This window comes from Erythrolamprus reginae, chromosome 12 (assembly GCF_031021105.1).
Source record: "Erythrolamprus reginae isolate rEryReg1 chromosome 12, rEryReg1.hap1, whole genome shotgun sequence".
NCBI classification, from domain to species: domain Eukaryota; kingdom Metazoa; phylum Chordata; class Lepidosauria; order Squamata; family Dipsadidae; genus Erythrolamprus; species Erythrolamprus reginae.
In genome coordinates this window covers 5,390,181-5,678,538 of record NC_091961.1, presented here as the reverse complement: position 1 = coordinate 5,678,538, position 288,358 = coordinate 5,390,181, and the positions used below count along the sequence as shown (strand labels likewise).

The following is a 288,358-nucleotide window of genomic DNA, read 5'->3' as shown; positions in this document are numbered from 1 at the left end:
TTGTTGTGGTTGAAGCTGAAGTAGTTATTGACAGGACGGAGGTTGTAGTAGATGATTTTATGGGCTATGCTTAGGTCGTGTTTAAGGTGACATAGCTCTAAGCTTTCTAAACCTTGGATTGTAAGTCTAGTTGCATAGGGTATACATAGAAACATAGAAGACTGACGGCAGAAAAAGACCTCATGGTCCATCTAGCCTGCCCTTATACTATTTCCTGTATTTTATCTTACAATGGATATATGTTTATCCCAGTCATGGATTAAATTCAGTTACTGTGGATTTACCAACCACGTCTGCTGGAAGTTTGTTCCAAGGATCTACTCCTCTTTCAGTCAAATCATATTTTCTCATGTTGCCTTTGATCTTTCCCCCAACTAACTTCAAATTGTGTCCCCTTGTTCTTATGTTCACTTTCCTATTAAAAACACTTCCCTCCTGAACCTTATTTAACCCTTTAACATATTTAAATGTTTCGATCATGTCCCTCCTTTTCCTTCTGTCCTCCAGACTATACAGATTGAGTTCATTAAGTCTTTCCTGATACGTTTTATGCTTAAGACCTTCCACCATTCTTGTAGCCCATCTTTGGACCCGTTCAATTTTGTCAATATCTTTTTGTAGGTGAGGTCTCCAGAACTGGACACAGTATTCCAAATGGGGTCTCACCAGCGCTCTATATAAGGGGATCACAATCTCCCTCTTCCTGCTTGTTATACCTGTAGCTATACTGTACTGTTGTTTTTTGTATTTTCCAAGCTTATTTCTGTTGAAAACAGTTCCATTCCCTCCAGTTTTTCTCCTTTTGCTCCATGTAGAGGTGAAATGTTGATTTATGTGAAACTCTTCTCATGTTTTTGGTTCTTCTGCGAAAGCATCAGTTCCTTGTCCCAGGCCTCATGTGACTTGAGAGGTGATGAGTTATTTAGCTCAGGAAGACAATTCACCACCAAATATCCATTCGGTGAAAAGCTAGAATATTAAAGCCAAACATCCTGACTTTTAATTACAAGATAAGGTGTTTTCTTTTCAAGAAAAGCAGGATCTCTTTATTTCTGAATATTTGGCACCGATGCTTATCTGCCGGAACATAGATTGCGTTATTTGGCAAAACCTGTCCCACTTTTGGTCATTATTAAGTTAGAAGAACAGGGAGCCACGAGGAATATTAACAATTACGAGAGATGGGAAATTGATGACTTTGGAGTTTTATTTCAATTAAACGTTTTATCTCATTCAGTTTAATAGCAATATTAAAATTTAATAAAAACAGAAACAGGTTATTCTCTGGATTCTAAATGTTCCTTTTGTTTCTTTGAATTGCTTACGCAATACAAACTATCTTGAAGATTGTGAAGTGGCTGTTTATGTCAAGGATATTTGATTTGTCGACTAAACAATGTCGTTTGGCGGGACCCAGGGGAAGAGCCTTCTCGGTGGCGGCCCCGACCCTTTGGAACCAACTCCCCCCAGATATCAGAGTTGCCCCCAATCTCCTTGCCTTTCGTAAGCTCCTTAAAACCCACCTCTGTCATCACGCATGGGGGAACTGAGATTTTCCTTTCCCCCAGGCTTATAAAATGTATGCATGGTATGTCTGTATGTATGATTGGTTTCTTAAATTAGGGTTTTGAAATTAACTTAAATATTAGATTTGTTATATGTTGTTTTATTATTGTTGTTAGCCGCCCCGAGTCTACGGAGAGGGGCAGCATACAAATCTGATAAAAAATAAATAAAAAAAAATTCTATGTATAAAAACCACATTTTTATGATATAAAGTGGTCAACTTTACTTAATGTCTTCTGATGCTGGTATTCAATTATTTCGAGATGTTGGTATTTGTTTTGGAAAGAGAACAAAGAAAACATGTCAATTTTGATGAAGCTGAGAGCATACCTCGAAGCCAAGAGCTTAGTACTGTAATGTTGAGGAATTCAAAATATTTGTGACCCCTAAATATTAAAACATTTTAAAAGAAGTATCTGACAGTCTCAAAATGGGTGAGCAGTGTGGTCGGGCAGTAGGAAAAGCAAGTAGGATGCTTGGCTGCATAGCTAGAGGTATAACATGCAGGAAGAGGGAGATTGTGATCCCCTTATATAGAGCGCTGGTGAGACCATATTTGGAATACTGTGTTCAGTTCTGGAGACCTCACCTACAAAAAGATATTGACAAGATTGAACGGGTCCAAAGACGGGCTACAAGAATGGTGGAAGGTCTTAAGCACAAAACGTATCAGGAAAGACTTCATGAACTCCATCTGTATAGTCTGGAGGACAGAAGGAAAAGGGGGGACATGATCGAGACATTTATTTTTATTTATTTTATTTATTTATTTATTACTTAGATTTGTATGCCGCCCCTCTCCGAAGACTCGGGGCGGCTCACAACATGTAAAAAACAAATCATAAGCAATCAGACAAATTTAAAATATTTAAATATTTAAAAAACCCCATATGCTAACAGTCACACACACAGACATACCATGCATAAATTAAACGTGCCCGGGGGAGATGTTTCAGTTCCCCCATGCCTGCCGACAGAGGTGGGTTTTAAGGAGTTTACGGAAGGCAGGAAGGGTAGGGGCAGTTCTAATCTCCGGGGGGAGTTGGTTCCAGAGGGCCGGGGCCGCCACAGAGAAGGCTCTTCCCCTGGGGCCCGCCAACCGACATTGTTTAGTTGACGGGACCCGGAGAAGGCCCACTCTGTGGGACCTAATCGGTCGCTGGGATTCGTGCGGCAGGAGGCGGTCTCGGAGATATTCTGGTCCGATGCCATGAAGGGCTTTAAAGGTCATAACCAACACTTTGAATTGTGACCGGAAATTGATCGGCAACCAATGCAGACTGCGGAGTGATGGTGAAACATGGGCATACCTAGGTAGGCCCATGACTGCTCTCGCAGCTGCATTTTGCACGATCTGAAGTTTCCGAACACTTTTCAAAGGTAGCCCCATGTAGAGAGCATTACAGTAGTCGAATCTCGAGGTGATGAGGGCATGAGTGACTGTGAGCAATGAGTCCCGGTCCAGATAGGGCCGCAACTGGTGCACCAGGCGAACCTGGGCAAACGCCCCCCTCGCCACAGCTGAAAGATGTTGTTCTAATGTGAGCTGTGGATCGAGGAGGACGCCCAAGTTGCGGACCCTCTCTGAGGGGGTCAATAATTCCCCCCCCAGGGTGATGGACGGACAGATGGGATTGTCCTTGGGAGGCAGAACCCACAGCCACTCCGTCTTATCCGGGTTGAGCTTGAGTCTGTTGACACCCATCCAGGCCCCAACAGCCTCCAGGCACCGGCACATCACTTCCACCGCTTCGTTGACTGGGCATGGGGTGGAGATGTAAAGCTGGGTATCATCCGCATATTGATGATACCTCACCCCATGTCCTTGGATGATCTCGCCCAGCGGTTTCATGTAGATGTTGAATAGCAGGGGGGAGAGGACCGACCCCTGAGGCACCCCACAAGGGAGAAACCTAGGAGTCGACCTCTGGCCCCCCACTAACACCGACTGCGACATTTAAATATGTTAAAGGGTTAAATAAGGTCCAGGAGGGAAGTGTTTTTCATAGGAAAGTGAACACAAGAACAAGGGGACACAATCTGAAGTTAGCTGGGGGAAAGATCAAAAGCTACGCGAGAAAACATTATTTCACTGAAAGAGTAGTAGATGCTTGGAACAAACTTCCAGCAGACGTGGTTGGTAAAGCCACAGGAACTGAATTTAAACATGCCTGGGATAAACATATATCCATCCTAAGATAAAATACAGGAAATAGTATAAGGGCAGACTAGATGGACCATGCGGTCTTTTTCTGCCGTCAGTCTTCTATGTTTCTATGTTTCTATCTTCTCCAAAGAGTGCAGCTTTGAAGAATGCTAAAACTATTTTCTCCCTTCAGAAATGGGAGAATGTTTATATATTTTGTTTTAAGCTATCTAATGTCACATCAAAGTGAAACGGGTAGCTGTGCAAATCAAATCAAATCAATATTGGAGTTTCAATTTTAGCAGATTCTGTACTCTGAGGAATGTCATCAACAAAACCTTGTGCCTAATCTATGCTTCTCTTGTCTTCTTTTTTTGTCTTTTGTTTAGAAAACCTTTGCCCCTAACATCATTAGCAGGAAAATCAAAGAAGAGTAAGTTCCCTTTCAATGCTGCTTTCATGGGATTTATTAATATAAAGGAACTGCTTAATAATCAATAAGGCACTTGAAAGATCGGTCTTAATGTGTAGTTTCAGCCAGCGTGGATTTTATTTAAATCAAGTCGATTTAAATCAAGTCGATTTAAATCAAGTCGATTTAAATCATGATTTAAATCAGTGTTTCCCAACCTTGGCAACTTGAAGATATTTGGACTTCAACTCCCAGAATTCCCCAGCCAGTGAATGCTGGCTGGGGAATTCTGGGAGTTGAAGTCCAGATATCTTCAAGTTGCCAAGGTTGGGAAACACTGATTTAAATCACTAGTAGAAAGGTTTGATTTAAAGCAACTCAATTTAAATTGTTTAAAGAGCAATTACTGTCATCTCTTTCTCCAAGGCCGAAAATCAGCTGGCTAGTGGGCAATGGAGCTGCCATAGGGCAGTGTCTCATGTGCCTTCCGATAGGGCTCCACGTGCTACAGGTTCGGCATCACGGCTCTAGAGTCAGCATAGGACTCCCAGACAACCCAGGCCCCATCTCTGCCTCGGACACCGAGTCTCCTCCAGACTCCAGGCTTGGCCGTGTTCCTCCCCAGCCTCCTTGCTGCCCAACTCTGCTCGCCAGCTCCCCAGGCCGCTGGTGGATCACAATAGTACAGTGGTACCTCTACCTACAAATGCCTCTACTTATGAACTTTTCTAGATAAGAACCGGGTGTTCAAGATTTTTTTGGTCTCTTCTCAAGAACCATTTTCCACTTACAAATCCGAGGCTCCGAAACTGTAACCGGAAAAGGCAGGGAGAAGCCTCCGTGGGGCCTCTCGAGGAATCTCCTGGGAGGAAACAGGGCCGGAGAAGGCAGGGAGAAGCCTATGCGGGGCCTCTCTAGGAATCTGGGAAGAAACAGGGCTGGAAAAGACGGGGAGAAGCCTCCGTGGGGCCTCTCTAGGTATCTCCTGGGAGGAAACAGCCGGCACCCTCCCTGTGGTTTCCCCAATCGCACACATTATTTGCTTTTACATTGATTCCTATGGGAAAAATTGCTTCTACTTAAGAACTTTTCTACTTAGGAACCTGGTCACGGAACGAATTAAGTTCCTAAGTAGAGGTACCACTGTAGTTCTCCCTGAGCAATTGAATACATTCGTTCTGGGTTTCTCTCTCTCTCTCTCTCGTTAGGCCCAAGGAGGACCTCTCGGCCACGAAAGAGAAGAAGGACCGCGATCGAGATCGGCAGAGGGAAAGCCATGGACGGGGCCGAGGGAGGCCGGAAGTCATTCAGTCGCACTCCATCTTTGAGCAAGGCCCGGCGGAAATGATGAGGAAGAAAGGTGGGGGAAAGATTTAAGTCAGAGCAGTCCGAGGGTGACCGTTTGGGCTTTTGAATTTTCACTCCCCAAGCTTTCCTTGAGACCCTTAACCCATTGAGTCCCAACCAGAGGTGGGTTCCTGCCGGTTTTGGTTGTCTAGAACCAGAAATTTTCCTCCTCCGCTCACCGAACTGGCCATGATGGCTGGCTGGACACGGCCCCGAACCTGTTTTCCGGCTTGAAATCCATCCACTGGAGACAAATATATTTATTTATTTGGTTGGGTTACTATGCCACCCTTCTCCGCAGACTCAGTCTCTGTACTTGCGGAAAGCCTCCTATGCATACAAATCTAATAAATCAATCAGTACGTAAACTAGTAACCCAGGGGCACACAAGCATATGTGCACAAAACATGTGCCTCCTGAGCAATCCCGAACCGATAGCGAAGATCAGTAGAATCCATCCGATCCCACCCTACCAGCTTCAGCCATTACAGTATTCAATGTGGATCCCAGTAGGTTTAGGTTTAGGTTTAGGTTTATTGGATTTATATGCCGCCCCTCTCCGCAAACTCGGGGCGGCTCACAACAATAATAAAAAACAGTACAGTACACAATACCAAATCCAATGCCCACCCATCCAGTTCCAATTGAAATTAATAATATCATAAAAAACAGTATATATAAAAAACAGGCACACAGTCAATTAATCAACAAAACAACATGGGCAAGGGGGAGGTGTTTTAGTTCCCCCATGCCTGACGGCAAAGGTGGGTCTTAAGGAGTTTACGAAAGGCAGGGAGGGTGGGGGCAATCCTAATCTCAGGGGGGAGCTGGTTCCAGAGGGTCGGGGCCGCCACAGAGAAGGCTCTTCCCCTGGGGCCCGCCAAATGACATTGTTTAGTCGACGGGACCCGGAGAAGGCCAACTCTGTGGGACCTAACCGGTCGCTGGGATTCGTGCGGCAGGAGGCAGTCCCGAAGATATTCTGGTCCGGTGCCATGAAGGGCTTTATAGGTCATAACCAACACTTTGAATTGTGACCGGAAACTGATCGGCAGCCAATGCAGACTGCGGAGTGTTGGAGTGATATGGGCATACTTGGAGAAGCCCATAATTGCTCTCGCAGCTGCATTCTGCACGATCTGAAGTTTCCGAACACTTTTCAAAGGTAGCCCCATGTAGAGAGCGTTACAGTAGTCGAGCCTCGAGGTGATGAGGGCATGAGTGACTGTGAGCAATGACTCCCGGTCCAAATAGGGCCGCAACTGGCGCACCAGGCGAACCTGGGCAAACGCCCCCCTCGCCACAGCTGAAAGGTGTTTTTCTAATGTGAGCTGTGGATCGAGGAGGACGCCCAAGTTGCGGACCCTCTCTGAGGGGGTCAATAATTCCCCCCCCAGGGTAATGGACGGACAGATAGAATTGTCCTTGGGAGGCAAAACCCACAGCCACTCCGTCTTGTCTGGGTTGAGTTTGAGTTTGTTGACACCCATCCAGGCCCCAACAGCCTCCAGGCACCGGCACATCACTTCCACTGCTTCGTTGACTGGACATGGGGTGGAGATGTACAACTGGGTATCATCGGCATATTGATGATACCTCACCCCATGCCCTTGGATGATCTCACCAGTAGACCTGTGAAATAGAATAATCATAGCTTTTGGATGCTTCCTGGTGTTTTTTATTTATTTATTTATTTATTTATCTATCTATCTATTTATTTATCTATTTATTTATTTATCTATCTATTTATTTATTTATTTAATTTGTATGCCGCCCCTCTCCGCAGACTCAGGGCGGCTCACAGCAGTGATAGAAACAATGTACAATACAAATGTAATAATACGAAGTTAAAACCCCATAATTTAAAAAACATGCACACAATACACCATACATAAATTATATAGGCCTGGGGAAGATATTTCAATTCCCCCATGCCTGATGGCAGAGGTGGGGTTTGAGAAGTTTATGAAAGGCAAGGATAGTGGGGGCAATTCTGATCTCCGGAGGGAGTTGGTTCCAGAGGGCCGGGGCCGCCACAGAGAAGGCTCTTCCCCTGGGTCCTGCCAAATGACATTGTTTAGTTGACGGGACCCGGAGAAGGCCCACTCTGTGGGATCTAACCGGTCGCTGGGATTCGTGCGGCAGAAGGCGGTCCCGGAGGTATTCTGGTCTGATGCCATGAAGGGCTTTATAGGTCATAACCAACACTTTGAATTGTGCCCGGAAATTGATTGGCAACCAATGCAGACTGCGGAGTGTTGGTGTAATATCTTGGAAAGCCCATGATTGCTCTCTCAGCTGCATTTTGCACGATCTGAAGTTTCCGAACACTTTTTACGTTTTACAGCCCTCTCTAAGTGGTTTACAGAATCAGCATATTGCCCCCAACAATCTGGGTCCTCATTTGACCCACCTCGGAAGGACGGAAGGATGGAATGTGGAGCCCAGTAGACCTGTGAAATAGAATAATCATAGCTTGCTTATTTATTTGTTTGTTTGTTTGTTTGTTTATTTATTTAATTGTTTATTTAATTGTTTATTTAATTGTTTATTTAATTGTTTATTTAATTGTTTAATTGAGCCGCTGGTGAGATTTAAACTGCCAAACTGCTGGCAGCCGGTGATCAGTGGAAATAGGTTGCAGAATAGAACAGAACAGAATTCTTTATTGGCCAAGTGTGATTGGACACACAAATTTGTCTTGGTGCATATGCTCTCTGTGTACATAAAAGAAAATATAGATTTGTCAAGAAACATGTGGTACAACACTTAACAGTACTGCACTCTAACCACTGTGCCACCGAGGATGGGATAAATGAGTAAAATTGGAACATGTTGTATCTGATAAGCTGTGATAAAGTACATAGTGCATCTTGGGGGGGGTCAGCTGATAAATCCTCAGCATCAGAGCTGTTTGGGCAAGTCCATCAGAGATGGCCGTATCCGGTGGGGGGATATTTGGGATGGACAAGATTCTCTGGGCCAGGGGGTAGGCAAAGTTGGCTTTTCTATGACATGTGGACTTCAACTCCCAGAATTCCTCAGCTAGCATAATTGGCTCAGTTAGCATGATTGGCTCAGGAATTCTGGGAGTTGTAGTCCACATGACATAGAAGATTAGATTAGATTAGATTTATTGGATTTATATGCCGCCCCTCTCCGCAGACTCGGGGCGGCTCACAACAATAGTAAAAACAGTACATAGTGACACATCCAATACCCACCAATCCAATTACAATTTTAAGTTAAGAAATTCATAAAACAACCCCAATATATATTAAAAACAAGCACACAATCAATCAAACACCAAAACAACATGGGCAAGGGGGAGATGTTTCAGTTCCCCCATGCCTGACGACAGAGGTGGGTTTTAAGGAGTTTACGAAAGGCAAGGAGGGTGGGGGCAATCCTAATCTCAGGGGGGAGCCACCACGGAGAAGGCTCTTCCCCTGGGTCCCGCCAGACGACATTATTTAGTTGATGGGACCCGAAGAAGGCCGACTCTGAGGGACCTAACTGGTCGCTGGGATTCGTGCGGCAGAAGGCGGTGCCGAAGATATTCTGGTCCGGTGCCATGAAGGGCTTTATAGGTCATAACCAACATTTTGAATTGTGACCGGAAACTGGCCGGAAAAGGCGGGGAGCCAACATTGCCTACCCCTGATCTGGGCCATCAATTCTGACACTTACAAATTGGATTCCTATTTTTCTGCTTGATAAATATAACTGGATTAAATTTGGTACCTCATTCGTCCTTCGGTGAATGAATGATGCTCCCTTACCCAAAAACTCTTGGTCAAACTAGATACCTTGGGAAAACAGTTAATCCGTCTCCAGCGTGTGACATGAACAGAGCTCTTCGATTGATCATAAATTAACCACAGTGTTCTCCAGAACCCTCTTTGTCCTTATTACTTCTCCTTGACTTTTCTTCTCTTTTCTTGTATGTATAAACACAGATGTATGGCGCGGGTGACTTGGCCAATGCAGGGTCTTCTCAGCTGGGCGCCATAAAGTTGCACTAATGCGTTGTCCCACTTGCGGTGATGCTGTTCTTGCTTTCTGTGTAGGTACCTGGGATAAGTCTGTGGATATGTCTGACTTTGGCCCATCCCACATCATCAACATAAAGAAAGAGAAGAGGGAGACGGATGAAGAGACTAAGAAGATCTTGCGCATGTTGGAGAAAGACGATGTGAGTTTGAGGATGGCCACGCTAGGAAGAACCATCATAACACCAACATTCCATTCTATTCTCTTTTCTATTCTATTTCATATTCTATTCCATTTTACTCTATTCTATTTTCTTTTCTATTCTGTTCTATTCTCTATTCTATTCTATTTCATATTCCATTCCATTTTACTCTATTCTATTTTCTATTCTGTTCTATTCTATTTCTATTCTATTCTATTTCATATTCCATTCCATTTTACTCTATTCTATTTTCTTTTCTATTCTGTTCTATTCTATTCTCTTTCTATTCTATTTTCAGTTCAATTCTATGCTATTCTATTTTCTTTCTATTTTATTCTATGTCACATATTATATTCTATGTTCTATTTTTTCATATTCAGTTCAATTCTATGCTATTCTATTTTCTTTCTATTTTATTCTAATATTATATTATATTATATATTCTATTCTATTTTCTTTCATATTCTATTATATTCTATTTCTATTCTATTTTCTATTCTATTCTCTGTATTCTATTCTATATTCTATTTTTCTTTCTATTCTATTTTCTATTCTATTCAATTCCACTATTCTATTCCATTCCATTTTATTCTATTCTATATTCTATTCTATTCCTCGACCTCTAGGGCATTGGTGGCCACTGTTACTAGCAAGGGTTTAGGGCGTTTACGTTAAAATTATATTCCTTAAAATGGGAATGTTTCAGTTCAATTTTGATAAGATTTTAACACAGGATGACATTTTTCTGTTAATTTCTTTCCCCACACCTATAGTTGTTAGGGAAACAACTATGATCTCAGCTGTAAGAATGAAGGGCAGGTTTAGGAGGTGTGTACCTACGGAAACATTTCTCCACACATTGATACATTGCCAGTCGTTGGTGAAATAATAGGTTAAACTCTGCATACAAGATAACCATATGCACTTCCTTTGTTTACAAAACATGATATTCCCCCCAAGAAATGAACTGTTGGGGCTTGAAATAGAAAGGTGCAAATTGTTTAGTCTCAAAACAGTTTGAGCACAACATTTCATGAACTATTTGTATTTGTATTTATTGGATTTGTATGCCACCCCTCTCCGTAGACCCAGGGCGGCTAACAACAGTGATAAAAAACAGCATATAACAATCCAATACTAAAACAACTAAAAAACCCTTATTATAAAACCAAACATACATACAAACATACCACGCATAAATTGTAAAGGCCTAGGGGGAAAGAATATCTCAGTTCCCCCATGCCTGAGGGCAAAGGTGGGTTTTAAGAAGCTTACGAAAGGCGAGGAGGATGGGGGCAATTCTAATCTCTGGGGGGAGTTGGTTCCAGAGGGCCGGGGCGGCCACAGAGAAGGCTCCTCCCCTGGGTCCCACGGGACCCAGAGAAGACCCACTCTGTGGGACCTAACTAGTCGCTGGGATTCGTGCAGCAGAAGTGTTTCATTCTTCATTGTAAAATAAACTGGCTTGAACTTTTGGGGGAAACGTTTGAAACAAATCTGCCCTGAGCTCAGAATATTGTTTTGAATTTACCCATGGGAGGTTTTGCAAAGATTATGTGCTGGGGACAGCATACATATCTGGAAGTAAGGAATCTATTCCCTCGACAAAGTAAGAATGCATTCTCACCTGACGTTGGATCACAAACTATTTCAACACTTTTTAAATTGTTTGATAGGCTTGTTCATTCAATTCAGAGGCTGAGAGATCCCAGACAACTGGCCAGCTTACATTTAAGTCGGCCTTCTCTGGGTCCCGTCGACTAAACAATGTCATCTGGCGGGACCCAGAGGAAGAGCCTTCTCTGTGGTGGCCCCAGCCCTCTGGAATCAACTCCCCCCCCCGGAGATTAGAACCGCCCCCACCCTCCTTGCCTTTCGTAAGCTACTCAAAACCCACCTATGTCGCCAGGCGTGGGGTAACTGAGTTACCCCTAGGCTACGGTAGATTTATGTATGGTATGACTGAGTTCCATGGTTTTAATAATGTTTTTTTATGTGTTTTTAATATAGTGGATTTGTGACATTGTATTTTGTTGTGAGCCTCTCCGAGTCAGCATACAAATCTAATAAATTATTATTATTTAAAAAGAGGAACAATTTTTTAAAAAACCATATCATCATTGTCCGGAAAAGAAATTCATGGGATAGCACGTTAAATAATAATAATAATAATAATAATAATAATAATAATAATAATAATAATAATAATAATAATTATTATTATTATTATTATTATTAATAATAATAATAATTAGATTTGTATGCCACCCCTCTCCGAAGACTCGGGGCGGCTCACAACAATAATAAAAACAATATTATAGTAGAACAAATCTAATATTAAAAAACATATAAAACCCTATCAGTCTTCAGGAAGGGTTCTCTTTTTCTAATATGTTGTAAGCCGCCCTGAGTCCTTGGAGAAAGGCAGCATAAGTCCAATAAATCATAAATAATAATAATAACCTGCCGTTTTCTCTCTCGTTCTTTGGCCCCAGTTCCTGGATGACCCAGGCTTGAAAAACGACATCCGAAACAAGCCAGTTCAGTTGCCGCTGGCACATTCTGGTTGGCTTTTCAAGGAAGAAGGAGATGATCAGGAAGAGAGTAAGCTGTTGAACGCCAGCCATAAAGACGAGGAGATGGATACAGGTGTATCTTCAGTGAAAGGTAGGTGGCTCAGGTTGACCTGGAACAGATTCAATTCAATTCAATTTATTAGATTTGTATGCCGCCACTCTCCGAAGACTCGGGGTGGCTCACAACAATAATAAAAACAATATTCCAGCGAAAACAAATCTAATATTAAAAAGCACATAAAACCCTATCATATTTTTAAAAACCAAACAACACATTCATACCAAACATAAAACAAAATATAAAAGAGCCTGGGGGAAAGGTGTCTCAACTCCCCCATGCCTGGCGGTATAAGTGAGTCTTGAGTAGTTTACGAAAGACAGGGAGGGTGGGGGCAATTCTAATCTCCAGGGGGAGTTGATTCCAGAGGGCCCAGGCCGCCACAGAGAAGGCTCTTCCCCTAGGGCCCGCCAAACGACATTGTTTAGTCGATGGGACCCGGAGAAGGCCAACTCTGTGGGACCTTATCGGTCGCTGGGATTCGTGCGGTAGCAGGCGGTTCTGGAGGTACTCTGGTCCAATGCCATGTAGGGCTTTAAAGGTCATAACCAACACTTTGAATTGCGATCGGAAACTGATCGGCAGCCAATGTGAGCCACGGAGTGTTGTAGAAACGTGGGCGAATCTTGGAAGCCCCACGATGGCTCTCGCGGCCGCGTTCTGCACGATCTGAAGTTTCCGAACACTTTTCAAAGGTTTACCTCCGCACCTCATCCCCACTCACCCTCTCTCTCTCCTTCTCTCTTTCTCCCAGTAAAAGAAGAACCCCACGACCAAGAGGAGACACCGTGTGCCCAGGCTACGGCACCCACCAAAACCCCTCCTCCCTATCCTCACGACGTCTCCCTTGCCGACCTCCTGCCAAGGTTGAGCCTCTCCAAGGAGGAAGAGTTACTCTTCCTGCAGCTGCCCGACACCCTCCCCGGTCAGCCGCCCACCCAGGACACGAAGCCGCTGAAAACGGAAGTGCAGAATGAGGATGGGCAGGTGATGGTGATAAAACAGGAGAAGGCGCAGGTACGATGCCCTGCTGAGCAGTGGGAATCTACAGCTGTTACCGCAGTGGGTTTGGCGTTTGTAGCTGCTAAAAGAGACCTGGAAGTCTGACGCATGGAAGCCAGGATGTTTGTTTACTTTACTTTATTTTATTTTATTTTATCTTATTTTATTTATTCATAGAAACAGAAGATTGAACTGATTTAACTGTTGTTCATAAAATCATACATCATAATGTACTCCCTGTCAGTGACTACTTCACCTTTAACAACAACAACAACACAAGAGCACGTAATATATACAAACTGAATGTAAATCGCTCCAAACTTGACTGCAGAAAATGCGATTTCAGCCATAGAGTGGTCACCGCCTGGAACTCATTACCTGACTCTGTTGTTGCTTCTCCCAACCCCAAAATCTTCAACCTTACATTATCTACAATTGACCTCTCCCCTTTTCTAAGAGGTCTGTAAGGGGCGTGCATAAGTGCACTTATGTGCCTAATGTCCCTGTCCTACTGTCTTATTATCCTTTCTATTACTATGTTCTACTTATGTTATGTTATGTTAATATGCACTATAATACTATACTTGTTTGGGAAAAATAATAATAATAAATAAATAATTATCTACCACCCGTCTTTGCAAAATCTCCATTCCCTCACCACTCCAAGGGAAGGAGACTGCAAAATTATTATTATTATTATTATTATTATTATTATTATTATTATTATTATTAATTAGATTTGTATGCCGCCCCTCTCCGAAGACTCGGGGCAGCTCACAACAATAATAAAACAATATTACAATGAAACAAATCTAATATTAAAAACATATAAAACCCCATCATTCTGGAGACCTCACCTACAAAAAGATATTGACAAAATTGGACGGGTCCAAAGACGGGCTACAAGAATGGTGGAAGGTCTTAAGCATCAAACTTACCAGGAAAGACTTAACGAACTCAATCTGTATAGTCTGGAGGACAGAAGGAAAAGGGGGGACATGATCAAAACATTTAAATATGTTAAAGGGTTAAATAAGGTCCAGGAGGGAAGTGTTTTTTAATAGGAAAGTGAACACAAGAACAAGGGGACACAATCTGAAGTTAGTTGGGGGAAAGATCAAAAGCAACGTGAGAAAATATTATTTTACTGAAAGGGTAGTAGATCCTTGGAACAAACTTCCAGCAGACGTAGTTGATAAATCCACAGTAACTGAATGTAAACATGCCTGGGATAAACATATATCCATCCTAAGATAAAATACAGAAAATAGTATAAGGGCAGACAAGATGGACCATGAGGTCTTTTTCTGCCGTCAGACTTCTATGTTTCTATCATTTAAAACCATGCAGAAAAAAGACCTCATGGTCCATCTAGTCTGCCCTTATACTATTTCCTCTATTTTATCTTAGGATGGATATATGTTTATCCCAGGCATGTTTAAATTCAGTTACTGTGGATTTATCAACCACGTCTGCTGGAAGTTTGTTCCAAGGATCTACTACTCTTTCAGTAAAATAATCTTTTCTCATGTTGCTTCTGATCTTTCCACCAACTAACTGCAGATTGTGGCCCCTTGTTCTTGTGTTCTATTAGATTTGTATGCCGCCCCTCTCCGTAGACTCGGGGCGGCTCACAACAGCAATAGAACAATTCATAACAAATCTAATAATTTAAAAACATTTTTAAAAAACCCATTATTAATCAGACATACTTACAAACATACCATACATAAATTGTATAGACCCCGGGGGAGATGTCTCAATTCCCCATGCCTGGCGGCAAAGGTGGGTTTTAAGGAGTTTACGGAAGGCAAGGAGGGTGGGGGCAGTTCTAATCTCCAGGGGGAGCTGGTTCCAGAGAGTCGGGGCCGCCACAGAGAAGGCTCTTCCCCTGGGACCCGGAGAAGGCCAACTCAACTTCTTCTTTTTTCCAGGAGACCAAAGAAGCGGAGAACACCTGCACTCTGGGGGACCTCTCGGAAGGTCAGGTGGGGAAGCTGCTGATCCGCAAATCGGGGAAAGTGCAACTCGTTCTTGGCCAGGTGACTCTTGATGTAACCACGGGAACCCCCTGCTCCTTTCTGCAGGTATGCCTTGCTCTTGTGGGACGGGGCCTCTCCTCAAAAGGCCATGTCAAACACGAAGCGTTCAGAGCTGTGTGTCTGGGAATAGTAATGGCAGGAGACGGGTGGGTAGAAAAGGGCTGGGGCGACCCCCTCCTCCCAAATGCTGCCGTCAAACTGTTGTCTTAATCTATGTATAGATTAAGATATATACCGTGTTTCCCCGAAAGTAAGACAGTGTCTTACTTTCTTTTTATCCCCAAAAGCCCCACTATGTCTTACTTTCGGGGTATGTCTTATATTGGAAAAAAATTGTCACACTTTTTGTTTTAACCATAAAATTAACATTTATTAACAACCTGAACAGTATTGTATTCACCACAAAACAGCAGATGATACCCCAGTATGCCAGTGTGTATGTTTTACTGATGTATGATTAATACTGTGTGCATTACTGTATTTTAAGCAGGAGGCGGCAGTGACAAGTGCAGGGGACGGCGCGGTGACGTATGGAGAGGGGGGCGGCGTGGAAGTGGGCAGGAGGCGGCGCTCATTAAGATCAGAGGGAGGTGGCAGACGTGGCGACGTATGGAGAGGGGGACGGGGCGGACGTGGGCAGGAGGCGGCGCGCAGCTAGATGAGAGGGAGGCGGCAATACCCCCATGTTTCCCCGAAAGTAAGACATATGTCTTACTTTCGGGGTATGGCTTATATTAGCCGACCCCCCTGAAACCCCTGATACGTCTTACAATCGGGGGTGTCTTACTATCGGGGAAACAGGGTATATGTATAGATTAAGATATGATATCAATAGTGTTTTTCCTTTTCTTATTCTTTTCCACTCTTCTTTTTTCTTTCCTTTTCTCTTTTATTCTTTCTTTATTTTTTTCCCCCTTTCCTTCCTGGGCTCTTAAAGAGACGTACATTTGGATATTATTTGGATATTATGATAAAATGAGGGTTTGGTGGTTTTTTTAAATGAAAGTAGGAATGTGTTTTCTAAGAATGCTAGAAAGGGACTGAAGAATGATGGCATAGTTAGGAAAAACAGCAAATAGCCAAGAGAAATTTAGATAGCTATAGCAGTGTTTCCCAACCTTGGCAACTTGAAGATACTTGGACTTCAACTCCCAGAATTCCCCGGTTTTTCCCGCCCGATGACGTCATACGCCATCGCCAAACTAATAATTTTTGCAAATAAATAACAAAAAATAATTATTATTGTTAATAAATAATTATGTTTATAAATATCAGGAACACTAAGTGTATTATTCAATGGTGAGTACCAGTAATAATGGTGAGTAAATGGTTGCTAAGGGAATGGGAAATGGCAATTTAGGGGTTTAAAGTGTTAAGGGATGGCTTGTGATACTGTCCATAGCCAAAAATGGTGTATTTACTTCCGCATCTCTACTTCGCGGAAATTTGACTTTCGCGGGCGGTCTCGGAACGCATCCCCCGCGGAAATCGAGGAAACACTGTACTGTATATTTAAATAGATTAGATTAGATTTATTGGATTTATATGCCGCCCCTCTCCGCAGATTGGGGATAGTGGACAGCCCTGCTTAGTTCTATTTTGGATTTTAACCTTCTCTTTTCTATTTTCATTTACCCTAATATAAGCCGTATTATCCTTATAAATTGCTCTTATAATTTGACAAAAATTGTCTCCCATATTTAAGTCCTTACACAACTGAAACAAATAATTATGGTTAACTTTATCAAAAGCTTTATACACATCTAACTTTAAAATACTTATTTTTAGAAAAAGCATGGTATAGGCTATTTGCGAAGTTCGAACCCGTGAAAATCGAGGGGACACTGTATATACTTTGGAGTAATGGCTCTTTTCTCTTGGTCTCGCCAAGGAGCTGGTATCGGTCAGCATCGGGGACAATCGGAGCGGCGAGATGATTGTCTTGGGCCACGTGAAGCACAAGCTGGTTTGCGCTCCAGATTTCGAATCCTTGCTGGCGTACAAGCATCGATAGGACTTCTGCAAAACTCTTGCCTAAAACAGTGATGATTTGGGCTCTCTGAAAGTGCCTAAGTTGAGGAAGAGAGAAGCGTTTCCGGAAAGACTCGGCTAGAAGACATTTGGCAACATTCATGGCGGCGAGACTGTCCCGCATCTTGATGTCGGAGAGGATCTGGAGCGCTAGAATATTATCTGGAGGGAGGGGGGAGACTTGCTGAGTCCTTCCTCCCAGTTCTATACAGCTGTGTTTCCCAACCTTGGCAACTGGAAGATATTTGGACTTCAACTCCCAGAATTCCCCAGCCAGCGGATGCTGGCTGGGGAATTCTGGGAGTTGAAGTCCAGATATCTTCCAGTTGCCAAGGTTGGGAAACGCTGCCATACAGGATGTCACTTGCACCCTTGTCGTGACTTTTAATAACTTAATTACACGCACTACTGGGTTGATTATTATTATCCCAAAGGGAGGTTGGAAAGGTGTGAACCTTGGAGCCAAGATTGTCTGTTTCACAGCCGTTTCCTGCAGAAGATGTCACCATTCCAAGCATCGGTAGATGATGGTACAGTGACGCCTTGTTTCTTTCGCCTCCTGGATCTTAACTAACACACAATTCAGTAGGAGAAAAAGACACAGTGGGGAAGATTTCGGAAGGCACATGAGTCTCTTTGTCTTCTGCAGGGACATAACCTGCACCTGTCTTGTTGTCCAGACCAGCTCACCTGGTTTCTCTTAAGGCTACTTTTGCCTTTTCTCTAAACAAGCCAGATTGGGGGGAAATTATCTAGTTGACAAGCTCTGTCATTTCTCGTGTTTGTAACGCTGTGTGTGTGACCAAAGCAGCGAGAGGCTCTTCCAACACTTCCCTCTGTTTGGTCATTGTCTCTCTCTCTGTCTCTCGCTCTCTGTCTCTCACTCTCTCTCATTCTCTCTTTTTTCGTTCTCTCTGTCTCTCATCTCGTTCTCTGTTTATCTCTGTCTCTTGTTCTTTGTCTCTCTCTCTCACTCTTTGTCTTTCTCATTTTGTTTCATTCTCTCTTGTTCTTTTCCTCTGCCTGCCTCTCGTTCTCTGTCTCAATCTCATTCTCTCATTCTCTTTCTGTCTCGTTCTCTGTCTCACTCTCCTTCTCTGCCTCTCACATTCTCTCGTTCTGTCTCTCTGTCTGTCGTTCTCTCTTTCTGTCTCTCAGTTTGTCTCATTCTGTCTCATTCTCTCTTTTTTTTGTCTGTCTCTTGTTCTCTGTCTCACTCTCCTCTGCTTCTCACATTCTCTCGTTCTGTCTCTCTGTCTCTCATTCTGTCTCATTCTCTCGTTCTTTTTCTCTGTCTCTATCTCTTGTTATCTGTCTCACTCTCTCTCATCCCATGCCTCTCACATTCTCTCATTCTCTTTCTGCTTCTGTCTCTCGTTCTCTGTTTCTCTCTATCTCGTTCTCTCTCTCTTTTTGTCTTTCTCGCGCACACACACGCCCACAAACCTATTGAGGAATTCAGGGTTCTGGTTTAACATGATTCTCCTTTCACACACTGCTTTGGACTGCAGATGTGATGTCAGGGAAGTTGTCATCGGCTTTACCTTTGTCATCTATCATGCTTTGCTGAAGAGGACAACGAAGTGTTCAAAGGTTTTTAGAGAGCAGCAGCTAAAGTATTTATGCCACTTGGGTTTTTGTTCTTCACAGCAGTTGAGAAATCATAAATCGGAGAAAGCAGATAGTAGCATTAACTACGAAGATTGCTTACCCGTTAAGACATTTTTATTTGATCATTTTGGTTAGCCAAATTGGAGAGAGCCACAACGTTGTGGTCAAGTTGTTGGCATTTATTTATCATCTGTATATCTGTAAATAAAAGCGGACTAGAATTATTATTATTATTATTTCAATACAACAGAGCAAACGAGATCACTGTGCTGGATTTCGTATTTCATCACCTAGGACTGTGATATAGCGGCGAATTATGTTTGCCGATCCCAGTAAAGCAGCCTTTTGCAATTGACAGATGGAGATTTTGTCAATTCCGATGGTTTTCAAATGTCCGTTGAGATCCTTTGGCACTGTGCCCAGCGTGCCAAGTACCACTGGGACCACGTTCACTGGCTTATGCCAGAGTCGTTGCAGCTCGATTTTCAGATCTTCTCTAGCTGCTTCTCTTCAATTCTGATTATTATTATTATTATTATTAATTAGATTTGTATGCCGCCCCTCTCCGAAGACTCGCAACGACTCACAACAATGATTGTGAATGATTGGGTGCGTGCAGTCACATGAATTTGAATAGATTTACACTTTGAAGCTACGAGGCAAGGAAACAAGAAAGACGTTTTCAATTTATCTGTTAGCGGATGCCCAGGCAGGACAGTAAAATTTGATACACAGTGGTACCTCTACTTAAGAACTTAATTCATTCTGTGACCAGGTTCTTAAATAGAAATGTTTGCAAGTGGAAGCAATTTTTCCCATAGGAATCAATGTTAAAGCAAATAATGCGTGCAAACCCATTAGGAAAGAAATAAAAGCTCGGAATTGGGTGGGAGGGGGAGGAGGAAGGAGAGAAGGACAGTCGCTGCCGAAGGAAGAAGGGGAGGGGAGGGGAATTTTAAAAAATCCAAAACTTTAAGGCTTAAAAAAAAAAAGAGGGACTCTGAGGCGGTGGGGAAGAGCACATGCCTCCCATACACTGCACCAGAGAGAGAAACTCAGGGGGAATTGCCGCTCTCAAATTTCCTGGGAAATATTTCCGGGCTCGGGTTCTTAAGTAGAAAATGGTTCTTAAGAAGAGACAAAAAAATCTTGAACACCCGGTTCTTATCTAGCAAAGTTCTTAAGTAGAGGCGTCCTTAGGTAGAGGCGCCACTGTATTTTATTTTAGGATGGATCTATGTTTATCCCAGGCATGTTTAAATTCAGTTCCTGTGGATTTACCAACCACGTCTGCTGGAAGTTTGCTCCAAGCATCTACTACTATTTTCTCACATTCTTCTGATCTTCTGAAATGGTTCTTAAGAAGAGGCAAAAAAAATCTTGAACACCCGGTTCTTATCTAGAAAAGTTCTTAAGTAGAGGCGTTCTTAGGGAGAGGTACCACTGTAAGTGCCTCGGAAATCAGGATATACAAGCAGTTCTGTTTCCCAACTTCTGCTGGGCCCAGTAGGCTTGTGTTTTGCCCTCCCCAGGGTCCAAAGGCTTCCCTGGAGCCGAGAGAGGGTAAAAACGCCCCCCCCCCGAGGCTCTCTGGAAGCCAAAAATGCCCTCCCAGAGCCTCCGTGCAAACCAAAAATCAGCTGACCAGCACACATATGCATATTGGAGCTGAGCTAGGGGAAACAGTTCGCATGGCAACATAGAAACATAGAAACATAGAAGTCTGACTGCAGAAAAAGACCTCCTGGTCCATCTAGTCTGCCCTTATACTATTTTCTGTATTTTATCTTAGGATGGATATATGTTTATCCCAGGCATGTTTAAATTCAGTTACTGTGGATTTATCTACCACGTCTGCTGGAAGTTTGTTCCAAGGATCTACTACTCTTTCAGTAAAATAATATTTTCTCATGTTGCTTTTGATCTTTCCCCCAACTAACTTCAGATTGTGTCCCCTTGTTCTTGTGTTCACTTTCCTATTAAAAACACTTCCCTCCTGGACCTTATTTAACCCTTTAAGATATTTAAATGTTTCGATCATGTCCCCCCTTTTCCTTCTGTCCTCCAGACTATACAGATTGAGTTCATTAAGTCTTTCCTGATACGTTTTATGCTTAAGACCTTCCACCATTCTTGTAGCCCGCATGTGGCACCCATGCCATAGGTTCGCCATCACTGCCTTAGTGGATTATCCAGAGTAGAAGTAAACATTTAAATATGTGAAAGGGTTAAATAAGGTTCAGGAGAGAAGTGTTTTTAATAGAGAAGTGAACACAAGAACGAAGGGGGCCCAATTTGAGGTTAATTGGGGTTAAGATTAGAAGTAACGTGAGAAAATACTGTTTTACTGAAAGAGTAGTAGATGCTTGGAACAAACTTCCAACAGACGTGGTAGATAAATCCACAGTAACTGAATTTAAACATGCCTGGGATAAACATAGATCCATCCTAAGATAAAATACAGGAAATAGTATAAGGGCAGACGAGATGGACCAGGAGGTCTTTTTCTGCCGTCAGTCTTCTATGTTTCTATGAACACTTGAAGAACATGTCTAGGATTGCCAATTTGCGTAGGATGGATGTAACTATGGATCCCATTGTTTTTCACTCCTTATGCAAAGGCTACTTTGATGTTGGGACAAAGGCACAAGGCTAAAAAATCTGGAGAACAGGGGTTCTCCATGAAGCAAACAGGATGAATCGGAGCCAGTGTTTCATTAGGAAGGGAAAAAAACAAAGAAGTAAACAAATTGCAAAGCGAGATGATAGCCTGCAAAACAACTGTATTTTGGGGAAATCTCTATATAAATGTTTTCAGAAAACCTACTAATCCAACAGCTGGCAGCATCAGAAATAGAAATAGAAGCAGTCGGGAATGGACTTGAAAAGTCTTAGTATACTGTATGTGTGGAGGACTAAAATATCTGTTGAGTAAATCCAGGATGGCGTCTAAGAACACGGGATTCCGAGGATGACAGGTGAGCCTATTCAGAATATTCTTGGAAAAACTCAAATGTGAACCTGTCATTAGTAGGACCTTCCAGAGAGCTGCTACTACCCCCTCCAGGAGCTGTAGGTGGAATTTTATCCCGGAGTGCTCATTCAAAGATGAAGTTTTAAAGTCATCAGATCTGAAACGTCAGTCACTTTCTTAGACTTCCTTAGGCGTTACCAGGATCCACCTCTCTTGCACGCTCTTCAACAGAATGGAAAGGAAGACGTCGCCCTTTGAAAGCTGGACTGGTAAAAGGAGCCCTTTGAAAGCTGGACTGGTAAAAGGAGCCCTTTGAAAGCTGGACTGGTAAAAGGAGCCCTTTGAAAGCTGGACTGGTAAAAGGAGCCCGTTTGCTGGTGTGATATTAGAAGCATATTTTATTGGCGTAAATGCTCTTCGATGTGCTTTGCTGTCTGCAAGGCTTTCAGATTCAGCGTCCCTCCGTGAATCCCCAGCATCCCGATGAGGATTAGGCAAACGGGGTTAACCAGGACCACCGCGATGGCATGGGTGCAGCTGTCCTTCCTCCCCTCATGGTAGACTTTCGTCCGCAGGTCCATGGTATGCTGTTGGGCATCGGTGTACAGGTTGTCTCGGATGACCAGGCATTTGCGGCCACCCAGGGTCAAACCCTGAGTGAGGAGCGCGTTTCTGTTCCTCCCAAGGAGAGCTTGGATTTCAGGTTTGGTTATCCGGGCCAGGATTCCACCTTGGTGGGCGCGTAAAACCTGCTGTTGGGTGACAGAGACGACGGCAGCATCGTAGCACAACCCGTCTCTCATGAAATTGTTGACGCACTCTTGCCAAGAAGTCGTTTGGTGGTTCGGGGAGTGTTGCATTTTAAAGGCACCTTGTAGCTAACCCAGTTCTTTTCAAACTAGGCCAGTTTAGCTCTTCTGAAACCTGAAGGTTGGTTGGTTGGTTGGTTGGTTGGTTGGTTGGTTGGTTGGTTGGTTGGTTGGTTGGTTGGTTGGTTGGATGAAAATCTTCTCTTTGAGGCTAAAACGAGACAATGGCTGTTTACTGAGTCTACTTCCATGCACTGTTGATGGACATATCTCAAAAATAGCTGGGAGTCAAGTTTCAGGACACAAACCCTTGAGCAGTTACTTGATCTTTCCCAATGTTGTCTTGGATACAGCTCTTCTGTGTTCTTTCACAGGCTCCAAGCTGCTCATTCTAGAATCCTGACAGCGCTATCATAATGCATCTTTTTCCTGGAGGAAAGAAAACAGCTCAATTCGTTTTGTGTGGATGGGTGTATATCCCGTCATGTTTTTAACTAACAATCGTAGTCTTTGTATCTGCAACTGATAGAATGGAATGGAATGGAATATAATAATATAATATAATATAATATAATATAATATAATATAATATAATATAATATAATATAATAAATATAATGGAATGGAATATAATAATATAATATAATATAATATAATAAATATAATGGAATGGAATGGAATATAATATAATATAATATAATTAATATAATGGAATGGAATGGAATATAATATAATAAAATGTTGGCCAAGTGTGACTGGACACACAAGGATTTTGTCTTTGGTGCATATACTCTCAGTGTACATAAAAGAAAATATATATTTGTCACGAATCATGAGGTGCAACACTTAATGATTGTCATGGGGGTCAAATAAACAATGAAGAAACAATATTAATAAAAATCTTAAGGAGACAAGCAACAAGTTACAGTCATACAGTCATAAGTGGGTGATTTGAATGATGAGAAAAAACAGTAGTAATAGTAGCACAGACTTAGTAAATAGTTTGACAGTGTTGAGGGAATTATTTGTTTAGCAGAGTGATGGCATTTGCGGGGAAAACTGTTCCTCTGTCTAGTTGTCTTGGTGTGCAGTGCTCTGTAGCCATGTTTTGAGGGTAGGAGTTGAAACACTTTATGTCCAGGATGTGAGGGGTCAGTAAATATTTTCACCGCCCTCGTTTTGACTCGTGCAGTATACAGGTCCTCAATGGAAGGCAGGTTGGCAGCAATTGTTTTTTCCGCAGTTCTGATTCTCCTCTGAAGTCTGTGTCGGTCTTGTTGGGTTGCAGAACCAAACCAGACAGTAATAGAGGTGCTGATCACAGACTCAAGTAAACAAAATTCTCCTTTTGAATCAAAAAGGATCAAGACTGAGTCTTGGGCTTTTGAGTGCCTGGCAATAAGTCCAAGCGCTTATTTCATGGTTCAAAAAATATAAGACAGGGTCTTATTTTCAGGGAAACGCTGTAATAGCTTACTATTTAATTTGATGCATATATGTCATATGTGTACATATATATTACACACAGGCACACAAAAATATACATTACTATATGAACTGTATGTGTATGTACGCATGCATAGCTCTTCGAAAATTATACACATTCAACATTATTTACTGTGATAGAAAAAACATACCCAGAGTCCAGAAGGGAAAAAAAGAAAAAAAATTCAAAATTTTTCTACCAGTACTTTATACTTGACCAAAGTTTTTCTACTGGTTCTGTGTATCTGACCGTACTGGTAGGAGCCCATAACTGGACAAAACTCCAAGCTTTCTAAGCCTAGGATTTCAAGTCTGGTTGTGAGTAGCAGAGTGGAAAACTCAATCTTCTGATCTTGAAGCCATAAAGTGAGAGTTGCAAGCACATTGGCACACTATATTCTGCAGAAACGTGGTATTTGGCAGACTGAATATCAGGCAACTGGTAACTCAGGAATTCTGGGAGTTGAAGTCCACAAGTCATGGAAGAGTCAACTTTGCCTACCCCTACTTTAAGGAATTCTTTCCCCAAATCCTGGGCCTAGAAAGATTAGAACTACGATGCCTAAAACACAATCTAAGTATTGCCCACAAGATCATACGTTGCAACGTCCTGCCTGTCAATGACTACTTCAGCTTCAACCACAACAACACGAGCACGCAACAGATTCAAACTTAATATTAACCGCTCCAAACTTGACTGTAAAAAATATGACTTTAGCAATCGAGTTGTCGAAGCGTGGAACTCATTACCGGACTCAGTAGTGTCAACCCCTAACCCCCAACATTTCTCCCTTAGACTATCCATGATTGACCTCTCCAGGTTCCTAAGAGGTCAGTAAGGGGCGTACATAAGTGCACTGGTGTGCCTTTCGTGCCCTGTCCAATTGTCTCTCCTTTATCTCATATATCTTTTCTTCCTTTCATATATCTTCTCCTCTATTTTTATATGTTTTCCTCTATCCTTTTCTTTATATATAAATAAATAAAAATAAAATAAAATAAATGTTCAGGCCCTACTCCACTTAAAACTTCAGAAGTTGCCTGACCAAGGGATGGCAGCAAACAGCCACCAATGAAGCTGAAACCCAGGAACAGAATTAAAAAGGCTTATGAGAAAAGTCGAGTATCATTATCCTTGTATCCACTACTTCTCATTTTTTCCTACTTGAGAACAAGTACACCTTCACTTAAACCTCTTTTCTGGGCTCTCCCCAGCCATCTCTGACCGCTCTTGAAGAAAATGTTTCATATGGTTTCTTGCCTTTTGAAGTGGAAAATCTACAAATACTGTATTGTAAGATGTACTCTTCAAATTTTAAAAAAACAAAACACTGACTTTGGCTGCATTAAATTCTAGTTGAAAAAAAAACCCAGAAAGAGTGATTGGAACATTTAACAGAGGCTTAGCAGACTCTCCAAAACTTAAGGGGAATTCTATAAGAAATGAAAACTAAGTAATTTAAATTATTAACTTTGTACACATACAGAAGAGCATGCAAAGTCACAGGACGAATGAAACTTTTAATAAGTAATCATTTTAAGATGAAACCTTCTAATTATTTTGATGTGAATTGTAGCAGTCCGTTTCAATGTTACACCCAACTACAGATTAACTTAAAAAAATATGTAATATTTCTATCCTAAATTGTATTTAACATTGAGAGAATATATTTTTCTTTCTCTTTTTTTGCCCTCAATATTCCAATCTATTTAATAGACATAATAATTTTACACCTGTTATACAAACATCAATGTATGGAACCAATACAATGTGCTAAGATTTATACCAGCATAAAAGAAGACAAAGAATTATGAATTTTCTGAGTGCTTATATATGAAGAATGCTATATTTATCTGCCCTGATGTTTCTATTATATCTTAGTCTGTCAGTGTCGCTGTTTGCTAGTCCATTACCCAGTTAATTCAGGGTCACCTTGTAGGGGCGGATTTTATAGCAATTTAACAAATAAAATGAAGATAAGTATTGATTGGCTAAATATTCGATGGGCTGAAGCATATTTATTTATTTCTGAAGAGCAACTTCAGGACAGATAGAACTGAATATATAGAAGCTGCCAAATAAAATTAAGTAAAAATAAGTAGTATGTTATTACTCATCACTAATTGGTTCTGGAAGCCATGCTGACTATTAAAAATGATGAATATCAAACAAACTTTTCCCTATAATAATAATACAGTGAATCACAAGGCAGCCGACACCAATACGTTCCAGCTTGTGCGTCTAGTACCAAAGCTGGCTGGAGAATTCTGGGAGTTGAAGTCCACAAGTCTTAAAGTTGCCAAGTTTGGGGGGCCCTGCTTTAGATGGTGAAAATCCATCCTGCATGTCCCAAGGACAATTCCATCTGTCCGTCCATTACCTTGTGGGGGAATTATTGCCCCCCTCGGAGAGGGTCCGCAACTTGGGCGTCCTCCTAGATCCACAGCTAACATTAGAGGAACATCTTTCAGCTGTGGCGAGGGGGGCGTTTGCCCAGGTTCGCCTGGTGCACCAGTTGCGGCCCTATCTGGACAGGGAGTCACTGCTCAGTCGCTCATACCCTCATCATCTCAAGATTCGACTACTGCAACGGTCTCTACATGGGGTTATCTCTGAAAAGTGATTGGAAACTTCAGATCGTTCAAAATGCGACCGCGAGAGCTATCGTCTCGGCAACACTCCGCAGCCTGCACTGGTTGCCTATCAGTTTCCGGTCACAAATCAAAGTGTTGGCAATGACCTATAAAGCCCTACATGCTGAATTGGGCCAAAGCCCATTGAGTCCAGCATTCTGTGTCCAATAGTGGCCCACCAATTGTCCATGGGGATCTTGAGCAGAAAGAGAAGGCAAAAAAACCCCTTTCCCTTGACCCACAACAAAGGACCCCCCAAGGGAAGCCTGTCTGCCTCAACCAACATAGAGGCGGCACTTGGACATCCGTTTCAATAACCTCTCTCTCTCTCTATCATCTATCTATCATCTATCTCCATCTGTCCATCCATAAGAACATAAGAAGAGCCCTGCGGAATTGGGCCAAAGCCCAAGCAGTCCAGCATTCTGTGTCCCACAGTGGCCCACCAATTGTCCATGGGGATCTTGAGCAGAAAGAGAAGGCAAAACCCTCCTTTTTCCTTGACCCCCAACAATGGTACCCAAGGGAACCCTGCCTGCCTCAACCAACATAGAGGCAGCACATGGAAATCCGTTTCAATAACCACCGATACACTCGGCATCCATGAATCTGTCTAATCCTGCCTTGAAGCTATCAAGGGTGACAGCTGTCACGACCTCTTCTGGAAGGGAATTCCATCAACCAAGGACCCTCTGGGTGAAGAAATATTTCCCTTCATTCATCCTCACTTACTTACCTGTGAGCTTTAGGGAGTGCCCCCTCGTCCTAGTATTGTGCGATAGAGAAAATAGTCTCTAGCCAATTCATGGGTCCCTCAGACTGTTGAGGGGGAGACACGGACATGCTGGGGGGGCACGACTAGGTGGTCATATGACCGGGTGGGTGTGACTTAAGTGGGCGTGTGATTGGGTGGGCGTGGCTAATTTAGCAGTCCATTAAACAATACACACAAATTAAACGTTGATTTGTTAGTCTCCTGGGGGTGGAAATCAGGTTAGTGAAGGGATGTGGCTGCCATTTGTTTGTATCTGTCTGTCTGTCTCTCTCTTTCTGTCTCTCTGTCTTGCTCTAGTCTTTTGGCTGGGGAGACCCATTTTCGGCCTCCTGGGGCATCTGCGTGTTCCATTTTTGGCCTTCTTGGCCTCCGGAAGGCAGGTGGAGGACAGTGGATAGGTTGGGGGATGTGGGCGGGGCAGCCTTGTGGTCCTACGTGGGCTGGATTAACGGCTTCGGTGGGCCCTATCCAGCCTGCGGGCCATATCTTGAGGACCCCTGCTTTAATGTTACGGTAGAACAGGGTCTCCAACCTTGGCAACTCTAAGGCCTGTAGACTTGAACTCCCAGGATTCTCCAGCCAACCATGTTCTGCCCACAGTTCTTAAAAATTGCTGGCTGGGGAATTCTGGGAGTTGAAGTCCTCAAGTCGCCAAAATTGGAACCCTTCCTGCAGTTGAGCCATTGCAATGAGGTTCATCTTTGTTCTCCAGGTGAGGCATCCCCTCCACTCAGTCCAAAGCTGGCTCCGTTAGCTTTGCTGATGTGGCTCCTCTGGACTCCTTCATCTTTTCCAGGGCGAGCAGCAGGTCCAGCTGAGTAAGTGGCCTCAAAGGATTTTCTTCTGAGTCCCTGGGCATGAAGAAATGGAAGGAAGGAAGGAGGGAGGGAGGGAGGGAAGGAGAGAAGGAAGGAAGGAAGGAGAGAGAAAAGAAGAGAAAGGAAGGAAGGAAAGAAAGAAAGAAGGGAAGGAAGGAAGGGAGAAAGAGAAAGGAAGGAAGGAAGGGAAAGAAAGAAAGAAAGAAAGAAAGAAAGAAAGAAAGAAAGAAAGAAAGAAAGAAAAAAAGAATTAATTTTTTGGTTAATTCTTCTCCACTAGAACTCCTTGCTCTTTGTTTCCATTGCAACTCCTGAACTTTAAACTCATAACTGTTGAAATGTTCTTATTCCTTACCACGTTTGTTCTGAGCTGGGATGATTAAAAACCCCAGGCAGTTGCCTGAAATTGTTTATTTATTCTTCCCCCAAGAACAACGAGAGTAAGCTGTTAGGTCAAGGGTTGGCAACCTTAAATACTCGGAGACCCATTTGGAACTGTTTCCCACAGAAAAGAAAACACCAGGAGCCACAAAGCCCTTCTGGTGGCTGACTGTTTCCTGAGCGGCCACAAAACTACATATAGAATTGAATTAAAGATTCTTGTTTTCTCCTGAAACTTTTATTTTCTTGGATTTATCCATAGTTGGCCTACCGTGGGTCAAAAAATAAATTATGTGCAGGCAAATGTGGCACATTGCCAGTTGCGACACATATTTTGAACGGCAGGGAGCCACAGCAGAGGGATGAAAGAGCCACATGCAGCTCCAGAGCCATGGGTTGTTGACCCCTGTGTTAGGTAGATAGATGCAAAGATCTCCACCATCCAGCAATACCATCCCAGTCACCCAATAACATTAGCACTAGCACTTAAGACTTCTATATTGCTTCAAAGTGTTTAGAGCCCTCTAAGTGGTTTCTAGTGTCAGCCTCTTGCCCTCAACAATCTGATTCCTCATTTTACCAACCTCGGAAGGATGGAAGGCTGAGTCAACCTTGAGCTGGTAAAGATCGAACCCCTGACTGTGGGCAGAGTTACCCTGCAATGCTGCATTCTGAGCAAATCTGGCTGGGGAATTCTGGGAGTTGAAGTGCGCCAGGCTTAAAGTTGCAAAGGTTGGAGATCCCTCTTGTATAACATGTTCTAATGTTGCTGGAACACAGCTTCTTCCGGCAACCGAACATAGAAACATAGAAGACTGACGGCAGAAAAAGACCTCATGGTCCATCTAGTCTGCCCTTATACTATTTTCTGTATTTTATCTTAGGATGCATCTATGTTTATCCCAGGCATGTTTAAATTCAGTTCCTGTGGATTTACCAACCACATCTGCTGGAAGTTTGTTCCAAGGATCTACTACTCTTTCAGTAAAATAATATTTTCTCACGTTGCCTTTGATCTTTCCCCCAACTAACTTCAGATTGTGTCCCCTTGTTCTTGTGTTCACTTTCCTATTAAAAACACTTCCCTCTTGGACCCTATTTAACCCTTTAACATATTTAAATGTTTCGATCATGTCCCCCCTTTTCCTTCCTGTCCTCCAGACTATACAGATGGAGTTCATTAAGTCTTTCCTGATACGTTTTATGCTTAAGACCTTCCACCATTCTTGTAGCCCGTTTTTGGACCCGTTCAATTTTGTCAATATCTTTTTGTAGGTGAGGTCTCCAGAACTGAACACAGTATTCCAAATGGGGTCTCACCAGCGCCCTATACAGCGCAATCACAATCTCCCTCTTCCTGCTTGTTATACCTCTAGCTATGCAGCCAAGCATCCTACTTGCTTTCCCTACCACTGACTGCACTGTTCACCCATTTTGAGACTGTCAGAAATCACGACCCCTAAATCCTTCTCTTCTGAAGTTTTTGTTAACACAGAACTGCCAATACAATACTCAGATTGAGGATTCCTTTTCCCCCTTTTCCCCCGGAAGAGTCGGGGGCGAAGGAGGCAGACATGAGAGATGACTTACGTCTCCTCCACACTCCCTCTGCGGTGCAGCAGGTGGGCGATTTGCCTCATTTGTTGTTTCCGGACATAATCACGGACACGATACGTGGCTGCGTCCCGGCACAATTCCCACAGGTCGCTGCCTGAGTAACTGCGTGTTTTCTCTGCCAGTTCCTTCAGGTTCACGGCATTGCTCATCTGTGAAAAATCCCGAGTTGAGTGAGTTCGATCCTAGGTAGAGGCAGATATTTCTCTGGGCACACTGAGAATATTTCTGCTGAATATACGACGGTCACCCAGAAAGCAATGTACCATATTTATTATTATTATTATTATTATTATTATTATTATTATTATTATTATTATTATTATTATTATTATGTCAGTACAACACAGCAAACAAGATCACTATGCTGGATTTCGTATTTCATCACCAGTCGGGCGCTTCCCAAGCACCTAGGACTGCGTGATGTAGCGGCGAATTATGTTTGCCGATCCCAGTAAAGCGGCCTTTTGCAATTGACAGATGGAGATGTTGTCAATTCCGATGGTTTTCAAATGTCCGCTGAGATCCTTTGGCACTGTGCCCAGCGTGCCAAGTACCACTGGGACCACTTTCACGGGCTTATAGCAGAGTCATTGCAGCTCGATTTTTAGATCTTCGCATTTCACTAATTTCTCTAGCTGCTTCTCCTCAATTCTGCTGTCTCCTGGGATTGTGATATCCATGATCCATCCTTTCTTTTTCTCCACAATCACAATGTCTGGTGTGTTATGCTTCAGAATTCGGTCAGTCGGAAGTTGGAAGTCCCACAGTAGTTTTGCTTGCTCATTTTCGACCACTTTTTCGGGCTTATGATCCCACCAGTTCTTTGCCACTGATAAAGATTAGAATTGCCCCCACCCTCCTTGCCTTTCGTAAGCTGCTTAAAACCCACCTCTGCCGTCAGGCATGGGGGAATTGAGACCCTCTTCCCACTAGGCCTTTACAATTCTATGCATGGTATGTATGTATGTATGTTTGGTTTTTTATATTAATGGGTTTTTAATTGTTTCTAACATCAGACTACTATTGTACACTGCTTTATTGTTGCTGTTAGCCGCCCCGAGTCTCCGGAGAGGGGCGGCATACAAATCCAATAAATAAATAAATGAATGAATGAATGAATGAATGAATGAATGGTAGTTCCGGCACATGTTCCAGTGGATCATCTCTGCCATTATTATTATTAGTAGTAGTAGTAGTAGTATTAGTAGTAGTATTAGTAGTAGTATTAGTAGTATTACTATTATTAATTAGATTTATATGCCACCCTTCTCCCAAGACTCGGAGCGGCATCCATTGTGTTTCAAATATTTGGGTTTTACATTGCCGAAAAAGGATTGTATGAATAAACTTTTAACTTGCTGCTCTACATTGAAACCGATCACTGACTACAAAGGCTTGTTAACATTCCAGGAGTTTTTCCACAGCTCTTTCTTTTAATAAGATATAATTTGAAAAGATGGAAAGAAAGCAGGCCACTTACATTTTCTCCAGCAAGAATCAGCTTCAGGATATCTCGTCTTTGCCTTTGGGTCTGCCGGAGCAAAGAGCAAAGAAAACATGAGAGAGAAACAGAGGAAGGGAAGGAGAGAGAGAGAGAGAGAGAGAGAGAGATTCGGTGCCTTTGAATCAGTCTTGACTTTTGGTAACTGCCTGGATAGATACTTGCACTTTTGTTAGCAATATTTCAGTGGTTTGCCATTGCCTTCTTCTTAGGGCTGTGATGGACTGCCTGGCCTTGTGCCTAGCTACCACTGCACTAACCTGGCTACCTCCCTCTTTTTTCTATCTCCGTAATCGGTGTTGGAGGCTTTTAAATATGAAATATGTTGCTTTCTGCGTTTCTGCAATTATTTTTGAGGCCAACAAACTTTTTTTATTTCATTCTCCCCTAGATATTGAGATATTCTTTTTTTAAAAAAATATTTTTTTATTAAAAACTTTCTAAAAAAGATTTTTTTTACAATCTACTTTTTGACAATTTTCTCATATCGTTCTACGTCCCTTATACATCCATTTGTCCCTCTTTTTCCATTTACAATTAACTATACAGCGCTCCCTCAATTTTCGCGGGTTCAAACTTCGCGGAAAGTCTATACCACGGTTTTTCAAAAATATTAATTCAAAAAATACTTTGCGGGTTTTTTCCCTATACGTACCACGGTTTTTCCCATCCGATGATGTCATATGCCATCGCCAAACTTTAGTCTGCCTTTAATAAATATTTTTTTTAATAAACTTTAATAAATAAACATGGTGAGTAATAATCTGAATGGTTGCTAAGGGAATGGGAAATTGCAATTTAGGGGTTTAAAGTGCTAAAGGAAGGCTTGTGATACTGTTCATAGCCAAAAATAATGTATTTACTTCCGCATCTCTACTTCGCGGAAATTCAACTTTCGCGGGCAGTCTCGGAACGCATCCCCCGTGGAAAGCGAGGGAACACTGTACATGTAAATTCATCTGTATATATATTTCTATTTATATTACACAACAGTACTTTCATTTCTTATATGTCGGTTTCATTTCTACAACTTCTTAGCACCTTTCTTACTTCCATGCCTTCTTTGGAATTAATCTTTCATATTGTGGTCTAGCCATTTATATCAATCATCCCGTAACTTATAGTATTCTCATTCTTCTTTATCGTTCATTTCTTTTCTAAGCCTGTCCATCTCTGCACACACTAAAAAAAAAATTAATCACACAATCCTCCTCTTAGCATTCTTCCAATTTTATGCAAATGCTATTCTTGCTGCTGTGATGATGTGCAAAATTAAATATTGCATCTTTTTATCCTGATTCCCTGTAAGTATTCCTAATAAGAATAGTTTTATTTATTTATTTATTGTATTTATATGCCACTCATTCCAAAGTGGCTTCAGTTCTGGTTTCACTGCTATTTGTTGGTTTGTTATTTCTTCAATCCATTCCCTTATCCTTTGCCAATATTGCCTTGCGTTTTGACATGGCCACCTGGATAAAGAGTCCATATTGGATCATGTGAGGTCTTACTATCCAGCAGCGTGGATGGATGGGTTAGAGGGTTTGTAGGAAGAGAAGTCATGTCTACCGGTCAATGACTACTTCAGCTTCAACCGCAACAACACAAGAGCACGCAACAGATTCAAACTCAATACGAACCGCTCCAAACTTGACTGTAAAAAATATGATTTCAACAATCGAGTGATCGAAGCGTGGAACTCATTGCTGGACTCAATTGTGTCAACCCCTAACCCCCAACATTTCTCCCTTAGACTCTCCACGATTGACCTCTCCAGGTTCCTAAGAGGCCAGTAAGGGGCGTAAATAAGTGCACTGGTGTGCCTTTCGTCCCCTGTCCAATTGTCTTTCCTTTCTTCCAACTATCATATATACTGTATTCTCTTTCTTTCATATATCCTCTCCTCTAAGTTCACTTTACCCTTATATAATATGTATTACTACATATCTATTTTTCTTCCTATGTATTTGTGCATACATGTGTATAAAAATAAAAATAAATAAAAATACTCACAGGTAGTGCAATATGAAAAGTGGTTGGCATTCTCCGCAGAATGGCTGGGTCCACATCTTGAGGTCTGTTGGTGGCTCCCAGCACCATTACCTGAAATAGGTAGATTAAGACATTAAGAGTTGGATGGGACCAATCTCTCCTTGTTCAGTTTCCATCCATTATTTCTTCTCTGGCCTTCAGGTGCCTTGGAAAATAGCTTGACCTCCTCCTCTCTGGATAGTCCTTCAAATATTGGAAGACTGCTATCCTATCTACCCAGTCCTTCTCTTCACTAGACTAGTCATGCCCAGTTCCTGCAACCGTTCTTCATATGTTCCAGTCCCCTAATCATCTTTGTCGCTCTTCTCTGCCCTCTTTCTAGAGTCTCAACATCTTTTTTTATAGTGTGTGTTGTGGTTAGCTCTGGCCCAAGGACTCCTGCCCCAAGGACTGTGGATGTGGGGGAGACATCCACATGCTGCAGGCCTGTTTTGCCTCCGGTGGAATCTGCTGATGAAGACTCCTCTGACCAAGAAGACATGAGTGACAGGGAGGAGGAGAGTCTGGCAGGCAGCTCAGAAGGAGATCAATTATCTAGCTCCTCCTTGGATTCAGAACAAGAGTTAATGATACAGCCACACATGCGGAGAGCGATGCATAGGCAACAACAACTGAGGCCACCTGTGGTTGGGTGGGGCTGTGGTCATTAGTGAGGCTGCTATAAATAGCAGCCTGTGGGTTTGGCCATTGTGGAGGATTATCTGATTGTTGTGTTTCGTGACTGCTTTACTGACTTTGACCTTTTGTGTGCTGATTGTTCCCCGCTTGGAAACTAAACCAGAGCAAAGTGGGTTTCACTTTGTGAAAGAAGAAGGACTGTGAATTGCCTCACAGCTGCAAGCTAAGTATCACAGAACTGATAAGGGACTTGTACCAATTACCAGTTTGGTTGGAGACGAGTGCTCTTTGCTATACCAAAAGAGGGCTTGGTTTCAGTGAATTTTCATTATAAAGAACATTGTTTTGAATTTTCAAACGTGTGTGTGTCTGAAATTTGTACCTGTGAATTTTTGGGAGGATTCTACCAGAGAGCCCGACAGAACAGGTAGATTAAGACATTAAGAGTTGGAAGGGACCAATCTCTCCTTGTTCTGTTTCCATCCATTATTTCTTCTCTGGCCTTCAGGTGCCTTGGAAAATAGCTTGACCTCCTCCTCTCTGGATAGTCCTTCAAATATTGGAAGACTGCTATCCTATCTACCCAGTCCTTCTCTTCACTAGGCTAGTCATGTCCAGTTCCTGCAACCGTTCTTCATATGTTCCAGTCCCCTAATCATCTTTGTCGCTCTTCTCTGCCCTCTTTCTAGAGTCTCAACATCTTTTTTTATAGTGTGGCAACCAAAACTAGTCACCACATCAGCATGTGTTTACCTTCAAGTGACCATGTCGTTTTACTTTATCTGTGACTATTAACGTTTTCTTTTCTGCAGTATGTTGGTTGAGCATAATGGGCAAACCAGGGAAATGCACAGAACTATGGCTCTGGTGGAATAACGCATGCTCCATATTTTTAATGCTGGCTTGGACTCGATATGCATTAATGGATCCAAGTGCCGAGCCTCACCTGGCAATCAGACACTGTCTGCAGCCCATCCCATAGACTCATGAATTCGGCTTTCATCATGGCTGTGGCTTCGTGGTCAGTTCTGGAGCGATTCCTCAGGAACGCATCTGCCAGGAATGGATAGAACATTAAAATAATAGTTCGGCACAGTTGAATTACTGCTTTTCTGCAGATATTGACCTGTTCCATTCAGCAGCATACTTTCTTTTTTGCAGCTTGCGGAGTAGTGTTGGAGTTATATGGGTGTATATAGGTACAGCCTATATACACCCATATATATAGCTGAAGGGATTGGATACTGTAGCCTAGAGGATAATTCTCTGCCTTACAAGGCAAAGGTTGCAGGTTCAAGTCCCAGTGGGTATGGCAAGCTGATGAGACCAAAATAAGCCCGAAATAGATCTATCCTAGTCTCCCTTAATTTTCAAATTCAGCAAAAAAACATGTGACATATATATATACATACATATATATATATATATATATATATATATATATATATATATGTAGATTGTTCTGAGTTCGGGTTTTGCCCTGTGTAATGTTTTGCATGTCTATGCGACGTTTCGGTGAAATCACATTCACCATCTTCAGGCTGGAGTTCCAAAGATTGGAACTCCAGCCTGAAGATGGTGAATGTGATTTCACCGAAACGTCGCATAGACATGCAAAACATTACACAGGGCAAAACCCGAACTCAGAACAATCTACATACATATACCCGTGAAAATTTACGAAAACAAATATATATATATATATATATATATATATATATATATATATATATATATATATGTTTTCGTCGATTTTCACGGGTACAGGTATGACGGTCTTGGTATATTCGGGTTTCTTCCCGTGTAGGATTTGGAAATTTCTGGTGACGTTTCGATGAGGTCCCACTCATCATCTTCAGGCTGGTGTTTCTGTCCTTGTTCTAAAGCGAACACTGCGAGACCTAAGCTGCCTTCCTTCTATAAATACTGGTGGCTGGGTGTGGTTTGATGGCTCATCAATTGCCTGCTGTGTAGAAGCTTCCTGGTGAGTCAGTGGGGTAACATCTGGGGTCGTTGATGTAGCTGAAGTATGCTGATTAGTTAATGGTTGTTGATTAGGCGTGATATCCTGGGTAGTTGGAGCTTGCAGGCTACTTGATTGTTTTGCAATATGTGTTCTGAGTCTAGTTTCTGTTTTTATGGCTGGGTTACGTTTGAGGGCTGGTTTCCAGACGTCTCGTAGGCGGGAGGTATCATCCCGCTTGTTCATATTTTGGGGATGTTTGGGGATGCCATCGAGATAGAAAAACATCCCCAAAATATGAACAAGCGGGATGATCACGCCTAATCTACAACCATTAACTAATCAGCATACCTCAGCTACATCAACGACCCCAGATGTTACCCCACTGACTCACCAGGAAGTTTCTACACAGCAGGCAATTGCTGAGCCATCAAACCACAGATAGCCACCAGTATTTATAGAAGGAAGGCAGCTCAGGTCTCGCAGTGTTCGCCTTAGGACAAGGACAGAAACACCAGCCTGAAGATGACGAGTGAGACCTCGTCGAAACGTCGCCAGAAATTTCCAAATCCTACACAGGAAGAAACCCGAATATACCAAGACCGTCATATATATATATATATATATATATATATATGTGTTTTTTATGTCGGATCACCCTGGTATATTGAAGGAACGTCACAGTTCCTTTTTGCCTCTAGGCCCAACCCAGGGCCATTTCAAGGCAGTTAATTTATTTATAGCCGACAACGATATTCTGTATGTGTCAAATGTTTTTTTAGCTGGAATTTTAAAATTAAGGGAGATGGGACCATCGTAGTCTCCCTTAATTTTAAAATTCCAGCTAAAAAAACATTTGACACACACACACATATATAAAAACAAAAAAAACAAAAAACATTTCACACACACACACACACACACACATGTATGTGTATATATTCCATATTTACAGCAACACAAAGCTTAAAACTTCAGCCTGATGATGGTGAATGTGATTCGGAGAGGGGCAGCATACAAATCTAATATATTATTATTATTATTATTATTATTATTATTATTATTATTATTATTATTATTACAGCCATGACAGCTCACGTGGCTGCATGATGGACTAACTAAAGTCTCCGAACATCCTTTAAGGGTAGCCCATTATAGAGAGCATTGCAGTAATCGAGGCGCAAGGTGATGAGGGCATGAGTGACTGTGAGAAGAGACCCCCTATCCAAATAGGGCAGTAACGTGTTCTGTTCTAACAAAATCCTGCTTAATAGAAAGACCTAAGCAGAAAAACTCTTGACTCAATGCAGTACATCTTTAAAATCAAAGCCGATCTTGAAGAGAGAACATTAAGTTGCAGTATGCAATCCATAAGAACCACAGCCTGGGAACTTACCTATTTCATCAATGAAAATTATACAGGGTTGGATTTTGATTGCCAGAGAAAAAACGGCAGCGGTGAGCTTCTGTGACTCCCCGTACCATTTGTCCATCAAGGTGGGTGCTTGAAGGTTGATGAACCTGCAGTTGGATGCCTGGGCCATTGCTTTGGCCAGAAGGGTCTTGCCACATCCTGGAGGTCCATACAGTAAGACCCCTAAATAGAAGGGAAAGTCATAAGCCCACATTTGGGTGGTTTTGCTACCACCCACCTCCTAATGACCAATCCTTGAATGCAGCTCATCTGTCTGGAACCTGCATCACATTTCGGACATAAACACTCTAGAAAATGTCCAGAGATATTTTTCTAGAAGAGCCCTCCGCTCCTCCACTCGCAACAGAATACCCTACGCTACTAGACTTACAATCCTAGGTTTAGAAAGCTTAGAACTACGTCGCCTTAAACATGACCTAAGCTTATTTCCTTTTACTGTGCAAGTCCTCTTGATTTCTCAGAAATCTTCTATATCTAGCACCTAATAAGGGATTGTCTACTTTAATGTCTTCCTCATCTTCTGACTAGGACCACTCTTCCATTGTCACATCAGCCCCCTCTGGTGGTTCCTTGGGTTAATTCAAGTCACTTTCCTCCCCATTCTCACTCTCTATCAGCTGGCAACCCCACTTGTCCAGGGTATCCAGAGGGGCCTGGCTCATCCTCCTCCGAATCTGACATGACCAGAGGTGGACAAGGAACACTCACAATAATCTCTAGCTCCCTCTTATGGCGATCTGCAACACAATCAACCCATCAGAAATAGCATACAGTTAAAGCTATATATATTAACCCAGTTAAACCTTCAGGAATACATTGTTGATTTATATATTTATGTTTAATGTATATATTTATTTATGAGCCAGAGTGGCACAGCAGGTAGAATGCTGTACTGCAGGCCACTGAAGCTGACTATAGATCTGTAGGTCAGCGGTTCAACTCTCATCACCGGCTCAAGGTTGACTCATCCTTCCATCCTTCCGAGGTGGGTCAAATGAGGACCCGGATTGTGGGGGCAATAATGCTGGCTCTGTTAAAAAGTGCTACTGCTAACATGTTGTAAGCCGCCCTGAGTCTAGGAGAAGGGCAGCATTAAAAAATTGAATAAATAAATAAATATTGCCAACTCAACTGTTTGGGCATAGAGTGGTACCTCTACTTATTAACTTAATTCATTTCGTGACCAGGTTCTTAAGTAGAAAAGTTTGTAAGAAGAAGCAAATAATGTGTGTGATTGGGGAAACCACAGGGAGGGTGGAGGCCCTGTTTCCTAAAGAGGCCTCACACAAGCTTCTCCCTGCCTTTTCCGGCCCTGTTTCCTCCCAGGAGATTCCTAGAGAGGCCTCACAGAGACTTCCTCCCACTTTTTCCAGCCCTGTTTCCTCCCAGGAGATTCCTAGAGAGGCCTCACAGAGACTTCCTCCCACTTTTTCCAGCCCTGTTTCCTCCCAGGAGATTCCTAGAGAGGCCTCACAGAGACTTCCTCCCACTTTTTCCAGCCCTGTTTCCTCCCAGGAGATTCCTAGAGAGGCTCCACAAAGGCTTCTCCCTGCCTTTTCCAGTTACATTTTTGGAGGCTCGGGTTTGTAAGTGGAAAATGGTTCTTGGGAAGAGGCAAAAAAATCTTGAACACCCGGTTCTTATCTAGAAAAGTTCATAAGTAGAGGCATTCTTAGGTAGAGGTACCACTGTAGTCCTAACAGCCTTCCTAAAATTTGTCTGTTGACATCAGTAGACAACAAAATAAAAATTACATTGACATGGGATCAACTGAGACAGAAGCTGGAAGACGGGGCCCAAAAGGACTCATTTGTCTCTGGATCCTTCCGGGCTCTACAATGAAGACATCCTAAAGATACCTTTTGGTGGCTGGCAGAGCTTGGAGTGCTCAAACAAGCGTGTCTTTTGTAAAGGTAAGATTACGGCGTCTCGAAGTTCACTGACCAGCTCGTCTAAGCCAGCAACATCATTCCAAGTGACCTGAAAATGGGACACATTTGTGGACAAGGGTTTTTTTAAATAGTTTATTAAGTTTCACATAAAAAAGAAGAGAAAGGGGAAAGGGGTGGGGGGTCAAAAGAAATAAAAGTGGTAAACAAGTGGTTACATCATTATGGAAGTAATTCTGAAATACAGTATATAGAAAATTATCAATGGTATAAGTAATTGTCTTGTAAGAAGAATTACATTTCATAATCAAAAGATATAAAGTGTATTTACAACAGCTATAAGGATATGCATATGATATATAGTAACTAGTAAGTAAAACACCATTATAATAGACCCCGAGAAAAGGGAAGAAATGAAGGAATCAACAAAGAAATATAGAAATGAAAAGGATAAGTGTAGAAAAAACAGGAGTAAAGGGAGTAAAGAGAATTTGCATAATCGCAGACATTTGTAGGATATGCGACATAATAGTGCCTTGGAGTAGTAGGTGTAGATGGTAAAGAAAAAGTAAAAAGTTAACATGAAATTAAGGTTAAATTAGAAGTAGTTAGAAAAAGAGAAAATTATATTACAAATATTTTATCTTTAAGGTTGAGTTGGTTATTGTCAGTGTTTGCATTTCTTATAATAGTATCTAATATTTTCGTTTAGAACGGTCAAAGATGAAGTACGTTAACTAATCTTAACTGGTAAAGGATTGGTATTTTTTTGCTGCAATCTATATTGATCGGACTCTGACACTGTTCATCCTTCTCAGAATCTGTCAGTAACTGACCCGGTTGTGGACCACTCAGAACACTGGGGTCATCTCATTTGTCAGATTTCTGACAAGCCAAGTCAGTTCGGAAGTCAGAATCGTGTGTTTCTAACTGACTAACTGCAGCGATTCACTCACCAGCTGTGGCAAGAAAGGTTGTAAACTAATTTAGCCACAGGAATTTGAGGCTCAATTGTGATTATAACTCGAGGGCTACCTGTACCATACATCCCAGACACCTCTGGACCACGACAAAAGGGCTTAAATCTGGACAAAACAGAGGTTGCCTGAGGCTTCCAGTGGACAGTTGCTGATTCCCTGTTCCAATGACATATTCCTCAAGCTTATTTATTCTTTTACTCCAGTATGTAAACATGGAGTAGTTGCTCGGAAGTCTCAAGTGCCTTGCAAAGGCCACTGATCATTTTCTAACAACGACAGTCAGAGGTTAATAAAAGGGAGGCTTTTCTGCTTAGATTGTCCCATATTTTATAAAGGTCAGATTCTTTTTTGTCTTGAATTTCCATGGTAACTTTGGTCATCTCGGCACATTCCATAATTTTAGTAATGACTGTTAGAGTCAAGGGGATTATTCCCTGCTTCCAGGTTTGAGCATATGTGATTCTGGCTGCTCCTAGAATCTGTAACATAAGATATTTTTCTTGAGGTGTGACAAGTTTAAATCTGAGTTGAAAGCAACCTCAATGGAAAAATCTGGTTTGGAGGTAGTATTTTTTTTAAAGTTTTTAAAAATTTATTTACAATTTTTTAAAAATCATACACAGAAACACAAAACAAAGATCTTAAAACAGGGATGGCGAACGTATGGCACAGGTGCCACAGGTGGCACATGGAGTCATATCTGCTGGCACGCGAGTTGTTGCCCTAACTCAGCTCCAATGTGCATGTGTGTGTCGGCCAGCTGATTTTTGGCTTGCACAGAGGCTCCGGGAGGGCGTTTTTGGCTTCCAGAGAGCTTCCAGTCCTCAAGCCAAACTTAACGTGAATTAGTCCAAGAGTCCTGGTAAAATCCTGAAACAGTTCAAAGAATCCTGGTAAAATCCTGATGTAAAACACAGTTCTCTCTCTCTCCAAACAGATAATCTCCCATGCCAAGAGGCAACAACGCTGGCAATTTATCAGCAGCCCCATTAGCCTAATTGCCCCAGCCACAGGTGTTCTCCCTTAGTTCCTATAATACTTGCGCAGTTGTTCCTTCCTTGACATCAACCTGTGTCTACGAACATCTATGAATGCCTCCTCTAAGGATGATAATGATGATGATTCACTAATGGGGTAATTAGCTAATGGGCTGCCTGCAATTATCTCCTCCATGGATCCTACTTCACTTCCAGAATCTTCCCCTGACACAGACACTTCACTGTCGGAAGCTGTTGGCAGTAAAACCGGCCTCTGATAATTATTATTATTTATTAGATTTGTATGCCGCCCCTCTCCGCAGACTCGGGGCGGCTCACAACAATAATAGAAACAATATATTACAAATCTAACAATTAAAAATCATTTTAAAACCCCTTATTAAAAAACAAAACATACACACAAACATACCATGCATAACTTGTATGGTATGTGAGGATTCTTCCACATCAACCCCCACAGTGCTTGGAGCAGGAGCTGGCCCAGAGCCAACCACAACACATCGCTTGTGAGTTTGCTCTGCTGCCAGTCAAGGGCCCAATTGCTCTTTCCAGTTGTGCAGCTACCTGCAGATAGAATCGCAAGTCTCGCTAAAAGAAAATAAAATTAAGCTGTTCTATAGATGGCACCTCCCACCAAATAGGATAGCGAAAATGTTCCCTAAGACCTCCCCATTATGTTGGAAATGTAAGAAAAAAATAGGGTCCTATTATCATCAATGGTGGACGTGTAGTAAAGTTAAGCTTTATTGGAAAATGGTAGAAAGAATAATAAAAGAAATAGCAAAACAGGAGATAGAAATAACACTGGAATTTTATTTACTGGGCATAACTAATGTTGTGATTCCGTCTGAGGCCCCTCAGGGAACGGCTGATCCTCTGCCGGCTTCCTGCTCAGAGGGGGAGGATGAGGAACAGGAGATTCAGGCAGACGGGGAGGAGGAATCTCAGGCTGAGGGAGAGGGAGGACAGCCAGAGTCCCCCGAGGGGGAGCTCTCCCCAGCAAGCAGCCTGGATTCCTTAGATGAAAATGCACAAGCAATTATCGATCTCCGGCAGAGAAGAGCAACACAACGAAGGGGACAATTAGCCAGGTACTTTCAGCACTAAAGAGGCAACAGCTGGGTTTGGGTGTGGTGCTCTCCGGAAAGGCTGAAAAGGCAGACCCACCCTTCCTGGCTTGTGGAGTATTATCTTTGGGAGTCCTGGGACCTGGCTGTGATCTTTGGCGTCTTGGAATTCTGGTTTGTGACTTTGAATACTGAAACCTTGGGGGGGAAAGGTGTGGGTCTTATTCTCTACAGTGGTGGGTGTGCCAGCAAGAAGTCTGCTGTATTGTCTGGCCGTCAGGACTCTGCTGTGAAGTCTCATAGCCTGCCTGTTGGGAAGAACAGGTTTTTCTCTGTGTTTATTTTTCAAACTATAAAGTGCCTTTGTTTTTACCAGACAGAACAACTAATCAGAAATATAAGAAAGAAATTTTACATCTAGTTATTCATATTTTGACCGCGGCCAGGATAGTGTACGCGCAAAATTGGAAAGGGGAAAACATTCCCAAAGAAGAGGAAGTTATTAAGAAAATACTAGACTGCGCTGAAATGGATATGATGACAAGATGGTTAAAAGATCAAGAGGAAACAGAATTTTACGAGATATGGAACAAAGTGTATATATATATGGATAAATAAGAAGAAATACTAAAAGTAAAAAAAAAAGAGAATTGTATTAGTAGGGACATGATTTAAGAGTTACGTTAGAATTAGTTTATGTATGAAGATTTACTATATAAGGTAAAACAGATTTTCTTTTTTCATTTAAAGTAATAAGTTGATTTTAAGTATTTTTTTGAATGTATTCTTTTTTCTGTATTGAGATTTTACTTCTAGAATAAGCAGGGAAGATACAACCCCATCTTTATGTTAAATGTATGTCTGCCAGTCTTGTCTATTTTAAGAAAATTAATACAATATATTTAAAAAGAAAAAAAGAATCGCAAGTCACAGGAGATGCTGGGACAAGGGAATCAGCAGCTGTCCTCCTTACCTTGATGTCCCTGGGAACCACCAAATGAGCAACAATGGTCATCTCGTGCTCCGACAACTTCAGCTTCTCTATTCCAATCTGCTTCATCAAATCTTCAGCCTGTCGGAGGAGATGAAAAAGGGAGACTTAAATTCAGGTGTAACTTCAAAGTTGAAACCTACTGTTTAGCTTGACAGGGCACTTTCCTTTTAATGAGTTACAGTTGCTGACTGGTACTTAAACTATATTCTGCACAGGAGCCAGTACAGGTTCAGAAAATGATTGCAGGGCTCCGTAATAATGAGCACAAAAAGAGATGTAATTAAAACCAGTCTAGTCAATTCTACGTGGTCACTGAGAAGCAAGCATCAAACAGGCAATGAGAACCGAGCACAATTATTTTGGGGGAATTATCCCACTTGTAATACTTATAACCGCTGCTAAAATGATGCTAAAAGCCTCTTTATAATTTTTCTTTTCTTCTTTTTTCTTATCTGTTCCCCTGTTACAGAATTTGGGATTTAAACTGATGTGTCTTCAAATTTATGAGTATGTTGTCCAATCACACTTGGCCAATAAAGAATTCTATCCTATCTTATCCTATCCCATCCCATCCTCCCGTATGCTACCCTATCCTACCCTACTCTCTGTTCTGTTCTGTTCTACTCTATTTATTTTTGTTATAAACTCTTGAATTGCTTCTTGATATTGTACTTTCCACTTTCAGTCACTTTGTGGTGTTTCATAAACTTTGACCTGATTTTATTATAAGCTGGCAATCATAAGAGCCGAGGTGACTGCTAGATCTGTAGGTCAGCGGTTCAAATCTCGTCACCGGCTCAAGGTTGACTCAGCCTTCCATCCTTCTAAGGTAGGTAAAATGAGGACCTGGATTGTGGGGGCAATAGGCTGGCTCTGTTAAAAAGGGCTATTGGTAACATGTTGTAAGCCGGCCTGAGTGTAGGACGAAGGGCGGAATGGAAAGATCAGATAGATAGATAGATAGATAGATAGATAGATAGATAGATAGATAGATAGATAGATAAGATAGATAGATTAGATAGATAGATAGATTATAGATAGATAGATAGATAGATAGATAGATAGATAGATAGATAGATTATAGATAGATAGATAGATAGATAGATTAGATAGATTATAGATAGACAGACAGACAGACAGACAGACAGACAGACAGACAGACAGACAGATAGATGATAGATAGATAGATAGATTAGATAGATAGATAGATTAGATAGATAGATAGATAGATAGATTATAGATAGATAGATAGATAGATAGATAGATAGATAGATTAGATAGATTAGATAGATAGATAGATAGATAGATAGATTAGATAGATAGATAGATAGATGATAGATAGATAGATAGATAGATTAGATAGATAGATAGATAGATAGATGATAGATAGATAGATAGATAGATAGATAGATAGATAGATAGATAGATAGATAGGCAGGCTTTGTCATCACAGTTCTAGCCTGTTTGTGCAAGAAGGGTTGAAACAAACATTATCTCTTAGCAGGCTATCCATTAATTTCTTAACCTGATTCTTTTGCTAGATCTTGGAATTGTTGGTAATTCCCTTCACAGTTTTGTTGTGCAATATCTCACAGCATCTCTATGGTTCTGCCTCGGACAAAGCTAAATGTGCCCCACCCTTCTCTTTTCCCATACATACCAAGCTCCCAACTTTTCAATTGAGCTCCATCTCAACTATCACTACCTATGCCTCAAGGTAGACCATAATTGAAGTTGGTTCAATTCACTAGTCTTCAGTAGCAATAGCTATATCACTTAGATTTATATACCACTTTGCACTGCTTTTACAGCCCTCTCTAAGCAGTTTACAGAGTCAGCATTTGCCCCCAATTTGGGTCCTCATTTTACCCACCTCGAAAGGAAGGGAGGCTGAGTCAACCTGAGTGAACTGTCGAACTGCAGGCAGCTGGCAGAAGTAGCCTGCAAGTACTGCACTCTAACCATCATGGCTCATAGGTAGATTGCTTTATCCTTCTAGTACCCATCACAATGTTTTTGCTTCTGCTTTAATAAAAATATTAGAAAGGCAACTAAGGACACAGCAAATGAAAAAGAGCTTAAGAAGGACCAGCGATTCTGTTAGAACTTGTCAAAAATATTAGACAAATCCACATTAAATAGTGGCTTTCATTTAACCATACTTGTAGTCAGTGAAGGGCTACCAAAATTTTTACTACTTCATTGTAGGCATGGCTTATGCAGGACGCCCAGCATTTTCTTTCAAGATCTTTCAGTGCAAATTGGTTGCTCTAGGGCAGTGTTTTTCAACCAGTGTGCCGTGGCACACTAGTGTGCCGCGAGACATGGTCAGGTGTGCCGTGAAGCTCAGAAAACAAGAGAGAGAGAAAGAAAGAGAGAGAAAGAGAAAGCAAGCAAGAGAGAAAGAGAACAAGAGAGAAAGCAAGCAAGAGAGAGAAAGAAAGAGAGAAAGAGAGCGAGAAAGAGAACAAGAGAGAAAGAAAGCAAGAGAGAGAAAGAAAGAAAGCAAGAGAGAGAGAGAAAGACAGGGAGGTAGGGAGGGAGAGAGAAAGAGAGCAAAAAAGAGGAAAGGAGGAAGAGAGAAAGAAAGATGGATGGAGAGAGAGAAAAAAGAGGAAGGGATAGAAAGAGGGAGAGAGAAATAGAGCGAAAGGGAGGAAGAGAGAGAATTTTTTTGTCCAATATTTTTTTAGCCGCCCCCCCCCCAATGTGCCCCATGGTTTTGTAAATGTAAAAAATGTGCCGCGGCTCAAAAAAGGTTGAAAATCACTGCTCTAGGGCAATGTTTCCCAACCTTGGCCACTTGAAGATATTTGGTCTTCAACTCCCAGAATTCCCCAGCCAGCATTTGCTGGCTGGGGAATTCTGGGAGTTGAAGTCCAAATATCTTCAAGTGGCCAAGGTTGGGAAATACTGCTCTAGGGTAGAGCTCCATTTTCACTACCCCACTGCATTACCCCCGTCTAGGCAGTAGCCCACCCTTGCTTGTAGTACATACTCTTTTCTTCAGCTGGAGTCTTTGCTTCTGGGCTGGGTCTAGGGCATCAGAGACCCACTTTATACTGAAGTAGGTAGTTGCTCCAAAGACAGCCACACGGAGAAGAACAAGGCAGGCTTCATTCCGTGTTAGGGGGCGAGTCAAGACATCCTTGGACAGTTCCCCCAGCAGCATCTCCAAAGTGTTTCTGGCTCCCAAGCTGGAACCTAAATTAAAATTTCAAAATGGTACGGAGATAGGAGAGGTTAGAATATAAACTCCTGGAGCCATTCGCCAGCATTTATTACTGCTGTTAAACTATTAAATTGCATAAGAAAAATCTGCCAACTATCAAATGAGTGCAGGTCTCTCTCTAGAGCAGGGGGGTCAAACTTGCATCATCACGGCAGCACCACGTGATGTATTGGGACTTTCCCCCCTCCGCTAATCCGGGCATGGGCATGGCCAGCGTGTAATATATCCGGCCTGGGGAGTGTGAGTTTGACAGTCCTGATCTAGAGGACTTTGGATCATAGTTCCCTCTAAGCTGAGCAGTGAGCCATGGCTCACTTAAAAATCATCATCAACTCAGAGTTTTCCAAACCTGCCCAAAAGCCAAGAGGGAAAGAGTGAGAGAGAAGGAGAGAGAGAGGAAGAGAGGAAGAGAGAGAAACAGATAGAAAAAAGAGAGGAAGGAAAAGAGAAAGAAAAAGAATGGGAGTAAGGAAGAGAGAAAGAAAATCAAAATCTAGTTTGAAACTAGCTCAACTATTTAAGTGGCATTTTGATATTGATAGAGTTGCCCTATTATGAGCTCATTGTTATAGACACACAGTACAGTATTTTATTTTGAAATTCTCTGAGGCAAAACAGGGTGGGTTTTTTATTTGTTTGTTTGTTTATTTATTATTTTTGTGCCGCCCAGTCCCGAAGGGATTGCCTGCCGCTCAGACACTATACTTTTCCGCCCACCCCCCAAAAAAATTAGAGGGAACACTGCTTTGGATCATGCAAAATAAATTCTTCAGTTATATCTTTGCTAGTAATTCACTTAGTCCCAGGCTATAACATCAGGGAAATGAATAATTGCTCTCCGGTAGAGTGTGTGTGTTATCTGGGGAAAATCCCAGATAACACCACTTAGAGCTTCCAGATAAGATTTGGATTCCCCATCTAAAAGCTTTCAGGGTGATAGTCACTAAAATTGAGCTAGATATAATTTAAGGCAATCCCAACTGCTTGGGTTTTCACAATACTCCAAGGTAACCAGGTTGGTTGCTTGCTTGCTTGGCTTATCTATCATCCATCCATCTATCTATCTATCTATCTATCTATCTATCTATCTATCTATCTATCTATCTCTATCTATCTCTATCTATCTATCTCTATCTATCTATCTATCATCTATCTCTATCCATCCATCCCTCCCTCTCTCTCTCTCTCTATTTATCTATCTATCTATCTATCTATCTCTATCTATCTATCTCTATCTATCTATCTATCCATCCCTCCCTCCCTCCCTCTCTCTCTCTATTTATCTATCTATCTCTATCTCTATCTATCCATCCATCCATCCATATCTCTCTCTCTCTCTCTCTCTCTCTCTCTCTCTATCTCTCTATCTATCTATCTCTCTCTCTGTCTGTCTCTCTATCTCTCTATCTATCTATCTATCTATCTATCTCTCTCTCTCTCTCTCTATCTCTCTCTCTATCCCTCTATCTATCTATCTATCTATCTCTATCTATCTATCTCTATCTATCTATCTATCTATCTATCTATCTCTATCCATCCATCCCTCCCTCCCTCCCTCCCTCTCTCTCTCTCTCTATTTATCTATCTATCTATCTCTATCTATCTATCTATCTATCTATCTATCTCTATCTATCTCTATCTATCTATCTCTATCCATCCCTCCCTCCCTCCCTCCCTCTCTCTCTCTATTTATCTATCTATCTATCTCTATCTCTATCTATCTATCCACCCATCCTTCCATCTCTCTCTATCTCTATCTCTCTATCTCTCTATCTCTCTATCTATCTATCTATCTATCTATCTATTTCTCTATCTATCTATCTCTCTCTCTATCTCTCTATCTCTCTATCTATCTATCTATCTCTATCTATCTCTATCTATCTCTATCTATCTATCTATCTCTATCCATCCATCCCTCCCTCCCTCTCTCTCTCTCTCTCTCTATTTATCTATCTATCTATCTATCTCTATCTATCTATCTATCTATCTATCTATCTATCTCTATCTATCTATCTCTATCTATCTATCTATCTCTATCCATCCATCCCTCCCTCCCTCCCTCTATTTATCTATCTATCTCTATCTCTATCTATCTATCCATCCATCCATCCATCTCTCTCTCTCTCTCTCTCTCTCTCTCTCTCTATCTCTCTATCTATCTATCTATCTATCTCTCTATATCTCTCTCTCTCTCTCTCTCTCTCTCTCTCTCTCTCTCTCTCTCTCTCTCTATCTATCTATCTATCTATCTATCTAATTTAAATGCTGCCCAACTCATCAAGGACTCTGGGCAGCTTAGAACAAATAAAAATGTGATATTGTGATACGAAATCCAGACATCATCATCGTCGTGTTAAAAACACCCAGTGTCTTAGCAGAGTCGCACGTGAGCAGTATTGCCGGATGCTTCCCCACGTGACCTCCAAACAGGGACATCCTCGGAGGGAGGGAGGGAGGGGAGGATTCGAAGCCGGGGCGCCCTGTTTTCATTGAGATCTCGGGGGGTCTGTGCGTGTGAGCGTCCCCGCGTGTGCGTGGGTGTGTGTGCAATCTTGGGGCGAATCGGGAGGAAGAGCTTTAAGGCCAATAATAAAACACCAGGGTCCAGGACCTGATGTTTTGATCCCTAGGATTCTTGGCCTCCATCCTTACAACCCGGTTCGCAGCAAGACCAATACAGTACAAGCCGTTGCCGGTCGGGCTTCTGTTGCTGTCCAGGGTGCTGAAAAACGCCTGGATGAGGCCGCGGCGCGCAGGAACGAGACTCACCCATCCGTCGCTCTCTCCGCCTCTCCGCCTCGGCGAAGCTCCCGCGAGAAAACAAGAGCCGGTGGGTGGGTGGGTGGGTGGGTGGGTGAGGGATCCTTCCCACTTCGCTGCTCCGGGGGCTTGAAATCAACAGAATGGGGCTTGAAATCAACAGAATGGCTGCCTATGAATGCAACAACCTAGGTAAGGCTAGAGCTGAGGTTTTGGCTTTGGGGTTTCCACAAGGAAGTCCAAGGGAGGGGGAACATGATAGCAGCCTGCAAATACTTGAGAGGCTGCCACAGGTGGGAGGAGGTCACATTATTTTCCAAAGCGCTAGATAGCCAGACAAGGAGCAACGGTTGGAAGCTGTCCAAGGAGAGATTCAACCTGGAAATAAGGAGGAACTTTCTGTCGGTGAGAGCGGTCAACTAGGGCAGTGTTTCCCAACCTTGGCAACTTGAAGTTATTTGGACTTCAACTCCCAGAATTCCCCAGCTGACTGGGGAATTCTGGGAGTTGAAGTCCAGATATCTTCAAGTTGCCAAGGTTGGGAAACAATGAACTAGGGGAACAGCTTGTCTACAGAGGTAGTGAATGCTCCAACACTAGAGACTTTCAAGAAAAGGCTGGGCTGCTATTGGACTAATGCAGTGCTTCTCAATTATTTTCTCTTATGCCCACCCCTCTCTAGGAAGAAGTAAACATTTCATGCCCCCTGCCACTCTTCAATCTGGGCCCCAGTGGAATTTTAGTGTTAATATTTATAAGCTGCAAGCAAAGTATTGGCTGGGGAAGGCTGCTCTACCCACTTACCTGGGAATAAGTCCCACAGAACTCCGTGGAGCTTGTTTTCGGTTAGCAGAATCAATTGGGAGGGATCAAACATATTCCCTGGGGTCACACACCCCCCGGCATTGGTCCATGCCCCCCCAGGGCCCCCCCCCCACACACTATTTGAGAAACACTGGACTTGTGTGATGTAGGGTCTCCTGCATCAGCAGGGGGTTGGACTCGATGACCTGCAAGGTCCCTTCCAACTCTAATAAGAAAGAAAGAAAGAAAGAAATAAAGAAAGAAAGAAAGAAAGAAAGAAAGAAAGAAAGAAAGAAAGAAAGAGCAAGCAAGCAAGCAAAGTTTTAAGAAACAAAAATGTCATTTATTCAAAATCGAAATTCAGCCCAGAACATTTAAATCTGCCTCTCTGGATTGCTTTATCTGACTCCTCTTGTGTAGAAAAGCCATCTGTTGATTTGTATGTAGGGTGTATGGGAAGTCCCTAACAAGGCACGTCTATTTGTAACATATTTCACAACTGTTTTATTGTATTTATTATTCCTACTTACTTTATATAGTTTGTATTTATTGTCATTATTTTTAAGCAGCCCAGAATCCAACTGGAGTTGGACAGCAGATAAATCCCATAAATATTTTTTTTTAAAAAAATATGTTAATTCAGAAGCAAGAACAGAATTCAGTAGGGTTTACTTCCAAGAGAGGAACATTTCAAAGCCTGAAGTAACGATAAAGTTCACTGGGACTTGATACAGCTAAGCTGTGAAGGTTGAAATCTTATTTACCTGAGAATATGTGCCGCTGAACTGAATAGAATTTAAAGTGGACACATTATTTCAGTTGACAATATCTTGCAGATTGATTTGAATTTTAAAAAAAATGAAATGGTAGATGTGAGGAAAGATAATAAATAATTGACAAACATTAGGTGTGACACCCATTTGTAGGTATGTGAAATGAAATTGAAGCACTGTCCCTTTAAATATACACAAGAAAGATTTTAAAAAGGAAAACTGGCGCATGCTCAAAACAGACCACGAAAAGTTTTAAAAATCGCATGTTTGGAACAAACGGCCCCACTCCCCGGGCACGCTTCTGCGCTTTCCTTCCTCTCATCCATGGACCGTACCATTAAAAGAGAGGTTCGGGTGAAGACAGACTAATGGGGTTAGGATTCGTCCAGCAGCCTTACTAAAATAAATCCACGGAAATTACGAAAAAAAATTAGATCTTTCTACCACGGGAGGCCGTCGAGTAATGCTTCGAGTGAGATTGGCGCCCTCCACGCTGTGATCGGACTTGGACGGGTCCGATCACAGCGGACGGCGAACGCGACAGCTCCGCCAATAGGAGGGCAAGGACAGTGGAGTGGCGGGAGCCGCGCCGAATGAGCGGCCGGAGGTGAGGCGTGAAGGTGCGGCTCGTGCTCGAGGCCAGGCCGTGTGGCGTGAGGGGGCTGAGGCGCGCGCGTATGTGTGTGGTGGGATTGAGTCCCGAGCCAGGCCTCAGCGGCGTTCCCTGAGAGCTCCAGGCAGGGGAGGCAGTGAGGAGGTTGGTTTCATCTGAGGGAAAGTTACGCGGCGCTACTCGGAAGGAAGCCCCGCTGAAGGAGGTAAGTGGGGGGCGCCTGGCTTCGGGGACCCGCTTCGGGGTCTCCAAACATTCAGTCACAGTTTTCTTCCATGTGGCATCAACCTTGTCAACTCTCGAGTTTCCTCTTTCCTCTTAAGTTATTCAAAATGGACAGGCATTGACTGATTGATTTTGTGTGGATATGTATAGGTGTGGATATGTATGTGTATGTATGTACAGGGGTGGCCAAAAAAATGGAAACACTTGACTTTGCCTTCATAATGTTTGGACATGTTCAAATCAATCAAAACTTGACATATTTTAATGTTTTTTTTTAAATTCTGTTATTTAAAATACCTTTTTTTTTTTACAGAAATTTAAGGAAATTGGTTATAACCTTCTAGAAATGGCAGGCCTCTCAGACTTCCAAAGAGGCCCAATTGTTGGTGCTCAAATGGCAGGCGCTAGTGTAACAGAAAGCGCCCGAATGTTTTTGCATGTGTGTGTGTACATATATAGTATATGTATGTTTGTGTATATATGTGTGTGAATATGTGTATATATATATATATATATGTAGATTGTTGTGAGTTCGGGTTTTTCCCAGGAATACAGAGGAATCATGGAGTCTGTCATCTGCACCTCTATAACTGTCTGGTTTGGTTCTGCCTGTATGTAATATATATGTACATGTAGGACATATATACATAAGCAATTACAGTGTTTCCCTGAAAATAAGACCCTGTCTTATATTTTTTTGAACCATGAAATAAGCGCTTGGCTTTATTGCCAGGCACTCAAAAGCCCAAGACTCAGTCTTGACCCTTTCTGATTCAAAAGGATAATTTTGTTAACTTGAGTCTGTCATCTGCACCTCTATTACTGTCTGGTTTGGTTCTGCAACCCAATAAGACCGACGCAGACTTCAGAGGAGAATCAGAACTGCAGAAAAAACAATTGCTGCAAACCTGCCTTCCATTGAGGACCTGTATACTGCACGAGCGGTGAAAATATTTACTGACCCCTCACATTCTGGACATAAACTGTTTCAACTCCTACCCTCAAAACGTCCCTACAGAGCACTGCACACCAAGACAACTAGACACAAGAACATTTCCCCCCCCCCAAATGCCATCATCTACTAAACAAATAATTCCCTCAACACTCTCAACTTTTTACTAAGTCTGCACTTCTGTTTCTACTAGTTTTTTCCTCATCATTCCTATCATCCTTTTCTTCCCACTTACGACTATGTGACTGTAACTGGTTGCTTGTATCCTAAGATTTTTATTAATACAGTATTGATTGTTTCTTCATTGCTTATTTGACCCCTATGACAATCATTAAGTGTTGTACCACATGATTCTTGACAAATGTATCTTTTTCTTTTATGTACGCTGAGAGCAGATTTACCAAGACAAATTCCTTATGTGTCCAATCACATTTGGCCAATAAAGAATTCTATTCTATTCTATTCTATTCTTTCTATTCTATTCTATTCTATGCCAAACTTGCCTGTTAATTCTGGTTACCTTCCTACTTTAGCATTCCAATCCGCCATGATGATAAAGACATTGTTTTTTGGTGTTAATTCTATAAAGGTGCTGTAGTGCTTCATGGAACTGGTCAATTTCATCCACTTCAGTACCAGTGGTTGGGACAAAAACTTGGATTACTGTGATTTTGAAAGATTTGCCTTTAATTCAAACTGACATCATTCCGTCTGCAGGTCAGCGGTTCAAATCTCATCACCGGTTAAAAGTTGACTCGGCCTTCCATCCTTCCAAGGTAGGTAAAATGAGGACCTGGATTGTGCTGGCTCTGTTAAAAAGTGCTATTGCTAACATGTTGTAACCCACCCTGACTCTAAGGAAAAGGGTGGCATAAAAAAATAGAATAAAATAAATAAATAAATTTTGGGGATTGTATCCTAGTATTGCTTTTCCTACTCTTTTATTGACCATGAAGGCTACTCCATTCCTTCTGACAGATTCTGGCCCACAGTAGTATACCTGATGGTCATCTGAATTAAATTCACCCATTCCAGTCTATTTTGGTTGACTGATTCCTAAGATGTCAATGTTCAGACTTGTCATCTCTTGTTTGACCACATCCAGGTTGCCTTGATTCATGGATCTTACATTCCAGGTTTCCATGGAAAATAGATATTTACAGCATCAGACTTTCAGCACCAGATACGTCCACAGCTGAGTGTCCTTTCGACTTTGGCCCAGTTGCTTCATTCTTCCTGGTGCTACTAGTATTAGCCCTCTTCCCCAATAGTCTACGGAGAGGGGCGGTGTACAAATTTAATAAATAAATACAAATTTAATAAATATTGGACACCTTCTGACCTGAGGGGCTCATCTTCCACCGTCATATCTTTTCGCCTTTTGGTATTGTCTGTGGGGTTTTCGTGGCAAGGATACTGGAGTGGGTTGCCTTTTCCTTCCCCAGTGGATCATGTTTTGTCAGTATATGCATATGTGTGTACGTGTGTGTGTATATGCCCATGTTACACCAACACTCCGCAGTCTGCATTGGTTGCCGTTCGGTTTCCGGTCACAATTCAAAGTGTTGGTTATGACCTATAAAGCCCTTCATGGCTGCGAGACCGCCTTCTGCCGCACGAATCCCAGTGGCCGGTTGGGTCCCACAGAGTTTGCCTTCTCTGCGTCCCGTCGACTAAACAGTGTTGGCTGGCGGGACGGGAAGAGCCTTCTCTGTGGCGGCCCCAACCCTCTGGAACCAGCTCCCCCCAAAGATTAAAATTGCCCCCACCCTCCTTGCCTTTCGTAAACTCCTTAAAACCCACCTCTGCCATCAGGCATGGGGAACTGAGACATCTCCCCTTGGCTATGTAGTTTTATGTATGGTATGTTTGTGTGTATGATTTTTAAATAATGGGGCTTTTAGACTTTAATGTTAGATTTGTTATTTTATACTTTAATATTAGATTTGTCACTGTATATTGTTTTATCATTGTGAGCCGCCCCGAGTCTGCGGAGAGGGGTGGCATACAAATCTAATAAATAAATAAACAAATATTACTAAAAATGCGAGTTCCACGTATAGTTATAGATAAAGAAGTGATAGACATCATGATCACCAGAACGTTTAAAAAAATTATTTAAAACTATTAAAAAGTTTTCATCAGCCCCTGCTGACTTCATCACAGTGTAAAATCCCCATTGAAGAGATGCTTGCTTTTATGTAAGGCTGCTCAATTTACCTATTGCACAAGTCATAGGTTCACATCCTTTCTTCCCTCCTGTAATTATCTTTGTTGTTTCTGCCTTAATCTTGCTGACATTTCTGTTGCCTCTTTCCCTCCTGTGCCTCTTTCTCTCCCTGGGAGGTAAAACAGGGCTCTCCGGCATTGCTTTGAAGGTACTTCTCCCTGCTCCCTCCCCCTCATTGTTATTCCTCTCCCTTATAGGCCTCTTCTAACATCTGTTTGGCCATGATCTTGTGATAGGTCTGCGATGTTCTTCTCCCTCCACCCCCGTCTCTCATTCTACTGTTCTTGTAGCGTGCTCTCTTGCACTCGGTTAGGGTTTATCACACCTTCATTGGGCCAATCTCTATGCCTAAGGGGGGGGGGGATTTGCCCTTGATCTCCATTCAACCATTGATCTGTCCCTCTTAAGTCCTTCCTAGTGTCTTAATGCCTGATATTCTGGCTGTATATCAATATGTCTATTGAGAGAGTTGTTAGAGAACCAGGCTTCTTTCAAGAGGCGGCCTCCTTTTGTTTCATCGTAAGCAATGACTTTGGTCTCCTGGAAGTTGAACTCGTGACCATGCTCCTCCATAGGCATCTAAATCTGGGAGCAAAGACATTTTGCAATGACTAAGCAACGTTACATAAAAGCAAGCATCTCTTCAATGGGGGTTTTACGCTGACAAAAGCTTAGTCGTTTTTAAGTAGTTCTTTAGTAGTTTTAAATAACTATTTTAAACATTCCGGAGATCGTGATGTCTATCACTTCTTTGTCTGTCTGTCTATGCGTATAGCATGTGTATACATATGTTTGGATAGATGTACACTTTCTCTTGAGAACAGGCAACAAAACTTTATTTTTAATGTCAGCCAGTGAGCTCTCAGTAAAAGAAAATGACAAAAGTTAAAAGTTTTTACAGCCATTTAACCGGAATGCTATAGGGCAAGTGTGTCCAACCTTGGCAATTTTTAACACTTGTGGACTTTAACTTCTTGGCTGGGGAATTCTGGGAGTTGAAGTCCACATTTGTTAAAAATTCCCAAGGTTGTATACCCCTGGCATAAGGTTGAGCAGGGGGTTGGACTAGATGACCTTCAAGATCCCTCCCAATCTTATTAGTCTAGTTTACGCCTGGTTTAGGGAAGGAGGGAAAAGTTGTGATGCATCACCCCAGGTCTAATTGTATTGAAAACAAATCAAAGAGAGAACCAACTTGGAATTAAGGAGAAATTTCCTGACAGTTAGAACAATTAATCAGTGGACCAGCTTGCCTCCAGAAGTTGTGAATGCTCCAACACTGGAAGTTTTTAAAGATGCCTGAGCAGAAGGTTAGACTAGAGGACCTCGAAGGCCCCTTGCAACTCTAAATTTTTGTGTTCTAGATTGGCTGGACAAGATAGTGCTGGCTTGGAGAGATTTCCTATAGGATGCTCCTAGGCGGCCTTGTTGCAACTTATTTGTTCTGGTTTGCTACATGTGGCTTTTGCTTCTGCAAATGCTTGTACTTTATATCTTCCTGAAATGCATGTTTCCTTCCAAGCAGGACCATGTACCCCACAAGGCCAGTGTTTCGGGGTGGAGCCATGTTTCAGATGACTGGGCAAAAGCCAGAATCTCAGCCACAGACAGCTGAGATTAGAGAGCCTGCAGAATTGTGGGCCAATACCTTTCCTTCAACAGTCAAGGCAGAAAGAGGACACCCATCGCCAAGGGGTGCCCCAAAGGTAAATAGATGGTTTTTACAGTAGAAATTGATACAACATAAATTTCTGCTTGAAAGGAATTAGATTGAGCCTGTCTGCTGCCTGCAATATTGGCAGTTCAAATCTCATCAGGCTAAAGGTTGACTCAGCATTTTATCTGTCCAAGGTCAGTAAAATGAGGACCCAGATTGTTGGGGGAAATATGCTGACTCTGTAAACTGCTTAGAGAGAGCTGTAAAAGCACTGTGAAGTGGTATATAAGTCTAAGTTCTATTGCTGTCTTGCACTTCATTCAATGATCCGTACACAATCATTTCTAAGGGGATTTCACCCTATAATATTTCTCAGAATAGCAGTATGCGGCCTCTACTAAATTCTGTGGGCAGAGTGAAGATTACAAGAGAAAATCGCATAAACTCCAATTATCACAACATCAGTCAGTAACTACCTACCTGTACAGCAGAATGCTCGACCACTACCAGGGTCAGTTCCAGATAAGCACGGGAGGTACAAGGCCCTTGATCTAATTAAAGGAGAAGATACAGGCATCAGCTGACCCCATGGAAGATGAAGAAGGCCTAGCTCAGTCGTTTAGTATCTCGCCCATAGAAGCCCAACAAACAATCATTTGAAAACTTGATATGGTTAAATCTGTCTTTTGTAGCCGATTCTCTCAACGCTTTGCTACCCTACAGGTGTCTTCCAGTTGACCAATTTATTATCCGAGTGTCTAAAACATGGGCATCAAACTCCCATCTCTGATGGCGAACCTTTTTTCCCCTCGGGTGCCAAAAATGTGTGCGCACACACTATTGCGCCTGTGCGAGTGCCTACACCCATAATGCAATGCCTGGGGAGGGTGGAAATTGCCTCCCCTGCCCCTCTAGAGGCCAGAAACAGCCCAGATACCAACTTCTGGTAGGCCCAGTAAGCCTGTTTTTCACCCTCCCCAGGCTCTAGAGGCTTCTCTGAAGCCTGGGGAGGGCAAAAACGCCCTCCTCCATCCTCCCCCAGAGGCCCCCTGGAAGCCGAAAATGCCCTCCCAGAGCCTCCGTGTGAGCCAGTGCGCACGTGCATGCTGGAGCTGAGCCAAGGCAACCGCTCGTGTGCCAACAGATATGGCTCCAGGTGCTTCCTGTGGCAACAATGCCATAGGTTTGCCACCACTGCTCTAGTATATACATATATACTCTCTCTCTCTCTCCCCCTGTGTGTGTGTGTGTTCAGTATTTTGTTCAGCTGGGGAATTCTGGGAGTTGAAGTCTGCCAGGTGTAAAGTGGCCAAGGTTGGACACCCCTGCTTTAGAGAGCAGGGGACCTTTCCCTGCCATGTTTTGTTTCTCTTAATTTTCAAGTTTAACGAGCGCGTGTAGTGAAAGTCTGTATGCTCTCTTCTAATTCAGGAGCCTTGTTTGACTGGTCCAGCTTTGTCGTCCATGGTTCAGGGCCTTACTCTTCACCCTGCCCCTAGGCCTCCTTTGGGTAAGCTCTCCCGCTATTTTGGCTCTTTGTCTTATACCTAAATGATTCTCTTTGGAAGTGTAAGAAGAACTTGTGTTCCATCTCGACTTTGGTTTTTCAAGCAGTCTATTCAGGCCGAGGCATTGCAGGGAGAGGAGTGTGTGACACGGGCATGAAGCCCAACGTAGATATTCTGGGACAGCAGACGTTTGCAGGGTTGAGAGCAGGACCAGCTGGGGACAACAAGGTGGAACAGGTGCCTCCTGGCCGTGGCAGGTGAGTAAAGCCATCTTGGGTCAAGGAGGTTGGTAAAAATAGCAAGTTGTGTGAAATATCCTGTAATCCAGGTATTTTGGTTGGTATAATTTTTGGACAACTAAGCAGGAAGTCAGCTTAGTTTTCTGTTTATCGGGGGGTGTTATTTTTGTTTGTTTTAAGTTTCAGTGATAAAAATGGCTGCCTTTATTTTAAGCAAAAACATGCCGGGACATAGATAATTGTATGCTTAGATAATTACACTTAGAACATCCAGTCCCGTGAAAGCTAATTTTTACATTTTGTGCCTTACTGCGTACCTTCAACAAAACAACAAAGTTTTGTCTATTTTCTGAGGTTTTTTTAAAAAAAAAGTTGTGAAGATGTACGTCTTTAGTAAACCTTATGAAGAAATATTAGTGAGATTTAGCTCACTATCTGCAATTTTTGTAATATTTATATGTAATCCTACCTAAAATACTTGTCTCTTCTAGGCTAAGAAAGGAAATGGGATAAATCAATTCCTTTTGAACTGACTTCTGCTCGCACCTTGGCAGTTTCTCCTCTCTTGTGTCTGCCCCCCAGATCGGCCTTGGGTGGTTTCTTCCTCCCTTAAGAGAGAGGGCTAAGTGTTTAAGGAATTGGAGTGGAAACTGGAAGTCCTCACTTAGACATAGCCAGGGTGTCCAGCAAACCCGGAAATCAGGGAATTATCAGGGAATTCGTGAAAAAAAAGGAATAAATCAGGGGGGGAAACAAACTATATTAAAATGTTTAAAAGTCAGTGAAAAAAAACCAGATTGCGCTGCCTGGCAGAGTCAAGCAAAAATGAGCATAACTGTGGCAACAACTTGGTTCCTCAGCTACCAATATTTCTCCACGGCTTAGCCGTTTGGTATGACGTCATCTACAACCAGGCCTTAACTAGATCACAAGTTACAGTGAAATGTCAGGGAAATATCAGGGAATTTCAAAATGCTTTCTCCCTGGACACCCTGATTATGCATGCCACCTTGAAATGTATAAATAGAACTGGGACACAAATCAAAATGTTGCTTTAAATCTGGCTTAGGAATTCTGGCAGTTGAAGGCAACAAGTCATAAAAGGGCCTTCTCCCTCCACCTCTGCTTTAAAAGCATAAAAATGAGGGAAATTTTTTTTTGCTTTGTGGGTCTTTAGACATTTTTTGTTCCCCTTTTAAAGATTCTCCAGGTATCTGGAAAGTGAAAAGCCATTTTCGGGGCCTGAGAAAACAAGCGTGTTGGGGCGTGGCCGAGCCTACCCGGGCTCCTTCACTTCGGCTGTGGAAGGTGGTCTTCCAGCACCATCAATCAAGCCCACTCCTCCTGTAACTTCTGATGAGCCTGTGGAGAAAAAGTAAGTGAGGAATGATATGAAGAAGGCAACAAGCTCCTGCAACTAGTAAAAGCAGGATACTCCAGTGCTGAGATCAACAAATGACCAAATATGATTGGAATTTGTTTCCCGTGCATAATCTCTTGTTTGTTTCTACAAACAAAGTATCTCCTCGAGGAATCTTCCAGTGAAAAAAACAGTTCATTTTCCAAATGCCTAAAACAGTGATGGCGAACCTTTTTTTCCTCGGGTACCGACAAAACGTGGGCATGTGCTTTTGCCTGGGGAGGGCAAAAACAGCTTCCCACCTTCTGAAGGCCAGAAATGGACTGTTTCACAACTTCTGGTGGGCCCAGTAGGCTCGTGCTTCACCCTCTCCAGGCTCCAAATGCTTCCCTGGAACTGAGAGAGGGTAAAAACACCCTCCCCCATACCCTCAGAGGCTCTCTGGAAGCCAAAAATACCCTCCCAAGCGTCTGTGTAAGCCGGCAGTAATGGGCAAAAGGGGTGAGTTTTGGGCTTGCACGCTGACAGCCCAGGACGAAAGCACTCCCAACGAAGGGACTGCAGGAGAGGCGGGGCGGGCGTTCCGGAAGCGCTCGGAGAAAGGGCTCCCAGCGAAGCGGCTGTGAGAGCGCTTTCTCTGAGCGCTTTGGGAACACCTGCCCCGCCTCTCCTGCAGCCCCTTCACTGACAGCCCTGGACGAAAGCGCTCCCAGTGAAGGGGCTGCGAGAGGGGCGGGGCGGGTGTTCTCGAAGCGCTTGGAGAAAGCGCTCCCATCGAAGCGGCTGCGAGAGCGCTTTCTCCGAGTGTGGAATCCCGGCGGGGGCTGTAATCAAATGGGAAATCCCGACGGTGACGGTCACAAGGCAGGGAAATCCCGGCAGCAGTCAGAGAGCACACGCGCAGTAAGAGAGCCCACGCTCCCGGGCTCGGGTTCATAAAACGAAAATGGTTCTTAAGACAAGGCAAACAAATCGCAAACCCCGGGTTCGTATCATGAAAAGTTCGTATGAAGGGGTGTTCGTAAGATGAGGTATCACTGAACTGCTTTAAGTTATTTTGCTGCATCAATTACAAGTATCTCAGATAGCCATAATCCAAAAGCTTTTGGCTATACATGTGCTCGGTTTGGAGTAGATACAAACACAAAATCAATAACTTAAGCCAGGGGTAGGCAAAGTTGGCTCTTGTATGACTTGTGGACTTCAATTCCCAGAATTTCTGAGTTAGCACGATTGGCTCAGGAATTCTGGGAGTTGAATTCCACAAGTCATAGAAGAGCCACCTTTGCCTACCCCTGGCTTAAGCAAAGGAATTTTTTTTTCCTTTGACTTTTCCGATTGTAGCCACCTCTGATGAACTTAATTGTGCAGGTCTTTAGAGAAGATAAGCTGTGATTTTTTTTCCAGCTTGCTTAGAAGAAAAGTAAGAAATTGGGCTTGGAGTAGCACTGTGGGGTAAAAATATGTTCAAGGAGCCAAGCATATACAAATTGCTTCTAGAAATGTACTTCTGTTTTGGACAAAAGGATGGAGGTGTCAAAATATACCTAAAAATAAATGTTCTTGACAGATACATCATTTTTATTGTATATACTGAATTGTATTTATGTAAAGATATAAATTGCTAATACCAAATTTTAGCACACCTTTCATCCAAAAATGGTTATTCCCAGTTATTGCTATTCTAATTCTTTGGACATTGGAAAGTATGCACTATTGAACCAAATATAGTATTTATGAGGTTTAACTTCCTTACTGTCTTTCTCTTAAATGAAGCAGAGAAATTATTATAAGTACTCTTTCATCCTTACAGAGAACCGCTTAAGAAGCAAGGGTCAAAAGGAGTAGCGATCCCTTTGGCACTAAATCTGATTAAAATACATTGTAAAAATGAAGCTGTGTATCAGTACCACGTGACATTCAGGTAATCCTTCATAAATCTCAACTCTTTTCCCCAAGGCAATTGCTTTGAGGTCTATCATACCTTCAGTAACTGAATGCAGGCAGAAGTTCCAACATCTTTTATTCAAATTGTTCTCTAAGTTGCAGTCCAATTGATGCTTCTTCCCACATTTTATATGCTAAAATTTAAAGGAATGTAAATCGTGTTTTGTAGCCCTTAAAGCTAGGTGGGAAATCTTTCATAATTTCTAAAACCCAAGGCTGTCTTGATAAGATGTTTTCGAAAGTACCAGTTGCCGGCTTTATGAGCTAAAAAGTCTCAACCCAAATATTTCTTGCATCCAAGGGCAACAGTTTTAGCTAACTAGTTTGTCCATTGATATATGTCACTTGATAATGTAAAGCTGTAGGGAATCTGAACATTTTCTTGTACAAATGCAGCCTAAAGGCCTTGCATTTTCTTTGAAGCCAAGATGAAAAAGAAAATAGCTAAAGCTCTTCCTTGATGCTGTCTTTAAGTGAAATAGCATGGCCAACCAGCATATAGAAATTGCCTTTCTAATGTTAAGTAATGAATTATGACAGTTCTCCTGTGGGTATTTCTGTCCCTCTTGAGCAAAATGAATAGAAATGCACATTCTCTCCCCCTCCCCCCAATAAAAATGTACCACCTGTTTTTTCCTCTTTCTTTTTTTTCCAGCCCAAACCTGGAATGTAAAGGCATGCGTCTTAGGATGCTGAAGGAACATCAGGCTGTGATAGGAGACATTTCCGCATTCGATGGCTTTCTTCTCTATTTGCCCATCAACTTGTCTCAAGTAAGATTGAGGAAAGAAACGGAAGTTTGCAGCAATAATTTTATCTGACACGGGCATTTAATTCCAAATCCTTATTTTATTAGTTGACCAACCCCTGGTCTATTTGGATGAAGCACCACCTGAAATTTTTCTGCCTTGTAGGAATAACCAAGCTTATACTGAGCTTGAAATATTTTTCAGTTTCACATTGATAAATATTTTTTTTAAAATATCAATTGGAACAGTGATTGTCTAATGGCCTAATGTTTTCCTGGTCTTCTGTGAGTTTGGAATTGAATTGTGCCCTCATGATTGGTCATGAGATTTTCTGACTACAGTGATCATAGATTTGAAGTCAATTGCAGAAATCAGGTTGCCACGTCTGTTAACAGACAAAGCAAAAGCCAAGATGTAAACAACGTACATGGTCAAAATGCATCAAATTTTGAATGACAACTATTGTGAAAACAAATGTTTTTTTTTTTAAAAAAACCAAGTCACTTAGAAAGCTAAACGATATTTGATTTTAAGGCTCTGCTTGATGGATGGAAGACAAAAAGGAGAACATGCCCTTCTTTTGGCAGACTTCTGGTAACATTAGGCTGGCTTTTGGCAATGTTTAATTGATGAGCCAATGTCTCTATTACCAAGATAAAATACAGAAAATAGTATAAGGGCAGACTAGATGGACCATGAGGTCTTTTTCTGCCGTCAGACTTCTATGTTTCTGTTTCTAACAGATCCTAGAGGACCTTTGAGTTAGATAGCTTTTATATTGCGATCAAAAGGCATATGGATAACATGGGTGCTGTATGAAGGCCCTCGCCCAGGTTTTAAAAACCCTCAATTCAAATAACTGAGGGGCCCCTTCCGAGGCAGCGAGATAGGCAGAGAGTCAGAAGAAAAAGGTAGAGGCAGCGAGACTCCATTTTGAATTAAATCTAACCTATATTCGCTCTGGACTTACCCACACCGAGACCTTTCTAATGGATAAGGGGCGTGCATAAGTGCACCAGTGTGCCTTCCGTCCCCTGTCCAATTGTCTCTCCTTATCTCATTTATCTTTTCTTCCTTTCAAATATGTTCACCTATACTTTTATATCTTTTCTTCTATTCTTTTCTTTACTTATATTATTACATATCTTTCTCTTCAATGTGTATTATGTATTGGACAAAATAAATAAATAAATAAACATAGAAACATAGAAGTCTGACGGCAGAAAAAGACCTCATGGTCTATCTAGTCTGCCCTTATACTATTTTCTGTATTTTATCTTAGGATGGATCTACAGTATGTTTATCCCAGGCATGTTTAAATTCAGTTACTGTGGATTTATCTACCACGTCTGCTGGAAGTTTGTTCCAAGGATCTACTACTCTTTCAGTAAAATAATATTTTCTCATGTTGCTTTTGATCTTTCCCCCAACTAACTTCAGATTGTGACCCCTTGTTCTTGTGTTCACTTTCCTATTAAAAACACTTCCCTCCTGGACCTTATTTAACCCTTTAATATATTTAAATGTTTCGATCATGTCCCCCCTTTTCCTTCTGTCCTCCAGACTATACAGATTGAGTTCATGAAGCCTTTCCTGATACGTTTTATGCTTAAGACCTTCCACCATTCTTGTAGCCCGTCTTTGGACCCGCTCAATTTTGTCAATATCTTTTTGTAGGTGAGGTCTCCAGAACTGAACACAGTATTCCAAATGTGGTCTCACCAGAATTCTATATAGCGGGATCATAATCTCCCTCTTCCTGCTTGTTATACCTCTAGCTATGCAGCCAAGCATCCTACTTGCTTTCCCTACCGCCTGACTGCACTGTTCACCCATTTTGAGACTGTCAGAAATCATTACCCCTAAATCCTTTTCTTTTGAAGTATTTGCTAACACAGAACTGCCAATACATATAAAAATAAATAAACTTACTCTTCTGAATTGTACTGCGACTGAAATGTACCTGCTGCTAATATTGAAATGCTTCTTGTGAAATGAGCCCAAAGGAGTCAGGTCCCTTCTTCCTTTTCCAGATGTTTTTGTGATTTTTCCAATAGCAATAGATTATAGTATATCTGAATTCTTCCAAGGACTTCACTCTAAGGTTTAGCTGTGACTATGGCCTTTGTATTAGTGTAGAATTTTGTGCTCCTGATATTTGTTGATACAATTATGATTTACCTGTCCTACGATGCCTCAGTGATGTCCCTTCCTATACCATCCTTCACCAATTATCCTCTGACATAGTCTATTGAGATTCTCACTCATCCAGGTCATGGTTGTCCCAAAGGTCCTTTTTCAAGAGGCAATTGGACTTTTCTCGTGTTTCTGGTGTTTCTTTGAAGACATTTCTTCAGCTCAAAGCTGAATGGATGAGAATCGAAGAAAAAACCCCAGAAAAGTCCATGAGATAGGTTGAGCAGAGAGGCACTAGCTCAAAGTCATCCAGTTTTCTGTATTTTAAACAGGACTTGAACAATGTTACAGTGCTCCCAGCTTAATCTTTCACCAATGTAATCTTGAAAATACAAAAGAATTGAACTAATGATTTTGTGACTTATTTTGCAAATAAAATTATTTTGGAGTTCTTAGGCTAATCTTATTGACATATACTTGAGTTCTGAATATATTTCTTCTACTTTAGAATATTAACCTGAAGTGCATAAGAAATACAGATGGAATGGAAGTCAATTTAAAGATTCAGTTGACCAAAGTTCTGGAACCGAGTTCAGAGTTGTGTATCCCGTTTTACAACATTATTTTCAGAAAGTGCGTAATTTCTGCTGTCTCACATCTGAGCTTGAAGCATCCCATAAGTACAGCCATTCTTAAAATAAATGAATGTTATACAAAATGTCAATGTTAAAATGCTTGGACCTGTTTTCTTTAATTGAATTGATCAACAATGACTGAATGTTGGCCACTCTGGATAACACTTCTAATCTGTGCGGTTGAATGAGTGAGAACATTTTTATTTGATACGCCGGAAAAAAAACTCAATAGACTTGCTGTAATTTTCAGATATCAGATGCACTCCCCGCCCCCAAAAAGAGGCCGATACTCCAAATGTAGGTTTTTCCAAGCTTTTCCCCCCAGCCCTAACAAGGTGCTAATGATCTTCCTGGCTTGCAGGGTTTTTTCATCCCTACTCCCTCTTTCCAGTTTTTTTCCAGCCCTAATTCTTTGCAGGCTTGTTTTCATTGCTACTCCCTCTGAAAAAGGGTTTTTTCAGCCTTAACCAGGGGATAAAATAATGTGCTGAAACTGACCAGACCAAGGATGCTAGCCAGATGAATACCTGGTAGGTAGATTCCCCCCCTCCCCATTTTCCTTCTCCAAAACTAAAGTGCATTTTATATTCCTGTGCATCTTATACTCTGAAAAATACGGTAACTTAGAAAGGCTTTGTACAATTAATAGTTCAAATATAGTATTATTGTTTTAAAGCCAAATCACTTTAATATATAGCATTACAACTTTAAGCCATCAATTTGTATCTGTCTACTCAGAAGGAAGTGTGCACCTTATGTAATGAATGGGGGCCAACTGTTCAATTGAAGGTAGAGGGCAAATTTTACAACGAGTTTTATACGAATAGTCATACTGTGCAGAAAAAAGGGTGGGTGTTTTTACATTGGGCTTAACAAGTACATGATTATTACATGAAATATAAATGGTTGCAAAGCTCTGTATTTTTATTTTTAAATAGATATATGTTGTAGTGACCAATTGGCCTGCCTATCATTTCAGTACAGATAAAAGAAGTGATTATAAATTATTTTGATTTGGTTCTTTTCCTTGGTGCTTGAAATTGCCTTAATCTCAATTAATCTACATACTTCATTCATGAAAGAGAGCATACCACTGTTCTCTATCAGCCAATACATATAGTCCTCAATTTACAACCACAATTGAGCCCAGATTTCATGTTGCTAAGTGAGACATTTGTTAAGTGATTTTTACGCCATTTTACAACCTTTCTTGCCACGGTTGTTAAGTGAACCACTACAGTTGTTAAGTTACTGACCCGGTTGTTAAATGAATCAGGCTTCCCTATTCCCACAACTCCGGGTAACCGGCGAGTGGGTGGGTACGTCCCGGTGAGATTTTGCTTCTGCGCATGCACGGGAAGTAAAATCTCGTGAGAGGACATGCACGTACGATTTCAGCGATTTTTTCGCTTCCACGCATGCACAGAAGCAAAAAAATAGCCCAAATCTCTCATGCGCAGAAGCAAAATCTCATGGGACGCACCCACCCGCCTGTCACCCAGAGTTGCGCATGAATTGCACCAGTAGTGGCAGTAAGTAGGAACCCCCGCCTGTTTAGAATAACATCTCTGGCCACATAGAAAGTACAGGTAGAATTATATATAGTACAGAGAAAAAAAATGCAACCTTCGTCCTTTGGATCAATCCCGAATTTTTAACCAAAGGGCCCGGGATAGGGAACACTTTTGATTCTTGACTCTTGTTCATCAGGCTAGAGGGGGGGAAATGGGAGTCGCTATTATTTAAAACAAACAGCAGGAAGTCCATCATTGTTTAAGAATTGGAGAAAGAGATGTAAGTCTTCACTAGATCTGATCTGAAGATGACTGAAACCTTGTGGGAGCTGGTCTAGGTTCTTTTGCCCTCCTTTGGTAATGCGACTAGCAAAATAATAGGGATTTTTTTGTGCCCTGAGTTCATGCTTTAAACAGCAATCTCATTTCCTAGTGTCATATTTATCTTGTTTTTTTTAATGTCGTTCTAGAGTGATGAAGATTTTAGATTTGAAACTTGTTGGGAGAAATTTCTACGATCCTACTAATGCTACTGTACTTCAGCAGTACAGGTATGTTGCTTTGTAGGCTACAGTGTTTTAGTAGTTGACTATTTGAAATATAGAGTGTTCCCTTGACTTTCGCAGGGGATAGGTTCCAAGACCGCCCGCGAAAGTCCAATTTCCGCGAAGTGGAGACGCTCTCTTCCTTCCTTCCTCCCCCTCCCTCCTCCATTCCTGGTTTTACTTACCCCCCAGAACCCGCAGGGGCAACGGGGCGGCAAGCTGGGGGCTTTGCTGTGCTCGCTGCCGGCGTCTCCCATGGCGGCGAAAGTCGGACCCGCAAAAGTCAAGGGACCACTTTATACTGTGCAGTAAAAGCAGTAGTCTTTTAAAATATATATTTATGCTGATATATTTTTGCACATTCAGTAGCAAAAATTCACTAGGTGCAAATTGAATGACCGCAGCTAATTAATAATAATAATAATAATAATAATAATAATAATAATAATAATAATAATTTATTAGATTTTTATTTATTTATTTATTTATTTATTGGATTTGTATGCCGCCCCTCTCCGAAGACTCAAGTATAATTACAATATATACCAAAATTAGCTGCCTTATGTCTCTGGAAAGACTTTTAAAAATACAGTGATATTTTTTTGATTGAGTATTTTATTTATTTGTGCCTAAATTGTAGTGAGGTCTGGGTGATTTAGAGATATTAATAATGCTAATTAATATATAGCAATAAATTTGACTGCAATTTCATCACATAATAAATTTTATTATCAGAGTGTTTGTTCTACGACAGTATATTTTAAGATTCAATCAATTGCATATGATAACTTGTGGGAATTATAAACAGTGAAAACAGACGGCAGCAATTATTAACTGTGAAATCTATTTGACTGTATCTTTCAATTAAGCAGTTTCCCTTTCATACTAAAAATTACCCTCTTTGTGTATTTTTGTGAAAGTTTACAAATATGGCCTGGTTATGCAACTAGTATCCGAAAGACAGATGGCGGGTTGTTTTTGTTGGTTGATGCTGTTCATAAGATTATTCGGAATGATTCAGTCCTGAGTTTGATGTGAGTAAAAATGCTGATATCTTACCTACTTACAGAAAACATTGCAAAGACCATTAAGAATATTGTGTCCCTTATTTTGTTGTGATGCAACAAAACCAGTGCCTAACCAAGATTGCTCCTGAAGTTTACTTTGGGTGTGAGTCTCAGAGTTTGGTTAGGAATTGGTTTTAGAAATAATGTAAAACAGCTTTTAGAAAGAAGATAATTTCTCTGGAAATTCATTAGAATGGAACTAATAGCAAGATTATTAGCAATTATTTCTTTGTCTCTTTTATGACCTTTAATTTGTTATTTATAACTGCATATCTCTAGTCAGAGGAATTTTTTCTCTCTGTTGTGTTAGATTTGTTTTGCCAACAAAGAAATAAGGAGAGAATAGTATAGATCTATTCCAAGCTATTTAGCACATTTTTTCCTATTATAATGTATTTTAATGATGCTTTAACATTTAGTGTCCATCTGATTCTAAATAATCTGGGTAGTTTACAGTTTTAAAAGGTAAAAAAAATGTATATATCTAGGAGCACACACACACACACACACACCAAATTGATGAGATCTGAACATCCATTTTATCCCAAGACTGAAGAAAAAGTTGGGCTTGGGAGACTTTGAAACTTCACAGTGATGGTGTTCCAGAGAGTGCCATGACAGAATCATGACGATGTTAAACCTGTGTGCTGTAGAAAGCAGAATTCTCAGAATAAGTTTATATTGAACTATTAAATATGCCAAGTTTCTCTCCTGCAGTCATTATTTGGCTGTATAAAACCATTCAACATCATTCAAAATAAAATAAAACAAAAGAAAAGGAAACAAAAATTCCTTCCAGCAACCAATATTCAGATAAGTGAGGATCAGCACTAGATAATCAGACAGAAAAGAATATTCTACTCAAGGAACCACCAAGTAGGAATGTACATTTCCACCAAAACTGACAGGGATAGCTCCTGAATACAAACAGGCAGCAAACCCTGCCCTCACTTGCACTGGAGTTGTTACCTAGTTGGCCAATGAAACACCTGTAAGCAAATAACCAAGGTCAGATAGTACCGAGAACTCCAAAACATTGCAAGCTAGGGTAAGATGAGTGTACAGTGATACCTCGTCTTACAAACGCCTCGTCAAACAAACATTTCGAGATACAAACCCGGGGTTTAAGATTTTTTTGCCTCTTCTTACAAACTATTTTCACCTTACAAACCCACCTCCGCCGCTGGGATGCCCCACCTCTGGACTTCCGTTGGCAGCGAAGCACCTGTTTTTGTGCTGCTGGGATGCCCCTGAAGCTCCCCTCCATGGGAAACCCCACCTCTTGACTTCCGTGTTTTTGTGATGCTGCAGGGGAATCCCAGCAGCACAAAAACGGGTGCTTCGCTTGCAACAGAAGTCCGGAGGTGGGGTTTCCCAGTGAGGGGAGCCTCAGTGAAATCGCAGCATCGCAAAAACACAGAGGTCCAGAGGTGGGGTTTCGAGGACTTTGGTGTTTTTGTGATGCTGCGATTTCACTGATGCTCCCCTCGCTGGGAAACCCTGCCTCCAGACTTCTGTTGCCAGCGAAGCACTTGTATTTGCGATGCTGGGATTCCCCTGCTGGGATTCCCCTTGCAGCATCACAAAAACACAGAAGTCCAGAGGTAGGGTTTCCTATGGAAGGGAACGTCAGGGGAATCCATTCCCAGCAGTGCAAAAACGGGCGCTTCGGCTGGCAAAAGGGCTTGCACGCATTAATCACTTTTCCACTGATTCCTATGGGAAACATTGTTTCGTCTTACAAACTTTTCACCTTAAGAACCTCGTCCCGGAACCAATTAAGTTTGTAAGACAAGGTATCACTGTATTTGGTAGATGGAATGCTGCCCGTGGGATAAACAGACTTCTTAAAGTCAGCTGATAAAACTCAAGGTGAGACTAAAATTTCTGCCTTCCTGGTTTTTAACTCAAAGCATTTCTGTTTTCATAAAGGCATAGAATTTATCAACACAATCGGGAAAATTTCCAAGACGAATGTACAAAGCAGCTTATCGGCAGCATTATAATTACCCGCTACAACAATAAAAATTACCGAATTGATGACATCGATTGGAACAAGACCCCACAGAACAGTTTCACCATGTCGGATGGGAAGGAAATCACTTTTCTAGACTATTACAGGTAAATGATTCAGTGTTTCTAGGATGTCAAAGATAAGATAGGGAAAAATAAAATAACTGCAGTAAGACAGCCAGTATCTTGCTTAGGTTTTGTTAAAAGTGTCAGCCATTATCCAAGTCGTTAAGTACTTGGGCTTCACTGGATTTGTTTTTCTTCACCTTTTAGCTGTTGAGATTTTAAAATTATCAAGTGAGTTTTGTTTTCTTCCTAGAATTCATATAACATTCTCTTTCCAGTAAAAATTACGGCATTACCATTAGAGAACTTGACCAGCCATTGTTGATTTTCAGAGTTGAAAAAAGAAAAAATCCTCCAGAAAAGGTGAGAATTTGAGCCGTTGCGTACATAAGCGCACTAGAGTGCCTTCCGTCCCCTGTCCTATAGTCTCTCCTATATCTCGTATTTCTTCTCTACTATATCATAGAAACATAGAAGACTGACGGCAGAAAAAGACCTCATGGTCCATCTGGTCTGTCCTTATACTATTTCCGGTGTTTTATCTTAGGATGGATATATGTTTATCCCAGGCATGTTTAAATTCAGTTACTGTGGATTTACCAACCACGTCTGCTGGAAGTTTGTTCCAAGGATCTACTACTCTTTCAGTGAAATAATATTTTCTCACATTGCTTTTGATCTTTCCCCCAACTAACTTCAGATTGTGTCCTCTTGTTCTTGTGTTCATTTTCCTATTAAAAACACTTCCCTCCTGGACCTTATTTAACCCTTTAACATATTTAAATGTTTCGATCGTGTCCCCCCTTTTCATTCTGTCCTCCAGACTATACAGATGGAGTTCATGAAGTCTTTCCTGATATGTTTTATGCTTAAGACCTTCCCCCCTTCTTGCAGCCCGTCTTTGGACCCATTCAATTTTGTCAATATCTTTTTGTAGGTGAGGTCTCCAGAACTGAACACAGTATTCCAAATGTGGTCTCACCAGCGCTCTATATAAGGGGATCACAATCTCCCTCTCCCTGCTTGTTATACCTCTATATCCTCTATAATCTTCATTGTGTATTATTGTGTATTGGACAAAATAAATGAATTAAAAAAAATAGAAGCAACCAATTCCTGGCATTTGTAATGCAGGCCTCACTAGAATTTCTAGCTTTATGTGACTTGTCTTGGCTGAGGTTCCTGGGTTTGAGTTGTGATTGTGGGAATTGCTATGGGACAGATGTCATGGTGGGCGTGGTTTTGATTTCTCCCACCATCAGCCCCACCTCCTCAGATATTCCCCACTATTAAGTTTTGAGGTTTTGTTTTTGTTTGTACAAATAGACTATTTAGAGCAGGGATCCCAAACTCAATTTACCCCGGGGCCCGCTGGAGGTAGAGGCTGGGTGAGGCTGGGCCACATCAGGTTTTCCACATTTTTTCATCTTATTTTGTGTTTAAAAATAAAAATAAATTAACAAATTCATAAGAATAAATAAATAAATCAGTAATAAATAAATATCTCTTCTCTCTCTCTCTCTCTCTCTCTCTCTCTCTCTCTCTCTCTCTCTCTCTCTCTGTGCCTCTTTCTTTCTCTCTTTTCCTTCCTCTCTCTTTAAGACTTTAAGACTTGTGGACTTCAACTCCCAGAATTTCTCAGCCAGCATAGTTGAGGAATAGCCATAGCATAGCTGACTGGAGAATTCTGGGAGTTGAAGTCCATAAGTCTTAAAGCAGCCAAAATTGAGAGACACCCCACCCTCCCCAATCTAAACACCCCGCCTTTTCGTTCACTGGTTGGACCCACCACCTTTGCCCGGAAAAGCGGGCGGAGGGGCACGAGGAGGAGATCCCGAGCAGGCCTCTCCTGCTGGAGTAGCGCTGGCCACAATGAGGCACGTCGGTGCGCCTGCAGTGGCAGCAACCTGTAGGGGGAAAAGAGCATCTGATCTGTATACGGCGTACATCAACCCAGATCATTTTATTAATGATTTTTTTTCTGTACGTAATCTGTGCTAATAGATTGTGTCTTTGATTTTCCCGCAGCTTCAGGAAGGTGAAATCCTGCTGGTGCCAGAGCTTTCCTTCTTGACGGGCATTCCTGAGAAGATGAGAAAAGATTTTAGAATGATGAAGGTGCTCGACTATGTATTTTATACGGAATTGGAATTTGTTTATAAAATTCTCAACCTCTCGCTACATCAAATATTTGGCCTCTCACTAACTTTGAAGTCAGAGGCCTGATTTTGTTGGTTCAGTGGCTCATGAAGCTTTCTTCTCGCGCTCGGCTTGAAGGAGGATTCCCTCGGCCACCCAGAGGTTTCACGTGGTTACACGATGGCGTAATGGTGGCTGACATTTTAAGCTTGTTTAAGCAGCCAAAAGCTGTAATCAAAAACCACTAATGATTTACTCCTCCTACTGAGATCATAAGAGAGTATTTTTCTTATAAGGACCATTCTATATACTTAAGAGAGACCTTTGTTGGCTGAAGTGGCTTCTGCTTGGATGGCAGGGGATGTGCACAAAACGAAACATGGTTTCCCTTCCCAACTCAGAAATCAGAAATATTTCAGCCTTAGAATTGTGAATGAATTGTGATTTTACTATAAAAGTAACGTATGACCGTTTTCCACACTTGCAACCGTTGCAGCATGTTGGGGGAGAGTTTTGTGCCACAGTTCACCACTATACCTAATTGAAGTCGTCAATGCAGCAGGCTTTCTTGTAAAAATATTTTTTTTCTTCTTAGCAAAAGGTTTCTCTAAATAAACTATCACAATACTGTCATACACTACTATTACATCCACCACTGTTACCACACACAAACCACTAAGCATTAAACCACCGACTCACAAACTGTAACAAACCACCCAGCAACCACACCCATGCAAGGGTGTTACTCCTTATATTTATTTGTTTGTTTGTTTGTTTATTTGTTTATTATTTGATTGTTTGTTTGATTTTTATGCCGCCTTTCTCCTTAGACTCAGGGGGGTTTACAACATGTTAGCAATAGCACTTTTTAGCAGAGCCAGCCTATTGCCCCCCACAATCCGGGTCCTCCTTTGACCCACCTCGGAAGGATGGAAGGCTGAGTCAACCTTGAGCCGGTGATGAGATTTGAACCACTGACCTACAGATCTACAGTCAGCTTCAGTGGCCTGCATATATAGGTTACAGCCAATCAGGTTTCAGCACATTTAGCAAAGCCATGATTACATACTGATTATGGCTTACATCACCCCTTCTTACGGTTACAAACCATTTTCTTGCATTGTAATATTGCCTCAAGAAATAAACTTTATTTCTGACACAGCATTCCCATGACCACGTGATCAAAAAATCAGGCGTTTGGCTGCTGGCTTACATTTATGACAGTCACAATATCCCAGAGTCACGTGTGGCCGAGCCAAACAGGGATGCCAGATTCACTTAAGAACTGTGTTACTAACTTCATAGCTGCCCTGATTCACTTAACAAATGTGGCGAGAAAGGTTGTAAAAGGGGATAAAACCAATTTAACAACTGTCTCCTTCGCCAGCAAAATGTTGGACTCAATTGTTGGTTGTAAGTCAAGGATTCTGTTCAGAGGTATCTTCAGGATAGGATTTTTAAATTTTTTTAAGATGGTGACCAATAATAGTGTAAAAAACATCCCGCCCCCCAAATCTGTTTTTTAAATGTGCGATTACACACACACACAATTTCTGTTCCTTGTGAATTTTAAAAGCAAGTAACTCTGGAGAAGCTCCTATCAACTGCTGCTTTGCTGGCCATGAGTTATATACGCTTCCTTTTTTGAATACAAGCTGATGTGCCTTCTTTCTCCCCCTCCCCCCCCCCTTCAAAAATCTGTCCACTCTGCTCAGGACCTTACGCAGAAAGTCAACATGAGTCCCGAACAGCATCACACTGCTGTGCTTCAACTCCTGAGCAGAATCGAGAAGAATGACAATGCCCATAAGGAATTGTCCCAGTGGGGTCTTTTCTTGGATGGAGATGTCCATAAGGTAAGGAAATTTTGTGCTAGCTTTGCCAGATGAGATCCTGCCTATTTTATGAACAATGATAGAAACATAGAAGATGGGCGGCAGAAAAAGACCTCGTGGTCCATCTAGTCTAGTCTGCCCTTTTACCATTTCCTGTATTTTATCTTAGGGTGGATCTATGTTTATCCCAGGCATGTTTGAATTCAGTCACTGTGGATTTACCAACCACGTCTGCTGGAAGTTTGTTCCAAGCATCTGTTACTCTTTCAGTCAAAAAATATTCTCTCACATTGCTTCCGATCTTCCCCCAATTAACCTCAGATTGTGTCCCCTTCAGGGTAAGAGCTGGGAAGATCGTTGGCACCTAGTTAGGGCTGGAGGGGGGGGGGAGAGAGAAGGGAGTTATATTCAGAGTATAAGACGCACCCAAATTATTAGCCTCTTTTAGGGAGAAAAAAGGTGTGTCTTATACTCCGAATAAATATGGTGAGTAGATTTAACCGCTGGTGGAGAGCATGTGTGCCTGATGCTTGCACAAATGGAGCTGTGCACGGACCTCCTATGCGCGCACACACACATATACCTGTACCAGCTGCCAAGCTAGAAAAGTTGGTGACGGCTGCTTTAAAGCATATTTGGTGCTAAGCTCTAGAATTAAAATGGACCAAGGGCTGTCTTAGCCTTGTAAGCAACTTTTTATTTATTTTTTATTTATTTATTTATTTTGTCCAATACACAATGAGGGTTTTAGTGGGTATATGTCTATATACACATAGTAAAATACATGATGAATGTTATAGAGGAGATACTCATAGTAAAATATATCTAAGAAATAATAGAAACTATTTGAACTTATTATTTTGAAATTTTATAAGATAGATTGAAACAGTTTAAAAATAACATAAACATAGAATTTTTGTACTTTTTTTTCTTCTTGCTCATAGTATGATAAAGTTAGATGTGTTATTTACTATATTCTATTTTTGAATAAATATTTTATAGATAAATTTAATTAACATAAGAATATTGAGTTAAATTTAACAAGTATGTAATATATATGTGTGATATCTCTGTATTGATCTGACTACAGTTAGGTTTTTGTTTTTTGTATTAGTTAGACTTCTATGACAAGCGGAGCAATGGTAGTTCCTTAAGTGTTTAATGTTGTATATTTTTCTCTTTTAAAAAAAACAATAAAAATATATTTTTTTAAAAAAGAAAGAATAGAAAAGAAGGTATAGTAATAGAACATATCAATGAAAGAATAGAAGAAGAGATATAGGAATAGAAGAAAGGTATAGGAGATATAGGAGAGCAATAGGACAGGGGACGGAAGGCACTCGAGTGCACTTGTACTCGCCCCTTGATTCTCGTCTTTTTGTTGGCTTGTTTCAGACCACCGGGCGTGTCCTTCCCATAGAAAGAATAAATTTGAAGAAATCCTCCTTCAATACCTCGGAAGACCTAAACTGGAGTAAACAAGTCAGCAGAGAATCCTGCATTTCTGCAGTAAGTTTAATTTTGGGTGTGGGGCCCTCTTCTAAAGGGTGCAACAGTTGACTCAGCATTCTCTTCAAGGTAGCCCTTGACCCACAACGGTTCATTTAGTGACTATTCAAAGTTATAACTGCCCTGGAAAAATGTGACTTGTGACTCCTTTTCAGGCTTAAACCATGGTTGGGGCATCCCCATGGTCACATGATCCAAATTCAGATGCTTGGCAATGGACAGTTGCAGCATCCTTGGATGATACGATTCACCTTTTGCGACCTCCTGACAAGCCAAATCAATGGGGAAGCCAGTTTCACTTAAGAAACATGTTTGCTAACTTAACTACAGTGATTTGGTTAACAACAGGGGCAAGAAAGGCCTTTACATGGGGCAGAATTCACGTAACAAAATAATAATAATTATTATATTTATTTATTTACTTATTTACTTATTTATTTATTAGATTTGTATGCTGCCCGTCTCCGTAGACTGGGGCGGCTCACAGCAATAATAAAAACAATGTACAACAAATCTAATATTTAAAAATATATAAAAAGCCTTTATTTAAAAGGCAAGACATACACACAAGCATACCATGCATAAACTATATAGGCCTGGGGGAGAAGTCTCAATTCCCCCATGCCTGAGGGCAGAGGTGGGTTTTAAGGAGTTTACGAAAGGCAAGGAGGGTAGGAGCAATCCTAATCTCCGGGGAGAGCTGGTTCCAGAGGGTCGGGGCCACCACAGAGAAGGCTCTTCCCCTGGGTCCTGCCAGACGACATTGTTTAGTTGACAGGACCCGGAGAAGGCCAACTCTGTGGGACCTAACTGGGATTCGTGCCAGTTATGTCTCACTTAGCAGCGGAAATTTGGGACTCAATTGTAGTCATAAGTCACCTGTAGTTGGGAAGATATATGAACAGTTTAGGCTGGGGTTCGTTCTTCTCTTCACTTCTTTTGCTTTAGCATTTAGACTTATATACTTTGTATTCCACTGATATAAAAGAGAAGGAAGTTGGCCGGTCTTGGGTCAAATTTAATCTGAAATTGACCCATTGTGAAATCAAGGTATGCTGCTTGTGGTAGGAAACTGGAATGCCAAAGTGGTTTTAAGAAGGACAAATAATTACCCAATTTTTGGGGAGTATAGGACACACTTTATTCCCCCACAAAAGAGTTTGAAAATGTGGGTGTGTCTTATAGTCTGAATGTAGTTTTTTCGAAGCTTTTTATCCCAGCCCTAATGAGACGCTAGCAATCTTCCCAGCTTGCAGGCTTTTTTCATTGCTACTCTCTCCAAATAAGGTTTTCCAAAGCCCTAACCAGAGGATAAAATAATGTGCTGAAGCTGACCAGACTAGGGATGCTAGCCAGATGAATACCCCCACCCCTATCTTCCTCCCCAAAAACTAAGGTGCGTCTGATACTTCGAAAAATACAGTAGACTTAACGATCTAGCAAACTAGAATGAAACAGGAGAATTATTTTTTGCCAATCTAATCATTTTTTTAAATTGTTAAGACCTCCCAGAGTTGTATACATAGAGATCACCATATGGAACACACAGAAATAGAATAGACTACATTATTGGTATAAGGAAATAGAAGCATTCAATAATTGGAGTGTTAGAAGTATCAGGGCCTAATTCTGGAACAAATAGTAAACTGCTCCTATGTGAGTTCCTCATCAAGCTAATGTCAGGGTTCCAAGTAACACCCCCAACGAAAGAAGACTCCGAGGCAAGCAGTGATCAAAATTGAGATGTTTGGCAACTGCCTCATATTTATGACGATTGCATGGTCCTGAGGTCATGTGATCACTTTTTGTGAATATCTGACAAAGCCATTACACCGAGGGGAGCTGAATTGGAAGAAGAGGAGAATGGTTTGAAAGATCAGAGGAAGAAATATTAATAACTTATTATTATTTATTATTATTATTATTTATTGGATTTGTATGCCGCCCCTCTTGTATTATGTTGACAGCTATTAGTCTGTTAACTGAAAATGCAAATAGCTTTCAAGCTCTGGTGATGAAAGTCAAAGGGCATAGTGAAAACAATACAACTAAAACATGAAAAAGATTAATGACAACGGATATAATAGCTAGCTATAATATTGATTGTGAAGAAATTGAAATTTATTTGTTTGTTTGTTTGTTTGTTTGTTTGTTTATTCATTCATTCATTCAATTTTTATGCCGCCCTTCTCCTTAGACTCAGGGCAGCTTACAACATGTTAGCAATAGCACTTTTTAACAGAGCCAGCCTATTGCCCCCACAATCCGGGTCCTCATTTTACCCACCTTGGAAGGATGGAAGGCTGAGTCAACCTTGAGCAGGTGATGCGATTTGAACTGCTGACCTTCAGATCTACAGTCAGCTTTAGTGGTCTGCAGTACAGCACTCTACCTGCTGCGCCACCCCGGCTCTTGTTTGGTGGATAGCATTTGCCTTTTAGGATCATAAAGCAGCGGTTACGGTTTTATAGCTTTTAATGCTGTAAGGCACCTGGAGTCTCCCCAAGGCGAGATAGCAATAGCACATAGACTGATATAATGCTCCACAGTGCTTTAGAGCCTTCTCCAAGGAGAGTCAGCATTTTGCACCCAACAATCTGGGTCCTCATTTTACCCACCTCGGAAGGATTGGAAGGCTGAATCAACCTTGAGCCGGTCAGGATCAAACACTTGGAGTGAGCAGTGAATTAACCTGCTACACTACATTGTAACCACTGCACAACCATGGTAGATGGGCAGCTAACAAATTTACTGCCCCCCACGAGATGAGCAGTAATGAATGAGTCATTGCAGTTACAATCCAGCTTCACCGATTGTCTTTGCTTGTGAGACGTTGCCTGCGAAGGTCACAAATGGTGATCATGTGACCCTGGAACACTACAAGCCCCACGTATGCATGACAGTTGCTAAGACTGTGAATTTGCTCACGTGGCCATGGGATAGCTGGGACAGCCATTAGAGTAACAATATGTCATTTTTTTCAGTGCGATTGCAACTTTGGTCACTGAAGAAACGGTTGCAAGACAAGGGCTCTGTAATAAAAAAATATTTATTATTATAATTATTATTATTATTTATTACATTTGTATGCCACCACTCTCCGCAGACTCGGGGCGGCTCACAGCAACAATAGAAAACAATATACAATACAAATCTAATATTACAAAGTTAAAAACCCATAATTTAAAAAACATGCACACAACATACCATACATAAAACTACATAGGCCTGGGGAAGATGCCTCAGTGGGTTTTAAGAAGTTTATGAAAGGCAAGGAGGATGGGGGGAGCTGGTTCCAGAGTGTCGGGGCCTCCACAGAGAAGGCTCTTCCCCTGGGTCCCGCCAGATGATGATGATGATGATGATGATGATTATTATTATTATTATTATTGTTGTTATCTTCAAATCCCTGAGGAGCCATAAATTTTAGCAGGTGTATATTTCAAGTGTCAAAAGTATATTGACTTTTCTTCTATTTCTTAGGTTCCAATTCATTTCTGGGCCCTTTTTTACCCAAAATGGACGATGGAGCAGGCACATGAACTAGTCAGCATGCTGCAAAAAATCTCAGGAGCACTTGAAATTCCATTAGCGGCACCTATTTGGAAAGAATTGAAAGATGACCGAATAGAGACCTATGCCAGGGCTATGAAATCATTGCTAAGTAGTGAGGTGTGAGTTTATGGGTTTGTGATTTTATGACAGTGGTTTCCTGTTTGATCCCCCCCCACCTCCTGCAGCTTTTATTGATCTTGCTTTCAAATAAGGTATACTGAGATAAAGAATATTAAGACAGAAAGGGAAAAGGAATGGATAGTTGCGATGGATAGAGCAAACGTCTGGAATCTGGTCTTAGTAAAACTTTCTTAGGAAGAAGCTACAGAGCCTCAATAGTTTTCCTTCTAATGGAATCATATTTTATTGAAGTATGAACATGTACAGTGGTACCATAGTACTCTTTTTTTTTCCATTTCATTTATTTTATTGGATTTGTGGTATCCTGCGCCGGCTGGAGGGGTTGGGAGTGGGAGGCACTGTTCTCCAGTGGTTCTCCTCCTACCTCTCTGGCCGGTCGCAGTCGGTGTTAGTGGGGGGGTCAGAGGTCGGCTCCGAGGTCTCTCCCTTGTGGGATGCCTCAGGGGTCGGTCCTCTCCCCCCTGCTATTTAACATCTACATGAAACCGCTGGGTGAGATCATCCAAGGACATGGGGTGAGGTATCATCAATATGCTGATGATACCCAGCTTTACATCTCCACCCCATGTCCAGTCAACGAAGCGGTGGAAGTGATGTGCCGGTGCCTGGAGGCTGTTGGGGCCTGGATGGGTGTCAACAGACTCAAACTCAACCCGGATAAGACGGAGTGGCTGTCATAGTTCCCTCTAAGCTGAGCAGTGAGCAATCGCTCACTTAAAAATCATCATCAACTCAGAGTTTTCCAAACCTGCCCAGAAGCCGAGAGGGAAGGAGAGAGAGAGGAAGAGAGAGAAACAGATAGAAAAAAGAAAGGAAGGAAAAGAGAAAGAAAAAGAATGGGAGTAAGGAAGAGAGAAAGAAAATCAAAATCTAGTTTGAAACTAGCTCAACTATTTAAGTGGCATTTTGATATTGATAGAGTTGCCCTATTATGAGCTCACTGTTATAGACACACAGTACAGTATTTTATTTTGAAATTCTCTGAGGCAAAACAGGGTGGGTTTTTTGTTTGTTTGTTTGTTTATTTATTTGTTTATTTATTTGTTTGTTTGTTTGTTTATTTATTATTTCTGTGCCGCCCAGTCCCGAAGGGACTGCCACTCAGACACTATACTTTTCCACCCACCCCAAAAAAAATTAGAGGGAACACTGGTGGCTGTGGGTTTTGTCTCCCAAGGACAATCCCATCTGTCCATCCATTACCCTGGGGGGGGAATCATTGACCCCCTCAGAGAGGGTTCGCAACTTGGGCGTCCTTCTCGATCCACAGCTCACATTAGAAAACCATCTCTCAGCTGTGGCGAGGGGGGCGTTTGCCCAGGTTCGCCTGGTGCACCAGTTGCGGCCCTATCTGGACCGGGACTCATTGCTCACAGTCACTCATGCCCCCATCACCTCGACGTTCGACTACTGTAATGCTCTCTACTTGGGGCTACCTTTGAAAAGTGTTCGGAAACTTCAGATCGTGAAGAATGCAGCTGCGAGAGCAGTCATGGGCTTACCTAGGTATGCCCATGTTTCACCATCACTCCGCAGTCTGCATTGGCTGCCGATCAGTTTCCGGTCACAATTCAAAGTGTTGGTTATGACCTTTAAAGCCCTTCATGGCATTGGACCAGAATATCTCCGAGACCGCCTCCTGCCGCACGAATCCCAGCGACCGATTAGGTCCCACAGAGTGGGCCTTCTCAACTAAACAATGTCAACTAAACAATGTCGGTTGGCGGGCCCCAGGGGAAGAGCCTTCTCTGTGGCGGCACCGATTCTCTGGAACCAACTCCCCCCAGAGATTAGAACTGCCCCTACTCTTCCTGCCTTCCGTAAACTCCTTAAAACCCACCTTTGCCGTCAGGCATGGGGGAATTGAAACATCTCCCCCTGGGCATGTTTAATTTATACATGGTATGCTTGTGTGTGTGTGTCTGTTAGTATATGGGGTTTTTTAAATCTTTAAATATTTTAAACTTATTCGGATTACATTTATGATTTGTTTTACTCTGTTGTGAGCCGCCCCGAGTCTTCGGAGAGGGACAGCATACAAATCTAAATAATAAATAAATAAATAAATAAATAAATTTGTATGCCGCCCCTCTCCGTAGACTCGGGGCGGCTAACAACAGTGGTAAAAACAACATGCGACAATCCAATACTAAAGCAGCTAAAAACCCTTATTTTAAAACCAATCATACATACAAACGTACCATACATAAATTGTAGAAGCCTAGGGAGAAAGAATATCTCAGTTCCCCCATGCCTGACGACAGAGGTGGGTTTTAAGAAGCTTACGAAAGTCAAGAAGGGTGGGGGCTATTCTAATCTCTGGGGGGAGTTGTTTCCAGAGAGCCGGGGCCGCCATAGAGAAGGCTCTTCCCCTGGGCCCCGCCAAACGACATTGTTTAGTTGACGGGACCCGGAGAAGGCCCACTCTGTGGGACCTAATTGGTCGCTGGGATTCGTGCGGCAGAAGGCGGTCCCGGAGATAACCTGGCCCCTAATTGATTCCAAGAGGCATGATGAATAAGAAAAACAGCAAGTACAAAACAGATTTTCCCCTGAAGAAATAATGTAGCTTGTCACAAGGCAGCCAACACTGACAAGTTCTAGCTTGTGTGTTGAGTATTAAACAAACGATGGGTGCAGGGACGAAATTCTTACGTCAAAATGTGTTGAGTATCAAATCTGATGAGTTTCAAAGCTGTCGAGTACCAGGGTACCACTTTTGTTTGGCATCCAGGTTTGAAATAATATTGTGATCATAAAGTAATGGCAGAGAGGAAATTTGGTCTGGTGGTTAAGGTGCTAGTCTAGAAATCAGGAGACTGAGAGACTGTGGGTTGGGAGACTTTGGACTCTTAACCCAACCCACTTATTTGAGTTCCTAGATGTGGGAAAATTACAAAAAGGAAGCATTCGTTACGCTGCCTTGAGTTTCATGAAATAAAACCAGGATGTAAATCAATACATGACATTAGTTCCACCACCCAATGTGCCTAACTCATAGTGGTATACATAGAAACATAGAAGATTGACGGCAGAAAAAGACCTCATGGTCCATCTACTCTGCCCTTATACTATTTCCTGTATTTTATCTTAGGATGGATATATGTTTATCCCAGGCATGTTTCAATTCAGTTACTGTGGATTTACCAACCACATCTGCTGGAAGTTTGTTCCAAGCATCTACTACTCTTTCAGTCAAATCATATCTTCACACATTGCTTCTGATCTTTCCCCCAACTAACCTTAGATTGTGCCCCCTTGTTCTTATGTTCACTTTCCTGTTAAAAACACTGAAACTTATTTAACCCTTTAACATTTAAATGTTTCGATCATGTCACCCGTTTCCCTTCTGTCCTCCAGACTATACAGATTGAGTTCATTAAGTCTTTCTTGATAAGTCTTATGCTTAAGACCTTCCACCATTTTTGTAGCCTGTCTTTGGACCCGTTCAATTTTATCCATATCTTTTTGTAGGTGAGATCTCCAGAACTGAACACAGTATTCCAAATGTGGTCTCACCAGCGCTCTATACAGCGGGATCACAATCTCCTTCTTCCTGCTTGTTATACCTCTAGCTATGCAGCCAAGCATTCTACTTGCTTTCCCTACTGCCCGACCACACTGCTCACCCATTTTGAGACTGTCAGAAATCACAACCCCTAAATCCTTCTCTTCTGAAGTTTTTGCTAGCATAGAACTGCCAATACAATACTCTATACTGGTATTTAATGGACTTACTGCAGGTTTATTACTTACTGTCCTTTCTCTTTATTAAGGGATCAATACAGTTAGTCGTTTGTATTATCACAGGAAGTAAAGATGATTTGTACAGGGCCATTAAAAGGCTGTGCAATGTACAGAACCCGGTTCCTTCCCAGGTATGCCAAATAATTGTTTCTTCCTTGAGACTGTAAAAATGCTTGAATGGATGTTGTTGATGGTGATATTACTTGTTTGATCATCTGCGTTTTTATGAAGAGCTTCTGATGTGTTCTGAAGGCCCAACATTAGGTGTAACAGGAAACAGTTTATACTGTTTATATATACATAATTCGTATATGAGCTTTGAACAGTTTTGTGTTCTAGTGATTTAGAGTTTCAGCTATTAGTCAGTGTTTAGTAACAAATGTCCACAATGTTTATCTTTTAATTGCAAATTTAATAGTTTAATAAATGACTCTTTAAAATCAGATTTTTTTAGAATGTAAAAATATGGAGGAAACTTGATCAAACGCTATATTTTTAATAACTTAAGGGTGTTACTTTGGGAAATATGTCAAATATTTTTTGTTGAATGGGGGCTTATTTTTTGTGTGAGTGGGAAACAAAACAGTGTTTTAAGCAATAATGATCTCATATTAAAACTCACAGCTTAGAATTAGGGAAAATATGGAATTTCAACCATTTTGACTTTTGAAAGGGCTACTTCTAACTTCATAAGAAATATTTCATTGTCCTTCTGATTTTTAGTGGAAGGATTTCAAGTTCAAAAGGGGGCTATTTTGAAGTTAGAATACTTCTGATGAAGTCAGGAAAGTGTTAGGGTACTCCTGAAGAAATTAAGCTCCAAGTACAATGGTTTAAATATATATTTTATACAATAAATCAACTGTGAAATGTTGAAAGAGAAACATTTGTTTCTTGCCTGGGCTTTTACTAATTCTAATCATTAATTGCTACAGGTTATTAATGTTCGAACCATTTCAACACACTATGCTAAACTTAGAAGTATAGCACAGAAGATCCTGTTGCAAATTAATTGCAAGTTAGGTGGAGAACTATGGGGTGTGGACATTCCATTGGTAAGTAATACTCACATTATTTCTCTTCAGTGAAGCTTAACTCAGTAAGAAGAATAGTTCTCTAAAATAATGTTGCATATTTTATGTATGAATACTTGTGTTCTTTAAGTCATAAGAACATAAGAAGAGCCATGCTGAATCAGGCCACAGCCCATCGAGTCCAGCATTCTGTTTCACACAGTGACCCCCCCCCTTTCCCTCGACCCCCAACAAATGGTACTCAAGGGAATTGGCCTCTAACCTTGGAAACTTTAAGACCTGTGGACGTCAACTCCCAGAATCTTAAATAAGATGAAAAGAATTAAAAGATCAGGATTTAGACTTAGATTGGTGGACATATATGCAGATTCAGACCAAGTAGAATAGAATAGAATAGAATTTTTATTGGCCAAGTGTGATTGGACACACAAGGAATTTGTCTTGGTGCATATGCTCTCAACGTACATAAAATAAAATATACATTTGTCAAGAATCATTTGATACAACACTTAAAATGATTGTCATAGGGGTCAAATAAGCAATGAAGAAGCAATATTAATAAAAATCTTAGGATATAAGCAACGTTACAGCCATACAGTCAACATGGGAGGAAATGGGTGATAGGAATAATGAGAAAAACTAGTAGAATAGAAGTGCAGATTTAGTAGAAAGTCTGACAGTTTTGAGGAAATTATTTGTTTAGTAGAGTGATGGCGTTCGGGAAAAAACTGTTCTTGTGTCTAGTTGTCTTGGTGTGCAGTACTCTGTAGCAACGTTTTGAGGGTAGGAGTTGAAACAATTTGTGTCCAGGATGCGAGGGGTCAGTAAATATTAATATTATATTATTATATTAATATTAATATTAAGTATAAAAGAATCATAACATTTTACAACTTCCAAAAAGAACAGCAGGAATTTACAAGCTGCTGAAGAAAAGTTGATTAGGAAAAGATACAAAACGGAAGAGGAGTTGGTTAAAGAAACAGTGATGAGGTGGGATACAGCATAGATTTGGAGAAATGGGAAAAACTTTGGGAAATAAATTTGAAATTGACTATGTCAGTGGCGTATAAGGAAAATCAGTACAAGATGTTTTATAGATAGCACCTTCCGCCAACAAGTAATATAGCTATACTGTATAGTAAAATATAATATGTAAGGAGTAGTATGTATAATATGTAAAGAATAAGGGAACCACAAATATAAGTATGTGACTGAAGGCGGGGAGAATATAAATTGTGGATACACACTGATAGGGAACTGTTGAAAAATGGAAACTTTTTTCATTGTGTTTTGGTTTTGCTTTATAATTTTATAATAATAATAATAATAATTATTATTTTTTTTTTTTAAGGTTAGAAATGACATGCCAGCTTGTCCTGTTTTCTCAAGTGGGATGTACACAAGGAAGCTATCATCCAAGTCATTGTTGTCCCAAAAATGCTTTTTCAAGAGGCAGTTGGACTTTCCCCCCACCCCCACCCCTGGAAACTTTCAACTTGGCATCCAAGAACTGAAGAATCTGCTTGGATGAGAAGTGAAATGTTTCAAAAAGGGGCAGGGGGCCTCAAATAAATTCCATTTGCCTTTTCAGAAAGCACCCTTACGTTTAATGGCTAAAACACCACTTAGAGACCAGGAGACTCTGAGTTCTAGTCCTGCCTTAGACACCAAAGGCAGCTGGGTGACTTTGGACAAGTCCCTCATTCTCAGCCCAACCTACCTCACAGGGTTGTTGTGGGGAAAGTAGAAAGAAGGAGAGTGAGTTATGTCCATTGCCTTGCTTATAAAAATAAATACCAACTCCCCCCAGAGATCCACCCCGCCCCCACCCACCCTCCTCATTTTTGCATCAATTAGGAGATGCATTAAAAACACATCTTTTAATATATGCATTAAAAACCCATCTATGTCGGCAGGCCTGGGGATCATGAGTGAAAGCTTCGCTCCGGCCACTTGTACGAAAGAGGAATAATTGTCTGTTTTTATTGTGGGTTTTTAGTATTTTTAATGTTTTAATAGTACTTATTATAGAAACATAGAAGACTGACGGCAGAAAAAGACCTCATGGTCCATCTAGTCTGCCCTTATACTTATACTATTTCCTGTGTTTTATCTTAGGATGGATATGTTTATTATTAGGATGGATATATGTTTATCATTGTATCTATTTTTTATTCTTGTGAGCCACCCTCATGAGAAGGATGGCCTATAAATTAAATTTGAATGAATGAATGAATGAATGAATGAATGAATGAATGAATGAATGAATACAGGTATAAATAAAACCAATGGGCAGGAAATCTTTAAGCACATCTGTTTGCCTGCCTTCCTAGCTGGATATTATTCGCATGTGGCGAATAATACCTTGTTCTTCCTTCCAGAAACAGCTGATGGTGATTGGCATAGACGTCTATCATGATCCCAGCAGGGGGAAGCGCTCGGTGGTGGGCTTTGTGGCAAGTATCAATTCGTAAGTGTCCTCTTTTTAAAAAAACAACAACAACATTTTTGGCATTCAGATCTATGGGCCTGCTCTAGGACTGGGGCCCTTGCTTAAGTTCACATAGACTGGCTGAATGGTTGTGGAGATTCTCAGTCGTCCAAGTATTGGTTGTCCCAAAGATGTTTTTTTCAAGATGTAACTAGACTTTATGGGTTTGGGGGGGTTATTTGGAAAATGTTTTGCTTCTCATCCAAGAAGCTTCTTCAGCTGTGAAGGCTGGTTTCCAAGTATTTTATATTTCTTTCTGGTCTTGAGGAAAAAATATGATGATTTATGTATTCAGGTTTTTTTTAAAAAAAAAATTAATTTGGAAACCATCTCCTTCCTGTCAAAAGTTAAGCAGCCTGGCTTATTTCTGAGCTAAGCTTAATTCACAGATTCACCTGCTCAGCCGCCTTTTCCACCCTTCTCCTTCATGTTGTTCCACCATATGCTCATCAGCTGACTTCAGAAAGAATGGAATGGAATAGAACAGAATTTTAAAAATAGAATAGAATTTTAGAATAGAATCGAATGAAAAGAATAATATAATATTTTATTGGCCAAGTGTGATTGGACACACAAATTTGTTTTTGATGCATAAGTTATTAGTATATTCATCAAGAATCATAAGGTACAACACTTAGTGATAGTCATAGGATACTAAATAAGCAATCAAATCATATTTGAGTCCTCGGAGAAGGGCGGCATATAAATCAATATTGGGAAACTAAATAAAACAATATAAATCGTAAAGATACAAGCAACAAAGTTATAGTCATAAGTAGAGAAGGAGATAGTTAATAGGAAAGATGAGAAAGATAATAGTAATACTGTACAGCCATACTAAATACTTCGACAGTGTAGGAATTAGTTGTTTAGCAGAGGGATGGCGTGCGGCATGGGTAAACTATCTTTGTGTCTAATTGTTCTAGTGTTCAATACTTGTCATTTTGAGGGTTGAAGTTAAAACAATTTATGTCCAGGATGTGAGGGATCTGTAGATATTTTTCACAGCCCTCTTTTTTGACTCGTGCAGTATGCATGCCCTCAATGAAAGGCAGGTATATATGGATTGAGGATCATATTGGATGAACGGAAACTTCCCTAATTTTAAAATGAGCGGCACAAATATTCAAGCTTTTTTTCTTGATTTTCCGTTGTTTTCATTGGGTTTACATCCAAATAGAATTTTTTAAACTCCTGTACCCCTACAGATTGAAGCAAATTATTATTTAAGTGTTATGGTGTTCAAATTAACAGTTTTCAAAAATAAAAATTTGACCTAAATTATGAGGCTTTATGCTTTGACTTAAACATGATTAATATCATATCCTTCTCTGTCATCAGAATTGTGACCCGATGGTATTCCAGGGTTGTATTCCAGACGCCTCATCAAGAAATAATAGACAACCTAAAAGTCTGTCTAGTAGCTGCTTTGCAGAAATTCTACGAGGTGAGAAATGAACAATTATTTCCCAGTTCTCTGGAATTTATAGAGAAGCATGTCCAGATTAACCATTTTGCATATTTTTTTTGAGAAGGTAGGTTTTTTTCATTGTGTTTTCTTTACAAGTAGTCCTCAACTTAAGATCACAATTGAGCCCAGCATTTCTATTAAGTGAGACATTTGTCATTATTATTATTATTATTATTATTACTATTATTACTATTATTATTATTTATTAGATTTGTATGCTGCCCCTCTCTGAAGACTCATGCGAGTTTTGCCCCTATTTTATGACTTTTTAAAGTATTCATCACCATTATTTTTTAGTTGTTGGTATATACTTTGACAATAATATCATCCTTCTCTTACATTCTAATGTTGTCATCTGGGTTATAACATTTCTTTATTACTCCTAATTTTTTAGTTTGTGCTTATTTAATTACAGTTTCTAATTATAATTGTAATCATTTTCTATCCAATTATATTTCATCCAAACATAATATTCACATTCTTCTCTGTCTGTTTATTTAATTATTTATTGGATTTGTATGCCGCCCCTCTCCGAAGACTCGGGGCGGCTAACAGCAATAATAAGACAGCTTATTATTGTTTCATTGTTATTCTATGTGGCTGTAAGTTGAACACTCCCCCTTGCTTAGATTTTCCCCCCCTTTTGCTACAGATCAGGCAGAAGAAGAAAAGGGAACCAGTTTATTTATTTATTTATTTATTACTTAGATTTGTATGCCGCCCCTCTCCGAAGACTCGGGGCGGCTCACAACATGTAGAAACAAATCATAAGCAATCAGACAAATTTAAAATATTTAAATATTTAAAAAAACCCATATGCTAACAGACACACACACAGACATACCATGCATAAATTAAACGTGCCCAGGGGGGAGATGTTTCAGTTCCCCCATGCCTGACGGCAAAGATAGGTTTTAAGGAGTTTACGGAAGGCAGGAAGAGTAGGGGCAGTTCTAATCTCCGGGGGGAGTTGGTTCCAGAGGGCTGGTGCCGCCACAGAGAAGGCTCTTCCCCTGGGGCCCGCCAACCGACATTGTTTAGTTGACGGGACCCGGAGAAGGCCACCTCTGTGGGACCTAATCGGTCGCTGGGATTCGTGCGGCAGAAGGCGGTCCAGGAGATATTCTGGTCCGATGCCATGAAGGGCTTTAAAGGTCATAACCAACACTTTGAATTGTGACCGGAAATTGATCGGCAGCCAATGCAGTTCCTCTTTGAACAAGAAATCATTGTAATTTCCTGGATCAAATCCAGGCACGAGCTGTTAGCTCTTTCTGATTGTTGGATGTTTCTTCTCTCGAAGGTCAACCATCATCTCCCAGAGAAGATAGTGATTTATAGAGACGGCGTTTCAGACGGTCAGCTGAAAATAGTAGAGAGCTATGAAATCCCACAGCTGGAGAAATGCTTTGAAGCTTTTAATAATTACAACCCCAAAATGGTGGTGTTTGTGGTTCAGAAACAAATCAGCACCAACATCTATTCAGCAGTTGGTCAGCACCTTTCATCGCCTCCTCCAGGGACGGTGTTAGACCATACGGCCACCTCTCGAGACTGGTGAGTGAAAAAGCTTTTACCTAGCACTTCCCTCCCCCTTCTGAGATCTCCCGGTGCCTTTGGGAAACCGCTGCTGGGAAGTGGGGCTTTTAAACCCAAAGGTGCCTTTGAGCAGAAGAAGTTTTTCCTGGACGAGAGGCAAATGTCAGGTTAGCTTCGCTCAGAATTTAGGAAAAGTAAAACTCAGTCCATTTTGAACTTCAAAGGTCATCTTTACTAAATCAGAAGTGAATGCATGGAAAGAAAAGCAGAGTCTAAGGAAAAAGGCCCAATAGTTGCCTATTACAAAGTAACCCCAAATGCCCCCCATTGGCAATCCCCATTGTCCATCTTCGTCAGGTGGACGTATCTTCACCGGCACATCATACTTTTGGAATGCCGAGTCTTTAGAGAGGAGCGGCATACAAATCTAATAAATTATTATTATTAATTAATTATTAAAAAGTGTTATTTCTAACATGTTGTAAGCCGCCCTGAGTCTAAGGAGAAGGGCGGCATTTAAAAATCAAATAAATAAATAAATGCACGTTTTTTTTTTTTACTCCATGGTCTCCATTTGCTATGTAGCTGCTCCTTGATTTCTGGTCTCTCCTCTCTCTCCCCCCCCCCCCCCCCCAAAAATTTGTAATTGTTAAAATACTTTTCTAATGTTTTCTTTCGGCAAAATCTCTCACCAGCTTCTGTTTTCTTCACACCCTCCAGCACTTAGCTTTAGAATCCTCTTCCCAGTTGACCCCAATCTTTCTAATTTGATCTTGTTGTTTGCGGCCACTGCAACTAGAACGACACTTAATGTTGTCTTCTGTTTGCTGCAGGCCAAGAGCACAAAGCTGAGTCCCTGGAGAGTTGCCCCCCCCCCCCAGCTTACCAGCAGGTGCCTCTCTTTTCCCCCATCTCTACAGGGTGGTTCTGGCCCAGTTCTGCCCGAACAGGGTCTCCTGGCAGCGCAGATATCAGGGTTCCCCAGTGGAGTGCGGGGAACTCCCTAGCACTGCGGCATTGGCCACGCGCCTTCTCCCAAGATCCCTGGTGTTGTGAGTTCTCCTTGTCCATCTCAACTCATGTCTGATTCTGAAAGAGGATGAGACAGATCCCTCTTGGTCCCCTGGGCCCGGGGGGCTGCCAGGGGAAGCTGAGAGTGAGAGCGAGGCAGAGACTGGGGAGAGCCAGAGGGGGTTGATGTGACATTGGGAAATTGGTCTCAGTCAGCCAGTGGGGAAGACATGTTAGTGGAAAACAATTGGATAAAGTCTCGCTATAGAAGAATGGCCAGGAGACAGGAGGAGATCCAGAGTAAAAGGTATTAATGCACAGCATTAGCTCTTTGAGGTGTGATGTCACTTCCAGGCAATATAAAGGAATGGAGTTGTGGGAAATGGGGCATGGAACCTCAACGTTCATTCTATGGAAGAGATGAGAAACTGGGGTGACCTCGGGCCAAAAGCAAGATGCATGGAGACCAAAAATGGCATGTGGGCAGGCCAAATACCTGGATCTTCTCCGGGTCCCGTCAACTAAACAATGTCGTTTGGCGGGACCCAGGGGAAGAGCCTTCTCTGTGGCGGCCCCAGCCCTCTGGAACCAACTCCCCCCAAAGATTAGAATTGCCCCCACCCTCCTTGCCTTTCATAAGCTACTTAAAACCCACCTCTGCCGTCAGGCATGGGGGAATTGAGATCCTCTTTCCCCCTAGGCCTTTACAATTCTATGCATGGTATGTCTGTATGTATGTTTGGTTTCTATATTAATGAGCTTTTAATCGTTTAGTATTGAATTACTATTGTACACTGTTTTATTGTTGCTGTTAGCCGCCCCGGGTCTCCAGGGAGGGGCGGCATACAAATCCAATAAATAAATAAATAAAAACAGGATGCGCAGATGTTGAAAATGTGGTGTGTGGAGGCGGCAATAGCCGGTGCCGATGGGTGGCAGCTATCCCTGCAGCCTGGAACAGCTGATTGGCAGTATTCCGGGAGGCCCATCCCACCGCCAATCAGCTGCATGTGCTAAATCAGGCTGTGCTGAAGCTGACCAGGCTGTTTGCTGCAAAGAGGCAAATTGCTGGGGGGGAGAGACCTGAAGAGTGGGGGCGAGCAGGTGGGCGGGGCTTTGGCAACATTCACTCTATAACACAGAGACATTTCCACCTGCTTGTGGGGGGCGGAAGTGCACGCTAATTCTTTCCCTGCTGACCATGAAGTTGATAGAGTTTCAATGCTTCCCTTTTTTCCCTTTGGTTCTTTCTTGTTAGGGTGGATTTTTACTTGATAGCCCACTTCGCGCCACAAGGTTGCGGCATCCCTACTCGCTACGTCTGTGTAAGGAATACAGCCAATCTCACTCCTGATCACATGCAGAGGTGAGTGTGATTTGAAATTTCGCTTTCCCATTGCACAGGCGTCAGACTAGGAATCTAATGAACGCCTTAGCAAAACAGGAAGTACCGAATACAGCAAAAAGATGTTGGAATTGTAGTTATGAAAGTTAGGATTTTGTTTCACGGGTTTTTTATATTTTCTTAGAAACCACTGTGTGTACAACTTTGCTTCATATTCAGTACAGCAACCTGAATGAAAAGAGAAAGAAGTTAGGATTTTCTTACTTCTTGGTTTAAAAAGCAATTGCCTGGGAGGAAGGGAGCCTCCAGCTTTATTACACTTTTCTTTGCAAGACTGTCAGCTAGTTGCCTAATTTCCCAGGGCTTCCATGCAGCCCTTTGGCCAATATTTTTATTCTCAAGCTTGAAGCCAGACCAAGGTATGCTTATGTATATCCTTTTCTTTCTGGATGGAGTAAGAAAAGGGGTAAAATAAATCCACGAAATGAAGAGAGAATCAACCCATTTTTCCCTTGCGGCATTTAAGAACGGATACCGATAGGAATATTTTGGAGTTTAGGGATTTTCAAAATGGGTGAGCAGTGTGGTCAGGCAGTAGGAAAAGCAAGTAGGATGCTTGGCTGCATAGCTAGAGGTATAACAAGCAGGAAGAGGGAGATTGTGATCCCCTTATATAGAGCGCTGGTGAGACCACATTTGGAATACTGTGTCCAGTTCTGGAGACCTCACCTACAAAAAGATATTGACAAAATTGAACGGGTCCAAAGACGGGCTGCAAGAATGGTGGAAGGTCTTAAGCATAAAACGTATCAGGAAAGACTGAATGAACTCCATCTGTATAGTCTGGAGGACAGAAGGAAAAGGGGGGACATGATCGAAACATTTAAATATGTCAAAGGGTTAAATAAGGTTCAGGAGGGAAGTGTTTTTAATAGGAAAGTGAACACAAGAACAAGGGGACACAATCTGAAGTTAGTTGGGGGAAAGATCAAAAGCAACGTGAGAAAATATTATTTTACCAAAAGAGTAGTAGATCCTTGGAACAAACGTCCAGCAGACGTGGTTGGTAAATCCACAGTAACTGAATTGAAACATGCCTGGGATAAACATATATCCATTGTAAGATAAAATACAGGAAATAGTATAAGGGCAGACAAGATGGACCATGAGGTCTTTTTCTGCCGTCAGTCTTCTATGTTTCTATGTTTCTGTTTCTATTTAGTCAGAGTGGCTGTTTTTTTATAGCTATGTAGTTAGGAAATAAATCTTGTCTAAGTTAAGCAGGAAAAAGAATGTGAGGAATGCGGCTAGAAGAGAGATAACGGACCAAAGGTACAAGAGAGCAGAGAAATACATGGAATGGCTTTATTCATGAAATGATGCATTTAATGAGAGTTATTTGTAATTACTAAACTTCTACCAGAAACCAGAACAGATCCAGAGGCCAAAAGTTAATTGAAAGTAAGTCACAGATTTATGGATCCAGGTTATAGAAGCCAACGTTCTAATCTAGAATTTCCTTCTCGCATTCCTTTTTTTCTTTTAAATAGGCTGACTTTCAAACTTTGCCACCTCTACTGGAATTGGCCAGGAACTATCCGTGTGCCTGCGCCGTGCAAATACGCGCATAAGCTGGCTTTTCTCTCGGGGCACGTTCTCCACCATGAACCATCCATTGAGCTGTGTGAGAAACTCTTCTTCCTGTAGCTTCTGCAAGGGGCGGCCTTCAAACAGAGGACGAGAATTGAGACGGAATTGCCCTGTTCCAGCCCTTCCCAGTTTCAGACCACTCTCCCCTGTCCCCCTCTTCAACAAGAGACTCTGTTTTATAATAATGTTTATTTGGTCAACGACCAGAAAGATAAGTTTTTTTTAAAAACAATTACAACACCGTAGTAAAATAGAAGAGGTGAAGCAAACACAGATAAAAATGTGGCTGCTCTAACAGTACATAAATACTTGTACAAATGTACCGCTACCGTAGGGCACGCTAGATGGTAAAATTAATATAATTTTATAAACAAGATAAGCTAGTATGTGTTTGGTAAATAAAACAAAAAATATTTCCATAACCAGTTATGCCTTATTTTCATTGCAGCAACACAGAATTTGGTTATTGCATGGGGCGGTGTGTGTGTGTGTTAGGCATTGCCAGCTCAATGTCACTTGGTGGTCAAGTGTTAAGGCAGGACTTCCCTCAGACCCTCTCTCACTCTCATTATAACCTTTTTCCTTCCTTCCCGCCCTCCCTCCCTCTTCTTTCTCCTTTCTTCTTCTTTCCCTCTTTCCTTATTTTTATTTCCTTGCTCTCTTCCCATCATTCCTTCCTTTTCTTTGTTTTTCCCTTTCTCCTTTTCTATGACAAGTGGACTTCAGCTCCCAGAATTCCTGAGCTAGCATGATTGGCTCAGGAATTCTGGGAGTTGTAGTCCACAAGTCATAGAAGAGCCAACTTTGCCTAGCCCTGGTTCAGCCTGAATTTTTTTTTTTAATGCTGCCAGGATTCATTGTGGCAGAATTCTGGGTGTTGAAATCCACAAGCCATAAAAGGGCCCCACCTCTGACCTAGGAGCTAGCTGCACTATGTGATTCTGATGCCCTTCCCAAGTGCGTTCAGGGCCCAAGGCATTCAAATACAAGTAACCTGTTCTAACTTGTGTTCCCCTTATTCTCCAGAATTGTTGGATGACTCTCTTAGCGGGGATCAGTATTTTAGATCTATCCGAATTAAGAGCCAGGGGATTTTGTCTGCAGCCCCAAAATATTGCTGCTACTGCTTCTTTTTCCACCCTCTAAAGCAGTGGTTCTCAACCTGGAGGTCGGGACCCCTTTGGGGGTTGACCGACCGTTTCACAGGAGTTGCCCAAGGCCCCAGGGAAATAAATTCATGGTGTTAGGAAATAAAGCTTCTATTCTGGCGCATTGGAACATATTTTTACAATCCGACCAATCAGGTGTTTTACAGTGGGGGTGTCCCTCTGACCTTCCAGCCAATCCGTTTAAAGCTCAGTTGGGAGAATTGGTGCTAGACTTATGGTTGGGGGTCACCACAACATAGAAATAGAATTCTTTATTGGCCAAGTGTGATTGGACACACAGGAATTTGTCTTGGTGCATATGCTCTCAGTGTAAATATAGGTTTGTCAAGAATGAGGAACTGTGTTAAGGGATCACGGCATTAGAAAGGTTGAGACCTACTGCTCTTAAGGGTTTGTGAGATTATGACAGCAGCGTAGCAGAATAGAGAAACAGAGGGATTTTGCACCCTGCATGGAAGTCTAGGTTATGAAGGTCCACCACTGAACTGAAATATGAGTTGGAAAAAGAGGAGACAAGAATACACCACTGTCTCATTCCTTTCTGAACATTTATAATGCCAGAGACGTTTACTGTATGATTCTTAAAGTGGTATTAGGGTATAATTTCTTTGTCAGAAAGTAGAGGTACCAGTCATCATCATCATCATCATTATTATTATTATTATTATTATTATTATTATTATTACATTCCTGGAAATTGGGTCAAAGCTATGTTTAAAATCTACAAAGGACACGAAGGGGGGGGGATTTCTTTTTATGGAGTGTATATTTTTGTAGAAAATGTTGGAGCACCAAATTCTGGCTTTTTGTTGACCTCCCTGCTCTAAATCCAAATCTAAACCAATAACCTTGCCTTCCTCATCTCGTATTTTGCACTTTTTGTCTTTATCTAGTCTTGGAGCTTGAAATTTAGCACGCGTAGCCATTTCCTAATAACACTCAAAAAAGACTGGTGATTGTTCTTGCTGACTTTTTAATAAATTGGGATTATTATTTCCAGCTCCCAATCTTTTGGGACATGACCAGTCTGGTCTATGACTGTCCATAAGGGTGCTAGCAGTGGCCACCTGCCAGATCATCCCAACATTTTTGGAATATCTAAGCTAATAGAAATTGCACATTAGTAATGCCTGGTTATTTTGCTTTTCATCATTAACTACTATGTAAAAATGTACAGTTATGCTAACTAAATCAAAGGTGAGTGCTTATAAATACTTCAGGCTGCCACATAGTTAAACTGATGTACAGATCTCTTTACCTATGCAATTTAAAATAATTACATCCTCCTCAGATAGATATATCTCTTGCAATATGATACACAGGATAAGAAATATCCATTGTTCAATTTCTTGAATTTACAACTTCGTTGAATAAAAAAACATTATTTAATTCTATAATTTTGCAAGCTGTGCAGTGCTTTGAAATTGGTTTAGGAAAAATATTTGGCTGCCAAACAAGTCTTCAGCTTGTGTTCCAAAGCACTTCTAAACTAAATCCAAAGAAACCCTTAGCTGTACTGTACTAATTTGCAGGTATAGGCAGTATGATAGGTGTGTCAAATATAACAGAAAGACCTCTTTCAAAATCTTTTATAATTAATAAAAAGAGCTAGGTCTTCTGTAAATCGTCAAAAGTATTGAAATATTCTTGTAGAATTGGGATGTAGATCAAAATTTGTTCTTTAGTGACATGCATTTGTTTATTTATTCATTTCTCCAATAAAATACATAGGAAGAAAAATAGACGTAGTAATATATATAAGGGTAAAGTGAACTTAGAGGAGAAGATATATGAAAGAAAGAAAATATATATGATAAGTGAGAGAAAGGAAAGACAATTGGACAGGGGACGAAAGGCACACTAGTGCACTTACCGTATGTACGCCCATTACTGGCCTCTTAGGAACCTGGAGAGGTCAATCGTGGAGAGTCTAAGGGAAAAATGTTGGGGGTTAGGGGTTGACACAATTGAGTCCAGCAATGAGTTCCATGCTTCGATAACTCGATTGTTGAAATCATATTTTTTACAGTCAAGTTTGGAGTGGTTCATATTAAGTTTGAATCTGTTGCGTGCTCTTGTGTTGTTGCGGTTGAAGATGAAGTAGTCATTGACCAGTAGGACGTTGCAGCATATGATCTTGTGGGCAATACTCAAATCGTGTTTTAGGCGCCGTAGTTCTAGGCTTTCTAGGCCCAGGATTGTTAGTCTATTTTCGTAGGATATTCTGTTTCGAGTGGAGGAGTGAAGGGCTCTTCTGGTGAAATATCTTTGGACATTTTCAAGGGTGTTGATGTCTGAGATGTGGTATGGGTTCCAGACAGATGAGCAGTAGTCTAGGATGGGTCTGGCAAAAGTTTTGTAGGCTCTTGTGAGTAGTGTGAGATTGCCTGAGCAGAAGCTGCGTAGGATCAGGTTAACAACTCTAGAAGCTTTTTTGGCCATATTATTGCAGTGGGCTTTAGCACTTAGGATTTCTCAGAAGAATGGAAATAGAATTGGATCTTCATGTACAAAAGTTTGTTATAGAGAACAAGTAGTTGGAACATATCTTATAAGCAGTGTAAGAGGTAACAAGATGGGATTCTTTCAAAATTATTTTAGGCAAAAATTTAGAGACAGACAGTACCATGACCTGTTGAAATATTACTTTAAGGGATGCAATCAGTCGGATTACCTCTCACACCAAATAAGCACAGGTAGCCCTTGGTCAATAGTCTCAGGCTTTCCTACAATCTCATTTGGTATTGGGTCAAAAGATGACTTAAAAATCAACAAGGGTTGCAAAAAGAGAACAATAATGAGGCACGGAATATTTTTCTACCAAGTGGCGGAGAAACGATTGTTGATTGATTGATTGATTGATTGGATTTATATCATACTGCCCCTCTCCCAGGACTCCAATATTGATGGTTCCTTTCTAAACTCTGCCTATTCTTCAACAATGATATCTTGGCGCCCAACCCACTAATTTTAGGTATAAAATTTATTTATTGTGTTAGATAAAGTTAACAGGCTTATAATTTGCAGAGTCAAATCTGGTTGTCTATCGTGGTTCTGCTATGGCATAAAATTATTTTCTTGCCAAAAAAAAAATGCTATGTAGATGGAGACCATCAATTACAGTCAATTCAACTGCTGTTCCTGGGCCAGTCACTTAAGATTTTATTCTTAATGTGATGACCTTTTGCACTGAACACACAAATACGGTCAAGGCAGAAAATCAACCCTGAATATGTAACCTTTTCTGGATTAGAACATACATATCTAGTTTCCCTGATATTGCTATCTAGAACTGTAGTTCTTTGTGCTGTTAATAATTTACCCTTCTCTGCTAGCATTGAAATCTCCTGATAGGCTCATTCGGCTTTATTACCCAATTCTGCCTTGATCTGTCTGTACTTTGGCCAAGTCTACCGAAGGAAGTGTTCGATTATGTAACTGGACACAGGAAAGGAAAACAGCTGCTTCTTTCTCTTTTTGGAAGAAAAAAAGATCAGCTGCATGTTTGAATTATAGTTCTGGCCTCTTTGTTTCCTCCGATACTGGACTTGTATCTTTCTAAATAAAGTAGATATTTAAAAGCAGAAGTCGGGGTTCTTTCGTGTTTGTATACTACCAATACGTACTTGACAAAAATAAAATAAAATATTAACTTCTGATTCTTCTTTTCAGAAGCGCCCTTCCGTGTTTTCAGCGTTAAAATGTTTTGTGCCATTTTTACATGTCCAAGTTCAGTAGCTGTAAATCAGGCTTGTAAGCAGTGATGGGCTCCTACAGGTATGGTCAGGTATGCAGAACCAGTAGAAAATTTTTAATTTTTTTCCTTTTTCCCCCCCTTCTGGGCTCTGGGTATATTTTTCCTATCCAAGTAAATGTGGTTGAATGTGTATAATTTTAGAAGAGCTGTGCATGTTTGTGTTCATCCACCTACAGTATGGATGGTAGATAATGTATATTTTTGTGTGCCTGTGTGTAATATGTATGTACAGGGGGTGGACAGAAAAATGGAAATACTTGACTTTCTGACATCATAATGTTTGAACATGTTCAAGTCAATCAAAACTTGACATATTTTAATGGTTTTTTTATTCTGTTATTTGATATGTTTTTTTTAAACTACCTTTCCCCCCCAGAAATTTAAGGAAATTGGTTATAACTTTCTAGAAATGGCAGACCTCTCAGACTTTCAAAGAGGCCAAATTGTTGGTGCTCGAATGTCAGGCGCTAGCTTAACAGAAAGTCCCCGAATGTTTGGCGTTTCAAGAGGTCAGGTCTCAAAAGTAGCTCTAAAGCGAATTGTTAGAGCGGATCGCAAGACCACAGCTCCTAAAATCACTGCAGAGCTCAATAGACATATACAGAACCCAGTTTCCACAAAAACTGTTTGAAGGGAGCTTCACAAATCTGGATTCCATGGAAGAGCTGCAAGGTGTTTCCAGTTTTTTGTCCACCCCTGTACACATATGGCATATAGACATAGAATTAAATAGTACTGTATATTTTGGATGTTCATTAATAGTAAGTAGATAGGGAAATTGTACCTCTTTGAGGCAAGGAGAGGTCAGGCACCCTAACCCAAACCCTTGATGTGAGTGACATCAAGTTGGCCAACTTTAAGCCAGTCACATGACCTTTAAGCACCCCACGGTCGCATGACCGTCAAGCCACTCCCACTTGGTCACATGGTCGGCAAGCCACACCCATAAAATAAGCCGTGCCCACTGGTAGTACATTTTTTGCAGCCCTACACTGCTTGTATACACTATTTTTTCCCATTAACTACAATCTTGAGTTTCCTGTAGTATTTCATTTTCAAATTCTCCGTTTTTGTCCTTATTCAAATAAATTTAGGATTGGGGGTTGTTGGGAGTACTCCCCACACACACACCTTTTGGTGAAAGGGTTGCAACTAAGTCAGTCACTCTAAATCAGAGGTCTTCAAATCTGGCAACTTTTACGACTTGTGGACTTCAACTCCCAGAATTCTCCAGCCAGCAAAGCCAAATTGCCACGTTTGAAGACCCCTGCTCTAAATCTTTAACTTCTCTAGCATCTTATTTATTTTATTTATTTATTTATTCATTTGTCCAATACATAAATACATAGGAAGAAAATAGACATGTGATAATATAAAAGAGGGTGAAGGTGAACTTAGAGGAGAGGATATATGAAAGGAAGAGAATATATAAGATAGGTGAAAGGAAGTAAAGACAATTGGACAGGGGACGAAAGGCACACCAATGCACTTATGTACTTCCAAATGGACAAATTGTGCTTCCACAGCTGGTGATAAGGCATGGAAACTCATGATTTATTTGGGAAGGTGAAGAAAGGACTTTGTAAAGTACACTTTCCCAGCCCAAAGCTTGATTAATTATCAAATGCATGTTAACCAACCTAATTTCCATTCCGCAGTCACTTCTAGATTGCGAACTTACAGTAAGTACAGATTGTGCTGTAGGTAAGGTTGCACCTGATGGCAAGTGATTCATTTTTATTTGGTCAGTCATCAGTACAAAGCAAATTAAAAAAGTACAATGCAACAGCCTTGACTCGGAAACAGAGAGGAAGTGAGCAAAAATAACAGATTGTGGCAGTAAAAGTTGCCTTAATTACAATTATCTGAAAAGTAGAAAAATAAAAGTCTTCAGGTCATTCTTTAGAGCAGGGTTTCCCAACCTTGGCAACTTGAAGATACTTGGACTTCAACTCCCAGAATTCCCCAGCCAGCGAATGCTGGCTGGGGAATTCTGGGAGTTGAAGTCCAGATATCTTCAAGTTGCCAAGGTTGGGAAACACTGCTTTAGAGCATAATATTTTAAACATAGAAATATAGAAGATTGACGGCAGAAAAAGACCTCATGGTCCATCTAGTCTGCCCTTATACTATTTCCTGTATTTTATCTTAGGATGGATATATTTTTATCCCAGGCTTGTTTAAATTCAGTCACTGTGGATTTACCAACCACGTCTGCTGGAAGTTTCTTCCAAGCATCTACTCTTTCAGTAAAATAATATTTTCTCACCTTCTGATCTTTCCCCCAACTAACCTCAGATTGTGCCCCCTTGTCTTTGTGTTCAGTTTCCTATTAAAAACACTTCCCTCCTGAACCTTATTTAACCCTTTAACATATTTAAATGTTTCAATCATGTCCCCCCTTTTCCTTCTGTCCTCCCGATTATACAGATTGAGTTCATGAAGTCTTTCCTGATAAGTTTTATGCTTAAGACCTAGATACTGTAGATCTATCTATCTACCTACCTACCTATTTATCTATCTATCTAGGATTGAATACATGAACAGTGTGGCACCTCGGTATCCTTAATTTTGATACCAAATAGTAATAATATTGACCATTATAATGATCTCTTCATTACATCAATCATACATCATTATAATAACATTGTACATAATAAAATCACCTTTCAACTTCTAATCCTTTCATCTACGTACTGATTTTAAAATATAATATATAGGAGTATGTGTAGTAATATTTCCCCACTTTCTAATTTTTACCTCTGTTCTAAATCTCAATAACCCAAATCTTATATTTATAGGCATTCTGTTTTTATCCAGAAGTGGTCAGAAGTGTGAAAACTGGTCATGAGTCCCTTTGTTTAGCGCTGTTTATTTATTTTTATTTTATTTATTCATTTGTCCAATACACAATACATATGGAAGAGAATAGACATGAAGTAATATATATAAAGATAATATGTAAAAATAGAGGAGAAGATATATGAAAGGAAGAAAATATATATGATATATGAGATAAAGGAAAGACAATTGGACAGGGGACGAAAGGCACACCAGTGCACCTATGTACGCCCCTTACTGACCTCTTAGGAACCTGGAGAGGTCAATCGTGGATTAGGGAGAAATGTTGGGGGTTAGGGGTTGACACTATTGAGTCCGGTAATGAGTTCCACGCTTCGATAACTCGATTGTTAAAGTCATATTTTTTTACAGTCAAGTTTGGAGCAGTTAATATTAAGTTTGAATCTGTTGCGTGCTCTTGTGTTGTTGCGGTTGAAGCTGAAGTAGTCATTGAGCGGTAGGACGTTGCAGCATATGATCTTGTGGGCAATACTTAAATCGTGTTGTAACTTTGAACAGTCATTTAATGGACTGCTGTGAGTTGAGGACTAGCTGTAATAGGAGATGGTGAGAAGGGGGCATCTGCTCCAAGCATTCTTTTCCCAAAACTATTTTCTTATCGTTTTTATACCGAAGGCCAAAATTAATAGGAAAGAATAGCAGCTGAAGGTCTCACTCTTGCTCTAGTTTTCTCTAAACCAAACAAACTTTTATTTTCCTACCTCACCCTGGCCCTTTAAAAAGGGAAGAGATTTTATAAAAATCATGTAGGGGTAAAAATTTCAACCTTCAATGTTGCATACTTGAATCGTGTATCAAAAAATAATTTCAATGATAAAATCCCATTAAACGCAAAGCCAATATCAAAACCACCAAAAAAGAGGTCAGGTTTTCCTTGGTATGGGATTGCTTAAAATCAGGATTTCCAATAAGTAGATACAGAGAGCTTAAATTTAAATGGTGCTTGGGTCCTTTGAAACATAGAAGTCTGACGGCAGAAAAAGACCTCATGGTCCATCTAGTCTGCCCTTATATTATTTTCTGTATTTTATCTTAGGATGGATATATGTTTATCCCAGGCATGTTTAAATTCAGTTACTGTGGATTTACCAACCACGTCTGCTGGAAGTTTGTTCCAAGGATCTACTACTCTTTCAGTAAAGTAATATTTTCTCATGTGGCTTTCGATCTTTCCCCCAACTAACTTCAGATTGTGTCCCCTTGTTCTTGTGTTCACTTTCCTATTAAAAACACTTCCCTCCTGAACCTTATTTAACCCTTAAACATATTTAAATGTTTCGATCATGTCCCCCCTTTTCCTTCTGTCCTCCAGACTATACAGATTGAGTTCATGAAGTCTTTCGTTAAGACCTTCCACCATTCTTGTAGCCTGTCTTTGGACCTGTTCAATTTTGCCAATATCTTTTGAACTCACTTTATATGCACTAAAAAAAGGTTATTTCTCCTGCTGCATAGAAGAAAGCATTCTTTTGATCTTCCAGATGTCCAATGGAAGGAAACAAAGTTAACTAGGAAATAAAAATCCCCCAATCAAAATCTTGTATCTTGTCCAAATGGTTTTTTTTTAAATAATGTTTTTATTTTATTTATTTGTTTGTTTTGTCCAATACACAATAATACACAATAAGGGTTATAGAGGATATAATCAGGTAGAATGTATTAAAGGGAGAATAGAGGAGAAAATAACTATGAGAGAATAGCAGAAAAAGATATAGGTATAGAAGAGAAGATATAGGAGATATAGGAGAGACAATAGGACAGGGGACGGTAGGCACTCTGGTGCACTTATGTACGCCCCTTACTGACCTCTTAGGAACCTGGTGAGGTCAACTGTGGATAGTCTAAGGGTAAAGTGTTGGGGGTTAGGGGATGATATTACAGAGTCTGGTAGTGAATTCTGCGCTTCGACAACTCGATTACTAAAGTCGTATTTTTTACAGTCAAGTTTGGAGTGGTTAATATTAAGCTTGTATCTGCTATGGGCTCTTGTGTTGCTGTGGTTGAAGCTGAAGTAGTCTTTGACAGGCAGGACGTTGCAGCATGTGATCTTGTGGGCAATACTTAGATCATGTTTGAGGCGTCTTAGTTCTAAGCTTTCTAGATCCAGGATTGAAAGTCTAGTTTCGTAGGGTATTCTGTTTCGAGTGGAGGAGTGAAGGGCTCTTCTGGTGACGTATCTCTGGACATTTTCGAGGGTGTTAATGTCTGAGATGCGGTATGGGTTCCAAACAGATGAGCTATATTCGAGGATGTGTTTACTCTTCTTTACTTTATTTCCCTATTCTTTCTATTTTGCCGTTGGGATAAGGTTATAGCCTTAACCTCATCAATCTGATCAAAGAGTCCTCCGAAAGCAGCTACCTAGCAAAACCCATCATCTTTTCAGCTCCACTGCAATTTCCATAATTGCCACCCCTTTGCCGGCGATGAAAATTACAGCCACCGAGACAACAGGATGGCCTGTCATCTTGGGTTTGAAGACAAATGGCGTCTACGGCCCCTTTCATGGGGCGGTGCCCTACGAAGCCTCTGGGAAACGGCTTGGTTCTCAAGGGAGTTGATGTCAATGCTAAGCTATTTACGGGTGGGTGGGCAGGTGGTCAAGTATTAGCTTGCAGAAGTTTTATATATTCCATAAGAAGAATCTGTGTCACCTTGCAGGAAATAGAATAATAGACTTGGAAGAGACCTTGGATATCATTTAGTCCTGTGATGGCGAACCTATAGCATTTGTGCCAGAGGTGGTACACAGAGCCACCAGAGGTGGTACACGTGAGACTTTTCCATGTTTTTGCTGATTTTCAACGTTTCGTCCTCCAGACACTACCCTGAAGCCCCGGAGGCAAAAAAATTCCCCGACGGACAAACCGGAAGTTCAGAAAAACGCACCTCCGCTTTACCATTGTGCTGTTTTTTTGCACTCCTCCATGCGGTGCAGGATTGGCATCTTAAAGTCCAGCCTCAACAGGAAATGATCTGACCATGACAAGAGAAAAATGTCTACACTCCTTAATGTCTGATTGTGGTTCCACTGGCCCGAGAGAAACACTAAGGCGAGTGGGTGTCTCCCCCTCGTGAGTCGGACCCTGAATTACTTGGGTCAGGTCCAGAGCTGCTGATCAGTTCCCGATCACAATTCAAAGTGTTGGTTCTGACCTATAAAGCCCTACGTGACATCGGACCAGAATACCTCCGTGACTGCCTTCTGCCGCACGAATCCCAGCGACCGATTAGGTCCCACAGAGTCGGCCTTCTTCAGGTCCCGTCGACAAAACAATGTCGTCTGGCAGGACCCAGGGGAAGAGCTTAACCATATCTAAATGTCGTCTGGTGGGACCCAGGGGAAGAGTTTACCACCTCAAGTAGCATAGGCAGGGCTGTTGCAACATAGGTATGTTAGAAGCAAGTCCACCTGAACCCCTAAGTCCAACCTCAAGATGAGAGACTCACACCCGGCAATCTCAGGAGCAGGGACCCTGCGAGGGCTTAGAGTCTCCCGGACAATGACGGCCAATCCCCCCACCCCTACCCTGGTGTCGCGGCTGATGCAAGACCAGAAACCCGTCTGGGCACATTTCCGAGAGAGGAACACCCCTCTCGTCGCCCAGCCAGGTCTCAGTTATGCCCGCCAGGTTCTGCACATGTCCACCACATTTGGTGAAAAGTTCCTGGTATTTGTTGACCTTTCCAACATTTCATAGTCTTGTCCTTAAACATTTTAACAATTCTTTCTGGTGACATGTACCATCTATAAAACATTTTATACGTAACTTTTCTTTATAGGCTGTTGCCATACTCAGTTTATATTTTCTTTCCCAGAGTTGTTTCCATTTATCCGATTTGTGTACCCAAAGGTTTGTGCCCATTTAACCGTAGTATCTTTTACTTGTTCAAATTCTAACTCGGCACGTAACAAGTAATTATATCTTGATCAAATTTTCATCTACACCTAGCAGTGTTCCCTCTAATTTTTTTGGGAGGTGGGTGGAAAAGTATAGTGTCTGAGCGGCAGTCCCTTTGGGACTGGGCGGCACAGAAATAATAAACAAACAAACAAACAAACAAATAAAAAACCCACCCTGTTTTGCCTCAGAGAATTTCAAAATAAAATCCTGTACTGTGTGTCTATAACAGTGAGCTCATAATAGGGCAACTCTATCAATATCAAAATGCCACTTAAATAGTTGAGCTAGTTTCAAACTAGATTTTGATTTTCTTTCTCTCTTCCTTACTCCCATTCTTTTTCTTTCTCTTTTCCTTCCTCTCTTTTTTCTATCTGTTTCTCTCTCTTCCTCTCTCTCTCCTTCCCTCTCACTCTTTCCCTCTCGGCTTCTGGGCAGGTTTGGAAAACTCTGAGTTGATGATGATTTTTAAGTGAGCGATTGCTCACTGCTCAGCTTAGAGGGAACTATGACACCTAGCCTCCATGAGTGGGCGGCATACAAATATAAATAAATATATGTCACATGTTTTTGCTGAATTTGGAAATTAAGGGAGACTAGGATAGATCTATTTCGGCCTTGTTCTGGCCTCCTCAGCTAGCCACACCCTCACTGGGACTTGAACTTGCAGCCTTTGCCTTGTAAGACTGAGAATTAACCTCTAGGCTATAGTATCCAATCCCTTCAGCTCTGTACCAGAGAAGGGTTATATGTTTTTTGTGTCGAATCACCCTGGTATATTGAAGGAGCATCACAGCTTCCTTTTGAAATTATATTTCAAATTATGTTTCATTTAATTCAATTTTTTTCAACATAATATTCTCTGCCTTACTATCTTGAAGCGGAAATCTTCCCTTTGCCTGCTTTTCTCATTGTTTCTCTCTCGGAAGAGAATTGTCTTTATGCATTGTTTTTATTGACTGTTTTATTGGGATTTTAATTGTTGAATACTTTTTTTTATTATTGTACACCGCCCAGAGTCCGTCGGGAATTGGGTGGCCTATAAATCCAATAAAACTTAAACTGAAGAGAGAGAGAGGTCAAGTGTTTTAGAAAACTGTTTTTTATCCACAACCAGAGGATAATGCAGCTGCGAGAGCAATCATGGGCTTTCCCAAATATGCCCATGTTAAACCAACACTCCGCAGTCTGCATTGGTTGCCGATCAAGTTTCTGGTCACAAGTCAAAGTGTTGGTTATGACCTATAAAGACCTTCATCGCACCGGACCAGATTATCTCAGGGACCGCCTTCTGCCGCACGAATCCCAGCGACCAGTTCTTCTCCGGGTCCCGTCAACTAAACAATGCCGCTTGGCGGGACCCAGGGGAAGAGCCTTCTCTGTGGCGGCCCCGGCCCTCTGGAACCAACTCCCCCCCAGAAATTAGAATTGCCCCCACCCTCGTTGCCTTTCGTAAGCTACTTAAAACCCACCTCTGGGGTGGGGGAATTGAGATACTCTTTCCCCCTAGGCCTTTACAATTTTATGCATGGTATGTCTGTATGTATTTTTGGTTTTTATATTAATGGGTTTTTAATCGTTTTTAGTATTGGATTATTATTGTACGCTGTCTTATTATTGCTGTTAGCCGCCCCGAGTCTCTGGAGAGGGGCGGCATACAAATCCAATTAATAATAATAATAATAATAATAATAATAATAATAATAAAGCTGAAGCTGACCAGACTAAGTACTAGCCAGATGAATACCTGGTATGCAGGTAGGCAGAAATCTGGCTGGGGAATTCTGGGAGTTGAAGTCCACTAATATTAAAGTTGTAAAGGTTCAGAAACATTTCTCTAAGTCCGTGATGATGAACCTGTGGCCTGTTTTGGAGGGCAGGGGAGGCTGTTTTTGCCCTCCCCAGGCTCCAATAAAGCCTCTGGAGCCTGGGGAGGGTGAACAATGGGCCTAGCAGCCCCACCAGAAGTCTGAAAACAGGCTTCAGGGAGGCCTGCTAGGCCCAAAACGGGGCATGGGGAAGTGGGGAGGCGGTTGTGCGCACATGTGTGGGTGTGTGGCAGGGGGGACCATTGGCAACTTTAAGACTTCTGCGCATGCGCAGGGCATGGGGGACATTCGACCAGACAATATTGGTTGGCAGGACCGTGTGGGAGGGTCTTTTCTGTAGTGGTTCCGGCTCTATGGAATCAACTCCCCCCTGAGATTTGCACAATCCCCACCCGCCTGGACTACCGTAAACTTTGCCAGCAGGCGTGGAGTCGGTAAATGATCCAATCTTATCCGAGCTGAATGGATATGAATATTTTAATATTAAAGGTTTTAGCATTTTTTTTACTTTGTTGTGTTGTTTGCTGCCTCAAGTCCATAAGGAGTTGGGCAGCCTATAAATCTCATAGATAGATAGATAGATAGATAGATAGATAGATAGATAGATAGATAGATAGATAGATAGATAGATAGATTAGATAGATGATAGATAGATAGATAGATAGATAGATAGATAGATTAGATAGATGATAGATAGATAGATAGATAGATAGATAGATAGAGATAGATAATAGATAGATAGATAATAGATAGATAGATAGAGATAGATAATAGATAGATAGATAGATGATAGATAGAGATAGATAGATAATAGATAGATAGATAGATAGATAGATAGATAGATAGATAGATAATGGATAGATAGACATAGATAATAGATAGATAGATGATAGATAGATAGAGATAGATAGATGATAGATAGATAGATAGATAGATAGATAGATGATAGATAGAGATAGATAGATAGATAGATAGATAATAGATAGATAGATAGAGATAGATAATAGATAGATAGATAGATAGATGATAGATAGATAGAGATAGATAGATAATAGATAGATAGATAGATAGATAGATAGATAGATAGATAGATAGATAGATAGATAGATAGATAGATAGATAATGGATAGATAGACATAGATAGATAATAGATAGATAGATGATAGATAGATAGAGATAGATAGATGATAGATAGATAGATAGATAGACAGACAGAGAGAGATAGATAGATAGATAGATAGATAGATAGATAGATAGATAATGGATAGATAGATAGATAGACATAGATAGATAATAGATAGATAGATAGAGATAATAGATAGATAATACATAGATAGATAATACATAGATAGATAGATAGATAATGGATAGATAGATAGACATAGATAGATAATATATAGATAGATAGATAGATAGATAGATAGATAGATAGACAGACAGACAGACAGAGATAGATAGATAGATAGATAGATAGATAGATAGATAATGGATAGATAGATAGACATAGATAGATAATAGATAGATAGATAGATAGATAGATAGATAGATAGACAGACAGACAGACAGACAGATAGAGATAGATAGACAAACAAACAAATAAAACTGGAAATAAATTTTCCAACAGTGAGGCCGATCAACCGATGGAACAAAAGTTGCTTTCAGAAGTTGTGGGAGCATCAACACTGGAAGCTTTCAAGAAGAGATAGACTGCCATTTGCTAGAAAAGGTGTGGGGTCTCTTTGAGCAGGGAGTTAGACTAGATGACTTACAAGGTCCCTTCCATGCTTATTCTGTTAAGCATCCTTAGCACTAGGAAGTCAGCTTAGCCCACAGCAGACAAATTATCCTCCTGTGCTTGGATCCATAAACCACTGTCTCTGGCCAACCTCAGCATAACGGACATCTGCCTTGGCTTGCAATGGAAAGAAGGGAGGGAGGGAGGGAGGAAAGAAGAAAGAAGGGAGGAAAGAAGGAAGGAAGGCTTGCAATGGAAAGAAGGAAAGAAGAAAGAAAAAAGGAAGGAAGGAAAGAAGGAAAAAAGGAAAGAAGGAAAAAAGGAAAGAAGGAAGGCTTGCAATGGAAAGAAGGAAGGAAGGAAAGAAAGAAAAAAGGAAGGAAGGAAAGAAGGAAAAAGGAAAGAAGGAAGGCTTGCAATGGAAAGAAAGAAGGAGGGAAGGAAGAAAAGAAAGAAGGAAAGAAAGAAAGAAAGAAAGAAAGGGGCACACGCTTTCAGAGCCCGAGGAAAAAATGCTTCACCAACATTGCCCTAAGTCAACCCTGACTTCTGCTTGCCAAGGTATTTTTTTTGGCAGAATCACCAAAGCAATATAGCATTACCATCATCCAATTCCTCTTTTCCTCTTCCTCTGCTTTGCAATGATGAATTTATGGTGGTTTTCCATCCAAATTCTACTCCTGCTCACCTTTTAGCCAAAATAGATTGCCATCCATCCATCCATTAGCCAAGAATGACTTATTCATCAATTTAAAATAATAATAATTAATTGCAGCTTCCTTGTGTGTCCAATCACACTTGGTCAATAAAAATTCCATTCTATATTCTATTCTATATCATTCTATATTCTATTCTAATTCTATTGTATTCTATTCTAGATTCTGTTCTATATATTCTATGTTCTATTCTCTATATATTCTATTCTAATTCTACTCTCTATATATTCCATTCTATTCTACATATTCTATATTTGATTCTATATTCTATTCTATTCTATTCTATAGTCTATTCTATATATTCTATGTTCTATTCTATTCCATATTCTTTCATATTTTATAAAATATGGAATATATAAAATATTCCATATTTTATTCTATATTCTATTCTATATTCTATACTATTCTATTCCCCAGCCACAATGCGGGCTGAGGAATTCTAAGAGGACCCGCTCCCACTTATTTTTAAAGTGGTGGGGGACTGACTTGGTAGTACAGTAGTTAGGTGCAACTGGTGGATTCACACATATCCGTATCAGAAATTTCCAACTTGGTAACTTTTTTTCAAGTTACCAAGTTGGAAATTTCCAACATTGCCATGTGAGAAAAAAAGGAGGAAGGAAGGAAAGAAGGAAAGAAGAAGGAAGGAAAGAAGAAAGAGAGAGAAAGAAAGAAAGAAGCAGGGAAGCAAAATAAGTTCCCATTATTTTCAATTTCAGGTCTTAAATCCAAAATGAATATGGATGCTGTTAGAAAAGTCAAGAGGGGCAGGACAGGACGACTGCCTAGAAGTGGAGCTCTTGCCTCCAAAATCAGGAGGTCGTGGGTTCGATCCTAGGTAGAGGCAGATAGCGGGGCTCCTGCTTAGGTAGGGGGATTGGACTAGATGACCTTGCAAGGTCCCTTCCGACTCTGTTAATCCGTCAAAAAGCCGACGGGATGGGTCTCCACAAAGAGGCTGCAATCCTCAAGGCCATCGGCAGAGGGCAGCAAATCCCCCACGCCACACTCCCTTATTTTTCCTCATTCTAGGAGCGGAGGGGAGAAGCCCCCTCCCCCAAGCCCCCCCCCCCCCCCGTCCTCCGCGTAAGCGACCTCAGTCGTCGCCCTCTCGACGCGCCACGCGGACCGGCTCCTCCGAAGGGGGCGGGGCTACGCTAATTCCCAGCCAATCCTCCGCGCCAGAGGCGGGGCGACGTCGCCGGGCCGGCAAATGGGAATGCGGGGGAGACGAGACCGATAACGGCGCGGAGGCGGGGCGGCCACATCTCTTTGATAATGAGCATGCGCGGTGGCGGCCGCCCTGTCAGTCCCTCAGCTCGAGTGGCGGGCCTGGAGGAGCCGCGGGGACGGAGCGTGCGGCGCGCCTGGCCAGGTGAGGCGGCTGGGAGCACCGAGGGGGAGGCTGGGACGGCGAGCGGGGCGGCTGGAGGAGTTGGGGCCCTCCCGGCGGGAGGAAGGCGGGGAAGGGAGGAGGAGGGAGAAGGAAAGAAGGGTGAAGAGAAAAAGAAAAGGAAGGAAGGAGAAGAAGGGAAGGAAGGAGAAAAGAAGAAGAGGGATGAGGGGGGAAAGGGAGAAGAAGAAGGGAGAGGGAGGAAGGAAATGGAAGGAGAAGAAGAGGGAGGGAAGGAAAGAAGGGAGAAGAGAAAAAGAAAAGGAAGGAAGGAGATGGAGGGAAGGAAGGAGAGAAGAAGGAAGGAGGGAAAAGGAAAGAAGGAAGCGAGTAGACAAAAGGAAAAGGAAGGAAGGAGATGGAATGAAGGGGAAGAAGAAAGGGAGAGAAGGGAGGGAGAAGGAAAGAAGGGAGAAGAGAAAAAGAAAAGGAAGGAAGGAGAAAAGAAGAAGAGGGATGAGGGGGGAAAGGGAGAAGAAGGAAGGGAGAGGGAGGAAGGAAATGGAAGGAGAAGAAGAGGGAGGGAGGAAAGGGAGGGAGAAGGAAAGAAGGGAGAAGAGAAGGAAAAGGGAGGAAGGGGATGAAGGGAAAGAAAGAAGGAGAAGAAGGGGAGAAAGGAAGGAAAGGGAGAAGGGGGAGGAGAAAAAGAGAGAAGGAAGGAGAGAAGAAGAAGAGGAAAAGAAAAGGAAGGAAGGAAGGAGGGAAGAAGAAGAGAGAGAGAGGAAAGGGAGGAAGAAGGAAAGAAGGGAGGAAGGGAGAAGACAAGGAAAGGGACAGAAGGTGAGAAACGGAAGGAAGGAGATGGAACGAAGGAAGAAGAAGGGAAGAAAAGAAGAAAGGAAAGGAAGAAGAAAGGGGAGGAAAGAAGGAAAGAAGACAAAAGGAGAAGGAAGGAAGGTGAGAAAAGCAAGGAAGGAGATGGAGGGAAGGAAGGATGGGAATTAAGGAAGGAAGGAAAAGAGGGGGAAAACGGGCTGCTCCCGCTACCTGTCTCTCCCCCACTGCCCTCCAGAGCAGTTGGATTACAACTCCCATCATTCCCTGGCAGCTTCCTTTTCGTGGCATCAACAGTATTGATAGGAGTTGAAGTCCAATTCTGGGAGGAAGTGTGGGAAATTGGCACATACCCCTTTATGGTGTATGTCTTCATCTCTCCCCATTCAGATTCTTGCTTCCTGCACCTGGAGGAGTTTCCCCCCCTGTCAAAGAAGCCCCTGTAGGGCAGGTTTCCTCAACCTTAGCACTTTAGGAGGTCTGGACTTCAATTCCCAGTCTTTCCCAGGAAGCTCTGGCTGGGGAATTCTGGGAGTTGCAGTCCAGACTTCCTAAAGGTGCTTAGGTTAAGACACACTGAATAAGTGGTGACTCTTTCCTTCCTTCCTTCCTTCCTTCCTTCCTTCCTTCCTTCCTTCCTTCCTTCCTTCCTTCCTTCCTTCCTTCCTTTCTTTCCTTATTTGCAAGCCAAGGGGGATGTCCGTTATGTTGAGGTTGGCCAGGGTTATGGATCCAAGCAATTTGTCTGCTATGGGCTGGGTTGGCTTCCTAGCGCTAAAGATGCTTAACCCAATAAGGATGGAAGGGGTAGGTCATCTAGTCCACTCCACCCAAGCAGGAGACCTTACACCAGGGATGACGAACCAATGGCACGGATGCCACAGGTGGCATGCGGAGCCATATCTGCTGGCACACGAGCTGTTGCCCTAGCTCAGTTCCAATGTTCATGTGTGGGCTGGCTAGCTGATTTGCACAGAGGCTCTGGGAGGGCATTTTTGGCTTCCAGAGAACCTCCAGGGTGGTTGAGGGAGAGCGTTTTTACCCTCCCCTGGCTCCAGGGAAGCCTTTGGAGCCTGGAGAGGGTGAAACATGAGCCTACTGGGCCCACCAGAAGTTGGGAAACAGGCCATTTCTGGCCTCCGGGGGGATGGAGGAAGCTGTTTTCGTCCTCCCCAGGCATTGAATTATGGGTGTGCATATGCGTTTGCCTGCACGCATGTTCTTTCGGCACCTAAGGGGAAAACAGGTTCGCCATCACTGCCCTACACCATTCCTGACAGATGTCCGTCCAGTCTCTTTTTGAAAACTTCTAGTGATGAAGCTCCCACAACTTCCAAAAGCAACTTTTGTTCCATCAGTTGATCGTTCTCACTGTCGGAAAATGTCTCCTTATTTCCAGGTTGAATCTCCCCTTGATCAGTTTCCATCCATTATTCCCTGTCTGGCCTTTGGGTGCCTTGGAAAGTAGCTTGACCCTCATCCTCTTTGTGGCAGCCCCTCAAATATTTATTTATTTATTTATTTAGTCCAATACACAAGGAGGGTTTTAGTGGGCATATATCTATATACACATAGTAAAATACATGATGAAGGTTATAGAGGAGATACTCATAGTAAAATATATCTAAGAAAGAATAGAAAAGAAGATAAAGTCATAGAACATATCAATGAAAGAAGAAGAGATATAGGAATAGAAGAAAGGTATAGGAGATATAGGAGAGCAATAGGACAGGGGACGGAAGGCACTCGAGTGCACTTGTACTCGCCCCTTACTGACCTCTTAGGAATCTGGAGAGGTCAACCGTAGATAATTTAAGGGTAAAGTGTTGGGGGTTTGGGGATGACACTATAGAGTCCGGTAATGAGTTCCACGCTGCGACAACTCGGTTACTGAAGTCATATTTTTTACAGTCAAGTTTGGAGCAGTTAATATTAAGTTTGAATCTGTTGTGTGCTCTTGTGTTGTTGTGGTTGAAGCTGAAGTAGTCACCGACAGGCAGGACGTTGCCTCATATGATCTTGTGGCCAATACTTAGATCTTGTTTAAGGCGTCTTAGTTCTAAACTTTCTAGGCCCAGGATTGAAAGTCTAGTCTCGTAGGGCATTCTGTTTCGAGTGGAGGACTATTTCGAGTGAAGGACTTCCAATCGAGTGGATTGGAAGACTGCTGTCACAGCTTCATGCTGTCCATCTTACATTCTATGCACCGTCTGATATTGGCTGGGTTTTCTGGTCCTTTCTTTTTTACTCCGAATCACTCTTAGTTTCTGTTTACTTTCCTTCTTCCAGGTCGATCCAGTTCCTCCTTCTCAAAAGCCTGAGGTTGAAACCAGTCCACCTGCTGTTCTGTAAATTCCCCAATATAATTTTACGATATAAACGTTCTTCCCTTCGATCGTGACGGGGTCCATGTGTCGCATTGTGCAGGGTGTTTCTCACGCTATCTAGCTAGGCAGATGCGTGCGCATCAATTTCCGGCATTCTTGGGCGTGGCTGAGCTTGCTTTGAATTTAGGGCATTGACATTCATAGGTTGAGGTCCAGGATGGGTTACACTGATTTTCACCGCTCATAAATCACTTCAGAAGTTCCCACCATGGTTTATTGAACAGCCTGTTGCCTTTTACTAAAAGCAATTAATCCATCACACACACTAGAATATGTGTAGCCCAGGGTTGGACTCCAGAGACAACCAAGGTCAGAGACCATATAACACAATGTCTTATCTACCATATTTTGGAGTATAAGATGCGCCTTTCCCTCCCTAAAAGAGGCTGAAGCTTTTTTCAAAGGTTTTTTTTCCAGCCCTATCTAGGTTTTTTAAAATAATTTTGAAAATTAATTTTTATAATAATAGTAACATTCGCACAACATCGTAACATTCTGCTCAGTGCCCACCACCAAACAGCGTTCATACCCCTCCACCAAAATGGAGGCATATTTTCCATATACCATGTTAACTTGAGAGCAATACAGAGTTCCCTCGATTTTCACGGGTTCGAACTTCGCAAAAAGTCTATACCACGGTTTTTCAAAAATATTAATTAAAAAATACTTTGCGGGTTTTTTCCTATACCACGGTTTTTCCCGCCCGATGACGTCATATGTCATCGCCAAACTTTCATCTGCCTTTAATAAATATTTTTTTAAGAAACTTTAATAAATAAACATGGTGAGTAATAATCTAAAATTTAGATTATTACTATTGTTGCTAAGGGAATGGGAAATTGTAATTTAGGGGTTTAAAGTGTTACGGAAAGGCTTGAGATACTGTTCATAGCCAAAAATAGTGTATTTACTTCCGCATCTCTACTTCGCGGAAATTCGACTTTTGCGGGAGATCTCGGAACACATCCCCTGTAAAAGTCGAGGGAACACTGTATATCTATTTACATATTATAAAGCAATTCTGATTTATTCTTTATAGCTTGGTCTCGAATTCTACTGACCACATGTCCTCTTACCTTGTCCCATCGTCTCATCAGTTCCCGCACATCAGTTTTGTTACCCGAATTCATCCTCTTATCCATCATCTCAAACTGTATATGATCCACCACGTAACGATACCAATTTTGTATTGTCCATTTTGTCGCATCCTTCCAGCCTAGGACTATTACCCCACTAACTAGATGCTAACAATGTTCCCAGCTCTTACCACCTTGCAGGCTCTTTCATTGTTACTCTCTCTGAATAAGGTTTTTTTTTTTTAAAGTCCTAACCAGGGGATAAAATAATGTGCTGAAGCTGACCAGGCTAAGGACGCTAGCCAGATAAATACCTGGTAGGCAGATTTTTGCCCCCTCTTTTCCTTCCCAAAAACTAAGGTTTGTCTTATACAGTGTTCCCTCAATTTTTGCGGGTCCGAACTTCGCGAATAGCCTATACCACGGTTTTTCAAAAAATATTAATTAAAAAATACTTTGCGGTTTTTTTTCTATACCACGGTTTTTCCCGCCCGATGATGTCAGACGTCATCGCCAAACTAATAGTTTTTGCAAATAAATAAGAAAAAAAAATTATTGTTAATAAATAATTCTGTTTATAAATATCAGGATCATTAAGTGTCTTATTCAATTATGAGTACCAGTAATAATGGAGAGTAAATGGTTGTTAAGGGAATGGGAAATGGTAATTTAGGGGTTTGAAGTGTTAAGGGGAGGCTTGTGATACTCTTCATAGCCAAAAAGGGTGTATTTACTTCCGCATCTCTACTTCGCGGAAATTCGACTTTCGCGGGCGGCCTCGGAACGCATCCCCCGTGAAAATCGAAGGAACACTCTACTCCAAAAAATATGGTACTTCTCCCTTGCATTCTTTCCAAATGGACTTGATGCCAGAATATACTATATTTCCAATTCCGCCTTCATAGAAACATAGAAGTCTGACGGCAGAAAAAGACCTCATGGTCCATCTTGTCTGCCCTTATACTATTTTCTGTATTTTATCTTAGGATGGATATATGTTTATCCCAGGCATGTTTAAATTCAGTTGTACTGTGGATTTATCTACCACGTCTGCTGGAATTTTGTTCCAAGGATCTACTACTCTTTCAGTAGAATAATATTTTCTCATGTTGCTTTTGATCTTTCCCCCAACTAACTTCAGATTGTGTCCCCTTGTTCTTGTGTTCACTTTCCTATTAAAAACACTTCCCTCCTGAACCCTATTTAACCCTTTAATATATTTAAATGTTTCGATCATGTCCCCCCTTTTCCTTCTGTCCTCCAGACTATACAGATTGAGTTCATGAAGTCTTTCCTGATACGTTTTATGCTTAAGACCTTCCACCATTCTTGCAGCCCGTCTTTGGACCCGTTCAATTTTGTCAATATCTTTTTGTAGGTGAGGTCTCCAGAACTGAACACAGTATTCCAAATATGGTCTCACCAGCGCTCTATATAAGGGGATCACAATCTCCCTCTTCCTGCTTGTTATACCTCTAGCTATGCAGCCAAGAATCCTACTTGCTTTCCCTACTGCCTGACTGCACTGTTCACCCATTTTGAGACTTGTCAGAAATCACTACCCCTAAATCAGTTTCCTTCTGGGAATTGTCATCCCTCCTCCCCACCCCCGTCCAACAGCATTCCATGAATTTGGGAATTATGGTTTTCTATCCAAGTAGCAATCTTCTTCTTCCATTTCTTTTTTTAGAAAAACGTTATTAATTTTCAGAATTTTTTTTAAAAAACAATAACATAAATATACTTTCAGCAATTCTCCATTGTTACATAAAAGCATTCCATATCCACATATCATCCCCCTTATTTAAATTTTATCACTTTAACACAGTTATTCATTTTTTTAAAATGTACATATAATTATACCTTTTTAAAAAAATTACATATTTGCATCTTATATTTTTACTAATTTTGTGAGTCGCTCGTGATCTTCTTATTTCCTTTCCTTAGTTCAGTCCATTTGTGCCACTGTTCCCACGTCTTATAATATTCAGAATCCTTGTGGCCCCTTAGTTCCACTGTAAATTTATCTATTTCAGAACAATTATAAATTTTGTTTATTATTACTTTTTCTGGGGGAGTCCCTGCATTTTTCCAAAATTGAGCAAAAATAATCCTAGCTGCAGTTGTAATAGGCAGCATTAGATTTCTGTTTGTTTTACTGTACTATTTTAAAAATATTCTTCTCCTTCCATTTATGTGCCCTCCACGCCTAATCGCTAAAGCTGACTGAGCCCTACCAGCGACGTTTCGGTGAAATCACATTCACCATCATCAGGCTGAAGTTTCAAGCTTTGTGCTGTTGTAAATATGGAAACGTTGCATAGACACTCAAAATATTACACGGGGCAAAACCCAAACTCAGAACAATCTACATACATATACCTGTGAAAATGTACGAAAACAAATATATATATATATATATATATATATATATATATATATATATATATATATATATATATATGCCCATGGTACTCCAACACTCCGCAGTCTGCATTGGTTGCCGATCGGTTTCCGGTCACAATTCAAAGTGTTGGTTATGACCTATAAAGCCCTTCATGGCATCGGACCAGAATATCTCAGGGACCGCCTTCTGCCGCACGAATCCCAGCGACCAGTTAGGTCCCACAGAGTTGGCCTTCTCCGGGTCCCGTCGACTAAACAATGTCGTCTGGCAGGACCCAGGGGAAGAGCCTTCTCTGTGGCGGCCCCGACTCTCTGGAACCAACTCCCCCCAGATATCAGAGTTGCCCCCACCCTCCTTGCCTTTTGCAAGCTCCTTAAAACCCACCTCTGTCGTCAGGCATGGGGGAATTGAAATTTCCCTTCCCCCCTAGGCTTATAGAATTTATACATGGTATGTTTGTATGTATGATTGGTTCTTTAAATTGGGTTTTTTTAGGTTATTTTTAATATTAGATTTGTTGACATTGTCTTTTTTATTGTTGTTAGCCGCCCCGAGTCTTCGGAGAGGGGCGGCATACAAATCTAATAAATAAATAAATATACACACGCATATATATTTATACATACTTCTATGTTTCTATGAATGCTGCCAGCAACATGTTTTATAAAACAAACACCTCCTTGGCTTGAATGTGCGTAGTGCTTAAACTCTCAGTCCATCCTGGTAAATATCTCTCTGACATTCCATGCTGGAAGGAATGTCCCGAAAGTTATTGGGTGAGATGGGATCCAGAATGAAGAGCTTGTGACTTGCTGTCGGCCGGCGTTGATCTAGTGATGGCAGCTTCTTGGCAGAGCAGGAGGTACGAGGAAGCGTTTCTCATTAAGAGGCCTCGCTCTTAATGTTTTGGGAGCAGATTGGGCAGTTGAAGTCCAGATATCTTCAAGTTGCCAAGGTTGGGAAACACTGGTGTGAACTGAGCATCCACAGGTGGCTTTTTGTCATATCTGGGCTTGCCCAACCATATGACCTTTGACCTACACAAGGAATACAGTGTTCCCTCGCTTTTCGCGGGGGATGCGTTCCGAGACCACCCGCGAAAGTCGAATTTCCGCGAAGTAGAGATGCGGAAGTAAATACGCTATTTTTGGCTATGAACAGTATTAAAAAGCCTTCCCTTAACACTTTAAAATCCTAAATTGCAATTTTCCATTCCCTTAGCAACCATTCAGATTATTACTCACCTTGTTTATTTATTAAAATTTATTTTAATTTTTTTTTTATTAAAGGCAGACAAAAGTTTGGCGATGACATATGACGTCATCGGGTGGGAAAAACCGTGGTATAGGGAAAAAAACCCGCAAAGTATTTTTTTAATTAATATTTTTGAAAACCCGTGCTATAGACTTTTCGCGAAGTTCGAACCCGCGAAAATCGAGGGAACACTGTACTACAAATTTATTTGATTCTTTTTAAAATTAATTTTATGGTTTTAAATGAGGTTTTATATTCTGTAAGCTGCCTTGAGTTGCCATGTGCAAATAGTGGCAATATTCCGAGGTTGGTAAAATGAGGACCCGGATTGTGGGGGCAATAGGCTGGCTCTGTTATAAAGTGCTATTACTCACATGTTGTAAGCCGCCCGAGTCTAAGGAAACATAGAAACATAGAAGACTGACGGCAGAAAAAGACCTCCTGGTCCATCTAGTCTGCCCTTATACTATTTTCTGTATTTTATCTTACAATGGATCTATGTTTATCCCAGGCATGTTTAAATTCAGTTACTGTGGATTTACCAACCACGTCTGCTGGAAGTTTGTTCCAAGGATCTACTACTCTTTCAGTAAAATAATATTTTCTCATGTTGCTTTTGATCTTTCCCCCAACTAGGAAAAGGAGAAGGGCGGCATAAAAAAAATCGAATAAATAAATATAAATTGATAAACAAATAAAAAAATAAATATGCAGGCTGTTCACAGTAGAGTTTCTGGTCTGGAGTGTTTTCAATCTACCCACCCAATCAATCGATCCTGATGTGCTGTTAGTAAACATAGAAACATAGAATGGAAACATAGAAACATAGAAGACTGAGGGCAGAAAAAGACCTCATGGTCCACCTAGTCTGCCCTTATACTATTTCCTGTATTTTATCTTACAATGGATATATGTTTATCCCAGGCATGTTTAAATTCAGTTACTGTGGATTTACCAACCACGTCTGCTGGAAGTTTGTTCCAAGGATCTATTACTCTTTCAGTCAAATAATATTTTCTCATGTTGCTCTTGATCTTTCCCCCAACTAACTTCAGATTGTGTCCCCTTGTTCTTATGTTCACTTTCCTATTAAAAACACTTCCCTCCTGGACCTTATTTAACCCTTTAACATATTTAAATAGTAGCAATAAAATGTTCCTTTCCACCTTTTTCTTAGTTGACCTCATAAACAAATTTGAGTTCTTAATTAAGGCTGATACAAAGCACGAGACACTACTTATCTTACTACTTGTCTTAAAGCAAAAAACCAGCCGATGCAAATTACGAGCCAAACAGGAGTTGGGCTCCATTAAACATCTTGGCTTCATCTATCACAATTCAAGTTTCTTTGCAGTATTTCTTCTGAGCTAATAAGTATCCTAATAATATAATCCCTTAAGAGGAGCAGGTTTGAAAAATCATTTAATTTAGCTGGATTTCTCTGGAGCCAAGAGCTGCAAGGCTGATTTTTCTAGTGGTGGACTGATTGTCTAAAGTTAAACCACAGAAATATTTCTTTCAAAAGCAGTGAACCGAAGGGGTCCTCCAGGGTGAATACCAGAATTGTTCCCATGTTTTTATATTTCCAGAGGACTTGAATATACTGTGCACAAGCAAAACCAGACACTGCCGTCTATTGAAACACTGCTCAAAAAAATAAAAGGAAAGTAAATCAAACTTTTGTGAAATCAAACTCATCCACTTAGGAAGCAACACTGATTGACAGTCAATTTCATATGTTGTCAGCACATTCAACTTTGTACGGAACAAAGTATTCCATGAGAATATTTCATTCATTCAGATCTAGGATGTGTTCTTCGAGTCGTTCCCCTTATTTTTTTGAGCAGTATAGTTGAAATATGTGGGAGTTAGCTTTTCCGGCCCTGTTCCCTCCCAGGAGACTCCTAGAGAGGTCCCACGGAGGCTTCTCCCCACCTTTTCCGGCCCTGTTCCCTCCCAGGAGATTCCTAGAGAGGCCCCACGGAGGCTTCTCCCCACCTTTTCCGGCCCTGTTTCCTCCCAGAAGATTCCTAGAGAGGCCCCACGGAGGCTTCTCCCCACCTTTTCCGGCCCTGTTTCCTCCCAGAAGATTCCTAGAGAGGCCCCAGGAAGGCTTCTCCCCGCCTTTTCTGGCCCTGTTTCCATCCAGGAGATTCCTAGAGAGGCCCCACGGAGGCTTCTCCCCACCTTTTCCGGCCCTGTTTCCTCCCAGGAGATTCCTAGAGAGGCCCCACGGAGGCTTCTCCTCACCTTTTCCGGCCCTGTTTCCTCCCAGGAGATTCCTAGAGAGGTCCCACGGAGACTTCTCCCCACCTTTTCCGGCCCTGTTTCCTCACAGGAGATTCCAAGAGAGGCCCCACGGAGGCTTCTCCCTGCCTTTTCCGGTTACATTTTCAGAGGCTCGGGTTTGTAAGTGGAAAATGGTTCTTGAGAAGAGGCAAAAAAAATCTTGAACACCCGGTTCTGATCTAGAAAAGTTCGTAAGTAGAGGCGTTTGTAGGTAGAGGTACCACTGTACCTCTCTCATAAGATGCTGAATAACGTTTAAAGCATCGCTGCTCTTTGTCCCTCGCGCCTGTGCATCCCTCGGAGGTGTGTGCTCCTGTGCCACGTAGCGCCTAAGAGTTGGAATTGGCCTAGAAATGAAACGCTGGCAAGGCTCCAGGCTCTTTTTATAGCTTGCCCTTGGTTTCCTCCTGCCTTTCTCCTCTGGCGCAAATATTTCCACAGGCCCCTTCCTTCTCCTGCCGTCCGAATCGCCACCTGAAATATGCAGGCTCAGTCCTCGACTTAAGAACAGTTCATTCCGCAGGCGGTAGGAAAAGCAAGTAGGATGCTTGGCTGCATAGCTAGAGATATAACAAGCAGGAAGAGGGAAATTGTGATCCCCTTATATAGAGCGCTGGTGAGACCCCATTTGGAATACTGTGTTCAGTTCTGGAGACCTCACCTACAAAAAGATATTGACAAAATTGAACGGGCTACAAGAATGGTGGAAGGTCTTAAGTATAAAACGTATCAGGAAAGACTTAATGAACTCAATCTGTAGAGTCTGGACTGGAGGACAGAAGGAAAAGGGGGGACATGATCGAAACATTTAAATATGTTAAAGGGTTAAATAAGGTTCAGGAGGGAAGTGTTTTTAATAGGAAAGTGAACACAAGAACAAGGGGACACAATCTGAAGTTAGTTGGGGGAAAGATCAGAAGCAACGTGAGAAAATATTATTTTACTGAAAGAGTAGTAGATCCTTGGAACAAACTTCCAGCAGACGTGATTGGTAAATCCACAGTAACTGGGATAAACATATATCCATTGTAAGATAAAATACAGGAAATAGTATAAGGGCAGACTAGATGGACCATGAGGTCTTTTTCTGCCGTCAATCTTCTATGTTTCTGTGTTTCTATTCGAAGTTACAACCACATCGAAACAAAAGTGATTTCGATCCGTCTCTGGAGATTCTCCTTTTTCGTGGCTGTCACATAAATCCTTTTTTTTCCCCCAAGAGGCAACTGGATTTGCTGTGTTTTTCTTTGGAGACGTTTCGCTTCTCATTCCAAGCAGCTTCTTCAGCTCTGAGATTTATATTAAGCTTAATTATGCTTATTAATGTCCCGTTTTATGCATGGTTTGTTGAGTTGTGTGATGGTTTTTAATAAGGGTTTCTTAATATGTTTTGTTTTAATATTGGATTTGTAGACTGTATTGTTTGTTGGGAGCCGCTCCGAGTCCTCGGAGAGGGGCAGCACACAAATCTAATAAATAATTGTAATAACAATAACAATAACAATAACAATAATAATAATAATATATTGCAGAATGCAAATGACCAGCTGTCTGCAAGTAGTATCAATCCTTCCATCTGGTCAGAGCTGAAGAAGCATCTTGGATGAGAAGTGAAACGTCTTCAAAGAAAACCCAAAAAGTCCAGTTGTCTCTTGAAGAAAAAAAAACGCCTTAGGTACAGTTTCTCTTACCTTCTCGTGCCGGTTCGGGAATGGGCGTGCTTTGCGCGCACGCAATGTTTCTGCACATGTGCAGAGTGTTTTTTATGACATGCAGACTGTGGGCGGAGCCTCCCGCTGCCATTTCACTTGAACCGGTGCGAACTGGTAGCAACCCACCACTGGTTTGGGATGAATGAAGTCTGTTATTCATACTTTTTTTCTTTCTCTCTCTCTTGCTTTCTCTCTCTCTTTCTTTCTTTCTCTCTCTCTTTCTTTCTCTCTTGTTTTCTTTTTCTCTCTCTCTCTTTCTTTCTCTCTCTCTCTCTTTCTCTCTTGTTTTCTTTTTCTCTCTCTTGCTTTCTTTCTCTCTCTCTTTCTTTCTCTCTCACTTTCTCTCTCTTTCTCTTTCTCTCTTTCTCTCTCTTGCTTTCTTTCTCTCTCTCTTGCTTTCTCTCTCTTTCTCTCTTTCTTTCTTTCTCTTTCTTTCTTTCTCTTTCTCTCTCTTGCTTTCTTCTCTCTCTCTCTTTCTTTCTCTCTCTCTTGCTTTCTCTCTCTTGTTTTCTTTCTCTTGTTCTCTTTCTTGCTTTCTTTCTTTCTCTCTCTTTCTCTCTTTATGTCTCTCTCTCTGTTTCTTTATTTTTCTCTCTCTCTCTTGTTTTCTTTCTCTCTCTGAGCTTCGCGGCACACCTGACCATGTCTCATGGCACACTGGTTGAAAAACACTGCCCTACGGGTACGGTCAGGTACGCAGAACTGGTAGAAAATTTTTGATATATTTTTTTCTTTTTTCCCCCTTCTGGGCTCTGGATATGTTTTTCCTATCGCAGTAAATGAGGTTGAATGTGTATAATTTTAGAAGAGCTGTGCGTGCGTGTTAAAGGGTTAAATAAGGGTCAGGAGAGAAGTGCTTTTAATAGGAAAGTGAACACATGAACAAGGGGGCACAATCTGAGGTCAGTTGGGGAAAGATCAGAAGCAACATGAGAAAATATTTGACTGAAAGAGTAGTAAATGCTTGGAACAAACCTCTAGCAGACGTGGGATAAACATATATCCATCCTAAGATAAAATACAGGAAATACTTTAAGGGCAGACTAGATGGACCATGGGGTCTTTTTCTGCCGTCAATTTTCTATGTTTCTATATAGTAGATAATGTATATTTTTGTGTGCCTGTGTGTAATATGTATGTACACATATGGCCTATATACATAGAATTAAAGAGTATATTTTAGATGTTCAGTAATAGTAAATAGATAGGAAAATTGTATCTCTTTGAGGCAAGGAGAGGCCAGGCACCCTAACCCTAACCTAAGTATTCTTTTGGGCTGCTATTATCCCTGAACTTCCCCTTGAAATACAGTGGTCCCTCGATTTTCGCGGGTTCGAATTTCGCGAAACAGCTATACCATAGTTTTTCAAAAATATTAATTAAAAATACTTTGCTGTTTTTTCCCCTATACCCCAGTTTTTCCTGCCTGATGACGTCATACGTCATCGCCAAACTTTTGTCCGCCTTTGATAAAAAATTTTTAAAATAAACTTTAATAAATAAACACGGTGAGTAATAATCTAAATGGTTGCTAAGGGAATGGGAAATGGTAATTTAGGGGTTTAAAGTGTTAAGGGAAGGCTTGTGATACTGTTCATAGCCAAAAATAGTGTATTTACTTCCGCATCTCTACTTCGCGGAAATTCGACTTTCGCGGGTGGTCTCGGAACGCATCCCCCGCGAAAATCGAGGGAACACTGTAATAAAAAGTTGCCATGCAATATTATATGTATTATTTTGCATTGCTATGCAACCATTTGGGGAGGGGGCAGGAATTATACTTTGCTGTTGAACGAGGTGATAATCCTCCCCTTCAACGTGCTACAATCCCGAAACTAAGTTTGATTCAGTTTAATATAAATTAAATTACAATTAAGCCTATTCAGTCACTCAGCAACTCTGGTCCTGAGGCTCCTATTTTACACAAAGGTCTTGGTTCCTTTTTAAAGGGGTCACTAACAATTGCAGCCATTATGTCCTAGTCTTCTTTTTTTTTAACAAATTTGTCTGGGCTAAGCTTAAGAAAACAGTCATTTAAATTCATCGGCCATTCTGCCCAGGGCTGTGTTTGTGCAAACGCTTGTGTTAACTTCTCTCCACCCTGTAAAACAACAGCTGCAGTTTTCAAGAATTCCTGATAGTTTCCGAAAGGCCAAAAAAGGCCTAAGCTCTTAAGAGGACGGGAATGCGGGATCCCTCTTTAATAAGATTACCGCAATGCGCTCTACATGAGGCTGCTCCTGAAGAGCATTTGGAAGATTCAACGGGTGCAGAAAGAACACAGAAAGTCATAAATGGTACCGGATATTATTATTATTTATTGGATTTGTATGCCGCCCCTCTCCGCAGACTCGGGGCGGCTAACAACAGTAATAAAAACAGCATATAATAATCCAATATTAAAACAGTTAAAAACCCTATTATAAAACCAGACATACATACAGACGTACCATGCATAAAATTGTAAAGGCTTAGGGGGAAAGAGTATCTCAATTCCCCCATGCCTGGTGGCAGAGGTGGGTTTTAAGAAGCTTACGAAAGGCAAGGAGGATGGGGGCAATTCTAATCTCTGGGGGGAGTTGGTTCCAGAGGGTCGGGGCCGCCACAGAGAAGGCTCTTCCCCTGCGGCCCGCCAAATGACATTGTAGTATTGCAGGCTACTTCTGCTGACTACCAGCTGCCTGCAGTTTGGCAGATTGAATCTCACCAGGCTCAAGGTTGACTCAGCCTTCCATCGTTCCGAGGTGGGTAAAATGAGGACCCAGATTTTTGGGGGCAAGAGGCTGACTCTCTGTAAACCGCTTAGAGAGGCCTGTCAAAGCACTATGAAGCGGTATATAAGTCTAAATGCTAAATGGAATGAATGAATGAATGAATGAATGGAGTGAATGAATGGGGTGAATGAATGGAGTGAATGAGCGAGCAGCAAATGTCATACAAACATGGGAGCAGCTAGTTTAATTTGTTTGGAATTGGTTTCTTTTTATTAGACAGGTATATTAGGTCTGGCAATTGCAAATTCCAGGTAAATTAATAATAATAATAATAATAATAATAATAATAATAATAATAATAATAATAATAATACTTTATTGGACTTGTATGCCGCCCCTCTCCGAAGAATAATAAAACAATATAGCAGTAAAACAAATCCAATATTAAAAAACATATATAAAACTCCAGTAATTAAAAGCATACAGCACATACATACCAAACATAAAATATAAAAGCCTGGGGGAGGATGTCTCAGTTCCCCCATGCCTGGCGATATAGGTGGGTCTTAAGTAATTTGTGAAAGACAAGGAGGGTGGGGGCCGTTCTAATCTCTGGGGGGGAGTTGATTCCAGAGGGCCAGGGCTGCCATAGAGAAGGCTCTTCCCCTGGGGCCCGCCAAATGACATTGTTTAGTTGACGGGACCTGGAGAAGGCCAACTCTGTGGGACCTTATCGGCCGCTGGGATTCGTGCGTTAGAAAGCGGTTCTAAATTGCAATTTATTCCATCTCAAATGCAAACTCAATTGCTGGGAATTTCTGTGGGGATTGCAACTAATTTATTTATTTATTTTTAGTTTCCAGCCTTTCCGCATTAATTGCTTCCTTCTTGGGCTGCGATCCAGACCTGCTCTGGGTCCTACCCAAGAAATGATTGAAGTTTGCAACCTGTCAGCAGAAAATCTCTATTGCTTCTGGCTGTCCTGCCAAGTGGGGGTCTAGAAAATGCAGAACTTTTGTAGGTCACAGCAGTGGGATTGGCAAAGAGAACACGTTCGTCAATAGAGGTGTGAGTTTCCTATTTACTTAAGAGCAAAACCCGGTTTTAAACACAATCCGTCTGACTTTCTGTTCGCATGAGTTGATCCGGCGCTTAGGACAGGCTTCATTAGCCAAGCAGCTCTTTTCAACTGTGGCACCGACAAGATGTGTCGACTTCAACTCCCAGAATTCCTAGTGCCAGCTGGGGAATTCTGGAAGTTGAAGTCCACAAACCCTGCGGTTTCTAAGGCTGAGAGACTCTGGGTTGAAGCCTATTTTGAAAAATGAAGCAGTCTTGGGCCTTTTTAATACTTGGATTGAAAACGATTTTAAAATCAATGCTGTTTAGATGAGAGTATTATTATATATATATATAATCTACGAAAACATATATATATATATATATATATATATATATATATATATATATATATATATGTCACATGTTTAAGCTGAATTTGAAAATTAAGGGAGACTAGGATAGATCTATTTCGGCCTTATTTTGGCCTCATCAGCTAGCCATACCCACTGGGACTTGAACCTGCAACCTTTGCCTTGTAAGGCAGAGAATTATCCTCTAGGCTACAGTATCCAATCCCTTCAGCTCTGTACCAGGGAAGGGTTACATTTTGTGTCGAATCACCCTGGTATATTGAAGGAACATCACAGCTCCTTTTATAAATATATAAATATATATATTTATTTTAATATAAATATATATTTGTTTTCGTATATATATATGTAGATTGTTCTGAGTTCGGGTTTTGCCCCATGTAATATTTTGAGTGTCTATGCGACGTTTCGGTGAAATCACATTCACCATCATCAGGCTGAAGTTGTAAGCTTCGTGCTGCTGTAGATATAGTTATGGTCTTGGTATATTCGGTACTGTATATATATATATCTACAGCAGCATGAAGCTTACAACTTCAGCCTGATGATGGTGAATGTGATTTCACCGAAACGTCACATAGACACTCAAAATATTATGGAATCTATAGGTAAGTCTAGCTGATTCCCAAGGGACAGCATAAATGATTATACAGTATATATCTGTATATCTATTCTCTCTCTCTCTCTCCAGAAAAAAGCATGTGTGTGTGTGTGTATGTGTGTTACATATTTTTGCTGATAATGGAAAGGATAGATCTGTCTGTCTGTCTGTCTGTCTGTCTGTCTGTCTGTCTATCTATCTATCTATATCTTGTCTGTCTGTCTGTCTGTCTATCTCATCCATCTATCTATCTATCTATCCATCTACCTACCTACCTACCTACCTATATACATACACACATACTTAGTTATCTACCTACCTAACCACCCACCCACCCACCTAGCTACCTACCTACCTATCTATACATACAGTCTATCTGTCTGTCTGTCTATCTCATCTATCTATCTACCTACCTACCTACCTACCTACCTACCTACCTACCTACCTACCTACCTACCTACCTACCTACCTACCTATCTATCTATCTATCTATCTATCTATCTATCTATCTATCTACACATACAGTACATATGTTGCATAGAGTGCCCTGTTTTCAGCCTGAACAGTCTCCTGCAGTAGTTTGCCGGCTAAAACCTGGCCATTTTGGCTGGCAAAAGCACTATGGACCGGTCCTTTGTTTTTCTGTAACAATGGAAATGCTGGGCTCAATTGTAGTAGTAAGCTGAGAACTACCTTATATGTGCTTCAGCCGTCTGTAGCTTTGGAAGCTGCCTGTAAGAATGCCAAGGTACCAACCCAGTTGGCCAATGCATCTCAAAACTGTTGGCTTAGTTTGGAGGTTGGTTATCTTTAAGGTTAAAGCCCGTGTTGATTTAAGGAGTTGGCCTCATGGCGGTCAACATGGATTGCTTAATCAATGGAGGGCAAAGACTGCTTACCCTAGGGGGGAAAAACTACCAAGAGAGGTCAACATGCCCTGTGTGCTCGGAATATTACCTTGGAAAATTGAGAAACACAAATCCAGACTCAACGTTTGTAGACACAGGTTCTTCTTTTAACTTCCATGTCCTTCATGACACCAGGAGATCCCCTTTCTGATGAGTAAATCTTCTTTAAGGTACTTTTTTCAAGCGACATCTTATTTTCAGTTCCTGCCATCAAGTTTCTTTGTTCGTGGTCTGGGTATGTTCTTTTTTTAAATGTCTGCATTATGAATTGTAAGCGGTCAGTGGTTAGACTTCAAGTTTACGAAATTTAAAATGTAAATTCAATGTTGGGGCAGTTCAGTTGAATAGGAAAAAAAAACCCTCATTGCCCCTGGCAAGTCTGTGATTGATGGCACTTTGATTTTTTTCAGGGTAGAATTGCTGCTGTAGATTTGTGTCTTAGCTGCTTAGCAGAATTTGGAGAAATTCCCAATTCCCCGTAACTTTTTGTGTTTTGAAAGGCTTTCTGGAATTTTTACTGAGCTGGGTACGTCATTTCAATGCTGTCTGGATATTTATTGGTTTTGAAAGCAAATTGACCTGTATCCCAGCGGCCGGTTAGGTCCCACAGAGTCGGCCTTCTCCAGATCCCATCGGTCAGACAATGTCATCTGACGGGGCCTAGGGGAAGAGCCTTCGCTATTTTTCAACCCGGAAGTCAAAATACCATCTACGCATGCGTGCCCGTGGGCACGCATGCGTAGATGGCAACCGGGAGATCAGCTGCTGGGCGGCTTCCCTGAGTCTTCCCCCTCTTGCTGGCGTCAGCGAGGAGTTTCCCCACCGCCCACGCAAACTCCTCGCTGCCGCCCGCCCTTCGCCCGCCCACGCCGTTCATTCTCGGTGCTTTCGAGCTGAGTCCGGGAGCGAAGTCGCTCCCGGACTCAGCTCGAAAGCGGCGAGAATGAACGGCGTGGACAGGCCGTTCCTTGCCGTTCGTTCTCGGCGCTTTCGAGCTGAGTCCGGGAGCGAATTTGCTCCCGGATTCAGCTCGAAAGCGGCGAGAATGAACGGCGTGGACAGGCCGTTCCTTGCCGTTCGTTCTCGGCGCTTTCGAGCTGAGTCCGGGAGCGAATTTGCTCCCGGACTCAGCTCGAAAGCGGCGAGAATGAACGGCGTGGACAGGCCGTTCCTTGCCGTTCGTTCTCGGCGCTTTCGAGCTGAGTCCGGGAGCGAATTTGCTCCCGGATTCAGCTCGAAAGCGGCGAGAATGAACGGCGTGGACAGGCCGTTCCTTGCCGTTCGTTCTCGGCGCTTTCGAGCTGAGTCCGGGAGCGAATTTGCTCCCGGATTCAGCTCGAAAGCGGCGAGAATGAACGGCGTGGACAGGCCGTTCCTTGCCGTTCGTTCTCGGCGCTTTCGAGCTGAGTCCGGGAGCGAATTTGCTCCCGGATTCAGCTCGAAAGCGGCGAGAATGAACGGCGTGGACAGGCTGTTCCTTGCCGTTCGTTCTCGGCGCTTTCGAGCTGAGTCCGGGAGCGAATTTGCTCCCGGATTCAGCTCGAAAGCGGCGAGAATGAACGGCGTGGACAGGCCGTTCCTTGCCGTTCGTTCTCGGCGCTTTTGAGCTGAGTCCGGGAGCGAATTTGCTCCCGGATTCAGCTCGAAAGCGGCGAGAATGAACGGCGTGGACAGGCCGTTCCTTGCCGTTCGTTCTCGGCGCTTTCGAGCTGAGTCCGGGAGCGAATTTGCTCCCGGATTCAGCTCGAAAGCGGCGAGAATGAACGGCGTGGACAGGCCGTTCCTTGCCGTTCGTTCTCGGCGCTTTCGAGCTGAGTCCGGGAGCGAATTTGCTCCCGGATTCAGCTCGAAAGCGGCGAGAATGAACGGCGTGGACAGGCCGTTCCTTGCCGTTCGTTCTCGGCGCTTTCGAGCTGAGTCCGGGAGCGAATTTGCTCCCGGACTCAGCTCGAAAGCGGCGAGAATGAACGGCGTGGACAAGCCGTTCCTTGCCGCTTGCTATCGGCGCTTTTGAGCTGAGTCCGGGAGCGAATTCGCTCCCGGACTCAGCTCGAAAGCGCCGAGAGCCAGCGCCCCCCGGACCCCCAACCCGGGTTTGGGGGGCTGCTAGGAAGCCCTCCATGCCGGCGGCAAACAGCCGCGCCGCCCCCAATCTTCGGCTCCTCGCTAGCGCTGTGGGAGTAAAAACACCATCTGCACATGCGCAGATGGTGTTTTTACTTCCGCAGCGCTACTTCGCGAAAACCCGCTCGTTGCGGGGGGTCCTGGAACGGAACCCTCGCAACGAGCGGGGGATCACTGTACAGTGGTACCTCGTCTTACAAATCCCTCATCATACAAACTTTTCAAGATACAAACCCGGGGTTTAAGATTTTTTTGCCTCTTCTTCCAAACTATTTTCACCTTACAAACCCAAGCCGCCGCCACTGGGATGCCCCGCCTCCGGACTTCTGTTGCCAGCGAAGCACCTTTTTTTGCGCTGCTGGGATTCCCCTGAGGCTCCCCTCCATGGGAAACACCACCTCCGGACTTCCGTGTTTTTACGTTGCTGCAGGGCAATCCCAGCAGCGCAAAAACAGGCCCTTCGCTGGCAACGGGTAGCCTCAGCGAAATCACAGCATCACCAAAACCCGGAAGTCCGGAGGTGGGGTTTCAAGGACTTCCGCGTTTTTGTGATGCTGCAATTTTGCTGAGACTCCCCTCGCTGGGAAACCCCACCTCCGGACTTCCGTTGTCAACGGAGTGCCCGTTTTTGCGATCCTGGGATTCTCCTCTTGGGATTTCCCCTGCAGCATCGCAAAAACACGGAAGTCCGGAGGTGGGGTTTCCCATGGAGGGGAGCCTCAGGGGAATCCCAGCAGTGCAAAAATGGGCACTTTGGCTGGCAAAAGGGGTGAGTTTGGGGCTTGCACGCATTAATCGCTTTTCCATAGTTTCCTATGGGAAACATTGTTTCGTCTTACAAACTTTTCACCTTACGAACCTCGTCCCGGAACCAATTAAGTTCGTAGGACGAGGTATCACTGTACTATGTTGTACACTGCTCTGAGTTGCTTTGAGAAGGGTCGCATAGAAGTCTAATTAATAAATGAAATAAATAAGTAAATGGTGGAACTTGTGTCCCCCTCTTGCAATTTCACTTATCTTTTTTAGTGCTTCTTTGCACGCCCTTGTAGACAGAAGCAAAGTTTCTGTTTGAACAATGGTTTCCGGAGCAGAGGATTCAGTTTTTGCTCCATGTTGCTTATTGTCGTTCCAAATTTCAGGTTGCGTGCTACTTTTCCTTCCGCATTTTGCTTTCTGGAGTGTCCAAGGTAGTTGAATGGCCTTGGAGGACGTTCTTCAGGGGGTTTTGCTTCTCTTTGTTTTTTCCCCTCTTCTTTGTAAAAAAAAAAACCCTCAGCTTTATTTCAGAGAAAGATAGAATGCCAAATATAAAAATATCAATACGAAATCTAAGAAAAAGAGAGAGAAAATTGAAAAAGGAAAGAGGAATCAAATTTAGAAAGTGGCAAAAAGAAAACACAGGGATAACTGACTTCTGACTTTCTTCAGTATGCATATATAGAATAGAATAGAATAGAATAGAATAGAATTTTTATTGGCCAAGTGTGATTGGACACACAAGGAATTTGTCTTGGTGCAGATGCTCTCAGCGTCCATAAAATAAAATATACATTTGTCAAGAATCATGTGGTACGACACTTAATGATTGTCATAGGGGTCAAATAAGCAATGAAGAAGCAATATTAATAAAAATCTTAGGATATAAGCAACAAGTTACAGTCATACAGTCAACAAGGGAGGAAATGGGTGATAGGAATGATGAGAAAAACTAGTAGAATAGAAGTGCAGATTTAGTAGAAAGTCTGACAGTGTTGAGGGAATTATTTGTTTAGCAGAGTGATGGCGTTCGGGGAAAAACTGTTCTTGTGTCTAGTTGTCTTGGTGTGCAGGGCTCTGTAGCGACGTTTTGAAGGTAGGAGTTGAAACAGTTTATGTCCAGGATGTGAGGGGTCAGTAAATATTTTCCCCGCCCTCTTTTTGACTCGTGCAGTATACAGGTCCTGTATATGTTGCTTGTATATGTTGCTTATATCCTAAATTTTTATTAATATTGTTTCTTCATTGCTTATTTGACCCCTATAGCAATTGTTAAATGTTGTACCACATGATTCTTGACAAATGTATATTTTCTTTTATGTACGCTGAGAGCATATGCACCAAGACAAATTCCTTGTGTGTCCAAGCACACTTGGCCAATAAAGAATTCTATTCTATTCTATTCTATTCTATTCTATTCTATTCTATATCGGGGTCCCCAAACATGGCAACGTTAAGACTTATGGACTTCAACTCCCACAATTCTCCAGCCAGCTTTTCACAATCCCCAGGCATTGAATTATGAGTGTGCACATTCACGCATGCACAATAACACATGCACATGCGCTTTTGGCACCTAAGGAAAAAAAGGTTCGCCATCACTGGTTGAGGTTATTTGCTGAACAACCACCACTGCCACTCTGTTTCTAAGTTTAGGGTTCTAACACTGGTTATAAGCCCGATGTGGAATGCTAACAACTATCTCTTGTCTTATTTTGAATGTAGCAAGAGCTATTGACTACTGCAATGCGCTCTGCATGGGGCTACCCTTGAAGAGCGTTCAGAGACTTCAGCTGGTGCAAAATTTATTTTATTTATTTATTTATTTATTTATTCGACTTTTATGCCACCCTTAGAAACATAGAAACATAGAAGTCTGACGGCAGAAAAAGACCTCATGGTCCATCTAGTCTGCCCTCATGGTCCATCTAGTCTGCCCTTCTCCTTAGACTCAGGGCGGCTTACAACATGTTAGCAATAGCACTTTTTAACAGAGACACCAAATTGGCCCCACAATCCAGGTCTTCATTTTACCTACCTTGGAAGGATGGAAGGCTGAATACAGCAATGCGTGCAATAACGGGTGTACCAGGGTATGGCTGTATTACTCCATCTCTATGCGAGCTGCATTGGCTGCCAGTTGGTCTCCAAGCACAATTCAAGGTGTTGGTTATCACCTTTAAAGCCCTAAATGGCTCAGGGCCAGACTATTTACGGGGCGGCCTCCTCCCTCCTCCCTCATTGCGACCAGTAAGGGCCCACAGAGTTGGCCTTTTCCAGGTCCCGTCCGCCAAACAATATTGGTTTGCAGGACCTTGGGGAAGAGCCTTCTCTGTGGTGGCTCTGACCCTATGGAATCAATTGACCCCAAAGATTCACATTATCTCCTCCCTACCGGTTTTAAGGAAAGCTGTTAAGACCTGGCTTTTCCAGCAGGCCTGGAATTAAGACTGATTGTTGCAAGTAATGGTTTTATAATACATGTGATTTTAGTGATGTTTTTTAGTGGGTTTTTTACTTATATTGTATTTATATCTGTTGTAAGCCACTCAGAGTCCATTTGGAGTGAGCGGCATATAAATGCAATCAATCAGTCAATCAATAAATGCAATAAATACATAAACAAACAAACAAACAAATAAATAGTAAGTACGGCAATCAATCAATAAATAAATAAATAAATATTGAGTAAGTATGGCCAGGAAATGCAATCAATCAATCAATCAATCAATAAATAAATAAATAATTAAATATTCAGTAAGCACGGCTAGGAAATGCAATAAATAAGCAAGTAAGTAAATAAGTAAATAAATAAATATTCAGTAAGTATGGGCATTAGCAGAGTAAGAGTTTTTTCAAGGACTGGTGCTAATCCCAGGGCCTGGCTCTGTCTTTTCAGCTTTGAAGCCATGTTTTGGAATGGAGGGTTTTGGAGATGGGCCTTGGTGCTGCAACTGTACCTCCTACTTCCGACGTCACGGACACGGGCTGACACGGAAGCCTTGGCTCCCCCTCCCATCACAGCAGCCTCCTTTCTGCAGGACCTTTTCCTCCGTTATGGTGACGAGGACAGGCTCAGCCTCCAGCAGCTGAAATCTATGTTGAGACACCTGCACGTGGGCGTCGAACGGCAAAATGTCAGCCACGCACGGCGGTGGCAACCGCAGCACCGGAACATCTCCTGGGTAATCACTTCTGCTTTCCTATTATGACTCTGTCCTCCTTTTTTATTTCAGACAGGTCTACGAAGAAGCTTCTTCACCACCCCACCCCAACTGTTACATTTTAAGTAGGGTTGATATTCCTGGAGGCGTCTGTAATATGGCAAATGATTTAGCTTTACTAGATAAGTGGTCAAAGCAATGGAAACTACAGTTTAATGTTTCCAAATGTAAAATAATGCACTTGGGGAAAAGGAATCCTCAATCTGAGTATTGTATTGGCAGTTCTGTGTTAGCAAAAACTTCAAAAGAGAAGGATTTAGGGGTAGTGATTTCTGACAGTCTCAAAATGGGTGAACAGTGCGGTCAGGCGGTAGGGAAAGCGAGTTGAATGCTTGGCTGCATAGCTAGAGGTATAACAAGCAGGAAGAGGGAGATTGTGATCCTGCTGTATAAAGCATTGGCGAGACCAAATTTGGAATACAATCTTCTATGTTTCTATGTTTTTAATATATTTTTCGCAGTATAAGACACACCGGAGTATAAGACACGCCTTAGTTTTTGGGAAGGAAAATGGGGGGAAATGATCTGTCTACCAGGTACTCAACTTGGCTAACGCCCTTAGTTTGATCAGTTTCAGCACATTATTCTATCCCCTGGTTAGGGCTGAAAAAACCTTTTTCGGATGAAATAGCAATGAAAAAAATCCTGCAAACAGGGAAGATTGTTAGCGCCTCGTTAGGGCCAGTAAGTGAAATCTCCGCCTGTGCTTTGCACACACTTCCGAACCGGTAGGGAAGGTACCGTATTTTTTGGAGTATAAGATGCACCTTTTTCTTCCTTAAAAGGGGCTGATAATTTGGGCGCGTCTTATACTCTGAATCTAGCTCCCCACCCCCAGCCCTAAGTAGCTGCTAATGATCCTCTCAGCTCTTACTGGCTTGCAAGCTCTTTCATTGTTACTCTCTGCAAAGAATGTTTTCCAAGCCTTAAGTCTTTGCAGGCTTTTTCTCATTGCTCTACTTGCTCTGAATATGTTTCTTTCCAGCCCTAACCAGGTGCTAACGATGTTCCCAGCTCTTACCAGCTTGCAAGCTCTTTCATTGTTACTCTCGGCAAAGAATGTTTTTCAAGCCTTATGTCTTTGCAGGCTTTTTTTTCATTGCTCTACTTGCTCCCAATATGTTTCTTTCCAGCCCTAACCAGGTGCTAACGATGTTCCCAGCTTGCAAGCTCTTTCATTGTTACTCTCTCCAAATAAAGTTTTTTTAAATCCCTAACCAGGGGATAAAATAATGTACTGACCAGACTAAGGACGCTAGCCAGATGAATACCTGGTAAGCAGATTCGTTTTCCCATTTTCCTCCCCAAAAACTAAGGTGCGTCTTATACTCCGGTGTTTCTTACCGTGCTGAAAAATACGATAAATAGATTTCACCGCTGCTGCTGACCTAGACACAAATCTTTGGAAAGAGGAGGGAGCGTGGGGTGAAAGTGTACACGAGCTCGTAGAATATGAAAAACGTGAGGTTGGAGTTGCTTCTGAATTGCCTGAGAAGAAGGGAGAAGATGCCGTAGCTGAGAAGTTGAGGAATAGGAGGTGAGAGGCAGCACTTGGGTGTCGGAAGAAACACGCGACCCACTGTGAAAATCTCACCCTTTTTTTGCCTTTTAGTGCTTCAGTTCTTCAGAGCTCTTCGCCACCCACAATCTGAGTGATTCGTCCCATCTCGGGCAGAGCGAATTCAAAGAATTCTGTCCGGCTATCTTGCAGCAGCTGGAGTCCAGGGCCTGCTTGCCCGAGAACCTGGAGAAGGAAGAAGAGGAATGGACGAAGGAAGGGAAACCCAGCTCTACGGAAGGTGCGTGCATCCAACCCGTTTTAACCTTGCTCCTTCGTGGCACTTCAGCCTTCATCTTCCTAAATGACCCTCTCAAGGTGTTGTTGAGTGAAGAACAGGGGTCCTCCTAATCTGTTTTCCCTTTCCAGAGGACTCTGGGCGAAAAGGGTTAGTCTTGTAGGACAGAAGCTGCAAGAAATAGAGGATTAAAAGTGGCCCTACAAAGGTTTATTCTCTTTTAATGGGTATGTTGCTTTCCAAAACTGGTTTTCAGGACGCTTCTGAGCCGGCTGCAAAAATGGCTTTGCAACCGCTTAATTTCAAGTAAGTATCTACTTTGGAGAGTCAGTTTGGTGTAGGCTTGTAGGGGTTACGATGTTGGGCTAGAAACCAGGAGATGATGAGCTCTAGTCCCGCCTTAGGTGTGAAAACTAGCTGGGTAATTTTGGACCAGTCACCAGGAGACTGAGTTCTAGAATTAGAAATTCTAGTTCCTCCTTAGAAGTTCTTAGAAGTTCTAGTTCCTTCTAAAACTAACAGTTCAAGTTCCTCTTAAGACAAGAAAGCTAGCTGGGTTACTCCAGCCCCCTCACAAGGAGATTATGAGTTGTAGTTTCACTTTGGGCATAAAAATTGGTTGGGAGACTTTGGGCCAGTCACCAGGAGACTAAGTTCTAGTTCCTCCTTAGACAAGAAAGGTAGTTGCGTTACTTCAGCCCAATCACAAGGAGATTATGAGTTGTAGGTGTGAAAATTGGCTGCGTGACTTTGGGCCAGTCTCCAGGAGATGGTGAGTTCATGCAAAAACCATGGTGCCTCTTTGGGTCATTTAAATTCCAATTTTTTCTAATTTAGGGGTTTTAATTTTATTTTTGTAATCTAGGGGGTTTTAACGGGTATTGTAGGTTTCTTGCAGCCTTAAGCCACCCATTTAATTCCTTCAATCCCCCAAAATAAATAGCAATAGCATTTAGCAATAGCATTTAGACTTATATACCACTTCTTAGTGCTTTTACAGCTCTCAGCAATCTGGGTCCTCATTTGACCTGGAAGGATGAGCCAACCTTGAGCCGGTGGTGAGATTTGAACTGCTGAACTATATGAACTGGGGACACAATCTGAAGTTAGTTGGGGGAAAGATCAAAAGCAAAATGTTCGGAAACTTCAGATCGTGCAGAATGCAGTTGCGAGAGCAATCATGGGCTTTCCCAAATATGCCCATGTTACACCAACACTCCGCAATCTGCATTGGTTGCTGATCAGTTTCCGGTCACAATTCAAAGTGTTGGTTATGACCTATAAAGCCCTTCATGGCACCGGACCAGATTATCTCAGGGACTGCCTTCTGCCGCACAAATCCCAGCGACCAGTTAGGTCCCACAGAGTGGATCTTCTCCGGGTCCCGTCAACTAAACAATGTCGCTTGGCGGGACCCAGGGGAAGAGCCTTCTCTGTGGCGGCCCCGGCCCTCTGGAACCAGCTGCCCCCAGGGATCAGGACTGCCCCCACCCTCCTTGCCTTTCGTAAACTTCTTAAAACCCACCTCTGCCGTCAGGCATGGGGGAGTTGAGATCCTCTTTCCCCCTAGGCCTTTACAATTCTATGCATGGTATGTATGTATGTATGTATGTATGTATGTTTGGTTTCTATATTAATGGGTTTTTTAATCGTTTTTTAGTATTACATTACACTGTTTTATTGTTGCTGTTAGCCGCCCCGAGTCTCCGGAGAGGGGCGGCATACAAATCCAATAAATAAATAAATAAATAACATGATAAAATATTATTTTACTGAAAGAGTAGTAGATCCTTGGAACAAACTTCCAGCAGACGTGGTTGATAAATCCACAGTAACTGAATTTAAACATGCCTGGGATAAACATATATCCATTCTAAGATAAAATACAGGAAATAGTATAAGGGCAGACTAGATGGACCATGAGGTCTTTTTCTGCCGTCAGTCTTCTATGTTTCTATATGTTTCTATGTTTCTATACCTAGCAGTTAGCTGAAGTAGCTTGTAGTACTGCACTCTAACCACTCTGCCATCCCCTCTTAAATTAAAATTTTAAATTTAATTCAATTTTTTTAAAAAAAAAACAAAGGGATGCACAAAAGTGTTGACTCCCTTCGGTGAATTTGGGGAGGGGGTGGTGATCTGTAAATCGTATCCCAAAGAAGATCTGAAATGATCTGAAAATGATTCCTATCTTTCAGAGACGTCTGTCAATCAGGATAGTTAGGCCCCTAGTTAACAAACACACTTTTGACGTGTTTTATCCAAGTTTCTCTTTGAAAAATCATTAACCCATATTGCTTTTTTTTTTTTTTGGCTGGTCACGGTACCACGTTGGGTTTGCTTTGGCTATAAGCCAAGCAATCCAAGCCAAACTTTTACTGATTGACTTAACTCGAATGACATTGTGGTGAAGCCCTTTCAGCCTCTCCAAATACACACTCAACTTTTCCATTAGAACTTTGTTTTTCAACGTCAAGCTGTAGCTTCGCCAAGTTACGTGTCAGCTCCCCTGCCTGTGTCTGATCTTTTGACACCGAGGGTCGCCCAGAAAGTAATGCACCACTTTTTTTTTCTCAGCCTCCAGTAATGGTACGAGTGCGAAACTTTAGATATACATTGTTTGAATTGTCAGGAGTGCGTGTGTAAATATTGTGTTTCTTCAGACAGAGGGTGTAGCTGCAGCAGTGTTTCCAAATGGCGTCTGTAAGTGATGTACATTACGAGACTCGCCCAGAAAGTAATGCACCACATTTTTTTTCTTCAACAATTATTTATTGAACTCAATGAAAGTTACACAGAAGAAAGAATGATGTTTCTTCTACACTCCCTATTTTTCCTTGTAATCTCCCTCCTGTTCTATGACCTTCCTCCAGCGAGACATAAGGGCATGTTTTCCCTGTCGTTACCACTCCTTGGTCTGGTCACGAAGCCATTTCTGCACTGTGCGAATCACCTCTTCCACACTTCTTTTGCTGATTGACAGCTTCAGTGCCAACTGCCGAGTCGTTATGTGTCGGTCCTCACAAATGAGTACATTAGCAAGCTGCGTCTTGTCAGGTGTGACAATCATGGCTGGCCATCCCGAACGCTGCAAATCTTGGAGCTCTGCCGAACCGTCTTCTAATGGCCTTGCTCTCTGTGCCCAGCGACTAACCGTATTTCTGTCGATTGCAGATTCTCCATAAACTGTACACAAACGTTTGTGAATGTTCCCAACAGTTTCTTTCTCCACACTGAGAAATTCAATGATGACAAGCTGCTTGTAACGTACATCACTTACAGACGCCATTTCAAAACACTACTGCAGCTACGTTATCTGTCTGAATAAATACAAAATTTACACACACACTCCTGACAATTCAGATAATGTGTATCTAAAGTTTGTACTCGTACCATTACTGTAGGCTGAGGAAAAAAAATGTGGTGCATTGCTTTTTGGGTGACCCTCGTAGGTTTGAGTAGAAGATGGAATAGCTTCCTCCACTTGATCCACAGCTCACATTAGAGAAACATCTTTCAGCTGTGGCGAGGGGGGCGTTTGCCCAGGTTCGCCTGGTGTACCAGTTGCGGCCCTATTTGGACCGGGACTCACTGCTCACAGTCACTCATGCCCTCATCACCTCGAGGCTCGACTACTGTAACGCTCTCTACATGGGGCTATCTTCGAAAAGTGTTCGTAAACTTCAGATTGTGCAGAATGCAGCTGCGAGAGCGGTCATGGGCTTTCCCAAATATGCCCATGTTTCACCAACACTCCGCAGTCTGCATTGGTTGCCGATCAGTTTCCGGTCACAATTCAAAGTGTTGGTTATGACCTATAAAGCCCTTCATGGCATCGGAACAGAATATCTCCGGGACCGCCTTCTGCCGCATGAATCCCAGCGACCAATTAGGTCCCACAGAGTTGGCCTTCTCCAGGTCCCGTTGACCAAACAATGTCGGTTGGCAGGACCCAGGGGAAGAGCCTTCTCTTGTGGCGGCCCCGACCTTCTGGAACCAGTTCCCCCCAGAGATTAGAATTGCCCCCACCCTCCTTGCCTTTCGTAAACTCCTTAAAACCCACCTTTGTCGTCAGGCATGGGGGAACTGAGATACTCTTTCCCCTCTCAGGCCTATGCAATTTATGCATGGTATGTTTGTATGTATGTTTGGTTTTAATAAGGGTTTTTAGTCATTTTTAATACTATTAGATTTGTTTCATGTTGTTTTATTGTTGTTGTTAGCCGCCCCGAGTCTGCGGAGAGGGGCGGCATACAAACAAACAAACAAACAAATAAATAAATAAATAAATAAATAAATAAGAGTTGTGCAATTAAAAGCTTTCATGTCAATTTACAAAAGAACTTTTCTGGCATGAGCTTAGACCAAGGGTAGGCAAAGTTGGGCTCTTTTATGACTGGTGGACTTCAACTCCCAGAATTCCTGAGCTAATCATGCTAGCTCGGGAATTCTGGGACTTGAAGTCCACATGTCATAGAACATTGTGTCCCAACCTTGGCAACTTGAAGATATCTGGACTTCAACTCCCAGAATTCCCCACCCAGCATTTGCTGGCTGGGGAATTCTGGGAGTTGAAGTCCAAATATCTTCAAGTTGCCAAGGTTTGGAAACACTGTCATAGAAGATCCAACTTTGCCCATCCTTGGCTTAGACCAAGGGTGTCAAATTCAAGGCCCAGAGGCTGGATGCAGCCCGTGGGGTGCTTAGATCTGGCCCGCGAGGCCGCCCTGGAAACAGTGAAGGATCGGCCCACATCTGGCCCACCGAAGCTCTATTTTCACTGGCAGAGGACTGCAGGAGGTCTTCAAAGCCAAAAACGGAGCCTGTTTTCATTGGTAGAGCATTTGGACTGCCACAGGTGCCATCAAACTGGCCACACCCACCTTGGCCCCCCGAGGTCAAACACAACCCGAGGTGGCGCAGCAGGTAGAGTGCAGTACTGCAGGCCACTAAAGCTGACTGCTAGATCTGCAGGTCAGCGGTTCAAATCTCATCGCCGGCTCAAGGTTGACTCAGCCTTCCATCCTTCCGAGGTGGGTCAAGCGAGGACCCGGATTGTGGGGGCAATATTCCTGGCTCTGTTAAAAAAAGTGCTGTTGCTAACATGTCGTAAGCCGCCCAGAGTCTAAGGAGAAGGGCGGCATTAAAAAAATCAAATAAACAAACAAACAAACTGTTCTGTCGAGCTTTCTGGTAGACTCCTCCCAAAAATTCACAGGTACAAATTGCAGACACACACACGTTTGAAAATTCAAAACAATGTTCTTTATAATGAAAATTCACTTAAACCAAGCCCTCTTTTGGTATAGCAAAGAGCACTTGTCTCCAAACAAACTGGTAATTTGTACAAGTCCCTTATCAGTTCTGTGATACTTAGCTTGCAGCTGTGAGGCAATTCACAGTCCTTCTTCTTTCACAAAGTGAAACACACTTTGCTCTGGTTTAGTTTCAAAGCGGGGGGAAATCAGCACACAAAGTTCGAAGTCAGCAAGGCAGGCACGAAACACAAGGATCAGATAATCCTCCACAATGGCCAAACCCACAGGCTGCTCTTTATAGCAGCCTCACTAAAGACCACAGCCCCACCCAACCACAGGTGGCCTCATTTTCTTTGATAATAATGTCTCAGTTGTTGCTGCCTATGCATCGCTCTCCACATGCGTGGCTGTATCATTAACTCTTGTTCCGAATCCAAGGAGGAGCTAGATAATTGATCTCCTTCTGAGCTGTCTGCCACGCTCTCCTCCTCCCTGTCACTCATGTCTTCTTGGTCAGAGGAGCCTTCATCATTAGATTCCACCGGGGGCAAAACAGGCCTGCAGCGTGTGGATGTCTCCCCCACATCCACAGTTCTTGGGGAAGGAGCTGGGCCAGTGCTAACCACAACACAAACCCTGACGCATCCTTCAATTAAATTGAGTTTGACGCCTCTGGCTTAGACCTTCCCAATAATCCCCCCTGTGTTTAAAGGCCCGTTCCCAGTTTTCAATGCCCTTCTCTCTTCTTGTTTACAGTGTGGGGTTTTGGTTTTTTCAGTGTCACACTGATCAACCTTGCCTCCCTCCTCGGAGTCTTCGTCGTGCCTTGTACTGAGAAAGTCTTTTTCACCCGAATCCTAACTTATTTCATCGCACTCTCCATCGGGACCCTGTTCTCTAACGCCCTGTTCCAGCTGATCCCAGAGGTGCAGTAAGAAAAAAACCCACCCCACCTGTTCTCAGGTTCCCATCACCCATCCCACCCACCAGTTTTTCTTCCGGTACCAAATCAGCTGCTGAATTCTCAGCGGCTTTTGAAATTGGATTCTCCATGTCTCGGACCCAGGGTGGTTTCCTAAAAATATAGGGAGGAATAAAAGTTCTGCTTCGTGTGGTACGTCCAGGCTCTGTGTGCATGGTTTTTGGGCCTGCACATGGGACCTGTTGGCTGCTTCACACAACAAAAATCTAGAAGGCAGTATTTCATGGTTAGATAGCAATAGCACTTCTATACCGCTTCACAGCCCTCTCTAAGCGGTTTGCAGGGTCAGCATATTGCCCCCAACAATCCAGGTCCTCATTTGACCCACCTTGGAAGGACAGAAAGCTGAGTCAAAGATTGAACACCTGCCAGTGGGCGGAGGGAGGGAGGGAGGGAGGAAGGAAAGGAAGGAAGGAAGATAGTAAAAACATTTAGACTTATATACCACTTCACAGGGCTTCACAGCCCTCTCTAAGCAGTTTACAGAGTCAGCATATTGCCACCAACAATCTGGGTCCTTATTTTGCCAACCACGGAAAGAAGGCTAAATCAATCAGGATCGAACTGCTGGCAGAGGAGAGGGAGGGAGGGAAGGAAGGAAGAAGGGAATGAAGAAGGGAAAAAAGGAAAGAAAGAAGGAAGGAAGGAAGGAGAGAAGAAAAGGAAGGAAGAAAGAAGGGAAGGAAGGAAGGAGGGAAGAAAAGGAAGGAAGGAAGAAGGGAAGGAAGAAGGGAAAAAAGGAAAGAAAGGAAGAAGGAAGGAAGGAAGAAGGGAAGGAAGAAGGGAAAAAAGGAAAGAAAGGAAGAAGGAAGGAAGGAGAGAAGAAAAGGAAGGAAGGAAGGAAAGGAAGGAAGGAAACAATAGCACTTATATACTGCTTCACAGTACTTTACAGCCCTCTCTAAGTTTACAGAAAGTTTACAGAATCAGCCTCTTGCCCCCAACAATCTGGGTCCTCACTTGACCCACCTCGGAAGGATGGAAGGCTGAGTCAAGGTGCGGGCCCAAACTGCCAAACTGCTTAGCTCTCCATTCCAGAAAGGAAAAAAACTGTCCTCCCCCCCCAGTGCATATTAAGAGTGAGAGGTTCTTAAAGGATTGTGCCTCTTAATAAGCTTTGACTATAAATGGAAGCTAGCTTGGTTGCATTTCCAAAGAGCATCATTATAATTGAGAGGCACTGAACTCTTAAGTTTTCTAGCCCTGCGGTGTCTTTTAAACAATGTACGTGGGAAAGAGCTATGGCTGAGCACCCTAAAGGCCATTTTTAAATATTTTTATTTATAAAAGGAAGGAACGAACACCATGTTGACACCGGTATATGGGAGGATGTCCTTTTATGTTGACTTCTCAGGTTCTTTTACGGCTTCCTCTTTCAATAATTGGTTTGTTCTCCCTAATGGAAGGGATTTCTTGGAGCTGCGTGAGATTTAATCTTGAGTAAATTGTGGTTTTTGATTGTACGTTTTGGGAACGCCTTAAATAGAGCCATGAACTCTAGTTGTGGGTTTTAAAGCCATCACTGTCTTCTGGCATAACATTCTGGCTCCACTTTGGTGGCCTAAATCAGTGTTTCCCAATCTTGGCAACTTTTATTTATTTATTTATTTATTTATTTATTTAGTAAGTTAGTTAGTTAGTTAGTTAGTTAGTTAGTTAGTTATTTTGATATTTAGTTATTTTTATTTATTTATTCATTCATTCATTCATTCATTCATTCCAAAGACTCGGGGCGGCTAACAACAATAAAAAGACAATGTAAACAAATCTAATATTAAAAATAATCTAAAAAACCCCAATTTAAAGAACCACTCATACATACAAGCATACCATGTATACATTCCATAAGCCTAGGGGGAAGTGAAATTTCAATTCCCCCATGCCTGACGACAGAGGTGGGTTTTAAGGAGCTTGCAAAAGGCAAGGAGGATGGGGGCAACTCTGATATGTGGGGGGAGCTGGTTCCAGAGGGTCGGGGCCGCCACAGAGAAGGCTCTTCTCCTGGGTCCCGCCAAACGACATTGCTTAGTCGACGGGACCCGGAGAAGGCCAACTCTGTGGGACCTAACCGGTCGCTGGGATTCGCGAATGCTGGCTGGGGAATTCTGGGAGTTGAAGTCCAGATATCTCCAAGTTGCCAAGGTTGGGAAACACTGGCCTAGATAACTATGCATTGTGAGAATCACTACGAGAGTTCACTTGGCCCTTTATGGGAAAGAGAATTTTTATAGCCTCTATACTAGTCTTTCTACTAATTGGCTTCTCTCGTTAGGGGGGGGGGGGGAATAATAAAAATAAATTAGCACCATTCCTTTGGAAGCCTTTCAATTTCCATTTTATTTGGATAATGCCAGGCCATCTATACAATTATTTCTTGCAATCCTTTTTTTCCCCTGTAGAGTTTGTGTATATTTTCGTTCCCAAACCGTAAATGTTTTGTTGCTCGAAAACTAAAATATGTCTTTCCGATCCAGCAGGAACAGAAATCATTGTAAATGCCCCATCTCTATTGTTAAATATCTCTTGTAAAAACTGATGAAATATGACCCTGCCAATCAATTGTTAAGAATCTCTATGCCTCGGGCAAACAAATACACTGCTCAAAAAAATAACACTTAAAGAACCCATCCTAGATCTGAATGAATGAAATATCTTAGATTTGTTTAATATAATCCTTTGCACGAGTTATATTCTCATGTTTTACTACTCAATTTTAGCATATTATACTGCATTTTAACTTATTATTTATTCAAATTCCCTCTATTTTAGCCAATTTTATTGTATTTTAACCAGTCACAGTTTTATGACGACCGATGTGGTCCTTTTCCTCGCTTTGATATGGTCGATTGACTAATCAAATAAAGTTGATATTGATTGATACAAAGTTGAATGTGCACAACAGCACCTGAAATTGATGGTCAATCAGTGTTGCTTCCTAAGTGGACCGTTGGATTTCACAGAAGTTTGATTTACTTGGAGTTCTGTTGTGTTGTTTAAGTGTTCCCTTTATTTTTTTTTGAGCAGTGTATTTCAGTACTGTACTTGTCCTATGATGGAGAAGCAAAAGTGATGGCTTGTGGTTCGCCTGTATCACTCTTGGGCTCCGGCACTTCGTCTCCTTCTTGAGCAGCGATCCCCAAACTTTTAAGGCTTGTGGACTTCAACTCCCAGAATTCTCTGGCTGGCAGGAGAATTCTGGGAGTTGGAAGTCCACAAGTCTTAAAGTTGCCAAGTTTGAAGACCTCTCTTCTTGAGTCTGTGTGCTAAACAGATTTGGGGAAAATGTCCTACTAATGGATTAGAGATAACTTCATGGCATTGGACCAGGATATCTCCGGGACCGCCTTCTGCCGCACGAATCCCAGTGACCAGTTAGGTCCCACAGAGTTGGCCTTCTCCGGGTCCCGTCGACTAAACAATGCCGTCTGGCGGGACCCAGGGGAAGAGCCTTCTCTGTGGCGGCCCCGACCCTCTGGAACCAGCTCCCCCCCAGAGATCAGAGTTGCCCCCACCCTCCTTGCCTTTCGTAAGCTCCTTAAAACCCACCTATGTCGTCAGGCATGGGGGAATTGAGATACTGTATTCCCTTCCCCCTAGGCTTATAAAATTTATGCTTGGTATGTCTGTGTGTATGATTGGTTTCTTAAATTAGGGTTTTTTAATTTAACTTAAACTTAAATATTAGATTTGTTTATATTGTCTTATTATTGTTGTTAGCCGCCCCGAGTCTACGGAAAGGGGCGGCTTACAAATCTAATAAGTAAGTAAGTAAGTAAGTAAGTAAGTAAGTAAGTAAGTAAGTAAGTAAGTAAGTAAGTAAGTAAGTAAGTAAGTAAGTAAGTAAATAAGTACATAAGTACATAAGTACATAAGTAAATAAATAAGTAAGTAAGTAAATAAGTAAATAAATAAGTAAATAAATAAATAAGTAAATAAATAAATAAATAAGTAAATAAATAAATAAATAAATAAATGAGTAAGTAAGTAAGTAAGTAAGTAAGTACGGTAAGTAAGTAAGTAAATAAATAAATAATAAACTTGGAAGGACTTAAAACTTCAGCACCAATCTGAACACTGGGAGTTGAATCATGATGAGCAGACGCTCCCCATAAGATTAGCAAAAGTTCCAATCTGGTGCAAATTGTTGGATTCATATCAGAGACCCTTATAGCGAGGTTGTATTTTTTAATCTTCATGGCCTGTGGAGGGTCTCTTTCTTTCCACCCTTGTGTTTTTTATTATTTAGTTAGTTATTTGATTGATTGATTGACTGATTGACTGATTGATTGATTGATTTGCCACCCCTCTCCTATCAAAACGACTCTGGGGAACTTACAGCCCTAAAAGCATTTACCTCCTAACAGGGGAACGTTTCTAAAATGAGAACAATGGGAAGTCCCGATTGAAATAAAATCATAGTGGAAAAAAATTGGGAGAGGAAGAACAGGATGCCTGAGAAGGAGGTAGGACTGCCTCTTAATTCATCAACCATCTCCAGGGTGACGGTGATGCTCCCTCATTGAGGCCCAGGTCATCTGGCAGTGCCAGGTCCTCAGGAGATGAGATGTTGCAAAGGGCAGGAGCCACGGTAGAGAAGGCCCTTCTCCTGGAACCATGCCAAGCTTTCCGTAGTGCCACGGTGCCCAAGAGTGATTCAAGCATGCCTTTATCAATCTTGATTTGCATATCAATCATTAATAAATATCTTCTCTTTGTCTCTCCCTCTCCTTTTTCTCCCTGTCTCCCACTCCCTTTCTTTTTCCTTCTCCCTTCTCCTCTCCCCCTCTCCATCCTGTCTCCCTCCCTCTCCCTTCTCCTCTCCCTCTCTCCCTCCCTCTCCCTCTTTCCCTCCCTCTCCCTTCTCCTCTCCCTCTCTCCCTCCCTCTCCCTTCTCCTCTCCCTCTCTCTCTCCCTCTCCCTTCTCCTCTCCCTCTCTCCCTCCCTCTCCCTTCTCCTCTCCCTCTCTCCCTCCCTCTCCCCTCTCCTCTCCCTCCCTCCCTCTCCCCTCTCCTCTCCCTCCCTCCCTCTCCCCTCTCCTCTCCCTCCCTCCCTCTCCCCTCTCCTCTCCCTCTCTCCCTCCCTCTCCCTTCTCCTCTCCCTCTCTCCCTCCCTCTCTTCTCCTCTCCCTCTCTCCCTCTCTCCCTCCCTCTCCCTTTTCCTCTCCCTCTCTCCCTCCCTCTCCCTTCCCTTTCTCTCCCTGTCTCCCATTCCCTCTCTCCTCTCCCCCTCTCCATCCTGTCTCCCTTCTCTCCCTGTCCTTGTTCCCTCTCCCCTTTTCATCGGTTTGATTTCATTTTCGTATGTTCTGCTTGTTGTTTTTCCCCCTCCCCTCCCTTGTCTTTCTCCCTCCTGCGATTTCACCCGGGGGGCGGGCCTGACACCTCCCCCTGCAGTCTGGGGATACGGTTTCCTCTGCGTGACTATCATCTCCCTCTGCTCCCTGGTCGGGGCCAGCGTGGTTCCTTTCATGAAGAAGACCTTTTACAAGCGGCTGCTCCTCTACTTCATAGCTCTGGCCATTGGCACTCTTTACTCCAACGCCCTCTTCCAGCTCATCCCCGAGGTAGGAAAAGGGCCCTCGGGCCTGGGTTATGCAATGGTCAGTGATGGTGCGGTGTCTGCAGCGTGACCTACTTTGTGGTAGCTTATTCATCGCTTCCAAGCTGCCTTCATTTCCACTGAGGCTGGAAATATGTAAGCCCTCCAGATCTGGAGACCTCGCCTACAAAAAGAGATGGATAAAATTGAACGGGTCCAAAGATGGGCTACAAGAATGGTGGAAGGTCTTAAGCATAAAACGTATCAGGAAAGACTTCATGAACTCAATCTGTATAGTCTGGAGGACAGAAGGAAAAGGGGGGACATGATCGAAACATTTAAATATCTTAAAGGGTTAAATAAGGTCCAGGAGGGAAGTGTTTTTAATAGGAAAGTGAACACAAGAACAAGGGGACACAATCTGAAGTTAGTTGGGGGAAAGATCAGAAGCAACATGAGAAAATATTATTTTACTGAAAGAGTAGTAGATGCTTGGAACAAACTTCCAGCAGACGTGGTGGAATTCTGGGAGTTGAAGACCACAAGTCTTAAAGTTGCCAAGTTGGAGGACTCCTACGCTGGAGATTTTTAGCTCCTCTTTGGCCGTCCTTTAGAGGCGAGAAGAGAAGAAGAGAAGAGAAGAGAGAGCTTTAGATAGAATGGAGGGTAACATTTATTTATTTCCATAAATAAACAACTAACTCTTTATCTCTCCATCTCCTCCAGGCCTTTGGGTTCAATCCACAGAAAGATGATTATGTCTCCAAATCTGCTGTTGTCTTTGGGGGATTTTATCTCTTTTTTTTCACTGAGAAAATACTGAAGATGCTCCTCAAACAGAAGGATAAGGTGAGCCTCCCTTGTGTCCACTGTCACAATCTTTAGTTCCTTTTCTTTTGGAATTTAATTTTTATTTTCAATCAATCAATCAATCAATCGCCGTCACTGTTCTAGGAGAAGGGTGGGTGCTAACTTTCTTACACTAGGGTAGTTCCACACTGTTCTGTCGGGCTCTCTGGCAGACACCTCCCGAAAATTCACAGGTACAAATTTCAGACACACAGACGTTTGAAAATTCAAAACAATGTTCTTTATAATGAAAATTCACTTAAACTAAGCCCTCTTTTGGTATAGCAAAGAGCACTCGTCTCCAAACAAACTGGTAATTTGTACAAGTCCCTTATCAGTTCTGTGATACTTAGCTTGCAGCTGTGAGGCAATTCACAGTCCTTCCTCTTTCACAAAGTGAAACACACTTTGCTCTGGTTTAGTTTCAAAGCGGGGAAAAATCAGCACACAAAAGGTCAAAGTCAGTAAAGCAGTCACGAAACACAACGATCAGTGTTCTGTCTGGGTTTTCCCAGACCTCCACACCCACTGAAAAACAGCCAGACACTCTGGTAAAATCCAAAAGTAATTTATAGCAGGAAAAAATAAGCACAAAGGAAAACCTGTCTTCACAGCAGACAGGTTACAATACTTTACAACAGGGTCCTGATGTCCAGTCAATTCCAAAAGCTTCTTGCTGGCACCCCCCCCCCAAGGTTTCAAGAGTCCAAGGCACAAACCAGGATTGTAGCCACCAAAGTTCACAAACAGGTCTCACGAATCTCCAAGATAAAACTCCACAAGCCAGGAAGGGTGGGGCCGCCTTTTATCCTTTCCCAAGCACCACACCCAAACCCAGCTGCGACCCCTAATGCTGGAAATATCTGGCCAATTGCGTTCTTCTCTCGTTAGCTCTCCTCTGTCGCATATCTATGAAGTCACTAGCATCTTCCCCCAGGGAATCCAGGCTGCTTGCTGGGGAGAGCTCCCCCTGGTGGAACTCTGGCTGTCCTTCATCTTCAGCCTGGGATTCAGCTTCTTCATCAGTCTGCCCCTCCTGGTCCTCAGCCTCTGAGCCGGACACCGACAGCAAATCAGCCATTCCCGGAGGGGTCCCAGGCTGAACCACAACAATCAGATAATCCTCCACAATGGCCAAACCCACAGGCTGCTATTTATAGCAGCCTCACTAATGACCCCAGCCCCACCCAACCACAGGTGGCCTCATTTTCTTTGATAATAATCTCTCAGTTGTTGTTGCCTATGCATCGCTCTCCGCATGCGTGGCTGTATCATTAACTCTTGTTCCGAATCCAAGGAGGAGCTAGATAATCGATCTCCTTCTGAGCTGTCTGCCACGCTCTCCTCCTCCCTGTCACTCATGTCTTCTTGGTCATAGGAGCCTTCATCATCAGATTCCACCGGGGGCAAAACAGGCCTGCAGCATGTGGATGTCTCCCCCACATCCACAGTCCTTGGGGCAGGAGCTGGGCCAGAGCTAACCACAACATACACTTTTCATGATTGCATGTTTTCAGATCTATTGCAGTGCTTCTCAAACCTGGCCACTTTTTAAATGTGTGGACTTCATCCCCCAGAATTCTCCAGCTAACCTGGTTAAATGATAGATTTGGGGAATTCTGGGAACTGAGGTCCACTCTGTCTTAAAGCTGCCGAGTTTGAGAAACATAGATCAAGTGTGCAGTCCACTGTTTTTCAGAGAAGTTATCTGTCCACACTTATTTTCTCAAAAAATGGTAATAAACATTCGAAGAAACCCGAAGTGCCTGCCTACCATTATTTTTCAGGGAAGTTTTTGGTCATTTAAATTTGTCATTATATTTTTGTTAACACCTTCAAAAACATTTCTGAAAGTTTAACCCCGCGAACGCAATACCAATCACAAGAGAAAAATAGTAAAAATACATCGAGAAATAATGGGCTTCCTTTTCCACTTTTAATATGGGATATATTTTGTGCACAGTATGAAATACATCCTGCCTGTTTTTTGGAATTCCCAGTTTTTCCCTTTTTGAAGTTTTCAGTTAGTTATAGTTATAGTTTATTAGATTTGTATGCCGCCCCTCTCCGAAGACTCGGGACGGCTCACAGCAGAGCAGTAATACAATACATTGCAAATCTAACAATAAACAATTAGATCCATTTAAAAGACATTAATAACATAATAAAACCCCTAGCTATGCAGTCACACACATTCAACCTAATCTATCATGCAGTAAAGCCAAAAATATAATAAAAAGGGGGAAAGATGGTAATTATCCCCACGCCTGGCGACAAAAGTGGGTCTTGAGCATTTTACGGAAGGTGAGGAGGTTGGGGGCTATTCGAATCTCTGGAGGGAGTTGATTCCACAAGGCCGGGGCCGCCACATAGAAGGCTCTTCCCCTGGGTCCCGCCAGCCGACATTGTTTGGTCGATGGGACCCGGAGAAGGCCCACTCTGTGGGACCTAATCGGTCGCTGGGATTTGTGCGGCAGGAGGCGGTCCCGGAGATATTCTGGTCCGATGCCAGTACTGATTACAGGCACAAATCAAAGGTAGGAAACAGCTGATGGGGGTAGATGTTGGAGGGAACAGTCAATAAAGAATGACAAAGAAAAATCATATCTGAGAGAATAACTGTTGCCTGTTCCAATATACACATAGGGTGAATATGATTGTGTACATGAACTTTTAGGAAGAAGTACAGTGGTACCTCCACCTAAGAACACCTCTACTTAAGAACTTTTCTGGATAAGAACCAGGTGTTCAAGATTTTTTTGCCTCTTCTTAAGAACCATTTTCTACTTAAGAACCCGAACCCGGAAAAGTTTCCCAGGAAATTTGAGAGCGGCACGAAGGCCCGGCCAGTTTCCTGCCATTCCCCCTGGGTTTCTGTCTCTGGCGCAGTGTACGGGAGGCAGCTTTGCGCCGGGTGTATTAGAGGCTCGTGCTCCTCCTCGCTGGCTCAGAGTCCCTCTTTTTTTTTTTTTAGGTTTAAAGTTTTGGATTTTTTTAAATTCCCCTCACCTTCTTCCTTCGGCAGCGACTGTCCTCCTCCTCTTCTTCCTCTTCCTCCTCCCACCCGAATTCCGAGCTTTTATTTCTTTCCTAATGGGTTTGCACGCATTCTTTGCTTTTACACTGATTCCTATGGGAAAAATACATAAAATACAGGAAATAGCATAAAGGCAGACTAGATGGGCCATGAGGTCTTTTTCTGCTGTCAATCTTCCATGCTTCTGTGTTTCTATGTGGTTTAAATATAAATTTCCAATGATGTTTGGATGGTCCTTCAAACCGCCGACATTTGTTTCGTATATTTAATGATCATTGAAATAATCATTCGGTTTAACACAGAAAAGCAGGACAAAAGTATTTCTTTATTTTTATTTATTTATTTATTTTGTCCAATACACAATGAGGGTTTTAGTGGATATATATATTTGGTTTTTTAGCTTTTCACGGGTACAGGTACCTGTACCTGTGAAAATCTACGAAAACAAATATCTTACCTCTACGGGGAGGATACCTTCTTGCTGACCACATCATATATATATATATATTGTTCTGAGTTCGGGTTTTGCCCCGTGTAATATTTTGAGTGTCTATGCGACGTTTCGGTGAAATCACATTCACCATCATCAGGCTGAAGTTATAAGCTTCGTGCTGCTGCAAATATTCTATGATTTCACCGAAACGTCGCATAGACACTCAAAATATTACACGGGGCAAAACCCGAACTCAGAACAATCTACATACATATACCCGTGAAAATCTACGAAAACACACACACATATATATCTATATACACATAGTAAAATACATGATGAAGGTTATAGAGGAGATACTCATAGTAAAATATATCTAAGAAAGAATAGAAAAGAAGGTATAGGACTAGAACATATCAATGAAAGAAGAGAAGAAGAGATATCGGAATAGAAGAAAGCTATAGGAGATATAGGAGAGCAATAGGACAGGAGACGGAAGGCACTCGAGTGCACTTGTACTCATCCCTTACTGACCTCTTAGGACTCAGGTAAGTGGTGGCTGTTGCATTGTATATACTTTTTTGTTGTTGTTGAAGTTGTCTCTGCATTTCTCCAGCACCTTCACGGACACAGCCATTACAGCAGTGAGTCCCTTCCTTCTAAGAAGGACCAGGAAGAAGGGGTGACTGAGAAACTGCAGAACGGAGACCTGGATCACATGATCCCCAATAAGAGCAGCGATTTGGAATGCAAGAATCCCTCTGCGGATCAGAAGGTTGTTAGCACCTTGTCTGTTCAGGTCAGTGAATAATTGCACTAGGATTGCCCGACTTTTGGGGATCTTTCGGGGCCAGTGAATCCTTCTCTCTCTCTCTCTCTGTCTCTCTCTCTCTCTGTCTCTCTCTGTCTCTCTCTCTCCCTCCCTCTCTCTCTCTCTGTCTCTCTCTCTCTCTGTCTCTCTCTCTGTCTCTCTCTCTGTCTCTCTCTGTCTCTCTCTCTCTCCCTCCCTCTCTCCCTCCCTCCCTCTCTCCCTCTCTCTCTCTCTCCCTCTCTCTCTCTCTGTCTCTCTCTCTCTCTGTCTCTCTCTCTGTCTCTGTCTCTCTCTGTCTCTCTCTCTCTCCCTCCCTCCCTCCCTCCCTCTCTCCCTCCCTCTCTCTCTCCCTCTCTCTCTCTCTCCCTCTCTCTCTCTGTCTCTCTCTCTCTCTGTCTCTCTCTGTCTCTCTCTCTCTCTCTCTCTCTCTCTTTGTGTCTCTGTCTCTCTCTGTTTCTCACAAGAACCTAAGAAGAGTCCTGCTGAATCAGGCCAAAGCCCATCGAGTCCAGCATTCTGTGTCCCACAGTGGCCCACCCATTGTCCATGGGGATCTTGAGCAGAAAGAGAAGGCAAAACCCTCCCTTTCCCTTGACCCTCCCTTTCCTTTCTTTTCCTTCCTTCCTTCTTCCCAACAGCACTTATATACCGCTTTACAACCCTCTCTAAAAGATTTACACAGGGCTGTAAAGCACTGTAAAGTGGAAGGAAGGGCCGTCCCCCAGCAACCCATTACTGTTGATGACGTTGCCTAGTTTGTTAATGAAACGTCTGCAAGAGAACCACGAAGCTCAGAGACCCGACAGTTCAATCCTAAATTGAAAATGCTCCCTATAGGATTGAGCCGAGGTGGCGCAGCAGGTAGAGTGCGGTACTGCAGGCCACTAAAGCTGACTGCTAGATCTGCAGGTCAGCAGTTCAAATCTCATCACCGGCTCAAGGTTGACTCAGCCTTCCATCCTTCCGTAAAATGAGGACCCGGATTGTGGGGGCAATAGGCTGGCTCTGTTTAAAAAAAGTGCTCTTGCTAACATGTTGTAAAGCCGCCCTGAGTCTAAGGAGAAGGGTGGCTTTTTTACAAAAAATGAATGAATGGATGGATGGATGGATGAGTGGATAGATAGATAGATGGAGGGAGGGAGGGAGGGATGGATAGATAGGGAGGGAGGGAGAGAGAGAGAGAGATAGGGAGGGAGGGAGGGAGGGAGAGAGAGAGAGAGAGATAGAGAGGGATGGATGGATGGATAGGGAGGGATAGATAGATAGATAGATAGATAGATAGATAGATAGATAGATAGATAGATAGATAGATAGATAGATAGTCGGTTCACCTGTCATGAGATGATAAAGGATTTTCAGCTTTCCTTAAAACTGTACTTCTTTTTCCCCAGGATCTCCAAGCATCTCAAAGCATGTGCTATTGGTTGAAAGGAGTGCGCTACTCAGACATTGGCACTCTGGCTTGGATGATAACCTTGAGTGACGGCCTTCACAATTTCATCGACGGGCTGGCTATTGGCGCCTCCTTCACCGTCTCAGTCTTCCAAGGCATCAGCACCTCGGTGGCCATTCTTTGTGAAGAGTTCCCGCATGAGCTAGGTGTGTGTGTGTGCCCACGGCTTCATTTCTGCTTCACAGCTGGAAATCATACATAGCAATTCCTTTCAGGGATGCGCTTAGTGGCATTCTTGTCAAGGAGCAATCAAAAGTAGGAACATCTGCCTTGGGAAGAAAAGTCCAATGGATTTGAGGGTTGTTAGCTTAGATTAAAAAATACCCACAAACAACAGGAAACAGGGCAGAGATTTCTAAAATTTCTACGCGTTATAATAATAATAATAATAATAATAATAATAATAATAATAATAATAATTGTTGTTGTTGTTTTGTTTTGTTGTTTTGTGTTATTGTTATTATATTATTGTTGTTGTTGTTTGGCAGGCCTCAGGGGAAGAGCCTTCTCTGTGGTGGCCCCAGCCCTCTGGAATCAACTCCCCCCAGAGATTAGAACAGCCCCCACCCTCCTTGTCTTTCACAAATTACTCAAGACCCACCTTTGTCGCCAGGCATGGGGGAGTTAGGATATTCCTTCCCCTAGGCCATTACAAGTTATGTATGGTATGTTTGTGTGTATGTTTGGCTTTTATAATAAGGGTTTTTAGTTGTTTTATTAAATTGGATTGTTACATGTTGTCTTTTATCATTGTTGTTAGCCCCCCTGAGTCTGCGGAGAGGGGCGGCATACAAATCCAATAAATAATAATAAATAATAATAATATTATTTATTAGACCTGTATGCCGCCCCTCTCCAAAAACTCGGGACGGCTCACAACAGTTTGAAAACAATGCAATACAAATCTAATGGTTAAAACTATAACTAAAACCCGCTGTCTTAAAAAAACAATCAGTACTGTACAGTCATAACCACACATAACTGTTAACGGTCAGAAAAGGGAATACATTAGCTGCCCCCATGCCTGGCAACAGAGATAGGTCTTCAGGGTCTTGCGGAAGGCAAGGAGGGTGGGGGCAGTTCAAATCTCCGGGGAGAGTTGATTCCAGAGGGCCGGGGCCACCACAGGGAAGGTAGAAAAGGTAGAAGACATTTTCCCATTGTACTGTCGTCGGTTTCTTCAGTGATATTAGCACTAGCATCAGCATTTAGAGTTGTATACCGCTTCACAGTGCTTTCCAGCCCTCTCTAAGCGGTTTATAGAGTCAGTATATATTGCCCCCAACAATCTGGGTCCTCATTTTGCCCATTTTGCTCATTTTGCCGGGACCCAGGGGAAGAGCCTTCTCTGTGGTGGCCCCAACCCTCTGGAACCAGCTCCCCCCATAGTATAAGGGCAGACTAGATGGACCAGGAAGTCTTTTTCTGCCGTCAATCTTCTATGTTTCTGTGTTCTTTAAATTTGTGGTTCATCTTTGCAGGCGACTTTGTCATTCTGCTGAATGCTGGCATGACCATCCAACAAGCCCTTTTCTTCAACTTCCTCTCGGCTTGCTGTTGCTACCTGGGCCTGGGCTTTGGGATATTGGCCGGCAGCCACTTCTCAGCCAACTGGATCTTCGCTCTAGCAGGCGGGATGTTTCTCTACATTGCATTGGCCGACATGGTAAGAGGCAGGGCAGGTAAAAAGTTTCCTTCTGAAAGGTTAGAGGCAAACTCCTGTAATTGGGTCCAAAGACAGGCTGCAAAAATGGTGGAAGGTCTTAAGCATAAAACGTATCAGGAAAGACTTAATGAACTCAATCTGTCTAGTCTGGAGGACAGAAGGAAAAGGGGGGACATGATCGAAACATTTAAATATGTTAAAAGGTTAAATAAGGTTCCGGAGGGAAGTGTTTTTAAGAGGAAAGCGAACACAAGAACAAGGGGGCACAATCTGAGGTTAGTTGGGGGAAAGATCAGAAGCAACGTGAGAAAATATCATTTTGCTGAAAGAGTAGTAGATGCTTGGAACAAACGTCCAGCAGACATTTATTTATTCATTCATTCATTCATTTATTTATTTTGTCCAATACATAATACACATTGAAGAGTATAGATATGTAATAATATAAGTAAAGAATAGAAGAAAAGATACAAAAGTACAGGTGAACATATTTGAAAGGAAGAAAAGATAAATGAGATAAGGAGAGACAATTGGACAGGGGACGGAAGGCACACTGGTCTACTTATGCACGCCCCTTACTGATCTCTAAGGAACCTGGAGAGGTCAATCGTGGATAGTTAAATCCACAGTCACTGAATGTAAACATGCCTGGGATAAACATATATCCATCCTAAGATAAAATACAGGAAATAGTTATAAGGACAGACTAGATGGACCAGGAGGTCTTTTTCTGCCGTCAATCTTCTATGTTTTTATATTGCCGCCCCCAAAAAAGTTTTGCATTTGCTGTAGAACGAAACAATGTGTGTGGACAGGGTGGAGGGGAGGGCAGGGAACCCACTCTAATTGATTATTTTTTTCCCCCTTGGTCTACAAGTTCCCAGAGATGAACGAAGTCAGCAAAGAAGACGAAAGGAGTGGAAGTGCTTTGATTGCGTTCGCGATACAGAACGCCGGGCTGCTCACCGGATTCGCCATCATGGTGCTGCTGACCATGTTCTCAGGACAAATCCAGATCGGGTAGCGGCATGCTGGGTCAGAAGACTGTAGATCTGTGGACTCTGCTGAGCGGAGTTTGTTTGGTCAAAGATTTCAGGAAGGGGCATGTTGACCCAAGCTGCTTCTTAGATTTCTTCTTCGACTGACCTGCATAGGCTGACAACTTTTCTCTCTAGCATTTAAATGACCGGGGAGACCGTTTCTTAAGGTAACAACACCATTCGTCTTTCCCTCCTACCCCTTTCTCTCTTTTTTTTTTAAAAAAAACCACATTTGGATGGAATCAGTGGAGGAAGGCTTCGAATTTTCCTGCTGTTGTGTAATTCTCGCTTCCTTCTGGGGAAGGAGTAGTGTGGTGCATATCCCTTTAAGGCTACAAAAATACCAATAAATTGATTAAGCAGGGTGCTTCTACCACCCCTCTTCCCCACCCCTCCACCCCAATCGCTAACATTTTCAATTTTAAACTCTGCATCAGTTTTGGGGCAGTTAATTGGTTGGTTGGAGTTACTCCGAGTTTAGAAAATTAAGTCGGCTGCACAGGGGTGGGAGAATTAAAAAAATTGCAGCAAATTACAGAAGTGTAACTCTTTTGGGGGAAATTGGCCTTAAACATGGAATGGAGTAGAAGACCTTTAAGGTCGCTTCTACTCTTCTCTGATACTGTGTTCTAAATCACATTTCTGTGCGAGAAAGGAAAAAGTGGTGGGTTTTTTGGTGGTCTTTGCACCATGTAAACATGAAAGAACATGTTTACAGTGTTCCCTCGATTTTCGCGGGGGATGCGTTCCGAGACCACCCGCGAAAGTCGAATTTCCGCGAAGTAGAGATGCGGAAGTAAATATACTATTTTTGCCTATGAACAGTATCCCAAGCCTTCCCTTAACACTTTAAACCCCTAAATTACAATTTCCCATTCCCTTAGCAACCATTTAGATTATTACTCACCATGTTTATTTATTAAAGTTTATTAAAAAAATGTTTTTTAAAGGCAGACAAAAGTTTGGCGATGACATATGACGTCATTGGGTGGGAAAAACCATGGTATAGGGGAAAAAAACGCAAAGTATTTTTTAATTAATATTTTTGAAAAACCGTGGTATAGACATTCCGCAAAGTTTGAACCTGCGAAAATCGAGGGAACACTGTATATTGAAAACTTATATCAATGGATGAAGAGGGCTCTAGTCTATGTAGGGCAGTGTTTCCCAACCTTGGCTACTTGAAGATATCTGGACTTCAACTCCCAGAATTCCCCAGCCAGCATTCGCTGGCTGGGGAATTCTGGGAGTTGAAGTCCAAATATCTTCAAGTTGCCAAGGTTGGGAAACATTGATGTAGGGGACAATTTGACTTGAAATTCCTTTATTCAAATGGCATCGTTATATATAAGCTATTTAGGGACTTCCTAACTGGAAGACACGTCTTGAAGTCCTTCTAGTGCCCGCTTCCCTTCTTGTTTTCAAAAGCGGTCTCTTTTTCAGCCCTTCCTTCCTTTAACATCTTTTTTAAAATTTCCTTCAAAAGATTCACACGCAGGCTGGCTCGCCCAGCTGCTACTTTGCAAGTCGAATTTGTGTAGGATAAATCTGGCCAGTGTGGAGCCTATTTATATCTGGAAAGAAGTGATGTATGAAGTGAGTTGCATTGCATCCTCTGGCTGGTGTGAAGGTCTTGGGAATTGTTTATGGAAATGAAGCCTAGAATTTTTGCGAGAATTTGCTGGAGAGATTTATTGCAGGATTAAATTTCCCAGAGTCACTAGGTGAACTGATGTATTATCATATTGATAAGATCGAGCCTGTCAGCTTAAGTATGTAGCACATTATTCACATCACACACCCTCTTTGAACATTTAAACACGGTTATGCTTCTACCAGCAAAAGGAAACTCGGTTCTTCTCAGTCCAGCTAGGAAAATACCCTTTTAAGCCAAACTTTGCAACATCTCTATGTAGCTGAATAATTCTGTTCTATATTATGGATAAATTGTACAGTGAAGAAACATCAAATGGGTGTGGAAGTAGCAAAACCCAAAGACATTTGTTTTATTTATCCTTTGCAATTAGAGTGGGATCCACCAAGGCATCCTCTTGCATAATCAGATTTGATCTGTTCAAAAGCTCTCAGCGGTCTGCGTCTCTTCCTTCTCTCTCCTAGATTGTATGAAAGCCCTTATGGTTGCATCAGCCTGGGCTGCCCATCTGCCTAATGTGAATTAGATGATTCTCTCTTCAACAAAGTGTAACTGAAAAAAAAGTGTATACCATGTTTTCCCGAAAATAAGATGTTGCCTGAAAATAAGCCCTCCTCTGAAAATAAACCCTTCCCCACAATAGGCCCTCCCCCAAAATAAACCCTTCTCCAAATATAAGCCCTACTCTGAAAATAAATCCTTTCCCCAAACTAAGTCCTCCTCCAAAAAATAAACCCTTTCCCCAAAATAAACCTTCCCTGAAAATAAATCCTTCCCCAAAAATAAGCCCTCTCTGAAAATCCTTCCCCCAAAATAAGTCTTTCCCGAAAATAAATCCTTCCCCCAAAATAAGTCCTCCCTGAAAATAAATCCTTCTTCAAAAATAAATCCTTCCCCGAAAATAAGCCCTCCCTGAATATAAATCCTTCCCCCCCCCAAATAAGCCCTCTTCTGAAAATAAAGCCTTCCCCACAATAGGCCCTCCCCCCAAAATAAGCCCTTCCCCAAATATAAGCCCTACTCTGAAAATAAACCCCCCAAAATAAGTCCTCCTCCAAAAAATAAACCCTTTCCCCAAAATAAACCGTCCCTGAAAATAAATCCTTCCCCAAAAATAAGCCCTCTCTGAAAATCCTTCCCCCAAAATAAGTCTTCCCCAAAAATGAATCCTTCCCCCAAAATAAGCCCTCCCTGAAAATAAATCCTTCTTCAAAAATAAATCCTTCCCCGAAAATAAACCCTCCCTGAATATAAATCCTTTCCCCCCAAATAAGCCCTCCTCTGAAAATAAATCCTTCCCGAAAAAATAAGCCCTCCCCGAAAATAAATACCCCCAAAATAAGCCCTCCCTGAAAATATTTAACCACATGCACAGCCAGTGTAACTTGACATTGGCAGCTGTGATTGAGTTCACTGTGTAAGATCAAGCTGTCTTTTTTTTTCTCATTGGTTCAAGATAAGGACCAAGAGGAAAACTGTCCTGGGAAATCAAATTTATACCTTCTAAGCCTACTGAAAATTCAGCTGGTGGTTCTCACCGTCTTTATGTTGCTTCTTAAGGGCCGTGCATAGAAATGCCGTGCATGTAATTTTAAATTGTGCACAAAGAAGAGATGGGAGAGACCCATTGGAGCAACGGTGGAGGGCAAAAAGCGAACTTGTTTGCAGATCACCAACTCACCCATATCACTCGCTCACCACTTTGTTAAAAAAAACTACATTATGCCACCACGAATAACTGGAGGGGTGTTTTGATAGTGTTGGGGAGGGCAAAAACAGCTTCTCCTGCCCCCCGGGGGCCCTCTGGAGGCCGGAAGTGGCCTGTTTCCCAACTTCTGGTGGGTCCAGTAGGCTCGTATTTTGCCCTCCCCAGGCTCCAAAGGTGTAAACACGCCCTCCTCCCCCCGAGGCTCTCTAGAAGCCAAAAATGCCCTCCCATAGCCTCCACGTGAGCTAAAAATCAGTTGGCCGGCACATACATGCACGTTGGAGCCGAGCTAGGGCAATGGTTCGTGTGCCAGCAGCTATGGCCCTGCGTGCCACCTGTGGCACTTAGGTTCACTATCACTGGGCTAGGTTAAGCAGAAACGGCCACGTTTACTACTCCGCGTGACCCATTTTGAAATGGTGTAGGATCTCGTGCTTGGGTGTTTTGGGGGGTTGGACTAGATGATCTCCAAGGTCCCTTCCAACTCTGTCAATCTGTTAATCAAATCTTCACCGTTACCTGGAACCAAGTCCACGTTGTTGAGAGGCACATGTTTCACTTTGTTCAATAATTACATTTTCTCCCTTTTGTCATATGTTCCTATAAGATAAGCATCTTATCTATATTCTGGTAAGAGACATATTGCACCTCTGGTTAACGGGATGCACTGGTTCCCAGTTCTTCCAGTTCAAGGTGCTGGTGTTGACCTCTCTAAGTGGCATGGGGACCACCTCTTCTCAATTACATCTGTCTGTCCCACCAGGTGTAGCTCAGAAGGGGTTTACAGGTTCCGTTGTCTTGGGAACAGTGCATTTAGCAGGCCCCAGGCCAGGGGCAACTTTAGGGCCTGGGGTCTTCAACTCCCAGAATTCCCTTGAAGTCCTGAGGTCTTAAAGTGGCCAAGGTTGGAGAGCTCTACCCTAATTGGTGAATCTTTTCTGCTGTGGTGCACACATTGTGGCATCTTATCTACCTTGGCATGAGGCTGGCTCCATATTTCTGAGCTTCCAATGTTCCAATGTTCTCTCAAGGTTGTCAGGAGGCCTGGAGAGCCTAGGAAACAGGGGTCTTCAACCTTGGCAACTTTAAGACTTGTGGACTTCAACTTCCAGAATTCCTCAGCCAGCACGTGCTAGGTGAGGAATTCTGGGAGTTGAAGTCCACAAGTCTTAAAGTTGCCAAGGTGGGAGACCCCTGATCTATGAGATGACTTCATTATTACAGTGGTACCTCTACTTAGGAACTTAATTTGTTCTGTGACCAGGTTCTTAAGTAGAAAAATTTGTAAGAAGAAACAATTTTTCCCATGGGAATCAAATAATGCGTGCGATTGGGGAGACCACAGGGAGGGTGGAGGCCCTGTTTCCTCCCAGGAGATTCCTAGAGAGGCCCCATGGAGGCTTCTCCCCGCCTTTTTCCGGCCCTGTTTCCTTCCAGGAGATTCCTAGAGAGGCCCCACAGAGGCTTCTCCCCGCCTTTTCCAGTATTGTTTCCCCCCAGGAGATTCCTAGAGAGGCCCCACGGAGGCTCCTCCCTGCCTTTTCCGGTTACAGTTTCGGAGGCTCGGGTTTGTAAGTGGAAAATGGTTCTTGAGAAGAGGCAAAAAAAATCTTGAACATCCGGTTCTTATTTAGAAAAGTTTGCAAGTAGAGGCGTTCTTAGGTAGAGGTACCACTGTATTAATATCCCTTCACCTAATACTTCTTTTCTTAGCTTTGTTGTTAGAATGTTTAATGATGATACTTGTTTTAGGTGTTTCGTTTTGTTGTATATCTCCCAGAATCACTTGTTTGGTGACACGAGCAGCTATATAAATGAACAAATAAATAACAGCCTGGGTAGAAAAAGCTTTTAAAACATCATAACTGGGACCCAATTAGCCTGAGCTGGAGATCCCTATTTTTGCTCTACTAATGGTGTTACTTTAGCTAGTTTTGTCCTCTGCATGTTACTAATATATCAAAATGATTCTTCTTTGCTCCTAAAAAGGACAAAACTGAACACTCTAGTCTTGCACAGTGAGATTCTGCTTTTCAATTGAAAGTAGATTGATGTGATGTGGTTCTTTGCAGCATCGCTTCCTAACTTCTGCGTAGGAATTAGCGGCCTTGAATGCATCCGTCTTCCCAGAATTGTCAGGAAAAAGCGAACCTTTGGCCAAGGGGAAGGCTACTGCAGCTGCTCTAAATTCTGACATAGCCAGATCAATGTCTACACGCCGAAATTATTTGAAGACAAAATCCAGTATTTAAAGAAATTTCCATTAACATGTATTAGAGGTACACAATTTCCTGTTCTAAATAGTATCTAGCTCAGGGGTCTCAAACTCGATTTCATTGAGGGCCCCATCCAGGTTGTGCTTGACTTTGGGAAGCCTGGGATGGGTGTGGCCAAGTGGCCAGGTGAATGACCCAGGAGGAGCTTGTGGTAGCCTGAGCGCTCGGCCAGTGAAAATGGGCTCCCAAGTTCCATTTTGGCTGCAACAGCCTCCTGCAACCCTCTGCCAGCAAAAACTCAACTTGGGAGCTACTGGTGGCTCTCCCAAGCTCCGTTTTCAGCTGCAGTGGACTCCTGCAACCCTCTGCCAGCAAAAACTGAGCTCGAGAGGGTTGCATGCAGCCTTCCCGAGCTCTGTTTTCACCAACAGAGGTCCAGCGGGCCAGTCCTTCACTGTTTCCAAGTCAGCCCCATGGGCCAGATCTAAGCACCTCTGAGCCAAATCCAGCTCCTAGGCCAGTGATGGCGAACCTTTTTATCCTTGGGTGCCAAAAGAGTGTGGGCGTGTGCTATTGAACATGCGTGAGTGCCCACACCCATAATTCAATGCCTGGGGAGGGTGAAAACAGCTTCCCTCACCCCCCCGGAGGCGCTCTGGAGGCCAGAAATGGCCTCCTTTCCCAACTTCTGCATGCAACCCTCTCGAGCTCAGTTCTTGCTGGCAGAGGGTTGCAGGAGTCCACTGCAGCTGAAAACAGAGTTTGGGAGAGCCACCAGTAGCTCCCAAGTTGAGTTTTTGCTGGCAGAGTGTTGCAAGAGGCTGTTTCTCCCTCCCCAGGCTCCAAAGGCTTCCCTGGAGCTGGGGAGGGTAAAACGCCCTCTCCCATCCCCCCGGATGCTCTCTGGAAGCCAAAAATACCCTCCCAGAGCCTCCGTGCGAGCCAAAAATAATCTGGCCGGCACACACATGCACATTGGAGCTGAGCTAGGGCAACAGCTTGCGTGCCAGCAGATATGGCTCTGCATGCCACCTGTGGCACCCATGCCATAGGTTCGCCATCATTGCCCTAGACCTTGAGTTTGATGCCCCTGATCTACCTATTTAATACAACTGCTTAAATAGTTTATGAGAGTTTCCTTTTGGTGTGGAGCTAAGCTCACTCAGAGACAATGGAGCATCCGTTTAGTCTGACAGTCCAGATGGTGATCTGACAACGGTATCCAAGCGCTGTGTGGCAGGCTGGAGTCGCAAGTAGGTCTACTGAGCTCAGTGGGCAAAGCTTGTAGACCTCCCATTTATTAAAGACTCAGAGGAGGCCGGGGGCTACTTGGTGGGCCACTGCAATATGGACATTCGTAAGGATGTGCAGAGAAGGTATTATTTCTCTGGTTTGTGCCAGAAAGCTTAGTCCCGTGAGAGAGAGAGAGAGAAGGCAAAACTGACCAATTGCGAGCAATACTGATTTGAGTTTTAATTTTTGACTCTTAGAAAACGGGGACCTTCCCCCTATCTCAGTATTTAAATAACTCAGGTGTTGTAAGAAAACTTGTCAAAACAAAGAATATAAATTATGTCCTGTGACTTGTTTGTAAAAAAATAAACTTCTATAATGACAACTGGATTGTGGGGTTTTTTTGCTTTTAGCATGAACCCGGAAAGCAACATACTTCATGTTTGACCCCTTTTTAAAAAGGTTTTATTAGAAAGGTAAGAGATGCTGTAGTGATGATGATGATGTTTCTCCATCTTTTGGAAGAAGATCTTGACATCTTGGGAAGGATGTCAAGACTTACACATGAATTGCCACATTTATTTGTTTCTGTAATTGGATTTGTATGCCGCCCCTCTCCGAAGACTCGTGGCAGCTCACAACATACATAAAGAGACAATAGTAAAATCAATCCAATTAATATATAAAAACAATACATAAAAATCTACTTTAAAATCCCAGGCATGTTTAAATTCAGTTACTGTGGATTTACCAACCACGTCTGCTGGAAGTTTGTTCCAAGGATCTACTACTCTTTCAGTAAAATAATATTTTCTCACACTGCTTTTGATTTTTCCCCCCAACTAACTTAAGTAGAAAAGTTTGTATGTAGAAGCAATTTTTCCCATAGGAATCAATGTAAAAGCAAAGAATGCGTGCAAACCCCTTAGGAAAGAAATGAAAGCTCGGAATTTGGGTGGGTGGGAGGAGGAGGAACAAGAGGACGAGGACAGCCGCTGCCGAGGGAAGAAGGGGAGGGGAATCAAAAAAATCCAAAACTTTAAGGCTTAAAAAAAAAGAAGAGGGACACTGAAGTGGTGAGGAGGAACATGTGCCTCCCCTACACCTGGCGTGAAGCTGCCTCCCATATACTGCACCAGAGAGAGAAACCCAGGGGGAATGGCAGGAAACTGGCCAGGCCTTCGTGCCGCTCTCAAATTTCCTGGGAAATTTTTCCACACTCAGGTTCTTAAGTAGAAAATGGTTCTTAAGAAGAGGCAAAAAAATCTTGACCACCCAGTTCTTATCCAGAAAAGGTCTTAAGCAGAGGTGTTCTTAGGTAGAGGTACCACTGTAGTGGAGGTTTAATTACCGTATCTATTTCTTAGTCCAACATTGACTTTTCAACTTTAGATGCAGTTTTACTTTTACAACAGAAGATGGCAGCCATGTGTATTGTTTAAAACTTGTGTATTTTTTTTTAAGATATCGGTTATCATTTGTACTCCTCTCAAAAAATGAATCAACCCGAATAAAATATTGCACACTTCAATGCCAGTGGGTTTAGTTTTTTTTTTTAATTTTCCCTCACTGAACTTTATGGCCTTTAAAATTATACGAAAGTAATGTGACTGGGGAGACCACAAAACAATTTGCAAAACCTTTCGGGAAGTCTTCATCAGGAAAAATGGAGAAAAATCCAGCAAGCTCGTGAGAAGTAGGGGACTTGTTTTATGCCACTTGATACAGGGTTGGGTTATATGACTCAAGGTAGTGAATGTATCGAAAGATGCTTTCCTCCTCTCTTCAATTATATACTAGGCTGTTTTGTGTAATCACCCCCACTTTCTGAATCTAAAGAAAGATCAGAAAAATTTTGCATATGCATCACTTACATCTGGAACTCTGAACCCTCTTTCAAAAAATGCAGCATCCAGCTGTAAAAGGATAACTCACTCATATCCTAAGCAATGAATTAATGGAATAAGGTGCTGATTTGCTGGCTTTATACAATATAGTAATTCACAAACAGTAGTTAATAGATAATAATGGCTGCCTTTTTCCAATATACACCTATGCTACATTTCAGCATGATATGCAACCAGTCTATATTTTCTGGGTTTGAGACTTTTAAAGCAGCATTTCCATATATATATATATGGAAGTATATAAGTATATAGATATGTGGGGGGGGGGTATATATGGTGTGTGGGTATACAGTCCTAAAATAAACTTTGCTTCCCACAGCATATGACATGACAATCAACTTGACAGGTTCTTAGTTTTCTGTACACATACAATGCATTCAATATGCCTACTATAAATTTTCCCCAAAACATTTCGCTTCTTGTAAAATAAAAGTAGATAGCATTCCTTAAATTTGAATGAGAAAGAAAAAAAATCTGATTTGAAGCAGATGTGTGTGGTTTCTACACCTAATTTTTAAAAAACGTTTGTCAAGCCAATAGTCTGCCAAAGTGATTAGCACAGCAAAGTCTAAAACTGTTCAGTTCTAGGTTAAAAAATGATAATAAATCAAAATGATAACCCACAAGAGGACGGAAAAGGTTAAGAAGTGGCCGCTTCCATTTTCATCCTTGTAACCAGGGGCAACCTTACTTTCTACACAGAAAGCATGAAGGAAATTAGAAAGGTTAAGGAGATTGCATCAGAAATAATATCAGAAGCTAGAATTAGAATTCTTTATTGGCCAAATGCGATTTTTTTTTGTCTTACATTGTTTTTTGCACTGTTTCTATTTGTTGTACGCTGCCCAGAGTCCGCAAGGAGTTGGGTAGCTTATACATTTAATAAATTAAATTAAATTTTAGACACACAAGGAATTTGTCTCCAGGGCATAAGCTCAGTGTACATACAATGATGATACCTCATTATCATTGCAAAAATATATTCATCATAAAACATTAGATAAAACATTTAGTGACAGTCATAAATACTAAAGAAGCAATCAACATAAATCACACTAAGATACTAAATAAATAGTGCAACAGAATATGGGAGGAGGTTTTAAAATATTTCTAACAGGACTACCAGATCCTGTAACAACTTTGCTCCCTATCTATGTGATCCATACGCCAGAACTAGATTGTGTTGTTTCACTGTATCATATGTCGATATATGCATAAATTTGTATTTTGTCATGTTTCTGTAGTGTATATTGGAGTTGGTGAGCCTTTGAGAGCTGTATGCAACACATTCAAAAGGACAGTGAAGTTACTCTTCTGTAAATCGTTAAGATACAAGCAACAAAGTTATAGTCTTTATAACATTATAGACAACTATAAAGTTATAGATAACTATAGTATATGGATGATAAAGAATAGAATTCTTATAAGCCAAGTGATTGGGCACACAAGGAATTTGTCTTTGGTGCATATGCTCTCAGTGTACATAAAAGAAAAGATACATTCACCAAGAACAGAATACAATAGAAACAAAATTGAATAAGTAGAAAGCAAATAGAATAGAATTCTTTATTGGTCAAGTGTGATTGGTCACAGAGGAATTTATCTTTGGTGCATATGCTCTTAGTGTACATAAACGATACATTTTCCAAGAATAAAAGAGAATAGAAAGAAAACAGAACAGAACAGAATGGAATATAATTATTTACTGACCAAGTGTGAATGGACACGCAAGAAATTTATCTTTGATGCAGATGCTCTCAGTGTACATAAAAGAAAAGATACATTTGCCAAGAAAAGAATAGAAAAAATGGAATAGAAAGCAAATATAATAGAATTCTCTATTGTCCAAGTGTGATTGGACACACAAGGAATTTATCTTTGGTGCAGATGCTCTCAGGGGGTAGGGAGGGAACCAGACTGGCGGGAAAACGCCCCCCCCCCCCCCCCCGAGGCGCTTCAGTCCCGTGGAGCAGGGCAAGGCAGCCTCGAGGCCGCAAGGGAAGGAGGAAGGCGAAGGAAAAGCGCTCCTTCTTATCGCGGCCTTCTTTCTTCTTAGAGCCGGCCCGGATCTGGCACTACCTGCCCGTCTCCTAGCAACCCTCCTTCCACTTCATCCCCGGCCCGCCCCCCCATCAAAATGGCGGCGGGGAAAGAGGAGACGGGGAACCCCCATTGCCCGCAGATGGAGCACGTGACCAAAGGGGAAGGGAACGCGAGGGGCGGTCGACGCCTGGGGCTCGTGTTTTCCACGGCACGCGTAGGCGTGACGAGGGGGGCACCAATCGGAAAGCGTGGGCCGGCCTCGTAAGGCGGGGCTGAAGCCACCTCCGCCGGGCGCCTGCGCCAAGACGAAAGTGGGGAGGTGGGTGACAGTGGGCGGAGACCGTGTCAACCGGGTAAAGGTGGGAAGTGCGCCTGCGCCCTGGAAGCTCGGAGACGGCGGCCTTGACAGCTTGTGTGCCGTAGAAAGCGGGGTGGAGGAGCCAGGAGGAAGAAGGGGAGGAAGGGGGGCCAAGAAGAAGCGCGGAACGACGCCGGCGCAGGCGCGGTAGCGGCCAGGCGCGGGTGGGTGGGGGGGCTCGGGTGGAGAGAGTCGCCGTCGCCGCCCGGGCTGCGTGAGAGGATTTCCCCCGCCCGGTGGTTGCGCCTCCTTCGCGGTCGTCACCATCCCCGCCGCCCGGGCCTGCTGGGCCCCTGCCGCCGTTGGTCCCGCGGGGGAGGCAGGGAAGTCCCCGGAGCCGCCGGGAGAGCGGGATCATGTCCGGCCGCGGCCAGAGCACCAAGCTGTCCACGACGGAGCGCCTCGTGAAAGGTGAGGAGAAGCCGCGGGGCCTCCCCCGGCAGCCTGCTTGGCCTTCCCTCGGGGTCGGGAGGGGTGGGTGGGAAGGAGGTGAGGGGAAGGGATGATGGGCTGTGGGATGCGGCCCTCCAGCAGGGAGGGGGATGATGGGCTCTGGGATTCGGTCCTCTGCCCCCCCTCCAGCAGGCATGGGGATGATGGGCTGTGGGATGCAGCCCTCCAGCAGGGAGGGGGATGATGGGCTCTGGGATTCGGCCCTCTGCCCCCCCTCCAGCAGGGATGGGGATGATGGGCTCTGGCCCACCAGCAGGGAGGGGGATGATGAGCTGTGGGATCCGGCCCTCCGCCCCCCCTCCAGCAGGGATGGGGATAATGGGCTGTGGGATGCAGCCCTCCAGCAGGGAGGGGGATGATGGGCTCTGGAATTCGGCCCTCTGCCCCCCCCCCAGCAGGGAGGGGGATGATGGGCTCTGGCCCACCACAAGGGAGGGGGATGATGGGCTCTGGGATCTGGCCCTCCGTCCCCCCTCCAGCAGCGATGGGGATGATGGGCTCTGGAATCCAGCCATGCAGAATCAGGGGGCCTCTGGCTTTGGAGGGGGTGGGCGGGCTCCTCTCTTCCCCTGCGGAGGGATGGGGGGGCATCTGCAGAAGCCCTGAAAGCCTGCAGCTGTGGGGGTGGGGGGTGGGAGGGAGGGAAAGCTCTTTCTGGCCTTTTTTTCCCCCTCGGAGGGAAGGATGCTTGCTCCCCCCCCTGTGGGAAACCATCCTTTCCCCCTCCAAGAAGGTGTGGGGGAAGAAAGTGGCTGGGGATTTTGGGTGGGTGAGTGCGGGTGGGGTGGAAGATGCTGCTCCACACACTCACACACACATACACACACCCTGCAAGAAAGGAAGGATGTAGAAGTGCAAGGCAGAGGCCAGGCCTGCCCAGTGTCCCTCACCCCCAGCCCAGCGGATTAAAAGGCTTTCTTGAGCAGGCTGAGATTCTGGGGCTTTGCGAAGGGCGGAAGGAGGGAGGGGGCTTTCCAGAGGCCTGCCCACTTGGTGGAAGCCCTTTTCCATGGGCTTTCTGGGGGTGGCGCACAGGGGATGGGAGGCTACCTTGCAGAAGCACCTGTAATTCAAGTAGTCCTCGGATTATGGCTGCAATTGAACCTTTCTGTTGCTAATGTTATGCACCGGAGACAAATTCCTTGTCTAACGACACTTGTTCTTTTTCCTTATTCTATTCTGTTCTGTTCTATTCCTTCTCTTCTTCCTTATTCTGTTCCTCATTTTATTCTATTCTATTCTTTAATCTATTTACTTTATTCCTTATTCTACTCTATTCCTCCTCTTCTCTCCTTCCTTATTCTATTCTTTATTCTATTCTATTCCTCTTCTCTCTCCTCCTCTTCTTTCTTATTCTGTTCCTTATTCTATTCTATTCCTTCTCTTCTTCCTTATGTTCCTTATTTTGTTCTATTCGTTATTCTATTATATTCCTTCTCTTCTCTTCCTTATTCTATTCCTCCTCTTCTCTCCTCTTCTTCCTTATTCTATTCCTTCTGTTCTTCCTTATTCTGTTCCTTATTCTATTCCTTCTCTTCTTCCTTATGTTCCTTATTTTGTTCTATTCGTTATTCTATTCTATTCCTTTTCTTCTCTTCCTTATTCTATTCCTCCTCTTCTCTCCTCTTCTTCCTTATTCTATTCCTTCTGTTCTTCCTTATTCTGTTCCTTATTTTCTTCTGTTCTATTCCTTCTTCTATTCTCTTCATTCCCTCTTCTCTTCATTTTCTTCTCTCCTGTCCTATACTATCCTATTCTAAAGGCGATTCAACTAGTTGTGCCTCATTTAGGACTTTTCTTGCTGGGGTGGTTGGGGGAATCATTGCAGCTGTTCCTAAAATGGTTCTGATACAAATCTCGCTTCCCCTGTCGACTTGCTCGTCAGGAGGTCACCAAAGAGGATCATGTGACCACAGAGACACAGCTGTCGTAAATTTGAGTTAGTTGTTAAGAGTTTGAATTTTGATCAACTGAGCATGGGGAGCGGGGATGTAAGTCACTTTTTTTTCAATCCTGTTGTAACTTTGAACCATCACTAAAGGAAAACAGTTGTAAATCAAGGACTGCCTGTAGAAATTCTTGGCTGCATAGCTAGAGGTATAACAAGCAGGAAGAGGGAGATTGTGATCCCCTTATATAGAGCGCTGGTGAGACCACATTTGGAATACTGTGTTCAGTTCTGGAGACCTCACCTACAAAAAGATATTGACAAAATTGAATGGGTCCAAAGACGGGCTACAAGAATGGTGGAAGGTCTTAAGTATAAAAGGTATCAGGAAAGACTTAACGAACTCAATCTGTATAGTCTGGAGGACAGAAGGGAAAGGGGGGACATGATCGAAACATTTAAATATGTTAAAGGGTTAAATAAGGTCCAGGAGGGAAGTGTTTTTAATAGGAAAGTGAACACAAGAACAAGGGGACACAATCTGAAGTTAGTTGGGGGAAAGATCAAAAGCAACGTGAGGAAATATTATTTCACTGAAAGAGTAGTAGATCCTTGGAACAAACTTCCAGCAGACGTGGTTGGTAAATCCACAGTAACTGAATTTAAACATGCCTGGGATAAACATAGATCCATTGTAAGATAAAATACAGAAATAGTATAAGGGCAGACAAGATGGACCATGAGGTCTTTTTCTGCCGTCAGTCTTCTATGTTTCTATGACAGAAGTCGCTTGGAATGGCAGGTCCCTTGGAGCTGTTCGGAGATTGTATGCAAAGGTTGCCTTTAGGAAGTCAGTTAATCATCTATTGATACCTGGTGAATTGGATTTTTTTTTTTCAATTAAAAAAAAGCGGTATAGGATGCATGAGTTTTGAAAAGGAAGAAAGATTAGAATAGAATAGAATAAGAGAGTTAGAAGGGACCTTGGAGGTCTGCTAGACCAGGGGTAGGCAAAGTTGGCTCTTCTATGGCATGTACTCCCTTAATATCTAATACCTTATTTGCTGCAGTATATCATGCTTGTTACTGGTGAATGGACAATTATATATATGTTTGTTGTTGTTGTTATTGGTTTATTCCATCAAATATCTTGGATGGCACTTAGGAAATAGGCACATTGGCAAAATGTCCATCTGCCAATTGCAAAGGGCCACAGTGCTTGGAGTCTGCGGAGAGGGGCGGCATACAAATCTAAATAAACATAAACATAAACATATATATTATGCCAATACAGTGTAACATCCTAGGTTTTGGGGGGAAATTTGTATGTGTACGAAAGCCACACCAGTTAAAGAACTGAAGGCTGCGACTTCACATACAGTAGTCGTCAACAGATCACAAAGACCTTATGAAACTTTTAAGATCCAAAGAGGGATCATGTTCATTACATGCCTGATATAACAGTGGGAGAATCCCTGAGTCCTTCAGGATTGGGCGGCCTAGAAGTCGAATTAAATAAATAAATAAATAATAAATAAATAAATAAAAGGAGAAATTCTGGTTCACTGATGTTGCTGCGTTCCAGGCGATGATAGAATTCAGGAAAAACAAGTGGGGAAAAAATACAGAAATATTGGGATTTACAGATTGAAGTTGAACATTTATTAAAAACCATTCAAGATTGGAGCCCTTGGAGCAGTACCTAAAGCAGGGGTGTCAAACCCAAGACCCCGGGGCTGGATCCGGCCCACGGGTGTATAGATCCAGCCTGCAGGGCAGCCTTGGAAGCAATGAAGGACTGGTTTGCTGTACCTTTGCCAGTGAAAACGGAGCTCGGGAGGGCCTTGTTGCCCTCCCAGGCCCTGTTTTCGGCTGGGATGACCTCCTGCAGGCCTCTGCCAGGGAAAACTGAGCTCGAGGGGCGAGCATTCACAGCCCTACCCTCAGGCGCTGTTTTCACTGGCAGAAGGCTAGCAGAACAAACTCAAAACAAAATAAAAGGAGAAATGTTTCCTCTTTTGCATTGAATATCCAAATACAGTGGTACCTGTACTTACAAATTTAATTCGTTCCATGACCAGGTTCTTAAGTAGAAATGTTTGTAAGAAGAAGGAATTTTTCACATAGGAATCAATGTAAAAGCATTGTATGCGATTGGGGAAACCATAGGGAGGATGGAGGCCCTGTTTCCTTCCAGGAGATTCCTAGAGAGCCCCACAGAGGCTTCTCCCTGCCTTTTCTGGCCCTGTTTCCTCCCAGGAGATTCCTAGAGAGGCCCCACGGAGGCTTCTCCCCACCTTTTCTGGCCTGTTTTCTCCCAGGGGATTCCTAGAGAGGCCCCATGGAGGCTTCTCCCCGCCTTTTTCCGGCCCTGTTTCCTTCCAGGAGATTCCTAGAGAGCCCCACAGAGGCTTCTCCCTGCCTTTTCTGGCCCTGTTTCCTCCCAGGAGATTCCTAGAGAGGCCCCACGGAGGCTTCTCCCCACCTTTTCTGCCCTGTTTCCTCCCAGGAGATTCCTAGAGAGGCCCCATGGAGGCTTCTCCTCACCTTTTCTGGCCCTGTTTCCTCCCAGGAGATTCCTAGAGAGGTTCCACGGAGGATTCTCCCGGCCTTTTCCGGTTACAATTTCGGAGGCTCGGGTTTGTAAGTGGAACATGGTTCTTGAGAAGAGGCAAAAAAATCTTGAACACCCGGTTCTTATCTAGAAACGTTCGACACAAAAATATGTAACCCTTCCCTGGTGCAGAGCTGAAGGGATTGGATACTGTAGCCTAGAGGATAATACTCTGCCTTACAAGGCAAAGGTTGCAGGTTCAAGTCCCAGTGGGTATGGCTAGCTGATGAGGCCAAAATAAGGTCGAAATAGATCTATCCTAGTCTCCCTTAATTTTCAAATTCAGCAAAAAAACGTGACATATGTATATGCGACGTTTCGGTGAAATCACAGCCTGATGATGGTGAATGTGATTTCACCGAAACGTCGCATAGACACTCAAAATATTACACGGGGCAAAACCCGAACTCAGAACAATCTACATATACTGTATATGTATATGTATATGTGTGACAAATTGGTTATTTCATTTTATTTTGTTGCAGGTGTTCCTAGACGTGCCAAATTATCTTGTAAGAGCTGTTCTCGGGTTTTTTATGTTATCCTACAATATTTCCAATCGGAACAGTTAACATTGTATTGTGTGCTTTGTAGCTTTATGTGGATATGTCTTCAGGATCGTATTTTGAAAGTATTCCGCTGTTGTCATATTGTGTTGCACTGTAATTTGCTTTTACCATGCTTTGTTAAGTGGTCTCCAGCGGCTGGATTTACACATTGTGCTAAATCAAATCATAATTTATAATAATAATTGGATTGCAATATGATCTGAGCCAATGGTAAACAAACATTATGATTCAGTTTGATTATGTGAACTTATTACTGGTTCCATGGCCTTGAGATTTTCTGAAGTCACAGAAGACACCCAAATACACACACACATTCTCCCATTACTCTAATTAAAACATTTAAATTAAAACAGTTTTGTTTCTCTTTTGGATTTCTTTTCATCAATATGTGCTGATTTGGAGAATTCTGCATTCTGTTTTTAGTATTGAATTATTATTATATGCTGTTTTATTATTGCTGTTAGCCGCCCATAGTCTCCGGAGAGGGGTGGCATACAAATCCAATCAATCAATCAATAAATAAATAAATATCGAAACATTTAAATATGTTAAAGGGTTAAATAAGGTTCAGGAGGGAAGTGTTTTTAGTAGGAAAGTGAACACACGAACAAGGGGACACAATCTGAAGTTAGTTGGGGGAAAGATCAAAAGCAACGTGAGAAAATATTATTTCACTGAAAGAGTAGTAGATCCTTGGAACAAACTTCCAGCAGACGTGGTTGGTAAATCCACAGTAACTGAATTTAAACATGCCTGGGATAAACATATATCCATTGTAAGATAAAATACAGAAATAGTATAAGGGCAGACTAGATGGACCATGAGGTCTTTTTCTGCCGTCAGTCTTCTATGTTTCTATGTTTCAAATAAATAAATAAATAAATAAATAATTGAATAAATAAATAAATAAATAAATAATATATAGTAGTAGTAGTAGTAACAACAACAACAACAGAGTAATAGTTATTATAGGTTAATAATTTTCTTAATGCTATTAATGCTCAAAGAAGACGGAGAAATACTGGCTTTGAACTTGCTGTTTATTTGTTTTAATTGTGTAGGGAAAGATAGCTAAAAACATAATTAAAAAACTGAATCATTTAGTGTATAAAGTATGTTTGGTTCAATGCAATGCATTTATATACTCAGCCAGTTGTAGTTTATTCAATTAACCATTGTTAAGCAAGTTATACCTTAGTAATATGCGAAGTAATATATGAAGTTTATGGAATTTGTATAACATTACAGCGGATAATACTGTGCTGGAGTACTTATTGCTATGTTTATTGTTTTTGGACGGGTTTACATGCAAAGATTTGAGCTTCAATATATCCACTACAGTGGAGTGATCCATTTATCAGGAAGCACTAATTAACTTCAAAAAAACATTTATTGGGTGATTTTAGGCAGTCCCACACTTGCCACCAAATCAACTTTTGAAAATTCACAAGGAGTTTGTGGGAAAGGTACCTTATTCTTTGCTCCAGATTGTTCAAAAAAGAAGAAGAAAACAAAATTCCTAAATTATTAAATATATTATTTCAATGAATATTTATAATTCATAGATTTTTTTATTTACATAGTTTATATTATTAAATACTTAAACATGTATTAGTTCAATATGTCTGTTACACCGAGGTGTCTGGAAACATTATAACTTTTAATTGTGTTATTTATAATCTTTATTGAAGCTGCTCATTCACATCCATCCAGTATTCCTAGAATCCATCATTCATGCCAACCATTGCATTTACTTTCTGAGAATAAGCAGTAATTTGTTTTGTTGGCATCATTTTTTAAAGCAATGAATTACCTTAAAGAGCATCTTGGCAACTCTTAAACAGTATTGTTTACATATGCCTACATGGCAATGGACCAGAATACCTCCGGAACCACCTTCTACTGCACGAATCCCAGCGGCCGATAAGGTCCCACAGAGTTGGCCTTCTCCAGGCCCCGTCGACCAAACAATGCCGTTTGGCAGGCCCCAGGGGAAGAGCCTTCTCTGTGGCAGCCCCGGCCCTCTGGAACCAACTCCCCCTGGAGATTAGAACGGCCCCCACCCTCCTTGTCTTTCGCAAGTTACTCAAGACTCACCTGTATCGCCAGGCATGGGGGAACTAAGACATCTCCCCCAGACTTTTTATATTTCATGTTTGGTATGTATGTGCTGTATGGTTTTTAATTGTTGGGGGTTTTATATGTTTTTTATTATTAGATTTGTCCTATTATTACACTGTTTCTTATTACTGTTGTGAGCCGCCCCGAGTCTTCGGAGAGGGGCGGCATACAAATCTAATAAATAATAATAATAATTATTATTATTATTATTATTATTATTATTATTATATCATTCATATAATTCTTATAAATTTGGCCCTAAAATATGTGGCATTCCAAATATTAGCTAGAAGGCAGTATTTTGATGTTATCTGTATGTAGCAGGGGAAAAAATGAGGAACAGATCAGACTTGTAAAGTTGAATATAGTTATAGTTATAGTTTATTAGATTTGTATGCCGCCCCTCTCATAAGATTGTAATATAATTCTAACATGAGTGCAGAAAGCACTTGATCAGATGAGTATACTCAGCTGCAATGGAAATTGACAAAGCTATTGTATTTCTTTTTTAACTGTGAGGTTTATTTTTTGTTTTGTATACAAAGAGAAAAACAAAGGAAGGAATAAACATCCATTAAAAACGTTTCCCCTCCATATCAGCCTAAACTAATGTTACTAGATATACATGCATATGTTTAAGTACACAAAATTAAATTATTATTTAAATCACTTTAAGAAACGTTTCTCTATATAGCTCTATATAGGTGTCTAATGATATAAATTCCATCAAAATGTTGCATAATTAATAGAGTGTGTCTTTCTAATTGTGTATCATTTTTAATAATTTTTGATAATTATAAAATTACTCTCTATCGTCTTAATTTCCAAATTGTAGAATATAATCCAGAGTAACATGAGCATCTATAGAAACCAGGAAACCTTCCAGGAAAAAAAAATATAATTAAAATATATTTATAACTAAAATCTGGTCAAAAGAGAGTCCTAGCAGCATATCATGGGGACTAAACTGTAGTTCTTAAGAACTGAATAACTAATAATATAATTCTTTCCCTATTAACACCTGCCTCCTTTAAATCAGTGTTTCCCAACCTTGGCAACTTGAAGATATCTGGACTTCAACTCCCAGAATTCCCCAGCCAGTGGATGCTGGCTGGGGAATTCTGGGAGTTGAAATCCAGATATCTTCAAGTTGCAACACTGATTTAAATGACGAAGCAATTGGATCTCAGCTTGTAACTATCATTGTTTTTATTCTGAAATCTGCTACAGTAGCCTGGGATGCTCACTCCTGTATACCCAGATTGAATTTAAATGTGCCCTTGCAGGCTTGCTACACTTAGAGGTCTGAAAATCTGGGACAACTGTAGGAGGACACTTTAAGTGATGAGATAGGGAATGATGCCAATCAATAAGTCTAAGCCTTAACCTACTTCAGAGGATTTACTGGTAAAATAAAGTCAGTTCTGTGTGTGTCTCCTTGTAAAAGAGTAGGATTTAAGCATGAGAATGAATTAGTTAATCGGTTTTGAATGTGCACCGGCGACAGTCTTCCAGTTCAGAGGTCTCCAACCTTGGCAATTTTTAAGACTTGTGGACTTCAACTCCTGGAATTCTCCAACCAGTGATGAATTCTGGGAGTTGGAGTCCACAAGTCTTAAAGTTGCCATGGTTGGAGACCCCTTGTATAAAAGATGTTAAAGCTTCAGATATGAAGTCCTAGACTCCGTAGCTGGTATTTATTTTACTTATTTATTGGATTTGTATGCCGCCCCCCTCCGAGGACTCGGGGCGGCTCACAACATATCAAAACAATATACAATATACATATCTAAAAAATCCAATTAATCTAGCTAAAAAACTTAAAAACTCTAATAACATTTAAAATCATTCATTCCCATTGAAACAGCAAGACATACTACACTCGTTGGCCAGGGGGCTAGGGTCTAATGGCCTGAAACCTGGCGGCACAGATAGGTCTTTAAACTTTTATGGAAGGCGAGGAGGGTGGGGGCAGTGCAAATTCCAGCTGACAAAGCCTCCTATGACCAAGGAAGCATGAGTGACAGGGAAGAGGGGAGTTTGGCAGACAGCCCAGGAGGAGATCAATCATCTGTATCATCCCTGGATACTGAACAAGAATTAATGACACATCCACGCATGCGTAGAGTGATGCACAGGAGACAACAACTGAAGGAGTATTACAAGAGAAAATGAGGCCACCTGTGGTTGGGTGGGGCTGCTGTAATTAATGCTACAGATAAAAGTTCAGCCTGGTGTTTTAGCCTCATGGCAGTTTATCTGATTCATTGTTTTGTCAAGATTGTGGTTTTTGTGCTGTTCAAGATTGTGTGTGGACTCTCTGGACTTTAGAATTGGACTCAATTTCCCAGTTATTGGGTGAGCAATTGGATTGCATTTCACCTGTGCCTTGTGTGTGCCAGAAAATCCCTTTGACATTTAAAAAGGGAGCTGTTTCTGTTTTTCTGTTTATAAAAACTTTTGGGTTTTCCTTTTATTGTGTGGTGTGTGTCTTCCTGGACTAATTACCCTGTAATTAAGGGCGGTTGAAACACGCCGGCAGAACAGGTTAGGTAGATGCTTCCTAGTTTGACGATCTGTGGATGCATGGGAAGTATTCTTTATTTTTTTTTCATTCAACAAATGGCTTGCTGCATAGACATTTTAATAGTTTGTCCTAACACATCTACAGGGCATCAGGTGGGAAATAATGTATGCACAGAATGTAGGACACTGGAAATTTAAAACTGTATCATTTGTCTGGTTTATGGCAAGGAAATTGGTAGTCTTTTATTTATGCTCTGTTCTGCTGCAGGTGCTATATAGTGGCCTCATTTTAAAATGACTTTTTTATATGACCAGTTGGTTTATAAGACATGGAATACCACATTATGGTTTTATTAGTTCTGTTTTCACACACAATCTACAGTATATAAAGGAGATAAGATTTTAGAAATGATTTCAATTGCCTGTATAAAATAGTGTAGATAGAGCGTGATGTATTTTTTTTTTTTAAAGGTACTTGGTCATTTGTATTTGATACTTTAACCACTCACTTCCTGTGTTTGCGTAATTTGGTTTTAGAGATCTGGCTGCTGGACATTAGTGCACCATCATAAATTAGCATTTTTAGGTTTCCCCTTTTTAAAATAATAATAATAATAATAATAATAATAATAATAATAATAATAATAATAATAATAATAATAAATTTGATTTGTATGCCGCCCCTCTCCGAAGACTCGGGGCAGCTAAGTGACATGTCAGGTGCTGTCTGATTATTACAGAAGAAACTAATTACAGTGGTACCTCTACTTACGAACTTAATTTGTTCCGTGACCAGGTTCTTAAGTAGAAAAGTTTGTAAGAAGCAATTTTTCCCATAGGAATCAATGTAAAAAGCAAATAGTGCGTGCAATTGGGAAAACCACAGGGAGGGTGGAGGCCCTTTTTCCGCCCAGGAGATTCCTAGAGAGGCCCCACGGAGGCTTCTCCCCACCTTTTCTGGCCCTGTTTCCTCTCAGGAGATTCCTAGAGAGGCGCCACAGAGGCTTCTCCCCGCCTTTTCTGGCCCTATTTCCTCCCAGGAGATTCCTAGAGAGGCCCCACGGAGGCTTCTCCCCACCTTTTCTGGCCCTTTTTCCTCCCAGGAGATTCCTAGAGAAGCCCCACGGAGGCTTCTCCCCACCTTTTCTGGCCCTTTTTCCTCCCAGGAGATTCCTAGAGAGGCCCCACGGAGGCTTCTCCCCACCTTTTCTGGCCCTGTTTCCTCTCAGGAGATTCCTAGAGAGGCGCCACAGAGGCTTCTCCCCGCCTTTCTGGCCCTTTTTCCTCCCAGGAGATTCCTAGAGAGGCCCCACGGAGGCTTCTCCCCGCCTTTTCTGGCCCTGTTTCCTCCCAGGAGATTCCTAGAGAGGCCCCACGGAGGCTCTTCCCCACCTTTTCTGGTTCTTTTTCCTCCCAGGAGATTCCTAGAGAGGCCCCACAGAGGCTTCTCCCCACCTTTTCCGACCCTGTTTCCTCCCAGGAGATTCCTAGAGAGGCCCCACAGAGGCTTCTCCCCACCTTTTCCGACCCTGTTTCCTCCCAGGAGATTCCTAGAGAGGCCCCACGGAGGCTTCTCCTCACCTTTTCTGGCCCTGTTTCCTCCCAGGAGATTCCTAGAGAGGTTCCACGGAGGATTCTCCCGGCCTTTTCCGGTTACAATTTCGGAGGCTCGGGTTTGTAAGTGGAACATGGTTCTTGAGAAGAGGCAAAAAAATCTTGAACACCCGGTTCTTATCTAGAAAAGTTCGTATGTAGAGGCCTTCTTAGGTAGAGGTACCACTGTACTAATTTGAAGGACTTTCAGTTAACCTTCCTTGTGCTGGATATAATGCAAGAGGTTTGTATATACTGTATCTGGAATGCTGTGTAATATAATGTGGCTTATAAATTGCTGATTTATTGTAGGTTCTATCAGTCAGCTACTTCAAACTTCCCTCTATTATTATTTTGAATAATCGGCAAGTGTTCTTACCCATTGTTTATGACTAAGTCAGGAGGCTGGTGATTGTACTAGGCACATTCAAGATGCTAGGAAAGCAAAGACAATGTTTGTTTTTCATAATTTAGAAAATTGTGGCATATGCAAACTTCCTATGAGTATCCCATAACAGAATGAAGATAAAGTCTAGATAAAGTCCTGCACCCCCAGAATAATAAGACAACCCCCTGATAATATGGCCAAGGTCTATAATTGGTTTAAACAAAGAAACAATCAAATAAGTGAAATAGAATGCATAGTTTAAAAGATTAATAATCAATGTTTATCTCTTTTTTTCAAAATTGAAAACTAGATTTTCTCGCTTTTTTGAAGTCTTTTTTTCCTCCTTTTTCTATTCTCATTCAAGTTCTCCTTCTCTAAAATTTTTCTTTTCTTTTTTCATTCATAAAATGTACAGAGTTTACAGTAAACATAGACCAAAATGTTTATTTGATGTAAAAACATATACAACTCCGTATGTGCTTCTGACGAAAATCAGGATGTAAACCACCCCAAATATGTTGTTTCCTTTTTAATAGGAAAGTGAACACAAGAACAAGGGGGCACAATCTAAGGTTAGTTGGGGGAAAGATTAGAAGTAACGTGAGAAAATATTATTTTACTGAAAGAGTAGTAGATGCTTGGAACAAAATTCCAGCAGACGTGGTTGGTCAATCCACAGTAACTGAATTTAAACATGCCTGGGATAAACATATATCCATCCTAAGATAAAATAAAGAAAATAGTATAAGGGCAGATTAGATGAACCCTGAGGTCTTTTTCTGCCGTCAATCTTCTATGTTTCTCTGTGTATTTTTCTTTTATGTTTGTGTGTTTTTATATGTCTGTTTCGTTTTAAATATTTTTTTTTTAAAAAATGGCCATGGTTATATTTCGGGGGTCAAAAGAAAATAAGACCCTGTCTTATTTTCGGGGAAACACAGTATTTATTTTTATTTATTTATTTATTTATTTTGTCCAATACATAATACACATTGAAGAGAAAGATATGTAATAATATAAGTAAAGAAAAGAATAGAAGAAAAGATATAAAAGTATAGGTGAACATATTTGAAAGGAAGAAAAGATAAATGAGATAAGGAGAGACAATTGGACTGGGGACGGAAGGCACACTGGTGCACTTATGCACGCCCCTTACTGACCTCTAAGGAACCTGGAGAGGTCAATCGTGGAGAGTCTAAGGGAAAATGTTGGGGGTTAGGGCTTGACACTACTGAGTCAGGTAATGAGTTCCACGCTTCGACCACTCGGTTGCTGAAGTCATATTTTTTACAGTCAAGTTTGGAGCAGTTAATATTAAGTTTGAACCTGTTGCGTGCTCTTGTGTTGTTGCGGTTGAAGCTGAAGTAGTCATTCACAGGTAGAACGTTGCAGCATATGATCTTGTGGGCAATACTTAGATCGTGTTTCAGGAGACGTAGTTCTAAGCTTTCTAGACCTAGGATTGATAGTCTGCTTTCGTAGGGCATTCTGTTTCGAGTGGAGGGGTGAAGGGGGCTCTTCTGGTGAAGTATCTTTGGACGTTTTCAAGGTAGACCCCAACTGCTATATTGCAGCGAAGCTTTGGTGCAGTTTCTAAGTTTTTGGAGAATGGTTTGGTTTGATGGATTATCTGCCTTCAAGTTCTTGTCGGTTCTTAGTGACCGCCTAGATAGATTTTCCCTGTGAATGGTTTGGTTTAGAGAATGGTAGATCAGAAAGATTTCAGTTCTGATCTCTGCTGAGGTGTAAAAGCCACATGTCCCTGGGCTACTCACTGGCTTATTAATTTCCATCACAGTGGAACTAATGTGGCAAGAGGGAAAGTCTCATTGGAGAAACTCGGCGTGTTGGGAGAAAATATTTTATGGTTCAGTGCTGTGATTTCTGCACTGCTGTGTTTTCTGTCTTAGGCCAATGGTTAAAACTAGGTATTCGGGTCCGTCCGTCCCCAAAAAAAGAGAAATAGTGGAATACCCAGGAATCTGCAAGGATAAAGCCAAATCTTCTTGCTTTCCAATTGCTTTCCAAGGGGTAGTGATTTCTGACAGTCTCAAAATGGGTGAGCAGTGTGGTCGGGCGGTAGGAAAAGCAAGTAGGATGCTTGGCTGCATAGCTAGAGGTATAACAAGCAGGAAGAGGGAGATTGTGATCCCCTTATATAGAGCGCTGGTGAGACCCCATCTGGAATACTGTGTTCAGTTTATTTATTTATTTTTTGATTTGATTTGATTTGATTTGATTTGATTTGATTTGTATGCCGCCCCTCTCTGCAGACTCGTACTAGTTCTGGAGACCTCACCTACAAAAAGATATTGACAAAATTGAACGGGTCCAAAGATGGGCTACAAGAATGGTGGAAGGTCTTAAGCATAAAACGTATCAGGAAAGACTTCATGAACTCAATCTGTATAGTCTGGAGGACAGAAGGAAAAGGGGGGACATGATCGAAACATTTAAATATGTGAAAGGGTTAAATAAGCTTCAGGAGGGAAGTGTTTTTAATAGGAAAGTGAACACAAGAACAAGGGGACACAATCTGAAGTTAGTTGGGGGAAAGATCAAAAGCAACATGAGAAAATATTATTTTACTGAAAGAGTAGTAGATCCTTGGAACAAACTTCCAGCAGACGTGGTTGGTAAATCCACAGTAACTGAATTTAAATATGCCTGGGATAAACATATATCCATTGTAAGATAAAATACAGGAAATAGTATAAGGGCAGACTAGATGGACCATGAGGTCTTTTTCTGCCGTCAGTCTTCTATGTTTCTCTTGTTCTCCTTGTTGGCATATGTTAGCCTGCAAATGCTGATTTAGGAATATACAGTTGCCAAGATAATATCTAGCTCAATTACAATCCTACTGTCCTCAACAAGAAGTCTTTGGAAATTGCCTATAATAAATTAATATACAGAGCCTGGAATAGAGATTTTTGGAATTTGTCCATAGTATCTTAGAAGAAATCCCAATGAGTCATACCCACTGTGGTTCTTCGAAGTTCAGATACCTGTTTTTTGTATATCTGTGGCAGTAAATTCAAATAGTCAGAACTGTGAATTCTAGCCACGGAAAGAGGTTCGAGGGCACAAAAATATTTTCAGAATGATGACAGAACGTCTCTTTCAAAGGGATTTCAACGAAAATATTGTGATGGCTTATTGATCCTGCTGTTGAAATACAGTACTTGGTTTATGTTTTCTAAAAGTGCTTCTTTTCTTTTGATATGAAAATGCTGAATCTACTGGCCAAAATTCAACAAGAATTTTCCAATTCAGAGTGCCAGGAATTTTAAAAAGTAACAGCAAGCTTTTCGTGGTTGCAAAATCTGACAGCATATAAGAAACTGCTTTTAAAAAATCTTCTCTTTAAAAGATATTTGACCTGGGGCAGACTTGATTATTTAGACTCCCATAAATTTGAGGGATTTAGGATGTTTCTCAGCCCAAATAATAGGAAATGTATTATGTGTGTGTATCATAAACTCAATTGGCTTGTTTTCTAGTTGATAAAAACATGTTACAGTTTATATCTATACGTCTAACATAGAGTGCAATAATAATTAACTAAACTTAAAAGACAACTTTCGTAAATAAAATATTACTAGTATACTCTCTAGGAATCTCCTGGGAGGAAACGGGGCCGGAAAAGGTGGGGGAAAGCCTCCATGGGGCCTCTCTTGGAATCTCCTGGGAGGAAACAGGGCCTCACCCTCCCTGTGGTTTCCCCAATCGCACACATTATTTGCTTTTACATTGATTCCTATGGGAAAAACTGCTTCTTCTTAAAAACTTTTCTACTTAAGAACCTGGTCACGGAACGAATTAAGTTCGTAAGTAGAGGTACCACTGTATAGTGTACGGAAGAAGAAAATTGCAAAAGGCAAAGAACTTTTTTAAAAAAGGGCCCAGTAGTCTGTTTAACCTTAATCCTAACTGTAACCTTTAAGAAGGGAGGATTAGAAATTCTCCATGAAGAAACCTATATGTAATGTCTTTTTTTCTCTTTTCCTTTTGGTATTTTACCGATAAATTGGTGTTAGGAGTCCATAAAACAGTATTTACAAAACCTAAGAAATACTATTTAGTAACTTTGATGTGGGTTTACTCAATATCCAGACTCTATTTGCTGTAGGGCAGGTAGACTGATAATTCTAATAGAATACTAAGACTCTGTCACTGTTGGAGCTAGGATGTTGTCTAAATATTTTATGTAAAAATTATGGACAAAGGCAATCTTGGAAGAAAAGAACTACAGTGATCCCTCGATTATCGCGAGGGTTACGTTCCAAGACCTCTCGCGATAATCGATTTTCCGCAGTATAGTGGTGCGGAAGTAAAAACACCATCTGCGCATGCGCGCCCTTTTTTCCATGGCTGCGCATGCGCAGATGGTGGAGCCGGGGAGCGATGAAAGTGCGGAAGCCGACAAAGATTGCTTTGAATGTCGGCTGCCCCCGCCCCCCCCCCAGCGCGTCCGGCGCCCTCGCCACTACCGCCCGCTCGCCGCTCGCCCGCCCGCCCGATCCACCCCTCTCACCGGCTTTCAGACACGGGTCCTCCTGCAGCAGCGCTGCCGAGCAGATCAGCTGCTGGGCGGCCGAAGAAACCTTCCCTGGGTCTTCCCTGCCGCCCACGCAAAGGGGAAACCCCGATCTTCGGCTCCTTGCTGCTGCCGCGCTGCCGAGCAGATCAGCTGCTGGGCAGCCGAAGAAACCTTCCCTGGGTCTTCCCTGCCGCCCACGCAAAGGGGAAACCCCGATCTTCGGCTCCTCGCTGCTGCCTGCCCGCCGCTCGCCCGCCCGCCCGCCGCTCGAGAGCAAGAGGGGGAGAGATAGAGAAAGAGAGAGAAGAAAAGAAAGAGATGAGAGAGGGAGGAAGAGAGTGTGAGAGAGGAAGAAGCAAGATATAGAAAGAGAGAGAGAAAGAAAGATGAGAAAGGAAGGAAGAGAGTGACATCATCAGGTGGGAAAAACCGCGGTATAGCAAAAAAAACGCGGACGTATTTTTAATTTATTATTTTTTGAAAAACCGTGGTGTAGCATTTCGCGAAGATCGAGATCGTGAAAATCGAGGGATCACTGTATATGGAATGGATAAAAACATTTCCAGTACTACTACAGATAGTAATAGAGCTACTTCATGGCACCGGACCAGGGTATCTACGAGAGTGCCTTCTGCCGCACAAATCCCAGCGACCGGTTAGGTCCCACAGAGTTGGTCTCCTCCGGGTCCCGTCAACTAAACAATGTTGTTTGGCGGGACCCAGGGGAAGAGCCTTCTCTGTAGCGGCTCCGACCCTCTGGAATCAGCTCCCTTCAGAGATTAGAATTGCCCCCACCCTCCTTGCCTTTCGTAAACTCCTTAAAACCCACCTCTGTCGTCAAGTGTGGGAACTGAAACATCTCCCCCTGCCTATGTAGTTTTTTGTGTATGATATGACTGTATGTATGTTTTTGTATATTGGGGTTTCTTGTTTTTTAGACTTTTTAAATGTATTATTGTTATTTTAGATTCTATTAGATTTGTCATTGTATATTGTTTTTATCATTGCTGTGAGCCGCCCCGAGTCTACGGAGAGGGGCGGCACACAAATCTATTTTTTTTTTATTATTATTATTATTATTATTATTATTATTATTATTATTATTATTATTATTATCATTATCATTATCATTATTATAATTATCATTATTAATAAAGCTTTAATTCTTAAAGTTAATTCTTAAAAATTCTTAAAATAAGCTTCACTGATAGAAAAAAAGGCTAGTGAATGTAACTTTAAAATTGGAAACCATCGGCGTAAAGTAAGAAAATTGTTTAACTGCTGTAGTGTAATTCAAAGTGAAGCTGTAGAAAGGCTTTGGAGAAAATGTGAATTTGTGTATTGCACAAAGCGGAACTACTATACTTATTGATGAGGGTTTGGTTAGTGTATGTTTATATGAATCTAACTGGTTTGGAGATTTCTTCTTCTTCTTCAATAAATAGATTATGGCTCAGCATGAAACAATGTAAAGGCCTTCCCTGGACTTTTGTCATCCCGACACATGGTAGGCTAATTGCAATATTGGAGTATAAATTATGTAAAAGCCCCTAGTTTGTGGAAGGGTAGAATTAGGTACATGTTTTTTTTTAATCAGTGATCTGAATTTGGCAAATCTTAGCTTCATTTATATTAATGCCTCCATGCATAATGAATGTAGCTTTTCAGGATCAAACACAAAGCAACTGGCAATCATGTTCATAAAGAAAATGACATGCATGTTTGATTAGTACTGCTTGCACAACATAGGTGGCTATATGAGCTTTAGAATAGAATAGAATTCTATATTGGCTAAGTGTAATTGGGCACACAAGGAATTGTCTCCAGTGCTCTCAGTGTACATACAAAGGAACAAGTGACAAATAGTGATTATAATCATAATTTAAGATGATCAATAAGGCCAAGCACTGATAGATAGATAGATAGATAGATAGATAGATAGATAGATAGATAGATAGACAGACAGACAGACAGACAGACAGACAGACAGACAGTAAGTTAGAAAGATAGATACAGTAATAGATAGCTAAATAGATAGATATAGAGATAGACAAACATACAGATGATAGACAGACATATTAGATTAGATAGATGATGATGATGATGATGATGATAATTTATTAGATTTGTATGCCGCCACTCTCTGAGAACTCAGGGCGGCATAGAAAGAAAGAGAGAGAGAAAGAAAGAAAGAAAGAAAGAAAGAAAGAAAGAATAGACAGACATATTAGATTAGATAGATGATGATAATAATAATAATAATTTATTAGATTTGTATGCTGCCACTCTCCGAGAACTCAGGGTGACCTACAAAGAAAGAGAGAGAGAGAGAGAGAGAGAGAGAGAGAAAGAAAGAAAGAAAGAAAGAAAGAAAGAAAGAAAGAGTTTTCCCCAAAATAAGACCCTGTTTTATATTTTTTTGAACCCTGAAATAAGCCCTTGGCCTTATTGCCATGCACTCAAAAGCCCGATTGGGCTTATGATCAGTTGATGTCTTATTTTGGGGGAAACAGGAGAGCCAGTGTGGGTTTCCTCCCTTTTTACATGCAGCAACTAGGTTTATTCCCATTTTCCGCCTTGTGAAGAGCACGATTTATATGTGAATAAAGGCACGGGGAAGAACATTGCTAGGAATCTGAAGCGGTGGGGTGAGTTTTGTGTTCCTTAGCAGCCGTGGGGGACTTTAGCAGGCAAGTCAAGAAGCTTAGTAGGATGATTTGATGAAAAGCAGGGATGGATGGGAGGGAATTTAATGTAGGCAGAGATGCAGAAGTTGGGGTGGGGAGTGTAAAATGCTCCTTTGCTGTTCTTAAATTCTGCAACAACCAAAGGGGGTGGGGGTGTCTCTTGTGCTGCCTAGATGGTTTTTCTGGGAGGGGGAAATAGCCTCTTTCCCCAAACGAAGCTGGTGGGGAAGCCTCCCATCCCCAAACAGAGCTGGGAGTGGGGGGATCCTTGTGTCCCCCAACAGCACTGGGGTGGAATCTCCAGAAATCTGGGAAGGAACGGGCTGCAGAAGGTGAGGAGAAGGCATGAGGTTGTCTGACCCGGAAATCAGCTGGCCGGTGGGGGGCACTTCCGGATACGCCATGGAGCTGAACGAGTGAACGGCTCATGTGCCTGCAGAGAGGGCTCAGTGTACTACTTGTGGCACACATGCCAAAGTTTTACCATCATGCATTGGCTGCCAATTGGTTTCCGGTCACAATTCAAAGTGTTGGTCATGACCTTTAAAGCCCTACATGGCATTGGACCAGAGTACCTCCGGAACCGCCTGCTACCGCACGAATCCCAGCGGCCAATAAGGTCCCACAGAATTGGCTTTCTCCGGGTCCCGTCGACTAAACAATGTCGTTTGGCGGGCCCCAGGGGAAGAGCCTTCTCTGTGGCGGTCCCGGCCCTCTGGAACCAACTCCCCCTGGAGATTAGAACTGCCCCCACCCTCTTTGTCTTTCGTAAACTACTCAAGACTCACTTATACCGCCAGGCATGGGGGAGTTGAGACACCTTTCCCCCAGGCTTTTTTATACTTTGTTTTATGTTTGGTATGAATGTGCTGTTTGGTTTTTTTAAAATAATGATAGGGCTTTATATGTTTTTTCATATTAGATTTGTTCCACTACTATATTGTTTTTATTACTGTTGTGAGCCACCCCGAGTCTTCGGAGAGGGGGGGCATACAAATCTAAATAATAATAATAATAATAATAATAATAATAATCACGGATCTACACTGTGAAAGGATTGAGGAAAGTTCAAAGTCCAACCTCAGGGAAGGCAGAGTAATCAGAATAATTTAAAATATCTAAACATATGTAAAACTATCAGAGGAGGCCTTCAACGAGGATCACCCAGAAGATCCCAAGCAGAAGGCACCTCTTCATCTTTATACTTGGTTCAACCTCTGACAATTCGGATGACTGACATCTGCCATTGAACCTAGAATGACTATCAGTCTTTCGCTTCTTCCCCATGAATTTATTAAGATCCCTTTTGGTCATTCATTACTGGCTATCATTGCATCTTGCAAGTATAGTAAGACATTAATTAGCAACAAATTGAAGCCAGACGGAAAACACAGAGCGGGGGAAAAATAGAATAAAAAATAATATTTCTTCCTAATGTTTGGGTGAAAACACCCAATGCGTACATTTCTCCGTAGACGAAATGTTTTCTATCTTTTTTTTTCTAGTTTACTGCTAATCAATCTCATCTAATCTTTTGCCTATGAGGTTCCTATGAGCAAGGGTTATTTAGTCAGAATTTCAATGCAAAATAAGCATTGGTTGTGCTTATTCTTATAATTAGCTCATTACATTGGCCATTTCTCTTGGTGAATTCCAGGAACTACATTTATGAAATATCAAATCAGATCTGAATTACTTGATTTACTTCGCTGTTTTGACTCAACCCCTGCTTTATTTGAAATTACTGTTATGAGTAGCAATTAATCCTTTAAATCGGTTGTTGAGTAAATGGCTAAAAGATATCCAACTAGAAAAATTATTTTACTTCCTGTATTTTGATTTTCAATAATGGACCAACCTATTTTAACGTACTCATTAAAGGAACCAGCAGATCAGCAATAACTGATCTGCTGAATTTTTCCATTGTGATAGATCAGTGTTTCCCAACCTTGGCAACTTGAAGATATCTGGACTTCAACTCCCAGAATTCCTCAGCCAGCATTTGCCAAACACTCACTTTCAAACAGAGACCATGTCCATGTAGTGGCAGAATAATGAATTGATGGGACATGTTGTTCTCTATTACCCTGTCTATGCAAGTGTTTGCCAACAGTTCCCATTGTTTACTAAATATCCCGGTCGTTCTGATTTGTTTTATCTCAAAATAATATTACCAGATCAATCTGATTTTATTCCTTTGACCACGGCCAAGTACTGTTTTATAGTCTGTACAGTACGCCATAGTAGTCCTTCTGCAGTAGAGGTCCAGCGCTTAGCAGGAGTTGAACTAAAATAGACCTGCAAAGTTGTTGTTGTTGTTGTTATTATTATTATTATTTATTAGATTTGTATGCCGCCCCTCTCCGTAGACTCGGGGCGGCTCACAACAGTGATAAAAACAATACATGGTAACAAATCTAATAATTAAAATATAAAATAACAGTTTTACATTACAAAGTCTAACCCCCCCCCCCCAAAAAAACCCCAATAGATAAAATACATACACACAGTCATATCATGCACAAAGTTACATAGGCAAGGGGGGATGTCTCAGTTCCCCCAAGCCTGATGACAGAGGTGGGTTTTAAGGAGAGTGGGGGCAGTCCTAATCTCTGGGGGGAGTTGATTCCAGAGGGTTGGAGCCGCCACAGAGAAGGCTCTTCCCCTGGCTCCCGCCAGACGACATTGTTTAGTCGACAGTACCCGGAGAAGACCAAGTCTGTGGGACCTAACCGTCCCTTATCTCTGTAGTTAAATGCTGAATCTCATTTTCTATACAATTGCAAACTTCAATTATAATTACCCACGGCATATTATTTTATTGTGACTGTTCTTGAAGAGATGCGTGGATTTTTTGGGGGGGGTTATTTTTTTTATAATCCTGTGCAAAAAAGAAAGGTTAGAGTGATTTAAATCTGAGGAGGTGAATTTGGAAGCCACTAATCCTGATCTAACTCTGGTGTGATGTGATTAATTTGCCACTGGCAAGTCACAGCCTCTCAACGTCAGCTCCTTATCTGATTTGTCTTAAGAACTGTGACAAGAAAATACATAGGAAGGGTATTATTAATGCACTGTTATTGATCGAATGATATATCTCTCTGCCCCAGAGCTGCCTTTAATATCAACGGACGTTTGTGCTAGCAATTTCAAACGGACATAACTATTTGGATTCCATATGTTTGTTGTAGTAATACCATAGATACCGGATTGTTAGGTAGGAACATATACTATATTTTGATCTGATAACCATAGCATGAGTAAGGTAGAATAAAATAGAATATCTTCTGGAGTGTTGGCTATTCCTGCCAGTTTGGTGTCATTTGCAAATGTGATGAGTTTCCCATCTATCCCATCATCTAAGTCAGAGGTCTTCAAATTTGGCAACTTTAAGACTTGTGGACTTCAATTCCCAGAATTCTCCAACAAGCTAAGCTGGCTGGAGAATTCTGGGAATTGAAGTCCACTAGGCTTAAAGTTGCCCAGTTTGGGGATCCCTGATCTAAGTCATTGATGAAGATGTTGAATACAGTGTTCCCTCAATTTTTGCGGGGGATGCGTTCTGAGACCGCCCGTGAAAGTCGAATTTCCGCGAAGTAGAGATGCAGAAGTAAATACACTATTTTTGGCTATGAACAGTATCACAAACCTTCCCTTAACACTTTAAACCCCTAAATTGCAATTTCCCATTCCCTTAGCAACCATTTAGATTATTACTCACCGTGTTTATTTATTAAAGTTTATTTTAAAAAATATTTATTCAAGGCAGACGAATGTTTGGCGATGACATATGACGTCATCGGGCGGGAAAAACCGTAGTATAGGGAAAAAACCCGCAAAGTATTTTTTAATTAATCTTTTTGAAAAACCGTGGTATAGACTTTTCGCGAAGTTCGAACCCGCGAAAATCGAGGGAACACTGTAGTATTGGACCTAAAACAGAGCCATTGAGCACTATATCTGGTGTTGTTGCTGTCTAACCCATATTTTTTCCACTTTATTTAGTACAGTGGTACCTCGGTACTCGAATGCTTTGGTTCTTGTACATTTCGGATACCGAACAAAATTTTCGGCAAAAATTGCTTCGGTATCTGAACAAAAATTCGGATACTGAACAGCCACAGAAAATTTTGTTTATTATCCGAAATGCTACAAGATCTGAGGGGACGGGGTGAGATGGAATGGGAGTCGGAATCCGACACGCCCATCCTGGCCGCCCACTAAACAGCCTCCCATGTCTCTAGTCTAAGCGCTCCAAGCTGTAGGAAGGGTGGGGGCGGCTGCAATACCGGCAGTTTCGGGGGGGCTTCTTTCCTCAATGGTTCCTCTTGTTCCCTCTAAGCAGCTACACCAACTTTCTCCTTCCCGACGGTGGCGGCGGCTTTCCTTCAAGCAGCAGCAGCGCCGGGAACGTCAGCGGCTTCCCTTTCTCATGTGACGTTCCTGGCGCTGCTGCTGCTTGAAGGAAAGCCGCCGTCGCCGAGAAGGAGAAAGTTGGTGTAGCTGCTTAAAGGGAAGAAGACGAACCACTGAGGAAAGGAGGCCCCCGAAGCTGCTGGTATTGCAGATGCCCCCACCCTTCCTACAGCTTGGAGCGGAAAGGTGTAGGAAGGGTGGGGGCGACTGCAATACCGGCAGTTTCAGGGGGGGGGCTCCTTTCCTCAGTGGTTTGTCTTCCCTTTAAGCAGCTACACCAACTTTCTCCTTCCTGACGGTGGCGGCGGCTTTCCTTCGAGCAGCAGCAGCGCCGGGAACGTCAGCGGCTTCCCTTTCTCATGTGACGTTCCCGGCGCTGCTGCTGCTCGAAGGAAAGCCGCTGCCGCCGTCGCCGCGAAGGAGAAAGTTTGTGTAGCTGCTTAAAGGGAAGAAGACGAAACACTGAGGAAAGGAGGCCCCCCCCCGAAACTGCCGGTATTGCAGCTGCCCCCACCCTTCCTACAGCTTGGAGCGCTTAGACCTCAGATCTTTATCCCATAGGAAATAAAGGAAATAGGGGCTGGAAACCAATTAAACCCGTTTCCATTATTTCCTATGGGATAAATTAATTCGGTACTCGACCAAATCGGTTCTCGACCACACTTCTGGAACGAATTGTGGTCGAGAACCGAGGTACCACTGTATTAGGTTATGGTCTACTTTATCAAATGCCTTACCGAAGTCCATGTAAATTATATTGACAACATTCTTCTGGTTCGTCCTCCAGTTTTATATGTTTTTTAATATTAGATTTGTTCCACTACTATATTGTTTTTATTACTGTTGTGAGCCGCCCCGAGTCTTAGGAGAGGGGCGGCATACAAATCTAATAAATAATAATAATAATAATAATAATAATAATAATAATAATAAAGTTGTGCAATGCAGAACAGTGGAAATTCTGGAGCTGCCTTGGCTCTGGATTGCATGAGGATAACATGCTTTTCATCCATTAGCGGATGAAGGTCCACTGGAAAGTTTGCTTTTCTTCCCAGAATAAAATCAGGAAAAATCTGGTCCTACTTATCAGCCAAATAAGAAGCAGCTGTAAGAAGGAACATGGTTTCTTTCATATTTGCCTCTAGTGAACAATTTGCCTTGGGACCAGAAAGCTGAAGATTAATATTTTTCTAGCCTTATCTGTCAAGCCAATAGGCAAAGGACAGCTATTTGTGTATAAGAATTTCAGCAAGGGAAAAAAATCACCCTATCCTTCATTAGATTAAAAAGTTTTATTTTTATTTATTTTATTTATTCATTTATCCAATACACAATACATATGGAAGAGAATAGACATGAAGTAATATATATAAAGATAATATGTAAAAATAGAGGAGAATATATATGAAAGGAAGAAAATATATATGATAAATGAGATAAATAAAGGAAAGACAATTGGACAGGGGACGGAAGGCACACTAGTGCACTTATGTACACCCCTTACTGACCTCTTAGGAACCTGGAGAGGTCAGTCGTGGATAGTCTAAGAGGAGAAATGTTGGGGGTTAGGGGTTGACACTATTGAGTCCGGTAATGAGTTCCATGCTTCGACAACTCGATTGTTAAAGTCATATTTTTTACAATCAAGTTTGGAGCGGTTAATATTAAGTTTTAATCTATGGCGTGCTCTTGTGTTGTTACGGTTGAAGCTGAAATAGTCATTGACCGGTAGGACGTTGCAGCATATGATCTTGTGGGCAATACTTAAATTGTGTTTTGGGCACTGTAATTCTAAGCTTTCTAGACCCAGGATTGTTAGTCTATTTTCGTAGAGTCTTCTGTTTCGAGTGGAGGAGTGAAGGGCTCTTCTGGTGAAATATCTTTGGACGTTTTCAAGGGTATTGATGTCCGAGATGTGGTATGGGTTCCAGACAGATGAGCTGTATTCAAGGATGGGTATGGCAAAAGTTTTGTAGTGTTCAATACTTTGTTCTGGCCTTGAACAACTTTTGTGTACCTCAGTTTGAAAATCTAACAGAGGACTTTGTTTAAGCTGAGCCTTTTTGAGAAATAGCTGTTTTTTTAAAAAAAGGTAAATATTATGAAAATACAGTGGAACCCCGACATAAGAGCTGCTCTACTTAAGAGCAACTCGAGATAAGAGCTGGGAGGGAGAGATATTTTTGTTCTACTTACAAGCCCAAATTCGACATACAAGCGCCAAGGAGCTGTCTCCTGAAGCCAAACGCTAACTTCCGCGTTCGGCTTCAGGAGACAGCTGCGAAGCGGCGCGCGTGTTTTAAAAGGTTGCAGCCGGCCTGGGGGGCTCGGGGGGGTGCTTGCAGCTTTCTTTCTTGCTCTTTTTCTTTCTCTCTTTTACCTTCCCTTCCTCTATTTCTTCTTTTCTTTCTCCTTCCCACCTTCTTCCCTCCCTCCCTCCTTTCACTCATTCCTCTCTTACTCTCCCCTTTCATAAGTTTCCTTGCTTCCTTCCTCTGTTCCTGTCCCTTCCCCCTTTCTTTCTTTCTTTCTTTCTTTCTTGCTCTTTTTCTTTCTCTTTTACCTTCCCTTCCTCTATTTCTTCTTTTCTTTCTCCTTCCCACCTTCTTCCCTCCCTCCCTCCCTTCACTCATTCCTCTCTTACTCTCCCCTTTCATAAGTTTCCTTGCTTCCTTCCTCTGTTCCTGTCCCTTCCCTCTTTCCTTCCTTCCTTCCCACCCTTCGTCCATTCATTCACCCATTCCTCTCTTGATCGCTTAAAGCCGGTCCCTGGTGCAAAAAGGGTTGGGGACCTCTGTCCTACAGGATTGCGTGGCAGAGAAGTTGAACATATGTAAATTTAAAAGTTTAAGAAAGTTTACAAGTTAAGTGAAAGAAACTTCATTATTCATTTATATGTACATGTACATTTCTTCATTAAAAACATGTCTTTCTGCATAATTTAGACTAACTTTGTGAGTTTTTTGAGGGCTGGAACCAATTAAAATTATTTACATTAATTCCTATGGGGAAAAGTCGTTCGAGATAAGAGCTGCTCGACTTAAGAGCCCAGGTCCGGAACGAATTAAACTCGTATCTCGAGGTACCACTGTACAATAAATAAATAAAAGTATTTCTCTAGCTCAGTGTGATAATTTGGGGGAATTGATTTGATGAACATAAATTTGAAATGGCCATTAGCGGGAACCATAATGTGATGTTGTACAATAATGACAGAATTTTCTATTTGGTTTGAAAACTAAAGTTAATGAGAAATATTCCATCATAAACTGTGACTATACAATAGAAATATTCATATATCAGTAATCTGGCAGTAGCTTTTCTGAGTAATTAAAAGGCATAAACTTTTAGAGGCTGCGTCTTTCTACCACTCTTTTCCTCTCTATCCTTCTCAATTTAAATTCTAACTACCTACATTTGATGAAATGAGCTGTAACCCACAACATTTCTGCTTCTGAATTTTAAAAAAATATTAATCAGAAAAACTCTTAACGCTGCCAAACTCCCGATTCCCCCACCTCCAAGGATGAATAAATGACTCTCCTTTTAACAGTGGTTAATTTATAAAACTGCTTGTTACTAAACATTAATTTAACAACTAGCTGTCCTGATTGTTCACCGCTTTATATGATTTTGTAGAAGACAAGTCTGTGGCATGAATAATATAACCTTTGAACTTAAGATGGTTTTGGTCTAAATGATTGGAGTTCTTGTGATTTTCTTTATATAAAACCCTGTCTGGGATAAACATAGATCCCAGCGACCAATTAGGTCCCACAGAGTTGGCCTTCTCCGGGTCCCATCAACTAAATGCCGTTTGGCGGGACCCAGGGGAAGAGCCTTCTCTGTGGCGGCCCCGACCCTCAGGAACCAGCTCCCTCCAGAGATTAGAACTGCCCCCACCCTCCTCACCTTTCATAAACTCCTTAAAACCCACCTCTGCCGCCAGGCATGGGGGAATTGAAACATCTCCCCCGGGCCTATACAGTTTATGTATGGTATGCTTGTGTGTATGTTTGCTTTTAATAATGGGGCTTTTAGTGGGTTTTTTTTAATTATTAGATTTGTTATATATTGTTTATTATTGCTGCGAGCCGCCCCGAGCCTATGGAGAGGGGCGGCATACAAATCTAATAAATAAATCTAGTAATAAATAGAAACATAGAAACATAGAAGACTGACGGCAGAAAAAGACCTCATGGTCCATCTAGTCTGCCCTTTTACTATTTCCTGTATTTTATCTTACAATGGATATATGTTTATCCCAGGCATGTTTAAATTCAGTTACTGTGGATTTCCCAACCACGTCTGCTGGAAGTTTGTTCCAAGGATCAACTACTCTTTCAGTCAAATAATATTTTCTCATGTTGCCTTTGATCTTTCCCCCAACTAACTTCAGATTGTGTCCCCTTGTTCTTGTGTTCACTTTCCTGTTAAAAACACTTCCCTCCTGAACCCTATTTAACCCTTTAACATATTTAAATGTTTCGATCATGTCCCCCCTTTTCCTTCTGTCCTCCAGACTATACAGATTGAGTCCATGAAGTCTTTCCTGATACGTTTTATGCTTAAGACCTTCCACCATTCTTGTAGCCCGTCTTTGGACCCGTTCAATTTTGTCAATATCTTTTTGTAGGTGAGGTCTCCAGAACTGAACACAGTATTCCAAATGTGGTCTCACCAGCGCTCTATATAAGGGGATCACAATCTCCCTCTTCCTGCTTGTTATACCTCTAGCTATGCAGCCAAGCATCCTACTTGCCTTTCCTACCGCCCGATAAATAGATAGATCCATCCTAAGATAAAATACAGGAAATAGTATAAGGGCAGACTAGATGGACCATGAGGTCTTTTTCTGCCGTCAATCTTTTATGTTTCTATAAGCTTCTAAACTGCCTTGGGCTTTATGACAAGTACACTATGTGCAAAATTAACTTCCACTCAAGGTCTTCCTTTTCTTAATGCGCTCTCTCCTTCCCACTCCACAACCCAGCTGCTACAAGGGCCAGGATTACATTTACTAGCAGGTGGGAAAAACTAATTTTTGGCCAACAAAAGACTCTTGCCTGTTTTTGTATGCACACGTTCTATTATTGGATAGCTGTCAGCTTGCGTAACCTTAGGGAAACAGGTGGTGCGTTTCCCTGCCCGCTGACACCTAGGAATCCCTTCTAGCCTCCTTTAGTTAGCTCCCATTTGTAATGGAGTAGCAGCTGTTAGCAGTAGACATTGGACATTGAGTCGCTAGCCCTGCCTCTCTTTGCCATAGTTAGAAAAGTTAGCGGAGGCAAATGTCCAGCCTGACCAACCCGATGAAAGGAAAATGGCTGATCCGAACCTCGTTGGCACCGAGTCCTTTTGTTTTGGAGTAACCGGTGTATTTTTAACTTGCGACTTGTGCCGTCTCAAGAATTGTTTTTAAGCCGCGTTTCAGGTTTCTTTTGGCTGTTGGTTTGGGGCAGGTGGCATTTGAAGATCCCTGCCAAGGCTTTTGTGGCAGTGCGTGACAGCATATGTAGAAACCCCCACTGATTTTTACAGAATAAGAGTCGGAAGGGACCTCGGAGGTCTTCTAGTCCAACCCCCCTGCTTAGGCAGGAAAGGTATGCCCAAGGTATGCCCATGTCACACCAACACTCCGCAGTCTGCATTGGTTGCCGATCAATTTCCGGTCACAATTCAAAGTGTTGGTTTTGACCTATAAAGCCCTTCATGGCTTCGGACCAGAATATCTCCGGGACCGCCTTCTGCCGCACGAATCCAGCGACCGATTAGGCCCCACAGAGTCGGCCTTCTCTGGGTCCTGTCAACCAAACAATGTCATTTGTGATCCCCTTATATAGAGCGCTGGTGGGACCACATTTGGAGTACTGTGTTCAGTTCTGGAGACCTCACCTACAAAAAGATATTGACAAAATTGAACGGGTCCAAAGACGGGCGACAAGAATGGTGGAAGGTCTTAAGCATAAAACGTATCAGGAAAGACTTCATGAACTCCATCTGTATAGTCTGGAGGACAGAAGGAAAAGGGGGGACATGATCGAAACATTTAAATATGTTAAAGGGTTAAATAAGGTCCAGGAGGGAAGTGTTTTTAATAGGAAAGTGAACACAAGAACAAGGGGACACAATCTGAAGTTAGTTGGGGGAAAGATCAAAGGTAACGTGAGAAAATATTATTTTACTGAAAGAGTAGTAGATCCTTGGAACAAACTTCCAGCAGACATGGCTGGTAAATCCACAGTAACTGAATTTAAACATGCCTGGGATAAACATAGATCCATCCTAAGATAAAATACAGGAAATAGTATAAGGGCAGACTAGATGGACCATGAGGTCTTTTTCTGCCGTCAGTCTTCTATGTTTCTATGTTTCTATGTTTGTCGGGTCCCAGGTGAAGAGCCTTCTCTGTGGTGGCCCCGACTCTCTGGAACCAGCTCCCTCTGGAGATTAGAACTTCCCCCACCCTCCTTGCCTTTCGTAAACTCCTTAAAACCTACCTCTGGCATGGGGGAATTGAGGCACACACACACACCCCCGGGCCTATACAATATATGTATGGTATGTTTGTGTGTATGTCTGTTTTAATAATGGGGTTTTTAAAAGTTTTTAAAATTTATTAGATTTGTTATGAATTGTTTCATTGTATGCTGTGAGCCGCCCCGAGTCTACGGAGAGGAGCGGCATACAAATCTAATAAATAAACAAGACACACCGACATTTCCACCCTCTTTTAGGGGAGAAAAAGGTCCGTCTTATACTCCGAAAAATACGGTAAATGGATATCTCAGGCATTGTGACTAGCAGTCGCTTCATATGGCAAAGATTATGCTTAAGATAGGGGAGTCTGGCTATAAATATAGCAGCAAATTAAATACAAGTTTGAATCTGATCTGCTTAAATGTGAAGGGTCAGACTGGGTTCAGCTTATTCTTTTATTCAGTCTGGCTCTAGGAAAGAACTTAGCATGGTTTCAAGTTCTGCCGTTAGCTTGTCGCTCTCTCTCTAAATATTATGACAGTTATTATTTGATGAACCTGCTGTTCGCCAAGCATCTTATCAGAGGTTCTTTTTCTATAGCTGCAACTCTGAACAAGTCTCATTTCTGTCCAATTCAGAGGAGTTTATTTTTGTTTATTTTTGAGTATGTGTGTTCCTTCGTTTCTCCTTTATACTTTTATAGACAGTGTTTAAAATATAAACAAATGAAGATAGATCCAATTGCTGTAATGAGAAATGGTGGTAGCTCTGTATAATGATATAACACAAAATTTACTTATTGTTTATACTTTAAACATATAGAACTTTATGAAGTAGGTGATATATTATGAATAGTTTCTTTTATTAAAGATAGATAATAATAATAATTATTATTATTATCCAAAAAATTATTATTATTATTATTATTAATAATAATAATAATTATTATTATTATTAATAATAATAATGATAATAATGATAATTTTTTGGATTTGTATGCCGCTCCTCAACGTAGACTCTGGGCGGCTAACAACAATGATAAAAAAAGCATGTAACAATCCAATAATAAAACAACTAAAAACCCTTATTATAAAACCAAACATACACACAGACATACCATGCATAACTTGTAATGGCCTAGGGGGAAGGAATAGATAGATAGATAGATAGATAGATAGATAGATAGATAGATAGATAGATAGATAGATAGATAGATAGATAGATAGATAGGATTTTTATTAGCTATATGATACAATATTAAAATTTAGGTAAAAGATTTTATTAATGTTTGCATTGATGTAATGTAAGTTTTTATAGCAAGATGGAGAGGAAGAATTTTTTATTTAGACTTTTAAATAAAGACTTTGACAATGTTGTATAAAATTAATAGAAATTTTTAGATGAGGAGAGATAAGAGCCTCCAATGAGTGAGTAATAAGAAAAGTTTATATATGATTGATTTTAAGCATTGTTTTATTATTTTATTAATCAGATTTGTATGCCGCCCCTCTCCGTAGACTCGGGGCGGCTAACAGCAATAATAATACAATGTAAACAAATCTAAAATTTAAGTTAATTTAAAAAACCTCAATTTAAGAAACCAATCATACATACTGACATACCATGCATAAATTTTATAAGCCTAGGGGGAAGGGAAAGTCTCAATTGTTGTGTTTATAACTATATAAACCAGAGACCTAACTTTGAAGTCAAGCCAAAAAACTTAAATCAAACCATCACCAGCTCTTCGGGATACTAGTTCATTGTAAATGATGGTTTCCAGATTCAGTCTTTAAAGTTTGCTGTGACTTTTTGTCAGCCTTTTGATTGTGAGCCAGGGTCAAAAGCATTTTTGCAGGCAAATTCATTAAGGTGGAAGGCAAAGGTTTTTATTTGTGGTAATTGCAAAAGGACCCTGGATTAGAAGAAAGGAAGGTTTAGGTTTAGGTTTAGGTTTATTGGATTTATATGCCGCCCCTCTCCGCAAACTCGGGGCGGCTCACAACAATAATAAAAAACAGTACAGTACATAATACCTTTTTCTCCTGTGAGATTCTGTTACTCATCTTTCATGTTGGTCACAATTTGTATATGTATGTTTATATTGGTGGATTTTTAAAAGCTTATAATTGCTCCAGTGTTAGCTGTTTTGACATTGATCCATGTTAAATTCCTATGTAATGTCTGTCCTTAAGAATTTTCCCCTATACAGTTTTGTAGCTAATGCCATAGAAATTGTAATTTTCTAGATTCCCTTTATATATTTATTTAATCCAATACATAATACACATTGAAGAGAATAAATATGTAGTAATATAACTAAAAAAATGAATAGAAGAAAAGATATAAAAGTATAGGTGAACAAATTTGAAAGGAAGAAAAGATAAATGAGATAAGGAGAGACAATTGGACAGGGGACGGAAGGCACACCGGTGCACTTATGCACGCCCTTTACTGACCTCTAAGGAACCTGGAGAGGTCAATTGTGGCTATGTTGGGGGTTAGGGTTTGACACTACTGAGTCAGGTAATGAGTTCCATGCTTCGACAACTTGGTTGCTGAAGTCATATTTTTTACAATCAAGTTTGGAAGCTGTTAATATTAAGTTTAACTCTGTTGCGTGCTCTTGTGTTGTTGCGATTGAAGCTGAAGTAGTCATTGACAGGTAGAACGTTGCAGCATATGATCTTGTGGGCAATACTTAGATCGTGTGTTTTAGGCGTCATAGTTCTAAGCTTTCAAGACCAAGGATTGATAGTCTGCTTTCGTAGGGTCTTCTGTTTCGAGTGGAGGAGTGAAGGGCTCTTCTGGTGAAGTATGTATCACATGTTTTTGCTGAATTTTTAAAATTAAGGGAGACTAGGATAGCACTATGGTTTTTTGGGAGGGGTCATTAATTTTTAATTTCATCTTAATTTCCACTTCTCCCGATTTAGTGGAGGAATTATTGTTTTAGAAGTATTTCTCTCCTTCTAGTAAACTTTGTTAATGTTCTGTATTTGTTTCTCTTTCCAGCTGTTCCTTTCCCCCCAACTCAACGGCTAACCCTGAAAGAGGTTTTTGACGATGGGAAGCCCCGGTTAGAGATCTTAAAAAACCACTTGGTGAAAGAAGGACGCCTGGAAGAGGACGCAGCCCTGAAGATAATCAATGATGGATCTGCCATCTTGAAACACGAGAAGACAATGATTGAAGTCGAAGCTCCAATCACAGGTTAGAAGTCAGTTCCTGCGTCATCTAGTGCTTTTCATACCATGAAAACAAAGTGTAGGACCTGGGTGGAAAAAAAAGGTAGGACCTTGGTGGCACAGTGGATAGAGTGCAGTACTGCAAGCCGCTTCTGCTGACTGCTGGCTGTAGTTCACCAGTTCAAATCTCACCAGGCTCAAGGTTGACTCAGCCTTCCATCCTTCCAAGGTGGGTCAAATGAGGACCCAGGTTGTTGGGGGGTGACTCTAAACTGCTTAGAGAGGGCTGTAAAGCTCTGTGAAGCAGTATATAAGTCTAAGTGCTATTGCTTTTGGGTGGAATCAAGAATTTAGAGCAAAGTTATGTTTCCAGTTGATTTTCTGGCTCCCCCCCTTAAGTTTGAATAGAATAGAATAGAATAGAATTATATAGGCCAAGTGTGATTGGACACACAAGGAATTTGTCTTGGTGCATATGCTCTCAGCGTACATTGTTCTGCCTGACTGGTTCAGGCAATGCGTAATAGTCCAAGGAAAAGAAATTAAACACACACGTGCTCTGCTAATCAGCAAACTTGTATTAAATAAATTTTAAAAGGGTTACTCAAAACAGTTCTTAGTGTCCAAAAAGTGCAAGGCTTACTTCAGCCGCATACAAAAACACAGGGGAAAAACAAACAAAAACAACCTGGAATGAGCAAAGACGTTTCAGGAGTCCTTTTGAATCTTTGAAGCAAACAGCAAGTCCCAGAGTTTTCACCTCCCACTTGTCTGAAAAAGCTGGGTTGAAAACTCCAACGGCACGGAACAGAAACTTCAGAGCAGGAACCACAAAATAACACAGATAAACAGCCACAGTTTGCCTTGGGCCGTTGTCCCCTTTTATCCCTTTAGCCCTCAATAAGGGAACCACACCCAGCCCTCAGTATAAGAACCACACCCAGCCCAGATGCTCCTATAATGACTTGTAATACTCCTTAAAGCGATCCCTTCTTTGCATAGCTCTTCGGCTACACAGATCAATATATTGATCTGCAGAAGAATCCAGAGACGAAAGACTATCTGAGGGACTGTATGTCAAATCCCCTGGGCTGTCTGCTGAATCCTGCGTCCCAGTGGCCTCGTCCTCCTGGCTGTCTGCCACATCCTCCTGGCTGTCTGCCACATCTTCCTGGCTGTCAGCCAGGCTTTCGCATTCAGTGTGTGCCGCGTCTCTCCCATCTGTGGGAGCAACGGCTGGCCCAGGCCCAAACACAACATACATAAAAGAAAAAGATACATTTGTCAAGAATCATGTGGTACGACACTTAATGATTGCCATAGGGGTCAAATAACCAGTGAAGAAACAATCAATATTAATAAAAATCTTAGGATACAAGCAACAAGTTACAGTCAGACAGTCCTAAGTGGGAGGAAAAGGATGATAGGAATGATGAGAAAAACTACTAGAAATAGAAGTGCAGATTTAGTAAATAGTTTGACAGCGTGGAGGGAAATATTTGTTTAGCAGATTGATGGCGTTTGGGGAAAAACTGTTCTTGTGTCTAGTTGTCTTGGTGTGCAGTGCTCTGTAGCGAGTTGAAACAGTTTGTGTCCAGGATGCGAGGGGGTCAGTAAATGTAATTTTGTTTTTGCTGTTCTTCCTCCCTTAGTGTGTGGTGACATTCATGGGCAATTCTTTGACCTGATGAAATTGTTTGAAGTCGGTGGATCACCCCATAACACGCGCTACCTCTTCCTGGGAGACTACGTGGACAGAGGCTACTTCAGTATAGAGGTGAAGATTCAACTGAGCCTTTGGAGGGGGGGTTAGCACTTTAAAGTCTGGATTAAACGCTGTTGGGTTTTTTCCTTGTACAGCGTTCCCTCGATTTCCGCCGGGGATGTGTTCCGAGACCGCCCGCGAAAGTCGAATTTCCGCAAAGTAGAGATTGCGGAAGTAAATACACCATTTTTGGCTATGGACAGTATCCCAAGCCTTCCCTTAACACTTCAAACCCCTAAATTACCATTTCCCATTCCCTTAGCAACCATCTACTCACCATTATTACTGGTACTCACCATTGAATAAGGCACTTAGTGATCCTGATATTTATAAACATAATTAGTTATTAACAATAAATTTTTTTTGGCTTATTTATTTGCAAAAATTATTAGTTTGGCGATGACGTATGACGTCATCGGATGGGAAAAACCATGGTATAGGGGAAAAACCGCGAAGTATTTTTTAATTAATATTTTTTGAAAAACCGTGGTATAGGCTATTCGCGAAGTTCGAACCCGCGAAAATCGAGGGAACAGTGTACTCTGCTTTTGGGACTGCTCAATCGTGACATGCTTCCCTTTTAATGAATCCTCTCAAATGTAAGCCAGTAAGAAAAATAGCAACAAAGTCCTTTGATTTCAGTACAAGGAATTATTATTTTTTGTTCTGTCACTTGGCAGCTACAGATAGCCAACTGGTTTCTGCAAATACCAGTGATAGATAAATTGATCCCAATAGCTTTTTTTTTTTTTACATAGGTCAGAGGTCTTCAAATTTAGCAACTTTAAGACTTTATTTTTATTTATTTATTCATTTGTCCAGTACACAAATACATAGGAAGAAAAATAGACATGTGATAATATATATGAGGGTGAAGGTGAACTTAGAGGACAGGATATATGAAAGGAAGAGAATATATAAGATAGGTGAAAGAAAGGAAAGACAATTGGACAGGGGACGAAAGGCACACCAGTGCACTTATGTACGCCCCTTACTGGCCTCTTAGGAACCTGGAGAGGTCAATCGTGGAGAGTCTAAGGGAGAAGTGTTGGGGGTTAGGGGTTGACACAATTGAGTCCGGTAATGAGTTCCACGCTTCGACAACTCGATTGTTGAAATCATATTTTTTACAGTCAAGTTTGGAGCGGTTCGTATTAAGTTTGAATGTGTTGCGTGCTCTTGTGTTATTGCGGTTGAAGCTGAAGTAGTCATCGACCGGTAGGACGTTGCAGCATATGATTTTGTACACTTCAACTCCCAGCATAGTTGGCTGAAGAATTCTGGAAGTTGAAGTCGACAAGTCTTAAAGTTGCCAGGTCGTTTGGCGGGTCCCAGGGGAAGAGCCTTCTCTGTAGTGGCCCCGGCCCTCAAATCAACTCCCTCCGGAGATTAGAACGGCCCCCACCCTCCTTGTCTTTCGCAAATTACTCAAGACCCAACTATATCGCCAGGCATGGGGGAACTAAGACATCTCCCCCAGGCTTTTTTTATATTTCATGTTTGGTATATATGTGTGGTATGGTTTTTTAATTGTTGGGGCTTTTATATAATTTTTTATTATTAGTTTTGTCCCATTGTTATACTGTTTTTTATTACTGTTGTGAGCCGCCCCGAGTCTTCGGAGAGGGGCGGCATACAAATCTAATAAATAATAATAATAACAATAACAACAACAACAATAATAATAATAATAATAATAATATATGCATACGTCACATTTTTTATCTAAAAGTTGGGGAAAACCCTAGCAACGAAGACAGCACATACAGAGTCCGTACAAACTTTGGTTAACTAATTAAGGGCTACTAATGACGTTCTTACTAGTTGTTCAAACACAAACCAGTTTAAATGGCTGTTAACAACCGCTGTTAATTCAACTTCGTTAACAGCTGGCAAGAGTCCAAGGAAAAGTAATTTAATTCTGAAATCTTTCAGATAACAGTAATACTGTGGTTGGCAAAGCGCCCAGAAGCAATTTGCAGTAAACATGACACTGGGAAACATAAGATGAGTTAGAAACATAGAAGTCTGACAGCAGAAAAAGACCTCATGGTCCATCTAGTCTGCCCTTATACTATTTTCTGTATTTTATCTTAGGATGGATATATGTTTATCCCAGGCATGTTTAAGTTCAGTTACTGTGGATTTACCTACCATGTCTGCTGGAAGTTTGTTACAAGGATCTACTACTCTTTCAGTAAAATAATATTTTCAGTAAAATAATATTTTCTCATGTTGCTTTTGATCTTTCCCCCAACTAACTTCAGATTGTGTCCCCTTGTTCTTCTGTTCACTTTCCTATTAAAAACACTTCCCTCCTGGAACTTATTTAACCCTTTAACATACTTAACTGTCTCGATCATGTCCCCCCTTTTCCTTCTGTCCTCCAGACTATACAGATGGAGTTCATGAAGTCTTTCCTGATACGTTTTATGCTTAAGACCTTCCACCATTCTTGTAGACCGTCTTTGGACCTGTTCAATTTTGTCAATATCTTTTTGTATCATTTTTCCTCTGTACATATTTATATTAATTAAGTATACAGTATTCACAATGGTTTTTTATTTGGTTGCATAGTTAACTTTCTCTGAATATTTAAACTAATTCATTGCATGGAAAGTCTATTAGTCAACCATACTACCCTATAGTAAGACACCCCCGATTGTAAGACGTATCAGGGGTTTCAGGGGGGTCGGCTAATATAAGCCGTACCCCGAAAGTAAGACATATGTCTTACTTTCGGGGAAACACGGGGGTATTGCCGCCTCCCTCTCATCTAGCTGCGCGCCGCCTCCTGCCTACGTCCGCACCGTCCCCCTCTCCATACATCGCCGCGTCTGCCACCTCCCTCTGATCTTAATGAGCGCCGGCTCCTGCCCACTTCCGCGCCGCCCCCCCTCCATACGTCACCGCGTCTGCCGCCTCCGTCTGATCCAAATGAGCGCCGCCTCCTGCCCACTTCCGCGCCGCCCCCCTCCATACGTCAACGCGTCTTCCGCCTCCATCTGATCCAAATGAGCGCCGCCTCCTGCCCACTTCCGCGCCGCCCCCCCTCCATATGTCACCGCGTCTAAATGTTAATTTTATGGTTAAAACAAAAAATTCGACAATTTTTTTCCAATATAAGACATACCCCGAAAGTAAGACATAGTGGGGCTTTTGGGGATAAAAAGAAAGTAAGACACTGTCTTACTTTCGGGGAAACATGGTATTGACCTTTATATTTGAGCGATCTATCATTGGGTCATTTTGTCCTATTTGCAGATTTATTAAGCTGTATGGTTTGATTTTGTATATGTGGAAAAGTGTATTTGTTGTTTTCCATGTTTGTAATTGCAGTTACACTTTGCTTATTTTCAAACATGCTCTGGTTGTTGTTTCTTTACAAAGCTCTTTTTGCTTTGTTAAAATCACTTAAATGGTTTACATGAAGAAGCAACGAATTAATTTTTGATTTTACTTGAGACAAAAAAATCCCATGTCAGTCTCTGCTTCGAATCACGCCTTTCTTTAAAATTCTTCCACTGTTGTTCTTGAGGAAGGATACTGAAATTTTGCTTCAAATTCTCCTCTAGGCAAAACTTCAGTGGTGGCATGAATTGTGATTTGTGTGGGAGATGATGGGGAGTTTAAAAGATGGAATGCTTCACTTTCAAGAAAAATGCAGGTTTTCACAAAGGTGCCCTGTTGGGAATCCACATCTTGTCTGCCTCTGCACTATTTCAGTGAGCGTGGACAGATTTTAAAAAGAAACCGTGGAGGAAATTGTGCGGATCTGAAAAAAGGAGGAGGAAGGGGGCATAAATTCTGCTGAGGTGCTTGTTGGAAGTTCTGCTCAGAAAAAAATATATATACCGTGATACCTCGTCTTACGAACTTAATTGGTTCCAGGAGGAATCCCACGACCAGTTAGGTCCCACAGAGTGGGTCCTCTCCGGGTCCTGTCAACCAAACAATGTCGCTTGGTGGGACCCAGAGGAAGAGCCTTCTCTGTGGCGGCCCCGACCCTCTGGAACCAACTCCCCCCAGAGATTAGAATTGCCCCCACCCTACTTGCCTTTCGTAAGCTGCTTAAAACCCACCTCTGCCGCCAGGCATGGGGGAACTAAGATACACTTTCCCCCTAGGCCTTTACAGTTTTATGCATGGTATGTTTGTATGTATGATTGGTTTTTATATAATGGGTTTTTAACTGTTTTTAGTATTGGATTTTGTTATACTGTTATACTGCTGTTGTTAGCCGCCCCGAGTCTGCGGAAAGGGGCGGCATACAAATCCAATAAATAAATAAATAAGGCGAAAAGTTTGTAAGACGAAACAATGTTTCCCATAGGAAACAATGTAAAACGGATTAATGCGTGCAAGGAAAAGAAATCGCAAAAACGGCGCTCTGCTGGCCGCCGCCGCCCAGCTGTCACCTTTTGAAACAGCCGGGGGGCTTCTCGGTGTTCTCCCGAATGGTGAACCCAGAAGTTTGACAAAAGTTTGGGTTCGGGAGGCTGCCAAGAAGCGCCGCCGCCCGACTGTCACCTTTGCAGAAGAGTCGCGGAGCTGTCGGCCGGTCGGGAGGCTCAAACGGAGGTGGGGAATCCCAATAGGGAATTCCATGGGCGGAGCTTTGACGTCACGATACATCCTTCCTGGAGTCCACGTTTCGGCCGGCCAGGAGGGACGTCTCCGTGACGTCAACGCTCCGCCCATGGAATTCCCTATTGGGATTCCCCACCTCCGTTTGAGCCTCCCGACCCGCCGACAGCTCCGCAGCTCTTCTGCAAAGGTGACAGCTGGGCAACGGTGCTTCTCGGCGGCCTCCCGAACCCGAACTTCTGCCGAACTTCCGGGTTTGGCGTTCGCGGCGGGGGGTTCGTAAGGCGAAAAAAGGTCGTAAGAAGAGGCACAAAACCCCAGAACCCCGTGTTCGTATCTCGAAAATTTCGTAAGACGAGGGGTTTGTATCACGAGGTACTACTGTATATGCAATTTGCTACCAGGAAACAAAATATTACAGGGGTCTTGCTGCAAAACCTGGCATTTGCAAAACTTGGGCGTTGCGTGGAATTACCATCTTTTGTATGGGGCAGCATGGAGTCCCTTTCATGTCAACCTTGATTGCTTTCTCAGAACCTACAGTGGGAAGAGAACCATGATACATTTGTTCTTTTTCTACAAATCCAGATATTCATTCTTCATAAACCCCGGGCTGTATATGCGGGGGTGGCTGCAAATGCCTCTTGATCAGAGGGAATGGAGAAGCTTTGCTAATGTTCATGAACACATTACTACTTTATTATTACTTTGCTATTGTGCATGAACACACTGGAACATCCATGTTCCTCTAGGTAAAATCGTGTTTTTTGTCTTCGGCGCTTGTCCATTTTGGGAGTGGACAACAAGAAGCGGAGGTCTCCAAAGTTGACGACTTTAAGACTTGTGGACTTCAACTTCCAGAATTCTTCAGCTGGAGGATTCTGGGAGTTGAAGTCCACAAGTCTTAAAGTTGCCCAGTTTGAGGACCCCTGACGAAGAGGGAAGCCAGGATGGGGGCTCTAGAGATCCAACATTAAGAGATAGATGTTGTGGCAGATGAAACCCTAAGATCAAATAAATCTGATGCAAGGAGTTAGAAGATCCCAAGGGAGATACATGAAAGACTTACCAAAAAGTCAACAAGAGTTGAAATTCTAAAATGGGCCAGAGTTGATGGATAGATATAGAATACTTTGAATTTATTTATTTATTTGTTTGTTTGGATTTGTAATAGGGTGGCTATTCTACTTAGACGTTAGAAAAAAAGAGGTAGAAGTTAGAAATTGGAAAAATTGTATTATGTACACATGTAGAATAGAATATATTATAACCATATAATATAATGCAGCTGTGAGAGCAGTCATGGGCTTCCCCAGGTATGCCCATGTCACACCAACACTCCACAGTCTGCATTGGTTGCCGATCAATTTCCGGTCACAATTCAAAGTGTTGGTTATGACCTATAAAGCCCTTCGTGGCATCGGACCAGAATATCTCCGAGACCGCCTTCTGCTGCACGAATCCCAGCGACCGATTAGGTCTCCGGGTCCCGTCAACTAAACAATGTCGGTTGGCGGGCCCCAGGGGAAGAGCCTTCTCTGTGGCGGCCCCGACTCTCTGGAACCAGCTCCCCCCAGAGATTAGAACTGCCCCTACCCTCCTTGCCTTTTGTAAACTCCTCAAAACCCACCTTTGTCGTCAGGCATGGGGGAACTGAGATATTTCCCCGGGGCCTATATAATTTATGTGTGGTATGTTTGTATGTTTGTTTGCTTAATAATGGGGTTTTTAAATATTTTAAATTGTAAATTATTAGATTTGTCATGAACTGTTCTATTGTGTTGTGAGCCGCCCCGAGTCTACGGAGAGGGGTGGCACAAAAATCTAATCAATCAATCAATCAATCAATCAATCAATCAATTAATAAAACCACTATGTATACACAAATGTTAGAAGTTGAAAGATTATGATTATGTATATCTAAACAATATTACTATTATGATTGCTGTGTGTAAAATATATTGACCCAGACAATTCTTTGTCCACCAAGCACCCATGGATGTTAAAGAAAAACCTATAAATAAAATTTATAGGTTTATAAAACACATGCATACACACTTACACACGCACACACAAAAGGAGATGGAAGCCAGACATTGGATTTGGAACAGAGAACGTGAATTGGCAAAGATAAAGGAACATAGCTCACAACAACAGGTTACACTCTGGACGATGAAGAGAAATACCCCATGCACACTGGGATGCCAAAGAATCTCACTCCTCAGTTTTCAGGAACTGCTTTTGGGTTTATCTTTCATTTTTCTTTTTCTTTTTTTAAAATATTTTTATTAATTTTCTTTAAACACACAAAACATACAACATTTAACATTTAAAGGAGCTACCATTGCTCCGCTTATCTTAGAAGTCTAATGCAAAAAAAAATATCTAACTATAGTCAGATCAATACAGAAATACAATCTTTTAATATTATAATGTTATAATTTGCTTAACGCAAATAAATTCTCCTATCTATAAAGTATCATTTTGATGATGTAATTAAACTAATTAAAATCAATTCATTAAACAAATAATAAAAACACCATTTAATATTATTAATATTAAAAAAAATATTCTATTCATCATACTATTTTTAATCTATTACTTTATATCTGTTATAACAATATTCTTTAATAATTAAAATCACTTATTTAGGTTTTTTTTAAAAGAAAAAACCTTATCCTTTTGATTTCTTATTACTCTACTATATATATATATTCAATTTCATAAATTCAAATAAATTTCATTTTTCAAGAACGGGAAGAAACCAAGGAATTAAAGCATTCCTTTCTTCATTTGGGTTGGGGAAGTTTTAAGAGATCTGCCAGAGCAGTTTCTGTTAATGTCCTTTTAACAAAATAGACGAGGAGGTAATTTTTATAATTGTATCTTGATGCAGGAAACAGGCTCAAAAGCTTTGGGGAGGCAAGGCCGATGTTAATATTGTTAAGAGCAGCGCTGCCAGTGACTTGCATGGATGGTGAGACAGAAAACCATCATCTGGATCAGGGAGACCAAGATTCACAGTCCTGTAACCTGGGGGCGGGGGATGTGTGTGGTGTGGTGGTTGAGTGGCTAAGACATTGAGCTTGTTGATCAGAAAGATCAGCAGTTTGAATCCTAGAGCCACGTAACGGAGTGAGCTCCCATTACTTGTCGCAGCTTCTGTCAACATAACAGTTCAAAAGCCAAGTAGAAAAATAGGGACCATCTTTGGTGAGAAGGTAACAACGTTCCGTCCGCCTTCTGTGTTTGGTCATGCTGCCTGCGTGACCACGGATATGTCTTCGGACAGTGCTGGCTCTTCTTATATAGAGCGCTGGTGAGACCACATTTGGAATAACACTGTGTTCAGTTCTGGAGACCTCACCTACAAAAAGATATTGACAAAATTGAACAGGTCCAAAGACGGGCTACAAGAATGGTGGAAGGTCTTAAGCACAAAACGTATCAGGAAAGACTTCATGAACTCAATCTGTATAATCAGGAGGACAGAAGGAAAAGGGGGGACATGATCGAAACATTTAAATATGTTAAAGGGTTAAATAAGGTCCAGAAGGGAAGTGTTTTTAATAGGAAAGTGACCACAAGAACAAGGGGACACAATCTGAAGTTAGTTGGGGGAAAGATCAAAAGCAACGTGAGGAAATATTATTTCACTGAAAGAGTAGTAGATCCTTGGAACAAACTTCCAGCAGATGTGTTTGGTAAATCCACAGGAACTGAATTTAAACATGCCTGGGATAAACATATATCCATTGTAAGATAAAATACAGGAAATAGTATAAGGGCAGACTAGATGGACCATGAGGTCTTTTTCCCGCCGTCAGTCTTCTATGTTTCTATGTTTCGGATTTGAAACATAATGAGCACTGCCCCCTAGAGTCAGGAAGGACTAGCACATATATGCGAGGGTACCTTTACTTTTAACCTGGTATAAAGCCATCAGGTGATGTGGCACAGACATGGAGCTCAGCAACATTCAGTTTATTATTTGTAAACCATGTTTAAAAGATTACCATGGCTAACAGATTCATGGTTTAGCATATGTATGCCAGCCGATATATGTTGAACATACAGTGGTACCTCTACCTACAAATGCCTCTACTTGCGAACCTTTCTAGATAAGAGCCGGGTGTTCAAGATTTTGTTGCCTCTTCTCAAGAACCATTTTCCACTTACAAATCCGAGCCTCTGAAACTGTAACCGGAAAAGGTGGGGAGAAACCTCCGTGGGGCCTCTCTAGGAATCTCCTGGGAGGAAACAGGGCCAGAAAAGGAGGGGAGAAGCCTCCTTGGGGCCTCTCTAGGAATCTCCTGGGAGGAAACGGCCAGAAAAGGAGGGGAGAAGCCTCTGTGGGGCCTCTCTAGGAATCTCCTGGGAGGAAACGGCCAGAAAAGGAGGGGAGAAGCCTCTGTGGGGCCTCTATAGGAATCTCCTGGGAGGAAACGGCCAGAAAAGGAGGGGAGAAGCCTCTGTGGGGCCTCTCTAGGAATCTCCTGGGAGGAAACGGCCAGAAAAGGAGGGGAGAAGCCTCTGTGGGGCCTCTCTAGGAATCTCCTGGGAGGAAACGGCCAGAAAAGAAGGGGAGAAGCCTCTGGGGCCTCTCTAGGAATCTCCTGGGAGGAAAAAGGGCCGGAAAAGGCGGGGAGAAGCCTCTGTGGTGCCTCTCTAGGAATCTCCTGGGAGGAAACAGGGCCAGAAAAGGAGGGGAGAAGCCTCCATGGGGCCTCTCTAGGAATCTCCTGGGAGGAAACAGAGCCAGAAAAGGAGGGGAGAAGCCTCTGTGGGGCCTCTATAGGAATCTCCTTGGAGGAAACAGGGCCGGAAAAGGCGGGGAGAAGCCTCTGTGGGGCCTCTCTAGGAATCTCCTGGGAGGAAACAGGGCCTCCACCCTCCCTGTGGTTTCCCCAATCGCACACATTATTTGCTTTTACATTGATTCCTATGGGAAAAATTGCTTCTTCTCCTTACAAACTTTTCTACTTAGGAACCTGGTCATGGAACGAATTAAGTTCGTAAGTAGAGGTACCACTGAACTAGCTTAGCTCATGTTAATTATCTTAGCTGATGTATACTATCTTGAACTTGGAAAGACCGAATACAAATGAAGAAATTAAATAGGTACTGCGTATGTGTAATTGTACTACGTATGTGTTAATGAATTCAAATTGTGCCTTTCTAACACTAGTGTCATTCTCCCCTTTGTTTTTGCAGTTAACATTCTTTTTCATAAAGCAGCCAATGCTATCAGTATAGATTGTTCTGAACATACAAAACTACAGTGGTACCTCTACTTAAGAACTTAATTCATTCTGTGACCAGGTTCTTAAATAGAAACGTTCTTAAGTAGAAGCAATTTTTCCCATAGGAATCAATGAAAAAGCAAATAATGTCCAAAGACGGGCTACAAGAATGGTGGAAGGTCTTTAGCATAAAACGTGTCAGGAAAGACTTATTGAACTCAATCTGTATAGTCTGGAGCAGTGTTTTTCAACCAGTGTGCCGCGGCACACTAGTGTGCTGTGAGACATGGTCAGGTGTGCCGCGAAGCTCAGAGAGAGAAAGAAAGAGAGAGAGAGAAAGAAAGAGCAAGAGGGAGAGAAAGCAAGCAAGCAAGAGAGAGAGAAAGAAAACAAGAGAGAAAGAAAGAGAGAGAGAGAGAAAGAAAGAAAGAGAGAGAAAAAGAAAGAACGAGAGAGAGAGAGAAAGAGAACAAGAGAGAAAGAAAGAAAGAGGAGAAAGAGAGAGAGAGAGAGAGAGGGAAGGTGGGAGAGAGAAAGACATAGAGGGAGGTAGGGAGGGAGAGAGAAAGAGCAAAAAGAGGAAAGAAGGAAGAGAGAAAGAAAGAGGGATGGAGAGATAGAGAGAGAAAAAAGAGGAAGGGAGAGAAAGAGGGAGGGAGAGAGAAATAGAGCGAAAGGGAGGAAGAGAGAGAGAGAGGGGAATTTTTTGTCCAAACTTTTTTAGCCGCCCCCCCCCCTCTCAATGTGCCCCATGGTTTTGTAAATGTAAAAAATGTGCCGCAGCTCAAAAAAGGTTGAAAATCACTGGTCTGGAGGACAGAAGGAAAAGGGGGGACATGATCGAAACATTTAAATATGTCAAAGGGTTAAATAAGGTTCAGGAGGGAAGTGTTTTTAATAGGAAAGTGAACACAAGAACAAGGGGACACAATCTGAAGTTAGTTGGGGGAAAGATCAAAAGCAACATGAGAAAATATTATTTTACTGAAAGAGTAGTAGATCCTTGGAACAAACTTCCAGCAGACGTGGTAGATAAATCCACAGTAACTGAATTTAAACATGCCTGGGATAAACATAGATCCATTGTAAGATAAAATACAGGAAATAGTATAAGGGCAGACTAGATGGACCACGAGGTCTTTTTTTCTGCCGCCAGTCTTCTATGTTTCTATGTTTCTAATGACTGCCAACCCATTAGGGAAGGAATAAAAGCTCAGAATTTGGGTGGGAGGAGGAGGAAGAGGAAGAGGAGGAGGACAGTCGCTGCCGAAGGAAGAAGGTGAGGTGAGGGGAATCAAAAAAAAAATCCAAAACTTGAAGGCTTAAAAAAAAAAGAGGGACTCTGAGGCGGCGAGGAGGAGCATGCGCCTCCCATGCACCCGCCTGGGTGAGAGGGGGGAACCTCCCGCTCCTTTGACTGAAAGATGGCTGCTGCTACTACCTGCTTCCTCTTCCTTCCCATGCTGAAGAGCTGCCCTCTTCTCTTACTCGTTCACTTTGTAGCTGTGGCGAATCCTTGGTTTGGCTGAAGCAGAGTCGATCTGGCCAGGGCAAAGTGCCCCCTTTTGCCTTTCCGTGCCCAGGCGGTCTGGGTGGCAACCTTGGCCGGGTGTATGGGACGCAGCGCGAGGGAGTCACCACATCAAAGTGGTTTATTCCCTCTCCAAGCACCCAGAGAAAGGAAAATGCTGCGTTCGCTCTAGACTGCCAAAGCCTCCTTAAGCGCCATCGAAAGCCCGAGATGGGCGGGATTAAAGGGGGAATGGCAGGAAACTGGCCGGGCCTTCGTGCCGCTCTCAAATTTCCTGGGAAATTTTTCCAGGCTCGGGTTCTTAAGTAGAAAATGGTTCTGAAGAAGAGGCAAAAAAAATCTTGAACACCCGGTTCTTATCTAGAAAAGTTCTTAAGTAGAGGCGCTCTTAGGTAGAGGTACAGTGTTCCCTCGATTTTCGCAGGTTCGAACTTCGCGAATAGCCTATACCACGGTTTTTCAAAAAATATTAATTAAAAATACTTCGCGGGGTTTTTTTTATACCACGGTTTTTCCTGCCCGATGACATGATACGTCATCACCAAACTAATAATTTTTGCAAATAAATAAGAAAAAATAATTATTATTGTTAATAAATAAATTTGTTTATAAATATCTGGATCACTAAGTTTCTTATTCAATGTTGAGTACCAGTAATAATGGTGAGTAAATGGTTGTTAAGGGAATGGGAAATTGTAACCTCACCTACAAAAAAATATTGACAAAATTGAACGGGTCCAAAGACGGGCTACAAGAATGGTGGAAGGTCTTAAGTATAAAACATATCAGGAAAGACTTAATGAACTCAATCTGTATAGTCTGGAGGACAGAAGGAAAAGGGGGGACATGATCGAAACATTTAAATATATTAAAGGGTTAAATAAGGTCCAGGAGGGAAGTGTTTTTAATAGGAAAGTGAACACAAGAACAAGGGGACACAATCTGAGGTTAGTTGGGGGAAAGATCAAAAGCAACATGAGAAAATATTATTTTACTGAAAGAGTAGTAGATCCTTGGAACAAACTTCCAGCAGACGTGGTAGATAAATCCACAGTAACTGAATTTAAACATGCCTGGGATAAACATATATCCATCCTAAGATAAAATACAGAAAATAGTATAAGGGCAGACTAGATGGACCATGGGGTCTTTTTCTGCCGTCAGACTTCTATGTTTCTATGTTTCTATGTAATTTAGGGGTTTAAAGTGTTAAGGGATGGCTTGTGATACTGTCCATAGTCAAATATGGTGTATTTACTTCCGCATCTCTACTTCGCGGAAATTCGACTTTCGGGGCGGTCTCGGAACGCATCCCCCGTGAAAATCGAGGGAACACTGTACCACTGTATTTACACCAAAGGTTCCAGGTTCCATCCTTGATCCCTCAGTCAAGGAACCAGTGATGAAAACTCTTATTGTTTACTGCTGGATTTGTTGATTAAACTGATATGGTACGAGATGCTTTCCAGTATTCTTAAGTCCTGTTACGTTTGATTGGGGTATTTTTTGGGAGCCGGCTTTCGACATATCCTCCCCAAGTTTCAAAGTGAAAATTTTCTGTGAACAGCATTTTTTCCCCAAAAATTTCTCACCTGCTGCCTTCAAATGTCTCTCTTGCAGTGCCTGCTATATTTATGGAGTTTAAAGATAAATTTCCCCAAAACCCTTTTCCTGATCCGAGGGAACCACGAGTGCAGGCATCTCACGGAATATTTCACCTTCAAACAAGAGTGTAAGTATTAAAAAAATGTTGGATGGGCTGTGTGTGTGTGTGTGACAAAAGAAGATTGTGAACATAAATTCATAAATGCTGCACCTTCCCCTCCTCCTCCTCCTCCCCCCCCTCCTCCCCCCCTCCTCCTCCTCTCCCCCATAGAAGGGGCGTTTCAACAGAGACTGAGAAAGCTGCTCCCAACTTACTGTTTTCTTGACAATCTGCCTCCATGCAAGCTCTCCCTCCCACTCCCATTGCTTTAAGGACCCTGCAGCCTGTAATTATTGCCAAAAGCTTTCAGTTCCACATCGTGCAGCTGGGATCCAAATAGAAGGGAAATTGAGGACTTCCCCCTTTAATGCAGCTCCTTGACTGATTCTATCTATCTGCTAATCCATCTGTCTATCCCAGTGTTTTTCAACCAGTGTGCCACGGCACATTAGTGTGCTGCGAAACATGGTCAGATGTGCCATGAAGCTCAGAGAGAGAAAGAAAGGAAGAGAGAGAGAAAGAAGGAAAGCAAGAGAGAAAGAGAACAAGAAAAAGAAAACGAGAGAGAAAGAGAGGGAAAGAAAGCAAGAGAGAGAGAGAAAGACATAGAGGGAGGGAGGGAGAGAGAAAGACAGCAAAAAAGAGAGGAAGGAAGGAAGAGAAAGAAAGAGGGATGGAAAGAGAGAGAAAGAAAGAGGAAGGGAGAGAAAGAGGGAGGGAGAGAGAAATAGAGCGAAAGGGAGGAAGAGAGAGAGAGAGAATTTGTCCAAACTTTTTTTAGCCGCCGTGCCCCCCCCCCCCCCAATGTGCCCCAGGGTTTTGTAAATGTAAAAAATGTGCCGCGGCTCAAAAAAGGTTGAAAATCACTGGTCTATCCAACCATCTGGTGAAAATAAAAATAAATAAATAAATAATCTGAATAAAAGGTTGGGAAGGGAGACCCAGTTCAATTCTCTTTACGATCAGTTTCAAAATCCTGCAGATAGAATTTGTTTAATTCCCTCCCTCCTTCCCTCGGCTGCAGTCCTCCTCTTGCATATTTAAATATTGCTTCCTTGGCTTAGCATATTAGCTTAAAAGCCCACCAAGTGCCTCCTTGTGTTCCAGCCTATTGCCCCCACAATCCGGGTGCTCATTTGACCCACCTCGGAAGGCTGGAAGGCTGAGTCAACCTTGAGCCGGTGATGAGATTTGAACCGCTGACCTACAGATCTACAGTCAGCTTCAGTGGCTTGCAGTACAGCACTCTACCTGCTGCGCCACCCCGGCTCTTTTTGTTCAGAAGGCGAGAGGAATTGCATGATAAAAGATATTAGCTTACAGCCATACCTCTTTCGGGTGTGATGTCACTTCCAGGTAGTATAGAGGCAAAAGATTTGGGGAAATTGGGTGTGGAGTTTCAACGCGGTTCAATGGAATAGATTTTAGAGTGGGGATGTGCTTGAAACCATGATTTCTGCCTCAATAAAAGACATTCTCTGCTGGATGATTTTCACCCGGGATTTCGGTGAGCTGATTTATACACTTGAATGATAAATGGACTTTGTTATCTAAGGCAGTGTTTCCCAACCTTGGCAACTTGAAGATATTTGGACTTCAACTCCCAGAATTCCCCAGCCAGCGAATGCTGGCTGGGGAATTCTGGGAGTTGAAGTCCAGATATCTTCAAGTTGCCAAGGTTGGGAAACAATGATCTAAGGAATGCCATTTAGGCCAAGTTTGGCGCCTTTCCCAGACTTTGTTGATGCTTCACTCCCGAGAGAGAAATACAGTGATACCTCATCTTACAAACTTAATTGGTTCCGGGATGAGGTTTGTAAGGTGAAATGTTTGTAAGACGAAACAATGTTTCCCAAAGGAATCAATGGAAAAGCGATTAATGCGTGCAAGCCCAAAATTCCCCCCTTTTGCCAGCCGAAGCACCCGTTTTTGTGCTGCTGGGATTCCCCTGAGGCTCCCCTCCATGGGAAACCCCACCTCCGGACTTCAGTTGCCAGCGAAGCGCCCGTTTTGCACTACTGGGATTCACCTGCTGGGATTCCCCTGCAGCATCGCAAAAACATGGAAGTGTGGAGGTGGGGTTTCCCATGGAGGGGAGCCTCAGGGGAATCCCAGCACCGCAAAAACGGGTGCTTCGCTGGCAATGGAAGTCCGGAGGCGTGGCATCCCAGCGGCGGTGGTGGGTTTGTAAGGTGAAAATAGTTTGTAAGAAGAGGCAAAAAAATCTTAAACCCCGGGTTTGTATCTCGAAAAGTTTGTATGACGAGGCGTTTTTAAGATGAGGTATCACTGTAACTCCCTTTTCCTTGCCATTCAAATCTGCTTTTTGCTGTGTGTGCGTTTGTCAATAAAGAGTGTGGTTTTCCATGAAATAAGGGATTTTTGAGTCGACGGGTTCGCTCCGAGGGCCGTGCACAGAACAATAACTGTCTTAGTAGAGATCATGCACACACGATGTAACTCAGCTTGCGTGTCCACCACCCAGCATGAGCGGTGTGTACTTGGTTTTTTTTTTAAAAAAAACCGCACCGATAATCTACTGAAACACGCCAGGGGTCCGTGAGAGGTTTCTAGGATTTATTGTTAGACGAGCCGAGGTTAAAATTCTCCCTAAGTGTTGTAAGTGTGAAAAGTCGCTGGTGCCTAAGAGCAAGGAAAGAGCAGGCAGTCGCAGTTCTATTTCCAGCTATAGCACCGAAGAATCCTTTTGGTCTGTACATCAGCTGTTGCCTATGCCAAAACTTTTGCAAATCTGCAGTCTTTTATAGCAGCTGTAGTTTTGTATATTATGAGCCATGATGGTGCAGTGGCAATACTGCAAGTGGCTTCTGCAGATTGCTGACTGTAATTCACCAGTTCAAATCTCAGCAGGCTGAAGGTGGACTCAGCCTTCCATTCTTCCGAGATGGGTAAAATGTGGACCCAGATTGTTGGGGGAGATATGGTGACTCTGTAAACTACTTAGAGAGGGCTGTAAAGCACTGTGAAGCAGTATATAAGTCTAAATTCTTTCTTTCTTTCTATCCATCCATCCATCCACCCATACAAATCCAATCAATCAATCAATCAATCAACAAACAAACAAACAAAGAAATCTAATTACTATAAAAGAATTATACAAATTACTAAAAAGTATTAAAAACAGTCATGCGCATTCATCCAATTCAATCATATATATACTGCTCAAAAAAGTAAAGGGAACACTTAAACAACACAATAGAACTCCAAGTAAATCAAACATCTGTGAATCCAACTGTCCACTTAGGAAGCAACACTGATTGACAATCAATTTCACAGGCTGTTGTGCACATTCAACTTTGTATTCAATGAGAATATTTCATTCATTCAGATCTAGGATGTGTTCTTGGAGTGTTCCCTTTATTTTTCTGAGCAGTATAGTTATTGGCTGGAGATAATCTCATCTCTCACGGCTCCCATGCCCGCCGGCAGAGGCAGATCTTAAGAGGTCTTATGGTTATTGTTATTTTTATTTCCTCACTTCTGTTTGCTGCAGGTCGAATCAAGTACTCGGAACGGGTATATGATGCGTGTATGGATACATTTGACTGTCTTCCTCTGGCGGCCCTCTTGAATCAACAGTTCCTGTGCGTGCACGGAGGGCTCTCTCCCGAAATCACATGTCTAGACGACATTAGGAGAGTAAGTGGCTGGTCTTCTCTTTTTTCACCCTCCTTGGGTATTATACAAGCCATGACTGGGTTTTACTCGCAGGCGTTTTGGGGGAAATTACCGGTCCATAAATTCAAAAGTTTTCTTTTGAAGCTCCCTAAAACTTGTACACAGTGGTACCTCTACTTACGAACTTAATTCGTTCCATGACCAGGTTCTTAAGTAGAAAGGTTTGTAGGAAGAAGCAATTTTCCCCATAGGAATCAATGTAAAGGCAAATAATGCGTGCAAACCCATTAGGAAAGAAATAAAAGCTTGGAATTTGGCTGGGAGGAGTAGGAGGAAAAAGAGGAGGAGGACAGTTGCTGCCCAGAGCAAAGGGAGCGTTTCTTTTCTCTGGGCGCTGGCAGAGGTTTATTCCTTCTCCAAGCACCCAGAGAAAGGAAAATGCTTTGTTCGCTCTGGGCTGCCAAAGCCTCCTTAAGCACCACCAAAAAGCTCCTCTGGCAGCCCAGAAAAGCCCGAGATGACCGGGATTAAAGGGGGAATGGCAGGAAACTGGCTGGGCCTTCGTGCTGCTCTCAAATTTCCTGGGAAAATTTTCCGGTCTTGGGTTCTTAAGTGGAAAATGGTTCTTAAGAAGAGTGAAAAAAATCTTGAACACCCGGTTCTTGTCTAGAAAAGTTCTTAAGTAGAGGCCTTCTTAGGTAGAGGTACCACTGTATGTTCTTAACGTCTTGGAGATTTGTATTCACAATTGCCATTTTTTGGTGTGTATTTGTCTTTCAGTTAGACAGGTTTAAGGAGCCTCCAGCCTTCGGTCCAATGTGTGACCTCCTGTGGTCTGATCCATCAGAAGATTACGGCAATGAGAAGACCCTGGAACACTTCACTCACAACACTGTTCGAGGTTGCTCCTATTTCTACAGGTGAGGGGAAGTTTTAAAAAAGTCCGTATTCCGGCCACAAAAACGCAGAAACAAGGTTGCTTGCTACAGGTTTAATGAGCCTCAGTCTGGCACAGATGACTTATTGGTTGGTTGGTTGGTTGGTTGGTTGGTTGGTTGGTTGGTTGGTTGGTTGGTTGGTTGATTGGATTTGTATGCTGCCCCTCTCCGTAGACTCGGGGCGGCTAACAACATTAATAAAAGCAGCATATAACAATCCAATATTAAAACAGTTAAAAACCCTTATTATAAAACCAGACATACATACAGACGTACCATGCATAAAATTGTAAAGGCCTAGGGGGAAAGAGTATCTCAGTTCCCCCATGCCTGGTGGCAGAGGTGGGTTTTAAGAAGCTTACGAAAGGCAAGGAGGGTGGGGGCAATTCTAATCTCTGGGGGGAGCTGGTTCCAGAGGACCGGGACCGCCACAGAGAAGGCTCTTCCCCTGGATCCCGCCAAGCGACATTGTTTAGTTGACGGGACCCGGAGAAGACCCACTCTGTGGGATCTAACTGGTCGCTGGGATTCGTGCAGCAGAAGGATGGATATATTGGAAATAAATAAATGGTTGCGATTTCACATTAAATATATTCTCTGCGTCCTTTGGAGACGCTTACTTCTAACAGTTTCAAAGTCAGTGCTCGGAGCTACCGCCTACCTGCACTGTAAATGGGCCTTCTGAGATATATCCAATCCATGAGCTGCACTGGTTGCCAATTAGTTTCCGAACACAATTCAAAGTGTTGGTTATGACCTATGAAGCCCTTCATGGCACCAGACCAGAATACCTACGGGCTCCCAGATTATCTCCGGGACCGCCTTCTGCCGCACAAATCCCAGCGACCGGTTAGGTCCCACAGAGTCGGCCTTCTCCGGGTCCCATCATCTAGACCAGTGTTTCCCAACCTTTTTTGAGCCGCGGCACATTATTCATATTTTCAAAATCCTGGGGAACACTGAACGGTGGGGGGGGAGGGGCTAAAGAAATGTTTGGACAAAAAAAAATACCTTCCTCCCTTTTGCTCTATTTCTCCCTCCCTCTTTCTCTCTCTTCCTTTCTTGCCTTCTTTCTCTCTCCATCCCTTTCTTTCTTTCTTCCTCTCTTTTTTGCTCTCTTTCTCTCTCCCTCCTTCCCTCCCTCTATGTCTTTCTCCCTTGCTCTCTTTCTGTCTCTCTTGCTTTTCTCTCTCTCTCTTGCTCTCTCTCTTTCACTGTCTCTTGCTATCTCTCTCTCTTTCTCTCTCTCTCTGCCTCTCTTGCTATCTTCTCTTTCTTTCTCTCTTGCTATCTTTCTTTCTCTCTCTGTCTCTCTTTGTCTCTCTCTCTCTCTCTCTCACTTTCTCTTTCTTTCTCTCTCTCTCCCTTTCTCTGAAGCTCTCCTTTTTCCCGCCTTCCTTCTTTGGGGCCCAGCAGGAGAGCGCCGGCAACAGCGGCATCGGGCTGTAGCCAGGGGACAGTTGCGAGTGGGAGCTCCAGGTCAGAGGTACCAGCAACGGCAGCGCCCCGCCCAGCTGGAGCTTCCCTAGGAGCTTCGCGGCACACCTGACCATGTAGTGTGCCGCAGCACACTGGTTGGGAAACGCTGATCTAGACAATGTTGCTTGGCAGGACCTAGGGGAAGAGCCTTCTTTGTGGGGGGCCCGGCCCTCTGGATTCGTACTGCCCCCATCCTCCTCGCCTTCCGCAAGAGGACTCATTTATGCCCCCAGGCCTGGGGCCATTAGATCCTTGTCCCCTGGGAGATGAATGTGTGAAAGAAAGTTGATCGAATGGGAATGATTGTTTTTTATGGTTTTCGGGTTTTTTATTTTTTTTAAGATTTTATATTGAATTAATTGGATTTAGGATGTTATGCATTGTTTTATTATATGTTGTGAGTCACCCCGAGTCCTCGGAGAGGGGTGGCGTAAAAGTCCAATTAATAAATTAATTAATAAATTTGGCACAACTGTATTGTTCTTCACAAATTCTAAATTCTTTGCTTCTGGATAAAGTTAATCATCCATCTGTAAATAAGAGAAAATAGCAAAGAACTGTTTACTTACCTACTCTTATATCCACTATTTGGGAATGATACTTCCCACGAAGCTCCTGATACTCAAAAATGGGTGTTTGTTTTGCATTGGTCTTTTTTCCTTCTTAACTTTCCCAGAATCTGTTTGACAATTTCACCCAGGAACATTTTGATCTGAAGTGCTGTGTGATAAAGCCCATATGTGCAAATTCACAGGTAGCTTCTCATTAAAGATAACACTGGGGAACAATTTGTAACACAATTTCTGTTGAGTTTGATTTTTGCACTTCTTTATAGTTAATTAGGCACGCTGGTTTCAAAACTGTAGTTAGTTTTCTTCTACCATGTCTACCAAATGCTCTGCCGGCGTGTTTCAACCGCCCGTAATTACAGGGTAATTAGTCCAGGAAGACACACACCACACGATAAAAGGAAAACCCAAAAGTTTTTATAAAGAGAAAAACAGCTCCCTTTTTAAATGTCAAAGGGATTTTCTGTTACACACAAGGCACAGGTTAAATGCAATCCAATTGCTCACCCAATAACTGGGAAATTGAGTCCAATTCTAAAGTCCAGAGAGTCCACACACAATCTTGAACAGCACAAAAACCACGATCTTGACGAAACAATGAATCAGATAAACTGCCATGAGGCTAACACACCAGGCTGCACTTTTATCTGCAGCACTAATTACAGCAGCCCCACCCAACCACAGGTGGCCTCATTTTCTCTTGTAATAATCCTTCGGTTGTTGTCTCCTATGCATCACTCTACGCATGCATGGATGTGTCATTAATTCTTGTTCAGAATCCAAGGATGATACAGATGGTTGATCTCCTCCTGGGCTGTCTGCCAAACTCCCCTCTTCCCTGTCACTCGCGCTTCTTTGATCAGAGGAGGCTTCGTCGGCAGATTCCATCGGGAGCAAAACAGCCCTGCAGCATGTGGATGTTTCCCCCACATCCACCTGCCCATTCCTTGGGGCAGGAGCTGGGCCAGAGCTAATCACAACACCAAAACTGTAGTTAGTTTTCTTCTACCAAGTTTTTTCTCTACACCTTATATAATTAATATAGTTAATTAGGTAACATGAGCACCAAATTGCATTTTTTACATAGCCATCTTGCTAACTTCCTGGAAAATCTTGGTGCATTCAATGATGAGCAGGGCGAGTGATTCCACCAAGATTTGAAGGCCATGGAGGCAGGGGATCAAGGCAGATGGGATGTACATAGGATGGCTGACCATTGTTGGAGCATCAAGCGAGAATGTCCACAGATTAAACACTCCAGAAAAAGCTATAAGTGAAAATCTGTATAATTACTGTTGGATAAAAAAACAACTATTTGTACGAACACAATTTAACTTGCAGTAACTATTATAGCCTTTGTGTGAATAAAATTATTATTTGTAAACAATATACAGTGTTCCCTTGATTTTCGCGGGTTCGAACTTCGCGTATAGCTTATACCACGTTTTTTAAAAAAATATTTAAAAAATACTTTGCGTTTTTTTCCCTATACCACGGCTTTTCCCGCCCGATGACGTCATACGTCATCACCAAACTAATAATTTTTGCAAACAAATAACAAAAAAATAATAATTATTGTTAATAAATAATTATGTTTATAAATATCAGGATCACTAAGTGTCTTATTCAATGGTGAGTACCAGTAATAATGGTGAGCAAATGGTTGCTAAGGGAATGGGAAATGGTAATTTAGGGGTTTAAAGTGTTAAGGGAAGGCTTGGGATACTGTCCATAGCCAAAAATGGTGTATTTACTTCCGCATCTCTACTTCGTGGAAATTCGACTTTCGCGGGCGGTCTCGGAACGCATCCCCTGCGAAAATCGAGGGAACACTGTATTTCGTGAGTTTTTACTTTACTTTCTTTATATGCACAATTTTTATGACTTTTGAGGGTATCCTATAGCCTAAAAAGTTGACGTGGCAGACAAAAACTGTGGCTATTTTTGGATCCAGAGCCCAAAAGATAGTTGAAAATAAGTCACAGATTTAAGACAACGAAATTGCTATTCCCCAGTGTAATTGGTTATTTCGGCACATACTAATGCATCTCTAAAACCTTTATCTTTCAGTTACCCTGCAATTTGTGAATTTTTGCAAAATAATAATTTGTTATCTGTGATTCGAGCACACGAAGCCCAGGATGCCGGGTAGGTTCATAACAAGTTATGGTGAACAGCCTCTTTGGTTAAGGTGTTTTATAACCGCAGCCTGCTCAGCCTTTGCTTGTTTTTCCAGGTACCGAATGTACAGAAAGAGCCAAACCACAGGTTTTCCATCGCTCATCACCATTTTTTCTGCACCAAATTACCTAGACGTCTATAATAACAAGGGTAAGCTGTTGAATATTGGGGGAAGCAGTGGCTCTGTAGCTATGACACTGAGCTTGTCGATCAGAAAAGTCGGAGATTTGGCGGTTCGAATCCCTAACGCCACATAATGGAATGAGCTCCCATGCTCACAGTCACTCATGCCCTCATCACCTCAAGGTTCGACTACTGTAATGCTCTCTACATGGGGCTACCTTTGAAGAATGTTCGGAAACTCCAGGTCGTGCAGAATGCAGCTGCGAGAGCAATCATGGGCTTCCCCAAATATGCCCATGTTACACCAACACTCCACAGTCTGCATTGGTTGCCGGTCAGTCTCCGGTCACAATTCAAAGTGTTGGTCATGACCTATAAAGCCCTTCATGGCACTGGACCAGAATATCTGCGAGACCGCCTTCTGCCGCACGAATCCCAGCGGCCGGTTAGGTCCCACAGAGTGGGCCTTCTCCGGGTCCTGTCGACTAAACAATGTCAGCTGGTGGGACCCAGGGGAAGAGCCTTCTCTGTGGCGGCCCCAACACTCTGGAACCAGCTCCCCCCAGAGATTAGGTTCCTAAACATGATTGTTAACAGCCGCAGTTTATTCATTTAACAACCATGCCAAGAAATGTCATGAAAACGGGGAAGACTCGTTTAATAAATGTGTCGCTTAGCAGCAGAAATTTTGGGCTCCATGGCGGTCACAAGTCGAGGACCACCTGTGTTCTGCTCTCGGTCTCCGGTAATTTTCCAAGACTGAAAAAGTCACTTCTTTGAAGCAAAACTCTCTTTATTTTTCAAACAAGCATGATATATGTATAGGGATTGCAAGGCAAAGTCAATAGAATAGAATAGAATAGAATTTTTATTGGCCAAGTGTGATTGGACACACAAGGAATTTGTCTCGGTGCATATGCTCTCAGCGTACATAAAATAAAATATACATTTGTCAAGAATCATGTGGTACGACACTTAATGATTGTCATAGGGGTCAAATAAGCAATGAAGAAGCAACATTAATAAAAATCTTAGGATATAAGCAACAAGTTACAGTCATACAGTCAACATGGGAGGAAATGGGTGATAGGAATGATGAGAAAAACTAGTAGAATAGAAGTGCAGATTTAGTAGAAAGTCTGACAGTGTTGAGGGAATTATTTGTTTAGTAGAGTGATGGCTTTCGGGAAAAAACTGTTGTTGTGTCTAGTTGTCTTGGTGTGCAGTGCTCTGTAGCGACGTTTTGAGGGTAGGAGTTGAAACAATTTGTGTCCAGGATGTGAGGGGTCAGTAAATATTTTCCCCACCCTCTTTTTGACTCGTGCAGTCTACAGGTCCTCAATGGAAGGCAGCAATTGTTTTTTCTGCAGTTCTGATTATCCTCTGAAGTCTGTGTCGGTCCTGTTGGGTTGCAGCACCAAACCAGACAGTTATAGAGGTGCAGATGACAGACTCAATGATTCCTCTGTAGAACTGTATCAGCAGCTGTATCAGTAGCAAGAAATAAAACACAGCTCTATCTCAGTCAAAATTCCCATCCTTTTACATTCCAAGATAACACGGCTAATAAATCAAAGCATAAATGAAAGGCTCATCACCCATCTCCTTACAAGCACACAGGTGCAGTTTCAAAACATCTCTGGAAGACAAAGCCCATGATTTTAGCATTTCTATTCAGGGACACCAAAAGTTCTCGGCTGTTCCATGTCACAATGTTGTGAGTCCACACCCCCTTTTCCCAGCCACCCTTTTTTAAGTTGCCTGGAAGTGACATCATACACCAAAGAGCTACAGCTGTGGATTAATACCTTTTACTCTGGATCTCATTGAGACCACATTTGGAATACTGTGTTCAGTTCTGGAGACCTCACCTACAAAAAGATATTGACATAATTGAACGGGTCCAAAGACGGCCTACAAGAATGGTGGAAGGTCTTAAGCATAAAACGTATCAGGAAAGACTTAATGAACTCAATCTGTATAGTCTGGAGGACAGAAGGAAAAGGGGGGACATGATCAAAACATTTAAATATGTTAAAGGGTTAAATAAGGTCCAGGAGGGAAGTGTTTTTAATAGAAAAGTGAACACAAGAACAAGGGGACACAATCTGAAGTTAGTTGGGGGAAAGATCAAAAGCAACGTGAGGAAATATTATTTCACTGAAAGAGTAGTAGATCCTTGGAACAAACTTCCAGCAGACGTGGTTGGTAAATCCACAGTAACTGAATTTAAACATGCCTGGGATAAACATATATCCATCCTAAGATAAAACACAGGATAGTATAAGGGCAGACTAGATGGACCATGAGGTCTTTTTCTGCTGTCAGTCTTCTGTGTTTCTATGTTTCTATCTCCTCTTGCCTTTTGGCCATCCTTCTATAGCGTGGGTCAATCCAAGAATCATCTCCTAATAAATCTTCCTATCTGACAGAGAGACCAATCTCCCATTGTAACATCAGCCCCCTCTGTCTCTCCCCAATCACTGTCTGTCTCACTCTCAGCCTCAGCTTCCTCTGACAGCCCCCTCCCCCCCGGCCCATCGTCCTCAGAATCAGGCATGTCCTGAGATGGACAAGGAGCAACAACCTGTAGTTAGGAAGAAGCTGCCTTTTTCTCTTGTCATTTAGAATCAGAAAGAAATGTTCCATCCTAAAGCAGAGGTCTCCAACCATGGCAACATTTAAGACTTTGCTGGCTGAGGAATTCTGGGAGTTATTTTTTATTTATTTATTTATTCATTTGTCCAATACACAATACATATATGGAAGAGAATAGACATGAAGTAATATATATAAAGATAATATGTAAAAATAGAGGAGATATATGAAAGGAAGAAAATATATATGATATATTTATTTATTATTTGGATTTGTATGCCGCCCCTCTCCGAAGATATATGAGATAAAGGAAAGACAATTGGACCGGGAACGAAAGGCACACCAGTCCACTTATGTACACCCCTTACTGACCTCTTAGAAACCTGGAGAGGTCAATCGTGGCTAGTCTAAGGGAGAAATGTTGGGGGTTAGGGGTTGACACTATTGAGTCTGGTAATGAGTTCCACACTTTGACAAATCGATTGTTTAAGTCATATTTTTTACAGTCAAGTTTGGAGCGGTTAATATTAAGTTTGAATCTGTTGCGTGCTCTTGTGTTGTTGCGGTTGAAGCTGAAGTAGTCATTGACCGGTAGGACATTGCAGCATATGATCTTGTACACTTCAACTCCCAGCATAGTTGGCTGAAGAATTCTGGAAGTTGAAGTCGACAAGTCTTAAAGTTGCCAGGTCATTTGGCGGGCCCCAGGGGAAGAGCCTTCTCTGTGGCAGCCCCAGCCCTCGAATCAACTCCTTCCGGAGATTAGAACAGCCCCCACCCTCCTTGTCTTTCGCAAGTTACTCAAGACCCAACTATATCACCAGGCAGGGGGGAACTAAGACATCTCCCCCAGGCTTTTTTTATATTTCATGTTTGGTATGTATGTGTTGTATGGTTTTTTAATTGTTGGGGTTTTTATATAATTTTTTATTATTAGATTTGTCCCATTGTTATACTGTTTTTTATTACTGTTGTGAACCGCCCCGAGTCTTCGGAGAGGGGCGGCATACAAATCTAATAAATAATATGATCTTGTGGGCAATACTTAAATCGTGTTTTAGGCGCTGTAGTTCTAAGCTTTCTAGACCCAGGATTGTTAGTCTATTTTCGTTGAAGTCCACACGTCTTAAAACTTGCCCGGGTTGGAGACCACTGTCCTAAACAGTTTCCATTTTCACTTGGATGCTTTGTGTTTGAACTGGACAGCATCGTCTCTGGTCCTGAGATTGGTCTGCAATATTGGTGAACTTGACGCATCCTTGCTGGCCCGGTTTGACTTTCCCTGTCATGATGAATGAGCCAAATTTGATGTCTTGGGATGGGGTTTCATTGCTGGCCATGTGCAGAATTTATGTAACCACGGGAAGGTTTTAGACCGTGGAAGAAGGGAGTTGTTTGTTCACACTCGGCTGACATTATACAAGTAGCCTCATTTCACAAGGTTGATGTGAGGACAGGTTGTTGTTTTTTTAAACAACCTCTGAATTCTTTGGATCAGGTGGGAAGCAAATCTGATTAGCAAATATTAACTTGAATGTGAGAATCAGTTGGATGCTGTTCCTATGGAAGTGCGTGTCCTTATCCAGGTAGAGTTCTAAATTTGGGGTTAATGGTTTTGATATCTATTTTATTTAAAAATAATTAATAATAATAATTTATTAGATTTGTATGCCATGTATCTCCGAAGACTCGGGGCGGCTCACAACAATGATAAAAACAATATTATACTGAAACAAATCTAATATTAAAAAGAAATATATAAAACCCTCTCATATTAAAACCAAACAACACATACATACTGTTGTGGTTCCGTCTGAGGCCCCTCAGGGAACGGCTGATCTTCTGTCGGTTTCCAGCTCAGAGGGAGAGGCTGAGGAACAGGAGGTGCAGGCAGACGAGGAGGAGGAATCCCAGGCTGAAGAAGAGGGAGGACAGCCAGAGTCCCACCAGGGGGAGCTCTCCCCAGCAAGCAGCCTGGATTCCTTAGAGGAAAATGCACAAGCCATAATTGATCTGCGACAGAGAAGAGCTACTCAGAGAAGGGAGCAATTGGCTAAGTACTTTCAGCATTAAAGAGGCAACAGCTGGGTTTGGGTGTGGTGCTCTTTGGAAAGGCTAAAAGGCAGACCCACCCTTCCTGGCTTGTGGAGTTTTATCTTGGAGAGTCTTGGGACCTGGCTGTGAACTTTGGCGTCTTGGAATCCTGGTTTGTGCCTTTGACTATTGAAACCTTGGGGGGCGGGGGGGGGGGGTGCCAGCAAGAAGCTTGCTGTATTGTCTGGACATCAGGACTCTGCTGTAACGTATTATAGCCTGTCTGTTGGGAAGAACAGGTTTTCCTCTGTGTTTATTTTTTCCAGCTATAAAATACTTTTGGCTTTTACCAGAGTGTCTGGCTGTTTTTTCCAGTTGGTGTTGATGTCTGGGGGAACCCAGACAGAACACATACCAAACATAAAATATAAAGAGCCTGGGGGAAAGGTGTCTCAAATCCCCCATGCCTGGCGGTATAGGTGGGTTTTGAGTAGTTTACAAAAGACGAGGGTGGGGGCAGTTCTAATCTCCGGGGGGAGTTGATTCCAGAGGGCCGGGGCCGCCACAGAGAAGGCTCTTCCCCTGGGGCCCGCCAGACGACATTTATTTTTTGTTTGTTAGGCAAACATATACAAGATAGCAGGTATAGGTATAAACATAAGCAAATTAACTACCAGTAAATGAGGATAATAGGACAGTAAGACAGGGATGGTAGGCACGCTGGTGCGCTTATGCACACCCCTTACAGGTCTCTTAGGAATGGAGTGAGGTCAACAGTAGACAGTTTACGGTTAAAGTTTTTGAGGTTTGGGGAAGAAACCACTGAGTCGGGTAGTGAATTCCAGGCATTGATCACTGTTGTTGAAGTTGTATTTCCTGCAGTCGAGTTTTGAGCCGTTTAGATTGAGTTTGAATCTATTGTGTGCTTATGTATTGTTGCGGTTGAAGCTGAAGTAGTCATTGACAGGTAGGACATTGCGGCAGATGATTTTATGAACTACATTTAGATCAGATCGAAGACGACGTAGTTCTAAGTTGTCGAGGCCAAAGATTTCAAGTCTATTTCTCCATCCCTATCCTCTAACACAGTGTTTCCCAACCTTGGCAACTTGAAGATATCTGGACTTCAATTCAAAACAATAATTACACAGTTATATAATAAATCGTTTTTGATTCACAGGTCAATGGAGTCATAAGAAATTATACAGTTCCATAGATCCTTATGAAGTATTCCCTTCCTTGTCAGAAATGAATACAGTGTTAGCTCTACTTACGAACTTAATTCGTTCCGTGACCAGGTTCTTAAGTAGAAAAGTTGGTAAGAAGAAGCAATTTTTCCCATAGGAATCAATGTAAAAGCAAATAATGTGTGCGATTGGGGAAACCACAGGGAGGATGGAGGCCCTGTTTCCTCCCAGGAGATTCCTAGAGAGGCCCCACGGAGGCTTCTCCCTGCCTTTTCCGGCCCTGTTTCCTCCCAGGAGATTCCTAGAGAGGCCCCACGGAGGCTTCTCCCTGCCTTTTCCGGCCCTGTTTCCTCCCAGGAGATTCCTAGAGAGGCCCCATGGAGGCTTCTCCCCGCCTTTTCCAGTTACAATTTCGGAGGCTCGGGTTCGTAAGTGGAAAATGGTTCGTGAGAAGAGGCAAAAAAATCTTGTACACCCGGTTCGTATCTAGAAAAATTCGTATGTATAGGCGTTCACGGGTAGAGGTACCACTGTATTCATATATTTCTGCAAACATACAAAATATAGCATTTACTTGAACTGTAATCCTACCCTAAATGTGCTGTTTTAAGTCGAAGGGTTACGTTTAACCTCTGCCACTGAAAAATGAAGCTAATGAGTCCTTGCAGTCAGGGGTGTCAAACTCGAGGCCTGCAGGCCGATACGCCATGCAACGTCACATGACGGCAACGTGATGCAGCGAGTTTGACCTCTGCGGGTTAGAAGAAGAGAGCATGTAAACATGTTTCAAATAGAGAGCACTAAAATACCATATTTTTCGCAGTATAAAATGCACCTCGATTTTTTTGAGGACGAACACAAGGAAAGTATTCTGAACCAAATGGTGTAAAAATATATCTTTTAATAAAATACCAATGTAGCAGAATCCTTTTTACAGCCATGTCCACTTTTTAGAAAGCTTCAAACTTGACAGCTTTAAGACTAGTGGACTTCAGCTCCCAGAATTCCTCTCCGTTCTACCTGATTATATCCCCTATAGCCCTCATTGTGTATTATTGTGTATTGCACAAAACAAACAAACAAACAAACAAAATAAATTAGAAGGCAAAAACACTCCCGTTTTCGGGCTGTTTTTTTCTGGCTTTTTTCCCCACAAAAATGGGGGCATTTTTACATCCCCACATTCCCCAAGAGATCTCTGCAGGCTTCCCAGATCCTCTGCTCACCCCATTTTTGCAAAAAAATTGGCCCATTTTTTGCAAAAATGGGATTTGGGGGTGGGGCTTCATGACAGCAAAAATGGATGTATTCAGTGTATAAGACGCACCAACATTTCCGCCCTCTTTTCAGGAGGAAAAAGGTGTATCTTATACAGTAGTACCTCTAGATACGAGCTGCTCTACATGCGAGTATTCCAAGATACGAGCCACGAGGGGAGAGAAATTTCTTTTCGAGACCTGAGCTCAAATTCGGGATACGAGCCGATCGTCCACTAGGTGGCGCAAGAATCCTTGCTTCTGGTTATCTCGGAGGGGAAAAACAAAGTCTAAAGCCATTTGTTCCAGATACGAGTTGTTCGACATACAAGCTCCCTTCTGGAACGAATTAAACTCGTATCTAGGGGTACTACTGTACTCGGAAAAATACGGTATGTCTGGACATGACATTGCTCCTCTTCAGTTTTTAGCAGTGGGCCTCTCTCTAGCAAAGATAATTTTTTTCTTATTGTTTTTATCAGAGCTGGGGTGCTTCCTTTTGTTTAATAGATGTCGTACCTAACAACAGAACTGTATTTTCGGAGCTCTGTAAACCTTGGAAGGGAGATACAAATAATCACTCACCCTGTTTTGTTTTCTTCTAGCTGCTGTTTTAAAATACGAAAATAATGTCATGAATATCAGACAGTTCAACTGCTCTCCGCACCCCTACTGGCTTCCAAATTTCATGGATGTTTTCACATGGTCTCTGCCTTTTGTGGGAGAAAAGGGTAAGGGATGAACGCATGCCAGTATTAAAAGTGTTAATAAAGGTTCGCCTGGTGCACTATTTGGACCGGGAGTCACTGCTCACAGTCACTCATGCCCTCATCACCTCGAGGCTCGACTACTGTAACGCTCTCTACATGGGGTTACCTTTGAAAAGTGTTCGGAAACTTCAGATCGTGCAGAATGCAGCTGCGAGAGCAATCATGGGCTTCCCCAGGTATGCCCATGTTACACCAACACTCCACAGTCTGCATTGGTTGCCGATCAGTTTCCGGTCACAATTCAAAGTGTTGGTCATCACCTATAAAGCCCTTCATGGCACCGGACCAGGGTATCTACGAGACCGCCTTCTGCTGCATGAATCCCAGCGACCGGTTAGGTCCCACAGAGTGGGCCTTCTCCAGGTCCCGTCAACAAAACAATGTCGTTTGGCGGGGCCCAGGGGAAAAGCCTTCTCTGTGTCGGCCCCGGCCCTTTGGAACCAACTCCCCCCAGAGATTAGAATTGCCCCCACCCTCCTTGCCTTTCGTAAGCTCCTTAAAACCCACCTCTGCCATCAGGCATGGGGGAACTGAGATATTCTTTCCCCCTAGGCCTTTACAATTTATGCATGTTATGTTTGTTTGTAGGGATGTTTGGTTTTTACAATAAGGGTTTTTAGTTGTTTTAGTATTGGATTTATATGATGTTTTTTTATTACTGTTGTTAGCCGCCCCGAGTCTACGGAGAGGGGCAGCATACAAATCCAATGAATGAATGAATGAATGAATGAATGAATGAATGAATGAATGAATAAAGTAAGTAAGTAAGTAAGTAAGTAAGTAAGTAAGTAAGTAAGTAAGTAAGTAAGTAAGTGAAGGAGAAAAATTATCTGGAACAATAGGATTTGTAGGCCTGGGCTAGATGTAGACCCTGAGCCTTCTGTTGCTTATTAAGCACTTTATTTTGATGAAACTATGCCAAATCTGGTTTTCAGAGCAACTTTTAACCTTTTTAAAAAAATAACCAGGCTACCAGCTAATATTACTATAGTGGGAAATTTAGACTAAATTTGTAACAGATTGAAAAAACACTATTGAACAAAACCAGCATTTTCTGTGCTGGGAAATAGATGATGGCAGTTGTGATTAAATATTTCTGTCTTAAAGTAGGCACAACCCTCAGAGGCCTCCATTCTTCGATAATCAAAGCTTATTTATTTAAATTATCCTCTTCTTGCTGGCTTTTCCCTAATATACCCTTTCTTGTGGAGCTAATTTAGTCTTCATTCCATAAACGTGGCTCTGATTCCTAAAAGTCATTTTGTAGTCCTAAAAGACATTGATAGTATCACTACATCTTATCCTTAGTCCCTGTGTAGTTTGTGTATGTGTGTGTGAGAAAGAGAGAGAGAGAATGCACTTCTCTGGGGATTATGAGACTTGAAAGAGTAATAACCATTGCAAAGCCTTATTATGCTGCTCTTTAGAAGGTCTATATTTGGCTGCCACTTTCAATATCCTTAAAAGTCTCCACTGTCCTAAAACTGACAGAATTTCTTTAATTGCCAGTTCAACTTAAAGCCACATGTAGTTCAAAAGTCCACAACCTGTGACAAACACAAGGAAGACCTTACTTCAAGAATAACACCACTTAACACAGACCCTGGAGCACCTTATGTTTAAGGCCACGATGACGAACTTATGGCACGGGTACCACAGGTGGCACATGGAACCATATCTGAGGGCACGCGAGGTGTTGCCCTATGTCAGCTCCAGCGCACATGTTCACACTGGCCAGTTGATTTCTTGCCTTCCGGAGGGAGGGGGAGGCCATTTTTTGCCTTCTCCAGGCTTCAAGAGAGCCCGCACCCATTCCCTCTCCCCACGCATGCTCACACATACCCCCGCTCTGCCCTCTGCACATGTGCACAATCACACACGCACCCCACCGATCCCTGTGCATGCGCACAGGCCTCACGGAAGCCTGAGACTGTGAAAAAATGGGCAAACCGGAAGTTTGGAAAAACAGACTTCCGGTTTGCCCATTGTGCTGTTTTTCGCACTCCGGAGCCTTTAGGGAAGCTTCCTGAAGCCCCAGAGTATGAAAAATAGCATAACAGGCAAACCGGAAGTCTGTTTTTCTAAACTTCTGGTTTACCCGTTGGGTGGTTTTTCGCACTCCGGAGCCTTCACGGAAGCTTCCTGAAGCCCCAGAGTGTGAAAAATAGCATAACGGGCAAACTGGAAGTCTGTTTTTCTAAACTTCCGGTTTACCTGTTGGGTGGTTTTTTGCACTCCGGAGCCTTCAGGGAAGGTTCCTGAAGCCCCAGAGTGCAAAAAACAGCACAATGGGCAAATACCGGCTAATATTACTACCGCACGAATCCCAGCGACCATTAGGTCCCACAGAGTTGGCCTTCTCCGGGTCCTGTTGACTAAACAATGTCATCTGGCAGGTCCCAGGGGAAGAGCCTTCTCTGTGGCGGCCCTGACTCTCTGGAACCAGCTCCCCCCGGAGATTACAACTGCCCCCCCTCCTTGCCTTCCGTAAACTCCTTAAAACTCACCTCTGCTGTCAGGCATGAAGGAATTGAGGCATTCCCGCCCTCCCCTGGGCCTATACAATTTATGTATGGTATGTCTGTGTGTATGTCTGGTTTAATAATGGGGATAGATAGATAGATAGATAGATAGATAGATAGATAGATAGAGAGAGAGAGAGAGAGAGAGAGAGAGAGAGAGAGAGAGAGAGATGATAGATAGATAGATAGATAGATAGATAGATAGATAGATAGATAGATAGATAGATAGATAGATAGATAGATAATAGGAAGTCTGTTTTTCTAAACTTCTGGTTTACCTGTTGGGTGGTTTTTCGCACTCCGGAGTCTTCACGGAAGCTTATTGAAACCCCAGAGTGCGAAAAACAGCACAGTGGGCAAAACGGAAGTCTGTTTTTCTGAACCTCCGGTTTGCCCATTGGGTGGTTTTTCCACACACCGGGGAGGGCAAAACAGCCTTCCCGAGGGCTGAAAACCAGCTGGCTAGCGCGTGCTGGAGCTGACCTAGGGCAACGCCTCGTAATGCCCTCCGATATGGCTCCACGTGCCACGGGTTTGCCATCGCTGCCTGAGTAGGCAAGCCAAGAACTTGGGGGCCTTGCTCCCGCAACCGTTGGATGTTGCCGCTTCACCACTTTTTCCTCTTTACTTCCTTGCAGTGACAGAGATGCTGGTGAACATTCTCAACATCTGCTCCGATGACGAGCTGATTTCAGACGGAGAAGAAATATTGGACGGTAACGGCCCTTTTGTAACGTTTCTCAGGGTCTTGGGTGGTTTCAAGTCAATCCGGAGAGAGTGGGAGTCTAATATTGAATACGCAGCCTGTTCCTTTGTTGCCACCTTTTCCATTCCTACGTGAAGCTTGCTGTATCTTATCTTTGGCCAGTTTACAGGCCGTTATTTCTTTGGGCATAAAGAAGTACTAACCTCCTCTCTCCATCCACCACTCTACTATCGGGGCTTTATCTTTGATCTATCCGCTTGCTCTTTGTCTCAACCTTGTGAAAACAGAAAGGGAAGAAGCTTGGCTCCAGGTAGAAAGCTTGAATGGTCACTGCTCTTCCAGTGTGTCGCTCCCAGTCCTGTTCCCAGGATACGTTGATGGAGTTGTGAATGAAATTGACTCGATTTGAACAATCAAGCTGAAACAGAATTTTATAAAATCTGGGATAAAGTACAGTGATCCCTCGATTTTCGCGGGGGTTGCGTTCCCAGACTGCCTGCGGAAGTCGAATTTCCGCGAAGTAGAGATGCAGAAGTAAAAACACCATTTTTGGCTATGGACAGCCAAAAACTACCCCCGCGCACTCTTTTCCAAGGCTGCGCAAGAAGCCGGGCTTGAAGTTGGGGGTGGGGAGCGACGAAAGTGCGGAGGCCGGCAAAGATTGTTTTGAATGTCGTCCGCCCCCCCAGCGCCTCCGGCCTCCTCGCCGCTACCCCCCGCCCGCCCGATCCGCCCCTCTCACCGGCTTCCTTGGGGCACGGGTTCTCCTGCAGCAGCGCTGGCGGCTACGGCTTCTCGTCCTCATTCGGCCGCTAGCCGCTCTGAGCGCTTTGACAATGCCCGCCCCGCCCCTCTCGCAGACCCTTAGCTGAGAGCGCTTTCGTCCCAGCTGTCAGCGAGGGGGCTGCAGGAGAGGCGGGGCAGGCATTCTCACAGAGAGAGCAACAGACAGAGCAAGATAGAAAGTTGAGAGTGAGAAAGAGAGAGAGAGCAAGAGTGGGGGAGAGTGGAAGGTAGAGAGAGAGAGAGAGAGAAATGATAGAAAAAAGGGGAGAAAAAAAGAGAAATGAGAAAATGATTGAAGCAGAGAATGACAGGAAAGAGAGAAAGAGAGAGAGAAGTGACTCTTCGTGATGACGTATGACGTCATCGGGTGGGAAAAACCGTGGTATAGGGGAAAAAACCGCGGAGTATTTTTTAATTAATATTTTTTGAAAAACCGTGGTATAGCCGTTTCACGAAGTTTGAACCCGCGAAAATCGAGGGATCACTGTATATGAATGGTGGAATTTTAAAAATAGTATTAAAAATTAAATAAGTAAGAATTTATAACTATTTGAATATTTATAAGATAGAGCGAATTAGTTTAAAAACAATACAGTAGTACCTCTAGATACGAGCTGCTCCACATGCAAGTATTCCAAGTTACAAGCCACGACAGGAGCGAAATTTCTGTTCCAGACCCGAGCTCAAATTCGGGATACGAGCCGAGTTTCCACTAGGTGGCGCAAGAATCCTTGCTTCTGGTTATCTCCGTGGGGGAAAAACAAAGTCTAAAGCCATTTGTTCCAGATACGAGTTGATCAACATACGAGCTCCGTTCTGGAACGACTTAAACTCGTATCTAGAGGTACTACTGTATAAACATAGAATCTTTTTTCTTTTTTCTTTTTCTTTTCTTTATAATATGATAAAGTTAGAAGTGTTATTTTTCCTTGTATTTTCTATATTTTATTTTAATTTTAATTTTTTTGAATAAGTATATGATATTTTATAGATAAAGAAATTTAACTAACATAATTAACATAAAGAATATAGAGTTAAATTTAACAAGAATGTAATATGCATGTGTGACATTTCTGTATTGATCTGACAATAGTTAGGGTTTTATATTTCTGTATTAGCTAAACTTCTACGACAAGCGGAGCAATGGTAGCTCCTTAAATGTTTAATGTTGTCTGTCTTTGTTTGTCTTTTTTGAAAAATAATAAAAAAATATTTTAAAAAAAGAAATTGACTCGATCAGATAGTTATCAACATCTGGTCCAGTCAATGTCATGTAGGGCGTAAAGGGCATTTACCACCTTCAGCCATTTTTTATGTACTTAAAGCAGCGGTCCCCAAACTACGGCCCGGGGGCCACATGAGGCCCACTGAGACCATTTATCCGGCCCGCCAATGAGTGACAAGAGCACAGGGAAAAGAAAGAGAGAAAGAAAGAAAAGGGAAAGAGAGGGAGGGAAGGAAGGAGAAATGGAGGGAACAATGGAAGGAAGGAAGGAATCAAGGAAGGAAGGAATCAAGGAAGGAAGGAAGGAAGGAAGGAAGGAAGGAAGGAAGGAAGGAAGGAAGGAATAGAGGGGCAGAGGAAGGAAGGACTGGTTTTTTGGGGGGGGTAATTTTTTTAAGTTTTCTCTCAACATACATTCAAACAACACAGTGTACCATCTAATTTTCCATGAATAAAATGCGGTATTTTGTTAGTAACTAATATCAATCATCAAAAAAGTTGCAAAAGGGTTTTTTTTCCTAATTTTGTCATCCAGTTACATTCATTTTCTTTTAATTAAATTCCCTCCTCAAAAAAGTGCAACACCAATTATATTTCTAACTTATTAACCATTATGCCAAAGTGCTTCCTTCTTTCTTTATACATTTTTCTATAAGCCAGGAAAACCTTGTATAGCCAATCAGATGTTAACAAAAGAAAATTAAAAACAAAACGTAAACATATATGAATTTCAGATCTTCTCCCCCCTCTAAATAGTATGTTCCCATTTTGTTTTTTACTTTAAAACAAGGTATGTGCAGTGTGCATAGGGATTTGTTCATAGGTTTTGTTTTTTAGTCCAGCCCTCCAACAGTCCGAGGGACAGTGAATTGGCCCCCTGTGTAAAAAGTTTGGGGACCCCTGACTTAAAGAAACGTAAAAACCCAACTCGACTCCAGAGGTATCCTAGGCAGGATGGGACCGTGATGTTTACAGTTAAATGAAGACGATCCTATCCGCACCTAAAACAATTTAAGCAAAATATGTGCGTTAAGTATGCGCGTGAAGTTGCACGCCTGGCAATATTGTGGGTGGTTCTGGGAACTTGTTTTGGCTCTTCCAAAATACAATTGGCAGCCCTTGATAGCCGCGTGTAACCTGGAAATATTTCGTTGGGGACATAAAACACCGTCTGCCGTCTAGTTTGAATGCTGTTAACGGGTGAAAAAGATTGTGGAAGCAATGCTTTTTTTAAAGATGTTGATCAGGAGCTTTCATGTGAAATTTCTGCATAATTTTCAAGAATAAAATCAACCTCATTTTTGGGGGGCCCTAAGTAATACTTATGTGATGATGTGCAGACAGCAGAAACCAAGTTGATTCCCATCCAGAGTTTGGTGAATAAGGTTTTTAGTAAAAGAGAGGAAGCCTTAACCAGACGAACTCTTAACGGAAGTGCAGAGGAAAACTACTTCCTCGCCCCACTGCGGTTTTTGGAGGTTTCTTTTAAAATGTTCTCCGCTCCCTCCCATGGAAATTAAATTTGTTTCTTCTATCTCTATCTTCCATCTCCTTGTATACTTGGTGTCTCCTCTCCCTGAAGATAACTACATTTCAAGCTATCCGAAAGGTACCCAGCTAGAATTTGCTAGAAGCTTCATTCTCACTGCCTGCGCCACCAGATATTCTTGGAGTGGATTTTTGAATACCTGACCAGTTGGGCAGTCTCGCCATTTCCCCTTTCTCCTCCTCCCCCCCTTTTCAGTTTTAACATGAACGTGGTGCGTTTTGTTTTGTTGTTTCTTCTTTTTTTTACCCGGTTTCAGGAACGTTGAACGGTGTGTGGTGGTGGGGTCACATTTCTCTTTTGACTTTGGAATGCAGCCACTTTATGCATGGCTGGGTCCATTGGTGCATGTCAGACCTCCAGTTTGGCTTGTCCTGTTCTTAAATGCCCTACCCAACAAGCAAAATAAAATCTCGGTTCCGAGGAGATGTACAGTGGTACCTCATCTTACGAACACCTCTTTTAACGGACTTTTCAAGATACGAACCCGGTGTTTAAGATTTTTTTGCCTCTTCTTCCGAACTATTTTCACCTTGCGAACCCAAGCAGCTGCTGCTGGGATGAAGGGGTTTCTCCCCCCCCCCTTTTTGAAGAAAGAAAAGGGAGGGGCAGCTTGGAAGAGTAAAGATTTTGCATGCTTGCAAAAGCACTGAAACGGTGTCTTTTGAAGAAAGAAAAGGGGGGGCAGCTTGGAGAAGTAAAGATTTTGCATGCTTGCAAAGGCACTGAAATGCTGTCTTTTTAAGAAAGAAAAGGGAGGGGCAGTTTGGAGGAGCATGCTTGCAAAGGCACTGAAATGGTGTCTTTTTAAGAAAGAAAAGGGAGGGGCAGCTTGGAGGAGTAAAGATTTTGCATGCTTGCAAAGGCACTGAAACGGTGTCTTTTTAAGAAAGAAAAGGGAGGGGCAGCTTGGAGGAGTAAAGATTTTGCATGCTTGCAAAGGCACTGAAATGCTGTCTTTTTAAGAAAGAAAAGGGAGGGGCAGCTTGGAGGAGTAAAGATTTTGCATGCTTGCAAAGGCACTGAAACGGTGTCTTTTTAAGAAAGAAAAGGGAGGGGCGCCCCCCTTGCCTTTCTTTCTTCCTTCCCACTCACCCTTTAGCCTAGCCTTGCTTCTTCCACCCGCCCCCTTTAGCTGCTCCTCCCTGCCCTCTGTTCGCCTCCCTTCTAAAGTTTGGGATTTTCCTGAAGGATTTGCACGCGTTATTTGCTTTTACATTGACTCCTATGGGAAACATTGTTTCACCTTACGAACCTCCTCCTGGAACCAATTAAGTTCGTATGATGAGGTACCACTGTATTTGCCATTCGGTTTGTAGTCAAACCCCATTTCCCCCCACTTCTCCGCACCCCAAAAGTCTCCGTACTTCTCGACCCATGTTTGGCCTGCGTAGTGGGCTTAACCCCGAGATGCCGTGTTAAACGAGGGCTTGAACGAGGCTGCAAAAAGTTCTAGCCGTCCCTCTGCTGCATCCGAAGAGAGTGCTTGTGTGGACCGCTCTCCCTTCTACAAGCACAGCCCGGAATCCTTTTCACCTTCACTCGGTCTTGTTGTTGTGTCTTGCCAAGCTGTGTCTCTGTGGCTGAGTCATTCATGTTACTTCCCTTGTGTTGTGTGGTCGGACCCATGGTGGGAAGCAAGCGAGGTTTGCGGCTGCTCCGAATAACACTTGGCATATTTTCTTCCTGTGGTCATTTTTCTCCTCCCATTTTGGACTTTTCCTGTATGTCGCTTTGTCCGTCACTCGCTCCTCCTTTCCATTCCGATCATGAATTTTCCGTAACCGACTAAATGCAGTTTTTAGCCGTATACGTTGTAATCTGGTTTCTCTTTCCTAGAATCAAGTAGATGCTGCTTACTGGCATCAACTGAGCGCAATAAAAGCATGAATTTGTACCTTTTTTTTCCTTTTTAAATCACTTTTTTGATTCTTCTTTCCTAAGGAGGCACAACTGCCCGTAAAGAGATCATCAGGAATAAGATCAGGGCCATTGGGAAGATGGCGCGAGTCTTTTCAGTTCTTCGGTAAGCTTGCTTTTCTTGGGACTCTATTATTATTATTATTATTATTATTATTATTATTATTATTATTATTATTATTATGTCAGTACAACACAGCAAACGATTTCGTATTTCATCACCAGTCGGGCGCTTCCCAAGCACCTAGAACTGCGTGATGTAGCGGCGAATTATGTTTGCCGACCCCAGTAAAGCGGCCTTTTGCAATTGACAGGTGGAGATTTGGTCAATTCCGATGGTTTTCAAATGTCCGCTGAGATCCTTTGGTACTGCGCCCAGCGTGCCAAGTACCACTGGGACCACTTTCACGGGCTTATGCCAGAGTCGTTGCAGCTCGATTTTTAGATCTTCGTATTTCACTAATTTCTCTAGCTGCTTCTCCTCAATTCTGCTGTCTCCTGGGATTGCGATGTCGATGATCCATATTTTCTTTTTCTCCACGATCACAATGTCTGGTGTGTTATGCTTCAGAATTCGGTCAGTCTGAAGTCCCACAGTAGTTTTGCTTGCTCATTTTCAACCACTTTTTCGGGCTTATGATCCCACCAGTTCTTTGCCACTGGTAAATGTTTGCCACTGGTAAATTATTATATAATATTATAGCGATGATGAATAGCAATGGGGACAAAGAGTCCCCCTGGCATCTTCCAGGGGGACTCTTTGTCCCCATTGCTATTCATCATCGCTATAATAATAATAATAATAATAATAATAATAATAATAATAATAGTAATATTAATATTATTATTATTATTAATTAGATTTGTATGCTACCCCTCTCCGAGGACTCTGAGAAAAATATGGTATATCCCACTTCACAGTATTTTTCAGCCCTCTCTAAGTGGTTTACAGCAGTGTTTCCCAACCTTGGCAACATGAAGCCAGGGTGGCGCAGCAGGTAGAGTGCTGTACTGCAGGCCACTGAAGCTGACATGTAGATCTGAAGGTCAGCGGTTCAAATCTCGTCACCGGCTCAAGGTTGACTCAGCCTTCCATCCTTCCGAGGTGGGTCAAATGAGGACCCGGATTGTGGGCGCAATAGCCTAGCTCTGTTTAAAAAGTGCTATTGCTAACATGTTGTAAGCCGCCCTGAGTCTAAGGAGAAGGGCGGCATAAAAATTGAATAAATGAATGAATGAATGAATGAATGAATGAATGAAGATATTTGGACTTCAACTCCCAGAATTCCCCAGCCAGCGAATGGGAGTTCTGGGAGTTGAAGTCCAGATATCTTCAAGTTGCCAAGATTGAGAAACACCGGTTTACAGAGTCAGCCTCTTACCCCCAACAATCTGGGTCCCCATTTTACCGACCTCAGAAGGACGGAATGCTGAGCCAACCTTGAGCCTGGTGAGAATTGAACTGCCAAATTGCAGGCAGCCAGCAGAAGTAGCCTATATTGACTGCGTCATCGTGGCTAAGAATTACAAGAAGTCAAAACCCAGACACCAAAATCCAGGAAGTTGGGAAACCCTCCTCCCCAGAACTTCAAGTACCAGAGTTGTAAAGAACCGATGTGCTTCTCTCTGTGTGTTGCGCCTGTGTGATTTGGTTCCCTTTTCTTCTGTTTGCAGAGAGGAGAGCGAGAGTGTGCTGACGCTCAAAGGTCTGACCCCAACAGGTACTCTGCCCATGGGGGTCCTCTCAGGGGGAAAGCAGACTCTACAGACAGGTAAGTATACCAGAAGCGAAGTCCTTCCCTGCGGGATACGAAGGAATAACAATGGAAATTTAGCTTCTGGACGTGCCTTGCGGGAAAAACCACCGGATATTCCAACGGGAAGTTAAATTGCTGGTTTCCCCAGTGCTGTTTTTCCCTTCCCACCGCATCCTCTGCGTTTTTGTCATTAAAAAGATGGATAGCAAAAGGGTCACCTCAGATCAGTGATGGCGAACCATTTTTTCTCTAGGGGCCGAAAAAGTGTGCGTGCACGCTATCACGCAAGCACAAGTGCCCATACCCATAACTCAAGATGCACAAGTGCTCATACCCATAACCCATAACCTGGAGAGGGCGAAAACAGCTCCCACCCCTCCCCGAGACCCTCTGGAGGCCGGAAATGGCCTGTTTCCCAATGTCTGGTGAGCCCAGTAGAATAGAATAGAATAGAATTTTTTTTAAAAAAAAAAAGACTTTATTAAATATATACATTAAAACATGTAACAAAAAAACGACAAAATAACAATATATACACTACATACACATAAAGAAAGAAGAGAAAAGGAAAAAAAAAGAAAATAAAGCATCTTGCGTTATACAGTACATAGAATGTTTGGTATCATTACTTAGAATCTGCACCACCTAAAAGGTAGTGTAATTGGCTTGCAGCTTATACATAATACAAGAAGGAATATCTTCCTTTTAATAATTATTACATATTTATTACATATATACAACCTTTCGATTTTCTTGTTATTGTGTCAATTTTATGTCATTTTTTCAGTGGTATAGTAATGCTTTGATTTGTTAATATTTTTTCTTGGTATCAATTTGATTTTTCTCTCTAAATTTGGGTTTAGGGTTCCTAATTTTCTTTCATTTCAGAATAGAATTTTTTATTGGCCAAGTGTGATTGGACACACAAGGAATTTGTCTTGGTGCATATTTCACCCTCCCCAGGCTCCAAAGGCTTCCCTGGAGCCAGGGGAGGGTAAAACCGCCCTCCCCTGTCCCCCGGAGGCTCTCTGGAAGCCGAAAACGCCCTCCCAGAGCCTCTGTGAGAGCCAAAATCAGCTGGCTGGCACACACATGCACATTGGAGCTCAGCTAGGGCAACGGCTGGCGTGCCATCAGATATGGCTCCACGTGCTACCTGTGGCACCTGTGCCATAGGTTCGCCATCACTGCTCCAGTCCAATATTACATTCCCACTGTAAGTGAACAAACGTCCCCTGGGAGTGTACCCAAAAACACAAGAGCAGTATATTCCTCCTAGCGTTTAATAGCAATAAACTAAAACTGCACGTTTTGATGTCTACAGTAGCTATATGTAGTGTCCATGATATTTACTTGTCCTGAATCTACCAACTTTTAGCTTTGTTGGAAAAAATGAGAGGGGGGAAAAATAATCTTCTGAATCTAAATTTCCTCTTCGCATATAATATTGCAAACTTCTATTTTGCCTCTTCTTTTCCCCCCCCCAATGAAAACAGATTTGTGTAGAAATATTAGTTCATGCTGTCATCCTGACTATGGAATTTGTCTTGTATTCTTTCTCTCTCTCTCCTTCTCACATTCTCTCTCTCACACATAAATATGTGTTCATAACAGTTACATATTGTCAAAATATCAACTTACTGAAAAGTGTTGCAGTACATTAATTTGCTACTGAAATCACGACACGATCTCACAGTGAGATATTATAGGTTAGTTTAATAGCAGTGGTTGGTTTGAAGCAGGAAAAAAATGACCTGTAGTGATATATTCGTAGCGCAAGTACAGTGATACCTTGTCTTACAAACTTAATTGGTTCTGGGACCAGGTTCTTAAGGTGAAAAGTTTGTAAGACGAAACAATGTTTCCCATAGGAATCAATGGAAAAGCGATTAAGGCGTGAAAGCCCAAAATTCACCCCTTTTGCCAGCCGAAGCGCCCGTTTTTGCACTGCTGGGAATCCCCTGAGGCTCCCCTCCATGGGAAACCCCACCTCTGAACTTCTGTGTTTTTGCGATGCTGCAGAGGAATCTCAGCAGGGGAATCCCAGCATCACAAAAATGAGCACTTCGCTGGCAATGGAAGTCCGGAGGTGGGGTTTCCCAGCGAAGGGAGCATCAGTGAAATTGCAGCATTGCGAAAACACCAAAGTCCTAGAAACCCCACCTTCAGACCTCTGTGTTTTTGCAAAGCTGCGATTTCACTGAGGCTCCCCTTGCTGGGAAACCCCTCCTCCGGACTTCCGTTGCCAGCGAAGCACCCATTTTTGCACTGCTGGGATTCCCCTGTTGGGATTCCCCTGCAGCATCACAAAAACACGGAAGTCCGGAGGTGGGGTTTCCCTTGGAGGGGAGCCTCAGGGAAATCCCAGCAGTGCAAAAACGGGCGCTTCCCTGGCAACAGAAGTCCGGAGGTGGGGCTTCCCAGCAGCGGTGGTGGGTTTGTAAGGTGAAACTAGTTTGTAAGAAGAGGCAAAAAAATCTTAAACTCCGGGTTTGTATCTCGAAAAGTTTGTATGATGAGGCGTTTGTAAGATGAGGTATCACTGTATGTTAATCCTTTTCTATTGCCAGCATTTAAACTCAGTTTCAAATCAGCTCGATCTCCTTCCTATTTACATCGGATAACTTCTATGTTATACCAATCCATTCCCATATCGACGTGAAGAAAGCATGTTATAGTAAGAGCAGCAATGGGCTGCTGCCCCCATAGGAGGGGATGCAGTGGAGGTAGTAAGTTTATGCACTATTTATTGAATGCTTAATAGGTTTTTTTATTGTCCTTTTAACCGAACCTTTATAGCAATGAAAGAAAATTGAGCTACTTGCCTAGTCTGTTATCATACTGAACCTTGTGGGTTCAGTTACAAACCCTTAAATTGTTGTGCTCCTCAACAAATAATGCAGGCTTAGTAAAAATGGCGGACAGCGTTCTCCTTCCTCAAGCAAACAAACCGCTGAAGCTGCACAAATGTTTTCGTGAACCCCTGAAGGTCTGAGAATGTCCTTGGTTCCCAAGAGAAAGTATTTTGTTTTGACTACAAAACCCCAGTTATTTCTATTCCCTCTCCCCTATCTCTCAGCTCCAGTGTGGCAACACTTGAAGCTTCAAAACTGCTTTTGTCAGGTCAGCTTCAGAGCTGACACATCCCTAACGCCATCTAAAACGGAGGGCTCCAAACTTGACCACCTGAAGACTTGTGGATTTCCAACTCCCAGAATTCTGGGAGTTGAAGTCCACAAGTCTTTAAAGTTTCATGTAGAAACTTTTTCAAAAGTGATTGCTTAACTTCAGTATCGTGATGTGCAGAGGTTATCTACGAGGGTCGGCCAAAAAGTAATGCACCACTTTTTTCCCCCTCCAACAATTATTTATTGAACACAATGACACACTAGAAAGAATGATATTTCCTCTACGGTCCCTATTTTTTCACGTAATCTCCGTCCCATTTTAAGGCCTTCCTCCAGCAAGACACAATGGTGTGTATGCCCTGTGGGTACCACTCCTTGTGCTGGTCACGAAGCCCTTTCTGCACTGTGCAAATCACCCTCTTCGTCATCCTCAAAATATCTTCCACAAATGTCATCCATTCAGACCCATGCAGATTCTCCATAAACTGTACACAAATGTTTGTGAAATGTTCCCAACAGTTTCTTTCTCCGCAGTGAGAAATTCAATGGCGACACGCTGCTTGTAACGTACATCACTTACAGACGCCATTTCAAACACACTGTTGCAGCTACGCTATCTGTCTGAAGAACACAACATTTACACATACACTCCTGACAATTCAAATAATATACAGTGGTACCTCTACCTACGAATGCCTCTACTTACGAACTTTTCTAGATAAGAACCGGGTGTTCGAGATTTTTTTTTTGCCTCTTCTCAAGAACCATTTTCTACTTACAAACCTGAACCTCTAAAACTGTAACCGGAAAAGCTGGAGAGAAGCCTCCATGGGACCTCTCTAGGAATCTCCTGGGAGGAAACAGGACCGGAAAAGGTGGGGGAAAGCCTCCGTGAGGCCTCTCTAGGAATCTCCTGGGAGGAAACAGGGCCGGAAAAGGTGGGGAAAAGCCTCCGTGAGGCCTCTCTAGGAATCTCCTGGGAGGAAACAGGGCCGGAAAAGGTGGGGAAAAGCCTCCGTGAGGCCTCTCTAGGAATCTCCTGGGAGGAAACAGGGCCGGAAAAGGTGGGGGAAAGCCTCCGTGAGGCCTCTCTAGGAATCTCCTGGGAGGAAACAGGGCCGGAAAAGGTGGGGAAAAGCCTCCGTGAGGCCTCTCTAGGAATCTCCTGGGAGGAAACAGGGCCGGAAAAGGTGGGGAAAAGCCTCCGTGAGGCCTCTCCTGGGAGGAAACGGGGCCTCTACCCTCCCAATTTGATTGATTTCTCCAATCGCACACATTCTATCTGCTTTTACATTGTTTCCTATGGGAAAAATTGCTTCTTCTTGCCAACTTTTCTACTTAAGAACCTGGTCACGGAACAAATTAAGTTCATAAGTAGAGATACCACTATATAACTAAAGGTTCCCATTCGTACCATAATAGTAGCCTGGAAAAAAAAGATGTTTGGTACATTGCTTCCTGGTTGACCCTCGTAAGAAATGCTATAATGCGAAAGATTTGGGGGCACGTCAGTGTCATTAGAAAAGTTGATTCCAAGCCAATGGTTAAATTCTGCTCTCCTGGACGCTCAGCTGAGCCGTTTCCCCATCTGTTGACACCGCGACATTTAACCTCTCCGGACGCCCTTTCACCTCTCTGTCCTCTTGGCCGTCCTTCTCTGCTTGCCCGGTCATCGTCACTTTCCTCCTCTCGTTGGGTATCGGGCGGGTTCTAAGTCTCTTAAGCAGAGGTCCTCAAGCTTGGCAACTGGAAGACTTGTGGACTTCCACTCGGGCTGGGGAATTCTGGGAGTTGGAGTCCGCAAGTCTTCCGAGTGGCCATGTTTGAGGACTCCTGCTCTTTAAGCAACCATAGTGATGTTAAGTTCACTCACGCTTCTCTGTCTTTATTTTTGCATGCCACTGTTCCTTCTGTATTACAGCCACAGTAGAAGCAGTAGAGGCACGGGAAGGTATGGCTAGAATCTTGCAAGATGGTGTGTTTGTGTGTTTGCTAAATCTTTTGTTCTTTTTTTACCCCCTCCCTCCATCCACATCCGTGTCTTTGCTAATCTCTGTTTTTTTTTAACTCTCATCCAAGAGTTTTATCGTCAGTATTACAAAAATAAAACAAAAACTCCAAATATTCTTGCATCACCAGAAGTAGAGAGCATCTAAAGGAGAAATCCATCAGCTTGGCACATCCTCCATCCTTATTGTCCACCTCGACAAGAGCACAAAGGCATTCGGTTGTCTCTGCCCTTACGGCTACTTCGACTGACCGATTTACCTTGGTAGTTCTGGGAAGTAGAAGGTGCTGAGTTTCAATAGCTGCAGTGAGTAAATAGACCATATTTCCTTTTCCCCATTTTATTCAGAGCAGTCCTGTGCAGCCCCATAGAAATCAATTCTATAAAGGTAGTCCTTGACTTACAATCACAACGGAGCCCAACGTTGATAAGTGAAACTTTTGTTTAGAGTAGAATAGAATAAAATAGAATAGAAGGAAAATAGAATAGAATAGAGAATGGAATAGAAAAAAGAGAAGAGAAGAGAATGGAAGAGAGAAGAGAATAGAAGAATAGAATAAGGAATAGAATAGAATAGAGAATAGAATGGAATAGCATAGAGAATGGAATAGAATGAAAATAGAATAGAAAGAAAATATAATAGAATAGAGAACACAATAGAAAAAAGAGAAGAGAATGGAAGAGAGAATAGAATAGAAGATAGAATAGAATAAGGAATAGAATAGAATAGAGAATAGAATGGAATAGCATAGAGAATGGAATAGAATGAAAACTATAAAATAGAATGAAAATAGAATAGAAAGAAAATAGAATAGAATTGAGAATAGAATTGAAAAAAGAGAATGGAAGAGAGAATAGAATAGAAGATAGAATAGAATAAGGAATAGAAAATAGAATAGAATAGAGAACAGAATGGAATAGCATAGAGAATGGAATAGAATGAAAACAGAATAAAATAGAATGAAAATAAACAGAAAGAAAATAAATTTGAATAGAATATAAAGAAAATAGAATAGGATAAAGAGTAGAATAGAATGGAATAGAATAGAATATAGAATGGAGTGGAATAGAATAGAATAAAATAGGATGAAAATAGAATAGAATAGAATAGAATAGAATAGAATTTTTATTTGCCAAGTGGGATTGGGCACTCAAGGAATTTGTCTTGGTGCATATCCCCTAAGGAAGTGGTCCTTGCTTTCCTCAGTATTTCCATTCAGTATTTTAACAGAAATACTGAATCCATCAAATTGCATTGCTATGTCATCTGTCAGAAATGTTGCAAGGTCTCCCGCTTGGATGGGAGGTTGGACTAGATGACCCACAAGGTCCCATCCAACTCTGTTAATCTGTTATTTTCAATGCATGGCAAAAGTCAAGATTCATATTTGGCAGCAGAAGAGCTCATTGTGGACCTAGCTAGTTCCTTGTTCCTGCTCAGACTCTCTGCAGAAGAAGAGTTAATGCTCAGCCCTGGGTTGGGTAGAAAGTGCTCAGGCTGTGCCAAGTGGGTGAAGAGGCTTTGGCCAGACATACCTGAAGTTTTTCTCTGCATCCAGTTCATGGTCATGCAAGTCTTTTTCGTTCAAAGATTGGTTCATTTCCCCCTTTTTTGTGGTGTGGTGCTTTAAGAAAAAATCTGTGTGTGTTTGTGTGTGGTATTCTGCTGCGCTGAAGAGTATGACTTTTTTATTTAGTACTCAGTGATTTTGGTTTTATGTTTCCCAGTTTTGAAAAGAATGCTGTTACTTTCACTGCACCGTTGCTTCCCTCGTTGAGCATCTGTCTGACTTCCTCATTCGTTTTTCTCCAGATTAGGTTTGAAGTTTTATTAAGTGGGGGTGGAAATGTCTTCATTGACAGTTTCGCCTAAAAAAAATATTTAAGCTACAAACAGATGTGGGTTTTTTTAAATAGAGATGAAAGCAGTTGGAGAGAAAACTCTTGAAACATGTATATTTTTTTCCTTATTGATTTTTGCCCTACGATCATAACCTACTGGGTTTTTGAAGCATTAAAGATTAAAAACAAGTCAATTGATTCGGACTCTACAAGCTGCTTAGAGAAGGCTCTGAAGCACCATGAAGCTGTATATAAGGCTTAAGTGCTGTTGCTATTGGAAGCCAAAATGTGGAAACATTGCCTACCACAACCAGAAACAATAAATCTTTAGAAGATATATAAATCTTCATTTATAAATACACCCAGAACTCGCATTTTTAGGACAATTCTCGATATAAATCTTTATGTATAAAACATTATATATATATATATATATGTCACAAGTTTTTTTGCTGAATTTGAAAATCAAGGGAGACTAGGATAGATCTATTTCGGCCTTATTTTGGCCTCATCAGCTAGCCATACCCTCACTGGGACTTGAACTGCAACCTTTGCCTTGTAAGGCAGAGAATTAACCTCTCGGCTACAGTATCCAAACCCTTCAGCTCTGCACCAGGGAAGGGTTACATATTTTTGTGTCGAATCACCCTGGTGTATTGAAGGAACGTCACAGCTCCTTTTTTGCCTCTCGGCCCAACCCAGGGCCATTTCCAAGGCAGTTAATTTGATTGATAGCCGACAATTCTATCTGTATGTGTCACATGTTTTTTTTGCTGAATTTGAAAATTAAGGGAGACTAGGATAGATCTATTTCGGCCTTATTTTGGCCTCATCAGCTAGCTATACCCACTGGGACTTGAATATTTATATAAATATATAAATATTTATATAAATATATATAAATATTGAGAGAAAATATCTCAGATGGCTTCTAGACTGCCAGAAATATGGGAATACAGTGAATGAAGAAGTCGGACGCATGCTCTACGCACAACCTCTGCTTGGCCGCAGAGGAGCAAGTGTTTACAAGTCAACGGCCTACTTTGCAAACGCCTCCAATTGTCCCCTTTCCCCTCCCGTAGCCATCCGTGGATTTTCGCCTCAACACAAGATCCGCAGCTTCGAGGAAGCCAGAGGTCTAGATCGCGTCAACGAGCGCATGCCGCCACGCAAGGATTCAAAGCACCCTGACGGTCCAGTGAATTTAACCTCAACAAACTCTGCGGACAAGAATGGGACGGGGAAGAAAGCCCAGTAACAGTTCCATATCACTAAAGCATCCAAAACTTAACGAATTCTATTTATTTATTATGAAAGGGAGGGTGGGGAGGGCGGGAGTGGCGGGGCGGGAAGAAAACCAACTTTAGCCTGGAGGCACATCCATAATCCAAGTTTGCATCCATTCTGTAAGAGAGGTGACCATTTTGTAAGTTTTTTAAATTTTATGTTCAATATATAAAGTAATCTCTCTTTTTTTTTTTTTAAATTTAGGATGGGTCTGAAAACTAGTACATCTATAAAGTGTTCTGTACAGATAGGTATCCCTGCCAAGAGGGAAGGGCCCTGTGGTTGGTGAGGGTGGGAGCGAAGGGAAGGCAAAGCATCCTAGTTCAACTACCGTATCGGATTTACTCGAACCATTTTAAGTTAGCAATTATTTTTTTTTAAAGTGGCGTTTTATTTTAACACATTTTCCTTCCCGCATTTGCTCTTCATTTTTTTTTTTTAAATCCTCCTGTTTCTTACCACATCTGATGGTCCAGCACTTGACTTCCATTAAAAGACCTGCTGCTTAGGGCGATCGGTAAACATTTTTTCCTTTGTGTAACCCTGCTTTGGAGGTAAATTCAGAGGTAAATACAGAAAAAAACAGCACAGAACAAGTTGCTAAATGTTTGCAATGGGAATCTCCCTTTTTCGGGGTCAAAGACAACTCACCATGGCCAACTCACCACAGGACAACGTGCCCCAGGACAATCCAACCATTCAATTTAATTATTTCAAATTGTTTTCTTTTTTAAATTGTCATTCATATTTCTCTTTCCTTCGACATAGTTTCTTTAATGATTCTGTTCAACTGGGTTTTTTTCCCGATATGAATGTAATTTTTGTCCCATGGCGAGTTGGCTGGGGCGTGTTGTTCCATTCCAGCCTTTCCCTCCCCATTTCCTCAAATGTACCCACTGCTTTTCCTTCAGAAATCCCAATCCCAGTAGAGAAAACTTCTTGGAATAAACCATTATTATGTCAGTTTTGATTCATGCGATTCAGGATCTCCTTTCATCCCGAAGCGTCCCTCTTGGGAGCTAATCCAAGCTGGCTGCTACTATTTCCTACGCGTTCAACTCCGTTTGGCTTACATCAATATCACGCCTAAGGGATCTATAGGGTTTCTCTGAACCACAAACAGCCTCGCGAGATTGCTTAGCAGTCCAAACATCAAAGATTTTTAGATCTTAATGTAAAAGGAGAAGGGAAACTTGGCCCTTCTTAGCCATCTTCGATGCATCATCCCGCAAACCGCGCCACAGCGGCTCCACGATAAGGGACCCAGCACAATATTTACCTGCCTTGTCTCCATGAGGGCCTCCTGCTTGCAGGTTAATGTGACATGTAGGGAGAATAACTTCTGTAAAGTTCTGAGTTCAAAACTGAGCATTTCTCCTCTCGTCCAGATGTACTAAGTCTATGACTGTTCATTACAGACAGGTGGGAAACACCACCCACCTGTGCAGAGATACTGAGGAATCCTCTTCGGGCTTTAAGAAGCAGAAAAAAAATCCAAAAGTTCTCTTATTTTTTCCCCCTGTATATAACCTGATAGAATGCTCTCTGCTTGAATCCAGAAAGCTTCTCGGCAATTTCAAAGGGGGAAAGTATGATTCACCAGCCGCTTTAGCTAGAAAAATGATCACTGATGTGACATCAAAACTTGCACAACCTATGTAGGCTCAATGTTAATACCCTCAATCCACATCACCCCATCAAATTAAAACCTTCCATCGTCCACTCAGTCGTCCGTCTTTTTCAAATTGGCCTCTGGAAGCAACATTGCTTGCTTTTTATTCCCCTAATGAGACCTACCCCAATTATGGGTGGGGGGGGGGAAATTTGTAGGCAACCTGTTCTATTCACTCTACTATACACATCTAGGTAGGTTTGTACCCTAGAATTGTTTTAGGGTTCAGATCGCTGATGCACATCTGTAATTTGGAGCGTTTTGTAGTAAATGCAGGTACAGTAGTACCCCTAGATACGAGCATAATTCGTTCCATAAGGGAGCTTGTATCTCGAGGCAACTCGTATTCTGGAACAAATAACTTTTTCCCCCTCCGAGATAACCAAAAGCAAGGATTCTAACCAAAAGCAAGGATTCTTGCGCCACCTAGTGGATGCTCGGCTCGTATCCCGAATTTGAGCTCGGGAGTAGAACAGAAATGTCTCTCCCCTCCTAGCTCGTATCTTGAAATACTCACATGTAGAGCAGCTCGTATCTAGAGGTACTACTGTACTGACAAATTGCATATTGGTCCTGAGTTTGTGGAATTCCCTCCGAACAAGAGTACCTATTTCACTTTTCACATTTCTCCAACTATATGTTTAGTTAATGGAATAATATCTCAACCCTCCTCTTTGTAAAGAGTTCCAAAACCCCAACCAACACGGCGGGAGGGCAGGCGGAGTGCTTTCTCCTTGCCCTTGAAGGATCTACGGATGGTAGCAAAGGCCTGCTTATCTTACAAGCCAAGAAGTACGATTTCCCCCGCGATAGCTGGTGATGGCAAGGGAGGGGGAAAAAAAAGATGAAAATTCTGTTAAAGGCATCGATAAGAAAAAAACCTCTGCAGAAAGAGCAGAGTAAACATTTTAGTTTGGAGCAGAACCTGGAAGCTTTTGTGTTATAATCGTGCCAAAGAGCAACAACTGAACCATTGGAAGTTGTATTTCGGAAATGGGATCCTTCTGTTGAGTATATTCTTAGCTTGGTCTGTTGTGGTAGACACCAAGCTTTGGTCGTGGTTTCTTTTGTTTTTTAAAAAAAACCCTGCAGTTTTGATCGTTCATTGTGAAAAGGAGAAAAGAAAAGGAAAAAGATAAGATGTGTGTGTGTGTGTGGGGGGGGTAAAATATCATTGATAGTACCCAGTTACCTCTTGTTCTCTCCTGGCTCTTTTGCTATGTGTTTTTGAGTCAGTATTCCTCAGGCAAACTCTTCTCCATATTAGTGGCTTAAACAAAACGGTACAATCAGCCACCATAGGTCTATCTATCCTTTTTTTTAAAAAAAGAAAAATACCTCTTATTTGCTCTGATGGACTCCTAACTCCAGGTTACAGCCATAGGCTTTGCCCATTTCTTAAACCTTCTTGAGAATCAAGATATTAGTTAGGGGTTGTTGTTTTTTCCTGCATTTTTAAAAGAACTGATGCAGTTGAGGGACGTTCGTATTTTCATCGCTGTCCTTTTCCCGCAACCCTCCACCTAAATCGTGCGACCGATCCTCTTGTAGACGGAGAACTTCACGTCCACTTAGACAGGCCCTCGTACAGCTGTTGTTTAAGTTGATCTCATTTTTACAGACGGCTGCTCGGAATTCCTTCGTGAACTAGATCCATCCTTTACTACTGGTAGGATATGATGCAGCCTCGCTTTGGAAGACTTCTCATCCGAAAGTTAAAAAAAGATTTTTGCAGGTCACTCAGAAAGGGCTTCATTCAATTGCATAAATCTTGAGTGGCTTGGTTCAATCTCTGTCGTTGTGTGTTTTCATCCATCTGTTCCTTATATCCCCCCCCCCCTTCCCAGCATCAGATACGATCCAAATGGTGAGCCTCCTACGGATGGGGGGGCACTTCATTTGCTAATTTCAGCCATAGGGATGAAAATCTTTATATATATACATATATATAAATATATTCTCCGGGGAATCAGTATCCAAAGGCACCATTTAGACCACGACAGCCTCAACCACATACATTTGGATCTTCTCATGCAACAGTAATAATGTTTATAAAATAAAGCTGGTCTTTAAAAAAACAAAAAAACCCTTAGTGTCTGAAATGTAGTGCCAACTTCGTTCTCTCACCTTGGAGAGATTATAATTCTTGGCAACTGTGTCTAGGCGCCCCCCCCCCTTTTTTTTTTTTTTGCCTACTAGAGATCATTGTAACGTGGGCTACCGATTTAGGAAATGGTGAAAACGATTCCGGTCCTAAATTTTTCTTTTGAGTGGCTAAGTTCTGCCCTACTTCTAGCCCCCACCTGTGCCCCACCTCCAAGCTTCCTTTCCCTCCTCGGTTTTATGAAATTAAAAGCTAATCAGGCTTGCTTGCAGTATTTTAGGTTTAAAGGTGATGCATACAGGTGGGCTGCTAAGGTGGAATGGTGACGTGGGCTCACCCCCCGTGGCTCTGAGTGCTAGCAGAGTCCTGCACAATGATGCTACTGCACCTGGACAGGTAGCGAAATTGCCACAGGTGCACCTGAGTGTCCGCGTGCAATTTCACTACCTGCCCAGGTGCAGTATCATAATTGCGCTGGACTCCGCTAGCACTCAGAACCACAGGGCCAGCACACGCCACCGTTCCACCTGAGCAGCCCACCTCTGGCGTTGCATCAACCGACCTCCCCTTCGCCCAATTCTGTTAAAGAGAAAGAGAAGCTTGGAGTCTAATAGAATGGATGTTCAGGAGAGGAGTAATTTAAAGGTAGGAGTGGCCTTCATCCCCACCAGATAGAGCCATTCCTCTCCTATTTCTACCTTCAAGATACTGAAGAGAGGCCGCTTAAGACTCCTTGAATTTCAGCATAGCATTGGGTGGTGGCATTGTGGCAAAATAGTGCAATTTGGGGCGAAAGCATTGGGTTTTCGGACTCTCTAGTTCAGAGGTGGGGAACCATTGCCCTTTATGACGTGCAGGCGTGCACTGAGCATGTCTGGCTGAGGATTCTGGGAGTCATAAAATGGCCGCCATTTCCCCACCCCTGTTCTAGCCACCTGGGGTTGCATGCTGCCTGTTGGCTTTGTGTTGACGGTGTTAAAATTCCTAATATTGTGAAAACAAGGGCATATGTGAGAAAGAGAGTGGAAAAAGAGACAAGCCCTGGACAGTGGTAAGCTTTCTTTTCTTCTGCCTCCTCCTCCCGCCATTTTGGCAAGAGGTATTTCAAATATTCAATATTTCAAAGGCAGTATTGAAACCTGTTCCCAGTATTCGGGGCTCAGTTCTCAAGACTTTCCCTTGCTTTTCCCTATATATCAGCTGTGAAAGAGAAGGCCACCTGTAGAAGGCCTTTTCCAGGCCTGGCATGTTGCTGGACCAACAGGATTTTGAGGCAACTAGGCCCAAATTTTGAATCCAGCCAGAGTTAAAAGTCAGCTCTTATCAAAACTCTGGAAGGGAGCATGATTTGCTTCTGAGGTAAAAAAAAAAATGGTAGGACCTGGTGGGTTTCTGTTTCTGGAGAGATTTCTGGTCAAAATGACAATCTGGGTGTCGTCCCCCCCCCCCAAAAGAGCAGTCATTTATTTACCTCAGACTTCATGCCAACTCAACACGTGGCTCTTCTCTTAGCGATGAAATGTGGAAAGGTTTTATTTTAAAGTATTGTTGGGTTGGGATGCTTTCTTACCGCATAGTCTTGTTTCCCAACACAAGACAGACGGTGGGGAATTCGCACTCGGGCTGCCTGCCCCACTTTCTGGAAACAAACAAGCCAGCCCTTAATTGATCTCGAATCTGTGAATTACCTCTGTTTCTTTCTCTAATCTCAGTTGCGCACACTTGAGTGTGTGTGTGTGTGTAAATGTATGTGTATTTCCTCTCTCCCCCCCCCACCTCCTAATTCCAATCTTAATCTATGTTTTGAGCAAATAAAAGCAGCAAAATCAATTTTGAAATGGTGAGAAAAACAGCCTTCCAACCCAGGGGGATACTCAAAGGCTATTGGCACTGCCTTCCGACCCCCATTTTACCCGTGAGGCTGCCTAGCACCAGCCCTGTTGTTTTTTATTAATTTAAATTTTTATCTTGCATGATTGAAAAGCAAGGTGCATGTAGTAAGGATGGGAGTCCACAGTGGGTCTTCCAAACTTCAGGAACAAAAGTGCTTTCACCTCCTACAGGTATTTGCTGTGGGGTAGGCTCTCCTCTCCTCCCCGATTTAGCTCACCCGCGGCTTCACGGAAGCGCCTTGCCGGATTTTCTCATCCCAAACAATCACAACCCCCTGGGAATGTGTGGGGCAAGGACTGGGATTGCTGGTTCTGAAGTGACGTTTGCCCATTGCCTGGAGACTGCCTCCTTTATTGCTCTCTTTTTAGCTCTGTTTAAAGAAGAATGGTGACAAATGTTATTTATTGGCGGAAATTATTGAATATAATTTCTCTCTCTCTCTCTCTCTCTCTTTCTCTTTTTTTGTGAAAAAGGAATGACTTTGTTAGAACTGTCTTAATGTAAATTGGAAAGTCATCTTTAAGAAGAAGAAGAAAAAAAACCTTAAAAATTAAATGACAGTTGTTTGGCTCCGGTGTCATTTTTGCAGAATGCTTCAGCAATAGCTCTCAAGAGTTAAGAGCATCTTGACTTTTCCAGGTCAACAGGAAAAAAAGCTTTAAATGTGTCACCTGTTTGTTTGGGAATCAAGTGATTTTGTTTTAACTGATGCAGCTCAAAAATAAGTAGTTCCTAAAATAGCCAAGTGCTACATTTTGGGGGGGGGGGGGGGGTTTGTTGTTGTTGTTGTTATTTCAATTGGGAAGACTCGCTGAATAAACACACAGTATTGAAAGTGAGGTTAGGCTTGTTTTGCAGGCAGAATGCAAGAATTTGTGATGACGTGAACCTTGGACTAAGAACGTGGCCAGTCATGGCTGAGAACTCTGTAAAAATATATATATATATTTATTTATTCGATTTTCTTTTTAATGTCACCCTTGTCTTTAGACTCAGGGCGGCTTACAACATGTTAGCAATAGCACTTTTTAACAGCCAGCATATTTCCCCCACAATCTGGGTCCTCATTTTACCCACCTTGGAAGGATGGAAGGATGAGTCAACCTCGAGACGGTGATGAGATTTGAACCGCTGACCTGCAATCGGCTTTAGTGGCTTGCAGTACTGCACTCTATCCACTGCGCCACCTCTGTGCATGAACGCTGCCAAACCACAGTTTTTCTACCTCACCCCACATCATTTCTTCATCGTACTTTAGAAGAACGTCATCTAAATGTTCTTGAGGACTTATGGAGTCATTTCTCGGATGTTACATTCATGCATCTGAAGGCGCAGAGTGGAACGGGGCAACTCGCCGCGGGCATCTCTGCAGAAAATTCACCGCGGCCATCTTGCCTGTGCCAATCTGCCACAAGCATTTTGCCGCAGCCAAGTCACGAACGGGACAATTTGATGTGGAACAACTCAATGTGATAGGGTTGCCCAGAAAGTAATGCACCACATATTTTTTTTCTTCAACAATTATTTATTGAACACAATGAAATACACAAGAAAATGTTTCTTCTACACTCCCTATTTTTTCTACGTAATCTCTGTCCCATTCTATGGCCTTCCTCCAGCAAGACACAAGGCCGTGTATGCCCTGTCAGTACCACTCCTTGTTCTGGTCATGAAGCCATTTCTGCACTGTGCAAATCATCTCTTTATCACCCTCAAAATGTCTTCCATAACTAACTATACTTCTGTCGACTGCAGATTCTCCATAAACTACACAAACTTTTGTGAATGTTCCCAATAGTTCCTTTCTCTGCAGTGAGAAATTCAATGACGACACGCTGCTTGTAACGTATTTCACTTACATTTCGAAACACTGCTGCAGCTACATTATCTGAAGAAATGCAAAATTTACACACGCACTCCTGACAATTCCAATGATTTATATCTAAACTTTCGCATTCGTACTATTACCGTAGGCTGAGAAAAAAAAATGGTGCATTACTTTCTGGGCGATCCTCGTGTATAATTAATAGTTTCTATAATTTGGCTGAGAACTTTGCTTCCATCTTTTAGATAGAAATCTCTTTTGCAGTGTGGTACATTGGTTTGCTGGAAGACTACAGCCCTGAAATTTTAAATGTCTCCTTGAAGATGGGAAGGTCATGTTGAGAAGAACTGCCTCTAAATTTGGCCTTTTTGAGGGGTGCAAACCATTCACAGTACATCGCCAGCAACTTCACTAAACTAAGGCATCCTTTACTTTTCTCTTGTTTTCACTAATATTTCTGTAGTGGTTAATTGGTTTGGGCTTCGCTGTTGTGTGAAGCTAGCCATTATTGATCAACTGAGGTTTACAGCTTAGTTGGTTTACAAATTGACAACAAAGTGTATGGGCCAAGATGTGAATTCAGATCTTGCCATTTTGGGGCAATCCAGCAATTTCGCGAGGCAAATTATTAGCTTCTTTGAGCTAATAACAACCCAGCTGTCTTCAGCCCATGCACAACCTCTAATGCCGTTAGCCTCCACAATTTCCATGTACACATCCATGCATAGATCATAAGTCATATCGAAACGTACATCATTATACATTTCTATCCAATCTATCATAAATCAATATCCTATTTTTGTACCTATATATACTATTTTTGCAACTATATATACTATTTTTGCACCTATTTATACTATTACCATCCGTGTCCTACTATCCTATTGCCTCTTTACCTGTACCTAGTAAAGGAAAAGAAGGGAAGGAAAGGAAAGGAGGAAAGAAAGAAAAAGAAAGAAACAAAGAAAGAAAAGATGGATGGAAGAAAGAAAGAAAGAAAAAAGAAAGAAGATGGATGGAAGAAAGAAAAAAAAGGAAAACTGTGTAAGAAAAAAGAGGGAAGGAAGGGGAGGAAAGGAAAAATTTCTGAACTGAGGTTTGATGGGAGGTTTTGAATCCGGGCTTCAAAACCTCCCGTTCCAGGGTTGCATTTCATAAAAATAAGGTAAATCCCTAGAGCTTCCTTTCCCAACCTCTGAAGCCCTCCAGGTGTTTTGGATTCCAACTCCCATCCTCTTCTCTAACCATCACCACCACCACCACTGTAGTTGGAATTCTGGTCCTTCTGGAAGCCCAGTTGAGCAAATGATGAGTTTGCTTAGCCTTGGAGTATCTTCTGAGCAACCGCCACCTCCTAAGCAACCAACTATTGCCACCACCACCACTGTAGTTGGAATTCTGGTCCTTCTGGAAGTCCAACTGGGCAAATGATGAGTTTGCTTTGTCTCGGAGTATCTTCTGAGCAACCAGTAGGTTCTTACTGTCTCCTATGCTTGTCATGAGTTTCCAGTGTGTATGTCTGTGTGTATGTGGTCTCCCCTGAATTGTCATGCTCCTCTCCCAAGGCGATTCCCAACGTTGTCATAAACACCCGTGGTTGATCTCAACTTCTAATGCCGTTAGCATTTCATAAAAATAAGGTAAATCCCTAGAGCTTTTAGTCATCAATAACACAAACTTGGCAATTTTAAGAAGTGTGGACTTCTTTCTCAGGGCAGTTCATAGGGAGCTAAAGTGGTGGCGCAGTGGGGTCATTCTTTGTCAAATGGACCAATTTTCAGAATCTTCCCCCACTCGACCACCTTCAATTTCAATGAAACTTTGCACCTATATTCCTCATGGTATAAAACCGAGGTATGCAAAATTTTGCACACCTCAGTTTTATACCATAAGGAATATATGTGCAAAGTTTCATCGAAATTGAAGGTGGTCGAGTGGGGACACCTGGTCCACTTGACAAAGAATGACCCAGTGGGTTTTCCCTAAAAAGCAAAACTGCAGCAAGAGTGGTGACCTATTTATATTGGTTTTCGCTCGTGAAGGCTACATTTGCTCTTCCACACACTTGCTAAGACAACAGATTGTATGTCAGGCTACGCTAGTTTATAATTAATTGGTTCAGCCTGTTGTGAAATCCTGGCTATTGTCACATATTCATTTATTTTGTCAAGCATGTACAAAATAGTAGGTATTGGTTGGGATAAACATAAATTCCATATTCTATTTTTTTTAAAAAATAATTTAAATTTCAAATTTATTTATTTATTGGATTTGTATGCCGCCCCTCTCCGAGAACTCGGGACGACTCACAACATATATAAAAAACATAATGGTACATCTAATCCAATTAATGTAATTAAAAATCCTAAAATAACTTAAACCAATCTATATGCATTTAAAAGGACATTTTCTCAATCGTTACATCTTTACATTCACCATCAAAGCAAGCAAAAAAAAGGAAGTGAAAGAGAAAACCATAGACACAACAAAAATAGACATTACATAACCCACCCCACCCCTGCTGTCTCATTGACAGCTTAGTTTAAAGTTACCAGGTTATCATACGGTGAATATTACCAGCGGATATTATTCGGACATAAGTATAACCAGTTTTCAGATAACTTATACTCTTCAATCCTCTTTTCCTATCTGCTCACAAAAATAGTCAATATAGTCTTAAGTAAATCGAATGTTTTTATACCCTTTTAAACTTATTGACAAGTCTTTTATACAGCTTCCTTTTTTTCTTCATTTTTTCAAGCCATTTATAAAATTCTATATATTCTATAGACATAAATATTAGCAAAGTAGGTGCAGGTAAATTAGGCAATAGGACAGTAGGATAGGGACGGTAGGCACGATGATGCGCTTATGCACACCCCTTACAGACCTCTTAGGAATGGGTGAGGTGGACTGTAGACAGCCTAAGGTTAAAGTTTTGGGGGTTTGGGGAAGAAACTGAGCTTGTCGGTCAGAAAAGTTGGCAGTTCGGTAGTTCGAATCCCTAGTGCCACATAATGGAGTGAGTCAATTTCGGCCAACCTAGCAGTTCGAAAGCATGTAAATATGCAAGTAGAAAAATAGGGGCCGTTTTGGTGGGAGCCTTTGGCGTTGAGAAATACCAGCCACATGACCACAAGAGACGTGTTCGGACAGCGCTGGCTCTTCAGTTTTGAAACGAGTATGAGCACCGCCCCCTAGAGTTGGGAACGACTAGCACATGTGTGCGAGGGGAACCTTTACCTTAAAATTCCACAAAGTCCTTGGAGCTTACACATCTGTTCTTCTATTTTACCAGTAGAGGGCACTGCAGCTTTGTAGGTGAAGTCTGATTATGGTTTTAACTTGATACTGTAAAGCAGGGAGCTGGTTGGAGAATTCTAGGAGTTGAAGTACACAGGTCTTAAAGTTCCCAAGTTTGGGGACCCCTGCTGTAAAGCATCCTCCCTCAACCATTCTGGCCCTACAGACCTGGTTTTATGGCAGACAATATTTCCATAGATGGGAGCAGGATGAATCTGCACACAGCCTAGATCCCAGCGTATGCGCAGAGGAAAGATGCATTTGCTCGCCCGCCACTTGCATGATTCCTGGTTCCTCTTAACAGGTCACGGGCCACTACTAAACTGGAGCCTGGGGGTTGGGCCCCCTTGCTGTAAAGCAACTAGGGTGGATTGAGGTTTATTTGCTTTGATTATACCTGCCACTGAAATTATTAGGTAAGGTAGGGTGAATTGTCCCTGGTATAAAGCAGACTTTTACAAACTTGGCACCCCTTTGTGAGTTGGTACTCCAACTTCCGGTATTCCCAGTCATTGTTTGTTTATTTCTTTTATTTCTTTATTTGTTTTCTCAAGTACGTATTGGTGGTATACAAAGATATAATATTTATATACATGATACCACTAAAAGAGAAACATTAGGACAGGCAACGGAAGCCATTCTGGTGCACGTATGCACGCCTCTTAGGAATTGGGAGAGGTCAACAGTGGATAGTCTAAGGGTAAAGTTTTTGGGGTTAGATGATGATAGTACAGAGTCAGGTAGTGAGTTCCATGCATCAACTACTCGGTTACTAAAGTCGTATTTCCTGAAATCAAGTTTAGAGCGGTTTACTTTCAGTTTGCATCTGTTGTGTTCTCGTGTGTTGTTGTGGTTGAAGCTGAAATAGTCATTGACAGGAAGTACGTTGTAGCAGATGATTTTATGGGCTATGCTTAGGTCGTGTTTAAGGCGACGTGGTTCCAACCTTTCTAAACCTAGGATCTCAAGTCTGGTTGCGTAGGGTGTTCTGTTGCGAGTGGAGGAGTGGAGGGCTCTTCTAGTAAAGTATTTCTGGACATTTTCTAGAATGTCGATGTCTGAAATGCAGTGTGGATTCCAGACAGATGAGCTGTATTCAAGGATTGGTCCAGGGAAAGTTTTGTATGCTCTAGTTCAGTGGTCCCCAACGTTTTTTCCACCAGGGACCAGTTTCAGCAAGACAATTTTTCTATGGCCCGGTGGGGGCGGAAAGGGGTGTGGTTGGGGGTGGGATTAAGCATGGGGGTGCTGGTCCTCCCCGCCCCTCTTTCCCGCCATCGCCCTGTGGCCGGCAGAACCTGCCTCCCAAGCCCTCTTGCCCAGCGGGGGCTAAGCGCTGGAGACAGGGGGTCAGGCTGGCCCTCCTGCCTCCCCCCAGCCAAAAACGCAAAAGCGCCCCGCAGCAGAAGCCAAAAGAGGCTTGAGCCTCTCGGTCCTTCCCGCCCCTCTGTCCCGTCCATCGTCCTGTGGCCGGCAGAACCTGCCTCCCGAGGCCTCTTGCCCGGCGGCAGGCGAAGCACTGGAGGGAGGGGGTGGCGGCATGAGGGCCGGCAGCTGCTGACTCCACGGACCGGTGCAACATGCCCCGCGGCCCGGTACTGGTCCGTGGCCCGGTGGTTGGGGACCCCTGCTCTAGTTAGTAGTGTGAGATTACCGGAGCAGAAGCTATGTAGGATTAGGTGAACAAGCCTTTTTGGTGATGTTGTTGCAGTGGGCTTCTGAACCTGACATGACCTGAGGTGCACTTACAACATGTGGTAAACCCAAGCATGACAACAATAGGCGAAGAACGGCAGAGCAATCAGCAAAGTTAGGAACAGCTACGTTTCAGATTTTTCTGTTCTTGCCAACTTTTCCCTGGGCAATATCTTCTTTCCAAAGCCTCCAAAGAAACTTCCAAGTCACAGAATAAATGTCCCATTCATTCTTCAGAGCCAGACACCATTCTCCTGTGTTCATCTGTGGGAATCTTCAACAACTGCCCTGTAAAACAGTGGAGCCAGCTACGCAGCAAAACCAGCCCTTGTTTTCTTGCCTGTTCAGCAGTTCTGGGCTCAGCTGGTGTTGCTGGCTTGGCTTGCAGTTTGCACAAAGGCTAACGTCCAAATGAGTCACTTTACAAGTGCTGAGGAAGAAGCAGGAAGCGAAAAAAGCCGTCATACCAGGGAAAGGCGGGGATCTGATTGAACACAAGGGAGGCGGGTTTCAGATACATCACGGGATCGCTGGCTGCTTATCGAAGCAAATTGGAAAACTGGGTACTTTCCAAGAAAAGAGAATTAAGGAGTGGACTCCCTGATCACCATTCCAAAATGCTTCTACGTTCTGGGTTCTAATCCCCTTTTAACTGAGGTTATATTTTTGCTCTGCATTTATTTTTTCCTAAAAAAGCAAAATCCTGCAGCAAAAGAAGTGCCCTGTTTATGTTCATTTTAATAATAATAATAATAATAATAATAATAATAATAATAATAATAATAAAGCTGCACCGACTCTGGCATAAGCCAGTGAAAGTGGTCTCAGTGGTACTTGGCATGCTATTTTTTTTTAATATTAGATTTGTTTCCATTGTAACATTGTTTTATTGTTGTTGTGAGCCGCCCCAAGTCTTCGGAGAGGGGCGGCATACAAATCTAATAAATTATTATTATTATTATTATTATTATTATCATCATTATCATCATCATCATCTCAACGGACATTTGAAAACCATCAGAATTGACAAAATCTCCAAAACTGTTAGGTTGGCAGAAGCTGGGACATGTATTTATTTATTTATTTATTTATTTATTCATTGATTAATTGATTTGATTTGATATGATTTGATTTGTATGCCACCCCTCTCCAAGGACTTGGAGCGGCTCACACCATAATAAAAACAGTATACAATATCAAATCTAAAATCCAATAGATATAATTAACTACTCTAAAAACATTGGAGCATTAAAATCATTCATTCACTTTCAACCAGCATACTTTGCACTCGTCGGCCGGAAGCTAGGGTCTAATAACCCCAGGCCTGGTGGCACAGATGGGTTTTCAAGTTCTTACGGAAGGCAAGGAGGGTTGGGGCAGTATGAATCTCGGGGGGAAGCTGATTCCAGAGGGCTGGGGCCCCCACAGAGAAGGCTCTTCCCATAAGCCCCACCAAGCGACATTGTCTAGTTCAGTGATTGTCAACCTTTTTTGAGCTGCGGCACATTTTTTACATATACAAAATCATGGGGCACATTGAGCGGGGGTGACTGGGGGGACAAAAAAATTCTCTCTCTCTCTCTCTTCCTCCCTTTCGCTCTGTTTCTCTCCCACTTTCTCTCCCTTCCTTCCTTCCTGTCTCCATCCCTTTCTTTCTTTCTCTCTCTCTTCCTTCCTCTTTTTTGCTCTTTCTATCTTTCCCTCTTTCCCTGCCTATCTTTCTCTCCCTCTCTCTTTCTCTCTCTTTCTCTTTCTCTCTTGCTTTCTTTCTCTCTCTCTTGCTTTCTTTCTCTCTCTTGCTTTCTTTCTCTTTCTCTTTCTCTCTTGCTTTCTTTCTCTCTCTTTCTCTCTCTCTTGCTTTCTTTCTCTCTCTCTCTCTCTCTCTCTTGCTGAGCTTCGCGGCACACCTGACCATGTCTCGCGGCACACTAGTGTGCCGTGGCACACTGGTTGAAAAACACTGGTCTAGTTGACGGGTCCCGGAGAAGGCCGACTGTGGGACCTGACCAATCACTGGGACTCATGGAGCAGAACGGGGGCTCGCCCCTTTATGCAGTGCTAGAGATTCGAACTGCCAACCTTTCTGATCGACAAGCTCAGTGTCTTAACCCCCGACCCACCGCGAACCCATTGTATATGCATCAAAGGAAACAAAATGGCCGAAAGTGCTTGGCACATCCTTAAGGATACCAGAGTTTTTATAGATAAAACCTGGCTGCAGCCCCATGACGGAAGCTCAGTCAGGAAGGATTTGTGCTTAGGCGGTATGCCTTCTGAACAAAACAAATACTACCTTGCACAGAGATTTCCTTTGTTCTTCAACCTGCTCACTTCCCATTTCCCAACCGGCTGCATAAAGCTTAGAGTAAAGTTTAAGCAAACACCCCAGGCGTTTTTGTTGATCTCTTCTAGATCACGGCCCGGAGGCTGAGATCTGCCTTCTCGCCTTACCCTCCAATGCAAACACCTTGCTAACTGAAGAACGACACATCGATCCTCATTTGCTCCCCTGAGTTCCTTTCAGTAGTAGCGAGCACAAAGGAAACATAATCGTCCATCTGGCCTTAGCACACTGTGTTGTCACTTGGTAACTAGTGTGTGCGTGTGTGTAGCTAGGATGACACAAGAGCAAAGGAACTGAGTTCTTACAACACTTGGCAGCCATGGAGAACCCTTTCTCCGACAGACAGGGGAATACAGTACCCAGTTTCCTTATTTATCAGTAGTGCATAATCTAACCTCTCTGAAAGCTCAATTTCACAGGGAATAAAGCTTGCTTTAAAAACAGGGTAACGCCAACCCTTCTTCCAAATTCATCCCCATTTAGCCAGCAATAATCTTGGGGACTACCCCTCTTCGATGGATCTTCTTTTTCCTGTTGTTACTCTCTGGTGGAAAATAATTTTATCTGTATTATTCTTCATATCAGTAAAAAAAAAAGGTAAACAATAATGTTTACCTCTTTCCCATTGTTTTCCATTACTTCCTAATGTCCATCTCATTCTCTCTCTCTCTCTCTCACACACACACAAACACAAAAAAAGAGAGGGGAAAGAGATGAGGGGCTGATGTAGTAATACTATCAATGTTTTTAGGATATTATTTATTTATTATTTAAATTTATATGCCGCCTAAGATAGTGATGGCAAACCTTTTTTTCCTCGGGTGCTGAAAGAGCATGCATGCGCATTATTGCACATGCTTGAGTGCCGACACTCATAATTCAATGCCTGGGAAGGGCGAAAACAGCTTCCCACATCCCCCAAGAGGCCTTCTGGAGGCCGGAAACGGACTGTTTCCCAACTTCTGGTGGGCCCAATAGGCTTGTGTTTCACCCTCCCCAGGCTCCAAAGGCTTTCTTGGAGTCAGGGAGGGTAAAAATGCCCTCCCCCATCCCCCTGGAGGCTCTCCAGAAGCCAAAAAGCCCCTTCCAGAGTGTCTGTGCGAGCCAAAAATCAGCTCGCCGGCACATACGGGCACATTGGAGCTGAGCTAGGGCAATGGCTCACGGGCCAGCAGCTATGGCTCCACATGCCACCTGTGGCACCCATGCCATAGGTTCACCATCACTGTCCTAAGACTTCAGGTTCATTTTAAGCCCAAGATGTGAAACGTGTCTATTGCGACTAACGCTTTATTTTTATAATACATTGTGAGAATGTGCTAGGCACTTAACAGGTTTCATTTATTTTTCATTCATTTATTTATTTATTTTGTCCAATACACAATGAGGGTTTTAATGGGTATATATCAATATACACATAGTGAAATACATGATGAAGGTTATAGAGGAGATACTCATAGTAAAATATATCTAAGAAATAATAGAAAAGAAGATGTAGGAATAGAATATATCAATGAAAGGATAGAAGAAGAGCTATAGGAATAGAAGAAAGGTATAGGAGATATAGGAGAGCAATAGGACAGGGGATGGAAGGCACTCTAGTGCACTTGTACTCGCCCCTTACTGACCTCTTAGGAATCTGGATAGGTCAACCGTAGATAATCTAAGGGTAAAGTGTTGGGGGTTTGGGGATGACACTATGGAGTCCGGTAATGAGTTCCACGCTTCGACAACTCGGTTACTGAAGTCATATTTTTTACAGTCAAGTTTGGAGCGGTTAATATTAAGTTTAAATCTGTTGTGTGCTCTTGTGTTGTTGTGGTTGAAGCTGAAGTAGTCGCCGACAGGCAGGACGTTGCAGCATATGATCTTGTGGGCAATACTTAGATTTTGTTTAAGGCGTCTTAGTTCTAAACTTTGTAGGCCCAGGATTGAAAGTCTAGTCTCTGTTTCGAATGGAGGAGTGAAGGGCTCTTCTGGTGAAGTATCTTTGGACCTTTTCAAGGGTGTTAATGTCTGAGATGCGATATGATTTGGTTAAAACTGCACAAAGTTCTGGGAATCTTTTATATATATATATAATTTGATCTTTAAAAGCCCTTATTGTTAGCAGACATTTTTCTGGCAATATTCAATTCAATTCAATTTATTAGATTTGTATGCCGCCCTTCTCCGAAGACTCAGGACGGCTCACAGAATGAATATAAAACAAGCATATAGAACAAATCTAATATATTTTTAAAAGTACGACTAAAAACCCTATGTAATACACAATCATACAGTACAATCACACAATCCATCACATTTATTAGAGGGGCAAGGTCTAATTGCTCCAAGCCTGTGACATAGATGAGCTTTAAGGCTTTTGCCATCTAGGACAGGGGTCCCCAAACTTGACAACTTTAAGACTTGTGGACTTCAACTCCCTGCTGGCTGGAGAATGCTAAGAGTAGACGTTCACAAGTCTAAAAGTTGCCAAGTTTGAAGATTTCAAGAGGAAATCCAAAAGCTCAATGTATGAGGAAAAAGGGGGGTGTCACCTCCTGCATAATGTCAGTAAGACATCACCAAAAAAAAGAGGTGAACTTGGGACAGGGAAGTCAATACAGATGGTACCTTTGTGGCTAATGTAGAGTGTTTTAAGTTACGGAAATGTTGACTCCCTTACAAATAAGGAAGTACGAATGAATGTTTTTATTATGGCCAGAGATAAGAACTGCAAACACATTGCAAATAAAGTAAAAATCCACAGGAACTGAATTTAAGCATGCCTGAGATAAACATAGATCCATCCTAAGATAAAATACAGAAAATAGAATAAGGGCAGACTAGGTGGACCATGAGGTCTTTTTCTGCCGTCAGTCTTCTATGTTTCTCTGTTTCTAAAAACAAAACAGGATGAAATGCAGGTAAATCCTCGACTGATGAGCACAATGGATCCCAGAATTTCTGTTGCTAGGCGAGATATTTGCTAACTGAGTTTGGCCCCACTGTGTGACTTTTCTTGCCACCGCTGCTAAGCGAATCACTGCAGTTGTTAACTAAGTAACACAATTATGTGAGTGAATCTGGCTTCGCCATTGACTTTGCTTATCAGAAGGTCGCAAAAGAGGATCACATGCAGGCAGGGTTTACCGTTACCGCTGCTACCGTTGCAATGCGTTTGCACATGTGCCAGTGGAGGGCTGCAACATTGTTTACTTCCACAATGTTGGCGTGGCTTATTTTGTGGGTGTGATTTGCCGGCCATGTGACCAGGTGGAAGTGGCTTGATAGACATGTGACCAGGGGTGGCTTAAAGGTCATGTGACTGGCTTAAAGGTGGCCAACTTGACGTCACTCATGTCAAGGGTTAGGGTTAGGGTTCTCCTCGCCTCAAAGAGATATAATTTCCCGATCTATTTACTATTACTGAACATCCATTTGGAGAAGGGCGGCATACAAAGCTAACAAATAATAATAATAATAATAATAATAACAACAACAACAACAACTCCCAGGAGACAGCAGAATTGAGGAGAAGCAGCTAGAGAAATTGGTGAAATACGAAGATCTAAAAATCGAGCTGCAACGACTCTGGCATAAGCCAGTGAAAGTGGTCCCAGTGGTACTTGGCACGCTGGGCGCAGTACCCAAGGATCTCAGCGGAAATTTGAAAACCATCGGAATTGACAAAGTCTCCATCTGTCAATTGCAAAAGGCCGCTTTACTGGGATCGGCAAACATAATTCGCCGCTACATCACGCAGTCCTAGGTGCTTGGGAAGTGCCCGACTGGTGATGAAATACGAAATCCAGCATAGTGATCTCGTTTGCTGTGTTGTACTGACATAATAATAATAATAATAATAATAATAATAATAATAATAATAATCTTTAATTCTATGTATATATGCCATATGTGTACATATATATTACACACAGGCACACAAAAATATACATGATCTACTATATAAAGTGCATGTTCACACACATGCATGCACCTCTTCTAAAACTATACACATTCAACCTCATTTACTGCGATGGGAAAAACATACCGAGAGCCCAGGAGGGAAAAAAAGAAAAGAAGTTCAAAATTTTTCTTCCGGTTCTGCGTACCTGACCGTACCTATAGGAGTCCATCACTGGCATGTATGTCTCATGTTTTGCTTCTGCGCATGCGCACATATATGTACACACTGCCCAAAAAATAAAGGGAACACTTAAACAACACAATATAACCCCAAGTAAATCAAACATTCTGTGAAATCAAACTGTCCATTTAGAAAGCAACACTGACTGACAACCAATTTCACAGGTTGTTGTGCACATTAAAGTTTGTACAGAACAAAGTATTCAATGAGAATATTTCATTCCTTCGGATCTAGGATGTGTTCTTTGAGTGGTCCCTTTATTTTTTTGAGCAGTATATATAGATGTTGATCTCCTAAAAATGTTAAGATGTGTTGTGGTTAATTGCCATTAGCCAGGCAGAACAAGATGTAAAAAATAAGAAAATCAATAAATATTGCAAAAAAAGGAGAAAAGAAACAAATATGGAAAGGAAAAGGATGGTGGGTGGGTGTATACACACACAAACACACACATACACCATTTGTGAACCTCTTGGGGATAAATGGCTTTTTTTTAAAAAAATATCCAATTTCAAAAATTGGACACAATGCAGAACGCATACAGATTCCATGAATCAAAGAATTCCTTCAGCAAAATCCTTCCAAATCTTATCAAGACGTTTTTGGCAAACTACACCCTATGCGGATTACTCAAGAGTTTGGATTTTCATCTTGAGTTACTAAAAGACCTTAAGAGGGATTGCTACAGGAATCTTATTTACAAATCATCTCCGGAGACTGTGTGCATTTCATAGGGGAATATCGACTTAGCCTGAACAGTCATTGGCTGCAATAAAATTGGCTGCAATAAAATTGACTTACTCCCTTACTTCCTTACTTATTTATTTGATTTCTGTGCCACCGACTCAGTTGGTGCCTTAATGAAGAATGCAATTCAGTTTTTGTAGCTTGTATAAGCATCTTAGATGTGATAATGATACTAAAATGTATGGGGTTTTTTGTTTTGTTTTCATTATAAATAAAAATAAAAATTATTAAAAATAAATAAGTAAATAAAATGCTGCTTTCCAAAGTTACCGTATTTTTCCGAGTATAAGACGCACTTTCCCCTCCACCCCAAGAGGCTGAAAATTTGGGTGCATCTTATACTCTGAATGTAGCTTTTTTTGGGGGGGGGGGAAGCTTTCCCCCCCCCCAGCCTTAATGGAGCGCTAATGATCTTCCCAACTTGCAGGCTTGTTTTCATTCCTACTCCCTTTGAAGAATTTTTTTCCCCAGCCCTAAGTCTTTGCAGGCTTGTTTTCATTGCTACTCCCTCCAAAAAAGGCCCTAACCAGGGGATAAAACAATGTACCGAAGGTGACCAGATTAAACATAGAAACATAGACGAGGTTAGCCAGATGAATACCTGGTAGGCAAATTTTTTCCCTCTATTTTCCTCCCTCAAAACTAAGAGGCGTCTTATACTCTGGTGCAGTGGCAGGCAAAGTTGGCTCTTCTATGACATGTGGACGTCAACTCCCAGAATTCCTCAGCTAGCATGATTGGCTCAGGGATTCTGGGAGTTGAAGTCCACAAGTCATAGAAGAGCCAACCTTGCCTACCTCTGCTCTGGTGCATCTTCTACTTTGAAAAATACAGTACATCATTGCCCCAATCTTGCTTCCAGAATTTTGATCAGAATCTATTTAGTTTAACTGTAACTTGTGCCAGCATTAACACCCATTTTTCTAAATCATCTGTATCCTAAATGCTGTTAAATAAGCTCCAGTTGGAAGAGAAAAGGGCATAGCTTAACTAGCCAGGTGCCTCCGAGAACGGCTCCCAATGCCTTGTTCAAGCATGTACGGTGCCCAAAATCCTGGCCTTTCCCAGTAAAATCATGTTTTTAATTATTGCAGTTAGTCCTATCACCACTGAGCCCAAAATTTCTATTTGCTAAGTGAGACATTTGTTAAGTTTGTTTGCTCCATTTTATAAACCTTCTTGCCACAGTTCTTAAGTGAATCAGTTACAGTGGTACCTCTACTTACGAAAGTAATTCGTTCCATGACCAGGTTCTTAAGTAGAAAAGTTTGTAAGAAGAAGCAATTGTTCCCATAGGAATCAATATAAAAGAAATAATAATGCGTGCGACTGGGGAAACCACAGGGAGGGTGGAGGCCCTGTTTCCTCCCAGGAGATTCTTAGAGAGGCCCCACAGATGCTTCTCCCCGCCTTTTCCAGCCCTGTTTCCTCCCAGGAGATTCCTAGAGAGGCCCCACAGAGGCTTCTCCCTGGCTTTTCCAGCCCTGTTTCCTCCCAGGAGATTCCTAGAGAGGCCCCATGGAAGCTTCTCCCTGCCTTTTCTGGCCCTGTTTCCTCCCAGGAGATTCCTAGAGAGGCCCCACGGAAGCTTCTCCCCACCTTTTTCGGCCCTGTTTCCTCCCAGGAGTTTCCTAGAGAGGCCCCACGGAGGTTTCTCCCTGCCTTTTCCCGTTACAGTTTCGGAGGCTCGGGTTTGTAACTGGAAAATGGTTCTTGAGAAGAGGCAAAAAAAATCTTGAACACCCGGCTCTTATCTAGAAAAGTTCGTAAGTAGAGGCATTCTTAGGTAGAGGTACCACTGTAAAGGATGGTACAAACATAACATTAGAAAAAGTGATGATGAAAAGTAATGATAAAAGACAGTAGGACAGGGACGGTAGGCACAACGGTGCGCTTATGCACACCCTTAATGCTCCCTGCGTTTAAACCACATCTTACTTCTGCCCCTTTCTGTTCTTTTCCTGGACCCTCGGCCAACTTCAGTAAACAAAATGTGCACATCTCTTTGGTGATGGAATTGTTGTTTGTGAATGCTCAAAGCACTTCCTAGTATCTCGATAATCTCTTCCATAACTCGCCAAACCAGGCTGCTGAGCTGTAAGGTTGAGTTCTTCAAGAAGTCGTGGCTGAAATCCATTGTTCAGGTCTCACATTTCCCTGTTAGCCCTTTAACTGACGTTCTTGATGCAATGGAAATCTTGTCTTGGTAGTTTATATAACCTTTCCAAGACTTGTGAAGCCGGGCCATGTTTAAAGTCCAACGGAGACATCTATGAAATTTTGCCAAGAGTTTTTGCCATAATATCTGACAGACGGTAATACAGCCTGAAAACAGACTCTGCTCTTCATGGATTCACTTATTTGACTTTTGTAGCTGTTCATCTCAGTAAATGATTCTGGACAGCTTGCAATTCGAAATGTACAATTAAAATAATTTTTTTTAAAACCACATTTTAAGATGGACCTTTTGGACCGTCTTCTGCCTCATGTACCCCAGCAGCTGGTTAGGTCCCACAGGGTCGGCCTTCTCCAGACAATGTCATCTGGTGGGGCCTAGGGGAAGAGCCTTCTCTGTGGTGGCCCCAGCCCTCTGGAACGAACTACCCCTGGAGATACGTACGGCCCCCTCCCTCCTGATCTTTTGTAAAGCTCTGAAGACCCACCTCTGCCGGCAGGCACAGGGGCCATGAGTGATAAAATTGTCTCTGGCCAATGTTATGACTGCACATGGGGTTTTTTTAAAAAGAATTTTTAGTAATTTGGTATAATTCTTTTTAAAAATAATTAGATTTCTTTCCATATATTGTTTGGATTTATAATGTTTTACGTTGCTCTGAGTCGCCTCGAGAAGGGTGACATAGAACTCTAATAAACAAACAAACAAAGATAACTAGCCACAAGAACAGTTTTTCCCGAACGCCATCACTCTGCTAAACAAATAATTCCCTCAACATTGTCAAAAAGTCTGCACTACTATTACTACTAGTTTTTTCTCATCGTTTCTATCACCCATCTCCTCCCACTTATGACTGTATGACTGTAACTTGTTGCTTGTATTCTTAAGATTTTTTTATTAATATCGAATGTTTCTTCATTGCTTATTTGACCCCTACGTCAATCATTAAGTGTTGTACCTCATGATTCTTGGCAAATGTATCTTTTCTTTTATGTACACTGAGAGCATCTGCACCAAAGATAAATTCCTTGTGTGTCCAATCACACTTGGCCAATAAAGAATTCTATTCTATTCTATTCTATTCTGCTCTACTCTATTCTTATTCTATTCTAATCTATTCTAAAATAAATAAATAAAAACAGGAAGAAGTATTAAAAGAGTTTTTAAAAAGCATTAAAACTAAATTTAATTTAGTTTAGCTTAGTTGGGCTAGTTTTCTTCCTCCCTCTCCCCATTCAAAGGCCAGGGACCAGCTGGAGCGAGGAGAACCCAGGGGAGAAAGTACAAACCTTGTATAACAGCCCTGGAAAAATCACGCTGGGCCATTCCCCTTCCATTGATTCACTTGTTCCAAGCTCACAACCTGGCAAACCTCTCGGCTGGGACAGCAAAGTGGGTGGGTTGAAATCACAGGAGGGTGGCGGTATGCTAGGAACCAGATGCCTTGGAATCATCCAGTGTGACCACCTGGGCCACTTGATTCCTGCCCCCCCCCTTGCTTGACCAAAAGCCTGGATTACAATCCAGATGGGATGTATTCAGAAGTCAGGGCATGACCTCCTGCCCACTACAGTGGTACCTCTACTTACGAAATTAATTTGTTCCGTGACCAGGTTCTTAAGTAGAAAAGTTTGTAAGAAGAAGCAACTGTTCCCATAGGAATCAATGTAAAAGCTAATAATGTGATGGGGGAAACCACAGGGAGGGTAGAGGCCCTGTTTCCTCCCAGGAGATTCCTAGAGAGGCCCCACGGAGGTTTCTCCCCACCTTTTCCAGCCCTGTTTCCTCCCAGAAGAATTCTAGAGAGGCCCCATGGAGGCTTCTCCCTGTCTTTCCCGGTTTCCTTCCTCCCTTCGTCTATTCTCTCCTGCCCACTATTAGCAGAAAGAAATGCTTGCTTTTTTTTTTTCACAAAGAGAGATATGGGTTTCTGTAAACAAAATAATAAAGGATCATTTTGGGGGGTATAAAATTTCAATTTCAGTTTTCATACTTTCAGTTTCCAATATTTGGAGTGAGAAAAGACACGGATAACAGGATTATGCCTCTCAAATGATTATTATTATTATTTAAATCTCTGGGATAAAAAAAAAAATTCCAGAGATGCATGATGTGACATATATATATGTATGATGGTTGACATGTCCCAGGGCCATGTAATTTTTGTAATCTTGTGACAAGCAAAATCAACGGGGGTTAAGATTCATTTAATAATCATGTTTCTCACTTAACATCTGCCCTGATTCACTTAACAACGGTGGCAAGAAAAGTCATAATATGGGGCAAAATGAACAGTGAACTGTCTCGCTTTGCAACATAAGTTTGGGGGGCAATTCTGGTCGTAATTCAAGGACTAAAAACAAGCAGCCTGTTTTTGCACCCCCTTGGTTGTTATTGTGAGTGCCAATAATGGTGATTCCTCTCCGGAGCTCTGCCTCTTTGTGTGACTCAATTTTTTGCATTGCCTTCCCTGTGTGTTTTCCTTTGTCACTCTGTGCACGTGGTTTTAGCTGTTTCTTTCTCTGGTGTCCAAATCCAGGACAACTTTTCCAAAGCTCCATCGCTCTCTATCTTCCTTCCAGGCCTCCCAAACGACTGTTTTGTAATCTGGCAGAAGGAACTATGTGAGAGTGTGAATTTGTGCAACTCCCCAGTTAATGATTTCAGTGTTTTGGCCCCGTGCCTCGGTTTCTGGAACTCGGCCTTGCTTCCCCACTCTGGATGTGGTGTCCCTGGAAAAGGCAAAAGATTTTCTGCAGCCCGTGGGTGGGTTTTAACATGTGTGTGAAACTTCTGCAAACATGGGACATTTATTTGTTTTGTTTTGTTTTACTTTATGTTACTTTATGTCAGTGTTTCCCAATTCGCTGGCTGGGGAATTCTGGGAGTTGAAGTCCAAATATCTTCAAGTTGCCAAGGTTGGGAAACACTGTTTTATGTTACTTTATTTTACTTTATTTTACTTTACTTTACTTTACTTTACTTTACTTTACTTTACTTTACTTTATTTTACTTTATTACTTACTTACTTACTTACTTACTTACTTACTTACTTACTTACTTACTTACTTACTTATTTATTTATTTATCCCAAGATAATTGGACATAGTGGATGGATGCAAAACAAGCAGCTTCCCAGGGGCCAAATGCTGCTAGTAAACCCCAAACATGTTTGCCAAACATGTACAAGATAGTAGGCATTGGTATCAAGATCAACCTAAACAAAGTAAATACAGATAAATGGGGACAATAGGAACAAAGGACAATAGGACAATAGGAACAAAGGCGCCTTGTGCACAACCCTTAAAGACCTCTTAGGAATGGGGGTGAGGTCGACTGTAGACCGTCTAAGGTTAAAGTTTGGGAGGGCGGGTTGGGAGACGGAGAATGTAGAGTAGGGCAGGGTAGAATAGAATAGAAATAGAATAGAATAGAATATGGAATGAAAAACAGAATAGAATAGAATATGAAACAAAGAATAGAATAGAATAGAATATGGAACGAAGAATAGAATAGAATAGAATATGGAACGAAGAATAGAATAGAATAGAATAGAATAGAATATGGAATGAAGAATAGAATAGAATATGGAATGAAGAATAGAATAGAATAGAATAGAATATGGAATGAAGAATAGAATAGAGTAGAATAGAATATGGAATGAAGAATAGAATAGAGTAGAATAGAATATGGAATGAAGAATAGAATAGAATAGAATATGGAATGAAGAATAGAATAGAATAGAATATGGAACGAAGAATAGAATAGAATAGAATATGGAATGAAGAATAGAATAGAATAGAATATGGAATGAAGAATAGAATAGAATAGAATATGGAATGAAGAATAGAATAGAATAGAATATGGAATGAAGAATAGAATAGAATAGAATATGGAATGAAGAATAGAATAGAATAGAATATGGAACGAAGAATAGAATAGAATAGAATATGGAACGAAGAATAGAATAGAATAGAATATGGAATGAAGAATAGAATAGAATAGAATAGAATATGGAATGAAGAATAGAATAGAATATGGAATGTAGAATAGAATAGAATAGAATATGGAATGAAGAATAGAATAGAATAGAATATGGAATGAAGAATAGAATAGAGTAGAATAGAATATGGAATGAAGAATAGAATAGAATAGAATATGGAATGAAGAATAGAATAGAACAGAATATGGAATGAAGAATAGAATAGAATATGGAATGAAGAATAGAATAGAATATGCAATGAAGAATAGAATAGAATAGAATATGGAACGAAGAATAGAATAGAATATGGAATGAAGAACAGAATAGAATAGAATTCTTTATTGGGCAAGTGTGATTGGATACACAAGGAATTTGTCTTGGTGCATATGCTCTCAGTGTACATAAAAGAAAATATAGATTTGTCAAGAATCATGAGGTCCAACACTTAATGATTGTCAAAGGGGTCAAATAAGCAACGAAGAAACAATATTAATATAAATCGTAAGAGTACAAGCAGCAAGTTACAGTCTGAGGAATAGGACGGCATAGAAACAAACAAACAAACCACAGAGTCAGGTAATGCATTCTATGCGTTGATCACTCTGTTGCTGAAGTCATATTTCCTGCAGTCGAGTTTGGGGCAGTTCACTTTCAATTTGTTATCTACTGTGTGCATGTGTATTGTTGTGGTTGAAGCTGAAGGAGCCGTTGACACGTAGGCCATCTTTTCTTAAAAACTCTCTTCTTAAAAACCTCCAGTCATGGAGCACCCGCAATGTCTGGTGGCAAGCTGTTCCACTGGTTAATTGCCAGCACCATTTAATAACCCAGCGTCCAGTCTTTTCCCTATAACTATCAGTAAAAAACGCAACTGATGGAGAAGAGACCCTCCCTTCAACCTAGTTGCTCCTGTCTCAAGCTCTTCTTACAACAACAGAGTTGGAAGGGACCTTGGAGGTCTTCTAGTCCAACCCCCTGCTTAGGCAGGAAACCCTACACTACTTCAGACAGATGGTTATCCAACATCTTCTTTAAAGCTTCCAGTGTTGGGGCATTCACAACTTCTGGAGGCAAGCTGTTCCACTGGTAAATTGTTCTGACTGTCAGGAAATTTCTCCTTAGTTCTAAGTTGCTTCTCTCCTTGTTTAGTTTCCACCAATTGCTTCTTGTTTTACCTTCAGGTGCTTTGGAGAATAGGTTGACCCCTTCATCTTTATGGCAGCCCCTGAGATATTGGAAGACTGCTATCATGTCTTCCCTGGTCCTTCTTTTCATTAAACTAGCCATTCCCAGTTCTTGCAACCGTTCTTCATATGTTTTAGCCTTCCGCCCCGTCATCAGCTTTGTTGCTCTTCTCTGCACTCTTTCTAGAGTCTCAACATCCTTTTTTTGCATTGTTGTGACCAAAACTGAATGCAGCATTCCAAGTGTGGCCTTACTAAGGCCTTATAAAGTGGTATTATATCAGGAAAGACTTCATGAACTCAATCTGTATAGTCTGGAGGACAGAAGGGAAAGGGGGGACATGATCGAAACATTTAAATATGTGAAAGGGTTAAATAAGGTTCAGGGGGGAAGTGTTTTTAATAAGAAAGTGAATTCAAGAACAAGGGGACACAATCTGAGGTTAGTTGGTGGAAAGATCAGAAGCAACGTGAGAAAATATTATTTTACTGAAAGTGTAGTAGATGCTTGGAACAAATGGCCAGCAGACGTTGTAGATAAATCCACAGTAACTGAATTTAAACATACCTGGGATAAACATAGATCCATCCTAAGATAAAATACAGAAAATAGTATAAGGGCAGACTAGATGGACCATGTGGTCTTTTTCTGCTGGTCAATCTTCTATGTTTCTATTAATCCTTCGCGTGATCTTGATTCTATCCCTCTGTTAGTGCAGCTGTTAATTCTGTTAATTCTTCCTTGGGTTATTCAGCGCTGCTGCTCTTTCGGGGTGTGAAATTGGGGGTTTTTGGGGGAGGAAGCGGATGCGAATTTCCGAGGGAGCCACCCTGGAGGAGACCCTGGAACGAGCTGCTCCTTCCCGCCTGCGGGTCCTCAAGACTTTAAGGTTCTTTATTTCTGTATTCCTCTCTCTCTCTCTCTCTCTCTCTCTCTCTCTCTTTCTCTTTCTCTCTTTCTCTTTCACTCTATCTCTCTTTCCCTTCCCCCCTCTCTCTTTCTCTCTCTCTCCTTTCTCTCTTTTTCTCTCTCTCTCTCTCTCTTTCTCTCTCCCCTCTCTCTTTTTCTCTCTCTTTCTCTCTCCCCTCTCTCTCTTTCTCTCTCTCTCCTTTCTCTCTTTTTCTCTCTTTCTCTCTCTCTTTCTCTCTCCCCTCTCTCTTTTTCTCTCTCTTTCTCTCTCCCCTCTCTCTCTTTCTCTTTCTCTGTCTTTCTCTCTCTCCCCTCTCTCTCTTTCTCTTTCTCTCTCTCTCTTTTTCTCTCTCTTTCTCTTTCTCTCTTTCTCTTTCACTCTATCTCTCTTTCTCTTCCCCCCTCTCTCTTTCTCTCTCTCTCCTTTCCCTCTTTTTCTCTCTTTCTCTCTCTCTTTCTCTCTCCCCTCTCTCTCTCTCTTTCTCTGTCTTTCTCTTTCTCTCTCCCCTCTCTCTCTCTCTCTTTCTCTCTCCCCTCTCTCTCTTTCTCTCTCCCCCTCTCTCTTTCTCTTTCTCTCTCCCCTCTCTCTCTTTCTCTCTCCCCCCCTCTCTTTTTCTCTCTCTTTCTCTTTCTCTCTCCCCTCTCTCTCTTTCTCTTTCTCTTTCTCTGTCTTTCTCTTTCTCTCTCCCCTCTGACTCTTTCTCTTTCTCCCCCCCTCTCTTTTTCTCTCTCTTTCTCTTTCTCTCTCCCCTCTCTTTCTTTCTCTCTCCCCCCTCTCTCTTTCTCTCTCTCTCTCTCTCTTTCTCTTTCTCTCTCCCCTCTCTCTCTTTCTCTTTCTTTCTCTCTCTCACTCTCTTTCTCTTTCTTTCTCTCTCTCACTCTCTGCCCCCCCTCTCAAACTCACACACACACACATACACACACTCACTTCCTCCCGCCGCGCTGCTCCTCGGAGTTGCTCCCCCTGCAGCTGGCAGCGGGAAGACCGAAGCCGCAGGCTCACACCGGCGCTTCCCGTCCGGAACAGCCGAGGCTTCCTCCGCCTCTCCGCGCCCAGCAAGCCCCGGCTGCCTCGGAGTTGGCCGAGCTCTCTCCGCGCGCGCCTCCCGGATCTCTGGAGCACGTCGGGGGGACCCTAAAGGGCGCCCGCAGCTTTCCTTCCTCCCTTCGTCTATTCTCTCCTTCCTTTCCTCCTTTCTCTCTTCTTTTCTTCCCCCTTTCCTCCCTTCTTTCCTCCATTCCTTCCTTCCTTCTTCCCGTCTTCCCTTAATTCCCTCCTTCCTTCCATCCTCCCTCTCTCCCTTCTTTCTTCCCTCCCTCCTTCATTCCTCCCTTCTTTCCTTCCTTTCTCCCTCCCTTCTGCCCTCCCTCCCTTCTTTCTTCCCTCCCTTTTTTCCTTCCTCCCTCCCTCTCCCTTCTTTCCTTTCCTCCCTCCTCCCTTCTTTCTCCCTTCCTTCTTCCTTCCCTCCTCCCTCCCTTCTTTCCTTCCTTCCCTCCTTCCACCCTCCCTCCCTTCTTTCTTTCCCTTCTCCCTCCCTTCCTCTCCCCTCCCCCTTCTTTCCTTCCCTCCCTCCCTCTTTCCTTTCCTTCCTTCCTTCCTGGAGCTGCTATCGAGCCTTCGCGGGTGAGGCCAATCGGTCCGGGGGCTCCTTTGCAGCCAGGCTGAGGGAGAAGAACCCACCTGTTTGGAAGTGAGGGGGGGAAGGTGCGCCGTTCGGTCGAGTCAGGTGCCTCCCGACCTGGGTCAGCTCCGCGTCCTTCTGCAAAGCCAGGAGCGGCTTCCTGCGCCCGGGAGCTGAGCCCGGAGCCGAAAGAAAGGTAAAGCGCTTTCCCTGCCTTCAACGCGGTGGCCCAACGTGAGAAAATATTATTTTCTTGAAAGAGCAGTAGATGCTTGGAACAAACTTCCAGCAGACGTGGTTGGTAAATCCACAGTCACTGAATTTAAACATGCCTGGGAGAAGCATAGATCCATCCTAGGATAAAATTCAGGAAAGTTTATAAGGGCAGACTAGATGGACCAAGAGGTCTTTTTCTGCTGTCAATCTTCTATGTTTCTATGTTTCTATACCAATACCTGCCATCTTCTACATGCTTGGCAAAATAAATAAACGGCAGTGGCCAGGATCTCACAACAGACTGAACCAATTAATTATAATTATAAATAAAATTCTATGTTTCTAAAAGGAATCGATTTTACAAGCAATGCTGTAATTCATGCCCTGGGAGCCATGAACTGACAACATCAATGGCCAAATTGTATGAATGTTCAGTATGCATGTTGGCTTAGTTTCTTCTGTTTATTAGGGTTTTTAATTAAGGGTTTTATAACTTAGTTTTATTTTTGATTTCTTTTTATTGTGTTGCATTTTATATTGTTGCAAGCCGCTCTCAGTCCTTTGGGATTGGGTGGCATAGAAGTGGAATTAACAAATAAATACTGTAGATAATAAATTTCCTACGTGGGGCCCTGTGCGTTGGGCTGTTTTTTGCCTTTGCCCTTCTGCTCCTGTTGACTCTCGCGCTCTCTCTCTGTCAGTTGTGTTTGCTTGTGTGCATAAGTTTGGCGTTAAGCTCTGCAAACAGTGTGCAGGCATTTGACAATCTCTTGCAGGGTGAAGGCATCAAACCAGCAGACGTACCGCAACCTGTTCTTTAAATGTGGCCAAGGAAAGGGAGTAGTAGGGGCGGGGCGGGGAGAATATGGAAAGACGGGGGTCTGCCCCTTTATTTGGGCCAGATAATTAATACCCTAGCCCAGTGTTTCCCAACCTTGGCAACTTGAAGATATTTGGACTTCAACTTCCAGAATTCTCCAGCCAGCGAATGCTGGCTGGAGAATTCTGGGAGTTGAAGTCCAGATATCTTCAAGTTGCCAAGGTTGGGAAACACTGCCCTAGCCTAGAAGAATATATTCAAAACAAGCTTGGCATCAAGGCTGATAAACAGAGACAAACACAACCTTCTGTAAACATCTATGGAGATTCTCAGTGCATAAACGCACCACTGTGCCTACCGTCCCTGTCCTATTGTCTTCTTTGGTTACTTTTTATCTAATGTTTTATTTGTACAAACCACCACCCTATAATTGTTTGACAAAATAAATAAATAAATAAAATAATAAATAAATCCAGAACCTGCACCTTTGGGACTGCTGCCTGTATTTAAATACTTATACAAAAGTAACTCGTGCAAATTGCAATAGTTGTTTTTTTAAATATGAGTCAACTTCCAAAAAGGCGATGCAAGTTTATACTGTTGAAACATACTTAACAAACCACAAGAGTTGTATCATTTTGTTCTGTATTGCTTAGACCTCACTTAATTAATAACCAGTTCTGGACAGTACAGAACTTTAACAGTAACTTCGTAGCTTGTACCCTTACGGTTTATATTGACTGGTTCCTAATATGATTTGATTGTTCATTTGTACCTGGATCATCATTACGTGTTGTACTTTATAATTCTTAATGAATGTATTTTTTTCTTTTATGTACACTGAGAGCATATGCACCAAGACAATTTCCTTATGTGTTCAATCACACTTGGCCAATAAAGTTCTCTCCTCTCCTCTCCTCTCCTCTCCTCTCCTTTCTTCTCTTCTTTTTTTGTTCTCTTCTCTCCTCTCCTCTTCTCCTCTCTTCTCCTCTCCTCTCTTCTCTTCTTTTTTTGTTCTCTTCTCTCCTCTCCTCTTCTCCTCTCTTCTCTTCTCTTCTCCTCTCCTCTCCTCTCCTCTCTTCTCTTCTTTTTTTGTTCTCTCCTCTCCTCTTCTCCTCTCTTCTCCTCTCCTCTCCTCTCTTCTCTTCTTTTTTTGTTCTCTCCTCTCCTCTCCTCCTCTCTTCTCTTCTCTTCTCCTCTCCTCTCCTCTCATCTCCTCTCCTCTCCTCTCTTCTCTTCTTTTTTTGTTCTCTCCTCTCCTCTTCTCCTCTCTTCTCTTCTCTTCTCCTCTCCTCTTCCCTTCCATTCCCTTCCATTCCATTCCATTCTATTCTATTCTATTCTACATTGAAGAAGGAATTGGCTAAAATAGAATCAGAGATGAACCAAGTATAACTGAGGAGAGAAAACGAAGAAATGGAAATGTTTAGGCATGAGAAAGGATAGGATAGCACTTGCCAAATAACTGGGAGAATTTCACTAAGAATAGAATCACAATGCAGTATATTATCCATTGTTTAGAGGGCAGAACACAGAATTACAGATTCAATTTATAGGAGGGCAAATTTGAGTTAAATGTGAGAAAAATGTTCAATCAGTATAATTCAGCTATGGAATAGAACCTCCAAAAAGGTGGCAATGTTTTTTCCCCCCTTTCCTCTTCTTCTTCCTCCCTCCTGTGTATTCCAGACATATTCCATAAAAAATGTAGATTATGTACTTGATAATATATAGGAAAGATGTCTGCCATCAATATTCTAATTTTTTTGTTTGGAAATGGAATTTTCAAACATTTTCCATCTTGAATTTATTGATAAAGTATCGCTCTGGGCATTTGCAATGAGTAATTATTTTCTCCCTTCTCGCTGGGTCTATTCAGTATTTGGAAATTGTCAGCCTGATTCAAACTGGTCCTTCCCCTTTCCTGAACTGTGTTTTTTTTTTTTAAATGATGTTCTCTTCTCCATTTTCTTAAAGTTTTTTTAAAAAACTATTTTTCTGCTTCTCCCTTCCCAGATTTTTCTGCCATTTGTCAGTGCTGCTTGTTTGCTGAAGAGGTCATGGGACTTGTCTAAAAGTGGAGCAATTTTCATGCTTTTTTCATGGTTTTGATTAGATGTCACAAGCCTCGCTTCCCCTTCCAAGCTCTTCTCTGTGGGTGGGAGTTTTCTATTTTGCTGCCTGGCTTTCTGAAGAGAGAGGAGTGGATCGGCCTGGATCAGTCCATAGGAAAGAAGGGATCCCCTCCGTTTCCTTTCAAATGGACAGCAGGTTTGGTTTAGAGTGGAGAGTGAGAGACTCAGGAACCCTCACGGGCTGAGCAACATCTAATGACCAGAACCCTTAAGTAGTCCTTGATTTACAACTACAGTCTGGATCAGAACTTCTTTGGCTAAGCAAGGTGGTTATTAAGTGAGTTGGGCCCTAATTTTCTGCCAAAGTTGTTAATCAAATCACTGCAGTTGTTAAATGAATCATGTGGACATTAAGCAAATCTACCTTCCTTCATTGAGGTTAGGTTAGATTAGATTAGAGTAGATTAGATTAGATTACATTAGAAAATTAGAGTAGAGTAGAATACAGTAGATTAGATTAGATTACCCTAGATCAGATCAGATAGAGTAGATTAGGTTAGATTAGATTAGAGGAGAGTAGATTAGTAGATTAAAGTAGAGTAGAATACATTATATTACAGTATATTATATTATATTATATTAATTTTGTCCAATACACAATACATATTGAAGAGGATAGACATGAAGTATTATATATAAAGAAAAGATATAAAAGTAGAGGAGAAGATATATGAAAGGAAGAAAAGATATATGATATATGAGATAAGAAGAGACAATTGGACGGGACGAAAGGCAGACTAGTGCACTTATGCACGCCCCTTACTGGCCTCTTAGGAACCTGGAGAGGTCAATCGTGGATAGTCTAAGGGAGAAATGTTGGGGGTTAGGGGTTGACCCTACTAAGTCCGGTAATGAGTTCCATGCTTCGACAACTCGATTGCTAAAGTCATATTTTTTACAGTCGAGCTTGGAGCAATTAATATTAAGTTTGAATTTGTGATTGGACTGGATTAGATTAGCAGACTTGGGAGGGACTTTATAGGTCACCTAATCATCATACCCCCAGTCTAAGCAAGGAGACCCTACACCACTTCTCACATATGGCAGTCCAATCTCTTGGAGGTTTCCAGTAATGAAGCTCCCACAACTTCTAAAGGCAACTTCTGTTCCATGGGTGGATTGTTCTCACTGTCAATAAATTCTTCCTTATTTCCAGATTGAACCTCTCCTTGTTCAGTTTCTATCCATTATTCCTTATCTGGCGTTTCGCTGCTTTGGAGAGCAGCTTGACCCCCTTCTTCGTCTCTGTGGCAGCCCCTCAAATATTGAAAGACTGCTATCTTGTTTCCACGTGGGCCGGAGCCTCCACAGAGAAGGCTCTTCTCCTAGGCCCCTCCAAGCGACATTGACTGGTTGACGGGACCTGGAGAAGGCCGACTCTGTGGGACCTATGCGCAAGGGGAAACTTTACTTTTAAGACACCTCATATGCCACTCATGTTCTTCAGTATTTTCTGAATGATAGCTCCCCAAATTCCCAGTTGCCATGTCAACAGGGAAATCTGAGAACTGTAACCCCCAAAGATCAGATGGGGAGTGTTTATCCTGCTTCTGGGAATTAGGATGGATATATGCTTATCCCACGTATGTTTAAATTCAGATACTGTGGATTTACCAACCACGTCTGATGGAAGTTTGTTCCAAGCATCTACTACTCTTTCAGCCAAATAATATTTTCTCACGTGGCTTCTGATCTTTCCCCCAACTCACCTCAGATTGTGGCCCCTTGTTCTTGTGTTCACTTTCCTATTAAAAACACTCCCCTCCTGGACCTTATTTAACTCTTTAACATATTTAAATTATTAATATTAATCCCGAGTCCTTCGGGATTGGACGGCATAGAATTCAAATAAATGAATGAATGAATAAATGAATGAATGAATGAATGAAAGAATGTTTCAATCATGTCCCCCCTTTCCCTTCTATCCTCCAGACTATACAGATTGAGTTCATGAAGTCTTTCCTGATAAGTTTGATGCTTAAGACTTCCCACCAATTTTGTAGCCCGTCTTTGGACCCGTTCAATTTTATCAACATCATTTTGTAGGTGAGTTGAATATCTGATTGGCCTCTATTTTCCTCCCCAAAAATTAAAGTGCATTTTATACTCTGAAAAATACGGTATCTCTCTCTGGCTGCTTTGAATTGGGAACATTCAGGAAGAAGGTCCTTTTTTTCCAGATGAAGCCTCAGTAGACAATTGTTCCCAGGGCCCAAAGATTCACACGAGAGCTACAAATTGGCAAGGGGGAAAGAGCATCCTTTGGGTGGGGAGTGGAAATGTTTACATGGAAAGTTCAAGGGAACAACCAGTGAGTTGGCT

General features: G+C 42.2%; 6 protein-coding genes and 1 pseudogene across 26 annotated transcripts in view; 5 read left to right on the top strand and 2 right to left on the bottom strand.

Moving 5' to 3' along the window:
- The window catches only part of POLR3D (RNA polymerase III subunit D), a 112,311-nt gene extending 93,100 nt beyond the window's left edge, over positions 1 to 19,211 (top strand). For all 4 annotated transcript variants that reach the window (XM_070765151.1, XM_070765149.1, XM_070765150.1 and 1 more), the window contains exons 3-9: positions 4,102 to 4,145; positions 5,333 to 5,484; positions 9,542 to 9,666; positions 12,162 to 12,333; positions 13,055 to 13,317; positions 15,237 to 15,389; positions 17,236 to 19,211. In XM_070765151.1, coding sequence (XP_070621252.1) covers positions 4,102 to 4,145; positions 5,333 to 5,484; positions 9,542 to 9,666; positions 12,162 to 12,333; positions 13,055 to 13,317; positions 15,237 to 15,389; positions 17,236 to 17,358 — 1,032 coding nt within the window. In that variant the 3' untranslated portion in view covers positions 17,359 to 19,211. The remainder of the gene's footprint in view (positions 1 to 4,101; positions 4,146 to 5,332; positions 5,485 to 9,541; positions 9,667 to 12,161; positions 12,334 to 13,054; positions 13,318 to 15,236; positions 15,390 to 17,235) is intronic.
- A 3,147-nt stretch (positions 19,212 to 22,358) lies between these two features.
- LOC139174917 (profilin-2 pseudogene) lies at positions 22,359 to 22,820 on the bottom strand (annotated as a pseudogene).
- A 5,573-nt stretch (positions 22,821 to 28,393) lies between these two features.
- LOC139174675 (outer mitochondrial transmembrane helix translocase-like) lies at positions 28,394 to 47,178 on the bottom strand. The gene is made up of 9 exons (XM_070765188.1): positions 46,975 to 47,178; positions 43,956 to 44,054; positions 39,908 to 40,028; positions 38,010 to 38,210; positions 35,597 to 35,703; positions 33,994 to 34,083; positions 31,960 to 32,010; positions 30,453 to 30,628; positions 28,394 to 28,514 (listed from the first exon to the last, which is right to left on the bottom strand). Exons 1-9 carry the CDS (start codon positions 47,146 to 47,148, stop codon positions 28,394 to 28,396), a joined length of 1,140 nt encoding a protein of 379 aa, XP_070621289.1. The 5' UTR covers positions 47,149 to 47,178.
- A 4,925-nt stretch (positions 47,179 to 52,103) lies between these two features.
- On the top strand, positions 52,104 to 94,896 carry PIWIL2 (piwi like RNA-mediated gene silencing 2). Of its 10 annotated transcripts, none has more exons than XM_070765352.1 (24): positions 52,104 to 52,152; positions 54,053 to 54,111; positions 57,088 to 57,271; positions 58,654 to 58,732; positions 58,834 to 58,987; positions 60,171 to 60,344; positions 62,143 to 62,253; positions 62,932 to 63,049; positions 65,670 to 65,794; positions 67,781 to 67,861; positions 68,776 to 68,889; positions 70,855 to 71,043; positions 71,280 to 71,364; positions 73,030 to 73,119; positions 74,856 to 74,996; positions 76,371 to 76,484; positions 79,968 to 80,156; positions 83,957 to 84,058; positions 84,863 to 84,982; positions 87,346 to 87,434; positions 88,797 to 88,902; positions 90,230 to 90,483; positions 92,735 to 92,842; positions 94,372 to 94,896. In XM_070765352.1, the coding sequence occupies exons 3-24, from the start codon at positions 57,095 to 57,097 to the stop codon at positions 94,526 to 94,528; spliced, it is 2,877 nt and encodes a 958-aa protein (XP_070621453.1). In that variant the 5' UTR covers positions 52,104 to 52,152; positions 54,053 to 54,111; positions 57,088 to 57,094; the 3' UTR covers positions 94,529 to 94,896. The 10 variants fall into 10 exon arrangements, with proteins under 10 accessions (XP_070621453.1, XP_070621450.1, XP_070621452.1 ...); XM_070765349.1 differs by having other exon boundaries at positions 52,105 to 52,152; positions 57,091 to 57,271; XM_070765351.1 differs by having other exon boundaries at positions 52,147 to 52,165; positions 57,091 to 57,271.
- Positions 94,897 to 111,726: 16,830 nt separating this feature from the next.
- Positions 111,727 to 165,555, top strand: SLC39A14 (solute carrier family 39 member 14). 4 transcript variants are annotated; one of them, XM_070765980.1, is made up of 10 exons: positions 111,727 to 111,816; positions 123,554 to 123,696; positions 135,172 to 135,457; positions 137,109 to 137,295; positions 148,926 to 149,095; positions 149,797 to 149,919; positions 154,006 to 154,188; positions 155,592 to 155,799; positions 157,135 to 157,319; positions 158,197 to 165,555. In XM_070765980.1, the coding sequence occupies exons 3-10, from the start codon at positions 135,182 to 135,184 to the stop codon at positions 158,341 to 158,343; spliced, it is 1,479 nt and encodes a 492-aa protein (XP_070622081.1). In that variant the 5' UTR covers positions 111,727 to 111,816; positions 123,554 to 123,696; positions 135,172 to 135,181; the 3' UTR covers positions 158,344 to 165,555. The 4 variants fall into 4 exon arrangements, with proteins under 4 accessions (XP_070622081.1, XP_070622082.1, XP_070622080.1 ...); XM_070765981.1 differs by lacking the exon at positions 123,554 to 123,696; XM_070765979.1 differs by lacking the exons at positions 111,727 to 111,816; positions 123,554 to 123,696 and adding an exon at positions 129,519 to 129,559.
- A 3,866-nt stretch (positions 165,556 to 169,421) lies between these two features.
- PPP3CC (protein phosphatase 3 catalytic subunit gamma) lies at positions 169,422 to 253,280 on the top strand. 2 transcript variants are annotated; one of them, XM_070765482.1, is made up of 14 exons: positions 169,431 to 169,889; positions 202,772 to 202,969; positions 204,597 to 204,721; positions 217,691 to 217,802; positions 221,290 to 221,435; positions 222,195 to 222,334; positions 226,471 to 226,548; positions 226,637 to 226,731; positions 234,385 to 234,510; positions 237,710 to 237,787; positions 243,279 to 243,360; positions 244,929 to 245,026; positions 250,061 to 250,090; positions 253,072 to 253,280. In XM_070765482.1, the coding sequence occupies exons 1-14, from the start codon at positions 169,835 to 169,837 to the stop codon at positions 253,245 to 253,247; spliced, it is 1,539 nt and encodes a 512-aa protein (XP_070621583.1). In that variant the 5' UTR covers positions 169,431 to 169,834; the 3' UTR covers positions 253,248 to 253,280. The 2 variants fall into 2 exon arrangements, with proteins under 2 accessions (XP_070621584.1, XP_070621583.1); XM_070765483.1 differs by lacking the exon at positions 250,061 to 250,090 and having other exon boundaries at positions 169,422 to 169,889.
- A 28,959-nt stretch (positions 253,281 to 282,239) lies between these two features.
- Positions 282,240 to 288,358, top strand: part of SORBS3 (sorbin and SH3 domain containing 3) — an 86,496-nt gene continuing 80,377 nt past the window's right edge. Inside the window, exons 1-2 of one of the 5 annotated variants that reach the window (XM_070765384.1) lie at positions 282,879 to 283,061; positions 287,969 to 288,082. The gene's annotated coding sequence lies outside the window, so the exon portion shown is untranslated. Of the gene's footprint in view, positions 283,062 to 287,968; positions 288,083 to 288,358 lie in introns of all 5 variants that reach the window. The other 4 variants (XM_070765386.1, XM_070765383.1, XM_070765385.1 and 1 more) reach the window with 4 other exon arrangements.

Excerpts from the sequence above, each read along its gene's own strand:
- LOC139174675 (XM_070765188.1), bottom strand. The coding sequence starts at position 47,148 with ATGCTGCTGGGGGAACTGTCCAAGGATGTCTTGACTCGCCCCCTAACA. Across the intron at positions 40,029-43,955 it reads TGGTTCCCAGGGACATCAAG|GTCACTTGGAATGATGTTGC; the intron begins GTAAGGAGGACA and ends TCCCATTTTCAG. Across the intron at positions 28,515-30,452 it reads AGAGGGAGTGTGGAGGAGAC|GGACTCAGAAGAAAATCCTT; the intron begins GTAAGTCATCTC and ends CTTCATGCCCAG.
- PIWIL2 (XM_070765352.1), top strand. The coding sequence starts at position 57,095 with ATGTACCCCACAAGGCCAGTGTTTCGGGGTGGAGCCATGTTTCAGATG. Across the intron at positions 76,485-79,967 it reads GAGAATCCTGCATTTCTGCA|GTTCCAATTCATTTCTGGGC; the intron begins GTAAGTTTAATT and ends TCTATTTCTTAG. Across the intron at positions 88,903-90,229 it reads CTTTGCAGAAATTCTACGAG|GTCAACCATCATCTCCCAGA; the intron begins GTGAGAAATGAA and ends CTTCTCTCGAAG.
- SLC39A14 (XM_070765979.1), top strand. The coding sequence starts at position 129,540 with ATGAGTAAATCTTCTTTAAG. Across the intron at positions 129,560-135,171 it reads ATGAGTAAATCTTCTTTAAG|CTTTGAAGCCATGTTTTGGA; the intron begins GTACTTTTTTCA and ends CTGTCTTTTCAG. Across the intron at positions 137,296-148,925 it reads GAAACCCAGCTCTACGGAAG|TCTGGGGATACGGTTTCCTC; the intron begins GTGCGTGCATCC and ends CTCCCCCTGCAG.
- PPP3CC (XM_070765482.1), top strand. The coding sequence starts at position 169,835 with ATGTCCGGCCGCGGCCAGAGCACCAAGCTGTCCACGACGGAGCGCCTC. Across the intron at positions 217,803-221,289 it reads TTTCACCTTCAAACAAGAGT|GTCGAATCAAGTACTCGGAA; the intron begins GTAAGTATTAAA and ends TGTTTGCTGCAG. Across the intron at positions 222,335-226,470 it reads GGTTGCTCCTATTTCTACAG|TTACCCTGCAATTTGTGAAT; the intron begins GTGAGGGGAAGT and ends TTTATCTTTCAG.